This window comes from Cyprinus carpio, chromosome A3 (assembly GCF_018340385.1).
Source record: "Cyprinus carpio isolate SPL01 chromosome A3, ASM1834038v1, whole genome shotgun sequence".
In the NCBI taxonomy this organism is placed as follows: Eukaryota; Metazoa; Chordata; class Actinopteri; order Cypriniformes; family Cyprinidae; genus Cyprinus; species Cyprinus carpio.
In genome coordinates this window covers 25,710,530-25,955,534 of record NC_056574.1, presented here as the reverse complement: position 1 = coordinate 25,955,534, position 245,005 = coordinate 25,710,530, and the positions used below count along the sequence as shown (strand labels likewise).

General features: G+C 37.6%; 21 protein-coding genes and 1 pseudogene across 36 annotated transcripts; 12 read left to right on the top strand and 10 right to left on the bottom strand.

Annotated features, from left to right (window-relative positions):
• Positions 1-4,987: 4,987 nt before the first annotated feature.
• LOC109082619 (NF-kappa-B inhibitor-interacting Ras-like protein 2) lies at positions 4,988-7,778 on the bottom strand. Of its 4 annotated transcripts, none has more exons than XM_042726415.1 (4): positions 7,675-7,778; positions 7,346-7,483; positions 7,029-7,270; positions 4,988-6,092 (listed from the first exon to the last, which is right to left on the bottom strand). In XM_042726415.1, the coding sequence occupies exons 2-4, from the start codon at positions 7,437-7,439 to the stop codon at positions 5,850-5,852; spliced, it is 579 nt and encodes a 192-aa protein (XP_042582349.1). In that variant the 5' UTR covers positions 7,440-7,483; positions 7,675-7,778; the 3' UTR covers positions 4,988-5,849. The 4 variants fall into 4 exon arrangements, with proteins under 4 accessions (XP_042582349.1, XP_042582338.1, XP_042582364.1 ...); XM_042726404.1 differs by having other exon boundaries at positions 7,346-7,502; positions 7,675-7,768; XM_042726430.1 differs by lacking the exon at positions 7,675-7,778 and adding an exon at positions 7,562-7,673.
• Positions 7,779-9,585: 1,807 nt separating this feature from the next.
• LOC109082617 (dnaJ homolog subfamily C member 7-like) lies at positions 9,586-25,760 on the top strand. The gene is given in 15 exon segments (XM_042726398.1): positions 9,586-9,657; positions 9,659-9,750; positions 14,709-14,797; positions 15,150-15,274; positions 16,820-16,933; positions 17,050-17,124; positions 18,311-18,429; positions 20,219-20,372; positions 21,282-21,446; positions 21,649-21,740; positions 21,815-21,888; positions 21,975-22,121; positions 22,275-22,424; positions 23,504-23,575; positions 24,227-25,760. Coding segments are annotated over 15 exon segments (1,578 nt in total). The 3' UTR covers positions 24,265-25,760.
• Positions 25,761-27,657: 1,897 nt separating this feature from the next.
• On the top strand, positions 27,658-34,674 carry odad4 (outer dynein arm docking complex subunit 4). Its single transcript, XM_019121846.2, has 12 exons — positions 27,658-28,015; positions 28,137-28,268; positions 29,549-29,702; positions 29,796-29,857; positions 30,008-30,155; positions 30,267-30,491; positions 30,997-31,125; positions 31,216-31,294; positions 31,396-31,482; positions 31,585-31,781; positions 32,026-32,126; positions 34,387-34,674. The coding sequence occupies exons 1-12, from the start codon at positions 27,899-27,901 to the stop codon at positions 34,420-34,422; spliced, it is 1,467 nt and encodes a 488-aa protein (XP_018977391.1). The 5' UTR covers positions 27,658-27,898; the 3' UTR covers positions 34,423-34,674.
• A 3,955-nt stretch (positions 34,675-38,629) lies between these two features.
• Positions 38,630-45,460, top strand: LOC109108741 (2',3'-cyclic nucleotide 3' phosphodiesterase). 2 transcript variants are annotated; one of them, XM_019121849.2, is made up of 4 exons: positions 38,630-38,782; positions 41,616-42,326; positions 42,426-42,553; positions 43,677-45,460. In XM_019121849.2, the coding sequence occupies exons 2-4, from the start codon at positions 41,636-41,638 to the stop codon at positions 44,142-44,144; spliced, it is 1,287 nt and encodes a 428-aa protein (XP_018977394.1). In that variant the 5' UTR covers positions 38,630-38,782; positions 41,616-41,635; the 3' UTR covers positions 44,145-45,460. The 2 variants fall into 2 exon arrangements, with proteins under 2 accessions (XP_018977394.1, XP_018977393.1); XM_019121848.2 differs by having other exon boundaries at positions 38,630-38,820.
• A 2,467-nt stretch (positions 45,461-47,927) lies between these two features.
• LOC109113530 (ATP-citrate synthase-like) lies at positions 47,928-78,797 on the top strand. The gene is made up of 29 exons (XM_042733088.1): positions 47,928-48,111; positions 54,598-54,776; positions 57,146-57,268; positions 58,276-58,338; positions 59,044-59,234; positions 61,475-61,554; positions 62,432-62,562; positions 64,972-65,090; positions 65,971-66,107; positions 66,226-66,287; positions 66,409-66,526; positions 66,612-66,766; positions 67,005-67,098; positions 72,615-72,756; positions 72,898-73,066; positions 73,204-73,308; positions 73,881-73,893; positions 74,590-74,761; positions 74,871-74,952; positions 75,086-75,196; positions 75,305-75,432; positions 75,510-75,603; positions 75,689-75,843; positions 76,200-76,350; positions 76,437-76,580; positions 76,704-76,817; positions 77,156-77,238; positions 77,679-77,755; positions 77,849-78,797. The coding sequence occupies exons 2-29, from the start codon at positions 54,618-54,620 to the stop codon at positions 77,941-77,943; spliced, it is 3,267 nt and encodes a 1,088-aa protein (XP_042589022.1). The 5' UTR covers positions 47,928-48,111; positions 54,598-54,617; the 3' UTR covers positions 77,944-78,797.
• Positions 78,798-82,772: 3,975 nt separating this feature from the next.
• LOC109057327 (coenzyme Q-binding protein COQ10 homolog, mitochondrial) lies at positions 82,773-85,661 on the bottom strand. The gene is made up of 5 exons (XM_042726356.1): positions 85,433-85,661; positions 84,475-84,627; positions 84,176-84,368; positions 83,832-83,933; positions 82,773-83,304 (listed from the first exon to the last, which is right to left on the bottom strand). The coding sequence occupies exons 1-5, from the start codon at positions 85,528-85,530 to the stop codon at positions 83,146-83,148; spliced, it is 705 nt and encodes a 234-aa protein (XP_042582290.1). The 5' UTR covers positions 85,531-85,661; the 3' UTR covers positions 82,773-83,145.
• A 6,858-nt stretch (positions 85,662-92,519) lies between these two features.
• LOC109054179 (heat shock 70 kDa protein-like) lies at positions 92,520-95,233 on the bottom strand. The gene is made up of 2 exons (XM_042726344.1): positions 95,076-95,233; positions 92,520-94,696 (listed from the first exon to the last, which is right to left on the bottom strand). The coding sequence occupies exon 2, from the start codon at positions 94,670-94,672 to the stop codon at positions 92,741-92,743; it is 1,932 nt and encodes a 643-aa protein (XP_042582278.1). The 5' UTR covers positions 94,673-94,696; positions 95,076-95,233; the 3' UTR covers positions 92,520-92,740.
• A 4,475-nt stretch (positions 95,234-99,708) lies between these two features.
• Positions 99,709-102,526, top strand: LOC122137701 (annotated as a pseudogene).
• Positions 102,527-111,615: 9,089 nt separating this feature from the next.
• On the top strand, positions 111,616-122,289 carry LOC109054187 (sarcoplasmic/endoplasmic reticulum calcium ATPase 1-like). Its single transcript, XM_042726312.1, has 23 exons — positions 111,616-111,754; positions 112,186-112,203; positions 112,421-112,503; positions 113,794-113,898; positions 114,394-114,532; positions 116,148-116,228; positions 116,339-116,424; positions 116,505-116,802; positions 116,940-117,106; positions 117,234-117,322; positions 117,399-117,501; positions 117,590-117,721; positions 117,999-118,124; positions 118,205-118,423; positions 118,526-118,637; positions 119,059-119,282; positions 119,415-119,635; positions 119,726-119,928; positions 120,056-120,141; positions 120,293-120,426; positions 120,517-120,634; positions 120,952-121,069; positions 122,001-122,289. The coding sequence occupies exons 1-23, from the start codon at positions 111,637-111,639 to the stop codon at positions 122,036-122,038; spliced, it is 3,018 nt and encodes a 1,005-aa protein (XP_042582246.1). The 5' UTR covers positions 111,616-111,636; the 3' UTR covers positions 122,039-122,289.
• A 14-nt stretch (positions 122,290-122,303) lies between these two features.
• On the bottom strand, positions 122,304-134,497 carry LOC109057240 (rab GTPase-binding effector protein 2-like). 2 transcript variants are annotated; one of them, XM_042726321.1, is made up of 13 exons: positions 134,230-134,497; positions 129,033-129,197; positions 127,688-127,776; positions 127,166-127,522; positions 126,770-126,865; positions 125,755-125,853; positions 125,544-125,654; positions 125,333-125,411; positions 125,080-125,091; positions 124,889-124,944; positions 124,183-124,281; positions 123,984-124,100; positions 122,304-123,779 (listed from the first exon to the last, which is right to left on the bottom strand). In XM_042726321.1, exons 1-13 carry the CDS (start codon positions 134,276-134,278, stop codon positions 123,678-123,680), a joined length of 1,431 nt encoding a protein of 476 aa, XP_042582255.1. In that variant the 5' UTR covers positions 134,279-134,497; the 3' UTR covers positions 122,304-123,677. The 2 variants fall into 2 exon arrangements, with proteins under 2 accessions (XP_042582255.1, XP_042582260.1); XM_042726326.1 differs by having other exon boundaries at positions 129,033-129,194.
• A 1,845-nt stretch (positions 134,498-136,342) lies between these two features.
• Positions 136,343-140,735, bottom strand: si:ch211-11k18.4. The gene is made up of 12 exons (XM_042726273.1): positions 140,500-140,735; positions 139,966-140,077; positions 139,770-139,863; positions 139,588-139,642; positions 139,368-139,508; positions 139,060-139,220; positions 138,567-138,665; positions 138,320-138,465; positions 138,052-138,223; positions 137,849-137,961; positions 137,062-137,146; positions 136,343-136,972 (listed from the first exon to the last, which is right to left on the bottom strand). Exons 1-12 carry the CDS (start codon positions 140,615-140,617, stop codon positions 136,916-136,918), a joined length of 1,353 nt encoding a protein of 450 aa, XP_042582207.1. The 5' UTR covers positions 140,618-140,735; the 3' UTR covers positions 136,343-136,915.
• A 672-nt stretch (positions 140,736-141,407) lies between these two features.
• Positions 141,408-144,695, bottom strand: LOC109084520 (protein yippee-like 3). Its single transcript, XM_019099200.2, has 5 exons — positions 144,366-144,695; positions 142,950-143,068; positions 142,839-142,882; positions 142,639-142,747; positions 141,408-142,498 (listed from the first exon to the last, which is right to left on the bottom strand). Exons 2-5 carry the CDS (start codon positions 143,064-143,066, stop codon positions 142,409-142,411), a joined length of 360 nt encoding a protein of 119 aa, XP_018954745.1. The 5' UTR covers positions 143,067-143,068; positions 144,366-144,695; the 3' UTR covers positions 141,408-142,408.
• A 405-nt stretch (positions 144,696-145,100) lies between these two features.
• Positions 145,101-151,365, bottom strand: gdpd3a (glycerophosphodiester phosphodiesterase domain containing 3a). Of its 2 annotated transcripts, XM_042726286.1 has the most exons (12): positions 150,978-151,365; positions 149,983-149,985; positions 149,318-149,511; positions 148,839-148,881; positions 147,855-147,990; positions 147,248-147,293; positions 147,042-147,160; positions 146,784-146,873; positions 146,554-146,687; positions 146,412-146,471; positions 146,271-146,322; positions 145,101-145,507 (listed from the first exon to the last, which is right to left on the bottom strand). In XM_042726286.1, the coding sequence occupies exons 3-12, from the start codon at positions 149,454-149,456 to the stop codon at positions 145,379-145,381; spliced, it is 948 nt and encodes a 315-aa protein (XP_042582220.1). In that variant the 5' UTR covers positions 149,457-149,511; positions 149,983-149,985; positions 150,978-151,365; the 3' UTR covers positions 145,101-145,378. The 2 variants fall into 2 exon arrangements, with proteins under 2 accessions (XP_042582220.1, XP_042582224.1); XM_042726290.1 differs by lacking the exon at positions 149,983-149,985 and having other exon boundaries at positions 149,318-149,509.
• Positions 151,366-153,027: 1,662 nt separating this feature from the next.
• Positions 153,028-164,022, bottom strand: LOC109084529 (mitogen-activated protein kinase 1-like). The gene is made up of 9 exons (XM_019099205.2): positions 163,557-164,022; positions 160,789-160,971; positions 160,472-160,661; positions 159,998-160,114; positions 159,810-159,924; positions 156,954-157,085; positions 156,491-156,600; positions 156,240-156,368; positions 153,028-155,521 (listed from the first exon to the last, which is right to left on the bottom strand). The coding sequence occupies exons 1-8, from the start codon at positions 163,766-163,768 to the stop codon at positions 156,249-156,251; spliced, it is 1,179 nt and encodes a 392-aa protein (XP_018954750.2). The 5' UTR covers positions 163,769-164,022; the 3' UTR covers positions 153,028-155,521; positions 156,240-156,248.
• A 1,245-nt stretch (positions 164,023-165,267) lies between these two features.
• Positions 165,268-167,985, top strand: LOC109057263 (ADP-ribose pyrophosphatase, mitochondrial-like). Its single transcript, XM_019074478.2, is given in 9 exon segments — positions 165,268-165,378; positions 165,380-165,417; positions 165,607-165,843; positions 166,115-166,204; positions 166,287-166,373; positions 166,548-166,659; positions 166,787-166,933; positions 167,262-167,346; positions 167,458-167,985. Coding segments are annotated over 9 exon segments (1,002 nt in total). The 5' UTR covers positions 165,268-165,318; the 3' UTR covers positions 167,604-167,985.
• Positions 167,986-169,606: 1,621 nt separating this feature from the next.
• Positions 169,607-173,109, bottom strand: LOC109057286 (serine/threonine-protein phosphatase 4 catalytic subunit B-like). Of its 3 annotated transcripts, none has more exons than XM_019074509.2 (10): positions 172,974-173,109; positions 172,670-172,819; positions 171,808-172,102; positions 171,550-171,601; positions 171,423-171,473; positions 171,159-171,260; positions 170,871-171,044; positions 170,476-170,602; positions 170,205-170,394; positions 169,607-170,089 (listed from the first exon to the last, which is right to left on the bottom strand). In XM_019074509.2, the coding sequence occupies exons 3-10, from the start codon at positions 171,915-171,917 to the stop codon at positions 169,960-169,962; spliced, it is 936 nt and encodes a 311-aa protein (XP_018930054.1). In that variant the 5' UTR covers positions 171,918-172,102; positions 172,670-172,819; positions 172,974-173,109; the 3' UTR covers positions 169,607-169,959. The 3 variants fall into 3 exon arrangements, with proteins under 3 accessions (XP_018930054.1, XP_018930070.1, XP_018930063.1); XM_019074525.2 differs by having other exon boundaries at positions 171,808-172,019; XM_019074518.2 differs by lacking the exon at positions 172,974-173,109 and having other exon boundaries at positions 172,670-172,827.
• A 726-nt stretch (positions 173,110-173,835) lies between these two features.
• Positions 173,836-192,774, top strand: LOC109053703 (ATPase family AAA domain-containing protein 5-like). Of its 4 annotated transcripts, none has more exons than XM_042726219.1 (24): positions 173,836-173,996; positions 174,143-174,182; positions 174,428-174,502; positions 174,594-176,239; positions 176,322-176,400; positions 176,603-176,758; positions 176,865-176,994; positions 177,141-177,204; positions 177,323-177,504; positions 177,586-177,734; positions 177,934-178,087; positions 178,238-178,576; positions 179,325-179,421; positions 179,548-179,630; positions 180,373-180,503; positions 180,606-180,777; positions 180,866-181,042; positions 181,328-181,564; positions 181,637-181,701; positions 181,795-181,975; positions 182,076-182,233; positions 183,610-184,469; positions 191,420-191,578; positions 192,171-192,774. In XM_042726219.1, the coding sequence occupies exons 3-24, from the start codon at positions 174,452-174,454 to the stop codon at positions 192,247-192,249; spliced, it is 5,349 nt and encodes a 1,782-aa protein (XP_042582153.1). In that variant the 5' UTR covers positions 173,836-173,996; positions 174,143-174,182; positions 174,428-174,451; the 3' UTR covers positions 192,250-192,774. The 4 variants fall into 4 exon arrangements, with proteins under 4 accessions (XP_042582153.1, XP_042582147.1, XP_042582130.1 ...); XM_042726213.1 differs by having other exon boundaries at positions 173,836-174,001; XM_042726196.1 differs by having other exon boundaries at positions 173,836-174,073; positions 174,168-174,182.
• A 150-nt stretch (positions 192,775-192,924) lies between these two features.
• Positions 192,925-198,007, top strand: LOC109084543 (arf-GAP with dual PH domain-containing protein 2-like). The gene is made up of 11 exons (XM_019099219.2): positions 192,925-193,306; positions 193,856-193,986; positions 194,146-194,237; positions 194,720-194,802; positions 194,940-195,049; positions 195,326-195,475; positions 195,649-195,732; positions 196,419-196,481; positions 196,864-196,941; positions 197,089-197,317; positions 197,410-198,007. Exons 1-11 carry the CDS (start codon positions 193,219-193,221, stop codon positions 197,436-197,438), a joined length of 1,137 nt encoding a protein of 378 aa, XP_018954764.1. The 5' UTR covers positions 192,925-193,218; the 3' UTR covers positions 197,439-198,007.
• A 3,275-nt stretch (positions 198,008-201,282) lies between these two features.
• On the top strand, positions 201,283-215,009 carry LOC109084531 (mitochondrial Rho GTPase 1-A). Of its 3 annotated transcripts, XM_042726166.1 has the most exons (22): positions 201,283-201,635; positions 202,939-202,997; positions 203,107-203,188; positions 203,327-203,367; positions 203,457-203,510; positions 203,676-203,728; positions 204,752-204,860; positions 205,694-205,795; positions 205,925-206,023; positions 206,198-206,306; positions 206,452-206,572; positions 206,749-206,833; positions 207,170-207,315; positions 207,433-207,533; positions 207,620-207,750; positions 207,829-207,912; positions 208,001-208,123; positions 208,736-208,938; positions 210,144-210,266; position 210,316; positions 212,782-212,927; positions 213,957-215,009. In XM_042726166.1, exons 1-22 carry the CDS (start codon positions 201,599-201,601, stop codon positions 214,072-214,074), a joined length of 2,127 nt encoding a protein of 708 aa, XP_042582100.1. In that variant the 5' UTR covers positions 201,283-201,598; the 3' UTR covers positions 214,075-215,009. The 3 variants fall into 3 exon arrangements, with proteins under 3 accessions (XP_042582100.1, XP_042582107.1, XP_042582116.1); XM_042726173.1 differs by lacking the exons at position 210,316; positions 212,782-212,927 and having other exon boundaries at positions 201,284-201,635; XM_042726182.1 differs by lacking the exons at positions 210,144-210,266; position 210,316; positions 212,782-212,927 and having other exon boundaries at positions 201,288-201,635.
• Positions 215,010-215,112: 103 nt separating this feature from the next.
• LOC109084493 lies at positions 215,113-218,402 on the top strand. The gene is made up of 10 exons (XM_019099175.2): positions 215,113-215,396; positions 215,538-215,615; positions 215,854-215,886; positions 215,998-216,084; positions 216,304-216,401; positions 216,495-216,613; positions 217,382-217,489; positions 217,648-217,710; positions 217,805-217,870; positions 218,067-218,402. The coding sequence occupies exons 1-10, from the start codon at positions 215,280-215,282 to the stop codon at positions 218,171-218,173; spliced, it is 876 nt and encodes a 291-aa protein (XP_018954720.1). The 5' UTR covers positions 215,113-215,279; the 3' UTR covers positions 218,174-218,402.
• Positions 218,403-223,021: 4,619 nt separating this feature from the next.
• LOC109057201 (protein Njmu-R1-like) lies at positions 223,022-228,644 on the bottom strand. Of its 2 annotated transcripts, XM_042726142.1 has the most exons (10): positions 228,272-228,644; positions 227,781-227,855; positions 227,327-227,452; positions 226,112-226,240; positions 225,903-225,960; positions 225,661-225,780; positions 225,483-225,547; positions 225,253-225,392; positions 225,062-225,165; positions 223,022-224,537 (listed from the first exon to the last, which is right to left on the bottom strand). In XM_042726142.1, exons 1-10 carry the CDS (start codon positions 228,418-228,420, stop codon positions 224,319-224,321), a joined length of 1,185 nt encoding a protein of 394 aa, XP_042582076.1. In that variant the 5' UTR covers positions 228,421-228,644; the 3' UTR covers positions 223,022-224,318. The 2 variants fall into 2 exon arrangements, with proteins under 2 accessions (XP_042582076.1, XP_042582085.1); XM_042726151.1 differs by lacking the exon at positions 227,781-227,855 and having other exon boundaries at positions 228,272-228,643.
• Positions 228,645-232,378: 3,734 nt separating this feature from the next.
• Positions 232,379-238,383, top strand: rps15a (ribosomal protein S15a). Of its 2 annotated transcripts, none has more exons than XM_042726123.1 (5): positions 232,379-232,501; positions 233,111-233,248; positions 233,458-233,537; positions 236,470-236,555; positions 238,257-238,383. In XM_042726123.1, exons 2-5 carry the CDS (start codon positions 233,116-233,118, stop codon positions 238,348-238,350), a joined length of 393 nt encoding a protein of 130 aa, XP_042582057.1. In that variant the 5' UTR covers positions 232,379-232,501; positions 233,111-233,115; the 3' UTR covers positions 238,351-238,383. The 2 variants fall into 2 exon arrangements, with proteins under 2 accessions (XP_042582057.1, XP_042582050.1); XM_042726116.1 differs by having other exon boundaries at positions 232,469-232,614.
• The last annotated feature ends 6,622 nt before the right edge of the window (positions 238,384-245,005 follow it).

Sequence of the window (245,005 nt, the reverse complement as noted above, 5' to 3'; positions counted from 1 at the left end):
TTTAAAAGTTTGCAAAACGATCAGATCGAATGTCCCCTTAACGTTTGCATAACCAAGTAAAAGAGAAGCAGGTCTAATGTTTCATAACTTAACCTCTTAAGACCCGAGAAAACAGTTTTAGGAAAAAAACAGTTTGCTATGTCCTCGGTAGAGGACATCAGGACTCAATTTCTTTAAGAAAATGAAAAGACTTGAATGAACATGCATAGGCAAAAACAATTGATTTTTTAAATCACCAATACATTTTTAGTTTTCAAATTTTTTTTTTTTTTTTACCAAACTTTGTATAAAGATAATTCTCAACTATGTTATAACATAATAATTTAATATACCATTTTTCTTTCTGCTAAATGTGTGTAAAATGACCATAAACGGGTTTTCTCATTATATACAATGTAAATCTATTTGGCATATTAATGTGTTTTTGGGGCTACATGTAATGAAAAAAGAAGTGTACTAATGGGAGTAATAATTGACAAAGCTTTCGGTGGCAAAGAGTTTCCTTTTTATAATAATATATAACTATTTCATTTATAGAATATTGAAATATAATTTCTTTCCCTATTCATTTTTTATGTCTATAAACATTAAAAAATTGATTACATTTTGCGTAATAAACTTACTTGCCACTGCAAAAACAACAAAATGAACCACGATTTAGTCATAGCCGGTGTCCATCATCACTACAGCAAATGAGTGCAGACATGTATGAACATCACCACACCGTGCTGTGACCACTTGAATGTGTTCTGGACTTAAAAACCAACGCTTGAGCTCATTCGTCACAACCCTCCCACCAAACAGAAAAGTCATATCGTTTTTGATTTGAACCCCAATAACATATTTCCTGAGATGTTATTTTAAGTTAACGTTAGTCCTTTCATCTTTAACGGACATGGAAGTATAGAAGAAAAACGAGCATGTAACTAAGACCGTTTGACGACCAATCCAGACGAAATTAGGGATGCACAAAATGAAATTCTGCCGAGACAGAAAACGAAAAAGCGGAAACCAAGGCCGAAAACGCGAAACACCGAGGAAATTAGATCCCGATTAATTAGTACCATGGCTATTTTTCCTCATATGACTTGTACTAACTTACTAAAGCCAGGCTTGCCAATTGCATCCGGAATTAAATTAGAAGTTAGCAAAGATCCATCTAAATCACTTACAAGTATTATGCATAGCTTACCATTATTAGCACATTGCTTAACAATGCCAGTATACTGCTCACATCCACTACGGCTCGTTTAACAGACCAACACTCACACACACAGCCCTGAAATTTAATATAATGTAACTTAGGCCCTACTGGCCTGCAGAAGCGGGAAAGTTTAAAATTAAATGTTCTCGGTTTATTTGTATCATAAAAACTCAAAGTGTTACATTTCCAGTTCGTCATTCAAGTGTTCGTCCCTAGCGTTACACGACATGTAATATTTTCTATCAAATAAAGACTAAATTAGGATGCAAACCAAAATTAATACTGGCCGAAACAGAAAACCGAAAAAGAGAAACCAAGGCCGAAACCCGAACCAACCAGAAAAGTGCATTATGTTCTCCTAACTTTGTACTAAAATCAAGGCATTGCAATGGCCGTAATTATATTAAGGGCAAATATTTTATAGGCCACATTCCAATGGTATGGGGACCTTCAGACATTGATAACATACGGCCTGCTTAAACAATCATAAAAACAAGTGCATTGAGGTCAAGTGTTGGTAGTAACTTGTCATTTCCCTGCCTCGGGACATTTGACAGATCTACCGTTGCGGTTGATTTGTCATCCTGCCTGACATTTGAGAGAATATGTATTTAAATTAGGGCCAGGGCATAAATAAACATTTATATCAAATTTAAAAAAAATATCTAGCAGAAATATGGTCTACAATCTGATCCTGTCTCACATATATAGTATGGCCTAAGAACATAATAGCGCTACTATTATTATTATATTTGAGCCAACTTTCTTGCAGGATTTCACTTAAACATCAGACAACGAGAGTGCAGAGAGACGAGTCTTTTTTTTTCTGCTCTCTGATCTCCTTCTCTCCGTGCGCTGCTCGGGCTCCGTCTCCGCATCCCTAGCGGCCTGGATCATTTCTCGTGCGCGCTGCTTTATTTCCGCATTCAAGTAATGATCTTTATAACGCGGTCCGTCTCAACCTCTTTGCTTAGGAGACGCTTTAGTGCTGCGATTAAAGGAATATCGTCCGCTACTGATGCATCAGAGGAGCTTATCTCTTTAGTTTAGCTGCTCAAAGGGGGCAAGAAGAGGGAGAAATGTCTCGTTCCTGCGTTATTAAGACCGACTGGTTTGAAGTGAATGTCGCGGGGAGCTCGTGGTCTGCGCTATGCAGGTGCACGTGCAGCTCGCGGTTTCTGTTTGCGTCATCACAACATTTTCGGCCGTATTTTTTCGGTGATAAAAAAGTCTCTTTCGGCCGAAAACCGAAAATGCACTTTTGGGGCCATTTTCGGCCGAAATTTTTCGGAGGCCGAATATTCGGTGCATCCCTAGACTAAATCATACTTTCAAACCCTCACTGGCTATCGATAGTCACATTCCGCCCAAATGGCTTTGCTTTAGCATTAAAATATTCCAGAACAAGAGACTGTTGGGCGGCAAAAAGGTTTTTATTTTTTATTTTTTTATCGTTCTCCTCTGACAGTCCAGCTAGCTCACATAAGTCAGAACAAAAGACTTTTCGGCGGCAAAAACGCTTCTCATCCAACTCTGACGCAGTAGTTTTTATAGCTAAGCTATAATGATGGGGAAAAAAGAAAGAAAAAAAAAAACGTTTTTGCCGCCCATTAGACTTTTGTTCTGAAATATTTTAATATTTCATTAATATTTCACGTTAGAGTTGGATGAGAAGCGTTTTTGCCGCCGAAAAGTTAACGTTAGCTCGATGGTGAACTGTAGCCAAGATAGCACTGCTACTTATAATAATAATATTTATTTATACTATTATTATATAATAATGTTTTAACTAACGTTAACTAGTTACCGTTAATAATGGCAATCGTCAATGTGAGTCTAGCTAGCTAATGTTGACAGAGTATGAACTTGGCTAGCGCTAACATTAACAGTAAAAGTTAACTTCCAAATTGAATTAACACCCACAAACACTGATTAAAAATTCAAATACTTTACCTTTGAATTTACTTCTCTCCTCTTCAGTGACCTCTATCCCAAAATTAAATAACTCCGTGATTAAATCTTCCGTGGATAAATGTCGAAGCGCCATCCTCCCACCTTTGATCGACACTGACAGTTGGATCACTGTCGATTCACTCATGTATCCTTCCGCGCTGCAATATTTATGCTTCCGCCGAGTCAAACTCTGGTTAGCCTGTAGCTAGATCCTTTCAATAGAACACAACTTAAAGCGTTAACAATTATTTGTCTGTTTTATTCTAATATAAATAGGGTAAAGGGTTTGGAAAATCAAATTCTTCAATACTGTTTGTGGATATAAATTATTACATAATCCTCATTAACATTATTAAAAATGATTCAAAGGGACACTTCAAAATAACTGATCATTTGGTATGAATAAATTCTGATTTATTTTGCCCATATCTCAAAACTTTACACATTCTGATTTATTTTGCCCATATCTCAAAACTTTACACATTCTGATTTATTTTGCCCATATCTCAGAACTTTACAGTTAATTTAGTTTTGACAATTATTGAGTTTGATAGTATAGGTTAACTTGTGTTTCTATATTGAGAGATGACATTTTCAGCATCCCCCACTAATTCTGCTATTTTATATTTAAACATTAAGGTACAAATATGTAAGGGACAAATATGTACCTTACACCTCGAAAAGCTCACAATGTACAATGGAAGGTGCATAATTGTACCTTAAAGGTGCACAATTGTACCTTAAAGATACATTTTTGTACTTTTAAGGGTACATATGCAAAGTTTGTACCTTAGGGAACAAAAATGGACCTGTATTGTACCTCTTTTTCTAACAGTGTAATTACAAAATATTATCATACTTCCATAAGAGTATCATTAAATTATGTGGTCATGATGAAACATCCAAACATTTAGTATCTCTGAGAAGCCCTGAATGTGCTCTGTACAGGACATCCAGATTGTACATGTACTCATATGAGGCCGCAGGGTCTTAAGAGATTAATAGAAATGTTAGCAAAGTTCTCTTATTTGGTTAACTGGGACTGTGCATTTTTTGCATCATGCTGTGATTTACAAAATACACCAGTTCATTCAAAAGTATATAAGTATGCCATTATTGGAAATCAATAAGTAGGCTATTTGTATATTGTACCAACCCCCTCCCCATTCACATCTTGCAAGTAGGCTTATTTTCCTCAGCTTATGGGGCGTTCTCCAGCTCACTGCATGAGAGCATGCAGCTTGTGAAGTTCCCAGAGACCCTAATAGAGAGTGACATTTTTGAAACTATATGTTGGGTGATGTTTGCAATATGTGTCGTGTTTTGTGTAACAGTGGGTAAAAAGTACATTTGCATAATGTGAAGCATTTGATCTGTGATCTGTAAACACTATTGATGCACACTGATGCAAGCCTCATGAAATGAAGGGTAGCTTAAAGCAAGCATTAACTTCAGACATTGTTCATTACACACAGACACACTCTCTCTCGCTGGCAGAAGTGGAGAGCCCTCTATTATAAGGTCACTGCAGATCTAGCCATGAACGAAATGAAATATCTACTCTGTAAAAAGATAGATAAAGGGCTAATAAAACCAATTCTCCCATTTACTCCCCCTGAAGAGGGATTGAGAGAGACTGCAGATATGTCGGACTCGGGCTCATTCAGTCGGAAGATGGTTGCTGTGCTGTTAAGCAGACAAGCTTTGAACCATGTGTACAGATTATGTGCTTCAAGTGAATATTGTCTTGATTGAACATTACCATTATTTTGACCACTGTATAAAGCTCTAATTTAGCTTAAGATTAGAAAAGATTGAGTGGTACACAACAGCAATCAAGCAGCTTTATTAATATGTTAATAAGCTGTTCATACAGTCTTTGTTTTCAGACAAAAATGCTTTATGATGCTTTTAAACATGTCCAAATATATTTAAAAGCAATCTCGGCTAAAAATAAGTAAAATATTCACAGGTCATACATTTTCCATGAAAAAAGAACAGAAATATGTTGTATGTTCACAACTGAAAGCAAATATTATATAATATGAATGACTACTCACAAAATGCAGTGTCATCAGGGTAAAAAGCACAGTGGTGGACTCATTCACAATCAAACAAATGTGTGAAATTTCACTTACTTTGATGCTCTTATGTAATAAATCAGTCAATTAATAGGAATGTGTCTGGCGCAAAATATGAACACCTGAAAATAAGTAAAAAATCCATGCAGTCCACTTAATTAAGACATTCTTCTGTCAAGTTCATGTCATAGAAAAGAGTAGTCATCATGGCACAAACATCATTAAATACGTCTGAATTCAACAAGTCGAATCATACCAGCTGATTTCACACAAGATGTAACAACTTTTCGCAATGTAGAGGTGTATATATACATATATATATTTCAGTGTAAAAGCAGTATTTTGTTTTGTCAGTCAATTGCTTCAAGATAAGCATGAGAAAAATATATCACAGCAACACATGGATTCTATCCTGTATGTTTATGAAAATATAACTTCATTAATGCAGTAACTTCATTCAGTGTGCTAAACTTATAATGGCACTCCAAGTTCAAATGTTTTTGAGCGTCTGTTAACGTCACTATTTAGAGACTTGCCTTGCATCTCCTATCTAACATACAGTATCTGATCTTTATGTTACTCTGTCAGCTCTGTTGCCATCTTCTCGATCTCTAGCTGTCCAGGGAGCCGCTGCCCTTGTTCTTGTTGCGGCTGAGTGGGAAGGTGGATTTGCTCTGAGGTTGGGTCATTTTGCTGGCCAGATGGACAAAGGGCTCGATGAGCATCCGTCTGTCGGTCACAGTGACCTCCCACAGCCTGACCTTCTCCTGCCGTGCCCACTGCTGAGCCGCCTCGCTGTCCACCCTCCTCTGATCCTGCAGGTCCAGCTTATTACCCACAACAACAATAGTCACCTGGGAGACAGAAAGAGAAATATTCTTTACATTTTTTTCATGATGTCCACTTATGTTAGTATTTTTATTTTTTTTTGGCATGTTTTATATCAAAATATCAACTACAATTGATTCCTTGTGATTTGACACTGCAGTTAAAAAATTTGGGGTTGCAAGATTTTTTTTTATTGTTTTGCAAGAACTCTCATGCTCACCAAGGCTATGATTATTTGATAAATAAAATACAGTAAAATTGTAATATTATGAAATATTAGCAAAAACAATTATATATATATATATATATATATATATATATATATATATATATTCTAAAATGTAATGTATTCCTGTGATGCAAAGCTGTATTTTCAGCATCATTCCTCCAGTCTTCAGAGTCACATGATCTTCAGAAATCATTCTGATATGATGATTTCCTGCTCTAGTTCTGCATTATAGTTTGTACTCAGCTAACAAAAAAAATGTTCAAAGAACGTTTTGCTAATGTTAAGGGAACATTATATTTGAGAATTTTGCTAACATGATGGAAATGTTATTTTTAAATTACCTCTGAATGGTCTGAAACAAATAGCAACATTAAAAACATTTAAAGGACTTTTATCAACATTAAAGGACTTTTAAAGGCCCACCAATGATGTATAAGTAATGTTTTGTGCCATCATTCTGTTAATGTTACTGGAAGAACATTCGCTCATAACTTTGAGAGAATCTTTCCAGAACGTTGTCTGTTAACTGAGTAGAAAGTGCCATGCATTTTTCAGTATTCTTTAAAGAATATACTGTAAAGTTCGAAAGAACAGCATTTACTTGAAATAGAAAACTACTTCAACAATATAAGTGTCTTTACTGTCACTTTTGATCAATTCGTCCTTGATGAATAAAAGTATTGATTAAAAACATTATATGGACCCCATGCATATTCATAACAAGCACACAGACCTCTTTTTTGTCTCGGCAGCGGTCGATCTCTTTCTTCAGGGCCTCTACGCGTCTAAAGGACTCTTTGTTGTCGATGCTGTAGACGAGCACGAAGCCGTCGGCGAAAGTGAAGTAGTGTCGCGGAAACTCGTGACCGTCGCGCAGCCCGCGCGTGTCGTAAAACCGCACCTGCTCTCGGGTGCCGCGGTCCGTTTCCACGGACCCGATGTAAATGTCCTCCAGTGTCTCCATGGTCTCTGAACCTGCCGAACGGGTACTGTGTGAATCTACTGCTCATGTATTAGGGTTCGGGAAACGCCTGCTGTCACAACACTCACCTGCGACATGGTTCGCGTAGAGCAGCTGCTCCAGAACAGCAGTTTTCCCCACTGACCCCTGACCACACACCACCACCTTGCAGCTCTTGCCCATGATCACTTACAAGCGCTCAGTGCTCATTAAAGAACAGGAATGAACTAGAGAGGTAGCAGAAATCTGTCACAACAAGAGAATAGTGAGAATAACTGATGTGCTGTGTAGTCAAGAGCATAAACCTGCTGCGCCTTTACATCATCAGATTACTGCATAATTGTATTCATCTTTGATAAACTTTAAAATGCGTAAAGAAGATAACAAAAGTTAACGTTTAAGGAAAGACTCATCTCACCGTACTCTCTTCCTGTTTATGTCAGATATCAGCCTTCGACGGAGTTTGACACCGGTTCCATTGAGCTGCGGGGCGCCCTCTTCTGTTCGGAGGACAGCAACACATGCCGAACACGTTTCATATTTCTAATAATAACCAATAAAAATGAACTAAAAAGCCAAATTAAGTAAGGTGACTATTTAAAAATGACGCGCTACTCATTCAGTACAGTACATGATATTTTTCTTCGGTGACCAAAATGTCAAATACAATATAAAATACAGTCAAAACTCAAAAGATCAATGTTCATGAGAATATTTAAGGGCATTTGAAAAAAACAAAACAAACAAACAAAAAAAAACACACACACACACAAAAGGAAAAACACATAGGCCTACATAAGCAAAATAAATAAATTAATAAATAAAGTAAAAAAGATAAATAAATGGGCCAAAAATAGGCCGATATTATTTAAAACAATTAGCCTAACTACAGTAAACTAATTAATAATAATAATAATAATAATAATTAGGCTAAGTAGGAAGAAAGATTAAACATTATAAATAGTATCACTGAAACGTTTTATACTTTTTCAGGAATCTGATTTGTTATCAGTAACACATTATGACGTAGCCTATATACAAAGTCATACGTGCAGAGGTTGTGAACAACCACTGGTTGCACCTTCTCAAGGAAATCACTTCCTTGACTGAATGAAATTTGAATTTGACTCTGTTTTTACTGAATCGACTGAATGAATGAATGAATTACTTATTTATTCGGCTGACCACCTGTGATCGTAAACAGGCTCAATATCTCACTTATTACATCAACTGAAATTAAAATAACATACTAGCACCAAATTAAGTATGTAGTATATACATTTAGACAGTTTAGCTTTTAAAGCAAAAGTTCAACAATGCAATACCTATCAATATCATCTTTGAAGAATAAGCTGTAAAATGTGTTAAGATGGCCAGTCCATCACAGGTTAATAGGCCAATTTGTAAACATTTATATTATTTTATTTTAATTTTCTTATGTTTATTTCTATCTTTTTTATTTATTTATTTATTTATTTTGCCGTTTATCGTAAAGTACCCCCGCCTGTATTTTTAAATCTTTAAAACCAATTAAAAATAAATAAATAGATAGTATACTGTACTATGCCACATTCAGAAAATACGGTCATTTGTCACCACCTACTGGTGCAACGCAACGTCACCTGCGATCACCAAATTTAGTATATAGTATATACATTTAGACTATTTAGCTTTTAAAGCAAAAGTTCAACAATGCAATACCTATCAATATTATCTTTGAAGAATAAGCTGTAAAATGTGTTAAGATGGCCAGTCCATCACAGGCTAATAGGCGAATTTGTAAACATTTATATTATTTTATTTGTACTTTTCTTATGTTTATTTCTATCTTTTTTATTTTTTGCCGTTTATCGTAAAGTACCCCCTCCTGTATTTTTAAATCTTTAAAACCAATTAAAAATAAATAAATAGATAGTATACTGTACTAGGCCACATTCAGAAAATATGGTCATTTGTCGCCACCTACTGGTGCAACGCAACGTCACCTTCGATCACCGAGCGAATCTTTTAAGTGAACTGATTCAAACGACTCGAGTCACTGACGTGAATCAAAATCCCTTCCATAATATTTAAATAAATTCTTTAGAAGTTTCACATAATTATAATAGTTAGGCTACTACTGATGTCCAGAGAGAGAGATGTGTGCAGTCTCTATGGTTTGAAAACAATGTAAAGAATATAAGGCCAGTTTTTAAAAAAAACTAGTGGAGCCCTTAATTTGAACTAACTAGACAAAAAGCGCTGTGTTAAACTTTAGTACACTTTTATTTTTGAAAACTGTTTGTGCACACACTATGTTATAGTATGTTCTCGTATCCGTTGACCTACTATGGGCACATTGCGCAGGGCTGCGGAAGGCGGAGCTGAAGGCGGTATGAAAGGCTCACACACCGCGTCGCGTCCCTCCGCCTCTGGACAGCAAAATGGCGACTGTTGACTTCGGCTCGTCCGCGGATCCAGAGATGGACATAACCAGCGACGACGAGTTAGAGAGGTACCCGAAAAGAGCGCTCACTTTAGTCTGATGCCGGGCGGTCTGCTCGTGAGGGGGCCGGGTTTTAGAGAAGCCTTGATCGGGCTCACAGTCGTACAAAGACCCTGAGATCGCGACTGCCGCATAACTTGAAAATCAAGGGGAGTCTATGGCCTAGCGTGCCAGGTAGCTGCTTTCAGTGTTGGGGTGCCTGGCGATTAACCCGGTGTTATTCTTATCATCTTTTAAGGGAGCTCTGCGCTTTTAAAGCGATGCTCAAGGGTGCCGCACATCGTGTTATTAGGACAGATGTGCTGACACGGTTTTAGGGTGAGAAATAGGCTGAAGGCAGCGTGACATCATTACTCCCACCAACACAATGCAGACGCACTTAAACCCGCACACGTCCGGTTGCTCATCGCATTCTTGTGTTAAATATTTGAAACCTTAATAGGCGTTGATTGATACGCTTAGTAAATGACTACAATGCAAAAAAAAAAGCAAGAAAAAAACGCACATGGGTAACGTTACAGAGGAAATGACGTGCTGTCCCTGCGGGTCTCCTGTATTTGCAGGCCGCTACTTTTGACACTTGCTTGGAGGTTTTATCCAAGTTAGGAGCACGAAGAGATTTCGCAGCTTTTTAATTTTTTTAATGTATCTCTTAAATTGACAGATCCCCATAAAACATGTACATTCTGACATCTTAAACACTTGGATTCCTGATTTAGGTCACGTTAAAGAGGATGACAACCCCAGTCGTAGTTATTATTTTTTATTTTTTTTGTAAAAAGGACGTGATTGTTGAACGAGTCTGCCTGACATCTACTTCGATGACCGAATTTTAGTTATCCACGTACTGTCCCTTTGAAAGCATGTGACGTTTCAGTTGTGTTTATTAGGTGTCGTTAAAGTCGAGATATATATGCGGACAAGCAGCCTATAATAGGTCGTTCACTTCTGGAACTTTCTGTTTGTCTGCTGTTTCCGTGCCGGGCGGACGGAGGCATGACGTGAACTTGGAACGTTGACTTGGAACGATCGGTTACCGAACTGTAACTGGACGCGCGAGAAGTGCAGTTAACCTCGGTTCTGACTTAACTTTCCTCATGTTAAGTGTAGTTAGAGTATTATCTGTCAGAGGCGCACACTACTGTAATGTTACAGTACAAACCTTGTGTTCCTGGGGAACTTTGAGTACTTTGAGATTTCTACTGTAACTTGTCTGCTGTTCTTCTAATAGCTTTAGTTATGGTTTCCCATGTACTCTAATGTCGGTTGAAGGAATTGAATTTTAATGATACTTACAAGCCTCTAAAGACCTGCTGTGAGCTATGAGGTTGATAATCGATGGTGCTTTTGTTGAAGCCATCAGCCTGCATTATTTTTTTAATTTTTTTTTATTTTTTTTATTTTTAGGTAATCATGTTCAACAGTGGGCTTCCTAAAAACTAATTTACCCATGATTCTGCAAAGAAATATTTTATTTACCCTATAGAAAGCAATTGATTTAGTTACTTTGCATGTTTGTGAAAGTTAGTTTGCCTCATATGTGAGCTGGGTGCATTTGAAGGCCTCAAGGCCAAACTAACTGACCATGTTGGCTTATGTGACTGCACCTATGAACAGAGAATACAGAAAATGGTAGAAGCCACAGGATGAGAGAATGTAGAAATAGATAATGTGTAAAACTCATTAAAATCCCGACAGCTCATTAAAATCCTAAAATGTATATGATTATGCAAACTTGGGCACCTGGAAAGTGGTAGATAAGAGAAGTTATCTCTTGAAAAACAGACTAGCAGGTGGTTTTCTTCAATTAAAGCAAGCATTATCAAAACTAATAAACAAATGTGGAAAAGTACTGGGAATGGCGTATCAAAGATCTGGTCTGTACGCTCATTAGCCAGTGACCGATAACAAAATTGTACAAAGATGCTAGTCTGGACAAAGAAAGATTCGGATGCTCTACAGGCATCTCTGCTTTGTTGTCTTCTTGCAATAAAGTCTAATTTTCACTTCTGGAACTCTGTCTCCTCAGCATTATTTTGCAAGACAGAATACTTTTCTCCACAACGAAATCTCCACCGATCAGAGATTCAAAATGGGAATCAATGTATGCATATTTTGTATTCGCCATCATTTTTAATTCATGTTATTTGCAATGCTTCATGGGATTGTAGTTCTTTCCCTCATTAAAAAGGTTAAGAACACAGTATTTTTTTTTTTTTTCAAAAACTTGTAATTTTTTTAAATACAAAGTTTTAAATACTTATTTTCAAATGAAAGTTTGATTTGGTGTGATTCACCTCATAGTTGGTTGGTTTGGTTAATGGCTTAAACTCTTAAACAAAGGTAAGAAAAATGAATTGGAAAAACACTTCCGGAACAAAAGCTGTTGAAAGTGGGCAGGCAGTAATGCACTCTATAGGAAACACCTACTACGTGTCAAGATTAAATTGTGCATGTGATCTAAAGTGTTGTCAGCTCATGTACCTGCTCTGCTAATGATTCACATCATTATGTCATTTCTCTCAACGCACCAGTCTGGTTTTGGTTTCCAGATTAACTGGAGGGTGTGAACGTGACGTCATGCTGTAGGTCTGAATAAAGCACTATTTGCATGACCACACAGGTGGCACAAGACAAACACGGATCATTAGAGCTGCTCTCTGACAGAGGAGAGTGAAGCTGAACATTGGTGTGCGATTAAGTGGGTTCAGCTGTTGACTAGTGTGTAAAACCCTCTCGAGAATATTCCAGAGATAAAGTCGTCATTGACTAATATTTAAGCCGTGTGATATGTAAGCAGATGGAAGTAGATGGCATGCTGACTTGCTTTGCGATTGTGATTTGAGTGTGTGTTAAGTATATTGTTTGTGTCATCTGTTTCATTGTCAATGTGTCTTACAGTCAGTGATTTGCAAATGCAAGTTGAACACGATGTCATTAGGCTCTTGGTCAGCTTGACCCGAAACCAAAGTGAAGATAAACAAGGGAATCCCTCAAGATTCACAAGAAAGGCTCTTAAAGACAGAAAGAAAAGAATAAAAATAAAATCTGTTTTCAAAATGCATGTGGATATTATTCTTCATTAAAAAAATAGAAACTGACTTTGTAATCTGTAATCAAAAGCTGTGTTCAACCTGCCAGCTCAGGTTTTGTGTATTCGACTGGTATCTTATCTTAATGTTCACACTGTGTTTTGTAACCGTTCAGATCCAGTTTGTGTGTCCTGTGGCACTGTTTTGTTTTCCAGAATATCTGCATTGATTTCAGTCTAGCAACGTTGTTGTCTTACAACATAACATGTTGCCATTGCACTGGATTTTATGAGGCAGTAGCTGAAATGCATGGCTTTATTATGTGCTGCCATCTCAAAATTCAAACAGAGGTGTAGACCAGCTGTATTTTGTCATTTTCCACTCAACTCGATAGTTTTTTCAAAGATATTCAACATTTTTTGTATAAACAAAGTCTGCTGTGTTTTACGTGGCACAAAAAGCTACGTAAAATCCGATCAAAGCGGTCAGACGAATCGGATTTCACAAAATACGATTTAAATAGGATTTCAAACAACATGAATGTAGCTTGACTGATTTATAAAAATCTTATCTATTTTTTTTTTTTTTTTTTTTTTTTTGGCTGTTCACACTTGCTTAATATAATCGGATTCCTATCAGATATTCACAAAAATCGCATTTGGACTGACAGTCTGAACAAGGCTAGTTCATAACTCGATCCTCTGGTGAATAAGACTTCTCTCTGTTCATGGATATTGGAATTCCTCAATCATTTAGTCCGCTTGAATCCATAGATCAACTGCAAGCTCACACACAGATCTGACTCCATTTTTGAGTGATCCCTCATCTCAAAATCTAATCAACAACCAATGGTTTCAACCAAGTCCCTTTTTTTACTTTTCTCTGTATGTAATTTGTTACAAACTGAGGTATGTTACAGTATAGAAGAAAAGGTCTGTCTGTCACGACTTCAGTTTCATTGTTACTTTAATGTTCTCAACAGCCTGCCACATCTGTGCCCTATGGAAGGCCATTTCCACCACAGTATTAAAAATGAAAATGGTTGTGGCTTTTTAGCTCACTATTTGGCCTTTTTCTCACAATTCTGAGAGAACTCAGAATTGAAAGATCTAAACCCAGAACTGTGAGAGAGAAACTAGTGATTTGACTCTTTTTCTGATGTTGCAATGTGAACTCGCAGTTGCTCATAATAATTCAGTTTTGCATTTTGTCTTTCTTTTTGCTTTTTCATTTTGTTTTTGTTTTATAGCTTTAGTAATGCTCATTGTTGTATAGAATAAAGCCAAAAAATAGTTTTCCTCAAAAAATCACTTTGAAAAAAATTGTCTTCATGTTGTCATAAAATGTCGATCTAAAGGGCTAATATCGCCCTCGTTACCCACAGTTCCGATGTGCTCTGAATCCTCAGAGGAATAAAGTTAACCAGCTCTACAGATGGCCTTCACTGTTGCAGAAGCGTTTTTTTTTTTTCAGCCTCACTCTTATGTTTTAGTCTTCAGTATAGATGGGTAAAGGTAAAGCTGGTAATGTGACATTCATTCTCTAGTCGTCTTTAAAGGTATACCATCCTGCGTTGTTTCCCAGAAAGCACTCCACCCCACCTGATGCCATACATCTGAGTGCTGTTTGACTGATTTAAAACAGATGCCATCAGTAGTGGAGGATCTATGTTTAGCAGCCTAATCTAACATTTTAAACCCACCCCCCCAGACACCTATAGTACAGAACATAATGTATTTGCCCATTTTTCAGAGGCCTCACATATTCAAAATGTGAAATGCAAATGCCAGCAGTGTTTTCTGATCTATATCGTCTTTATGCTGTGTCCCAAAGCATAAAGAGGATGATGATTTTTGGAGCTGCTTTCTAACAGCTATTCTGATCTTCTGTTTCTGGAGGCATATCATCAGTTTTGTTTCTGTGTTGAATCTGTAGGGAAGCTGAAGGCTTCAAAGAACAGGGAAATGCATTCTATGTCAAGAAGGACTACGCTGAAGCATTCAACTTCTACACCAAGGCTATCGGTAAGAACACTTAAAAGTGTGCTTGGCTGTCTATGTGGTTTATCTGTCTGCGTAGATTTCTGTAGGCATCTTTTGCATTTATGGTGCTGATTTGTTCCTACACACTTCTGAATCACATAATGACTCATAATATTCACTCAGAAGCGCACAGATTCTCATTTTTCCACATGTTTTCCTTGAGGGCTGTAACATAATTACCAGAATAGATTTTGTCATAGCAACCACTTGTTTTAGAAATGTTTTGGTGACCGTTTCCATTCCGTTTGTAACAAAAATAACCACAGATTTTTTTTAATTCCCCTTTGTTTACTGAAGTGTCCGTCTACATCTTTTGTTTGTGTCCTTTTAACAGACCTGTGCCCAAAAAATGCCAGTTACTATGGCAACCGTGCAGCCACATTGATGATGCTGAGTCGCTACAGAGAGGCGCTGGAGGACTCCCAGCAGGCTGTGCGACTAGATGACACCTTCATGAAGGTGAGCTGTAAAGGGTTGGTGGTTGTTGTTTTTGTTTTTTTAGATAATTCTCAAAAGTTACATTTAGAGGCATTGGTTTAGTACAAGGAATCCCAAACTGGGGTTCATAAAGGACCTGCAGGGGGTTTGTGAGTTGATGAAACTAATAATTAATTAAATCTTTTGAATTTTTAAATAAAAATAAAAATACAAAAAATAATTAAATATTTTGTTTAAAACCCTATTTTATCCTATTTGTTATGCAGATTTCTTTAAATTATCAGCATGATCAAAACTGATGAAAAAGCTGTTGTATACAATGTGTTGCATGCCTTCTGTCATCTGATAGATAGTTTTACACTTTTATTAGGAAATTAAAGTATCGTCATAAAAACGTTCCCCTTCAGGACGTTACATGTCTTTTTGCTGTGAAACCTTCACTGGTTTTTATAAAATAACTTTAATATTGTTAATGTTTCAAGGTGAACACTTGATTATCTAATCATTGTTTTTTAGAAAAATCTTTTTTTGTTGAATGTTTATTTGTAATTTATTTGTCTCTCTGTTGTCATTGTATTACATTGTATTATGTTTTGACCCCCCACTTTAAAACCTACAGAGCTTTGATCATAAAACTAAGCATTTAAATACCTTCTTTCTTATACATGTTATTGAGAAATATAGTGTGACAACTCATTAGGGGTGTAACGGTACGGGTCTTTTGTTTCGGTACGCATACGTACCGAACAAGTACATTGTTTTAAGCACTGCACGAGTGGAACTTCATTGAAAACTTCCAGTTTTATATATTGCTACTTTTGATAAAAAACAAAGTCTCATCTTTTTGGCCTCTGTTGTTAATTGTAGCCTTATAGTGATGTAAAAGGTCTCCCTATAAGTCAGACCAGAATCTGTGGTAGATTTTTATCCCTAAGGATACTTTAATTAGAATTGAATTTATTTAAAGAGAAAAATTTGTTCAATAAACCACTGTTTAATATATTAAAAAAAACATTTTGTTTAGTTTTTCCCCCTGCTGTACCAAAACCATACTGAACCGTGACGTCAAAACTGAGGTACATGCCAAACCGTTGTGTTTTTGTACCCCACAACTGATATTTATATGCATTTTATGTAAGTAGGCTACTATAATGTTATAAAGATCTCATTGATTTACATTACAAGCTAGAAGAATTTTTGTACTATTGTAAGTAATTGCACCAAACTGCAGATTTTCTTTTCTCAGTTTGGACCTCAAAATAAAATTAAGATGCTTTTTTTCCTCCTTAAGTATGAGCTCCAAATTTTCACTATCATACTATATGAGCCATAAAAGTTTGTTGTGATACTCAAAAGTCTCTCAAAAGTTTGCGTATGTTTTTTTTTTTTTTTCTTTCAAAGATCCAAAGGTCGAAGTTTAGAATTCATGAACTGATAAAATGCATTCCTTAAATGCAATTCATGTAGCTTTTGGATAAAAGAATCTGCCAAATGCATAAATGTAGTCAGCATTCTTTTGGGTGTTTTAAATTGTATGTCACTAATCATTATTGTTCTGTTCCACAGGGCCACATGCGTGAGGGCAAGTGCCACCTGCTGCTTGGCAATGCTATGGCTGCCAGCCGCTGCTTCCAGAAGGTTCAAGAGCTGGAACCAGAAAACAGTCAGGTGCAGCAGGAGGTACATTGACTATAAATATCAGTCACCGTTTTGTCTCATTGCAGGCATCCATAATCGCCTCTGAACTTATGGCATGTGTAATTCATAAGGACTCTGACCTCCTGTGTCTCTTGCAGCTGAAGAGTGCAGAGTCCATCCTGGAATTTGAGCGACTGGCTGAGATCAGCTTTGAGAAGCGAGACTTCAGGATGGTGAGCGTCTTTGTAATATAGGGGCCTATGATTTCTGTGATGTGGAAAACGCGGACGGAATCATGGAATCCAGTCATAAAAACGGAATTCACATTTTAACACGGATTGTCAAGGAATTTGTCAAATTTTGAATGAATTAATCAAAAGTAGGTCATTACACTTGAGTCAAATCGCGATATGGACTAAATGAATCTGTTATCTAGTATCTGTTAATGAATGGCGCAGACGCCTGGTTTCATTTACTATATACTGAAGCGCGTGACACTCGCAGTGTTTTCAGCATCTGCTGTCTCTCTAAATGAGGATGTAAACACATGAACAACATCTCCAGAACTTCTCTGAGAGTCACTTCATGAGAATTTGACCGTTTGATTTGAGTAAAACTAGCATCATATCACATACACAGAACTGTAAAGGTATTCACGGCAACCCGTCAAAGTAAAAGTCCGGTTTTATCTGAAGTCTATTTTTCAGTAGAATGTACATAGCCTACTACTACTACTACTACTACTACTAAAATAAAACGAACATTATTTTTTTTTAAGGAATAATCACAAAACATCTCTTCCATGTTTTTAATAGTAAATTCCCTTTGTTTACCAAAAAATAAAGTTTGCTTAATTTTCAAAAATTAAATTATATATATATATATATATATATATATATATATAGATATATATATATATATATATATATATATATATATATATATATATATATTAAATTAATGTTTTATGCCTTCATTTGATAACCAGAAAATTTTAAATGCACAACACAGAATTTTTGAGGGAAATAAAATTAGGCTACTTTAAGAAAAAAAAAATGAATAAATTGTTGTTTTATGCATTCAAATAATTAGACATGGTAAAACACAGAATTTGGTAACATTAAAAAAAAAATGGTGAGGAAAAAATAAAACATTTCATAGGGCCCTAAACATGTCTATTTTGTTAAACTTTTATTAAATTGATATGAAAATGTTAGGTTTCATGGTTTAAATTTATTTAGGCATGCTTTTTTAACTATTAAAAAGGAGTCGATAAAAATTAAAATGGAAAAAACGGAATTTGGAAAATAAAACTGAATTTAGGAAAAAATAATACATATTTCATAGGGCCCTAGTAATACTCTTCTAGCTGCTGAGAGACTGATAAACAGATGAATATGAGTTTGTGTCTCTCTGTAGGTGGTGTTCTGTATGGATCGGGCATTACAGTCTGCATCTGCATGTCACAGGTTCAAGGTGTTGAAAGCAGAGTGTCTTGCTTTGCTGGGACGCTACCCAGAGGCCCAATCGGTTGCCAGGTAACAGCACTACCAGCGTTATGGCAATTGTTTAGTAGAGGTTAACTGATAAGGGGTTATTCAAATTAAATCTCAATGTTGATACAAAATTGTTCAATGATAGCAAATGAAGTACAATTTCTTTTTTTTTTTTTTTTTTTTTTTTGCAGTATAAGCCTATTATAACAGGAAGTGTGTTTTTAAGTTTTATATATTTATTTATGTTTTTAAAAGGTTTTGCCATGAAAAGTCCATGCTACCCTGTTAAGACTGGTTTGTTCAGTATTTAGTGTCCCACTCGTGTTCGTGTTCAAGGAGACAGAGACACCATAAAGCACATTCTTTTTATTTCCTTTATCTTACAAAAGCACAATGTTTTGTTGATATTGTGAGTGCACACAAATAAAAGTACTCTGTATGAGTAGTTGTTTCACTGTCAGTAAGAAGAAAAATGCAAGTGATCGCGTTGACGCCTCCATGTCCTGCAAAGTGCGCTTTAGCTTCCACTCTTCGCACAATTTTTTTTATTTTTTATTTTAGGCAAGTTGTTGATTGACGTGATCAACTCCTTGTCTGGTGCTGGCCGCTTGGTCGTCACTTTAAAAAACAAAAACCTGAAACCCTCCAAACATTTTTCTAAATTAACTTAATAAAGAAACGAAAAGAAATATAACCACGTTGCCCTTAAAGATAAAAATGAACTATTTTAATGGCTGCAACAGTAGCTGTGTAATGGGGAAGAGGGAAAGAGAAAAAAAGACACAAGCTCCAGACAGACTCGGGCCGAGATTTCTGATTAGCTGTCAGACAAGGGCCGGGCTAGGACCTACATTCAGCCTTTGGTTCTGACATTGCGTTTGTGTGTTAATATGTATGATATTTTAAAAGAATTTCGCTGTTATTAACCTTTTTTTTTTTTTTGCCATTATCTGACCAACAAAATGTACGCACACATACAAAAGTTTAGTGTCAGTAAAAAAATGTTTAAAGAAATGTATATTTTTATTCTGCAAAGACGCATTTAGGTTCAGTGAAAGTTAATTTATAATGTTACCAAATTTTTCAAATAAATTAAAAAACTAAACATAAAATTGCTTTTTTTTATATATATATTAAACAGTGGTTTACTGAACCTTTAAATAAATTAAATTTTCAATTAAAATTTTCTTGGGAAAAGATCTACATGAGATTCTGCTCTAAATAATAGGGAGCCCTTTACATTATTTATTATAAGGTTACAATTAACAGAGCCCAAATTTAAATTTAATTATTCATTTATTATAGAATAATCAAAAAGTTTTTAAATAAACTTCTTAATTATACAGTTTCTATTTGTTGTTGAAAAATAATCCTAGTGGCTGTCATAATTGTTTTGTAACAGATTTATTTAAACATGAGTTAAATAACTAAACCCTCTCTAACAGGTAAAGTTAAATATAATAAGTATATAGTCTAATATTTAGCAAAATGCTCTTCTTTGCACTTAATTTCTCTAGCAAATAATGAGCTGTGGACACTAAAGACTTCCTGAGGTAAATGAAATGCTGCTTGATGTTTTGTTTACAACTTGTTTTATTGACGAAAATCTTGACCCCAAACCTTTTATTGGTAATGTATGTGTGGAAAATGTCTCTTTAATATTATACTGATGCATTGGCCAAGCTACTTGCTCAGCCAAACAGTCTAAAACTTCTGGCTGCACATTTTCTATATATTATTGACATTATATCTATTGTCATCGTCCATTGAAAAATCCATATAATTTGACCACTAATGTATATTTTCTGTCTCACTCTTTTTGCATCTTCAGTGACATATTGCGGATGGATTCCACCAACGGTGATGCTCTGTATGTGCGGGGATTATGTCTATACTACGAGGACTGCATTGATAAGGCTGTGCAGTTTTTCGTTCAAGCGCTGCGCATGGCACCAGACCATGAGAAGGCCCGTCTGGCCTGCAGAGTGAGTGTAGTTGATTGCATTATAAGTATTCAGATTTAAGGTATAGTTGACCCAAAATTTTAAATTTGCAGAAATTTTACTCGCCCTCAGGCCATACAAATATATAGACGAGTTTGTCTTTATTGTGACCAAATTGGAGAAATTTAGCTTTACATCACTTGCTCGCCAGTGAATCCTTTGCAGTGAATGGGTGCCATCAGAATGAGAGTTTAAACATCTGATAAAAAAAAAAAATCACAATAATCCAGAAGCAATCCACGCTATTTCCATTTATCAGTGAAGCGACTTGCTGTGTGTTTATAAGAAACAAGTCCATCATTAATGCGTTTTAACCTTAAAACCGTTGCTTCTGGCCAAAATATAAGTCCATAATCCGTGATAATGCTTCCTCCAGTGAAAAAGTCCATCCCTTGCTGTCCTCTCACATCAACATCCATCGACATATTACTTCAGAACTGTGTTGGACTGTTTTTACTTGTAAATGGTGTTTGATATGTGCTTATTTCATTCACATCTGATTCAGATGACTTTATTGGAGAAAGCAATTTTATGGATGGCAAACTCTTATTTTAGCCTGAAGCGACAGTTTGAAGTTAATAACGTTTTAATGATAAATTACAAGCACGCAGATTTTTGTTTCGCAAGCTATTATTTGATTGACTCAAATCGTGTGCATTACTTGTGGATTATTGTGATGCGTTTATCAGCTGATTGAACTCTCATTCTGACGGCACCCATTCACTGCAGAGGATCCATTGCTAAGTTTCTTCAAATCTGTTCTGGTGAAGAAATAAACTCACCTCCATCTTGGATGGCCTGAGGATGAGTACATTTTCAGCAAATTGAATGATTCTTTTAAGTTGTTTTAGTACAGTCTCTGTGAAATGTCTAATTGTTTCTCTGTTGTAGAATGCTAAAGCCTTAAAGGCGAAGAAAGAGGAAGGAAACAAAGCATTTAAAGAGGGCAGCTATGAAGAAGCATATGACCTCTACTCAGAGGCCCTGACCATCGACCCAAACAACATCAAAACCAATGCCAAGCTGTACTGTAACCGAGCCACAGTCGGATCCAAGGTCCGCCTTTGATATACTCCTTGTTTTGGCGTTGAACATTTTTAGACATTTGGTTTTAATGCATTATCAGCATTGGAGAGCCCCACAAGGCCAAACAGTAGACCCTTTACCCGCTCTGAAGCTGGGTCACGTGTGTCTGTGTCATTTTGGTCATTGTTTGGCACCAACGCATGATGTTTCTCTCTCTTCTCTGTTTCTTCAGTTAAACAAACTGGATCAGGCCATTGAGGACTGCACAAAGGCTATTAAACTGGATGAGACCTATATTAAAGCTTATATGAGAAGAGCCCAATGGTACGTTTGTGTTCCACACAATTGAAACATTTGAAACTTTATTTATTGTTTAACCTGTGCATTTTACACTGTAGTTACATGGACACAGAGCAGTATGAAGAGGCTGTCAGAGACTATGAGAAAGTTTATCAAACAGAGAAGACTAAAGGTGTGTGTTCATCTTGAATGTGCATTAAACTGTTTAATTTCCCTTTAAGATGTGCCAGATCTCATTTCATCTGTGGTGTGTTTCAGAACATAAGAGCCTGTTGAAGAACGCTCAGTTAGAGCTGAAGAAAAGTAAGAGGAAAGATTATTACAAGGTCCTCGGTGTGGAAAAAAACGCCACTGAAGATGAAATCAAGAAGGCCTACCGTAAACGAGCCCTGATGCACCACCCGGGTATGTATTTCTTTGAAAGAATCACAATGTGTTCTCCGTACACGGTCTACATTCATGAATCTCTTCTGTATGCAGTACTGGGATCACCAGCATGAAACAAAGTCCTCAATTTGTTTTTTCTGATTCTGTAACACGGTCTCTGGTTTTTCTCAGACCGACACAGCGGAGCGAGTGCTGAAGTGCAGAAAGAGGAAGAGAAGAAGTTTAAGGAGGTGGGCGAGGCTTTCACTGTGCTCTCTGACCCCAAGAAGAAGTCCCGCTATGACAGTGGCCACGACCTGGAGGATGATGACATGAATATGGGTCTGTTTCATTAATCTGAATGTTTTGTGCTACTTTTATTACTTGGTACAGTAAAATAAATTTTATTGGATTTACATATAGTGACTAGGGCTGGGCGGTATATCGAGTTTGTATGATAATATCGATATATTTTAAATGGGCGATGTGGTATGAGGCAATACCGTCTATATCGATATACAGTAGCATGATACAGCGCATCTGAATAATAGCAGAGGATAGAGTGAGCTGCTGCGGAGAAAGTGCATAATCCAATTTGTCCTAAACATGAGACATGCTTTCTATTAAGGGCTTTAAAATAACTGGTAAAATAATATAGTTAATACGAATAGTTTACGAATACGAATAGGCTTGCCCCGTCATGTGCTGCTGACAGATAAGCTACGTGCGCTGTTTAATGCGTTTGAGATGTGCTGTTTTCCTCAGTGCAAAACTTGCATTGCACAGGTTTAACAGGTATTCTCCATCTGTAAATGTTAAGAAGTCATGGAAGTATTTCCATTTTAGGAGCGCAATAATTGTCATATGTAGAATTTTAAACTTACAAGTAAGTGTATTTAATGATAACAGATAGCAGTAATGGGGTGATCAAAAATAAAATGCAATTCATCTGTGCTCTTGTTTATTTACCTTCATTTTTAGTTTAGTTAATTGAACTTCTGCATTAAAAAGCTTTATTTTTGTTTTTAGATTGTAATGTTAGAGTGTTAGAATGAAATGTGATTTTAGCCCCTTTTTTGCACATAATGAATTGCGTAGCCTACTTTCACTATATTTGTTTTCTTTGCATTTAATATAAATTATATATATATATAATTATATATATATATATATATATATATATATATATATATATATATATATATATATATATATATATAATATTATTATTGTTATTATTTTTTTATTTTATTTTTTTATCCAAATAGAAAATGTAGAGAATACCGAGATATATACCATGTATCGCATATCAGCCACACAATACAGAGAGATGATTATTTTTTTTTTTTTTTTTTTTGCCATATCGTCCAGCCCTAATGATGACTAATGATTTTATGTTTTGTTTTTATTTGCTTTTTCAGACTTCGATGCCAATAACATCTTCAAAGCTTTCTTTGGTGGCCCTGGTGGGTTTAGTTTTGAAGCTAATTCATGTAAGGCAAACCTTTATTTACTTCTCATAATCATTTGTTAATCCCATGTTCAGACTGTACAATAAACCACTGAATTAACAGTACTGTTGTAAAGTTTGGGGTTGGTTCACCAAGGAAGCAGTTATGATTAGAAATACAGTAAAAACGGTAATATTGTGAAATGTTACTACAATTTAAAATGACTGTTTTCTATTTTGAATGTTTTAAAATAGTTTATTCCTTTGATCAAAGCTGAATTTTCAGCATCATTACTCCAGTCTTCAGTGTCACATGGTCCTTCAGAAATCATTCTAATATTCTGATTTTCTGCTCAAGAAACATACATCAGTGTTGAAAAGTTTAATATTTTTGTGGAAACGGTGATACTTTTTTCATGATTATTTGAACAAAGTTTAAAAGAACAGCATTTATTTAAAATAGAAATCTTTTGTAACATTATAAATGTCCTTACTGTCACACTTGATCAATTTATACATCCTTGTTGAATAAAAGCATTAATTTCTTTCAAAATGATCTTACTGAACCCAAACTTTTAATTGGATGTCATGAAATTAATAGTCTATAGCTGTTGTGATGACGTAGCTCTTTTTTTTTTTAAATTCTTTTCAGTGTCACTTAATTTGTTCCCGTCTTTTGTTTTTTGTCCTGCAGCATCTGGACCTGGAAATTTCTTCTTCCAGTTTGGCTAGCTTGGCAACTTTCAGAATGTATGCAGTAGTTTCACAACCTCTGAATTTCTCTGAACCGGACAACTCTCCTCCATCCCTGCTCTCTGATGTACTACACTCTGGTGTAACAGGCTTTCTGGCTCCACAGTTGGATCTGCGTCTGTGCCATTGACTTGTTTTACTGCATACGCACAAAGACAACAACGGCAGGGGCATAACCATTCTGTACCAGAAAAACAACATGATGCATTGCACACTTCTCTTTCAGATCTGTGTCCTTTTTGTCCCTCATATTCCAGTTTTAGTTTTATTGTTCTGCAATGTTTTTTTTTTAATCCACTCTATTGATTGTACCCTGAATGCATCATAATTTTTTACATTTTTCGTTTACATTTTCAAAAGCCTCAGCTACAATTTGAGTTTATGTTTGGGGGAACCTAAGACGGTGCTACATGCAAATGTGCTGTTTCTCCCTGACACTGCATAGGAGTCCTTAATACTTTAAAAACTCTAATGTCCCATCAGCCCATGAACAGCCCCTCTCCCCATCATATTACTGATCGTAAAATGGTCTACATCATCCAAATCCAAAGCTTGTCAGAAAAACACTGGTTAGTACAGAAATTCATTACTGCTAGTGCCGTATAGATTAAGCATGTACAGACTAAGAGTTCACACAGATATTATATTTATGCCACATTGCAAACCATTTTAAAGACCTCAGCAAACTATTATGTGAATGCAGTGCCTCATGCTCTCGATTTCGGCACGCGAGTGGATTGTTCGACTACTGCATACAGAGGTTCGGAGAGAGCGAGTTCATGCACCTGTTGACCATGTTCCCTCTCTGTAAGATTCATTCGTCAATGTTGCCATTCAACCCCTTGCTGCATTGTACATTTTACTGGAATGTAAAGTGTTTCTTTGTGTTGATAGTTTATGACTTTAATTTTTTTAACTACGAAATACACTCACTTTTTTGATATGTATATTTATTGTAAATTCATTGGATGTGAGCTGTGGATGGATGATCTTTCAATACACTAGGATCTACACTCTTATAAGTTAAACCCAGGGAGAGACTATGTTGGCCAGCACGTTTATTAACTTCTGAATTAAAGAGCCTTTCGGAGGAGCTGATTGATCTGGTTATTTGTAGACTTGATACCATTGACTCCACAGTGTGTGTAATCTGGATCTATGTAAATTGCAGGCATGATCAGTGAGCCGTGTTTGGTGATCTCTACCGTTTTAACTAAATGTCCCATTGGGTCGCGAAGAGTCGTTGTGCTCCAGCATTCTCTTGCTGTCTTTGACCTGACCATGTACCGTTAGGAAATGTGCGATTTACGCATCTGTCTGGAATCTGTTTATGTTGCTCATCTTGAAAGATCTTCAGTGTATTCAAAAGACAATGTCCATGCTGACTTTGCTCACTCCGCTGGAACAGTCTTGACTGTGGACCGTTTTTCAAAAGCCATGTAAATAAAGGAAGCCTCTTTCTGTTTTCCCCTTCACCAAATTCTTAACTTCTGTCTCTTCAAATACATGCTTTTTTAGACTAGTTTGCGTCACCAGGCATGGTCACATTCTTGCTCTAGGTGCTGGTCATATAATTAGAATATCAAAAAGTTGATTTCACTAATTCCATTCAAAAAGTGAAACTTGTATATTATATTTATTCATTACACACAGACTGATATATTTCAAATGTTTATTTCTTTTAATTTTGATGATTATAACTGACAACTAAGGAAAATCCCAAATTCAGTATCTCAGAAAATCAGAATATTGTGAAAAGTTTCAGTATTGAAGACACCTGGTGCCACTCTCTAATCAGCTAATTAACTCAAAACACCTGCAAAGGCCTTTAAATGGTCTCTCAGTCTAGTTCTGTAGGCTACACAATGGGGAAGACTGCTGACTTGACGGTTGTCCAAAAGACGACCCCTGACACCTTGCACAAGGAGGGCAAGACACAAAAGGTCATTGCAAAAGAGGCTGGCTGTTCACAGAGCTCTGTGTCCAAGCACATTAATAGAGAGGCAAAGGGAAGGAAAAGATGTGATAGAAAAAAAAGTGTACAAGCAATAGGGATAACCGCACCCTGGAGAGGATTGTGAAACAAAACCCATTCAAAAATGTGGGGGAGATTCACAAAGCGTGGACTGCAGCTGGAGTCAGTGCTTCAAAAACCACTACGCACAGACGTATGCAAGACATGGGTTTCAGCTGTCGCATTCCTTGTGTCAAGCCACTCTTGAACAACAGACAGCGTCAGAAGCGCCTCGCTTCAAAAAGGACTGGACTGCTGCTGAGTGGTCCAAAGTTATGTGCTCTGATGAAAGTAAATTTTGCATTTCCTTTAGATATCAGGGTCCCAGAGTCTGAAGGAAGAGAGGAGAGACACACAATCCACATTTCTTGAGGTCCAGTGTAAAGTTTCCACAGTCAGTGATGGTTTTCGATGCCATGTCATCTGCTGGTGTTGGTCCACTGTGTTTTCTGAGGTCCAAGATCAACGCAGCCTTATACCAGGAAGTTTTAGAGTACTTCATGCTTCCTGCTGCTGACCAACTTTATGGAGATGCAGATTTCATTTTCCAACAGGACTTGGCACCTGCACACAGTGCCAAAGCTACCAGTACCTGGTTTAAGGACCATGTTATCCCTGTTCTTAGTTGGCCAGCAAACTCGCCTGACCTTAACTCCATAGAAAATCTATGGGGTATTGTGAAGAGGAAGATGCGATATGCCAGACCCAAGTATGCAGAAGAGCTGAAGGCCACTATCAGAGCAACCTGGGCTCTCATAACACCTGAGCAGTGCCACAGACTGATGGACTCCATGCCATGCCGCATTGCTGCAGTAATTCAGGCAAAAGGAGCCCCAACTAAGTATTGAGTGCTGTACATGCTCATACTTTTATATTTATGCATTTAGCAGACGCTTCTATCCAAAGCGACTTACAGTGCATTCAGGCTAAATTTTTTTTTTTTTTTTTTTTTTTTTTTTTTTTTTGCCTAACATGTGTTTCCCGGGAATCAAACCCACAACCTTTTGCACTGCTAACGCAATGCTTTACCACTGAGCCACAGAAACACTTTTCATGTTCGTACTTTTCAGTTGGCCAAGATTTCTAAAAATTCTTTCTTTGCATTGGTCTTAAGTTATATTCTAATTTTCTGAGATACTGAATTTGGGATTTTCCTTAGTTGTCAGTTATAATCATAAAAATTAAAAGAAATAAACATTTTAAATATATCAGTCTGTGTGTTAGTGAAATAAATCAACTTTTTGATGATATTCTAATTATATGACCAGCACCTGTGTGTGTGTGTGTGTGTGTGTATATTTATATTTATGTGTGTGTGTGTAAAAAAAAAAAAAAGTTAGGAACCAAAAAATATTAATATTTCAGAATATATTTTATATATTGGACATTTAAAATATGTCCGTGACACCTAAGCTTTAAAGATTGACGTAGTATGTATTGGGATGTCAATCAAAGGTCCTCTCACAGTTCATTGGCTGCTCCGTGTTTTGTTAGTCGCGTTGCTAGGATACATAACGTTACAGTGGACGACACAGTCCAGGACTTCTTTCATGTATGTACTGAAAGGTTTTGATATAATTTTGTATAAATACGAATAAAATGTCCGACAACGAGGAAGGTCAAGGGCCGAAGAGTACCTTTAGCACCTATGTAGCTGAAGGCGACCAGCTGTTTCAGAAGGGAGAGTACGTCAAAGCTATTGAGAGCTTTTCCACGGTAAGCTAATAAACATAACTGGGGATTATGCGAAATACATTTTACATTTCTCACATGAAGAGGTATTTAAACTGAGTTGTTTGTGTAACACTTTATAAGAGTCTTCTCTGTTGTTCGCCAGGCTTTAAGTTTACAGCCGGATGATAAGAACTGTCTGGTCGCCAGATCCAGGTGTTATCTGAAACTAGGCGACGCAGAGAGCGCGCTGAAAGATGCTGAGAGCTCACTTCAAGACAACAAAGACTTCTTCAAGGTGTGTTCATCTGCTGCTAATTTGTGTTTTATCTCCTCGTTTGGTCCAGAAGGTCCCATCAGGAACAGTCTGTGTGTAATAAGACACTTATCCTGAAGGTGGCGCACGTAAATAATCTGAAACCTAATCAAATGATGATTCTGGCAAAAGTAGGGCACTCACTTGTAGTACACTTAAAAACTGATCAATATTATTGCATTAGGTAACTAAATATTAAACCACGTGACATTTATGTCACAAACACACTTTTGAATACAGCTTAACTGAAACAATGTGACTTATTTTGAATTAATAAACAAAATAAATGTTCTGTTTAAAAGTAAGACTAAAAGTTTTAGGGGCATGTCAAACTAGTGAAGCGTGAGAGACCATCCACTAAAATCACCTAAGTAGTGGCAAACTGGCCAAGAAAAGTGAGGTTAGTTCTAGAGAAAGAAATTTTTAGATGAAAGTAGCTTGGTATTTTGTTGTGTAAGGCATTTTAAAAGTTGAGTGTGAGTTGAATTTGGAGTGGTATTGTGACAAGTATTGTGAATTATTGTTATGATTTTTGCTCTTCATTTGTGCACACACACAGAGCAGTGAACACACACACACTGTGAACACACACCCGGAGCAGTGGGCAGCCATTTTTATGCTGCGGCGCCCGGGGAGCAGTTGGGGGTTCGATGCCTTTGCTCAAGGGCACCTAAGTCATGGTATTGAAGGTGGAGAGAGAACTGTACATGCACTCCCCCCACCCACAATTCCTGCCGGCCCGAGACTCGAACTCACAACCCTTCGATTGGGAGTCCGACTCTCTAACCATTAGGCCACGACTTCCCCACCAGTTGGTGGTTGGAGACTCGAACTAAGAAATCCATTAATTTTTAAGGGTAGCTTAATTATACGAATTCTTTTTGGAGCTACTATATATAAACCCTCTAAATTATTAATGATGTCCACTCCCATCTTTAAAAGCACACCTGAATTTATATATATACACTACCTAAGTTTGGGATCAGAACGATTTTTAATGTTTTTTTAAAGGAGTTTCTTAAGCTCATCAAGGCTGCATTTATTTGATCAAAAATACAGGGAAAAAATTTTAATATTGTGAAATATTATTATTATGACGTAAAATAACGTTTTTCTATTTTATTGTACATTAAAATCTAATTTATTCCTGTGATGCAAAGCCATTGTATGTTCCTCTAGGCGTCCAGTCCCTTTAGTTACTGAAAGCTTCTTCTAACAGATAACCTATGATTCTCCTTCGGTCTCCATCCTGTCTCCTGCAGGGTCTGTATCAGAAAGCAGAAGCCCTCTACACTATGGGCAATTTTGAGTTTGCATTGGTCTACTATCACCGAGGCAATAAGCTGCGTCCAGAGCTGCAGGAGTTCAGGCTGGGAATCCAGAAAGCTCAAGAGGCAATCGACAACTCAGTGGGCAGTAAGTCCTCAGACACAACATGATGAGAAATGTGGAGCTCATATTTTGGTTCATCAAAGATTTCAAAACCCACACCTCTCACCTCAACCCAAGGTCCTTCCTCTGTGAAGCTGGAAAATAAAGGAGACTTGTCTTTTTTCCACAAGTCTGATGGGGTGAGCTGGCTATTTTATCTTTTGTGTCTCTTGCTCTCTCTCATTAAACCACCTGCCCTCATCATTCACCCTGCCACTGTTATTGCTTTACATTTGTGTTTATTTCAGTAGTTAGTAATGTATATTTCTTTGTTTGATACAATCCCAAAGGTTCGTCCCAAAGATTTGAATCATTCTCATAAGAGGGAATCCAAAAAGCATGGCCGGAAGATAGACAAAAGTGAAAAAACAGCCAAGGAACTTCTGGGAGAGCTATACAGTGACAGAGAATACTTAGAGAAACTTCTACAAGATGAGGGTGTGTTTCCAGGTTTTTTTTTTAATTTTTTTTGTAGATCTTTTTAAATGTCAGTTTGCATCTGTGAAAGTGCATGTTCTATATAAAGCATCACAATCTGCTCCAATACAGATCTTGTAAAAGGTAAGATAAGAACCGGAGAGCGTGTACAAGATCTGATCGTAAGCTGTATCTCATATCTGGACACGCGGACTGCATTCTGGCAGCAGCAGAAACCCATCTACGCTCGTCAGCGAGACAGAAAACTCATGCAACAGCAGTGGAACCGTGCTCTTCACAAGCCTCCCTCGGACCCCACTCGTTACGTCCTCAACAGTCTGGAGGAGATCGACACAGGTGAACCTCTGCAGAGTTTGGGTTCGGTCGAAGTTCACAGTATAGGCTCCTAGCAGGAACAAAAACATGCACAAAAGTTCTGAGGTTAGAATTCGTTTTTTTATATAGATATTTGAAAGAAGTCTGTTATGTTCACCAAGGCTGCATTTATTTGATCAAAAATACAGTAAAAACTGAAATATTATTATACTTTGAAAAAACTACCATTTTCTCTTTTAATATATTTAAAAATGTAATTTATTCATTCGTATAATGGCAAAGCTGAATTTTCAACAGCCATTAATCCAGTCTTTAGTGTCACAAGATCCTTCAGAAATCATTCTAATATCTGATTTGGTGCTCAAGAAACAAGAACAACATGGAGGTAATTTTAGTTGAAGGAGTAATGTTTTTGTAAATGTTATGGAATCAGGTGAATTTTGAATGGTAGAGAATTACTCTACATAATTTTCAGAAAATGTTTTGTATATTATAGGAATTTGAGTATTGTCTCTGCAATTAACAGCCTTGAGTGCCGGCAATACAGAAAGTGGCCTGAAGAAGGCTCGTGAACTCATGAAGGCGGTGAAGGAATGGTCTGAGGGGGTGCTGCCCAATAAGAGAGAAGTGCTTGGGAACCTGCACAGCTGCATTGGTAGTCATATACTTAAATATATAATATCAATAGCACAAAAACCAAACATATGAAACTTTATATTAAAACTTTCTCTCATGTTCTATGTAGGCAATGCACTGATGGATCTCGGGAATATGGAGAAGTCTCTACATCATCATGAGAAGGATCTGGAGCTGGCCAAGAAAGGGTAGGCGACCATGAGAGTAGGAAAGCTACCTTTCTGTTTGTCTTGCTTGGTTAATAAACTACAATTCATCCAGTGTGTTTGGTCTGTGCTTGGTTTCATAGCGACCTGATGGACAGTAAATCTAGGGCTCTGGACAACATTGGTCGTGTGTACGCACGGATTGGCAAGTTTCAACAAGCTATAGAAGTGTAAGTGCATACGCTTTTAATTAATGTTGACCTTGTTGTTGATGTACACAGAAAGATCTATTGTAATAGTCATTTAATATTGTTCTCTGTGTGTTTGTGTAGCTGGGAGGAGAAGTTGCCTCTAGCATGTGGCGGGTTAGAAAAAGCCTGGTTGTTCCACGAGATCGGCCGCTGTTACCTAGAGCTGAAACGCTACAGGGAAGCACGAGACTATGGCTCCCGCTCGCTCATGGCTGCAGATGACATCAGCGATGAAAAATGGCAGCTCAATGCCAGTGTGCTCATGGCGCAGGCAGAATGTGAGTAAAAACTACATCGTTTAGAATCCCAGGAAGTGACTATGAATAATCAAATTTCCCACATCATTCAGAATCAATAGGAGTTAACGTGGTCGTTAATTAACTATGTTCGCAGTGCATTTCCCTGAAATTAATTGCACACCTTAGAACATTCAAGCATTCAACGGCCCGTAGTATAAGTATATTTAATCCATGCCATGCTGTACGATTAAATCATTTGACATCCTCTTTCTCTCTGACACAGTGAAGCTGGGTAACTACAAGGCCTGTGTGTCACACTTTGAGAGGGCACTGGACCGGGCAAAACTGCTGCAGGATGACTCTGCCAGCGAAGCCATCCAGAAGGTCAACACAGACATTCCTATCCTGCTCTCTCACTCTCTCCCTCATCCCTTTCACCATCCATCTTGCCCTGTGGCCTTTTCTATAGTCCCATTCAAACTACACTAAAATGAATGAGATTGTAAATCACCCAGGATGCGCTATTTGATTTATATCACAGATGATCAATATGGCAATCATTGTTTGTTTGAACAAAGGTGAGGTCATATGTACCATTGCTCTGCAGATATTTATCCGGTCATTTCAGTAGGAACACACTCCGTCAGGAATTTCGCATAAGGACCCTTTTCACTATTCACACCGTTTGAAAGCAACTTTACAGAAAATCATGGTGTTACTGTTTATAAGACCTTAATATCATCATGACTTATAGTTACATTTGGCAGATTAAAGTCTGGTCTGATAGAAGCAATCAAGCAGCTGAGATATGCTGTATAGTAAATATCACCCTACACAAGTATACTGTATGTATGCTGGTGAAGTTTTAAATATTTATATATCTAACTTTGCAACATTTTGCAGCAAAATAAAAAATCAGGCAGTTGTCATTTGCTATATGTGACCCTGGACCACAAAACCAGTCTTAAGTGTAAATTTTTCAAAATGGAGATTTATACATCATCAGAAAGCTGAATAAATAAGTTTTCCATTGATGTATGGTTTGTTAGGATAGGACAATAATTGGTAAAATCTGGAATCTGAGGGTGCAAAAAAATCTAAATATTGAGAAAATCACCTTTAAAGTTGTCCAAATGAAGTTCTTAGCAATGCATATTACTAATCAGAAATTAAGTTTTTATATATTTACGGTAGGACATCTACAAAGTATCTTCATGGAACATGATCTTTACTTAATATCCTAATGATTTTTGGCATAAAAGAAAAATCTATAATTTTGACCCATTCAATGTATTTTTGGCTATTGCTACAAATAAACCCTAGCGACTTGAGACTGGTTTTGTGCTCCAGGGTCACATATAGTATATATTGCATTATACAAGTGTACTGTACATATGCAAATAAGGCTGGATATAATATATAAATATTGGGTATTAAAAGAATCACCCCCCCCCTTTAAAATTATCACATTTTGTTTGCTTTGCTGCCTGAAATAAAAATGGACACAGTTTTTGTTTTATCCAGGTGTATTTACTATATGTGAAAGATTGAACTCAAACATGTGAAAGAAAAAAAAATTTGAAATAAGAATCACCCCCTCCTAAAAATGATATATAAACTCAATCAGGTGTAGTTAATCACCTTCTCAATGGCACACAAAGCCGTTTGATTTTCAGCTGAGATCAGCTGTGTTCATTTTGATCAGATCAGCATGAAAAGAGCTTTCCTGGAGCATTTCAGTCCTTGTTACTGCAACTGTAGCAAACAATCAACTGTGGGTGGCAAGACACTGGCAGAAGATCAAGAAAAAAGACACTCCTCCAGAAAGGCCACATGCAGTCACGACTGAACTTTGCCAAAACACACCTTGAAGATTTTGAGGCAGATGAGACTAAAATTGAATTATTTGGCCTCAACACCAAACAATATGTCTGGCAGAAATCCAATACTGCTATAAGTTATAACTTGCACTTAGTAAATACATGTGTATTCAAGCAAATTCGTCTTTATTTCAGGCAGCAAAGCTACAAAATGTGATTATTTTAAAGGGGGGTGATTCTTTTCTATACCCACTGTATGCAATTTTATAAAAAGAGCTGTATGATAACATTAAATTTTTCGACAATAAACAAGCAGTTTAAGTCACTTTCATCTCATTCAAAATATTGAACACAATGAAGCAACATGTGATAAAACATGCTTCTCTTCCATGTTAATCTGAGTGTCTTTCATAACTAGCTGCGTCAGGCAACACTATATTTTGTATTTCGCTTATTTTTATTTTTCGTCATCACACCTGGTAGTTCTGCCAACAGTGAAAACTCATTGGACCAAAATCCTGCTCCTAGTGCATATTAAATGTGGAGACTGATTGTGGAAGCTAAGAAACATCTAATATTTTGTAACAAAACTTCCATAAGCAGAGCAATTAGTTAGTTAGAACATGGTTTTGAAATTTTTAAATACTAGTTGTTGTCATAATACGAACAGATAATTGTAATATTTACATGCATTCATTGATCAAGTTTCATTTTCTTGCACGTTATCTGATTCTTGACTATCCCATTTCTCTGCTATCATATTTTTTCATGTTGCTGTTACTGTATATTATTTGATTCACTTTAATCAATTTCTCGCCCTGCAGGCTCTTCGTGAAGCAAGACACAGAGTGACTCAGTAAGATGGCCCCTCTGAATAAAATGGCTGCAATCGACTCCATCCTCCTCCAAGACAAGTCAGAACTAATGCATCCTTACTAGTGGAATAAAGTTTGCCTGAGGAACATTGTGTTAGATTGCAGTCAGTGTCATTGGTGAAGGATTACTTTATGACTGCCTTTTCTGTGCTTGTTTCCATGGATAAAAAAGATCTTTTGCATAGTTTTACATAAATAAACTCACAGTTTCAGAGGTATAATAAATCATGTTTTATATTTGTGATGCAGTGTCCAGTGTTGCCCAGATACTGTTAATGTTTTGCAGCTGACACAGACAGGCCGTGACCTTCTGTTTTTGAATTCATAAACCAACCATAAAGGTTTGAATTGAAAATCATTATAAGTTTAGTTTTGACCTCCAATTTTACACTCCACCTTTTGAGTCGATATTGACCTTATGTGCTCAACAAAACTGAACAGAACTGACGGAATGCTTAACTACGCATTACTGCCAGTTTGTGTGTGAGTATGTTTGTGTGGGTTATATTTGCTAATTATGAAAACACACTTGTGAGAAAGCAGCCAGCGCCAACCTGCGTTTGTTCTGAACTTCACTGTGATAAGCTGAAGCAGCGATTCTTAACTGCAAAACCTGTCAGTCAGTGCAATGTCAGAACACATAACCACTCAGAAACCCTTCATACTTTTCACACGTCCCTCACGGATATCAACAAGACACAGCATGAACACTGCAGCTCAGGGACGTGCACAGACATTTTGAGGGGCAGGGGTGCAAGTGGAAAAAGGGCACCTCTCATATTTATTTTATTATTTTCTAAACAAAACTCTAAATATATTGACACAACTCTGACTTACTTACCAATTTATTTTAATTCCCTCACACTCACACTGTTTTCCTTGCTACTAGTTTCAAGTATATAATTAGAATAAATGACTGCAAAAAGGAAAGGGACATATTTTCACTAAAAATCTGTCAATAAATAGTTTTAATTATTTTGTTATTATTGTAATAACACTTCAAAATCAACAAAGACCTTCACACTAAACGGAAAAAAGCAGCTGGTGTTAATGTTTTTGATTTTACAGGAAAAACACTGCAAAAATAATTAAAACACTGCAAAATTATGAAGTAATAGTTTAAGGCAGGACACTTAATGTACTGTTAAATTTTGAGATTTTGTTAATTTTGCTTCCATGTCTTCTTTTACTCTAATGGAAAGGAAGTTTCCAAAATACACATTTAGGTGTTTGTTTTAAGCCTACTATCCTCGTCTGTTTGCTTCTATAGATTTCTTCTAAATTATCCAAAACGAGCTATCTGCATATTTAAACATACTGTAACATTTCAAGGGAAGAGACTCTTGATGTAAGTCAATAACTAATAACTGGGGAAGTTCTGTGGTGATATGCTTCAGTTATTTTGTTTATCCTATTCATCTGCAACACCTTGTGTCAAATGTATGCAAATTAGCACATTTTAATTACTTAACACTTGATTTGCATATCAATGTGACAATTCTGATGACGTTATTAATTTTACTGTATTCAGCTGTCGTTTCTCCATTAAGTTAGCCTGTATGACCATATATTGGTATATTGATATATTGCCTTAGCTAAACTTTAGCTAACTTATTACAAGGTATAGCTCATGAGTCATGGATGTTAGCAAGACAAATTAACTATATTTGCCTTTTGTCTTTGGGATAATTAGCTGTAAATTCGTAGCTTAGTCTTGCTTAGTCACACTTGCCTCCACACAACACAAACACAACTGGAAGAGGAGTATTTTGTATTAGAGCCCTGCGAGGGACTGTTTTCCTTACCCCGCTCCCGCTGAATTTTTGACCATTATTGCCTGCTCCTGTTCCGCTCCTGAGATTTTCTGTGTCCATTTCGCCCACTCCCGCAAACATTTTAATATAGCATATAATTTTCACACATCAGGGAGCCGCCATCAGTATGCAGAGTATTAAATCTATTAAATGAGCAATCGCTGTTCACTTTCGATGTTGCGATCACGCACACTCTGTGTAAAGGAAGATCAGATATGTGTCAATGAGCTCAGGATCTGTTGAGCAGCAAATCCTCCAGCATGACCTGTAAGCCATCTCTCCTCTCAACCTGTGATCAGTCAAATCGGACTCCTGCAGCTCGTGTTGGATGCAGGGTTGTCAAGCCCGCTTCTTTTAAACTGTTGCCATGGGTTGATTTCCCCTGTGGATTAAAGGTTGCACAAATTACAGTACATTTGTCTCAAATGCTTGTATTGAAACATTTTGCATTCTTCCTATGATAAAACTGTGCTGTTAAGTTTTGTGAAGGAGGGCCACTGGTAGGAGGCTTTTTAGCTGTGTTTTTGATAAATATGAATAACAGTCACTGTAAAATATGTATTTTAGGTATGGAAATGACATATTTTGAGTGTTGATATTTGTGATATGGTCATTATGCTACTTTTGGGCACTACTTTTAACCACCAACCAACCATGCCCCACCCCACCTGCACCCACTGTCCTCTTTTTTGGAAAACTAAATATGGTCACCCTACCTTACTGAGTCTGCTTGTGCCAGGCTTGAAAAAACTGATCAATTTGTTTGCCACCATGTCTTCTCCAAAGATTGTTGCAATACATATTTTTACGCAGTAGGCCTAGATACAAATCAAATGAAAAGGTTTGAATTCCTTTAATGGCCTACTGAATATCTGTTTTCAGTCAGTGACAGTGTACGGTATAAAAATGGAAACACTTCGTGATGTTTGCTTTACAAGTAGCCTATACACAATGAGTTTGGGGGTGATTGTTTTACAAGGATTTAGACTTTTTAAATGAATTCTAAATGTCTGAGAAGTGTATTAAATATAAACAATTAATTTTGGGGGTAAAAAAGGATCACAAAATTCCGCAATGCAAATTCTACTTTCACACCGCTATTACGCATAGCTAAACACCAAATATCTAAATAACTTTTTAACGAAACAATTTTTGTGATATGTTTGTGATGCAAATATTTGATAAGAGTGATAATTAGTAGAAAGTAGCCTATTTTAATGCTTTATTGACGTGCCGACTGAAACTGATAGCACTGTTACGTCCTCCGGCTATCGCAACTTCTGTTCGATGGAATCTAAAAACAGCGTAATCTAACTTTTATAATTTCTGAAAACGTTTCTGATAATAATACTTTATTGACTACAACCTTTCTTGTGTTTCTGTTTATATTATGACCCCTAACCATAGACTGTATAAAAACATGGACATAGTGTCTGTGACGTCATCCATAGTTTTCTGAAGAGCGTTTTTGAAGCTCAAAGTAGGCGGAGCGGTCCGTCACCATCTTGGCAGCACGCGTCACTTCAGGATAATTGAAAATGGGCAAAAAGGTAGTAGCTGGTCGCTGAAGCCACACCCACCTAGCTCGACGGCAGTGTCTGCAGGCAATCCACCTGTCACTCAAGTGGCCACGCCCGTAATTATGCAGAACTTCAAGGCTTAATATAATTTAAATGGATGAGTTATAAAATGAGTTTACAGTTTTCATGAAGGGCAAAATTAGCTATATAGACCAAAATCATTTTTGTACCAGGCTGTAAACGTTTTTTTTTCTGCTGTAAAGTTGGGCATTTTAACATGGGGAGTCTATGGGATTGGCTCCCTTTTGCAGCCAGACAGCAAGTTGATGAATTACAGTTTAAGTCACTTCTGTGTTCTGCTAACATAAGGGATTTAAATAACTGTGGAACACACAACACTATTTATACACTAATACACTTATTTATCTAACACACATACTTAGTCTACACTTAAAATTTGCGCATAATATACCTGAACATACAAAACTGCCTATTGTAATATACCTGCACATACAATTGTCAATTTGTATATTGTTATTCCTTATTTACTTGTTCTATTTTATGTTTTATTATCTGTGTTTTTGTCCTGTCGCTGTCATTCTGTTGCCTCGCATGTGTAAACATACCTGGCAATAAAGCTCATTCTGATTCTAAAGTTTTTAAACTTAAGATTAACGTTAATCATTGATATGAAATTAAAGGTGAGACTGAACTGTATTCATGGAGTAATTAAACCACGCGATAATTGCGACATGATGAGCAGTATGATGTAAAAACAAAAAATCCGGTCGCTGACGTGCACACATGCACATCGAGGCGGGAGCGCGCTTAAAATTTGCCTCTGTTGCCTCTCCCTTCCGTGTCCGCGCTCTCGTGCACAAGTGGCAGTGGTTTCCGTTTTGTTTCCTGATTGTTACTAGCGCTCGGCCAGGCGGGGGATTTCTGCGCGGCGCTCTGGAGAAACGTGGAGTTTGGCTGTACGGCGCTTTGAACCTTCAGCCTCGGAAAACGGTGACAGCTTTTCATACATCTGCCAACGTTGAAATCGAGTGAGTTGCATTCACACCGATCACTGATTGTTACGATTTGATTCTGTTGATCGTATTTGCAACCAGTAAGATTGATTATGCAAATCAAAAACTTTATCGAAAACAAAGATTTTATGAGTAACAAATAATTGGTGTTTCTGGCATGTGCTTTCTTTGCCAGCTCCGGTAGGCACTGCCACGCTGATTTGTTTTGTCTGCATGCAGCGTGGCTGGGCACTGCCACTCCCCGAATCCATGGCTTGGCATTGTTAGCGCTTACTAACTGAGTCCGCTCGTTTGGTCACATTCATTTACGAGCCTTTGTAGATTCTGACATTCACTGAATTAAGTGTAATCCGCGTTACTTTTAAATCGCCGCACAATTTTTCCACTAAGTTGTCTAAATTCGTGTGCGCAATGTCGCTGGATCAAGTACCGTTATATACGTGTAACGCGTGACCTCTGCTTGATGTGCTGCTACTGTCTGAGTGAATCCACTGGGCGTTTTGGGTTTTCTTTGTCTGCCATAGATAAGGTGGCGTGTATGAATCTAATTTGGTCGCACAAAGGCTGCGTATCAAAATCCAGTGAGCTGCTTACTGGAAACCAACTGGACTTCAGACACATTGAAATGACTCAGAACGTGTTTGCTTCCCATAAATGCTGTCTAAGCAGACAGCACCCTTGATATTAAGACACAGCCACAAAGAAGTGGGCCAAATGAAATGCAGGTGTTTGTGTCTCACGACTCACTGCTGGGCTCCTGTAAAACGGGGGTCTGCTTCTGTTTTTCACATGCTTTCATCAGAACCTGGACCGTGCCCAAGGTGAAATTAAAGCTTTGTTGGTCTAAAATCCGCCCACTGCATAGAGAAGTTAACATTTAGTGGCAGTATGTCGTAAAGGTGCCTTTTGAACCCATCAGCGGTGAATTGTGTCGCCTGGCTGATATGAAGGTTTGCCATTTGATTAAGCTGTGAAGATTTGCATAGCTTTATAAAATGGGGAACAGATGTATTTTGGCCAGAAGGTGATGATGACAGCTGGTTTCACAATAAAAGCAAGTCATTTGACATCTGATGACTCGAAAACACAATCTAATCATTGGGCTACAGCTGTACTTCTGCTTATTACTCTGAAATCTAACAGAGACAGCAATATAACTGTGGTTTACTTACCAAAAAAAAAAAAAAAAAAAAAAGAGTTAAACGAGCCTCTACAAGACAAGAGTAATATGGATAGAAAGCGAAGGAGTAATGTGTAGGCCAGAGAAAAAGCAGCTCATGCATTGGCAGTCTGATGCCTACTCAGATTTCACTAGAAATGCACAGTGGTGTTTTATTTCAAATGAATCCGAATGTGCATTGGTCGAAACGGAGCAGTGGTTTTCAGATTTGCTCGAAAGGTTGAGAGCTGGATGCTGTGCCGAGGTTGCAGAACTAAAATATGCAGCTGTGGGTAGTAAAATTGAAGTTTCCAAGAGCCTGCGTGCTGTGAAGTAGGGCTGCACGATGTGTCGTTTAAGCATCGATATCGCGATGTACGAATCCACGATAGTCACATCGCAGGATGTGCGATGTAGGCTGTCGTAGTTGATCCGTTATTCATTAACCTTACGGGCCAGCTGCGCCCCGGCCCATGACGATTGTGATTCACGGATAAATTGCACAGCTTAACCATCATAGAGTGAAAGTTTATCATTTGCATGGGTTTTTAAGTCCTGTCAGTTTAACAGGGCGCATATAAGAACGAGGAGAGAGAGAGAGAGAGAGAGAGAGAGAGCCACGGCCGCGCGCGCGCTCACCTTCACCGTCTTCAAACAACACGAGCGCTGTTTTTCTCTCTCCCTCGCGCATATTAATCAAAATCAATTGACACGATGGTGTCGAAAAAAAAAAATAAAAAACCTATCCAGTGATGAAATGTTTTCTGTGTTGTCAAATCTTGTGCGATATCCTAAACTGCCGAGATAATTACACAACACGTGCGGTACACGTCTGATTCGCGAACTAATGATTCCTTTGAACCGATTCAATTTAATGAATGGTTTAAACAACTGACTTGTCCAACACTGAACTCACGAGACGTCTGAATTGGTGTATTAAAAAAAATCTGTAACACTTTACAATAATGTTCTATTTATTAAACTATTTAACTACATTATTTAACATTTACTATTACTAAACTGCACTTCTACAACATTGTTAATTTCAACAATTAGGCTATAGCGTTCATTGTTGAAATCAAAAGTATTTGTTAACATAATTAATGCACTGTGAAGTGACATTACCAAACAATGAACAGCTGTGTTTTTTATAAACTAAGATAAACAAAGATTAATAAATATAGTAACAAAAGTATTGCTCGTGGTAAATTCATGTTAGTTAATATGTTAACAATTCAAACAATATCCTAAAGTTACAAACAAATAATTTACTCTAATTTAAATAATACTCTGATGTTTAAATCATTTAAAATGAGAATGTAAGTGTGCTCACCCCATTTTTGTTTGTAAGAAAAAATTAGATTAGATTTCATATCGCAATATATATCGCAGAAAAATAAAATATCGCAATGTAATTTTTTCCCAATATCGTGCAGCCCTACTGTGAAGGGTCTGAAGAAGTGGTCGTTTTGACTGCCCTGTTCAGGTGGATAGTTTCTGTTAATCTTTACCAAGCGTTCCTGGGGCTGCCTGTCATTTAACCCCTTGTTCACATTAGCATGCAGTGCTCACACTATTCGTCTCATGTACAGCGTGATCTCTTGTAAAATGTATTCACACTCACTCTTGCCAAATTTACCTTGTTTATCAGAAGCGGCCTGCTGTGTAGCAATGGAAGCTGAACAGAATCAGGAAGTTCCAGAGGCTGTTGCAGAGACACAGGAAGTGGCAGTGCAACAAGAGGAGAAATCGGAGCCTAGGTCTGAAGGGGTGGCGCCTTCAGAACCAGCAGATCCTCCAAAAGAACCAGAACCAGAGAAGACCCCAGAGACAGAGCCTTTGGCTGGAGAATTGCCAGAAAAGGAGAAAGCGACAGACTCTGAAGCGCCTCCTGCCAAACCATCTGAACCCGAGGTGGCTCTGGAAAAATCTCCTGAGGAAACCCCGGCTGCCGAGTCTTCTGAGAAACCCCCTGAGCCAGAACAGCAGAAGAAGTCTGAGGAGCCACAGGTTCAAGTGAATTCGGAACCTGAGAAACAGGAGGAAGAAGCTGTGAAAGAAGTAGAGCCTAAGAAAGAGGAGGAGTCCAAACCCACTGCTGTGAATGAAGCCAAGCCCGAAGAATCGGAGAAAGGTGAGGAGACAAAGACAGGAGGAGGAGAAGATAAGGTACAACCAGACGCTGATGGAGTTCAAGCTGAGCCTCCGAAAGAGGCCGAGACCAAGCCGAAAGAGCCAGAGCTGCCTTTGTTCTTTGGCTGGTTCCTGCTTCCAGAGGAAGAGGAACGAATTAAGTGTGCAACCATGGATTTTCTCAAGACGCTGGACACTTTGGAGGCCTTCAAAGAACACATCAGTGAATGTGAGTTAATGACTGTGTAAACAAATAAACTTGTGGTTCTGCTCAGAGTTGGTGTGTTTGTACTGCTGATTTTTTTTTTTTATTTGTAATTTTTTCCAGTTACTGGTGAGGCGGAGAAAGAAGTGGATCTAGAGCAGTATTTCCAGAACCCATTGCGCCTGCACTGCACTACAAAGTTCTGTGATTATGGGAAAGCAGAGGGGGCAAAAGAGTATGCAGAGCTACAGGTTTGTTTTCCACACAAGCCATTTTCTTAGATGTCATATCATGTAGTGCAAATATATGTGCTCAGATGTGTTTTGGAAGAAGATCCCTGCTTGACTATAATATTGTAATTGCAGTCAATAACTAATATTCTGGCAAATATGTCTATCTTGTTTTCCAGTGTAAAATATTACGTGTAATTTTACAGCTGAAAATCATTCATTATATTGATGGGGGAAGCCCCTTTATATTATCAGTTTCTAATATCAGCAAATTCAGACCAGTACTTATAATTAAATATTACCAATATCTGCCAGTTATTGTATGGTATCTAATATATTACATTCCCTGAAATTTTGTTAGTGATGCTTGGAGAGTTTGTCTTTTAAGTGTCTGAAACGTGCTATATTGATAACACTTTACAATTAAATTAAACAATCCATGAGAGATCATGAACTGACAGTGACATTTTTTTATAGCCTGAAAAAAATCTTAAATGGATTTATAATTATCATCTTCTGTTCATTTTTGCTTTTTGTCTAATGTTGTTTTTAATGTTTATTTACATTTTGTAGCTGATTTGACCCTTTTCTTGCCATGTTGACATAATCAGTTACAAATTATGGCAATAATCTGTTTTAATGTTAATTCATTATTGTTTGTTACTTATAAATGTTCATTTATAAAGCATGAATTGTTAATTTATTAGCATATGTGGAAATTAACAGGAACCTACACTAAATAATCAATAATAAATATTAATAAATGAGTTTTTATACAATTTAAAAATATATATGAATGAAATTGCAAGACAATACATTTTTTTTATATAGTGCAGGGAGAAGCAGAAATCCCATAAGGGCTTATTTAAAGCCACCACCTAAATAATATTACATTTTTACAAAATTATGAAGAGAACTAAATCAAAATGCAGAAATTAATATAATGACATCCAACAAAATCTATATATATACTTAATCTATATATATAACTATAACAACAAATCTATAATAAAAAAATGTGAATGCAGATTAATAAATGCTGAAAAATTGTTAATTGGTAGTTCATGAAACCTAATGCATTAACTAATGTTAACAAAACCAAAATATTAATACAGTACGTATTTGGCAATATTTTGTCTTGCAGGTGGTCAAGGAATCATTTGCCAAATCTGATGAGCTTTCCGTCACTGCTCTCATAGTGACCCCTCGTATATTTGGGGCCCGTGTGGCTTTGACGGAAACTCAGATGAAGCTGTGGCCCGAGGGAGCGGACAAAGAAGGGGTCGCTCCGGCCCTCTTGCCCAATGTAGAGGCTCTTCCAGCGGGTAGCCGCGCCCACGTCACATTAGGCTGCTCGGCAGGCGTGGAGGCGGTTCAGACCGGTTTGGATTTGCTGGAGATCCTGGCCCTGCAGAAAGAGGGCAAGGAGGGCACCCAGGTCGAGATGGACTTGGGTACTTTGTCCTACCTAAGCGAGGGCCGTTGGTTCCTCGCCCTGAGGGAACCGATTACTGCAGACACCACCTTCTCTAGCTTCTCTGATGACAAGCCCACCAGCAACCAGGGCAAAAAGGATGGAGAGAAGAAAAAGAAAAAGTGCACCATTCTGTGAGCCAAAGCAAGGAGGAGGAGAAGAGAGGGGGGAAGGAGGAGGAGACATTTTTCCTAAGGGCCCCGGCCCTCGGTTGGCTGAGGATGATGTTGTGTTTTTGCATGTGTGTAGGTGGATTGCGTGTATGATTCGCAGCTTTAGTGTGTGCACAGGGATGGCTTGGGATGATTTAGCAGGTAGTGTGAGACCAGACATTCCAAAGTGGCCTGCTGGCTCCCGGCTTTCTCTTAGCTGGTGCCTTTTTTCCTTTTGCCTGGCAACACAAGCTCAGAGGCCTTAGTATCTGCCTTAAGGTCATGGATCACTCTGCTGGAAAGTTCACTCTGCGTTAGGTGCTAGTTCGCATGGCTTTCTGGCCACCACACCATCCCTGTTCCCTTTACACAGGTACATTCATGATCGGTCTTCCTTACACGTGACACTCATGTAGAACACTTAGATTTAGCACAACTTTACTGGTTTGATTAACTGATTTATACTCCGTTCCAGCTCAGATCTTGTTGATTAGTTTAGGTACAGAGTTTCAAATTCAGTTTGAGGCTTATTTTTTAGAAGGTTTGCCTTCTAAATGTATATTTAGATCTTCAATTTAATGAAATGGAGCATTTTGATCCTTCGTCACAGGAAGTTTTGGTAAAGAGTATAAATTTGTTAGTTTAGTATGTGGTTCTTCAGAGTCCCTCTCTTTCTTCAGCCTATGTGGAGCTGATAATTACCCAAGAATTCATGCTGCACCATTGTTATAATCTTACTGATAGTGATCTGTTCTGTGTGTGCATGCCTTTTGCCAAAAAAAAAGACGTTGTTAATCTCTCTCATAATCACGTAAAATTCACCAAGGTTTTTCTTTTTTATCAAATACATCGAAACATCTCTGACATGTTTTTAGGCTAAAATGTGTATGTGTGTCTGTCTGTCTGTGTATGAAGTAGTGTTCTGTCCTAAACTTATCGTTTGCACAGTGTTGGTCAGACCATCGGAGACCCCTTTATTTGCTGAATTTACAGCCTGTCACGTTAATTGAGACATGTCTGTACTTCTCTTCATCATATCTGTATGATCAGCTCTTTCATAAACCAGTATATTCATGTGTGATAGTGAACTTTCTCTGTCTCTCATTCATATCAATTAAGAAAAAAAATCACTCTAAATACTGTGACAAGCATCTATCTGATGCCTTCCTCTTCTGTAGGTTTCTAGATGGCCCAAGCCATGCTTCTTGTAGGTCTCTGACATTAAGGCACTAATTTTTTGCAATTACCTTGTTTTTCATTTGTTTTTGTACACTTAATAAAGAATGTGCTTTGCTCTGATAACCCTGGCTTTCTGTTCCTGCTGTAAGTGAATTATTTTAATGTTTTTATGATTGAATTTTGTTAGCTTCTAATTAAGGATGTGTATATAATCGTTCATTCCAAATGGGTGTTTCATGCTCGTTCCACTTCAAATAGTTTCCACCTTTGCCCAATCTTGCAAATGTGTAACTGCAGCTGAAGTTTTGTTCTGAATCAGAACCAGTTTCTGGTTTCATAGGAAATGTAATTCTTTAAAATGCAGGGGAAGTAACTGTAGTTTAAGTGGCTCATGAATATACAGCCTCTTAATTATTGACAGCATAAGCCACTTCCTATTCACAGCTCACTCAGTGAGTCAGTGTTCTGCTTTTGCCAGTAGGTGGAGATTGTCTCCACTAAATTAAGCTGCTAGAATCTAGATAGAGCGTATTAGTCATGCTGCTGTAGCTCAAGAGCTAGTGAGTTGACCAGCCAGAGAGACAAGAATATGTTGGTTTTGTCTTGGTATAAATAATCCCTCCCACATATATTTATCTCTCTCTGACATGCAAGACTTACCTTGTATCAGCATATCAGGCAATCATTTCCTGCCAAGTCTTGTTTCTCTAAATATGTAGCTGATGTGTGTGTGTGTGTGTGTGTGTGTGTGTGTGTGTGTGTGTGTGTGTGTGTGTGTGTGTGTGTGTGTGTGTGTGTGTGTGTGTGTGTGTGTGTGTGTGTTTAAACAATGAACAAGTGTGTATGCTTTAACAATATGGAGCCTATTGCAGATGATAAAATCCTTAAAGATAACTTCATACAGCGAATGTTTCTTTTGCAACTGGACACTTATCCTTTAGACCTTAGCAGTGTTGGGCAGTAGTTTCTAGAATAGTTACTGCAATAATATTACTTTTTGCAGTAACTAGTAGTGTGCAACTAATTACTAATAAGATTTCAGTAGTGATATTGCAGTTAACTTCCATAAAAAAGCCCATTATTTTTGATGCCTCAATCCGTACTGATTTGAAATCCCACAATCCAATAATTCCTAGATTTATTTTCATGACTCGCACAGGCACATTAAGTCACCAGTGGATCAGGAAAGCTTGGAATATGGAAAAGCTTACATTTAGGGATATATGGAAATATTGCCATTACGCTGATTTTGTCATGAGAAAAGTGTGATTTGAACACAGATTGTGTAAGTTGTGGCATTACTTTACTCTTGCCCACCAACATCCCTCTGATCCCGGTATAAATTATATTACTATAAATAAAAATCTTATGAACTTACATGATTTCTTTTGATAAATACTTCATGAAATATAATCATGGGTAACAGAGAAATAATAGCTACAATTAGCTTCAAGCTCCACATGAAAATTAATACAACACTTTTACTTAAAAGTCACTATTAATCACCAGTGAGTACTTGTGATCCAGTCTAGATTTTGGTAAAATGATGAGGCAGAAATATATTGTTAGGAACATTTTAGAAGAGTTTTATGGGGAAGATTACAACTTCTGTGGGTGAAGGAAAAGTAATGTAACTAGTAGTGTAACTCATTACTATTGCCAGAAAGTAATTAAGTAACATTACTTTTGAAAGGAGTAATTAATAATGAGTAATTGTTTAACCCTCACAGACTCGTTTTCATTCCTGTCAAAAACAGATATACCACTACCCTGCTCTATGCCACGCTGGTAAACTTGTAGTCTCCAAACTGACTTATCAGAATCTAGCTTCTGTAAACACTGTTGACATCCAGTGATCAATGGTTATGTTTCTATTTAAAGCCTGTACTGTCTGTTTTGTAAACTCAGGTTGAGTCATGTCTCTTGGCTAGAGCCTTTCAAATCCATTAACTGATGCTGCAATGGACAGAGTTGGGCCAAACAGTGCATTAGCAACAGCCAGTGCCCTTTGTAAAGGCCAATTAATTCACCTAAAAAAAGCTCTGATTTAATCTGACGTGGAGCATTAGATATGGAGCTAATTTAATTTGAAATGACTCTTGTGCAAAAGACAGGAATGTGTTTGAGAAAGCCTCTGAATTTGTGTATATTGATTAATGATTCAGTCTTTGGTTAGCAGATGTGAACATTATTTTGTGAAAATAATGGTTGTTGTTTTCTGATTATAATTTATAAGTGATTAAAGTGATTATGAATTAAATACTCTAATTATTGCAGTGTGACCTGCATATGTGACCAGACTGTGCGTGCAGTGTGGCGCAATGTTTGCTTGTCTGACAAAATAGATATAATTGTGACAATTTTTAGAAATCGCCACTTTCAAAAGTCGGTCCACATTGCACATTCGGGTCATTTTCCGCCCTAATGAGGTTCATTGAGGCGCGTTGCTGAAGCTGATTGGCCAGCCGGCGCGGAATTAGCCAATCAACCCCTGGTCCGATGAATCGTTCACTGTTCGAGTGGGCGTGGCCTCGAATCACAGCGGATGGCGAGAGCCAATCAGAGACAGAAGAAATCAGCCAAGGCCATCGTCAGATGTCTGCGTAGAGAAAACCAAGTAGGGCTGAGAGCGCACACTGAAAGAGCAAGCAGCTGCTGAGTTTGGAGGAAAAAGTGTCTCCCGCAGCAATATCATCACTCTCAGACAGACTCCGTACACCAGGAGCTCCCTGGAAGAGAAAAACCTGCTACAAGCGTAAGAAGTGCACACACCGGTAAGTGACTTAAACCCTCAGCGTACTAGAAATACAAACAGTGGATACTGAAAGCAGTCTCTCGTTTGCAAGTACATTAAGCGCAAATAAGAAACAGAACATATAACATGTACAGTGACACAGCTCTTTTTGTCCTAAACACTGTATAGATCAGAGTGACGAACTCTGTGACGAAGTTACATGCATGTTATTTTGATCATGAAACCCAGTCATACATCACAGACCCGGACGGAGACAGGATCTGCTGGACTCTACCTGAGATTTAAATGAATTAAAGGCTTCGTAAACACCTGTCACGTATGCGGAAGTGTAAAGTGCGTTTTATGTTCTTCAGAAACAAAACAAAACACCCCAGGAGCATTAAAAGAAATGAATTAAATTCTGCTCATTTCCTTTAGTTAGAGTCTAGGCTGGAGACGAGATGTTTGTCATGAATGGCAAGCCGTTCAAACACATACTCCTTAACTAACTAGTATTCATTTCATTTGTCTAGTATTTTCTTTCAGTTATTAGTATGTAATTAAATAGTGAGCAGTATGAGTTTTGGTTTCACGAGTTGCTGTTAATTAGATTTGGCACTTGCACACTGCTACTAATCCCTTCAGAGACTGATACACAAACTGAAATCATTTTAATAAGTTTTATGTTGAAAAACAACAAATAAAATTAGCAGCACTATGCACTTTTTGTTTGCATAAACACTGAAATAAAAACACTGTCCGTATTTTAAACTAATAAAAAATATTCCTAACATATTATCTACTGAAGCTGTGGGTATTTTGTGGTGATTTAGAGTGTTGTTAACATATTATCTGTTGTTGTTTTCTGTATTTTAGGACATGGTTTTGACCAAAAAAAATATCCCTTTTAGTTATTATTTTAATATTAAATGTTCAAACTGTAACTTAAATTAATTCAAATAAAAAGAATGGGGAAAATGCATAATTTTGGTTGTGCATGGCACGTTAATAGGCTTCGTCATGGTGAATGCTTATTGGTCGCCGAGCAAACTTGTTACATTTGATTTGCAGCATGCGCGCAAAATCCATTTCAAGTTGAAGAACAGTTTGTCCGTCTATATTATAGACAAATGTTAGCAGCTAATTTTAAAAAATTTCTAAAAAAAAAAAAAAAGATTTTAGACCTCCGCAGCCTCGTCAATCAGTAGACTTAGATACGGCCACGATCACCAGTACCACGGTCTATGAGAGCCGAGCTGGCGCTTTTTCTGCAAATGCTAGCTCCGGACAACCGCCAAAAGATTTAATACGCAGACATTTGTGTGATGATGTCCAATTCGTTTTCTGAAGAAAAAAGCCTTAAGTTTTCAGAAAGATCTATACGAAAAAACTTTGTCTAATGGGGACATTTTTTTTTGCCGGTTTTTCAAAGCTTCAAACTGATTCAGTGTTTTATTTTTGTCGTCGTAATTTGTTAATTATTTAAGTATAAAAAATATATTGCTATTTATTGTAGGCTTATTTTATGTTTTTTATTTAGCCTATATTTATATTATATATTTTCTTTCCTGTTCTGTTGTTTTTAGGCTATCTGTTCTGGGCCGGGTTTCCCGATAACGATGTAGCCTAGCCTATCTTAGCTCTTAAAAGCGCTCTCTACGTGCAAGGTTATAAACATTAGCCGCAATTCCTCGCGCGTTTCCCAAAAATGTAGGCTACTGAACTCGAACGCGAGAATAGGCTACTACGTGCTACTTGAGTCGCTGTCCATTCGCAAAGTGCTGAACTAGGCTATACTAACCTTATATGGAATCGGAACGTTTTAACTAACAATCGTCATCTGTTGTGTATTAGTAATCAAGACAGGTAAAAATAAAAAATAAAAAAATTATATAATGACATTCTTGTAATAATAAAAAACTCCATAGTCACGGGAAGAAGGAGGCGGGAACCGGCGAACATTTAAATAAAACTTTAATAACCAAATAAAGATAAAACAGCGCGACAGCCACTCACGGGCAACTGCCTCGCACAAACAAAAACCAAACACAAAATAAAGCCCAGGCCTGGTCCTCTCTCGTCCTTCACTGTCGTCGCTCCTCTTTTGTATCCTCCCAATCTCCTCCGTGGGAATCGAGACCGGTGAGTGGAGCAGGTGTCGCTCATTTCCCAATCACTCCACCGGCCTCGCTCCGTTCCCACGGCTCTCGGCCCCGCCCCACTCGTCACAATTCTATATAGATAGATCATTGGAGCTAACATTCTAGGGTAGAATGTCATTCTATATAGATCATTGGAGCTAACTGACTCTTGCCGTATCCGGTCGGCAAAACAGCAAATTACAGCCCTGTCTTCTGTTCCTCTTTTAGATAAAAACCCAAGTCTAAATCGTTCATTGTCATTCTATATAGATCTTTCAGATTTAGGTCTGGATTTCCATGCTACTATGATGTTGCCAATGCGTCTAAAAATATTTATCAAACGACAGTGCCCCCCCGCCGATGATCCAATGCCCCTCCAGTAGATCTGCTCTGACGCCGACTCTGATCTACTGACATGTTCTGCATGTTCAAATAAAGTTTTGACCAAAAAAAAAAGTTTTATAAAATAATATACCTCATATTTCAGCCTTTTAGTATTTAATGAAAAGGATGAGTCAGAATGATAAATTGTATTTTATCTCCTCTATAAACAGTTCTCCATAAGCTAATATTCATTTAAAATCTCAACACTTCGGATAACAAGGTAACCTATTTTCCATCGACCGGTTAAGATTTACTACAAAGATTTGGTCTGTTTTTTTGCATAGTCTGGACAAAATAGGTAGAGAAATGTAAATCCACTGTCTGAGACCAGGGGGCTGGTTGCATAAAAGGCTTAGACTAGACTTAAAATTATTCATCTACAGAGGGAAGATGAAAAGCAATGCCATCGAAGCTTTTCTGAAGACAGTCGGTTCCGCCTTATGCATTCATACAATTATTTCAATCATACATTCTTTAAAATAATTTCTCTCTGCAGTCTGCCTTCAGTCATGTTTTCACACAAAACGTAACCTACTCTGCCTGAGACTCTTACTAATTTCGCTTAACGCTAAGCAGTATTTAATATTTACCACAATTTTTTTAAACCGCAATGTAATTGGTATGATGATGATGATTAAAATATGAAACGGTATAATTAAGACAACCTCACAACAGATATGTCAAGAATATCTTGGCGAGCTACCGCCAATCGGGCCAAGAGCTAACTTACTTGAGACCCCTGCTTTAGATAAATAGAGATCAGTGAAGATGGTTATAAAATCTTGTAATTTCGTCTTTAGTGTTCTTCAAATGTAACAGGTCTTAAACGCATGTTTTAATCAGATATATAGGTTGGGTTAGTGTTGAGTGTAATAAGATCGATATCTTGACTGTGAAATCCCCCGCTCCTCCCCGCATCCTTCCAGTGTGATGAATGATATGCTGCTGTTTTGTGAGGTGAGGGAAACGCAGTTATAAATCAGCTGCATCACTACTAGTGTGATGCACAAGCTCTTAACCAGCTGTGCAGTGCAGCATGAGCGTGTGTGCATGCAACTGGACAGCACTTACAGAAAAGGATGCCATTACCGGGTCATATCAGGTCACTGGTAATTCTGTGTGCAGTAGGATCAATACTACTAAAACACTCTGCAGTGGTAATATAGGAAGGTACATGACACATCAGTCGCTGTAGCTGAGACTATCTACTGAATCTTTTCTCTTACTCATCCGTCTTACAAAAATGTACCATGCATGATAAACTTTATTTCTGTCAGCAGTTCTGTCAGTAACTGCAGTTATTGTTACTAGCCCAAAACAGTAATAAGTAAATATTGTATGTTTGCCAGTCAGTGCAAGCTGTTAGAATCCTACTGTAACGTCTTGGTTTGATTATATTTTCTTATAGAAAGTTACTGCAGTTTTAGTTGTGAAGCAATATCTCTGTATGGTATTTTGCTGCATGTAGTGGTCACAGTGTGATATTTCGTAAGTAACACATTAAATTAGACATGATATTTTGAAGTCGAAAGACTGAAATAGTAGTTTCTTGCAAGGTATACTCCAATAATCGTAATTGTTTTATTTGCTTTGAAAAATCATTTTTTACAGTGTATAAATGCATTTTAAAGACCAGTTTTAGGGTTTGAATTACAAAACCTCTGTGCTGCATTTGATTATCTTATTTTAAAAGCTGCACCATAATCTGTTTTTCTTCTTTTTTTTTTTTTTTTTTTTGGATGTAGTCTGTGGTTGATTTTTACAAGTTTTCTTGGTTGTCTGTGGTATTGTGCTCAACTTGTTTCACATCACTGGTCTCTGTGGGTCCACTATGGCCAGTGCAGTGACTCATCACTTCCTTCAGGCCGATGTTTGCAGTGATGCTGGATGTCAAATCTAGATCTAGTACATTGATACAGCAATGTGTGAATGAGGGACTGGGTGTGGTAAGATCTTGTGGTTTTGGGTAATTATTATTATTATTATTATTATTATTATTATTATTATTATTATTGGCTTTTTATCAGAGCAATGCTGACTACAGAAGTCTTTGAATGCTTTGTTTTCTTTTCTTTTCTGTCTGTATGTACATTTACAGCACTCTAGTGAGTTGGGTGGGTGATGTGCAGGGAGGGCGTTGGGGGTTGAGTGGTCCTCTGTCTTCATTAGTAAATTGCTGGGACAGGGACCAGACTGTCTGCTACAGTAACTGAACACTATGTTCTCCTCGCTACATTAATTCTCATTGCAGAAGGGGAGCGGTGAAAAAAGTGAGACTATTCTCAAGGTGCATAAAGAAGATAAAATGTCATTCTTATTTAGAGCATTACTTGGTAACATTCGTCCTTGCAGACAATTTTATCTATGAATCAATAAATGTTTCTAAGGTTTCTTTTTTTTTTTTTTTTGGATGTTAGTAGTAGGCAATGCTTTTAACTGTTTGATGTTTATTGTTTTAATAGATAAAACAGAAACCTGGAAACATTTTTAGGGTTTTTAGCAAATATCATATTGCAAGAACTTAAATAGTTTTTATTGTAATGTTGTGTTTTAAAATAGTTTGATCGACTTGCTGTGGAAATATTGTTGCTGATGTGTAAATAAATGTATTTTTAGAATGTTTTCACTACTGTTCAAAAGTTTGGAGTCAGTGGGATTATTAAAAATGTTTTTGTCTTAAGTGTCATATGATCCTTCAGAAATCATTATAATATGCTGAGTTGCTGCTTAAGAAACCTTTCTTATTATTATAGGCTGCGTTTACTTGATCAAAAATTTGTAGTTTTTGTGGTTAAGATGATGCATTTTTTAATGATTCATTGAAGTTCAAAGGAACAACATTTATTTGAAATAGAAATCATTATTATTCATTGAATGTGTTCTTGCTAAATAAAAGTAGTAATTTTTCACCAAAAAAAAAACAAAAAAAACTTTTGAATGGTAGTGTATTAATTTTTGAATCATTGGCTCCTTATGTTGTCTGTGTTGTTTCATCCTATGCACATCATGGTGTTGAATACAGACTTGATTTGAGATTGAGTTGGTTCTTGTCATTCTCTGCCGACTGGTTTATCTTGTCTTTTTGAAACAAAGACGGGTTATGCTGACCCCACTGACAGCCCGGCACTCTCGTTCTTCTGCACGTCCTGACAGGGTTCAGACAGTCGGCGATGATGTCATCTGAACGAGACCTCAGCCTGCCAGTCACAAATGCACTCGTGTATGAGAGTTTTCACTTTTGATAGAGAGAATGGAAATAACGACAGCTCAAATAGGTGTACTAAGATTTAGTTTAATTGGTTATCCAGACAGTGTCTGTACCTCTGGATGGGTTTTCTTTTGGTTCAAAAAAGCTCAGCTGATTTGTGCTGTTCACGATGCGCCTGACTGCCCTTCTATCATGTGTCAGTCAGACTGCAGTTGAATGTTGCTCTCGTGCACAGCACGAAGTCCAGGGCTAATCGAATCAAGGTGAGCATCAAGCCTATTTTTAGCTGCTTTTCCTGATTCAGGGAAAGGTAGCAAGAGAGTGATCAGCAGATAAACAAAGAGAAATGTAATAATAGCGAGAGAAAATACATGGAAAATGGCAGTTTCTACAAAATATTTGTGTCTTTATCAGCAACATGTTATTTAAATGTGTAGCATTTAACTTCCTGGTCAGTTTCCCGGTTAATGTTGTATATTAAATACAAATGTAAAAAAATTATACCCCTTTTTTCTTGTGAAAATGTCAGTGACTTGTAAATCTATCCTATTTGTGTCTTTTTGAACTATAGGTACAAAGTGTGTCACAAACCTAGCAAGCAAATCTAGCAGAAAGTATTAGATTTTTTATATATACACACAAACATACAGCCTTATTTATTTAGCCTTTTTACTTTTTATTTATTGCACTGATCTGACCTGTTGGAGTTTTGTAGAGCATTTTAAAAAGTGCTGTTCATTTATTGGTCTCAAGTGACTGATGGTTATGAGTGACTGTGTGTTTTTCTCTGCAGTGCTTTAGTCCTCTAGCATCATGTCAGCCAAAGCCATCTCTGAGCAGACGGGGAAGGAATTTCTTTACAAACACATTTGCACTACAGCCGCCGTACAGAACCGCTTTCGCTATGCTAACGTGACAGCAGAAACCGACTGGAAGCGGCTGGTTCAGGATCACCCCTGGCTTCTGACAGAGGTAAGACAGCTGTTGGGAAAAATGGATCTGGGGTCACATTTGGACTTGAGGTAAAACTGCAACTGCCAAGTGATGCCAACGATCAAAGATGACTTGTGCCCATGAGGCACTTATACATAGGCCAATAATTAAAAAGTAGTGCAGGTGGAATTAGAGAAGCTGTTCTCTGTGTTCATCTCCGACACATTTACAAACTCTGATGCAAAATGGATAATTTTGTACTCTTGGCTAGTAATTGGTAACACTTGGTTTTGATCTCCATTCATTGATTTACTTCTTTGCCACAATAATGTAATGTCTCTGATTATATTTTTGATTTTATGTCTTTATGCGGGTTTGTAATGTGAATTTTTTTTTTTTTAAATATTTGTATTTTTTTAATTCAGCATATCATGTAATTAATTAGACTTTTTTTTTTTTTTATAAAACTTTATTATATAAATATTAAATTATATGAATTAAATTATAATTATATTGTTATTCATTCAATTATATCTTTAAATTAATTGTATATTTCATTTATGTAAATTATATTATGAATTCAATTATATTTTAGTTACATTTTATTAAATATATTTCTATTTTAGTTTCTAAAATATAAACAATCAGTAAGAAAAGTACATAATTTTTATTGCAATACATTATTAGTATGTACTGTATATGTATGCACAGGTTTTAAATTATTTGTCATTGTTAACAGAATATGTTCTCTAAATGATTCACAAATCATCCATTGAAAACACTGTTACCAGCAGTTCAAACCAGTTAGACTTCTAAAAGAAAATTCTGCTGAAGACTCCACATGAAGGATAAATAAGTAAAAGAAATCGTATAGTGAGAGGATGGCGGTCATTAGTATGCTACTTGACTAGCACATCAATTAAGGGAGCTAAAGTGAGCGTAGCAGAATCTCTCTAGGGACAGTACAGGGACAGTTTCTGCTGAAAAAGCTCTTAATCATCTTTATGGAGAGCCAGAGGGTATAATGATATTAGATATGACTCATGTCTCTCTGACCCCTCCCTATCTTTAGTCAGTGACTGAGACCGTTATAGAGACTGGCTCAATTAGGAAATCATGAAATCTCTTTTGACCACCCTCCTGCCTTCTGTTTGGGTTTCAAAAAGGAAGTCCAGTTTTAATTAACACACAATGGGCTCCAAAAGCCTAAGACCATTGTTTATTTAAACCTGGAAGAGGATTCAGGTTCATTTAAACCGTGTGAATATTTTTAAAATTAAAAACAAAGTTCAAAATTCCGACCATTCTAGATCTCGTAGTCCGTTTCAAACTAATCATTTCAACCTTGGATTTTGTTACAGTTTGTCAAATTCTTGAATTCCCATCCTTTTCCATTTGTTGTTGTTTTTGCAATAATCCACCTTTATTAACGGATTCTAATTCTATTCGCGGTTGCTATAGAAACAGTCAGCATTCTGAGACGTGTGCTCAGGACTGCGCATGCACACTAGCTGATCTAGCCTGAATAATAAGCTTTTTATAACGCTATTTGAGCAAAATAAAAAACATTTATAGTTGTTATCAGATTTCTTTGGTGATTTCAAATATGAAATTTAAACGCAAACCTAATGAACAGTTTTGTAGAATTTGATGTTTCCCCATTCAAAGAGATAGGAGCTGCACTTGGATGCCTGAGAGGTGTTTCAGAGATGGCCGCCGAGTGACATGACTTGTCTTAAAGGGACTTTGAAAAAGATCAACTGAATTAAATAAAACTGAAACTTTTTCAATATGAGTAAATATTAAAAATGTGCACTGTTGTTGGCTGCCACGCTATCAGCAATAAACTTAAGGAATTCCTGTAAAGTACTTTTTGCACACCAGTAAATCTGTCCGTGTCAGCAGTGTATGTTTTGCATTCTATGTCAAATCCTAACAAGAGAAAACGTGCAGCGCTTAATTTAAAATACCATGTGTAAAATAATAAAATAACGTGTGCTCTTATCATTTTGTGGACAAAATCCTGTGAATATCGCCCCGATCGGGAGCTGTATGTAAGGATATGTGTGCACATGTGTATTCAGTGCAGCTTACCTCGTGTCACTTCGTCATCCACCCATTCATTAAACTATGACGGGTTACTGCAGAAAGTTACTTTGACTGAAAAAGTCATTGCAACACTAAATTTTATAGTGTAAAATGATGAAAATATGGTGCCATGTACGTACTTAAACTATTTTCATAGAATTAACATTATATTATCAGTTTGGAAAATACATTAATTTGACTAGAAACACCAGAGACCGGAAACGTTCATGTTCAGGAAAAAGATGGATACAATGCTTAACCTCATGAATTGTGATTGATATGTGATTGATTTTTATGGTGTTTATCATGCTTCTGTCCAGCGGTTGGTTGTTAAGCCAGATCAGCTGATCAAGCGCAGAGGAAAACTGGGACTGGTGGGTGTGAACCTGGATCTGGAGGGCGTGAAGAAATGGCTCCAAACCCGCCTTATGAAGGAGACAATGGTGAGGACAGAGACCCAACCACCTCTTAACCTTTTAGTTTCATTGGCATATTAATGTGTAAATTATGTGCAAATTGCATTTGCTGTGTGTGCATTTTCTGTTTCTATTCTGCACGTGTGCAGTTTATGTAACCCAGTATGTTATGTGACATGTCCTGCATTCAGCATCACCTGAGGCCCAAAAACATATTGCTGAGATAAAGACGGACGTTATGTTTTCTTCTTATAATATTTTTGTGTTTTGCAGTCTATGCTGCACACATTTTTTGTAGGTTATTTCTGTAAGGTCTCTCTCTGTCTTTCGTCTGCTAGACTGGTCATGGCTCCTGTGGACTCTCCCACTTTCAAGGGAGCGTTTCATTGTTTTCCCAACTTGTCATCTGTTTATTTCTCTCTCTCTCTCTCCTCTCTCTCTCTCTCTCTCTCTCTCTCTCTCTCTCTCTCATTCTCTCTCTCTCTCTCTCTCTCTCTCTCTCTCTCTCTCTCTCTCTCTCTCTCTCTCTCTCTCTCTCTCTCTCTCTCTCTCTCTCTCTCTCTCTCTCTCTCTCTCTCTCTCTCTCTCTCTCTCTCTCTCTCTCTCTCTCTCTCTCTCTCTCTCTCTCTCTCTCTCTGAAATGTCACCTCGCCTTCCTCTTTCTTTCTAGCTGATTTATATCAGCTGGCCTTTTCACCCACTGTTTTGACAGCAGCACAAATGAGATTGGTGTGTGTGTGTGTGTTTGGCTTGCGGCTCTGCTTGTCAAATCTTTAGTTTTTCTCAGAGTCCCTGAACACTGAGGTCCAGTCACTGGTATGAAGACTGTATGAACACTTGCTCTTCTCTTCTCTGCCTCCTCCTTCCCATCTCTGGCCTCCTTTTCTTCTGCCTCTTACATAATTCTCTTTTCATTGTGTGTTTTTCATTAGGAGAAGCTTTTAGATTCAGACCAAAGGCAGTTTCTGACATTTTAACCCTTATGGAAAGCCTTGTATACAAGCTTTTAAAATAAACATCTCTCTGTTTCTCAGGTGGGGAAGGCTAAAGGCATCCTCAAAAACTTCCTGATTGAGCCCTTCGTAGCCCACAAGCAGGTGAGCCCATCAATACATCATCATAATAACTGTAATAATAATAATCATCATCATAATAATAATCATAACTGAGTATATGAGTGAAATGGCTAATTTAATTATCAAATAATAATAATAATAATGATGATAATAAAAGCTGCAAAATGATTGTATTATTATTATTATTATTATTATTATTATTATTATTAGACACAATTAAATAATCATGCATCTAACATATTTTTTCAGAATTATTCTATTATTATTATTATTATTATTATTATAAGGCAAAATTAAATATTCATGCATCTAACATTTATCTTATTCTTGTCATTTATTGGTATTATTATTATTATTATTATTATTATTATTATTATTGAATAATTCTAATAAATTAGTAAAATAATATAATATAAAAATTAGTTTGCAGAATTGTTGTTGATGATAATAATAATTATTTATATTATATTATATTATATTATATTATATTATATTATATTATATTATATTATATTATATTATATATTATTAATAGTGTTATTATTATTATTATTATTATTATTATTATTATTATTATTATTAACAATTTTACTGCTATTATCGGGGTTGTATTATTTAAATCGTTGTAAAATTATTATGATAATGTATGTTAATGGATTACTATCATGGCTTGAGTAAAAATGAGGAAGGGAGAGGTAACGTTGTTGAACTGTGACTTTCCCTCAGGAGGAGGAGTTTTACGTCTGTATCTATGCCGCACGTGAAGGAGATTACATGCTCTTCCATCATGAGGGAGGTGTGGATGTAGGAGACGTGGACTCTAAAGCCCTGAAACTCTTGGTGGGAGTGGATGAGAAGATCAGTGCGGACACAGTCAAGAGTCAGCTCCTCACACACGCCCCTGCAGATAAGAAAGAGTGAGTCAGACAATCACATCAAATAAATATTTTAACATTTCAATCCATCCAGCAGAAATGCATTGATTTTCTCACCAAATTGTAGTGGGAGTGAAATCTATAGACTATAATTCTAATCGTCTATAGTTTTTATGTATAGTTTATTTAGCCTTTTTGTGTTGTGCTGAGGTGTTTGCACTTCATTGTTGCGCTAGTCTGCAATTATTATTATTATTTTTTTGTCTCTCTCAGTTGTGCATGAAAATCAAGATTTAAAATCTGTATAGGGACTCCTTTTTTATGCTATATGCTGATTCAACTTCCTTTGCCATATTAAAAACCACTCTAGAGAAAATATAACCATAATTTAATTTCTTAGGGGTCACTTCTGCATCCCTGTACGTAAGAGGCTTCAGGCAGTTCTTGGTCTTGCTATATCGATTATATATCAACTATATCGAACAGTGAGCAAAAAAATGAGACCGATGGAGAGGAACAGAGGGCAAACGAGGTGCTCTCAGCTGTGCCGGCACTAGTTGAGGTCACTTCAATCCATTACACAAATGAAATCTTTCCCCTTCCCCGTCTCCTCCCACCCCCAGTTTTATTCAATTCACGTCTATAAACTGTCCATCTTTTTGATTGCACACATACACTGACATCTCGTTCTGGCTGGCCTCAACGTCTTGGCTGACATTGAGATTGACGGGGAGATGGGTTTGGCTGCATTGGCTAGTATCCACACCTCTATTTGTATTCATCCATCTCTTTTTTTTTTTTTTTTTCTTCCCCCCTCTCTCTCTCTCTCTCTCTCTCTCTCTCTCTCTCTCTCTCTCTCTCTCTCTCTCTCTCTCTCTTATTCTCAGTCAACCCACAATGTTTTTAGGAAAATTACAGCTTGAAAATCAAAATGCAGCTTCCTCTCTCAAATATTGTGGTGTAAACTGAATTTTTTCCACCCCCAAATCTCCTTTTGTCATTTTTCACTGAGTGTATTTACTGATTTATTGTCATCCCACAAGTTCCTCACTCTTCCTCCAGTGATTCAGTCTTCCTGTCATTTCTCGGGTATAATTTGTGTACTCTGGACTACGGACCGTCACAATTAATCTTTTTTTATGAGGTGGATGACGGATGATTCTCTCACTTTCTCCTCCCTCACATCTTCCTCTGTTTTCCCTCATTACCTCAAACACCAGCTGTTCCGGCTCACACCAGTAACCAGTTCTGTCGTTAAATCCAGTGTCATTACTGTTCATAGTCTGACTGTTTCCAGTTTATTTTGTATACAGTATTACAGAAGCATCAGTACAGTCAGTATTGCAAAAATTATGTTCTTAATCAGTATTTTTATTTATTTATTTTTACTCTGCTTTAAAAGTCTGTACTTTATCAGAGTGTTTTTCTTTAGAAAACTTTACTTCACAACATTCCAAAGCATAATATTGTACTTTTTACTGCACTACGTTTCATATTAAATGTCATTTAATGCTTAATTACATTAGAAATCTATTACTTTTTCTTTTACTCAAGTAAAATAACAAGATTTACTTGAATATTTTTGATGTCCTTAAGTATTAAAGGTAAAACAAACAACAACTTTTATTTATGAAATGTAGCGCAGTAAAAAGTAGGACATTATGCTTTGGAATGTAAAGTTTTCCAAAAGAAAAACACTGATAACTCAAGTTAATTTAAAAAGTATCTGTAGTTTAAGTAAAAATACTTCAATACTGTATTAATATTGTAATATTGTCAATTTATATGTTTTTTAATAATTAGAAATGTTTCTTGAGCAGCAAATCAGTATATTAGAGTGATTTCTGAAGGATCATGTGACACTGAAGACTGGAGTAATGATGCTGAAAATTTAGCTTTACATCACAACAATAAATTGTTACAAATTAAAATATAAACTTTTTTTTTTTTAATTTAATATATTTAATAATATATTACTGTTTTGCAGTGTTTAAAGAAACTTAAACAGTCGTACAAACCCCAAAACTTTAAACACTAGTATATCTAAACCTTTTTTTAAACAAGTGCCAGTGGATAAAAAAACAAACAAACTTAACTTTAGAGTATCTAACAAGTGTTTTGTTTTGAATTTCCAGTAATTAAATTGTGGAGTACAAATCCACATTTACTTTGTGCAAAGTCAAAGATGAGGTGGAACTAAACTAAACTACTCCATTTGTGTTCATTTAGCACATTCAGAATATTTAATGTAACAATATTACATATGTTTTTTATTTCTGCAGGATGTTGACTAGTTTCCTGGTGGGCTTGTTTAACATGTATGAAGACTTGTACTTTACATACTTGGAGATCAACCCTCTTGGTAAGTCACAAAGGCAGCCCATCCCACCTCAGCTGACAGTCTCTTATGGATGATGTTTAATGTCCACCCAGCTGGACTTCTGATTCAGTTCTTCCCAAAGTCTAGGCACTGTTGATTAGCTCTATGGAGACCACAGACAAAGCACTTCAGTTCTTTGCAGGGCAGTAAAAGTTCTACTAGCTCGTTGCATTTGGATGACTAAGAACAAATTTTATGTTCACACTAATTATTTGCTTATTTTCCTTCATTACTGAAGGCTAAACTTGGTGTGAAAAAAAACATCATAGAATGTTTTGAGGAAAGATTGAATTTGATCAAATTAAGGTTAATTAATTAACATGGATGCTGTTTGATGGTGACTGGGAATGTTTCGTAGGGCACTAATTAATAATCCCTGAGCGCCCTATGGCATCTGTTCCTGTGTTGTGAACTGAGTTTCAAACTTCCTTTGATGTTCCTCTTCGTGTTTTTGTCCATAATAAGCCACGTTTTTATAATTTTGCATATTTAAACAAGCAGTGAATGTTGCCTTTCTAAGTCTGTTAGAAAATACACTGTCTACATGAGTTTCTTATAGCATTTCACTTTTTTTAAACTATAAAAGCACATAGTCATCCAGTGGAATGCATGACTCAAGAATCATATATGCCAATAAGAATCAAAATACTGAAACACTTTGAGGTGCCTGAAAACTTCATGTGCACCTCAACATCGCATTTCCACAGCACAACCCAAAGCATTCAGTAACTGAGATTTAAATGAAGCATTGAGTGGAAATGCACATGTCAGTATTGCCTAAGGCAGGCAAAAAAATGCAAAGTGACATCAGTCTATGAAGTTCAAACTGGGATGAACAAACGCTTTCTTTCTCTGTCAGTGGTCACTAAGGATGGAGTGTATGTGCTGGACATGGCTGCTAAAATCGATGCCACAGCCGATTACTTGTGTAAAGCCAAGTGGGGTGATGTGGAGTTTCCCCCTCCCTTTGGCAGAGAGGCCTATCCTGAGGTAAAAATCAAAATGTGTATTTTGTTGGATAATGCTGTGCATTTTAAGTGATTCAATGACAGATGCCATCTAAATATTAATTTGTATGAGTTAATCTGTAAGCCCAACTAGGAACGGGAAGGAACTGCCTGCCTTTATCACTGTTTTTGTTGATTCATCAGAGAACGCTTGTACTTCTCTGATTCTGCTGCGTTTGCTTGCTTTCACTTCTTCTAAAGAATATGATTTAATAATTAATTAGAGGCAGTCTTTTATAAATCCTTCATTCACCACACACGGACACTATTACAGTGAGTCGTGCAGAGAGAGAGAGTGATGTGTCTTCTGCTCTGCGTCATTGTTGGCAGTATGTGTTGAGGCAGTGTTTATCTGACAGAAAGCAGATTTAATTGGTCTCACACACAGATACACTAGCTGTTACAACAGACTGCTTTAGCTGGAATAAAATCAGAGTTGATGTATTAATAAATAACCTAAGGTACACTCTTTTTCCTTTCTGTCTAATGTGCCGCTGTAATTGGTTGTTGATCCATATGGGAGAAGAGTGTTGGCTTCATTAAATATTTGGCCAACACAGTCCACAAGCCATTTTATGACGTTTCTCTTTACGGTGTTCTACTGCTTTTTGTCATGTACAGTCGTGGCCAAAAGTTTTGAGAATTACATAAATATTAGTTTTCAAAAAGTTTGCTGCTAAACTGCTTTTAGATCTTTGTGTCAGTTGTTTCTGTGATGTACTGAAATATAATTACAAGCACTTCATACATTTCAAAGGCTTTTATCGACAATTACATGACATTTATGCAAAGAGTCAGTATTTGCAGTATTGGCCCTTCTTTTTCAGGACCTCTGCAATTCGACTGGGCATGCTCTCAATCAACTTCTGGGCCAAATCCTGACTGATAGCAACCCATTCTTTCATAATAACTTCTTGGAGTTTGTCAGAATTAGTGGGTTTTTGTTTGTCCACCCGCCTCTTGAGGATTGACCACAAGTTCTCAATGGGATTAAGATCTGGGGAGTTTCCAGGCCATGGACCCAAAATTTCAACATTCTGGTCCCCGAGCCACTTAGTTATCACTTTTGCCTTATGTCACGGTGTGCCATCATGCTGGAAAATGCATTGTTCTTCACCAAACTGTTGTTGGATTGTTGGAAGAAGTTGCTGTTGGAGGGTGTTTTGGTACCATTCTTTATTCATGGCTGTGTTTTTGGGCAGAATTGTGAGTGAGCCCACTCCCTTGGATGAGAAGCAACCCCACACATGAATGGTGTCAGGATGCTTTACTGTTGGCATGACACAGGACTGATGGTAGCACTCACCTTTTTCTTCTCCGGACAAGCCTTTTTCCAGATGCCCCAAACAATCGGAAAGGGGCTTCATCGGAGAATATGACTTTGCCCCAGTCCTCAGCAGTCCATTCACTATACTTTCTGCAGAAGATCAATCTGTCCCTGATGTTTTTTTGGAGAGAAGTGGCTTTCTTTGCTGCCCTTCTTGACACCAGGCCATCTTCCAAAAGTCTTCGCCTCACTGTGCGTGCAGATGCGCTCACACCTGCCTGCTGCCATTCCTGAGCAAGCTCTGCACTGGTGGCACTCCGATCCCGCAGCTGAATCCTCTTTAGGAGACGATCCTGGCGTTTGCTGGACTTTCTTGGACGCCCTGAAGCCTTCTTTACAAGAATTGAACCTCTTTCCTTGAAGTTCTTGATGAACCTATAAATTGTTGATTTAGGTGCAATCTTAGTAGCCACAATATCCTTGCCTGTGAAGCCATTTTTATGCACCGCAATGATGGCTGCACGCGTTTCTTTGCAGGTCACCATGGTTAACAATGAAAGAACAATGATTTCAAGCATCACCCTCCTTTTAACATGTCAAGTCTGCCATTCTAACCCAATCAGCCTGTCATAATGATCTCCAGCCTTGTGCTCGTTAACATTCTCACCTGAGTTAACAAGATGATTACTGAAAGTGATCTCAGCAGGTCCTTTAATGACAGCAATGAAATGCAGTGGAAAGGTTTTTTTTTGGGATTAAGTTAATTTTCATGGCAAAGAAGGACTATGCAATTCATCTGATCACTCTTCATAACATTCTGGAGTAAATGCAAATTGCTATTATAAAAACTTAAGCAGCAACTTTTCCAATTTCCAATATTTATGTAATTCTCAAAACCTTTGGCCACGACTGTATATGCACTTTATTTTTCTTATGGCATTTTACTCGTAGATACACTTTTTGTAAAAAAAAATAATTTTTTTAATTTACCATGTGATTTGAACCAAACTTAGCTATATGGGAATTAAAACAATTTTTTTTTTGTACGTTAAACATCAGATTTTGTCTTCTTTAGCCACTGATGTTAAGGTACAGTACACAAACCTTTTCATAACATTCCTGTAGGAGGCATACATAGCGGATCTAGATGCTAAGAGTGGCGCCAGCCTCAAGCTCACTCTCCTGAACCCTCGCGGACGGATCTGGACTATGGTGGCAGGGGGCGGAGCTTCTGTCGTCTACAGGTACCTGTCGCTCAGGAGTTCGTCTAGTTTGCATATGATGTATGAATGTTAACTGCTTAAAATTAAAGGGATATTTCATCCACAAATAAAAGACTCAATCATTTGACTCTCATATCATTCCAGATCTGTAGGAATTTATTTCTTCTGCAGCACACAAAATATACTTTGGAAAAATGTTTCAGTTGTTTTGCCCATACAGTGAAAATCTGTGGTGTCCAAAGCAACCCTGGACTTCACTGACTTTCATTGTTTGGACAAAACAATAAGACATTGTTCAAAAGCTCTTCTTTTGTGCTCCACAGAAAGAATGAAAGTCCTACAGATTTGTAATGACATGAGGGTGAGTCAGTGACTGAATTTTCATTTCTAAATGAAATCCTAATGAGTGAAATCCTTGACAGTAGCTTGGAACATGAAACTTACAGTAAGAGAGCGTTTGAAGGAAGATGCTGGTGTAATGAGCTGAACTCTTGTGTTTCATGGAATGAGCCAGACTCTGAGAGCTAAATGACATTACCATCCATGCTTGATAAGGGTTATCTAGAGGTTTATCTTTCACTGCTGCACCTGTTCTTCTCTCTGGATGGAGAGAGGAGATGGAGCCAGAGAAAGCGTTGTGAGACTAATTAGGATGTGTATGTGCTGTCCTCTGAGAGTAGAGCAGAGGATCAGGAAACCAAATGTATTCCTCTTTAATGCTCATAAACTAACAAACAAATAAACCATGAACAAAAAAAACGAATGCTTGATTTACTGGTTTATGTTGACTTGTTCTATTTCCTGAGTTTCCTAATGTTGTGATTTCATTAGCATTTCTGTCATAAATATTCTTGACATAAAAGCCAATAGTTTAACATATTGCATTTTTCCTCACTCATAGTGACACAATCTGTGATCTGGGCGGAGTCAATGAGCTGGCCAATTATGGAGAGTATTCAGGTGCTCCGAGTGAGCAACAAACATACGACTATGCCAAGACCATCCTCTCCCTCATGACCCGTGAGAAACACCCCGATGGTACGTCCACCAAGATCTTAAAGTCCAACTTCCTTTAGAACTTAAGATTCACCAAGATCTTAAATTTTGTATTTGTTGTGAATTTTGTTTTGATGTTTTTTTTTTCTCTCTTGTGTAGGTAAAGTCCTGATCATTGGAGGCAGCATTGCCAACTTCACCAATGTAGCGGCAACATTCAAGGTTTGATCATAGAGTCCCTCATGCTGTGCATGTGCAGTTGTGCCATCTGTCTGCATTAGCACATATGAATATTGTAACACACACCCTTTATGTGTTTCTTTGGCTGTTTTGTGTGTATCAGGGTATCGTCAGGGCTATCAAAGATTACCAGGTCCCTCTGAAAGAGCATGAGGTCACTATATTTGTCCGTCGTGGCGGCCCGAACTACCAGGAAGGTTTAAGAGTGATGGGAGAAGTTGGTGAGTTTGTGCATGTGCACATTTGTAAGTGTACATAAAGTCAAATCTTTGAGACTTGATCTCATGTGTGTTTGTGTGTGTGCAGGAAAGACCACTGGTATCCCCATTCATGTTTTTGGGACTGAAACCCACATGACTGCTATTGTTGGAATGGCACTAGGTCACCGGCCAATCGCCACACAGCCTCGTGTTGCCGCCCACACTGCTAACTTCCTTCTCAACACTAGCAGTGGTACCACAGTGAGTGATTGTGTGTGTGTGCGCCTGTCATTCTTTAAATGTACTTGCATTAAAAACCTCTCATAGCTTCAAGCATGCCATTAGATGATACAGGGCTTTTAGTAAAGTAAAGTTTCCTATTGTTGAGTCTTTCTCCACTGTTTTAGAGATCACATCTTAATGTGCCGCTTGTACCGGACTATGAGTGTCACCATATAGTATGACGATTTCTTACTACTGCTCTCTCTCCTGCTCCCAGACTCCTGCCTCGTCCAGATCTGCCTCTTTCTCTGAGGTCAAAACTGGAGCAGAAAACTCATCAGCTCAAAAGACTCGTGCTGGACTTCCTCCAGGTTAGTGCAAATGGGATCACACTCCCACAAGCAGACAATAGTCACAGTAACTGAATGTTTGTTGGGATTTCTAAATTGCTTAAAATGTCTGGATTTTGCCTTTGTTTTCCTAATGTTTTTAAAATTACTGGCGGGTGAATAAATGTGCAAGTATTGTACATAAATGACCAATAATGGCATGAGAGAAGGGGTATCTACAGAGAAAGGTCAAAGCAATGCAAATACACATACATAAAATATATGAGGACTGTGCAAACAAAATATATGAGGACACTATAGGCAGTTTGGCAATCCTGACCAGGGTATGTTGAGGAAAAATATGGTCAAATGGTCGCACTAGAATCTGTCCATTTGACAGTATAGGCCTAAAATTAAAATGTTATTTCTTTTAAATAAACGTATACAGTAGCTGAAGATGATAAATGTAAATGCCCATCTGACTAGTAAAATTAAAATGTATGACTCTGCAAATCCATTAAAATATACAACAACCACAAACAACTAATGAATTGTGAATGAATTTTATCTAAACATGTTGTTTTTATCATGCATTAATCTCGATTTTAACAATAAAGTGTAATATACAGGCGGTGGTGCATGTGCACCAATATTAATGTGCATAGTTCTGATCTACTGTCTTAATGTTACATACAGTCAGTATAACATAATATAATTTATTCTTAATCATGTGGCCAGTTTCTATTAATATCGAAGGCTGTATGTTTAATATGTAGCTCTGCTTGACACATTTTGTGTTGGGGGTCCCTGCTCCATGTCTCTGTTGCCTAAGGGGTCCTTACCCTGAAAAACATTGAAGACCCCTGAATAGATAATAAAATGGTTTATTCTGATTATCACTTCTAATGGATAGGTCACCTTCAAAGCTGTTGTAAATAACTCTGTGGCCGCACTTCCTGTATTAATGCGACATTGCATGGCAACCATGACATATATGACGTTCATCTATTTATTGTAAATGGCCTGTTGTCTTTTAAACTGCAGTGAATAAAAAAAAAACACGGGACGTGATGTTAAACTGTCCATTGTGCCAATGGATGGTATGCACATGAGGTTTGCCTTGATGTTAAGAGTGGCGTGGGAGCTGTACCTCAGATATGGGAAAGATGTAAATTTGGGACACATCATCAGTAGTATGCCTTTGAATCATGGGGTGTTTCGGCCTTTCAATACTAAACACCCTCATCAAAGGTGGCCAGCAACAGGGTGATCAAACCTGAGCTTGTGTCCCCATGCCCAATCATGAAAATTGCCTAGTTGTTTAACTGGCGCAGCCCACGGGACTATGCAAGGCAGGAGGCGTCCTCTTCCCTGAGTCAAGCCTAGAGCTGACCGCATACCTTGTTCACCCTCTTCATGGAGGGTTGTGACCTGGGTTCTAAAGTGGGTTATAGAGTGGGGGGGATTAGTGAGTGGGTCATGTTGATGCTCTTTGAGCCCAACAAGGGTCCTTCCTTTTAATCCATATCCACTGGCTGCTTCTTTCGGCCGCTTCAGAGACTGATTTAATTGTCTGTCGCAGAGCCTGTCCATGGATGCCAAGGTCTTTCAGCAGTCTGATGGTAGAAAAAAAGCCACAAAACCTCTGCATCCCACTTCAACCGGATAGACTTTCGCTTTCCACCCTCGTTGTTGAGCGTCTGCTGCCAGTTCTATATAGCGCAGTTTCTTGCGCTCATAGGCCTCATTCGTTGAATTCTCCCATGGGACTGTAAGCTCTATGATATAAAACAGTCTTCAATGAAGGGGACCAGAGAACCAAGTCTGGTCTGAGGGTGGTGACTGCAATCTCAGGTGGAAAGATTAGTTGCTGGCCAATATCAACTAGCATCTTCCAGTCCCGGGCCATGGCTAGCTGTCCAGCTTCTGTTTTGGTAGGGGGATGTTTGGGCTTTTTCTGCCCCTCTCGGATGAAGGTTGGGGCCGTGATGGAATCGATCGCTCTCAGGGGCAGGGAGTTATTGGTATTCCTCTGGCTCTCAAGAGCTGCTGCCAGACTCTTGAGGACCTGGTTGTGTCTCCAGGTGTAACGACCTTGTGTGAGGCAGGTCTTACAACCGGCCAAGATGTGCTTAAGAGTCGCTGGAGTTGGGCAGAGGGCACAAGTAGGGTCCTCGCCATACCACTGGTTGAGGTTTTTTGGAGATGGGAGCACATCATAGGTGGCTCTGATGATGAAGCTGATGTTGCTTGCCTCCATTTCCCAGAGCTCCCTCCAGCTAAGCTTTCTCCTCTCCAGACCTTCCCACCTCATCCATTGTCCCTGTCTAACAAGAGAGACAGCCTTTGCGCTTCTTTCCGTCTCCTCCTGACGACGAACCTCCTCGACCACCATTTTCCTCCTTTCTGATGTTGAGGCCTTACGCCAAGTTGGCTTACTTGCCGTAAGGCCAAAGCCTCCTCTTCCCAACTGGACATGCCCTACAATGTCACTGTGCTTCAGGGCTGAGGTAGCTTGCTGCACCGCGTCAGATGGTGTCCATTTCCGTCCGGTTACCGGTTACCAGGAGTGGAACGGCATTGCTGATGGTCTGGTCTCTGGAGTCCTTCAAAGTCATCTGGAGTCTCACTTTAGAACACTTGTACTCTTCGGTGAGGCTTGTGATAGGCAGTTCAAGGACCCCTTTGCCATAGAGGCTGATGTTAGTCAGACAGCGTGGGACGCCGAGCCATTTCTTGATGTATGAAGTCATGGTTCGCTCCATCTTCTCCACCGTTGTTATTGGGAGCTCATAAACAGTGAGTGGCCACATTACCTGAGGGAGAAGTCCAAATTGCAGGCACCAGAGCTTGAGCTTCCCTGGCAGTAGGGTACTTTTGATGTCTTCCAGACTATTGGTAATGTCCTGCCTTACTTGCTGCACTTGGTCTTTGTCTCCGAGGCTTGCGTTGTACCATCTACCCAAGCTTTTGACAGGTTGCTCAGAAAACTGTTGGTATTGGGTCATCACCAATACAGAACTTCACATTTTTAAGCTGTCCCTTAACTATTGAGATGCTTCGTGACTTGTTCGGTTTGATTTTCATCCGGGCCCACTTGATGTTCTCCTGCAGTTTACCAAGTAGCCGCCTGGTACATGCTGCAGTAGTGGTCAGAGTGGTCATGTCATCCATGTATGCTCGGATAGGTGGAAGGCGGATCCCGTTCTTAGTTCGCTCACCCCCACCACCCATCTTGAAGCCCTGATGATGACCTCCATGGCCATTGTGAAGGCCAGGGGTGAGATTGTACAGCCTGCCATGATGCCTACTTCTACGCGCTGCCATGATGTTATAAAGTCGGCTGTTGTAAAGCACAGTTGCAGGTCTTCGAAGTAGGCTTTTACTAAATTAGTGACAGATGCTGGAACGTGGAAGAAGTTGAAGGATTCCCAGAGGAGGTTATGGGGAACTGATCCAAAGGCATTAGCCAGGTCAAGGAAAATGACATGGATGTCTCTTTTGTCTTTCTTCGCCGCTTGGATCTGATGCCAGATCATGCTGGTATGCTCCAAGCAACCAGAGACCCCAGGAATGCCGGCCTTCTGTACGGATGTATCAATGTACTTGTTCTTCTCCAGGTAGGTGGACAACCTCCGTGCTATCACGCTGAAAAAGATTTTTCCCTCAACGTTGAGAAGGCAGATTGGCCGAAATTGACCAATGTCTGTCGCATCCTTCTCCTTGGGAATTAGCACCCCTCCAGCCCTTCGCCACCCCTTAGGTATTATTCCCTTCTGCCACACTATCCTCATGAGCCTCCAAAGATAGCGTAGCACATCTGGTGCGTTCTTGTAGAGCTTATACGGTACTCCATTCGGCCCAGGGGCTGATGCTGATCTTGCGCGCCGTACTGTACTCTCTACCTCCTTCCATTTTGGAGGGCCAGTCTCCAGATTGAATTCGGGAGGTTGAATAGGTGGGATGTCATGTGGGATAACTATTTGTTCGTGCCTTTTTGGGTCATGGTTGCCCTTTTCCAGATGTTCTTCCAGTTCCTCCTTGGGAATTTTCAGGATTCCGCTTTTTTCCTTAGCGAAGAGATCTTTAACGAACTTGAAGGGGTTTTTGTAGAACCGTGTTCTTGTGTGTTCCTTCTTTTTGCGAAGTTTCCTCAGGTTCTCTGCTCTTCGCAAGGTTGCCAACCGACACTTGATGTCCCCCTGGAGTAGCATGAGACCCTCTCTCTCTGCATCAGAGGCCTTCTTCCACTGCTTTCTCAGCTGCCTTCTCTCTCTGACCAGAATTTCGATCTCTTGCTGCCTCCTAGATTTGGCTGGTGCTGATATTGCTTTGTTGCTTCTCCTAGCGTTTACTCCAAAGCGCTCTTCTCCATAGTGGTAGATGATGTCAACCATCCTTTCCAGCTTTTTCTCTGCTGTGCCCACTTGTTGCTCCAGGATTTTTGTCAGGTCGTTATTGGTTATTTCCCACTCTCTCTTTTCAACAGCTTTGGGCCACTTCACACTCGGTCTGTGCCCTTTGATCTTTTCCTCCTTGGGAGGTCTCTGTGGTTGAGTGGGTTCCTCCACCGGCATTTCTGTGCTTGTATTATCCTCCTCAGGGACACTGGTACTGATGCTCTGCGAACTTTGGTTTTTTTCCCGTCGCTGTGCTTCAATCGACTGATTTGACTGGTTGCTTCGTAGGAAGTACTGGTCAATGCGAGGCCCTTGTCTCTGCTCTCTCAAGCACCCTCTCTTTCCTTGGTGGGTCCTCAATCCCCTGAATGATGTTATTTTCGCCCAGCCACAGGTGCACACTTGAAGAGAATGTCCAGCTGCTGCTGTGGTTGTCTCATGTGCCGTGTTCTTGCTCGTAGTCATGTCCGTTCCTGAGTCTGTAACCATGCTGTCAGTCATTGAGCCATCTTGCGCGCCCCCCGCTCTCGCAGGCTCTGGGGGTATGTTCCTTTGTTCACTTTCTGTAGCATTTAGCGGGTGTCTCCAACAAGCTGAAGCAGCGTCGGAGACTGCCGCCATGGGTAGCTAGCCCATGACAGCCCCAGTGGGGTGTGTTGCTTCCAGTCAGCAGTCTCTCCAAGCTGTCACACAGACTTTCCTATGTTGTCAGCTGTCCTTTCACAGCGGTCACTGGACAAGTCCAGATATTCAGAATAAAAAAAACATATTATATATGTATATTTGTATATGTATATTTTTCAATTGAGTCCAGTGGCTTCTGGTTTAGAAAATCTGGATGGAACAATCCTTCAAGTGAGCCTTATAAGTAGTGAAAGCCCAGGTCTTCAAAAGGCTCCATCTTTTTAAAGTTTTCTGAAGTGTTTAGATGAATTATATATTCTAAAACTTATATTATGCATATTCTGTGTTCTGCATGCATTCATAACATTTGGTTGATAACCAGAAATGCAACATTGTAGGATTGTCAGCCTACAGAGACTGACTTCAGCATGTGGTCTTCTTCTACTCTTATAGAGAAACATACTATAATGATGTTTTGTTTCCCTCTTTTCCTCCCTCTGTTGTTTCTTTGTCCTTCTTTATTAATCTCTGTAGCCAAAAGCACCACTCTGTTCAGTGACCACACCAAGTCTATAGTGTGGGGGATGCAGACGCGTGCAGTGCAGGGCATGCTGGACTTCGATTATGTGTGCTCACGTCAGGAGCCGTCCGTAGCAGCCATGGTTTACCCCTTCACGTAAGTCATATGCTTACATTTAAAACCCTAATATGGGACAGTTATCATTATAGAGTGATGTCTAGGGGTCCCAGATTGACTGTCCATATATCACGCATATGCATATTTAATCTTAAAACACATTATTTCTATTTGAATCAGTGGAGACCATAAGCAGAAGTTTTATTGGGGTCATAAGGAGATCCTGCTGCCGGTCTTTAAGAACATGGCTGATGCGATGAAGAAACATCCAGAAGTAGATGTGCTCATCAGTTTTGCCTCCCTCCGCTCTGCCTACGACAGCACCATAGAGACCATGCAGTACCCACAGGTCTGAGATCAGCATCAGCACACTATATGTTCATCTGCCTCTGCCTTGCAGTGAACTATTGCTTAAATGTTTGTTTACAAAGCAGTGTGGTCTGACTGTTCATCTGTTCTATGTGTTTTTTTTTTTTTTATTTACAGATCCGCACTATAGCCATCATAGCTGAGGGGATTCCAGAGGCTTTGACTCGCAAGATCATCAAAATGGCAGAGGAGAAGGGAGTCACTATCATTGGCCCTGCCACGGTATGACTCCAAACTGCCTTTCTGTTGGAGACTTGTATGTGTAGCTGTGTGTGTAGACTTGGGGGACAAATTGGTTGGAATAATGGTATGTTTGTGTGCCCTCTACAGGCCAATGATAAGAGACCAAAAAATGTTGATGTGTGTTGTTTAATAGTTTAATAATAATAATAATAATAAAAAACGTCAACAACTATGATGATGTTATAAATGTTATATTAGTAGTATTAGAAGGTAGTATGAGTTGTTTAACTTCATTAATTTTATATTAGTGTAGTAGTAGTAGTAATAATAATAATAATAATAATAATAATAATAATATAATAATAATATTATTAGTATTATTATATTATTATTATTATTATTATTATTATTATTATTATTATTAAACAAAGTAATTAAATATATTTATATAGTGTTATTATATAAATATAACATTTATATTATAAATATTAATAATATAACATTAATAATAAATTAGTTAAAATTTATATATAATTTATGATTTAATTTGTCATTAACTAATAATGTTATATTGTTATACATTGGAGAATAACAATTTTTTAATTCTACAGTGCACATACAATTGTTAATTATTATTACTATTAATACCAGTTATATAAAACTAAAAATAGATTGTATGTATAATTCATCATTTATGACATTAGAATTAGAAATGATAATTTTTAATAATCAATTTTATATTATATGATTTGACTATTATTAATTACTAATTTATTAAAATACTAATTTATAAACTATATATATTTTAGAAAAAATACAATATTTTTTTTTTTAAATACTTGTAAAATTATAATGTTGTTGTTGTTGTTGTTGTTGTTGTTGTTGTTGTTGGTGGTATTATTATTATTATTATTATTATTCTTGTACATATATATAAGATTTCATTTTATATATTGTAATGATGTAATTTGAGTTGTTGTTGTTGTTGTTGTTGTTTATTATTATTATTATTATTATTATTATTATTATTATTATTATTATTTTTATAATTTTTTTGTGTTTGTGTATGTTTTTTTTTATATGGTTTTTAAGTTATGTTGTTGTTGTTGTTGTGTTTTTGTAAAACATACAAAATGGTGTTTTATGAAATTAAAAAATTGGCAGTAGTTTTCTGTAAGGGGAAGGTTTAGGTGTGGGGCAATAGTAAATAATGTTTTTTTATTATAAAATAGATTATGCATTTTGTGAGTGTATAATAATTAAGAATATGGAGAATCCCCGTAAACCACAAATGCAAGTGTGTGTGTGCATGTGATGTAGGTTGGATCGGTAATACGGGTGGGATGCTGGACAACATCCTGGCGTCTAAGCTGTACAGGCCAGGCAGTGTGGCCTACGTCTCCCGCTCTGGAGGAATGTCTAACGAGCTCAATAACATCATCTCACGCACTACAGACGGAGTTTATGAAGGGGTTGCCATCGGAGGAGACAGGTGTGTGTTCAAGTCCACGTCTGTTTAATACTACAAATGGTTTGATTCATTTCATCAGTTTAACAATTTGCGTGCGAGGTTAAACCCGTGGGGTGTGTGTTTCCTGCAGGTATCCCGGCTCTGTCTTTATGGATCACGTGTTGAGGTATCAGGACACACCCGGAGTCAAAATGATTGTTGTGCTCGGAGAGGTTAGAGAGCCATTTGCTCAGCTACTTACAGCCCTTTCTTCCTCATCTTTAACAATGAGTTTACAGTCACTATAAAATATATATAAATCTATAAAATTCACAATACATTGATGGGTCTTCTCTTTACTTATAGATTGGAGGAAATGAAGAGTACAAGATATGCAACGGCATTAAAGAAGGCAGGATCACCAAACCTGTGGTCTGCTGGTGCATAGGAACCTGTGCCACCCTGTTCTCATCTGAGGTGCATTGCTTATAATGTGTCCAAAAGACCTATTTAAGCAGCTGTGAGTTTAACCTGCTTCAAATGTTAATTGCTGAATAAACTGGTTGTATCCTGCTTTGTGTTTAGGTCCAATTTGGCCACGCTGGAGCTTGTGCTAACCAGGCGTCTGAGACTGCACTTGCTAAGAACAAAGCTCTGGAAGAAGCAGGAGCCTTTGTGCCCAAGAGCTTCGATGAGCTGGGAGACGTCATCAAGTATGTCGTCTTTGTGCACTTGTGAATTTAACTACTTTACCTGGCCTTCAGTAACCACATGTCTGTGTATCCTATAGATCTGTGTATGATAATCTCGTAGCCAAGGGTGTGATTGTGCCTGCTAAAGAGCTTCCTCCACCCACAGTGCCGATGGATTACTCTTGGGCACGAGTGAGTATGAACTACATGCGTTTTGTGAAAGAGTCTTGTCTTGGTTCATCATCATCATCATCTCTTTTGTTCTCTCTCTCTATAGGAGCTGGGTCTGATCCGTAAACCGGCCTCCTTCATGACGAGTATCTGTGATGAGAGGGGACAGGAGCTCATTTATGCAGGCATGCCCATTACTGAGGTCTTTAAGTCTGAGATGGGGCTGGGTGGCACCCTTGGCCTGCTCTGGTTCCAGAGGAGGTACGTGTCACTGTTTGTTTAGTAGTAGTAGTAATACTGTAGTATTATTTTTTTTTATTATAAAATCTAATAAATAATACAATTTCTTATAATATTATTATCATTATTATTATTATTATTATTATTAATTGTAATCATTTAATGTATACAATGTTTTTTTTTTGTACACATGCTATACAATATAATATTGTATATTGAATATAAAAATTTTATATTGCTTTATTTAAGAATACATCTTAATATGCAGTATTATATTGTATGTATACAAAAATATTACACATTTTTAGTATATATATATATGTATGTATATATATATATTATGTGAATAGACTTTCACATAATCCGTGTTTCTGCAGGCTGCCGCGCTATGCATGTCAGTTCATCGAGATGTGTCTGATGGTGACGGCGGATCACGGCCCTGCTGTTTCTGGAGCTCATAATATTATAGTGTGTGCGCGTGCTGGCAAAGACCTGATCTCCAGCCTGACCTCAGGACTGCTCACCATCGTACGAAAACCAAACACTTTCTCACATACAGTCTGCTTGGCATCAGAAGAGCATCTTGTTTCATCACTGTCTCCATTTGTGTTTAGGGGGACCGTTTTGGAGGCGCCCTGGACGCAGCTGCTAAGCAGTTCAGCAAGGCGTTCGACAGCGGCATGCTGCCTATGGAGTTTGTCAACAAAATGAAGAAAGATGGCAAACTCATTATGGGCATCGGACACAGGGTGAAATCGGTGAGTACACCAACACACGAAACTCAAAAGTGTTCAAAAACGTGTAAAATATTGTAATTTCACACTGCTTCTCACAGTTTTGTTTTGCTGGGTTTACGGATTGATTAATTTTTTTTTTTTCAGATCAATAATCCTGACATGCGGGTACAGATCCTCAAAGACTTTGTGAAGCAGCATTTCCCTGCCGCTCAGCTGCTGGACTACGCTCTGGAGGTGGAGAAGATCACCACCTCAAAGGTACAAACACTTGCATGTGTCTTGGATTTACGCCTGGTATTAGCGTTGTCCATGGAATTAACATTGTAACTGAACCCAGCGAGAAATCTGCACTGTCAGATCTTTCTCCCTGTCATTAAAATTGCTGACCGCATTGATTCCTGTTGAAATGATTACGTTTCCTCCAGGAAATTTCACTATACAACAGTAAATGTGACTGCAGCTTTAAAAGGAAAATAAGAAAAACACAGAACATCCACTGAACTACGTGTTTGCTAAAACCTTCAGCAATGAATAAATGTCAATGAAAACCTTTAGTTTATCTTAATTTAATCTCATAAAATATCTCCCTTTATCAGAAACCAAACCTTATCCTGAATGTTGATGGTTTCATTGGAGTGGCATTTGTGGATCTGCTGAGAAACTGTGGTGGCTTCACTCGGTGAGTAAAAAAATGTGGATTATTTCTATTTATTTATTTTAATATTTTTTTTTAATTTACACTTTTAAATATCGTAGTCTTTTATATTTTGGCTTGGTATTAATTTTTATATTTTGTATTATTCTTTTAATTTAAGTTTAATAATTTTGTTATGCACTTTTGTTTGTTTTTTGGGGGGGGGGTTATATTTCTTTTTAACTTTAGTTTCATTTCAGTTTTAGAAAATGTAGTACTTCAACTTAAAATGATTTAATTTAACTGCCAAGAGATCATTTCTAATGTTGTTGTTTTTTTCCTAATATTTATATTTTACTTTATTTCAGCTTTATTTTCAATTAACGAAAATTATTTTCAATCATTAGCAATAAATAAAAAATAAAAAATAGTAAAAATAAAAAAATGATCTCTCACACACTTTTTTTTTTTTTTCTCTTTTACAGCGATGAGGCAGATGAGTTTGTGGAGATTGGAGCACTGAATGGGATCTTTGTGTTGGGACGCAGCATGGGATTCATAGGTGTGTGTGTGTGTGTGTGTGTGTGTGAGATCTATGTCTGTGTGTCTGTTATGAAATAATGTTATTTAAACAACCTTATCTCTTTTTATGCAGGTCATTATCTAGACCAGAAGCGGCTGAAGCAGGGTTTGTACCGCCATCCTTGGGATGATATTTCTTATGTACTTCCAGAACACATGACCATGTAATGACAGAATCCAGATCTCACTGAGCCTGTGCACTATGGAAGTAAAAGAAGTTTTTATGTATGTGTAAATGTGTACACGCACTCCTCCAGATGTGAGTGTTTGCGTAACATTTTAAGTGTGTGTTTTAGTGTTTGTGATCTTGTGTAAAAGTGAGGGTGTAAAACTTTTCTGCTATATACTGTAACTGTAACCTGTGCATAACCTAAATGCCTAGTATTGATCGTTCAAAGTCATTTTAAAACTGTGAAAACATCCGAACACATTCCATATTTCTGTAGTAAACATCTCATGTACAGTATATCTAAAACACGTAGACCTGCTTGTCATGTCAGTGTGGCTACAAAAGGGAAATTACATTAGAAACTAAAACGCCTTTTGAAGGCTTTTGAAGGCTTTTGAAGGAGCACTTAACTGAAGGAGCTTAGGAGCACTGAAGAATGTAATTGTCAGACCAATCTGTCCTGATAGCTAGGCTATGCTTTCTGAATGTTATTTTGAGTAGTATCTTGTCAATAGTGACATCCACAATTAACCCAGTGCAATTATCCACTGCGCATAACAGCAATAGCAATAGCTTCATGTATGTCTTTAAGTCTTGTCTTAAATGTCAGACCAACTAATTTGCAGGGGAAAAAGAAAGTTGCTATTTTTATGAACTAATATATATACACACACACACACACACACACACACACACACACACACAGATCAAACAAGTATTTTGGCCACCAATGTTATTTGTAAATGTGCTGCGTGCCACAAAGTTCACAATGTTTACAGTCCATCTGTGCAGCTGTTTGAAGAACAGATGAAGCAGTTCAGTGTCAGATATTTGCTTAAATGATCTGGTTAAATGTTTAAATTATTTATTTAATTTTAGAATTTTTTTATTTTTTTATTGATTAGATGTTATGATGTTTTGACCATTAAACTGAATTCTGTTTTAAAGCGGAGTCATTGTGTGTGTGTGTGTGTGTGTGTGTGTGTGTGTGTGTGTGTGTGTGTGTGTGTGTGTGTGTGTGTGTGTGTGTGTGTGTGTGTGGGATGAATTGCTCTATGAACAAAACTGATGATGATTTGGTATTGTTGAAAAGCTTACGGTTATTAAAGAAATGTTCCCTAGATGGCAGTGTGCAGTAAACTGGCTGCTTTAGGTTGTAAAACTGTTGGAGGTGTTTTTGAGCAGGAGATGATGTCCTTTGAGTCAGAAGAAGGAAGGGTTGCACTAGTCCGAGAGATTTCAGCACTGCCAGCCTGAGGATTTCAAAATAGTCTCACATATGCCTTACTTTATGAAAACAAGCCTTACTCCTCTTACGTTAAATGATAGTTCACAGACCTTCGTCATATTTAATTTTTGACACTGAAAACGAGTCTATGAGGAATAGAAGTGCAGTACAATGGATTGTTGTACTGTTGTTTAACAACGCGCCGATTGTTCAGCTGACTAAAAAAAAAAAAAAAAATGACTACTCCATTAATTAGCTTTGAAAGTTTTAAATTGTGAAAATTACTACGGTATATTAAAAGTCTCATTTAGTTGACCAGACATGGAGCAGCATATCATTGTGAATAGTCCAAGTAAATCTGTTTTATGATGCAATCTTTAATAACTTTTTGCAGTAAAATCTATCTCCATTGCTATCTTGTATTCCATACCATGTCAGGGTTTCGGCGGGGCCTTAAAGTCATACATTTAAGGCCATAATTCTTAAATGGAACAAGAAAGGCGTAATTATGATTTCAACAGGTCTTAAATTTGGGGACAAGATTTGCAATATGGCTGAATGTGACGATTAAATTTCAAAAGGCTATGAATTTATGAAACATGAGCGCTGCTTTGTGTTCTGCTGTTACCGGGGAAACCGCGGTATTTCTGCCGCATCAAAAGCGCCTCCTGCTGGCAGAGCTGCTGTTTTTGATCGGACCAATGGGAGAATCAGCCCATGTTTTTACGCTGTAAACACGCAGTTGTAAATGTGAACTGGTGGATCAACAAGAAGAAAATGCATTATAAAAATGTAAACTACATTAATAATTGATAGCTTTTCCTTACAAAAATTAACCATAGTTTTACTAAAAAAGTGTAGTTACCATGTTTGTTTGTTTTTTTAGCATATTGACTACCATTTGTATGCATAGTTTTACTAAACAAATACCATGGTTAAACTAAGGTTAGTGTCAGTGGTGGAAATGGCCAAAATTAATTGGGGTAACTTTTAGACAACCTTTCAGATTTATTTAATTACAAAAACAGTTGTAAACTTATTAAACTTATTTCATGTTTCCTCTAAACCATATGTTTTTAGGTATGAGGATCAAAGGCACCCCGTGTAATTATATTTATAAACTTTTTTTTTTTTTTTATAAGTATAACAGTAGCCTTCATTCAATTAGCTAATAAGACAAAGTCAGGAAGCATAAATTACCAATCAAATAAAATCAATATTTAAAAAAAAATTTACAGAGGCGGCATACAAAAACACAAAAGTGCCATTTTAGGTATATTTACAGACACTTTAATGAGGCTCAGAGGTGGCATGAAAGCATTTAAATTCATAACCATTTTAAGTGATGAATGTTTTTAAATAAGTTCTGAATATAGGAATATTAAATTATTTAAATAGGTGGTGGCAAGTCACTGTCTTTGTCACTAAATCATTCATTCAGTCGATTTGTTCAAACAGCTGATTCATTCAGGAACGACGAAAGTGACTTTTCAAAAAGATTCTTTCAAAAATTATTATTATTATTATTTATAAACGTTTATGTGCATAGGCTATTGAATAAATAAAACATAGAAATCCCTTTCATTTCCAAAATAATCTGATCAGTTGGAGCTGGAACGTCTTTTACAGTTTAATGTTACCATAAATACTGCACTTTCCTGCTTATATGGTATTAATTTTATTTGTGCAGGTCTTAAAAAGTCTTACATTTGAGCTTTAAAATCCTGCAGACACCCTGATTGTGAAATCCAATACTAGTAAACTGGTTTGTGTGCTGTATCATGCAAGGTCTGGAGAGAGTGAGACGTGCAGTCAGTGCATCTGTCCTTGCATGTCACAGGATCAGGGTACACTGCCGACCTGCAACTATCTAAGGCTACGAGCGTGATGAGCACCCCGAGTCTACCCCAGGACAAGCTCAAAATAAGATCAAATGTTGGCCCCAGATAGCGATTATGAATCCTGGGAATTGTATAAAGACACCTAGCATGCTAACTGAGCTGTGTTTGAGAGTATGCTGAGGCGCTGTGCCTACAAATATTACTTCATGTGTATGCAAAAATGTGTATACAAAAATATGAACCAGTCACAATCTACATATATCAGCTATCATATAACTGAATTACTCAGTAATCTGTGCCAGACAGCATCCTGAGATCCCACATGATATGAAAAATCCAGAATAATATACAGTATTGTTTTGCAATCTGTGTGCAGTATTATACATTTTTGGAATGGAATCTCTTCCATGACCTAAATACAATTTGGGACAAATTAGTTAGAGATGTAGACTGATTTATCTTGTAACTCAGGAGTTTGCAGAGAACATAACACGAGCTAGGCTATAGTTGGAAATTCATTGAGTTTCAATGTGATGTTGACATCTTGTTTGACACATTTGCTGTCAGGGTGTGTGTAAGAAAATCTCATTAAAGAAAATATTCTAATATACTTAAGGAGGTGGTCTCATCTAATCTGTGATTGGCCAACACTGCAGAAACAGGAAGGAATTGGCTGTTTAGACAGGTTAAAAAGGGGTGTGGTCTCTGCTGGCAGCCGTGGTTTATGTAAGGGATCCTGATATCATGCGAGTTTCTTGGAGCACCTTCAAGACTTCACACCGAAGTAGCATTTTGAATGTGATACTGTGTGGCTCATACATATAATGCAGATAAAAACGTAAAATATTTGCTCTCATTGATTTGTATGAAGCATAGTGTGTTTCAGATTATTTGCAAGACTAAAGAGTTTGGCATACTGTGATTGTGATGTTGAAGAAATACAGGCAAGTTACATAACCTGAATGAAAAAAAAAACAGGAAGTGCTTTATACCTATTATGTCATGTCCTGTGGATTTTGTATATGAACAAAAAAACATTGTGTCCTCTTGTGTTGCAACATTTTAAAAAGAACACGATTATGGGTTTGGGTATGGTAAGAAAAATAGCTATAAAATAAACCTATGAAAGAAATCAACTGTGCCTCATGTTAAACCTCTTTAAGATTTTAAAGGGATGGTTCACCCAAAAATGAAAATTCTGTCATTCCAAACCTGTAAGACCTTTGTTCATCTTCAGAACACAAACTAAGATATTTTGGATGAAATCCAAGAGCTTTCTGACCCTTCATAGACAGCAAGAGAACTGAAATATTGAAGGCCCAGAAAGGTAGTAAGAACATCGTTAAATAGTCCATGTGACATCAGTGGTTCAACCATAATTTTATGAAGCTACAAGAATACTTTTTGTGCTCAAAGAAAACAAAAATGACAACTTTATTCGACAATTTCTTCTCTTCCAGTTCAGTCCTCGACACGCGTTCACAAGAGTACCACGACGCATGCGTGTGCATTCTGGGCCTTAAAGGTTCTTGGATTTCATCAAAATATCTTAATTTGTGTTCCAAAGATAAACAAAGGTCTTATGGGTTTGGGACGACATGAGGGTAAGTAATTAATGACAGAATTTTCATTTTTGGGTGAGATATTCTTGTAACTCTTTGTTATAACTCAAGGTTTTTTTTTTCCTTTGTTTTTTCTCTTAAGGATTAAACTTTAGATGTGTGGTTCTGACAACATAAAATCATGAAGAAAAAAACAGTTTTAAGAAAATATATTATTTTTTTATTACAAGTTTGGAAAAAGTGCACTCAGTAATAATTTAGAGCTGATTTTTTCACCTTTTGTCAAGTGTGTGAATATAATGATCATAAATATGAAAAAGCATTCATCCTCAACAATTTTTACTGCAATCATCCTCTTCTTTCACTCCACAGATAATATATAAATTACACACACACTGATCTCAATAAATTATATCTCTGGTTTAAATAAATAGACTTCTCAAATGTGTTCTTTTTTCAGCAAAAATATGTGCTGGCCTTACAATCCAACAAAGAGGAGCTGTTCTTCTCCAGAACATTTTAACAATGGATGTGGTTATGTATCTCCTTGTATCCGTTTTAACAAGGTTCTCAAGTTGCTCTTCTGAATGAAGTCTTCTGTCGATGAACACCTGTGGTGTAAAGTTTGGTTGCTCGTGTCTCAAAAGCGTTGACCATCTGTTTGACCACCTCATCAAAAAATACTGTCGCTAATTGTGAGTGGAGCAGAGATTTGAACTCAAATGACACCTAGAAAGGGGATACACAGTTATGGGTAAAATTAGCATATATTTTAGCCAAAAAGTTAATTTATTTATTTGCTGTATGATTTGAAATAAAAAGCTTTGAGGCTAAATTTCTGTTGAGTTTTTTTTTTTTTTTTTTAAACTAATTAACAAGGGCTTTGCACTGCTAACATTAATTCATGTTTTGGTCTTCAATTATTTATTTTTTATCAATAGGTCTCCCAAATCTCCCGGATCTCCTAATAATAGGTCGGACATTTAGCTCGTACAGTTCCCTCCAGTAATGGAATGGTTATTATGCCTGTCTTTGTTACTGGCTATTTAAGGAGAACCGGAAAGGCAAATCACATGTGATAAAAATAGCCACTAATCTGGTCTGATACCTCTGCTCACTTTGAACAGGTATTATGGGATTAAACCACCAAAGAGGAAGAACACGAGTAACAGAAGTGTCAAACTGATGAATGTAGACACTGTAAAAGTGTGTCTGTGTAAGTGCGTGTCTCTGTATTTGCCAGCTGCACTACTTACAAAGAACTCCACATTGCAGGATTCGGCCTGGCCTGCAGCTCCAGGAGTGAATCGCCACAATGTCTCAAGATGATTGAAGAGCGTCCCGTCCGTACACACCGCCTGAAACACAAGTACATACTTCAGACAGAAGGCCACTGACAGCTAACTTGGCCAGTATTTAAGATGATCCTGTGATGCATGGACATGCTGAAGGCTTAGGACAAACCCATGTTAAATCAATACCATTTAATCTACATAAATCAAGTTCTAAATCACAACCTCTTTTTGTTAAAACAAGAACAATGTCATTGTCATTCACGATTGAAACTGTTTTCTAATTTCTAAATAGTTTTTAGACTCACTCGGACTTGGTGGTTCGGGATGACTGTGACCTCAGAGGTGTAGCGTTCGACAAATGGAGAGAACCCGATTTCAAGCTGAGCTCGCATGTCCCCATTCCGCCCCTTCGTTACCTTTGACCTCTTGCACCAAGGCACAAACTGCTGGTACTGGTCCACATTGGCAACAATGTTGTACATCTGCTCAGGTGAGTAACTGGTGGGAAAATCAACTCGTGTTAACAAAGATATTGCTAAATGAGAATTAACTTGTAGTGAAAGTGAAGATTTTTCTGTCTTATGTAACAGCGATTTGTACATACGCAATGCTTCGGCTCTCTGAGTACTCCATTCTCCGCGCTATGAGGGGGGCTGATAAGTTAATGAAGCTCCGGGTGGGCACCATCTGAGAAGATGCTGAAGGAGGAGGTAAGCTTACTCGCCGTGTAGCTAAGATACCACATGAGCTCAAATGTCTAAAAAAACAAACAAACAAAAAAAAAAACATAAATTGTTATTCACTTGACAAAAGCAGAATATTATGGATTACAGCTACACTCTTTTCAAATGTATGTACAGGGTTACATCATTCTACTTGTTGTCAGATTTGTTTAAAACAAATGTGAAAAAACGAAGTGAAGCAGTGTTTTTAGACATTTCAATGGTGACCTGGTAAAATGATGTAGTTTCTAGTAAATAGCAAAGAGCAGCCGATCAATTACAGGTGAACCCGTTTCACCGCTGTATGGCCCACGGCCAGAAGCGCACTGCATTGAATTATACAAATGATGCACGCGCTTCGCTTTCCTTTCAGAAACAAAAATCATTCAAATCTTTCAAAAACAAAATTAATTTCCTGGACGAAAGCTTTATGTTATAGTTACGTTATACCATTGGGAATATGTGACAGAAATACTCGGCTATAGGCTCACAGCAACTCTTTCAGTTTCTCCGTCTCGTGACTTCTCACTCCTCTGTGAGTTATTTTACACCAGCACTAGCTGCTCTTCTGCTTTGTTCAACATTCCCACACAGTTCACAACTACTAGTCTCTCAGTTCACCACTGCAACCTTTTAAAATAAACACTGGACGCATAAACTGTAAAAGAAACTAAAAACACCCGGCTGTTTTCTGAACTAGTCAGTTTCGCATTTGTTGGTTTGTTCAGGTAAAATAAACTTAATAACTGAATTATATCTACTAAATTTATAAACAATTCTTTCTCTTTTTGCGGTTTTATGAAGAGCGAGTATTGCACAGGCTGAGTGATGTGCTTTTACCTGATGGTGCAGTTGGAGTTGCTCCTCATAACATCGCAAGACTGTCTTTCTGACATCTCCAGAGCCCGGAGGAAAAGCGAAGTGGCCTTCTTTGCCATTTGTGCTATTCGAAAGCTTGTAAAATCACTGCAGCCTTTCCGAAAATGCCCTCCGGAATGATATCTGTGTCAGTGGCCGAAATAAGCGGCGGCTCCGCTGGAAGTGCGCGATAGTGGAGTCGCTCTGCTGTTAAGAGCAGAGCTGTAGAGTGACGCTCAGAGGGGAGGAGCTGAGCAGCGGCTCCCGCGGGCGCTCATCAAGTTATTCACCTTCAGGGGTTTCACTTTGGCGCGTCACTGACTGTGGAACAAGGGCAAATATGCGCTTCAGGGCAGTGGTTCTCAACCTTTTGAATCCAAGGCCCCCCATTGTTCACAACACTATTAGAAGGCTCCATGAGTTTTTTTTTTTTTTATGATTTAGAGGATAAGACCAACACAATTTTAAACTGAGGGTACCTCATATATCCAGGTTTTTCGAGACCTTGGGAACCAGTTGCTGAAAGAGTGAATAAACTACATTTTTTTTTTCACATCCGAGAAGCCGTTTCACTCTGGATATATATGTCACAATAGGGAAGAAAACGCAATAGCAATTTCCATTTCAGACTACTTTAAATCATTCACGACTTTAAGTCACCCAGAGGCCCCCACAGATGTTTTCTGGGGCCTCCTGATTATAAGAACAACTGCTTTAGTGTGCACAGAGGGCCAATATGGCATCAAACAACCATAGTTTTTGCTTCTTTTCTTTTTTTAAGAAGATTTTATTATAACATTTATTACCGCAAAATCCATTTAATAAATTAATGATGTAATGCGGTTTGTAACTATCAGGTAAAATACTTTCTTTGCACCATGTGTGTACATGTAACATCAAGAAGTTTACAAAGGTTACTCTATTTTAGGTGAACAAATGGGCCTCCAGGTGTAAAGGGTCAAAACATGATGATGATGATATATATATATATATATAGATAGATAGATAGATAGATAGATAGATAGATAGATAGATAGATAGATAGATAGATAGATAGATAGATAGATAGATAGATAGATAGATAGTGTGTATGTGTCTGTTTTTAAAATAATAATACAACAATAATCTTCATAGACATGAGGGTCAAGAATATTGTTTCCTGCAAGTTGGTTATGCCACACTATTTTTTATTTATTTATTTATTTATTTTTAATTCTTTTTGATTTGGCATTAAATTATAAAACAAAATGTACTATTTACTATTTATTTATATAAATCTATTTATTAATAGATTATGCCAAATTACTTGTTCCTGCACTTGTTCCTGCACTATTCTATTATTTCAAGAATTTCAACCTTTCAGATTTCATTCTCTTTCTTTCTGTCTTTGGTAACACTATACAATAGTTAACTACTTTAGTTATCATGAATGGACAATACTTCAACGTTTCTTAATCTTAGTGCATTAGATAATGCACTGTGAATTAACATGAACTAACATTGAACAACTGTATTTTCATTAACTAAAATTAACAAAGATTAATAAATACTGTAATAAATGTATTGTTCATGTTTTTTTCATGTTAGTTAATCTATTAACTAACATTTACTAATGGAACCTTATTGTAAAGTGTTACCCTTTCTATCTTTCTTTCTTGTAGTGATAATATATATATATATATATATGTGTGTATATGAGAGAGAGAATGTGTGTGTGTGTGTGTGTGTGTGTGTGTGTGTATATATATATATATATATATATATATGTATATATATGTATGTATGTATGTATGTATTCAAGTCATCTTTTGTGTGAAATGCATCCTATGACTGATTTCCTGATTAAAAAAAAAAAAAAAAAGATTTGCCCTGAACATTAGATTAAATTCAGTCATTATCTTTATTTGTATATATATTTTACAGAGAATATTGTCCATAACCCATCAAGAATACAGCCAACAGGGTTAAGGGATCCTTTCAAATGCTAAATGACTAGAGGAGATGAATCATTCAGTTTGAGCATGACCCAACATGTCATTAACCCATCAAGGGGAACAGGAATAAACCAGATAAGGCAGAGTCAGTAAGTCACCGCAGTAATTGGCTGCTAGAATCCTGCGTCACTGAGGGGCTTAAATTTTAACTTTACATTCAGTACAGGACTGCAAAGTGCAACTAATTGCTGTTGTGTAATAACTGAAACATCAGCCATGACGTTGCAAGAACGGTCTTGATGTAGAAAATGTGGGCTCTCGCAGTCAGATCAAAGTCCACAATTTCAGGTGATTTGTCGCTGCGGTACACATGGCAAACATGTATATAGTCAATGATACACCTGTACTTTATAACACTTAGATCACCCAAGTGCAGAGATCAGCAATTGTATGTGTTATTAAGAGTTACGTTAGCACTGAATGCTTTACACACTTGATCATTTTAAATATTTGGGTTTAATCAGTGCATGAAGGAACACACTTGAATACACTAATTACTTTATGTCTAAGACATGCTTAACACAATATAGTTCTAAATAAAGTTTCTTTATTGGCAATGATAATTCCACGAAGAATCTTTAACAATCATGGAAATTTCACTAGGTTTTTTATAGTTGAAAAAAGTTCTTTGGGGAACCAAAAATGGGTTTTCTATGGCAAAGTTGCAAAAATTCCCTTCTTGAACCTTTATTTTTAAGTGTAAAGAATAAAGACAGGTGCTAAAATGGCCCAGTTATAATATGTCTTATTTTCTTACAAGGCCAAGACAGTTAATTGTGTTCTGTTGGTTATTGAAACTAGATATATTATAACTTTAAACAAAAGTGTCGACCCTTTGATGTAATTCAAACCCATGAACTAGTACCACATGCTCTGCAATGGCTGATCCTTGCATTAAGTGGCTTAAGTTGGTTATGTGACTGTCTCTCCAAAACTGATCTCTTGTGTTCGATCTAATCCTCTTTAACAGTCCCTGATCAGAGTCCTCAACCTAGTCCCGACACTGTCAGAATACGCAAATTACTACGTCAGTGTGTGTATGTTATTGCACCCTATCAATAAACAATCTCTGCTGTCTTCTGGGAACTGTAATGTAGTGTGATATGACAGGGCAAAGAAATGGTCATTTCCTGTTACTCTTTGCAAAGTATCAAATGACAGACTTAGGTTAGGTTAAGCAGCTACTTCTTGTTGTGTGTGTATATATAGGCCATATATCTCTAAAAACCAGAATGAAGGTGTTAGGCAGCTGTGAACCTGTGATATGCTGGTCATCAGTGACGTTGACATGTGATCCAGATCACTGTGTCCTTGAATGAAACGCTCACAAAAATAGAGCAAAATAATGACCTTGTATGGATTTGGTGTGCTCTGCCCTCACTGTTTCCTCACTGAAAATGTGAAACACTGATAATGGTCTTGTGCGAGAGAATCAAACAGTCCTTGAGATGAAATTCTGCACAGAGTTCAACACCGAGGATGCAGAAGAACACAGACTAGAAGGCGAAATACACAAAGATTTTATTTTCACTGACTCTTTGTTGTACAAATCACAGTTATTTAGAGTATGTTAGTGATTCTAGCAGTAGAAACACTGCAGTACTGGTTTCAGCCAAAGGCTTAAATTGTCAGCTCTTTAAATTGTAAATATAGTGTTTTCCATACTCCAGGGCTTATGAAAAGAATCTTACAGGACATACTGTATGAACATCATATCTGTGGATCAGTATTGGGTGCGGAAAAGATGAGCTTGCTCATTGCTCGGATGTACTGAGCGCCATCCATGGAGGTGAGTTTCAGAGTATCTGAGAAATGGAGTCTGGGCTTCGATTGCCTCCATATACACCTAAAAGTAAAGACAAGAGCGAGAGGAACACGTTAACACAGTCATGGTAATATGTGTAGTATCTACAAAAATTTCATGCTTATAACAACATGCCACTCTTCTTTCCAGTTCTTTCCAGTTACCCCAAGGGTCTAATTTTTTTTCCCCTTAAAAATAAAAACTATATTAAAATTAAATCTAAAAACACAAATCCCTCATTGACGAAAAAAAAATTTGAGTGACTAAATCTCACAAATGTTGATAATCAAATGAAATAACAAAATGAAGAATACCATAGCCATTCATTAAATGTGTAATTATAGTGAAAATGACCTCTTATTATTACTGTAATAAAAAGAGGTATTTAATATTACCTTAATATTAATCTTGTGTTGTTCATTGTTTTGCTTGGCCGATTGTTTGTTCTTAACGGAAGATTTAAGATTAATAAAAAAAAATTGATTTTCAAATATTAAATTATAAAATAATTAAACTCAAATCAATATTTCATATCTATTTATTTATTTGGCTCTGAATCATGCCCTGATCACCCTGTCGGGTTTGTCTTTCTGAATCAGACACTCACTCAGAGGCTGGCGGTAGCACCTGTGTGATGTCCTCAGTGTCCTGAGCTGCGTTCTGGTACACAGCCTGGCAGTGCTGCAGGTACTGATCATACAGGCTGCGTGTGTGCGCGTCAACTTCCAGCGCCTCATCGCTGGCCTCAGTCCTCTTCAGGTTCACCAGGAAGTCTGTGTTGACTGGTCCACATTCAATCAGGGTCACATTGCAGCATGGGAGTTGTAATGTTTAGATGGATTTAGGATAGTGAAGGGGTACCTGAGCAATATATCTGAGGATCATTTTGGAACATTTAATAGGCAAAATGATTCTATTTGCTCATGTATGCAGTTGTGCACATATAATACTCACTGGATATTGAAGTGCTGGAGTAGAATAGCCAGGCTCTCACAAGCACCCTCTACTGCAAGTTTGCTAGCAAAGCAGACCTCATTGAATGGTAGTCCTGAGTTTCAGACAGAGAATATTTATTTATTTTTTAATTTTCTTTCGTTCTTTCTTCATTAATTTATTCAAACTGTATGTTTTTCTTGTTGCAAGCAGTCTTACAAAATTTACTGAATTTTTAAGCTTAAAACAAGCTTTAAACTTAATTTAAGAAATTCTCTGAAATTAAGTGTTTTGTTGTTTTTGTTTTTTTTACTTTAAATAAAAAATTTTTTTTTTTTTTACACTTTTGTAGTTGTGCTTCATACATAAATTTCTCTTATTTTATGGATCTTGTCTCCTTTGGCTTGCTCAAGTTAGGATTTAAAAGACAATTCATATTATATTAAAGGGTTACTCGACCCCGAAATGAAAATTTTGTCATTAATCATGACCCCCATGTCGTTCCAAACCAGTAAAAGCTTTGTTCGTCTTCGGAACACAATTTAAGATATTTTAGATGAAAACTGGGAACCTTGAGACTGTCTCATAGACTGCCAAGTAAATTACACTGTCAAGGTCCAGTAAAGTATGAAAAGCATCATCAGAATACTCCATCTGCCATCAGTGATTCAACCGTAACGCTATGAAGCGACAAGAATACATTTTGTACGCATAGAAAACAAAAATAACGACTTTATTCAGCAATTTGTCTCCTCTGTGTCTCTCCACATCACCGTAACCGTATAATGTTATTCATAACGTTACGGTTGAATCACTGATGGCAGATGGAGTATTCTGATGATGCTTTTCTGGACCTTGACACTGTTATTTATTTGGCAGTCAGTGGGACAGTCAGAAGCCTCTCGGTTTTCATCCAAAATATCTTAAATTGTGTTCCGAAGACGAACAAAGCTTTTACGGGTTTAGAACGATATGGGGGTAAGTGATTAATGACAAAATTTTCATTTTGGGTGGAGTAACCCTTTAATAGTAATATTATTGATTCATCTGCACTGTTACTATCTGATAAGGGGGAAAAAAAAGAATTTGAATTAAGCTGGATAATGACACTAACCATGTAATATTGACACTAATTAAACTGAACTAAATCAACACTGAACATAAATTATGCTAAATAAAGACACTATTTGCTTCTGTAGAGCTGCTTTACAACTGGCATTGAATTTGTTTTATAATAGATGAATTCTGCAACATTAACACTATTATTTTCCTGTTTATTACCGTGAAGCTGATTTGACAATCTGTGTTGTATAAAGCGCTATATAAATAAATGTGGCAATGTTCTTTAAAATAAAAAGACAAGATAAAAATACTGATAAAGTAAATTATTTCTGGAATGAATTGCTTTGCTGCATGTTTTTTTTTTTTTAAATCTCTCCCCCAGCTGTCTGAGTCCTCCCTGCTTCTTGTCCAGGTTCCACATGGTAGCGTAGACTAAACATTAGTCAGTCATATAGTGATTATAACTATACACAAGGTAGACTTTTCACTAAAGTTAACTGTAATTTTCAGACATATATACATGAATATAAGCTCTGAGTAAATTAAAAAGAACCATACAAATGCATTGTTTTATGTCTTTTATGTTTTATTGTTTTTATCTCATCAGTTGCCTTTGTAGGCTTTTAACTGATTTGATGCAAGATGCACAGCCAGGCTGAGTCCAATCCCTGAAGAGCATCCAGTAATGAGAACAACTTTTTCTGCTCCATTTGTGCAATAAAACATCAGTCCACAACACCAACGAGACAAGCGCTGCAGTGGTGCTCTGAGGCTGAAGACATGCGGTCCGTCTAACTGCTGTGTCTCTGATTCAAGTGTTTTAGCTTTCTCACACCTAATCAGTTTTCCTTTTCTGCTTTGAAAAGGTTTTGGTAATAGCTAAATAAATATATTAAAAAAGTTCATATCACAAGGTGTTGACCCTCAATCTTGCCATTTTTTTCTTAAAAGAGAATTTTAAGACTTTTCTTTGGGGAGTCTGACAAAGCTGAAGACAGATGAAAGAGATGTTAACAGTTTATCTTTTGTTTGAACTCTGTGTTGTCACCCTTACTGGGTTTTGTACAGTGAATGTTGACTGATTGTGTTATGTGAGGTCCTCACACTTATCAGTGAAAATATCTACACACCTACACTAGACTCACTAGTTCCTCTAAACTAGGATACTTGTCAAAATTATTTCTGCCAAATTATAACCTTACTTTAAAGTTTTCATCAACGTGCTTTCTCTTGGAGTCTGTAACCAGACGTTCTGAATGAGAACACATTGCATATGTTTTTAATTAAAAAAAATAAAAATAAACTTTATTAACAATGTTCAGTATCCATAAAAGATAATCATGCTTGTATTTACATCTTTACAGTATATACATATTGACTCAATTTAAGTGGCTTGTGGATAAATAAAAAAGGAATATAAGGGCAGCAATGTCATAAAGAAAATTCTTGCTTAAAATGTTAAGTAAGTTCTGACAGACAAGTGACAAGTCCATAACTTTAATCCACCTCCTCAATAGTTGGCCCCTGAGCACCGGCCCCTGATGCTCCACGTGCCTGAGCTCCACATCCTCCAGCTGGCATCCCTCCCTGATACAGTTTAGTGATGACTGGATTGCAGACTTTCTCCAGCTCCTTCAGATGATGTTCATACTCCTCCTTATCAGCCAGCTGGTTGTTTTCTAGCCAGCTGACGGCCTCATTACATTTCTCAATAACTTTCTTCTTGTCATCCTCACTGATCTTGCCTTTCAGGTTCTCATCTTCCACACTGTTCTTCATGTTGAAGGCGTAAGACTCCAGAGAGTTTTTGGCAGCAATCTTCTCTCTTTGCAGATCATCTTCAGCTTTGTATTTGTCTGCGTCCTGCACCATCCTCTCAATCTCCTCTTTACTCAGTCTGCCCTTGTCATTGGTGATGGTGATCTTGTTCTCTTTTCCAGTGCTTTTGTCCACCGCGGACACATTTAGGATTCCGTTGGCATCGATGTCAAAGGTCACTTCGATCTGCGGGACTCCACGTGGAGCAGGTGGGATTCCTGTCAGCTCAAATTTACCCAGCAGGTTGTTGTCTTTTGTCATGGCCCTCTCTCCCTCATAGACCTGGATCAGGACACCGGGCTGGTTGTCTGAGTAGGTGGTGAAGGTCTGGGTCTGTTTGGTGGGGATGGTGGTGTTGCGTTTGATGAGGGCCGTCATGACTCCACCTGCGGTTTCAATACCCAGGGACAGTGGAGCCACATCCAGCAGCAGCAGGTCCTGGACGTTTCCAGATGTGTCTCCCATGAGGATGGCGGCTTGAACTGCAGCACCGTAAGCCACTGCTTCGTCTGGATTGATGCTCTTGTTCAAGTCTCTGCCGTTGAAGAAATCCTGCAGAAGCTTCTGGATCTTTGGAATTCTTGTTGATCCTCCAACCAACACAACGTCATGAATCTGAGACTTGTCCATCTTGGCGTCTCTCAGGGCTTTTTCCACAGGCTCAAGTGTTCCTCTGAAGAGGTCTGAGCACATCTCTTCAAAGCGCGCTCTGGTGATGGACGTGTAGAAGTCGATGCCCTCGTACAGCGAGTCGATCTCAATGCTGGCCTGAGAGCTGGACGAGAGTGTCCTCTTGGCTCGCTCACATGCTGTACGCAGCCTCCTCAGGGCCCTCTTGTTCTGACTGATGTCCTTCTTGTGCTTCCTCTTGAATTCTTCTACAAAGTGATTCACCATGCGGTTGTCAAAGTCCTCTCCACCCAGATGCGTGTCTCCAGCTGTGGCCTTCACCTCAAAGATGCCATCTTCAATGGTCAGGATGGACACATCAAAGGTGCCTCCTCCCAGGTCAAAGATCAGCACGTTGCGCTCTGAAGCTTTGCCTTTGTCAAGGCCGTAGGCAATGGCTGCAGCTGTGGGCTCGTTGATGATTCTGAGGACATTCAGTCCAGCGATTACTCCAGCGTCTTTAGTCGCTTGCCTCTGGGAGTCATTGAAATAGGCAGGAACTGTGATAACTGCATTTGTCACCTTCTGCCCTAAATAAGCTTCAGCAATCTCCTTCATCTTCACCAGGACCATAGAGGAAATCTCTTCAGGGTAAAATGATTTGGTCTCTCCTTTGTACTCAACCTGTACCTTAGGCTTTCCCCCATCACTGATGACTTGGAAGGACCAGTGCTTCATGTCAGACTGCACAACTGGGTCATCAAACTTCCTGCCGATCAGCCTCTTAGCATCAAACACGGTGTTGTTGGGGTTCATGGCCACCTGGTTTTTAGCTGCATCTCCAATGAGCCTCTCAGTGTCTGTGAAGGCAACATAGCTGGGTGTTGTTCTGTTTCCCTGGTCATTGGCGATGATCTCCACTTTTCCATGCTGAAACACCCCCACACAGGAGTAGGTGGTGCCCAGGTCAATCCCAATAGCAACTCCTTTTGCAGATGACATGTTTGATTTTGTTTTAATGTCTACCTGTATTCAACAAGCAAAATAAATCAGAAAAACATTGCGATGTAAAAGCACAAATTTCATCATAAAATGAATGTTAAATGTATTTGTTTTTGATTATTGTCACTATATAAATAATTTCTGCATGTTCACACTAATAATTTAAAAAACGAGAATAATGTTTTATTAATTATAATAATAATAATAATGAACACTCAAAAATAATCCTTGTTTAAGAAAAGTAAATCCCTAATAATTTATTCATTAGGCAACTCTTAATCACATATTTGTGGATATTTAATGTTAAAACTGATGAGTGTAGGATAAAACATAATTTACTGTATACCTTTCATGTATGGCTTAAACATCGAAAAAGAACAGTGGTGAGTAATTTTTAACTTACCTTAAAAGAATTAGATCTTTTCTGTCAGGCGTATTTGCGGTTCCTTGTCTAAATAGTACACTTCGTTGTGTCTCTGTTGTCTTCGTTTTGAACTATCCCGAAGTACATACTGAAGAAATTGAGTCAGTCGTGTTTTATATTCTCCGGCAGAGCTCTGTTGAAGTTTCTCGAAAGCGCCAGCGAGCTCGACCAATCAAAAACCTGCACAGCGGAACGGCTCCTCCCTCAAATCTGCGTCATCATGTAGTCCAGTCCTAGCTATTTCTGGTGTTTTCTCTTATACAGTCTGTGTTTTCTGTGGTGTGCTTTTAATGTGAAAATGTAAACGAAAAGCCTGAAACCATATAAACTGTGTAAACAATTATTTAAACAGCTTTACGTTTCAAATAATAATCACAAATATAAAGTTGTTGTTTTTTTTAAATAAGTTGAATTATTTTTTAATATCAGCATTATGCCACAAATGCTGTTAACTGAACTTGTAATGAACCCAGAATATTTCTTGAAATGGCATTTATCTATCATTAGTCAAAGAACGGTTTATTTAAAAAAGAGAGATAACTTTACACCAAAGTATTTTATTAGAATATTAATTTCATCCACTTATAACTCATATGCATGAACACGTGTGTACATGTTTGCAGTCACTTGGTCATGCTGGACAGTGTTGCCTGTGGTGCTTGTCTTGTTTTAATCTTGGGGATGTGTTGAACATCAAACTTATTGTAACTGTGGAATCAGATATGAGCAAAGTAAGGGTCATCTCATGAACTTTTGTGCGTCTTGTTCTACAGTTTGACATTCAATATCTCTTTAATAACTCCAGATGGTGTTGCACTCTTAGATGAATTGCATAATTCCACTATTAGTAATTAAACATCTTTTGTGTGTGTTTGAGGATCTGTGTGCTGCATATGAAGAAGTCAGTTAATTAGTGTTGGAAGGGTTTTTGGATGAAGTATCGTTTTCTAAAGTCAAGGAAGATTATGTCATAGTCTCTTTTTTTGCTGGACTCAAGCCAGGGTTCAACTAAGAGGCCTTCAAGCAGACATGAGGCCCAGGGATCTTGCTGTTTTCTGTTTTACAGTCAGGACATGCTGACCCCTGCTGCTTATGTCATGAACTACAGCATAAATATAAAGAAGGATTTTAGCCTAAAGTCATTAGAAAAACTGATAGATAGATAGATAGATAGATAGATAGATAGATAGATAGATAGATAGATAGATAGATAGATAGATAGATAGATATTTCAGATGAGACGTTAAACCGAGGTCCTGACTCTCTGTGGTCATTAAAAATCTCATGCCACTTCTCATAAAGAGTATGTAACCTCGGTGTCCTGGCAAAATTCCCTCCACTGGCCCTTGTCTATCATGGTCTCCTAATAATCCCCATCCAATTGATTGTCTCTCTCTCTCTCTCTCTCTCTCCCTATCCACCTGTAGCTGGTGTGTGGTGAGCGCACTGGCACCGTGGTCCTTTGGCTGCCTTCATTCAGGTGGATGCTGCACACTGGTGGTGGTTGAGGAGAGACCCCCCCACAAGACTGTAAAGCTCTTTGGGTGTACAGCAATACACAGTAAAACGCTATATAAATGCATCATTCATTCATTCATTCATTCATATATATATATATATATATGTGTGTGTGTGTGTGTGTATGTATATGTATATATTTCTTCCAAGATCATACGTTGCCTTGATGTTTTTTACGTTTTAATATTGCAACGTTTATTTTTAAAGTTGTGTCTGCAAAAGCCTGAAAGATGTGTAAAAATGCAACTCTTGTAAATCTAGCATTAAGAGCCTCATTGTATAATAATTAGTTGACTTGTGAGGACATCTGTTGCCTTGGGAAGATAAGGAAAATAGAACAGAAGTTTACTACAAACACAGACACCCCCCCAACCCCCCCCCCCCAAAAAAAAACTCACGGGCTATATGAAGGACTGAGAATAACAGGGTCTTTATTAAAATATATATACACAAAGTAAAACACTAAAATACAGCACTCAATCACCTTAACTACTACTAATAATAACATAGAAAAACATGACTTTTTAGTGTTAGTTTTAGTCTTTTTTTGTAATTTGGGTTATTTGTCAGGGGCAAGATTCAAAAAGGTCAGGAAAAAGTATTGTGTAATAATAACTCAACAAAAACATCATACAATTTTAGAAAATATTAATTCAAAAATAAAATCAGTACATAAAACGTACATATGGGCACACATATGTAAACAGTCTCAACACTCCGCAGTAGGCCTAAGTGCAAAATGTGTAAGTGACGTGTGCCAGTAAAAAACCTAAAGAGCCAACAGTCTAAAGAAGACATACATGAACTGCATGTGTTCAACCCATTTTTGAGCCACAACAAGACATTTCTGTCAGATTGTCAGGGAGCTTAATCTGAGAAAAGAACATGACAAATAACAAATAAAAAGAAAACTTTAAATACAGTATAAATTTTTTTAGTGTGTGTGTGTGCCGTGGGTGTGTGCATGAGTGAGTGTGCATGGGTGAGAAAGAGAGAGAGGGCTTTACTTTAGTCAAGCAATAATTTTCTATACAGAATTCACACCCTATACAAATTCCACAGCTGTACAATTTTCACACCCTATACTAAATTTACCCTATATAATAGCCTACTCATCTGGAATGGATGTGCAATTTTTAAGTTTTAGAGTAAAAAAAATGGCATAACATTATTTAATATTTATACTACGGGGCCGTTGAATGCTTGAATCTGATTGGCTGACGAACGTTCTGAGGCGTGACATTATTTTCTGGGAAAAGCATGGCGAACGTAGTTCCAGGCAGCTCTCTTGACCGCATTACAGTTCCATATCACTTCGCATAGTAAAACTGTAATAGAGATTGCTAATGTGTCGTCATCATGACGTATTCCCAGTGGTAAACGCAAAGCATTTTGGGAAACCGCGGCACAAACATAACGCGCCAGACTTCTATGCATGGAGGGAAGAACGCTATAAACTGGAATAGAAGTGGCGTAAAGCTTAAGAACGGAATATCATTTTATCGTTTTCCAGCGTGGAAAAATAATAGTACAAACCATGTTTCAGAGGTGACAAATAGTTGACGAATGGCATGGATTTCCTGTAACGGAAATTACAGGACTAACAAAAACAACAACATGACAGACGATTTTCCAAAAGTACACATGACATTTCTCACTAGCGAGGTAATAACAGCGCTGTTTAGAGACGCTGCTGCAGTCTAATTCACACAAGCTCTCTCTCTCTCTGTGTGTGTGTGTGTGTGTGTCTCTCTCTCTCTCTCTGTGTGTGTGTGTGTGTGTGTGTCTCTCTCTCTCTCTCTCGCTCTCTTTCTAATAACTTCATTAATAACTGCATTATAATACTATCAACGGCTCAAGCCTCCATTACCAGCTTTAAAATGACATTGTGAAACCAGCAAAAGAAGCGTTGGATGAGATGCGGAAGAAATAGTCCTACCCACAATAGCGATTAAGTACTACAAAAACCGAACGAATCCCTTTAAATATATCATCTGATAGATGTCTTGAGGTGTGGTAACCGTGGTATAAGCGGATATTGACTCCGCTTCGAGTCGGTACCGAATCACCACCTCAGGTGTGCATTATTTTTCTAATAATTCAACCGCCCGTCGTCAATTATTCCTTACTTGAATCACAGCTTAAATAGTGTTTTGACATCGACAACCCAAGTGCATTTTACCTCAAACTTGCGTCTAGTTAACTTTCTAAAGTAGCAATCGCTTCTCGGGTCGACATTAACACACTGACAAAATTATATTCAGAATTAAAAATATTTTTATACCACTTTTTAATGTGTGATTGTGTAATGGTTTTCACGAGATACCAACCTTGCTTCCAACACTCGTTATCATGGAGACGCGGTGTGCACGGAGGGGAGGGCTGTGCGCGCGCGAGTAACGTTATGTGAGAGAGACGCGTGAGTGAGAGACGCAGGGAAATGAAATGCAGCTGAAACACAATTTTTTTTCCCAAGTAGTTTTCGTTTTTTCGTTCGTTTTCGTTAACGATTATAACCTTACTATTACTTTTCCGACAACGTTGAGTCTCACCCGACAACCGCGACAATCTCCTTCTAGGGCCGCTCATGCAGGCTCAGCTCAGGACGGTGCCGGTCGCGTGCAGCGCTGCAGCCACGTAAAGAGTGTTTGCCCTTCCCCTACCGACTTTCACTTTCGGACGGGTGCCCGAATATGGAAGTGAGTGAGGCTTTGCGATTTTTTTTTTTTTTTTTTTTTTTTTTTTTTATCTAGGCCTACGTGAAATTCTGCATCCATTGTACGATTTTTTTTATTTATTTTTTTTCCACCTCGGAAGGGCAACGTGAGTCGAGAAGGGCATATGGGCAGTTGCCCGGGCAACCTGAGCAACCCCCCTGTGCACGTCCCTGACTCACATGTTCGCGAAAGACACTGAAATACATTCGCCTATTCTTCTTTGTTTGGCCTAATTTCAAAGAGAAAGTCTGGCAGCATCCAGAAGTTTCCACCGAGCTGCTTCAGTGACAGCTCAGCTGACGCAACGATGGCACGCGGCTGCTGCAGTGTTTTGATTGGTCTGGTCTGATACACTGAACGCTTCCAGAAGCGTGTAGAGTTTGAACGGGTGCGCGCACAGGTGTATTTAAAGAGCGCGTGGCAGCCGCCAATGAAACGAGCTGAATAGGAGTGATCCGTAAAGCGAGCAAAAACCAGTCCGACCTAACTTTCTCCGCGACGAGAAAATTCATTATAATTAAGAATCTACTCTGCGGTAAGTCTGCCTTTATTTTACATTAGGGAATAGGCAAAATGTATTATGTAGGCTAATTGAAATGTTGCATAAAATATGAGCTTACATGTTGACTAGTCTTCCAAATAAACTAGAAAATAGCGTTCACAATTAGTCATTTGTCGCATAGAGAGAAAAAGCACAATTAACAGATTATGTTATATCATTATCAGAGCACATTTTTGAGTAGGCTATGTACTAAAAGGCTTTTCTTTTATTGTTATTGTGGAAAGTGTAATTTATTGACTAGAAACAAAGTGAAAATGACAATTAAATTTTCTTTGCACAATAACTTTTTAGGAATTTAGAAAAATGTCTTTTTCTGATTGTTCTCTTTTGTTTTATTACAGTTAATCAAACATGTCATCTGCAAAAGGAGTTGCTATTGGGATTGACCTGGGCACCACCTACTCCTGTGTGGGGGTGTTTCAGCATGGAAAAGTGGAGATCATCGCCAATGACCAGGGAAACAGAACAACACCCAGCTATGTTGCCTTCACAGACACTGAGAGGCTTCATTGGAGATGCAGCTAAAAACCAGGTGGCCATGAACCCCAACAACACCGTGTTTGATGCTAAGAGGCTGATTGGCAGGAAGTTTGATGACCCAGTTGTGCAGTCTGACATGAAGCACTGGTCCTTCCAAGTCATCAGTGATGGAGGAAAGCCTAAGGTACAGGTTGAGTACAAAGGAGAGACCAAATCATTTTACCCTGAAGAGATTTCCTCTATGGTCCTTGTGAAGATGAAGGAGATTGCTGAAGCTTATTTAGGGCAGAAGGTGACAAATGCAGTTATCACAGTTCCTGCCTATTTCAATGACTCCCAGAGGCAAGCGACTAAAGACGCTGGAGTAATCGCTGGACTGAATGTCCTCAGAATCATCAACGAGCCCACAGCTGCAGCCATTGCCTTCGGCCTTGACAAAGGCAAAGCTTCAGAGCGCAACGTGCTGATCTTTGACCTGGGAGGAGGCACCTTTGATGTGTCCATCCTGACCATTGAAGATGGCATCTTTGAGGTGAAGGCCACAGCTGGAGACACTCATCTGGGTGGAGAGGACTTTGACAACCGCATGGTGAACCACTTTGTAGAAGAATTCAAGAGGAAGCACAAGAAGGACATCAGTCAGAACAAGAGGGCCCTGAGGAGGCTGCGTACAGCATGTGAGCGAGCCAAGAGGACACTCTCGTCCAGCTCTCAGGCCAGCATTGAGATCGACTCGCTGTACGAGGGCATCGACTTCTACACGTCCATCACCAGAGCGCGCTTTGAAGAGATGTGCTCAGACCTCTTCAGAGGAACACTTGAGCCTGTGGAAAAAGCCCTGAGAGACGCCAAGATGGACAAGTCTCAGATTCATGACGTTGTGTTGGTTGGAGGATCAACAAGAATTCCAAAGATCCAGAAGCTTCTGCAGGATTTCTTCAACGGCAGAGACTTGAACAAGAGCATCAATCCAGATGAAGCAGTGGCTTACGGTGCTGCAGTTCAAGCCGCCATCCTCATGGGAGACACATCTGGAAACGTCCAGGACCTGCTGCTGCTGGATGTGGCTCCACTGTCCCTGGGTATTGAAACCGCAGGTGGAGTCATGACGGCCCTCATCAAACGCAACACCACCATCCCCACCAAACAGACCCAGACCTTCACCACCTACTCAGACAACCAGCCCGGTGTCCTGATCCAGGTCTATGAGGGAGAGAGGGCCATGACTAAAGACAACAACCTGCTGGGTAAATTTGAGCTGACAGGAATCCCACCTGCTCCACGTGGAGTCCCGCAGATCGAAGTGACCTTTGACATCGATGCCAACGGAATCCTAAATGTGTCCGCGGTGGACAAAAGCACTGGAAAAGAGAACAAGATCACCGTCACCAATGACAAGGGCAGACTGAGTAAAGAGGAGATTGAGAGGATGGTGCAGGACGCAGACAAATACAAAGCTGAAGATGAGCTGCAGAGAGAGAAGATTGCTGCCAAAAACTCTCTGGAGTCTTACGCCTTCAACATGAAGAACAGTGTGGAAGATGAGAACCTGAAAGGGAAGATCAGTGAGGACGACAAGAAGAAAGTTATTGAGAAATGTAACGAGGCCGTCAGCTGGCTAGAAAACAACCAGCTGGCTGATAAGGAGGAGTATGAACATCAGCTGAAGGAGCTGGAGAAAGTCTGCAATCCAGTCATCACTAAACTGTATCAGGGAGGGATGCCAGCTGGAGGATGTGGAGCTCAGGCACGTGGAGCATCAGGGGCCGGTGCTCAGGGGCCCACTATTGAAGAGGTGGATTAAAATACCTCAGGAACTGAATGGTGAAGGGACTGATAAACCTCTTTTCTCTTTGACTCTTCCATTTATTTATTTAAAAAAACAATTTTTTGAGGCCTCAGTCCATTATGATTCCTTTTCCTCTAATGCTCACACCTTATACAGTATGTACAGTATGTTCTATCATTGCACATTAGCATCCATTTGCTGCTAAAAAAAAGTGTTCAACTTGATATTACTTAATGTGTTTTGACTTAACAATAAGCTTTACATTTTCTGAGAAGTTATATACAATTATTTAGCATTCATGTTTTTACTGTTACATGTTGACGAATGTTGTGGTGAAACTAAATAAAATTGTTAATATTTTTAATTGTGTAGTACTCTTTTTTTAATGTATTATAAAACTAAATATAAGTACAGTTACATAAGATTTCTTTAAATAAAATAACAAGACTCAGGCATTATCCATATATTATGGGCTTTGTCACATTATGGATTATGTACACACACACACTCACACACACACACACACACACACACACACACACACACACACACACACACACACACACACACACACCAGTTTTGAGTTTAAGGCCGGTTTCCCACTGAAGCTAAGCAGGGCTGAGCCTGGTCAGTACCTGGATGGGATACCTCCTGAGAAAACTAGGTTGCTGCTGGAAGAGGTGCTAGTGAGGCCAGCAGGGGGTGCTCAACCCTTCGTCTGTGTGGGTCCTAGCGCTCCAGTGTAGTGATGGGGACACTACACTGTTAACAAGCACAGTCCTTCGGATGAGACGTTAAACTGAGGTCCTGACTCTCTGTGGTCATTAAAAATCCCAGGATGTCTTTCGAAAAGAGTAGAGTTGTGACCTCGGCATCCTGGCTAAATTCGCCCATTGGCCTCTGACCATCTTGGCCTCCTAACAATCCCCATATCTGCTGATTGGCTTCATCACTCTGTCTCCTCTCCACCAATAAGCTGGTGTGTGGTGGGCGTTCTGGCGCAATATGGCTGCCGTCGCATCATCCAGGTGGATGCTGCACACTGGTGGTGGGCGAGGAGATACCCCCTGACAATGTAAAGCGCTTTGAGTGCTTAGAAAAGCGCTATATAAATGTAAGGAATTATTATTATTATTATTAATGACTTAAGGCTAAAATCCTTCTTTACATTTATGCTGTAGTTCATGACATAAGCAGCAGGGGTCAGCATGTCCTGACTGTAAAACGGACAACTGCAGACCCCTGGACCTCATGTCTGCTTGAAGGCCTCTTAGTTGAACCCTGGCTTGAGTCCAGCAAAAAAAGAGACTATGACATAATCTTCCTTGACTTTAGAAAACGATACTTCATCCAAAAACCCTTCCAACACTAATTAACTGACTTCATATGCAGCACACAGATCCTCACACAAACAAAAGATGTTTAATTACTAATAGTGGAATTATGCAATTCATCTAAGAGTGCAACACCATCTGGAGTTATTAAAGAGATATTGAATGCCAAACTGTAGAAAAAAACGCACAAAAGTTCATGAGATGATCCTTACTTTGCTCATATCTGATTCCACTGTTACAAGAAGTTTGATGTTCAATACATCCCCAAGATTAAAACAAGACAAGCACCACAGGCAACACTGTCCAGCATGACCAAGTGACTGCAAACATGTACACACGTGTTTATGCATATGAGTTATCAGTGGATGAAATGAATATTCTAATAAAATACTTTGGTGCAAAGTTATCTCTCTTTTTTAAATAAACCGTTCTTTAACTAATGATAGAGATGCTGGGTTCAATACAAGTTCAGTTAACAGCATCTGTGGCATAAAATCCCACAGGTTTTTTTTTTTTTAGAGAAAAGGATAGACGTGGAAATATTGTGGCAATCAACATTAACATTTTTGATTGAGCTTAACTTGTACTGAACCCAGAACATTCCTTTTTATTGAATTGAAACCATTAGTTTCAATAACAATTCAAATCAATAACACATTCAACCGTCATTGTAACAGCTGCTGAGGAGTTATAATGAGCACTGATTTAAGATGCTGTTTAGGGCAGTTATGTTGGCATCAGGCACGTGTGTCTCTGCTGTGACTGGAGCAAACAAGCCACATGCGCATGAATGAGAGCATTTCAGGAAGAGTGTGAGGCCACCACGTGTGAAGAACAACATTTCAGGCCCTTTCCCTATTAAGTTTCACAGTGTCCCTTGGCATGACAAGGACAGCCCTTTAAGGCTAAAGCATGCCAATCAAAACATGCCCCACCACAGAAAATACAACCTCAAGAATGGAACAACAATAAAAAACATGAGCGGGACAGTAAAAAGGATCCGTATACACATATACATTCCATGATCCCCACACACATACAGTACATTTAGCTGTTTGTTCCACAGTAACACTACATGTCATCCTAATTGAATGGGAACAAATATTGTAACTCTATAGCGGACAACTGCACCTTCTAATAGATGCCCGAGTGTATTTCTATACTCACACCCATGCAGAATGCATACTGTTTACCTCTAAGCTGATCCCGCCCAGTGCTGTTTACACACTCAACAATCACATATACACTCATAAACCAACTGAATATGGTAGAATATTTATAAAATAAATGGTAGTAAACATTACTCACATTTGGTCTTCATTCTTGCACATATGCAAAAATGTGTATAAACGTACATTTTATCATTACTGAATATTTATAATGTGATGGAAGATTTTTGTCAAAGAATATAGTGAAAGCATTATTAACTAATCTGCTCGTTATTGTTAGAATTTTTTAGATTAACCTGTCAGTCTTTGCCCACTTTAGTTAGATTTTTGTTGAACTTGTTTTTAGAGTGTGTGTTAAAACAGCTATTGTTCAGGCTGGTCACTGGAGAAACTCATATGACAAAACACAAGTGTGTAGAAAACACACTATTACAAGTGTAATAAAAACAAACAAAATAAAATAAGAAAATTAAAATGCATTTTCATGATTACAAAACATGTAACATGAATGTGCAACTGGCAATAAAATTAGACTATGATTTAAATTTAGCAGTTAAATATCTTTAAATGATATCAGTTAGCACAGTAACTTTGGCAGCACTGAAATACTAAAAAATTTGGGGTTGAGCAGATTAGTCACTTTAATGCTCTGCCGTGATTCTATAAGCTTGATGTCGACTAGTCGCTGGTCCTAGAGGGCGCAACAGGAGAAATCTTTAAAGGACTTCCACAAAACACTCCATTTACAGTTAAAATGACATATAAATGCATACTCCAAACAACGCTCCACAAGACGTGTGATTATACCACCGGGAAAAAGGAAATTGAACTGAAGAATAAAGCAATAAGCCCCGTGAAGCTGTGGTTTATAGTGAATTTATAACAGCTAAGGGGGTTTTAGGCACGCCAAACCCGCTTAGCTGTTATAAATTCACTGTAAACCACGGCTTCATGGGGCTTATTGCTTTTATAAAATGGTATTCTATATACGTAGTAAGGTTTCACAGAAAAAAACAGCAAATAAAGTGTAATGATATAAATAAAAACAGTATTCTTCCGCCAAACAATGTAGTTCCTCAGAAACAGTTGTGGTTCCAACAAAGAGGTTGCTGAGCAGCACACAGAAGTAATCAAAGGTGTATGTTTGTGTTGTTGTTTAGAAAAGCTTAGAAAGAGAATCATACAATCAGAATCAAGGACAGGTACTATCTGTTTTATAATGCATGTTTTAGTTAATCAGCGTGGCAATCTAATGCGCCGCTACACATAAAGACAGTAGCTCGTACATCACGTGCACACGACTTCACTGTTAGTAGGTGGAGATACACACACAAAATTAAAACGAAACTAAAATTAACTACATGAATGAACTATTAACTGTGTGTAAGGAATACTGAAATAAAAACTGAACTAATAATTCAAAACTGCAATAACAATAACATAAAATTATTAATGTCTATATAATAGCACACCTAGCAACAGGAGCATCACCAGACATGAGGTGCACATGCTCAGTCTGCTGCTGCTGATGTTGATGCTTATATTATTATGATGATTAGCTGCTACTGTAGTAAACTGGTGAACACTGTTCACTGTTGCTAAGCAACCATACTTGTGGTTGGGCCTTGTAAGGCTAGAGTCTGCAGCAAAGCAAGAGGTCAACACCCCTAAAGCTGAACTAAATATAACCTCAAGGGAGCAGAGAAAGTGTGTGTGTGTGTGTGTGTGAGAGAGAGAGAGAGAGAGAGTGGTTATTAAGTGAAGGTGCCCTCTCTTCTTTCAAGAATACCCAAGGACAATCTGCTATTATTAATAGTGATAAGAAGCTGATCCCATAGAAAAGTTCCTTCACTGTAAAAGCTGATAACCGTTTTTTTCACAGCTGTGGCATCTAACGTACTCGCTCAAAAACATTCTCTTTCCTCTGACAGCTCCCAACTACCCACATAAATAATGTTTGTCCTTGCCTTTATGATGGTCAGTGCATCTATTATTATTTTACAGAGTGAGACGTGTCAAAACATCTTAAATCATCAATGGTTTAAAATGTATGGAAGCCCGTTTTTTTCCACAGGATAAAAAAATGAATAACAATAATAATAAAAAGGTAACTGTAACCCACAATTCTGATATACTCATATAAACTCAGAATGGTGAGACATAAACTCACAATCATCAGACGAAAAAAAAAAACACACACACGTAAGAATCATGAGATAAAAAAAGTTACAATTAACTTTTTTATATTTTATTTTGTGGTGAATTGTGAGATGTAAATTCAGAATTGCAAGGTATATATTTGTTCTCAGAATTACGAGTTTACATCTCATAATTATGTGTTTATATCTCACTATTTTGACATTTTCTCAGAATTGAAAGAAACAAAGTCCAAATTGTGAAATAACCCCCCCCCCATCTAATAATATGCTAATATGCTAATAATATGCTGCTAATTTCACCCAACTTAAATAATAAAGCAAAATGTTTTATTGCATTTGCTGCTAAGATAAAATGAGAATACAATGTACAGTATAACACTGTAGAAATGTAAAACATTTAACTTGTGTAACCTAATGAAGAAATAATGAAATAATATTTTTCACATTTTAATTTAGATGTTGCCACATTTGGCAAATTTAAGTGACTTAAAAAAAAAATATATATGGTTTTGTGCCGAACATTTTTCAAGGCATGCAATATCCCTTAATAACGTGATTGTACAAAGCATTGTTAAATAACATTAAAGCGTGCATTAATGGGTTTGACTAAATGATCTTGAACATATCCTTGTGTCATATGTGTGCGCATGTAGAGGCCTTAGTCATTAAAGACTGGATTATGGCACCATTCACTGGAGCCACAGATTCAAATAAACAAGAATAGGGACAGTGCAGAGAATTTAACACCATTCCTCTCCAACACCTGTCACGCACTTGCACAACATACTGTACACGTGTGTAAGATGTATAAAATCACACTGGCTTCTGCATCTGCTAATACATTCATATTTATTTATGAATAAAAATGTTAAGCAGGAAAGACAACAGTAATCACTTATGTGTTTGAAAATAATGTAATTATTAGTGGCAGTTAACTACAACTGACAGCTCAACCACTGTAAAATATTCCCCAGATGTAGTTCCCCCTTATTTTCCCCTTCATTACGTTCTCTAATTCCTCAAATGCACATTTGTACTGTCAATTCTGATCTTTTTTCTTCATATTTGTTTCCCTAACTCCATTCTCATTCACCACTATATATATATTTAACCTTCAGTTCATCCCAGCATCTTGGCTAAACCCTTGATCCATCTTTCTGTCATCAGCAGTGTCTCTGTATGTTCCCCGGGCCAAGTGCAGACCTAAAAAAGACGACACATACACAATGAGAGTTACAAAAGGATAAATATACTCAGAAAATGAGGGAATGTTATTTCTTAAATCGTCCGGCACTAACCGGTCAGCTGCATGTGTCTTATCTCTCTCCAGTACAACATCAGACATCCTGCTGCCCCGACAATCACTTCACCAGAAGAAGATCATCATCACTGAATCAATTTCTCTCAAACTTCCAAACTTCCTGTTTATAAAATTGAAGTGCTTTGTGCTTTTGTGCACCGTTATCTTTCACACCTAGCAACTCATCTACCCCGTTTTTGCAGCAATGCGACCCATGCTGCAACATGAGCAGAGACATGCCTGCAGCACCGGGAGACATTGTGTTCAATGACAGGGATGTCAGAATCATGACACATAAGCGCACCTGATGGGGCCCAGGTCAGAAAGGTGGCAAGGGGTCAGAGTTAAAAAGTCACAGAGAGTCAGTGGTGAAAAATATTTGAAGTACTGTGAAAAGAAGAAAAGAACAGGAGAGAAAGACAAATAAACCTGAATCTGAGGCCTGTGTGTGAACTGTAACCTTAACACTTAGAACCTGAATGGCTAAATATCTGCTGTACCCCTCACGCTCTCCATTTCTTCGGCCACGCGAGAGCTGTGAGGGTCACCTCCCTCCCTTCCTCCATCCTTGACATAAACATAAAAATCAAACAATTGGGTTGAGTTGCTGCTGATCCACGTTCCTCAGATCTATTTATACAAGAGACACACAACTGCTGCTCAATCTACAGTTACACAAGAACAAAAAGGACCACCAGCACCCCCACCCCACCCGCACGCACACAGACAACAGGGTCTAGTTTCACAGTAACACTTAAATAACAATAGTCAGGGAGGGTAGGAGAACAAGTCTTCACACATGTATTTATGTGAGAGGTTGCAGAGAATGGATTTCAGAGAATTTACTGAACATTGCATGTAGACCAGAATAACAGAACTGTTAAATAGAGCAAAAGTGATATTAAAGTGAGGTATACAGGAAGTCATTTTTTTATTATTATTGTGAGCAGTGTTATTTTAGTATTATTTATATACTATTACATTATCAATTAATAAATTTTTTTAATTTGCTTTTATTTTTAGATTTTCAGATTTCATTTTAATTTTAGTTTAACTTTTAGTATTGTGTGCATTTGTTATTTTATTAGCTCTTTTAAAATATTTATTTTAATTGACCTTTACTTCATATTCATTCCACTTATTAGTAATTAAAGTATTTAAATCTATTTTATTTCAGTTAGTTGCCTAGTCAACAATTCAAATTTTTAATTCAATTCTACGTTTTACGGCAATTCAAAATTCTCAATTCTACGGCATGTAAAAAAAAAAAACATCGTTTGATCTCGTGCAAGTGAAGTGTTGATGGATGAAAACATTATTTATCCGATGGGGGAATTAAATGTTCCTACTCTTGGAAAATACAAGCCTATATGATCCAAAGTTCAAAGGGCAGAGTAGCAGCTGAAGAGAAGCACAAACTGTAAGCACTTCATGTAGGCATGAATATGAGGTGTGAATAAAAGGAGGGGCTGAAGGACGTTTTGAGACAATTACTCACCCATATGATAGTCTAATAATGCTCTGGTGTGCCTGTGTGTGTAATACATGTAGGGCTGCATGACCAAGTGCCAAAATGATAAAACTTTTTGCATCATTAATTAAATGTACCCAATAAAACAGAATAAATAAATTACACACTAAGAATGATTAAAACTGATTGTCATGTTGTTAGTCTAATGGTATGGATTTAGTTTCAAGTGATGTAAGAATGATGATGAGGTAACCCCGTCTAAAGCAAAAGAGTCTTAACTGACCAACTGATCATTTGTCACTTTCAGTGTCGTAAAATATGATTGTTGTTTTAACCCACTCATACAATATCATTTTAAACAAATAAATATCTTCACTAGAGTAAAAAAATAATAAATATTACATGCAAAACTTCCCTGCTTCATTCATTGTTTTACTTTACCTATATCCATGACAGTAATTAACTGTAAGCATTAAGTTGCATTAAATATTATATTAACTTGAAAAAAAATATGAAAATGAATGCCGATTAAATAGGCTAAAATCATACAGTGGTTTCTTCCTGTCCTTGATTTGGTTTGGCGAAAATTATTTAACCAGTAATGTATCACTGTCTATTCTTCTAAACAATCTCTCAACAAGATGAAAGATCTACAAACTTAGAGACACTCAGAGTCTAAGAATGTCTTAATTTCTACCTTAACAGTCCTCCTTCGTTCTCCTCTTTCTTTCCCTCTTTAAACACTCTTGCTGTAGTTAATCCCTCCTCAGCCTGTTTTACAACACATTTGCCATGTCTGAAGAATTGTTTTACCCTCACACTTTTTCCATAGCTGTTCATCCTGGGTGCTAATCCTCTCTGATGATGGAGATCTTCATATATTTTATGAAGTGTTTTGGTTGGTTTATTTTAGGTGTAATGCATTACAATATTGTGTTACTCCATAAAAAGTAACTAATTGCATTACTTAATTACTTTTTATGGAAAGTAATGCATTACATTACTTTTGCGTTACTTTTGTCACCTAGGCTGAGCTTGCTTATAACCAAAGGTTATATTTTTGGCAACTGTAAAGGACCTTTCACACCAAAAGTGACATGAATAAGCCTCCAGCTGAAGGAAGTGCCTCTGCACCTCACTCCTGTTTCTCTTAACATGGGGACAGGAGAGGTGTCAGTGAATAAATGGGAAAACAATGTAACCTGCGTTACTTGTTTAAAAAAGTAACTCAGATATTTTGTTGTAAATTTAAAAGTAATGCATTATAATTCTAGTTATTTGAAAAAAAGGAATCTGATTACATAACTCACGCTACTTGTAATGCGTTACCCCCAACACTGATCTTCAAACATACCTTCACATTACAGTTCTTACAGAATAGATAGACATTTTAATCCTGTACCACATAATTGTAACAAGGCCCTGTAAGTTTTTAATCCCCACAAAAAGCCAAGCCCATGGTCATCCCTTACTGTATATCAACATCCCAAAACCATTTGAGTGATCATTCATCACCATTCACCACAATTTCAACCCCACTTTTAAGGCTGCTCACCCCTGCTGCAGTTGTCACCGAATTGCTCCAATCACACCCCTCCATCTCTCTTCCTAAGGCCATGCCCCTTCCTCACCATATTTGTCTGATCTCAGCCAATAGGGGGCCTCCTCTTGGTGTGACCTGGGAGCTGGTTTGTCTGGTGTCTTTATAAAACTCTACAGAGATGAGTGAAAGTTTGCACTTTCTGACAGCTCTGCGCTCCAGAGGGAGGATAAGGAGAGAGAAAGAGAGAGGGGAGAGAGAATCAAGGGGCCATCTGTTTTGTCCCTATCCCACACTTTTAAAAAGTGTTGGTGTGTACTCTCTTTTGCTCAGATTTCTTTTTTTTTTTTTTTTATAACTAGGGGATTCATTAGTTTCTCAATGACCTGTAAAAAGACATAAAACTGGATTGTCTGCATTTCTCTGGGTAGGAATCCAAGTCATCTACCTCTCTTGTGTTTTTTTTTTGTTTTTTTGAAGTCTCCCCTTTGAGCAGACAGGATGGAGAACGCACACACCAAGGATACAGCAGAATGCCTGGCCTACTTTGACGTGAGCGAGACCACAGGCCTTGCTCCAGATCAGGTCAAGAAAAGCCAAGCCAAGTACGGATTCAATGGTGAGGAAAGCATGGTCAAATGATGAAGGCATCTGAAAAATCTGAATGGATGTTTGTTAGGACTAATTAACAGAACAGGCCATTTTGAATGCATTAAAAATTAGAGACAGCATATATCTCCAGATATGTTTTCAAGAAATTGAACAGATGCACTTATCTATGCAGTATAATAACATCAAGTTGGAAAAGCAAGATTAAGATAAGGGAAAGAAAGAAGAAACAGCTGAAACACAGGGCCCATTTTAAGCATACAGGGACTTCAGTATAAGGTCAAACAGAAGGACAAATGGCTAGACTTAATTGTACCGTCATTTAATATACTATATTATGGTGGTTGTTGATGGGAAGATATTAATGGCTAATTCTAATGGTTCTGTTTCTACCCACCTCTGCCATTCATTTGTCTACTGGACCAAATTGACCAATCACAGAGCTGCCCGCCGAAGAAGGTAAGATCTCAATTTACTGTTATTATAGATTTATATGACAACACCTAGATGTAGAATTGACATCATGTCTGTTTTTATGCAAATCAGTTGCTTTAAAACATGCAATTTGATTTATGCACTTCTCTTTACAGTCAAACAAAATCATGCTTGGTGTGCTTACCAATTGATCATATTGACTTTCTGATTGAACTATATAAAAAAAAAACTTCTCTCTCAGGTAAGAGCATCTGGGAGCTGGTGGTTGAGCAGTTTGAAGATCTCTTGGTCAGGATCCTGCTGTTGGCTGCCTGCATCTCTTTTGTAAGTAAATAGAAACCTCATAACATTAGATTTACTGTCACAGAGCTGTAACATTTTAATGAATGGATGGGGTTTCATTTAGAGGTGCAGACAATGATTAATAATGTGAATGTGAAGGACAGGGACACATTTACCACATTGCCATCCGTTCCTGTCAATCAAGCCAAATGGTAACCCTTCAGCCTAGAGTATATATAATGGGTAGACAGTAATCCAGCTGTTTATATGTGCCAGGTATTATGGAACTCTTATAGTTACATGAAACAACACTGCTAGCATGAGGTGCTAGGTATCTTTTTTTAGCCCCAGACATATACATGCCCTCACTCTTGAAATCTGAGAATTTGCTGCTCTGATAATGAATGAGTGACGGCATATAAAACTGCCGTTCTTTCTTTTTCCAAATCTGTTTTGGAATAAATGAAGCAGACAGCATTAGTTCTGCTGTTTTGTTCAGGCCTTCGTCGAGCCTTATCACAGCTGCCATTATGGCCTTAGAAGGCCAAGATAGAAGCTTAGAGGAGAAGCAAGGACAAAGAAAGAATAGAGAGAGAAAAAGAAAGGAGAGAGAGAGTGAGTGATTAAGACAGAGAGAGGTAAAGAGTGTTATTTTAAGGTGGTCTTAAGCCAGAACAAGAAACTGAATCCACCCACAAAGGTCAAAGATGGAAGGAATGAAAGACAGATTGGTGGAGAGACTGTAAAGGTGAGGGAGAGAAAGACAGACAGCAGGTGCCATCATGCCATAAAACGAGCAATGTGTGTGCACACGTGAGAATTACTGGATCAACTGTACAACACACTTGACCATAACTTCATGTACAGATGAGGTGTGGGTGGGTGGGGGACACTTACTTGCACAAAACTTTCAGAGGGTACACACACACACACACACACACACACACACATTGGTATAGGTGGTTTACGGGGACTCTCCATAGGCATAATGGTTTTTATACTGTACAAACTGTATTTTCTATCACCCTACACCTAAACCTACCCCTCGCAGGACACTTTGTGCATTTTTAGATTTTCAAAAAAAGCAGCAATTTAGTGTCCTCATAAACCACCTTTACATTGTAATACCTATGTCATACCCATGTCATTATACAAATTTGTGTCTTCATAAAACACCCAGACTGGTGCACAATTTTACATACATCCATCGTCTCTTTAAGCAGACTCTGATGAGGTGGATTTATAAAATTTATTATCTGTTATTTATTTTATTTTTTTTACACCTCCCATATGGATCTTGGATGTGTCTCTCACAATCTCTCTGTTCATCAGGTACTGGCTTGGTTTGAGGAAGGTGAGGAAACTGTCACTGCCTTCGTCGAGCCATTTGTCATCCTTCTCATCCTTATTGCTAATGCTGTGGTTGGAGTATGGCAGGTGAAACTGCACATCCATTTTACCTCCCCAAAACAGTGTCCCAAAAATAATCTGAATACTAGAGGCAACCTCCAAAATAAATAAATAAATTATATGACAAAATGTTAAACTAAGGGGCACTTATTGTTAAAATAAAAAGAGAAATGTTAAATTTTAAATACATTTTTAAATAAAAAGAAATGAAAGAAAACACTTTTCAGACAAAACATTTTTATAAGGTTTTAAATCGTAAGATAGTACATACATTGTTCAAAACGTAGACAAAAAGCATTTTGAAATTTGTGTAAATTACATCAGAGGTTAAAGGTTAGGCACAGCAGTATTCACAATGTATTCACAAAGATCCATTGTCAAAAATACTAGAGGCTGATCAGGTTTTATCAAGGGCCCATACAGCTGTCATTTGGAAAGTATGCACACCCTTGGAAGAAGAAAGTCGTCAAGGTGTAAAATACTAAGGGGAGCAGGAACTGATCAAGAACTTTGTTTTCACAGGAGCGCAATGCGGAGAGTGCCATTGAGGCTTTGAAGGAGTATGAGCCAGAGATGGGCAAAGTCTACCGCGCTGACAGAAAGAGCGTACAGAGGATCAAGGCCAGAGAGATTGTTCCTGGAGACATTGTGGAAGTGTCAGGTATACCAGTGGACATGAGTGTCTGACAGCAGAGCGTCATTAACACAGAACAATCTCATAATGCTCTAACATGCAAGAAGAGTGTAATGGTCTGAAAATGGAAATGCAGAGTAAGCAACACCCTCAAGTCAACTGTTACACTGTGTAACCACAGCGATGTGAAGTAATGAGGCACATGTGCAGAGGGGACAGGATTATATGGGACTCATGCCCTTGAGAAAGTGTGAGCGTCCTTTTAAGGCAATTATGGGGTGTGTGTGTGTGTGTGTGTGTGTGTATGACAGTGAGAGAAAGAATAGAGAGTAACAGGATCAGAAAAGGCCGAAAGAACCGGCGAGAGCATGGGCAAAGAAAGGCCTGTATATAAATACATCCCAGCACCTGTTCCTCTACTTGCGTTCTTTCGATCCCTTGCCCCTTCTCTTTCCCTCTTTCACCTGTTCCTTCCTCATCACTCATTTTTTTCTCTCTAGGCCACTTGTTTACAACGTGTTGAAGGTCAGCTTGTCCTTGTCATTCTTTGCTTTCATGCATTTGCCCCTTGAACAGGTCCCCCTTTTGAGTCTCTAATCTTTCACCAATAGATCAGCAAACATTATTGACAGCGGCATTCTCTTCAGACTAGACTAGATCAGGGGGCCAATCTGGTGAGCCATTTTCCTGCAGAGAAGCTTCAACATAACTGCTTGGATGTTTTTTATAGTCCTGAAGACCCTGGTTAGCTGGTTAATGTTTGTTTAAGTAGGGATGAAGCTAAACTCAATAAAAAGGTGGACCTCCAGGAGCAGGACTGGACAGCCCTGGACTTGAAGAATATAATAATAATAATATACACTAGAGAAGCTTTAAATATACAGTTTTAGAAGATTTTGTAATAAAAGAATAAAAAAAAAACAATTAACAATAAGTATTTAATTTCAATGCCATTTTCTTCTCTTTTACCTCTTATAAAGTAATGTTTATCAGAGCAGCACTGCTTTTTTTACATCAGTAACCAGGGAAACGCTGTATCACTGCTGTTCCATAAGCGCCACCTGCTGTCAGAGAGTGAATTTGCATGTCATTCGGCCTGTCTGCTGTTTTTGTTTCATGCAGTTATGTTTTATGTAACATAATTTTACAAAGATAAAGTCAGACTGTTCTGTTTTCACTTTAAATCTTGAAATTATTCATTGAAATCAAAAACTTCTCATGCAAAGTGTGTAGCATCTCTGTTTGGATTGTGATTAAAAAAATGCAGTAGTAGCCTCTAATTTCCAATGGCTACGGATAATTTTGTTTAAGGCCAGTTTGCTTGTTATAGAGTAAATAAACAATAAATACATTTGCTTTTAAAATCAGCAATTTGTTTGTAAAAAAAGGGGGGGGGTAATGAAACATCATGATCGGTGCATCACTAATTAAAATACTGATTTAAAAGGGCTCAAATTGGTAGGACAATCTGGGTTCTTGTCTTTCATAAAGGCAGAGGTCAGGGATCTTGGGCTTAAAAAGGTTGGTAACCACTGCCCTAACCCCAAGTGTCACTGTATTTCTGTATTTATCTTACTATGAGATTTGAGTATGAATTGTTCTTCATATATGTGTTCTTAATTCTCAACTTTTTCCTGTGTAGTTGGTGACAAAGTCCCTGCTGATATCAGAATCACGGCCATCCGCTCCACAACTCTGCGTGTTGACCAGTCTATCCTCACGGGTTTGTCTCTGATTCACAAAATCTGTCCAGTTACCTCCCAATACTCACAAAACATAGCATATATCTTTATCTTTATCCTTCTCTCACCTCTGTTCTTACTTTATTCTCAGGTGAGTCCGTCAGTGTGATTAAACACACAGAGTCTGTCCCTGACCACAGGGCTGTCAACCAAGACAAGAAGAACATGCTTTTCTCTGTGAGTTTCCCTTTCTTCAGCTTTTTGTTGTCCCTCTCTTCTTTCTCCAGTGAAACATTCTCTCCCACTCATTTTCCCAGGGCACGAACATCGCCGCTGGCAAGGCTATCGGAGTTGTTGTTGCCACCGGCGTCTCCACTGAGATCGGTAAAATCCGTGACCAGATGGCTGCCACTGAGCAGGAGAAGACCCCCCTGCAGCAGAAGCTGGATGAGTTTGGTGAGCAGCTCTCCAAAGTCATCTCCCTTATCTGTGTGGCTGTCTGGCTCATCAACATTGGCCACTTCAATGACCCCGTTCACGGTGGCTCCTGGATCCGCGGTGCTGTCTACTACTTCAAGATCGCTGTTGCTCTTGCTGTAGCTGCCATCCCCGAAGGTGAGAATACAGGAGTCATGATACAAATCAGGGTACAGCAGTGTGAAATCAAGAGTAAAATTCATACAAGATTCATGATTCACGTTTTCATTGCAGACTTCGTGTAAATCCAACACATCTGTTTATTTTCCAAAAAGGTCTGCCTGCTGTCATCACTACCTGCTTGGCTTTGGGAACCCGCCGTATGGCTAAGAAGAATGCGATCGTCCGTTCTCTTCCCTCTGTAGAGACTCTGGGCTGCACATCTGTCATTTGTTCAGACAAGACCGGCACCCTCACCACCAACCAGATGTGTGTTACAAAGGTTTGTAAGAGACATTGTCTTGCTTCAAAAGAAGTCAAGCAAGCACCAATATACCAATCCTCTCACTACAACCACGAAACCCTTCTGTTTTGCGCACTGTTTTAAGCTTTGTTCTCTTGGTATTTAGATGTTCGTCATTGAGAAGGTGGACGGTGAATCTGTGACTCTTGACCAGTATGACATTTCTGGATCCAAGTACACACCAGAGGGAGAAGTGTAAGTAATTTCATATTCCTTAAGTGACTCTCATGCAAACAGAAAGGCTCACCATTCTCCTTACTTTACTGTACAGTACTAAGGGTGGACTTCCTGTCAAGTGTGGCCAGTATGATGGACTTGTGGAGCTGGCAACCATCTGTGCCTTGTGCAATGACTCCTCTCTGGACTACAATGAGGTAAACAAACTATTTATTCCATTTTCATCAAAGATCTTGCATTTGTGAAGCAACAACTGAGCTTGACTCTCACTCTCTTGTTTTACAGTCTAAAGGAATCTATGAGAAAGTGGGTGAAGCTACAGAGACTGCCCTGTGCTGCCTGGTTGAAAAGATGAACGTATTTGGCACTGATGTCCGTGGTGTGTCCAAGGTGGAGAGAGCCAACACATGCTGCACTGTAAGAACCTCATCCTCTTCAGAGCTCTCTAAGTTCATGTTGGTCAGCTGTATTGTGTCCTATAGAATTTACTGCAATTCCAAGTTTAAATCTTTAGCCCTAATTTATGACTGAAATATCAAAAGGATATCTATGATAGTGGTATTTCTACACACTTAGTTTATGGTCAGATATTTTGTAATAGTTCAACTGTCAAATTCATGTTCCAAGATTGAATTTTCATTTAATTCCATTTCAAACGTAATATCAATGTAATTTTCTTCTCTTGGTTTCCTAGGTGATCAAGCATCTTATGAAGAAGGAATTTACTCTCGAGTTTTCCCGTGACAGGAAGTCCATGTCTGTCTATTGCTCCCCTGCAAAGGCCTCCAAGGCCCCTGTTGGAAACAAGATGTTTGTCAAGGTAAGACCAATCCTAAAAAAGACCTAGTAAAATTGATTACCTTAAAGAGAGTCTAAATCGCAAAATCTTTATTGTTGTAGGGTGCGCCTGAGGGTGTGATTGACAGATGTACCTATGTGCGTGTCGGAACCAACCGTGTGCCCCTGACTAGTCCAGTTAAGGATAAGATCATGGCTGTGATCAAGGAATGGGGAACTGGCCGTGATACCCTGCGCTGCCTGGCACTGGCAACATGTGATAATCCCCTGAGAAAGGAGGAAATGAACTTGGAGGATTCCACCAAGTTTGCAGAATATGAGGTATTTGTGTGAAAGAGAGACAGGGACATCATTTGTATTTCAACTAACATGATAACTGAATTTTGATAAAGCTAACCCCTCCTTTTTTTGCTTTCCTCACAGACTGATCTCACCTTCGTAGGTTGCGTTGGTATGCTGGATCCTCCTCGTAAAGAAGTTGTTGGATCCATTGAGCTGTGCAAGGCTGCTGGTATCCGTGTGATCATGATCACAGGTGAATCATGTTCAGTCCTCAAATCAGTGCCGATATTTGTTGAAACAGCACCAAAACACATCACTGTTTGCATCACTTTGCTGGCCTGTGTATGCCGCATTCCGGGAAGACTGACAATCTGCTTGCTGCTCTGTGACTCAACAATTGATTGAGCTTCGGCTTTTTTTGATCTATTTCTGGAAAAAAAAAAAAATGAAATGGTAACAATGACAACAACAATAATGAAAAAAAAGTTGTATTTTTGTCTAACTTGGTAGTTGTATATTTGTCTAACTTGGTACATTATTTTTTATTTGTATTTGTATGTTTTTTTTTTGTTAAATTTTTTTTTTTTTTTTTTTTGCATTCAGTCTTCAACAATGTTACTTGACTAGCAAAAATATATTGAAATAACCCTGAAAATATAATGTCTCCTACCCAGGTGATAACAAGGGTACTGCTGTGGCTATATGCCGCCGTATTGGCATCTTCGGTGATGATGAGGATGTGACAGGCCGTGCTTACACTGGCCGTGAGTTTGATGACCTGCCACTGGCCCAGCAGAGAGAGGCAGTGCGTAAGGCCTGCTGTTACGCTCGTGTTGAGCCCTCCCACAAGAGCAAGATCGTTGAGTTCCTTCAGGGTTTTGATGAGATCACTGCCATGGTAAGGGAACTGAATGGTGCAAATTATAGTAAATTTTACAAAAGCTTAAATTGTATCTTGGTCACTTGATCAGAAATATATTTAACATGCTTGCGTTTTTATGCAATGCCCTACCTCCTCTACACTCTCCAGACTGGTGATGGTGTGAATGATGCTCCTGCCCTGAAGAAGGCAGAGATTGGCATTGCCATGGGCTCTGGCACTGCTGTTGCCAAGTCAGCCTCTGAGATGGTCCTGGCCGATGACAACTTCTCCAGCATCGTGGCTGCCGTTGAGGAGGGCAGAGCCATTTATAACAACATGAAGCAATTCATCCGCTACCTCATCTCCTCCAACATCGGAGAGGTTGTGTGGTGAGTGACAGTCTCTCTCTTATACATTTACCCTCTGGAATCTTGAAAAGGTTGACTCTAAACCTGATTTATTTTCTCCATCTTTTTCAGTATCTTCCTGACTGCTGCTCTTGGTCTTCCTGAGGCTCTGATCCCAGTCCAGCTTCTGTGGGTGAACCTGGTGACTGACGGTCTTCCTGCCACCGCTCTAGGATTCAACCCCCCGGATTTGGACATCATGGGCAAGGCTCCCCGCTCCCCCAAAGAGCCCCTCATCTCTGGCTGGCTCTTCTTCAGATACCTGACCATTGGAGGTGTGCTACTTTCCATATTTATCCTTCATCTCTGGTCCATTCTAGGTTCACCGAGTATTCAGTGATATTGAACCTTGCCTGATTATCTCAAGACTACATTAACGATTCTGTTCAATCTCTCTCTCAGGTTATGTTGGTGCTGCAACTGTCGCTGCTGCTGGCTGGTGGTTCATTTACTGTGAAGATGGCCCCATGGTCTCCTTTTACCAGCTGGTGAGAATTTAGCATTATCTAGCTAATGCTACAGGGATACAATAATTGATGGTTGATGTCTCTGAACACTGAGAATGAAACAATAGATAACTATAAAAGACACATTTCACAATAAAATAATAATGCTTTACCTATTATTCTCTGTCCCCAGTCCCACTTCATGCAGTGCACTGCTGACAACGAGGACTTTGCTGGCATTGAATGTGAGGTGTTCGAGGCTGCTCCTCCCATGACAATGGCTCTGTCTGTCCTGGTCACCATTGAGATGTGCAACGCTCTGAACAGGTCAGTACTTCCCAAATCCAAACATCATAAAGGAGCTGTACATAAATGTTTTTATGCTGATTGTAACATACAATGTGCATGGTTTCGCAGTTTATCCGAAAATCAGTCTCTGGTGCGTATGCCTCCATGGAGCAATCCGTGGTTGGTGGGAGCCATGAGTCTCTCCATGTCTCTGCACTTCATGATCATCTATGTGGACCCTCTGCCTGTAAGTACTGTCTGTGTCCATCCAGCATGCTGAATTTGGTTCAGTTCATGTGTTTAGTAATATCGCTATGCAGGCTAAAGGGGTTGCCACTAGAGGGTGATGAAAGATGTGTGCCCAGGAGCCTTAGGAGACCATATGAGGCCCAGCCAGGAGACACTTCTCTCATGTCCAAGTCACGTCCCAAACACTGATTCAATTGCAAATCCAGTAATAAAATAAAGTGGCAATATTTTAATTCATCACATCATTCTGTTTCAATCCAACTGTTTTTTTATGATCTGCTGTTATTTGCTAATCTCTGCCTTGCCCTCTAACAGTTGATCTTCAAGCTAACCCATCTCACCGTGACCCAGTGGCTCATTGTACTGAAGCTTTCCTTCCCTGTCATCCTCATTGACGAGCTGCTCAAGTTTGTTTCCCGCAACTACTTGGAAGGTAAGTAACCATTTAAAGCAAATGGTAAATATTGACAAATTTAGATAAAATATTCTGTTTTAAGATTCGCAGAAGATTAATCAATTATAAAAAATAAAAAAAAATCCTGGATATTTATATTTAAAATAAACTCTAAACATACTAAGCATATTTAAAGTTAACATACAAATACATAACTAAATATTGGTTAAAACCACTTAAACAACTTACTGTATGTTATGAAGACCTGACTAACTGTTTAACAAGCAAATAAAAATTCCTATGATTACTTATTAATTTCCCTTTCAAAAATGGTATTCTCCTTTACCTATCTCTTGTCCTCTTTTTTTGAACCCTCCTCTCTGCGCTCCATTTCTTCTGGTGGTGTAAATACTCCTCCTCTTTACACTTTTCCTCCTCACTCAATCCCCTGTTCAACCCCTGTATTTCATTCCAGCCTAATCCTGTTCCCCTCCATAGTCCTGTAACAAAGCAAGGTATCCCACAATCCTCTCTGTCCATGCCTGCCTGCATTCCCGTGTCTGTTTGTGTATGGACAAATTGTGCTACATTCTTTGGCTTGTTGATTGACATCAACAATTGCTGATTGCTCCTCAGACCTCATGACTGCTGAATCAGTGACTGACTGTACAGTAGTGCTCCATATAGCAATAAATGCAATTGCACAATCTTAATATCATTATCAGCAGAGAAAATGCAGTCGTAATGCTAAATTCATCCTAATACATGTGTTTTTGTCTGGTTAATTCAAACAGTTGATTCTGTTTAATAAAAACAATTAGGTGAAAGAACATTTCCATATTTAAAGATGACTGTTAAGAATATACATTTAGGATTGTGATTCAAAGCAATGTGTGCCTAGATTATTTAAACTTTTTTTGTGGAATATCTTTAAGCCATCCTGTCTCACATAATTAAATTTCTTGAACAGAGAGAGATGAGAATCTAGTGTCCAAAAAGTGGGACTGAAAAAACGAAGAAATGAGCAAAACAGCAGAAAAATTAAGTTGGCCAGGAGTGGAAAAGAAAACCACTGTGAACCAGTGAAAGTCATTCATGAAATGTAAAACCTTATAGAAAGGAAAAAAAATATTTAAGTAAAATGTGTTATGTATATGTATTAAGACTTAATTTAATATATATAATATATATATATTGTTATGAACGGTATGTTCTAATGAAAATGCTATTCTTAAAATAAAGAGATGTATAAAAAGCAAGTGTGGTCCGTTACTGTCTTTTAGTTGCATCTTTATTTTTTCATACACATGTAATGCACTCAGATTTGTTACTAACATTGTGCTACACTGATATGAATGAACATTTATTAGCTCCATTCAAACTTAGATTTAGTGTTTTATCATCTCATTAACATACCACTGATCTTCCACTGTTCATTGGCTCAGGCACCAGATACTTCATAATGAAATGTTGGCTCTTTCCATTACAGTGAGTTTGGCCTTAAATTGAATGCACAAATAACTATACTAGGGTAGGTAGTATTATAGCAGGGGGCAACTGTTACACACAAAATGTATTCAGGTTAAAATGATTGCACCTTTTCAGTATAAGTTCTCTATCTGCCTGAGAACAGTAAATATGAATATTTCACTTTGAAATAAAGTCTCAACAAAAAACCATTAGAGGTACAAAAAATATTTGAAGGTGTAATATTTTAAGGTTTTAATGCAATTTATTTCAAGTAATATTTATTTGATCTCTTAAAGGAATATTCTATCACTATTGCTGGTAGATATCATAAAAGATTTCAACATGACTGTGAAGCTGGAGGCAATTGTAACTACTTATGAATACAAATTGTATGAATTTGAAGATTTAATCTTTAAAACACTAATATATTGTTAGACTAGCATCTAGTCAACAACTAATCACACTTCACTTATTAAAAGTGTAGTAAAAAGGTTGCATCTCATTTCAAACAATTATAATGCATTTTCCATTTAATCTTTCACTTCAAAACATTATTTAAGACAGCTAAAATAATTAGTACCATATAAAGGTGAAAAACATATTATATGGAATAATATTAAATATTATGATAGTCCTTCTCATTATATGTTTATTAATGATATTGTTACTTTGGCACATATAATTTTTTCTTATAGCGATGGCTGGTAGATCTGTAGTAGTCTGGGTTATATAGGAAAAAATATATATTATAAAGTTACAACTGCCCCCAGTATGGTTTTTTTGGTTTTTATTTTGCTGGTGCTGAAAATATGTCACATATATCCATCAGTGTCTATTAGGTTAAAAGGATTAAGCCGGGGAGATAAAACTTACACTGTCTAGTAGTCTAGTACAGCTGGTAGTCAGTGTATTAGCCTTTCACAAAATTCAAGTATTAGCAATTCCAGTTTGTCCAGATTGAAAAGGTATCATGCTTTATAGTTTGAGTTCATTAGAAGAAGTGTGAACCCACGAGTGCAGGAAAGGCCGGTCAGTTCATGTCACTGCAGTCTTTTTTTATTTAGTTTTTGTTATGTAGGCAGCCCACCTCAGCTTGGCCCTTTCTGAGGACCAACTCCTTGCCCACCAGAGTCTCTTCCCTTTGGTTGGCCAAAATGTCACCTATTCTTATACAGTTTCATGTGGCATCAGCAGGTAAATCAGAGTCTTCGATCTCCTCCCCTAGTATGTGCTTCACTTGGTTCAAAGATTCTGCTTGGCGAATCTGTTCCAATTGCACCTGAGAACGCAGAGAGAAGAAATGAAAAGACTATTTCAAAAAACTTCAGCTTAAAATTTTTGTCACAGACAGAGTATAAATCATGTAGTACGGACACAGCCTGTGTCATGTGTGCCATCAACAATTGATGAACTATGTCAACAGACACAGCAGAATTTATGCAGGTTAGACGAAGAGGACGCTGATCCTAAATCAGTGAAGTACCTGCAGTGACTGTGACAACTTCACAAAATCCTTCTGCACAGCTTGACTAGTGTCTAGTTGAGTGCGCAGACTGATCACCTGACTGCGACACTCTAAACACTGCTGCTGTAATGCTGCCTGAAAGACATAGAGAGATGTAAACTACTATATAATCAAATGTAATGATATTCACCTATTCACACCAAGATGCAGACCCTACCTTCTCCTGGGTGTGAGATTTGTTCTCCTTCTGAAGGTGAGAAAGCGCCACTCGCAGACCCTGCACCTCCACACGACACTCCTGCAGCTCGGCCTCCAACTGCACACACAGATGGGACAATGATACGTTCTTATTGGAATACTAGCGTACTGCGTTGTACACTCAATGTGTCAAACAGTTAGGCATTATACAACAAACTTTCCAAACAACACTACACTACATTGCTTTCACATGACCTCATTATGTGCAAGATTAATTTTGTGAATGCAATTATAAAGGGATAAATAATTTTTCTACTTTGTAATGTTGTGTTAAAAATGTCTTGACTATTGGTAGTCTGATTAAATGAGTCAAGCACAGATACATAAATACAGACACATAAACACGCGTATTAAATATTTACACTTTCTAAATATGATAACAACAACGACAGCAATATACAGATGTTCTTCCTTCCGGTTCATTTGTCACAATGAAATTGGCAGGCCAAGTTAGACTAAAAGCAAAGGACCTTAGCTTACAGAGAAATCCTAAAGGTTACAGTGCCAATGAAGTGCAAACAAGCAAATGGCACTTGAAATTCAAAAAATGAATTCACACAGTGAACTCATATATGAAAAGAAACAAGCAAAGAGATGTGGAGAACATTTTTGAATACGACCTAGTCCCATAAGAAATAACACCTGAGAATTAAAAGCTGCCATACCTTTTCCTTTTGGACCTGTATGCGGTCTGTCTCTACGGTCAGGCTGGCAAGCTTAACTGAGGGAGAGAGAATTCAATCACAAACTGACACTGGACACACAGTTCCATGGCAATACACTAAAATATCAACACCTACCCTCACGTAAATAGGATTTACACTATTGACAAAAAGTTAAAGTATATATGACTTACCTTCTAAAACCTCTGGGGGGGGCAGATGTGAAAGAAAGATGAGGAGAAGAGACAAAAAGAAGAACATGTCATTGAGGAGAAAACACAATCAGAAGCTTCAACAAACAGGACAAATGCCAGACGTGATTGAAATGATTCATTGTGAAACATTTTATTTAAACTTTTTACGAACAGTGAGGGAAAGCAAAGTCTCTTTGTAAAAACATGTATGTCAAAGGCATAAATGTAATGTAATCTAATGATATAGACAGACCGCTCTCTTCTGTACGTGTCTCCAGCTGTTCCTGTAGGTTGACTATTTCAATACGAAGCCTCTCCTCACAGTGCGCTGCCTATGCATAGAGATACACACTGACTTAATGACTTATTAAGACAAATACACACACAACATTCAATTGTTGCATACCTCTGGCCTCCTTTCATCAAACCTGCTTGTAAACACACACACACACTCACAAACATACCTCTAGTGTTGGACTGTGGGGTGGAAGGCTACTTTCATCCACATCAGTGTCTTCACGTTTCAACTTGGAGAGCTCATTACAAACTCTCTTCTGAGAGTAAGACAGCTCTGCCTGGAAAAAGTACACGCAGACTCTTAAACAGTTCGTGATCTCATCAAGATTATGGATTCCTGCTGCCCTTTGACTGGACCATTCACCTGCTGCTACTCACCAATCTGCTCTGAACGGCATTTTGTGACTGGCTAAAAGATTTCTGCAGGTCTTGAAGAAGGGTCTCAGATGTTTGCACCTGAGACTGAAGCACTGATAACTGAAATAGACAAAACACAAATATATCAATATTTGATATATATTTGATTTGATTTCAGTATATTTGATATCTTTGCTTTGAAAGTGATCAGCTGTATATTTGCTATATCAGGGTGTATGCCCAAAACAATTAAACCACATTGAAAAAATATTATATGTGACCCTGGACCACTAAACCAGTTTTAGCAATAGCCAAAAAAAAAAAAAACATTGAATGGGTTAAAAGTTATCGATTTTTCTTTTATGCAAAAAAATCATTAGGATATTAAGTAAAAATCATGTTCCATGAAGATATTTTGTAAATTTTCTACTGTAAATATATCAAAACGTAATTTTTGATTAGTAATATGCATTACTAAGGACTTCATTTGGACAACTTTAAAGGCGATTTTCTCAGTATTTAGATTTTTTTGCTCCCTCACAATCCAGATTTTCAAATAGTTGTATCTCAGCCAAATCTTGTCCTATCTTAATAAGCTTTATTCAGCTTTCAGGTGATGTATAAATCTCTATTTTGAAAAATTGACACTTAAAACTGGTTTTGTGGTCCAGGGTCACGTCACGTCACATTATATTATATCATATCATATCATATCATATCATATCATATCATATCATATCATATCATATCAAATCATATCATATCATATCATATCATATATCATATACTACCACTCCAACGTTTGGGGTCAGTAAAATATTTGTACATAATTTTCAGCAAGGATGCATTAAATTGATTAAAACTGATGGTAAAATAGTCCGTTTCTATTTCAAATAAATGCTGACCCTTTGAACTCTAGTTATTAAAAGAATGTATCACTGTATGACTGTTTTCACAAAAATATTAAGCAATGCACCTGATTCTGAATGTGTTTTATTTGGTTTGTGTGGCAAAAGACAGTAACAGAGCTTCTGACCTGTTTTTGTGTCTCTGTGCTTTGCACATCCAGTTCCCTCTCCAGCTCAGCTTTCTGCTCTTGAAGCTCTGTCACCTCCTCTTGAAGCTCTACAAGCTAAAAATGCCATGATATCAGATTCAACAAGTTAGCTGAAAGACATCATGCACTGACATGGGTGATCTCTAATGCACTGATTAACAAACAACAGGCTAGAAATGTCCCACACCTATAAGAGTAATTTATAGCTGTTAAATGATTTAGAGCCAAGTGTAACTAGAAAAACTTTCCATTACTTTTTAGTATTTTGTTAATTTTCATGACCTCTCCACACCTGGTAACCACAATTTTAAAAATTGCTGATACAGTTTTCCATGGTCGTGGGAATCCTGCTAGAAAAACAAGACGCATACTGACTTGTGCTTGCAATTTGTCCCAGTCTGCATGCGTGACCAGTCTGTGTCCCGGTGGTGGCAGGTAGATCTCTTCAGGCACCAATGTTCCTGTGGACACCAAGGAGGCGGTGTCATCTTGAGGGGGCGGATGTCGGGGCAAAGAGGGTGTGTCCAGAGAGAAAGAAGACAGGGAGGCAGAGTCACAGTGTTTGGGAAAGTAGTCCATCATAAGGCCTGTTGTCTCTGTATCTGAATTCTCTGTCGACAGCTCCAGTGGATCAGATTCTGACCCTGAGCCCTCGTGATCATCACCTCGCGGGGGAGGGGAATCACCCTGTGGAGGAGAGGTACCCTCCACCTTGTCCTTTTTAGAGATCCCCTGCATGCACAAAGAAATGTGTAAAATGTAGAAGTGACAAGTGCATTATAATACAGAAACCAAAAGATCTTTCATAAAGGGAAACAATGTCAGTACATATTTCTTATCCTCAGTACAAACGGGGTAGAAAGAAAAAGAGAAGGCAGGACACAGAAATACACAAACCTTAGTCTCCTTGGGCGAAGCGGCTCTCCTCCACTGTGCTCGTTCTGACTGCAGAACAGATATTCTAGCATCATACTGAGCAACTGTTTCTAAGATGAGGGAAAAAACAGGATGTGAAAAATGTGGGATCAGTCACAAAGTAACACTGAAACACATTCCCTGTCGCTTCCAGTTCTTTGGGTTAAATTACATTTCATTACATTCAAGGTGGTTAAATGAAATGAAATTGCAATCAACTGAACTTCTGAATTCTAACATACTTCTAAATGCAACGGCTTATCGAGCAAGAAAAAAAATATATAAAAAAAAAAAAGAAAAAAAGTGTAAATGCAATTTTATCAAATGCATTTACAAATTTGGCAGATGTTTTTATCCAAAGCGACTTACACGGCATACAAGGTACACATTTTAACAGTTCATGCATTCCCTGGGAATCAAACCCATGACCATTGCATTGCTAGCGCTATGCTCTACTGTTTAAGCTACAGGAATTTGATTGTTAATTGGATTGTGAAAAGTGAGTGTTGCATACAGGAATGAGATTGGCGATAGCGCAGACTTAAATATGTCAGCAGGGATGAAATGAGTTGTATCTTATTTTGAAAGATAACAAGGTCATTGCAATGTCACTGCAGAAGGCTCTGGCCTTATAACTTTATTAGCTAGAGGCCTCCTTACTTTAAAGTGGAAAAGTAAGTCACCCCTACCTTTTATTAGTAAATTACGGAGGTGTTTACTTGTATAAAACTTAAGAAAATCAGATTCTCACTCACAGGCTTAAGATATTTTTGATGAAATCCAAGAGCTTGAAGAAATTGTTAAATAAAGTTGTTATTTTTATATTTTATACAGTAATTCACAAAAAGTAGTAGGTTCCTAGTAGCCAGACTACAGTAACTTGCACTCACAATAAAAAAAAAGACAAATCCAGTCAATTCCTGATAGACAAAATCAAGTCCCATCCTTATTTTTTCTCTTATTAGAGAAGCCATTCGTCACAATAGTGAAATAAATATGATGACAGTTTCCATTTCATGCCAAATTCAACAGAGTTTTTTATGGCGTTTTGCACTTTTGGGTACAAAATGTCATTATTATCATGATGTATGGAAAGAACTGTTCTTCTCATGTGTTTCACAGAAAAAAAACAGGTCTGGAACGACTTGCAAATATTGAATATATTGAAAAAACAATTTTTTTTGGATGAGCTACTCCTCTAAAGACGCACTGTGGCGTTTCTCCACAGAAGTTCCATGATTAATCAACAATGCCCGATCAGACTTGTGCTTTACCTCCACCGTAGGTGACCACACTCCTTCAATCCCCCCTCTCTCTCACTCCTCACCTCTCAGAGCCTCGTGCAAGGACTGAATCTCCTGGTCGCATTGATTTTGCAGTTCCTGCAGCTCCTCCTGTTTGCCAAGCTCGCAGATCCTCGCCACACCCTGCCAGTGCTCCAGCTGAGCTCGACACTCGATTAGCTGCATCCGCAGGTCTGCTTCAGCTTCTACTGAAGGAAAACACAGAAGGACTTCAGAAACTCTTCTGAATAGCCTTGTTCCCTTTCTCCTATACTGTCTTATTTTTAAAGAATCGTTTAATACAGATGCATAATACAAAAATAGGTGCGTGACAGATAAGTGACACACATAGAAGAGCTCTACTTCATTAACAAGATGGATTTTGGCAATAGTACATGCCTACTGAGCACACAGACTTACTTTGTGAACACCTTCCTTACTGTACTTACAGTACAACAAATACATTTATGAAACTAATTACAGTAATTCACAAAAAAGTAGTAGGTTCCTAGTAGCCAGACTGACTTGACTACAACTGAAATCTACCTCCCTTTTACTATATGTACAGTACACAAACATTTTTAGAAAAAAAGGTACTGTAATTTACAGAAAGTATTTTTTCCTATTTCTAAGCTTGTAGTAGGTTTCAAGTTGCCAGTCTGAATTACTACAGGTGAAATTTTGCCAATACCTCCTTTTCTGTAAGTACAATACACAAATATTTTTATTAAAAAGTTACTATAATTAATAATAAAAAAAAAGAAAAGAAATTATGTTCCTGTTAATTATTTATTAAGTTTTTTTTTTAGAGACTTTAGAAAACGATGGCGTGGCTGCCAACATTCGATCTGTGTATCCTTGACGAACGTGTAAATAATAACATCATGCGCATTTTTGTACCCATAGATGTATAGGTAGATTCCCCATTCGATCGCTCCAAGCACGTTGACTCATCTGCGATCTAAATAACAGGGAATCTACTCATTCATATCTATGGCTGTACCTGCATGAATGGTCATGTGACATGTGTTTTGGGTTGTGTAGTGTAGACGGAGATCGTTTCTGAAATGCAACGGAAACGCCAGTGTAGACGAGGATCGTTTTCATTCTAAAACACCATTTTAAAATGAAAACGCACTAGTGTAAACTGGGCCTCAGGTTCACTCTCTGACAGCAGGTGGCGCTTATGGAACAGCAGCAATACAGCATTTCCTTGGTTACCGCTGTAAACAAAGCAGCACTTCAATATGCATTATACAGAGGCAAGATGAAAAAAAAAAGTTTCTAGAGACAGTTCCCCTCAGAGATACATTCATATTAGGCTTGCTGCGATAGATGGTTTTGACGGTGATACCGTTGTTAAGTCACAACACCAGTTACGTCTCTTGCCCACCGCGGCACCGACCCCCACTGTCATTTTATTTTTTATATTTATTTATATTATTTATATTTTTATTCATTTAGTTCTGTAAAAAAAACAGACACTACAATTAAAAACTGCCGAACACAGTCGCATCACAGATCAGATTTAATTTACCCAGTGAGGAGAGGAGAGCTGACTGACAAGAAGAGTGAGGTGAGACCATAGACTGTATGGTCTATGACGATGGTGGATGATTTAGTTTTGACACGAAATGCAAAAGCGCCTGTTTGGAAATATTCTGGATTTTGAAAAGCCTGTTGACTTTTGCCGTTTATCTAAGGTGATTTTGGAAGTTTTAATCTTATTTAATTGGTTCCACATTGTTTGCTGATTTTTATTTAACTTTGTGTCAATTATTTATTTTGACATCAAGATGTATGCCGTGCCTCCAAGCTTTCTTACTTGTTTTGCTAATAAACGTTCTACGTTTCTTATTTATTTGGTTATATATTATACATGTTTACTTAGTCTATTTCCAGTTTTGTATAGCCTACCTATTTAAACTTTATGTAAGTTATTTGTTATTTTATATTAGGCATAGCCTGCCCTATGGCAGGGAGTATTTTTATTTGGTTCGTTAACAAAAGTTCTATGTTTTATATACAGGCCAAAAATGAGTTTGATGTTGTATTTTGTTGTTGCATTCAAGCAAACTGAAGCCCCAAACTGCCGCTAATTCTCAAGTGAAAATACGCACAGCGCTTTTAAGCTATTTAAAAGCGAGGAAAGCAGGAAAAGATGGAAAATTCAAACAAACTAAAAACAAACAATTGCTTTACGCCAAATTGCCACTATTTGAAAGTGAATGTAAAATGCACATGCCACTTTTACAAGCTATTTAAAAGCGAAGGAAAGCGAGAAAGAAGAAGAGGGAACGCCCCGCCCCCACGGTAATACCGGTATTACTGGTGTTGTCACACGACGATTAACCAGTGAAAAATTTCCTCACCGTCACAACCCTAATTCATATATACTCCAACCCCCAATTGTATCACATCTCAACCGGTTTGAATCGTTACATATTTGTATAGATTTTCAACCGGCTCGGGGTGCATCATTACATCCCTATTAAGAAGAGATAGAGCCAATGAACTGTGGTTGGTGAGATTTGCATAATTTCCGACAAAGTACCAAGGAAAGCATGCCCATGAAAGGAAAAACATAATTTAATAAGTTTTCTTTGCCCTGGTCAACAGCCTTGCAGCAGCATTTTGTTCCATCTGTAAGTGTGCAATGGATGACTGATGCAGACCCAAATACAATGAGTTACAATAATCAAGGTGAAAAGTAATAAAAGCATGAATGACCTTCTCCAAGTCATGAAAAGACAAAAATGATTTCAGTCTCGAGATGATCTGTAATTGATAAAAACGGTTCTTAACAACTGAATTTATTTGCTTAGTCAAGCAAAGTTCAGAGTCCTAAATGACACCAAGATTTCTGACCTGTGAAGAGACTGAGGAGAAATGATTGCCAAGCTCCTTTATAACAGCACTTCGCAACTTTGGGGAGCCAAAGGCGATTATTTCTGTTTTATCTTCATTAAGTTGAAGAAAACTACTGGATAACCATTTCTTAATGTCCACAAGGCAGGCCAATAAGGGTTCAATGGAATAGCCAGCTTTTAATGGTAGGTACAGCTGAGTATCATCAGCATATAAGTGAAATGAAATGTTATGCCTCCTTTTAATATCTCCTAAATGTTGCATATATAAATTAAAAAGAAGTGGACCTAAGGTGGATCCTTGAGGTACTCCACAGATAATAGTGGCATATAGTGATAATAGTGTACACTGTGGAAAAATAAATGCACAACATCGACAAACCAGGAATCCCAGCGTGGAGCACAAGGCCATGTGCAGGGGCTGCCAGCAGGGCATTCACACAAGCACGAAGTCAGGTGTCAGACAAAGAGCTGCTCGGATGTTCTGAAACACTAAATATGGTCCACATAAATCCGCAGGACAAGAACAGGACTCAGCAGTGTGAGGGCAGGGTCTGCCTCCTCCGGGGGACCTTGCAGGTTCACCACCTGATCACGAAAGGGAGTGGTTGGACCTTCATGAAGAAACCGGGTGACAGGGACTAGCCGGAGGGCAGGACCTTGTATTTGTATGACTGACCCTCAAAAGCATACCAGAGGAACCAGTCCTGAGGGCAAATGCACTAAAGAATGCTTTTTTGCATCAACAACTTAAACGGGAAGCTTGTGCAGGGCCGGATTCAGAACACTCAGGTCCAGGACTTGTTTGTAAACCTAAGGCTTTTTTGGGGCATGATGAAACACAGGTTGTAAAAGCCTATCTTTACCTCTGCCATAGAGACAGGCTCGGTTGCGTCTTTTGCTAACAAGATTGCAATCTCCATGTAAAATTGGGGCATCGATGTTGGATACTGTCGTGAAACAAACACTCTTGAACTTGGGTGGGCACCTGGTGAACTGGTATAAAGGAGTCTGACTGTCCACAGCAGCCAGCGAGCCGGACTGGGGAGTGCTTACGAATGCTGAGGACAAGAATAGTCAGTTTAAATGAGAAGAGGATCTGCATGGATCAGAGGATCCCGCAATGGGTTGACACGCACCGCATGAGGAAGTGACATGTCATTGAACCACTGAGGTGAAGGAGTGGGTGACTGAGGATGAGGAGGCAGTGCGTCGCTCGTTGTTAGTTGACCCAGAACACCCAGAGATAGAGGGAACTGCTTTCTTGATTACATTTTGGGTACCACCAACCACAATGGCGACGGCGGAACAGAACCAAAATGGCCATTAGGAACCTACTACAACCTTTGGAATATGAAAATAACCTTTTGGTGAACTACTGCAATTATTTTCATGAAAATATTAGTATACTGTACATGCAGTAATGGAGGTATTGTCAAAATGTCACTTTTAGTATGTCAGTCTGGCTACTAGGAACCTACTACAACCTTTGGAATATGAAAAAACCTTTTGGTGAATTTACTGTAATTATTTTCACAAAAAATATTTGTGTACTGTAGATACAGTAAGGGAGGTATTGGCAAGATTTCAGCTGTGGTAAAAAAAAAAAAAGTCTGGCCACCAGAAACCTACTACAATATTTGGAAAAAAAAAAAAACTTTTGGTTCACTTCAGTGTTTTTTCAACAACAACAAAAAAAAAAAAATGTGTTTACTGTACGTACAGTAAAGTAAAAAAAAAATCAAGAAATATATTGTAGTTATGTACTTGTATAAAATGAGGTATTCTAACCTCTATTCAGTCACTCTTGGGTACTACAAGTTTTACAATGTGTACAATTAAATGTTAAAAGTTGTTATTACAATAATTTTATCGTTTTAAACCAGTTGGTGAAATTTTCAGACGGTCCCTTAAGCATCGTGTACCGTGATACTGCGTCAAAGCTTTTCTCTGCAGCTAAAATAGACGTAGGAGTTTTTAATGTATTTTTGTATGTATTTTTTATTTCGATATACACTGGCTGAATATTGTTAACTCTAATCGAGGTAGTGATATCTTTGCAGGAACGTCTACTTGATAGAAGAGTGGCAAGGGAAAGCAAAAATCCGGCAAATACCGAACCTAAAACTTTACGGCGCAAAAACACGACTGTCCTCAAAGCATGCCCACATTTTGTTTAATGCATATACAAGGTCTTATTTAAGAGCTTCGGCAGCTAACGTTTACATGATCAGATATGTTTGCACGCCAAGCTGAAATGGTAATTACTTACTAATTTCATCGCAACAATCTCGGAATAATTGCCCAAATGTGTTTATATCGACACAAACCTCTACTTTTAGACTGTCGTTTAAGATGAACTGGTTGTTCATACCATTGTTCTTCTCTTCATTGCGCGATGCTGTCGTGTCCGACATTTCCATGGTTTCACGGCATTTGTCTCAATATTTTCATTTCGTTTCGATATTCTTCCCCTCGCCCGCATCCGTCTTCCTTTTCCTGTGTGAAGTGCAGCAGGTCCGGCCTTCAACAAAACTGCAACAAGAGTTCAGGAAACAACTTTCCCCGGTTAAGTCCTGCGGATATTACCTAACCATCCTCCCCAGAGTCGCACACGCGCACAGCTGTCTCAAAACCTAGTGAGCTCATTACACAGAGCGCGGCATCAACGCGCCTGTGATGCTGTCTATGTAGACAGTGTACTAGGATTTGAAACATAGCCGAAGCGGATCCATGCGATCCCATGCTGTCTTCGTTGTAAAATATACACAATATATGCATTTGAATGACAAAAAATAAATAAATAATAAAAAAAAAAACCCTTGAAACATAAAACACTTGGCAGGTTGTCGATTACGGACGGTAGGTTTTAAAATGCAGGATATAACTTACCCTATATAATGGCCATGAGAAACATTTTCCGCAGTTTTGTTGCTGCGGAGTTTTTTTACTTCAAAATCACAATAAAATAAAGTTGTGATCAAGTCGCTTTCATATTCTAGTCTATTTTTCATATTAAATATTTTACGATTTCTGTAGAAACTGTTTGAAAATGCTACTGATGTCAACGGATTAAAAAAAAAAAAGTCTGATGCGGGAAAAATGGTTCCCACTGTTTGTGACCAATGAATTTGCATGCAATTTTTAGTAACCTTTGTGGTCAATTCTGATAAATGAACAAGGATTTGTTATAATCGTTTTGACATTAAGTGGCATGGCATCTGCCAAAATTCTAAAGCTTTTCAAATTTATGTAATTGCCCTAATGCATTTTTTTTTTTATGTTTTTTTGTCTTTCTTCTTATTTTTATTTGTCTTTGTTTATATTTACGTTTGTATTCAATTGTAATTTTTGTTGTTGCTGCAGTTATGTTTTGTATGCTTTGAGATGTGCAATGTTTCCCTGTTCACATTAAGTCTTTGTTTGATGGAACTGAATAAAGGGAGAAAAAAAAAACCTTCCCGGTATGCTCAGTGGCACATCCGATCCGGTGACACTTCCGGTTTTCAGTGTCAGTGGAACTGATCTGCACTGATGTACAGTAGACCAGTGGTCAGTGGAGAGTGGCATGTGTCGATGGATGCGTCACTGAACATCACTGTATGTTCACGACAGAACCACATTTAATTGATGACACGTTTCTGTCAAACATAGGATCAGTAACATGGCGGAGTTAATTTATACAACAACCATTAGGCTTCTTCATGTTTAATATTTGTCTTGTGTCCCATATATATTTATATCTATTATACACTTTGTTTTATATAGCCTACTTTATACAATCTGTTTAAATACATATTCTGAATATGTAAATAGCGACAATGTCAGATTTTTAAATAAATGTCAAGTATACGTATTTACACGTCTGTATTTTTCCCCCAAACATTTGTAGGCTATTTGAGAGGCATGTGCCACTGAATGTTGTGTATTATGTTGCTGATCACGCAAACTGTCCATTCTAGGAAACGAATACCGCAGTTAGTATCTGATCTGAGTCTACTGGAAGAATAGATATTCTTACGCCAATCGTTTACTAGAAATAAATATATACGATTCAACTGTAATGTTAAGAAGCGACTAGAATACTTTCTGTACACGAAGACGACAAAAATAACGACTTTAGATGAGCGTAAGCTGCTTGTGTTCAGCTCATATTCTCCAAAATGGCTCTACTGTGATGTGGAGAGACACAGAGGAGAAGAATTGTTGAATAAAGTCATTATTTTTCTTTTCTTTGTGCACAAAAAGTATTCTCATCGCTTCATAACGTTACGGTTGAATCGATGACAGATGGACTATTCTGACTATGTCTTTCATACTTTTCTGGACCTTGACACTGTTATTTACTTGGCAGTTAATGGGACAGTCACAAGCCTCCCGGTTTTCATCCAAAATATATTAAATTGTGTTCCAAAGATGACCGATTTCATTTTGGGGTGGAGTATCCCTTTCACCTCAGCCTTGTTAGCAATCGATTGAGTCATTGCTTTGCCAGTTTAGCAATAGCTATACACATGTTTATTATCATAACAGCAATAACTTGACATAAAAATGTAACAGTGGTATACAAAAGCCAGCTTCAATATTTCTATTAAAACTGACTACTATGTAAATAGACACCAGAAGTCTTTAGAATCTAATGTCAAATGAAGGGCTACTCATTCCTCAGTGATTCTGGTAATTTACCATACAATACAGAGTATTTTGGGTACACAACAGAGAAAAGGTGGATGATTTAAAACCTGCTATTGGCCAACAATAGGATATTTCAGAGCATTAATCAAATCTCATCATGTGGCCCTTCAATTGACATTTACAGTACTATTGTTATACTGCACTGATACTAAAAATAATAATAATAAAACAAACACAGTATTGGTCCACAGCTCCATCATCGTTTAGTGCTGAAATACAGCTTACAGAAGCAGTATTGTGTAACTAAGTGCCAATGAAATGGCTTCTCTGTGTCTGCTACATTACAGGAATGATGAGATGCAGTTTAGTGGTACTTCTGGGTGCTGTATTCATCCTGTCCGGATATTTGAAGTCTATATTCCCTCTCAGTTCATGTCCTGATCACCCACACTCTGACGCAGGTACTCCTCATAGAGATTTTTCTGCATAAACATACAAGGGAGTTGTTAGCTAAGTCCATCATCACTGTAGCGGTCTTTAGATGCGTCAACAACACAAATGCATGCTGTACCTTTTTGGTCTTCACTACCTCCTGGACATACTCCAGTTTTTGTTGAAGCTGTCTCTTTTGTTTCCCAGAGAGTGTTGGTTTGGTCCTAAAAGTGGAATATAGAGAAAAAGAACAAGAGAGGTTTAGAAAAATCCTGAAGCTGGTCTTTTCCGCACAATGAATAAATTCATCACTAATCTTCCCCTCTGCTGCCGGAAATAAGTAAATCCATCAAATAAAAATAGCTAGAAGTAATTTTTTTTTTTTTCAGAATCATTCACTAATCTTTCCTTCTGCTACAGGTCAAAAAATAAATATTTGTTGTTTTTAAATAATATCATAAATAGTCCATTGAAATTGAAATACATTCCAAGACTTCTGAATGAAAAAAAAAAAAAAAAAAATAAATATTTAATAATATATATATATATATATATATATATATATATATATATATATATATATATATATATATATATATAATATATACTATGTGAGGTTATATATATATAATAATAATAATAATAATAATAATAATATATATATATATATATATATATATATATAAAAACTCTAATAAAATAATACATTTTTAAAGAATTAAAATAAAAATAATTATAAAAATAATAATAATATTAAACACCAGTGTTTTTGTCATTTTTAGACCTTGAGTGTGAACATTATAGTAAATATCTCCTTTAGCGCTCACCAGAAAAAAAAAAAAAGCTTTAGAATGATGTTGAGTAAATGACCATTTTCATTTCATTTTCACTACTACACACGTGAAGTTTATAATCCGTTTTTTCACCTGAAAGAAAAGCGAGCAAGGAGGATAAAGACAAAGGACAACAGCACCAGTGCAGCACAACTATACAGCTGCACCTCCGCTGACAAGGATTCAAACGCCTTCACAGCAGGAACCTGAACACACAAACCAACACGTACATCAGTATCTACAGTGAATCCCACACACACACACACACACACGAATGCATATACATACATACTCACCACATATAGTGTGAGTGCCTCGATGCCACTATCACCCAGCAAGAGCACCAGCACATCTTTGGAGAGGCTGCCAAGCACCAGGGTGACGAGCAGCAGCAGGGGCACAGTGAAACCCAGCATGCCCAACAAACAGCCCTTGAAACGTGATCGACGGTTCTCTATACTGCACTGCCTATAGAGAGTTTAACACACAGTGGCAACTGTAATATTAGACATTACAATCTATAAACATTGGTGTTTGCCTACACAGTATGTATGAATACAACACCTGTCATTATGAAGCGTCTCAGTGATGGCCTCGGTGATGAGGTTGCAGTCCTTCTCCAGTGAGTTAAGTGTGTTCTGCACAGTCTGGTTAATGGTCTTCTCTATCGTCCGACACACTTCCTCAATCTGATTGACACATCGACTGGGCTGATGGTGGCGAGAGGGAGGAAAGATACTTCAGTATTCTTTACTCACTAAGTAAGCTGTCGTCACATTTACAGTGAGGAACTGAAAAATTGTGGTTGCACCTTATTAGGGTTGGGAACATAGATGGTGGGCATGTCGAAGCCACACTTGTTGAGTCCTGGACGCTTGCAAAGCTCCTGCACAATCTGCATCATAACTCTCTGAAATCACCAATAACAAAGCAGTTTGACATGTCGTTATTAAGTCAAACAAAGATTTACATTACTGTTAAAATGCTTGAAATCAGTTTAATACTGACAATTAATACTTTATTGCTTAAATTATTACTTAAGCAATGACAATAAATTGATCAAAACTGGGAGTATAGCGAGTTACAATTGTTACAAAAGTTTTAAAAAATTATAATAAAAAAATGAATCAGCAAATACAGCTCAAATTCACAGGAATGCATTGATTTTTAAAGAGACTGATATTTAATGTTCTAACACTTTTAAATAGAAAAATAAATTTAATCAATTGAAATTGATTTAAAATTGATCAAACATCAAAATAAGATTTACACTGTGACCCTAGGCGTGTATAAGTGGATCTTACTTGTCGATCAGACTCTCCTCCAGCCTCATCCGCTTTACTGAGATAAAAACGGAGACGGTCCCCTTGCTTCTCATTCAGTTTCTCTACAATGTTGAGTGTGCGCTTGCATAAAGCCTGTCCCATTGGGTCAAAGAAGACCAGGATCAGATCACAGAGCTCACCTGGTGTAGACCGGCACAATCAGAACACAGAGACACTTATTAGGATCATAAAAAGACATTTATAATAGTAAATTTAGAATACATTTTTTTTTTAAAATTACAACGTCAACTCCGGAACATACAAATGACTTCAAGACAAACACACACCAAGCCACAGAATAGCTTGGTCCACATCAAAGGGGTACTTCATATCCCCGTCCACCAGACCAGGAGTGTCAACAAAGGTCACCAAGCTGAAAAGTTTCTGTCGTGAAGTACAAATCTCAGTGCCGAGGTATTCTGACAGCCCTGAAATTGACAGAAAGTGACATTTTAGACACAGCTTCAATAAGCTTGTAGCTCTCTTTAGTAAAGTTCACCAACAAACCTTTAAACTCTTGCAGTGGTTTGAAATGGGGATAGAGATGGAGCGTTGCATTTCCCTAAAACCAAGGCGTCAGTTGTTATACAATAAGAAATGGAAGACGATTATAACAATGATGCCAATTTCATACCCAAACCGTGTCACACAAGACTTTAATCATGTGACATGTATGGGGTCATATTCACCGTGAGCGATTCCCTCTTTCGCCCGCTTGTAACAAAGCTGAAGCCCTGTGTCTCTATAGCGACCCCTGTTCTCTGGATATGCTCCTCCACATACCTGCAAAGCAATAAACGCATGGGTTACTGCATGAACTCGAACTGTTCTCACATTCTCAGTCTAGCAATCTGTGCATGCTTTCATGTCTGTATATCAGCATACCAATTGATAAAGCTGCTCTTTCCAGCGGAGTGGTTCCCCATCAACATCACAGTTATCTTTTTCCGGGGAGGCAGCAAGCTCACCCCAACAGTCTGAGCGATTGTTATTAGACCTACAGGACGAAGGAAGGAGTCGTTAGACAAACTAGAATAGAAAGAAAGTGAAAATGATTTGTGTGTTAACTATACTTTAACGTCAACCACTGAGGGACAATCACGACAGAATAATCGTTATACAATTTAAACTTGATGCACTAAAAATAACTTTTTTTTAACTTAACTTTTATTTTGTGTCGCTTGGAGTACACAGTAACAAATTAAACGGTAAATCTAATGACTGCAGAGTTATGAAAGCAAACAGGTGAATTGTCTTTCGCCCTCTGAAGTGCATACTTCACATACCAACCGGTATTTTAGCTCACCGGCTACTGTTAGCACCTCCTATCCACGCCTAGAGACTGCTCTAATGCCTTACTAAACCAAGTAAATCAATGAAAACGTAACTTAGTCGTTTCTAAAGGGAACGGTTTCTTACCGCTTTCCGGATCAATGTAGATCTGGTGGCAGTCCCGTAAGATGCGCTCGCCGCAGGACACGCTGCCAGATACTGAGTCGGCATTAGCAGCACTCCTGCTCTTGATCTTCCCGGACATCGTGATGTAAAATTACGGGCTGTAATAAAGCGGCTTATGTTTTATTACCTACGAGGTAAAAATCCACTGGTAAAATAGTTTGAAACGAATGAAATTAAATAGAAAATTAGATATGTTAAAATTGTTTTTAATGTAGTAGCGGTCTGCTGGGTAACGCTGGCCACGTCACCGATGTGCGCAAAGAGTTGTGGGAGTTGTAGTCTTTATTGTTACGTTTCACTAGAGGTGGTTCTGATAATTAGGGCAGAAAAGCAGCTTCTTGCTTCCGCCTAGTTTACTTATAAACAACGTCGTCTGTAGAGCGTTATATAACCATTAATGATTAATAATTTCTGAGTTACGCCCTTTGCACTTGTGAAAAGCGCCGTTAGTTTATTTGAGATTTTTTTTCGCGCTCTTGAACGATTCCATAATATATATATATATATATATATATATATATAAAAAATTATATATATAGTTTGTTTGTATATATATATAAAAAATTATATATATATATAGTTTATATATATAATTATATATATATATTTTGTATATATATATATATATATATATATATAGTTTGTATATATATATACACACACAAAATAAATATAATGAAATATGTACATTTGCCTTGTTTATTCTATTCAGTATTGTACAGTGTAATTGGTTTATAATGTATAATTTTTAACATTAAAGAATATTAGAAAGTACACAACTTCCTAACCAAATTTCAATAAGGAGAGATATATATAGACACACAAACGTATATACATAAAAAAAAAAAAAAAAAACATAACAGTAACAGTTTTTATTTACCCCATACTTTAATGTAAAGAATTCAGGTTAATGTAATGCACTTTAATGGTTTAGCATTCAAAGAAATACTTTGCTACACAATCAAACACATTTACATGACATGTCTGCTCACACATGTTCAGATCGATGTCTCTGTACATGCTGCCCAATATATATACTATACTTAGAACATTTCTCATAGACATAATGCAAGAAACAACACAAACATAAAAAAAAATTAATAACCCAATTACATCTTATAAGTTGCAATTGAAGTTATTAAGAATTAAGAATGTCAGTCAACTGTGGACATCTCTACTCTACAGCAACAAGCCTGCTGTTTGCTCACACACACACACACACACGAGCCGATGTTCATTTGTTGGGATTCCTCAGTGACTTGGTAAAGTAAAAGACGAATTCAACCAAAATGACTGAATTTGGAGGCATGAATCATCCTTTAAACTCTCTCACATACACACATATTGCACATGATCCACTCTAAGCCCCCCACACACACCACAAACAGTAACGTAATTTCACACACACTACCTCGTTCACAAATACCCCGTTCTTTAAAAGTAAAAATAAACTAAATAAAAAGGCATTGGATCTTGGCATAATGATCATACCTTGCCCAAACCTCTTGAATTGCACTTAATTTGGAGAATTTGAGGGCTTCTGTCAAAATCCCAACAAAAATCAAGAATTCTTTGAAACTGGATTTAAATGGTTGATCATTTTAGCAGTTTGAAATTTCTTTCAAGCATGCCTTACACACAAGCACACCTCCAAATACATATAAAAGACACAAACACACACAAACCAGTAACCCAAGACTCACCCCACCCCTCTGAAAACCTGGTGCATTGGGATACAAGAGTGTGAAAAAAGGTGCTCACAATAGTAAATGTAGATCATAGATGGATAAATATAAAAGAAAGCATATCTCGTGACGTTCTTGGAGAAGCTGCAAGCAGTGACAGTAAGTTAAAGCAAAGGCTGAAGGCTTCAGTTCCAGCCATTATCCTTAATCATGTGAGATAATTCAATAATAAACTTCCCCTCCTTATATTTCTGACTTAACTCAAATGCCTGCTCCTGTAGAGGAAAGGAGAAAAAAGCAAAAAAGAGAAACTGTGATCAGACTGCAGATTAATGACATAAATAAAGCCATTTTGGGGAGAAAAAAAAAAAAGTGTGTCCTACTACATTTTTTTATTAAAACATAGCATGCTTACATATTTCCAGCCCAGTGTGGTGTGGCAATTCTCGCAGTAAATATCAGCCACAGCATGAAGTCCAGTCAGCAGCAGCCTTTCTTCTGCTGGACCACAACCCACATTCACCCTGAAATCACAAAATGAGTTAAACCAACTATTTTTTCCATCACAATGTGATTCAAGCTCTGAGGTTTTTTTTTTCCAGAAGTGATACTCACACAGAATTGAACAGGTAGGCACGGCCCTGACTGCCTTGAAACGACTGAAAATAGACAGACACGTGAGCCTTTAATGCAAACAGCATCACAATTCACAAATATAACCCTCACCTTTGAAATGAGGTCATCGTGGTTGGCCAGGTGTGCACGGCAGTGGACGCAGCTGTAGCGGCGGTGACAGGAGTCCAGATAGGCCTGGAAAGTTTTGGCCTTGGTCTGCTTCACCATGTCTTTGAAGACACACAAAAACAGTGTCAGATCATATCTGCAAGGATAACAAATTGTGCTGTCCCCTCTCATTTCTAAATACGACCATGAAAACTTAAAGGAAAGCAGCTTTGACAGACAAAATAGCTCCTAGCCGGATTGCCAAATGCATAATTAGAAATCATGGCATTGACATCATCAGCCAATAACACTGATTTTCAAAGCAGACTAAATGCTTTAAAATTTTATGCTTATGCTTTATGCTTGATTTGACATTTACTGCAATCTTTTAATTTGAGCCTTTGAAAAGCATTTTAATATTGCTGCAAATCTTGCATCCGGTTTCAAATATATATCAGGAAAAAAAGGAAACATTCCACATGACCTACTTTACTTGACTGCCCACACTGTAGTTGCCCCATATATGGCATGCCAGGTACGAGTGTAAATAGTGGTGAGAAGTAATGAATAACTATGGCATGCTGTAATAAATACAGCTTTAGATAAAATACTGGGTTATAATATATTTGAAAAGTTACTGCATTGACGCAGACACGCTCAGAATTCTAGTTTCTGTTCATATGAACTACAACGTTTCAGCACTGCCCACAATGCAGCTAGAAAATCGTATACGAATCGTTCATATGAGTCGGATGCTTTCAACGATTCAGTTGAACCAATGTAAAACCGATTCGTAAAGAGCCGAGAACATTGATAGAAAAATCCTTTGGAGGAACGTTAGCGAGGATTTGACTGATGGGGCAAAAAATACAACACATAATTAGCAAAATAGTAAATAAAATTTACTGGAAACTAGTTTACTTCACTGTATGTTAATTTTACCAACAAAGAACTCTCAGCCAAACCTTTTCGGCCAAGATATGTAAATTATTTTTAATATTATTTAAATATAAAATTAAATTATACTTAGGTTTTTTAATTACTAATTTATATGTACTTTTTATGTAGGCCAAATGAATGAATGAATAAATTACAAACGAAATGTCTGCGTGTCAGGGACCAGGGTAATGACGTCACATCTTAAAATAACAGCCGAATCGGTTTTGAAATGAACTGTTCGAAAGAACCGATTCGCGGAATTTGTTGTTCATTTCCTCCTTCACTGCTAGAATAACAGAACTAACGAACACGGCTAGTTGCACGTAAATGCCAGTCGCCTAAATGAACGTTTCGACATATACAAGTAACAATTTCACCATAGTGCACGGGCTCTAAAACCATGAGCAGAGCCGTTTCTCATTAGGACTGCTTCTAGCATCCTCGCTCCATTTGACACGCTAATAATGAACCTGGACTCACCTAAATATGAACTATTTCTTCAAGACAGACGCTGCTCGCAGTATTGTCGCCAGAAGGGAAGTCTGCTCAACTAAACGGCATGAAGCCTGAGCGTTCACTAATCAAAGCACTCAACCAAACGAACGCGCGGCACGCTGCGCTTTTCCAACAGCTCCCTCCTTTGTGTCGTCCCTCCCGTCGACCTGCTTTAATGCGCAAACCGTGAGATGTCAACCGAAAGCTTCGTAAATTCCCAAATCCACGCAAGCCGCCGTGCTCAATACGCCGCGGCCGAATGTAGTCCGTCGATTTGTTTACTGTATTTTCTGAGGAAGTTTCTTATACGTCATGTGGCGCAAAACAAACAGCAGCGGACCAATCAGAATCCAGACAGAGACGTCTGGAATATAGGTCAGCCAATCAGGAGCGCTCTTCCCGTGCGTTGAAGCGTCTTCTGGTTGTTTGCATGAAAAGTCAGGCAGACGATTTTAAAATAATTAACTATAAAATGAAAGCCGCCGTAGTATGTGTTTTTGTATCTAAAGAAGATTTTCAAAAGGACAGTGTAATTCAGTCTTTGATGTCTACTGATCCCCTGTTGAGCACAGCTGATGGAGTTTGCATGGCTTCTCAAAGAGCTGGATGGTGTTTGTTTGCAAACATAGGTAGGGAGGCGCTAAACTGACACTGACTGACTGAAAACCACAATAAACATGCACTGAACATGCATAGGGAGCGAAGAAAGCAGTCCACTTCTTGTAGAATATATGAGTTACATTTATTTTTTATATGTGTTGATACTCATGAAATGTCCATAAAGCAAGTTTCATGTGAACACTATGCCAGTGCTTATAAGCTAATAATGGCATTGATATAAACTTGGCTGTGTGTTTAAAGGCAAATAGCATTTGTAGAGTCTGTGTGTTTGACCAAAGTCCCTTTAAGGCTTAGTAGCTATGTAAGTATGTATGTATAGTAAGGGTATTCTATAGTCTTTGGTTTCACTAGACAAGAGTGAAGTACATTGTGTTTGATCACATGTTTTGTTTGTGCCTTCTAATATAGTTTGATAACAGGGTGGGATAATCAGTCATGACTCCTGTTGCTCCCGCAGCAAACGCAGCCTCAATATCCTGTTCCTCATTACACACAAAGAGATGAATCTGAAGAGAGGAAGAGAGAGGAAGAACACTTCTTTTTCATGATTTTGAAGCCTGCAGGTACACACAACCTGAGACTAGTTGCTCACTGAAAATTCAAGTCACTCAATACGCGATGCTGTTTCGTAAAGGAAGTTCACCCCAAAACAGACACAATAAAAACATCACAATAATCCACACAATTGCAGTCCACCATTTAAAGTTTTGTGAATTGAAAAGTTGCATGTTTGTAAGAAACAGAGTGTTTTACTTAGTCTCTGGCCAAAATACGTCCATAATCCATAATAACACCTTCTCCAGTGAAAATATCCATCCCCTGTTGTCCTCTCACATCAAAATCCACAGACATATTTTTTTTTAGAACTGTTTTCACTTATAAACGTTGTGCTCATTTCTCTCCTGATTTAGAACTTATTTAGTTTTTTTCTCTGGAGAAAGCAATATGATGGATAGATTATGGATATGGAAGACTCAAATTTTAGCTAGAAGCAACGGCTTGGTTCACAAGATGTTAATTGAGTGAAAACTGGAGTTTTGTGATTTATTTTATCAGCTGTTTGAACATTTTGACGGCATCCATTCACTGCAGAGGATTCATTGGTGAGCAAGTGATGTACTGCTAAATTGCTCCACATTTGTTTTGATGAAAAAACAAACTCATCTACATTTTGGATGACCTGAGGGTGAGCACATTTTCAGCAAATGTAATTTCGGGGTGAACTATTCCTTTAATAACACAAAAACATGATATAGCATGGCCACACACCTGAATTCCTCTGTCCCTGAGGTGCTTGAACATCCCTTCTCTCAATGTTAGTCTGAAAGATAACACACAGAAAACCATTTTAATCAAAGGATAAAACTTTAATTAAAAGGATAGTCTGATACTACTATTAAAATAAGTTACCTTTCTATTAAGAAGATGACCAGTCTGCTCCTCAGAATCCATGTTTCAGGAATGTATTCTCTGTAGGAAGGAGATTGTGAAAATGCATCTGTGTGATCACCATGCACACAACATAGTATGGAAATATTTGGTGTTTGCAGACCTGTTTATGATTTGTGGCAAGTAGAACTGCAGGAAACTCTCTCCGAGGGGAACAAATGGCAGAAGACCAGTGTAGTAGAGCAGGAGCATCTTTAAAGCCCGCTTTACAGTGAACATGTAGGGCATGGAGGAGTTCTGCCATTGACAAAAAAGGAGACAGAACTAAAGATGTAAGAAAGAGGAAAGTATGTCGGCGATTTATTACTGAAACAAACATAAATGCACACGCACTGTTTTACGACAATTTTCCATGATGGTGGAGTCAACAGAGGCCCAAACTGAGATGGCCTCTCTGTTGTATTTCTTCACAAGATCAGAAATCTGAAAAGGATAGTTCATAAAATATAACATTATTGAGTATAAAAGAACAAAGAGGGAGGCTTAGGTAACTGATGTAGGTAAATATGGTTAAACAATTATATATTATAAATATTATGGGCCATTTTGAGAATGTAAAGTATATACTGGGTATGATGATTACTCTCTTGCCTTCTCAATCAGCATGCTGTTATTCTCTTTCACTTCGATGTTTACAGCTATGTGTGGAAATTTGCAGAAGACATCCTCTAATAATGCAATGTTTCTATCTGACCCAGTGCTGAAGTGGCCTGTGCAAAGGGAATTAAAACATATATGATTATGCATTAATAGATATGTTAATATGTGTTTGCAATTTTACTGGTAAAACCACACACCTGCCTTAAAGGTCACCTCGAGGGTTTCTTTATAAGGTGGCAACTCCTGAGAAAAAAAAAAAACATTATCCAAAACCTGTGGTTTATAAAAATTGGCATTCAAAAGAGTTTTAAATGTTTTTGAAAGAAATCTCTTCTGTTCATCAAGGCTACATTTATTTGACCAAAATACAGTGAAACAATAATATTGCTAGATGTTATTACTATTTTAAATAACTGTTTAATATTAATATATTTAAAAATGTAATTTATTCCTGTATGTCAGAGCTGAATTTTCAGCAGCCATTACTGCAGTCATCAGTGTCACATGATCCTTCAGAAATCACTCTGATATGCTGATCTGATGCTCAGTTAACCTTTTTGTTGTTGTTGTGGGATGATTTATTGATCGTATTTTTTTATGATTAGTTGGTTGTTAAGAAAGTTATTTGTGTGATTTTTTATTCTTTTGTAATGCATTCTTGCTGAATAAATGTATTATTTAAAAAATAAATAAATAAATCTGACCCCAAAGTTTTGTGTAGAAACACATGGAAAGTGTGAATTAAGAATAGTTGGTAATAGAGCAGGTAGAGCTGCACAGAAAAAGTTAACCTTGACCCCTGACCTCCAGGTTTAAGGAGGAAATGTTGACATCTTGCCCAGTCTGGCGCAGGAGGTTCTCATCATGTGACACAACCACATGACTATCTTTAGTCAAGTGACAGTCCAGCTCCAGCATCTCTGTGCCCACTTCAGCAGCACTAAAAAGGAAAAAAGACATTTTGGACATCGCTACTTTCATGAATGCAACAAGAACAGTTAGGGTTAATGTTTTCAGTGAATAAATGTCACGTGGTTTCTCATGTATGACTGTAAATGACTTAAAAATATAATGAATGAGCCCTGTAAACCATTTTGATATTTATTATTTTGTTTTTATTTTTTGTAATTTTGCACAATTTTACCACAGTCCTCATTCACTTTCATTAATTAAAAAAAATTTCTTCAAAAATTCACCTTTTGTTTTTTAAAAAATATTCTAATTGAATTAACAACACCAGGGTGAGTATGTTAATCTTTGGGAGACCTATTCCCCTAAAATGAATGTGTAAATAAAATTCATGTGCCCTCGTAATCTTTAAAGGGGTCATATGATGTGATTTCAATTTTTCCTTTTTCTTTAGAGTGTTACAAGTTCTTGGTCAACACTCCCCCACATATCTACATCACTATGTGGGAAGATTAGCATAACGCCGCCCAAATGTTCACACAAAGAAAGAAGGCTTGACTTTGATTCTCGCTGTTGCCGCTGGCGACATGTCGTTATGTCGTGGAGATGCTGTCCCCCCACAACTAACTGCAAACTGGCATTCAGATCTGCCTACATGTTGTTAGCAAAGCCCCAACTTCCAACCATCCAATCAATTTCCGAAGGACGAAATCAAGTCCCGCCCTCTCATTTCAGATGCCGTTTCACTCGGTTATACGTCACAGTAGAGAAAAAAAGACAATCGCTACTACTGTTTCATGCCGACTTTAAAAGGAACTGATACTGATCTGCTGTCCAGTCTGAAAGACATAGGCTCTGCAGAACTGATCTGAGACTCACTGTGTAAAGGCCCCCATAGTGTTCTCAATCCTTTCACCACTGCCTGAGGACAGAGAGCAGGAGGTCAGAAAACGTGGACCGACTCGCATTGACAAACAAACATAAATAATCCTCAAACAGTTAATCATTCACTCAGTCACATATTAACTAGCTTTATATGAGGAAAACATTCACACATGCTGTCACAAACACTCAATTATCTAATGCTGTTCATTGACAGTTTTATGGAATAGTCACAAGAGTTCCAAATATTTATCAACAGATTACAGGAATATGCATTTAAAATAATCTAATTGTAAATCAGAGGGTTTATAAAAATTGAAATGCAGTGTGATAGGTCCTCTATAATTTAAAAAGACTTTTGCTGTTATGATTTAGTCAGCATCATTACTATTCATTAGGTTTAATGCCACTTGTATTTTTTAAGAATCCCAAGCCCCAGACATGAGCTGGTTATTGACTCTGATCAGATACTGTACCTCCCCTGTGAGAGATGTGGGTGCAGTAGAAGGCTGTCTGCTTCTTCTTGTGCAGAATGTGAGGGTTCTTCAGGAAGTACAGTGAAGTGAGAGCGTAGCCCCCTACAGCTGGGAGCAGATAGTACAGGTAGCTTGCCATAATTCCCAATATAAAGGGCTTTGAGAGCAGCAGGTGAAGGCAAAAATAGAAACCTGAAGAAAAGATTGGATTTTAATATAATGTAATATTTTCTTTTAATTTAACATAAAAATTGTAACATTATACAATAATAACATTAAATAACTTGTGAAACGTATTATATATACATCCCTGCAAAACATGTCCTTGCGGGGCCCATCCGGGCACAGTGGGCTAGGGCCACCCCACACCAAACCTAAACAGGCCCAGTGCGGCTGCCCAGGTGAGGCCCACAGCTTTGGGTTCACCACAAGCTCTCTGTTTTGTTTTGTATTTCTTCTATTTAAATGTACACATTGCTGATGTTTTATGTTGCTGATGTTTGGATTGATGCTAAGAGTTTAAGACAGTGTATTTGTATGCATTTTAGAAGGACTCTTTATTGGTGAGGTTCCCACATCATGGTCCAGTTTGAATATGGATTTAACATTCTTTTCGACATGAGACCACAGTCTGGACTATTTTTTGATTGTTCCTGGTTAGGAAGAGTCTGGTGTTTGAGAGATGTGGCTTATTTTCATTACAAGAGGTTGGATTATTAATTTGCTATCAGCTAACTTCAGCTATGGACAGTGTTTGGACATTGATGTACTACAGATGAGACATTCGCACACATCAACTTTCAAATGCCAAAATCCTAGAATATTACATAGCATGGTTTGCTTTCTTTCTTTTTTTTTTTTTTTTTTTTGGTACTTTTGTGTATTAAATTTTTTGGCTATATGTTGCTGTATTAACCTGAATTGAATGTTTTCTATTTTGTATTTAATAAACCCATTAATTTGAAATCCCTTTGACTACTGTACATTTTTGACAATATAGACACGTGGTAACTGCATCCATTTCAGATGTATAATAGCTGTTTTTCCCAAAGACTTAAGTTTATTTAATGTGAAACAGATGTATTGTTATAGATCAGGTGTGCATCCTGTTCCTGGAGATCTACCTTCCTACCGAGTTCACAAACCTGTCTGTAATGATCACGTGCTCCTTCAGATCCTGATTAGTTGATTCAGGTGTGTTTGATCAGGACCAGAGTTGCGCACTCTGTTGTAGATTAATAGTGATGGCAGCCCGCTGGGGGCCCTTAGGCTAGCCCTAAGTGGGTCCGTAAAGGGCCAGTGCAGGCTTGTTTGTAGGGATATCAAAGGAAAAGTGTAATATCAAAAATATGTATTCTGATTTTTAATATTATGTAATATTTCTATTAATTTGACATTCAAATTTCAGTATTTTACAATGATGACATTAAATTGATTGTAAAAAGTATTATATATACATACATATAATCTATCCATATACACACACAAATAAAATTAAATATAAATAAAAATATTGGAGTATGTTTTACAAAATTGTTTAATGCAGTGTGTTCCTTGATGTTTCTTCATTTGTATTTTTGTGGAAAAATATAAAAATAAATTGTGGATATATATGAGAAATCCCCATCTAATAATAACAAACACCAAAAACATAACTTACCAGTATTTCTATTTGTTTTCTTCAATTTCTTATTTGAGATTTCCTGCGTATCTTATCCAGACTCAGATCCAAGTAAAAGCAACTTTGTCCAAGCACCTGTCTTCAGTGCTGATGTCAATATGATTTTCCTTATCTTTTTCCTTGCCTTATGTCTCCCACTGCATCAGATAACTTCAGGTTCTCTCAGCCACTCCCTTTCCCCCCCTCACTTTGGCACTTTACTTAGCAAGAAATGTTGCCTAATGCGCATAGCATAATGAGACGGCAATGTAAAGTTTCTTCCTTTTGCTTGATTCCTTCTAATATCAATGTAGCCACTCAAGAGAAAGACCTAAACAATGAAACCTTTCGTATGCGTTCTCAGTTATCAGTCACTCACTGGTAGCTGCACTCTTTGTAACTCCAAATCTCCCCCCCCCCTCCCTCCTTTTTTGTGACTGTCAATGGGGTATGAATGTTTTGGAATGCAGCTTGCTTGATTTTTTGAATACATGTGACAAACACAGGTTTGGGCTGTCTGTGAGTTTTCTGCGGCCTTCCAGCACGTATCATTCTGCTTGACTTTACTTGTACTTCATTACTTAAATGACTAATAGTGAACATATGCAATACATATTCTCACTAGTGCAAATTAGGTGAGATATGAAGGGAGAACAAACAGGATCAGGCAGACAGCACAAGGGGCTGTTGTTGATTGCGTCATTGCAACAGTTGGTAGTAGGTAGCGGAGGACACAAGTTGATGTTTGGCCAGTATTCATGTTTTCACACATTTCAGTGCTTAACAAAGGCTTACGGTGGGATAAATGCAAACCCAAAGTAATGCACACAACAAATGTACACACTGTTAGTTCTGCCTGTCAGCAGAACATTTTTGTTTTCTATTGTTCTGGTTTTGTATAGAATTGCCGAGAGACCATTAGTGAACAAACAAAGGGAAGCAGAGACAGATGGGAAATGAGGCTGAGAGATATATTAATAATCCATACCTAATTTGTGCAGTCTTGGCCAACTGGTTTCATTAAAAGCATTGATACACCTCAGTTTCATGTAACAGAAATCGCAGCGAATCCGTGTATTAGATCACATTTTAGTCATGTATTAAACAAGTTTGCATCCACACCCACAACCTAAAGAGCTCGATCTGTCTTCAATAGCAGAATGCCTCACAGCAGAATTCTCAACCCATGTTGAAACATGTTTGCGAAGCAAAGGAGTCGTCCAACTGGACAGGCAACTTGGCTGATTCAAGAGGAGAGAAAAGGTAATGGAGTTCCCAGAAAACAAGGAGTGGAATTTGGAGGAAAATATTAGTCCATTCGTTAGCCATAAAATAATTAATAATACTTGCATCGCTAAGGAAAATTAAGTAGATTTTGATTGCCGCAATGACACTCCTTTCACACAAAACCAGATAACAACTTCCATCTTCAAAAACTGGCAATGTTACTGTTAATGTTATTGCAATTGTGTATTGTGAAATTGGCACAAGCCTTCTCACTACAGATGGAAGCAAGGCCATAATTATCTATCAAACATATTATTAATACACTTTAATTAAGAGACAAGATAATGATTTGTCGTTGAGTGACAATTAAAAAAAAAAAAACAACAGCTAATAAAAATCAAGTTAATTTTATAATAAGTTTACTTTTATAGTTGATTTAAATTTGTCATGTGCACAATTAGGTTTGAAACAAAACATGAAATCTAAAATACCTGTAATGCATTTTATTCAAGGAAAAAATGATTTTTTAAAAAGATCATTTGAAAACGAAAAACTTCCAATATGTCAATTAGTTGCAGTGTCAATATATAGGACTTATATAATTGTTGATGGTAAATGATATGATTATATTATAATAAAGAATTGGTGTACATGTATTTAATTTGTTTGCTGAAAAATAAGTTTATTTCTGATATTCTTTCCCTTTATTTTTATAAAAATCAGTCAAGTAGAATAAAAAAAAGTTTCTTTATTTAAAAAAAAAAAAAAAAAAAAAAAAAAAAAAAAATGACGATAAAAAAAAACCCACACACAAGTCAAAGACTTACAGTATCAGGATTTTTATTTCATATATGTATATAATTCTGTTTTTGTTAATTGTTTAACTTATTATACCCATAAGCATATACATAGACTTTAACCATCCATAGCTCATTTTTCTTGACAATCTACCCACATCGTTTAATCATCTTTTAAAATAATTCCTTGTAAGATTTAGGAAAAAATAGACTTCAGAAACAGTGAACAGCCAATTATTTTTCACACCCAAAGCGAACAAAATGAAAGAAATGCAAAACACTTTAAAAAAGGACAAACATTTTTAAATCCCTTTTCAGTTTTTTAAAATAAAAAAGACCTCACCAATATAACACCAGCAATAATCAAAATAACAGCCATTAAAAGGACATTATGATATCTGCCTCCTTTGCAAGTTTTTGAAATCATATACTGTATGCTGGCAGATTTATATGTGAGAAATACATCCTTAAATGTGTGTGTGTGTGTGTGTGTGTGTGTGTGTAAGACTGTTGACAGTCCCCATGGTCCCATTCACAATAAGCATGTCATTGCCATTGACAATACAGTATATATAAATAATCTTTTTCTTGGAAATGAGTTGTTTCCCTCAGAACACAGAGCGGGATGATCTCCCCTCCTCATTAGGAAGCAGAGAAGAGCAGCTTCTGGTTGAAAAGGACAGATGTACAGACATAGACATGGGAGGCTAGTGACCACCCATCCGTCATTGCTTGTTACACCTCACACTAACAAGTGGGGGATTAAGAAAAAAAGATGAAGTCTAAAGCTTATAATGAAAACAAGGGAACAGATCAAACTGCACTAAAAACTTGAAACGAAACAAAATGTTTGGTCATGAGACACAAAGTGCAGGTGCACCGATTGAGAAATGTCACGTGATTGACGTGCGGAGTGAATTTCCTCTGCAGTTGAGGCGATTTATTAATTCATGCAAATAACAGCCTGTATTTATGCAAAACAGCTACACACTGTGCCATTTTAACTCTTCCCACTTGAACATGCTTTCCTCATCCATGATTGGCCAAAAGCAATGATGGTTTCTTTAGAAACAGCATTGAAAGATGGCGACATTTTACTAAAAATATATAATAAAGGCAGGTTGCTACGTCTAAGATGCAATGCATGCAGAATAAGTCTGTTCGAAACTAGATAAACACAAGGTGAGCCAATCACAGGCAGGAGAGGCATGATGAGGTCAGCAAGCCCTGTGGAAAAGCCCTTTGAAAAGTTCTGACATCACAGGGAGGGAATGAGAAAAAATGTGCTATGGCTCTGAAAGTGTTAAGCTTGGCTATGATTCCTCAATCACTCCAGGACAAGTAGAGAAAAAGGATGACGCGAAAGAAAATGAGAAAGGGACCAACATCTGCAAGTAACAAAGCCAGAATGTGGGGAACTATGTGTGACTTATCAGAAAGGAATCATGGCAACGGTAGCCATGGACATGGTAACCAATGACAACTATTGTTATTCACAAAGAATCAGTATCAGTATCAACCCCCCCTAAAAAAATGCAAAAGAACGCACAATGGAGGTCTGCACGCCACAGATCCTCCATCAAATGAACAGACGAGCGAGAGGAGGAGAAACAGGGAAAGGAAGCCAGCATTAAACAAAAAAAGATGATACTGATGGCTTAATTTCCCAAAGAACATTGGCAAGTCTCAGTTCTCAACAGTAGAACATGATATTTTACAGCAGATGATACTATTCCATCTCGCGCTTTCCTCCGTTCATCCTACCTGTCGCCGTTTCTCTTTTACTCAATATATTTCTCAAGAATCAAAACGAGACCTCTTTTTCCTCACAATAGAAAACTAAATAAAACTCCAACCTCATTTGTCTCTGAATGATAAAAAAAAAAGAAACACAAGCAATGACTTTATATTTCAAAAGCTACTCAAATATAAATTCCCAACATTACAAAACACTTTTTGTAACTGATCGTAACGTTCAAATGACAGTGTACAAACAGCTCGCCAACTTACAATACGCCAATGAAACTCAAAACCACTTATATATACACACACACACACACACCAGTCACTGCCCATCATAGAGATCCTCCTTCTCTCTCTCCATCTCTGTGGAACGGGAAAAAAACCCAACACAGACCAGTAGAAAGACACCCTCGAGAGAGACATAAAGAGAAAGAGACGGATAAAAACAGAGAGAGAAGCAGGGTATTGATAGAAAGGGTGAAAGATGCAATTGTTTCAGAGAGCAGGAGCTGTGTGTGGTATGCGATGAGAATAGTGAGTCTGGCGGCCCCAATTAATGACGTTATGATAAGATGATATAAGCCCAAACTAGCGCACAGCTTCCCAGCAAGAAAGAGAGATGGACAGATAAAACAAAGCTGAAGTTTTTAAATGTACATTTTTCCGCTTTTTATCTTCTTTTTTTTTAAATGTATATATGCATGTATATGTTTTTGCAGGTTGTCTGGAGTTATTTTTATCTGAGACTCCACACTGCTCGGTTATTCTCTGTGATGGCTGCAAAAAAAATAAAAAATAAAAAAAAATAAAAGAGGATTACTGACCATTAGTGGACAACAAAAGGTTTAAGCATGGAAATTCTTCAAAACCAGTGTAAGGCTTTACTCAATTTAAGGATAATATAAGAATTGCTTTCATTTAAAAAATCATATTGAAACTATATAACCTTGAAAGGAATTCTTTTCGTTAATATACTGAACAGACAAAAAACCTGTACTATAAAGATAAAAATATTGTACGTCAGTTTTCATTTCTGTGTTAGTTGAAAAATAAAAGTTTTCAAAATATTTAAAATAAGTTGAAGAAATAGTTCACCCAAGAACAGACAGCAGTAGCTATCAAATCTCATCTGTACTTGTACATTAAAATGTATTATACAAGGTATAGATAAAAAGATATATAGATAGAATGATAGATAGAAAGATATAGTAAGTCAGAAGACTTAACAAATATGAATATGCACATGCATAAATAAAATGTAAAAACATTTACATATTTAAGGACAACTTAAATATTTTTTTATAAATATCTTATTTTGTGTTCTGTGGAAGGAAGTCAGTCATACAAGACAAAATTGACATCAATTAATTTTTGGATGAACTATATCTTTAACTGCTGTGATTCGGTTTAAATATCACTACACCCCTAAGAAATATAGTAACATCAGTAAAATCTCACAATTGTAGATTTGGACATTTGGCATGTGCTTTTGTACCTGTCCCTCTCAGGAGCCCTGGTAGGTGGCCTGGAAGCGTGCCGTCTCCTCATAGATGAGCTCTTTCAGCTTCTCTTTAGGAAGGTCGTCCAGCTCCATGTTGAAAGTGAAAGGCTCCTCGGCCACCGGCTGAATTTGCAAACAATGCAAAATGCTGTTAGGCTTAACTAACTGATATGGGATTGTACAGATACAACCCTTAAGGGGTGTGAGGCAGAAATGATGGAGATGGAGAGGGGAAAGAAAGATACCTCATCAGAGGGGTCATAGTACTGCTCCAGGTAAGGGTGGGCCAGTGCTTCCTCCACGGTTATACGTTTGATGGGGTTAAAGGTCAACATGCGGTCCAATAAATCCAGAGCTGAAATGGAATGGTAGAAGCACATAAAGAAGTTCCACACTTCTATGTTAAATCGATAATTACAAAGGAACTTATTTACTAGTACCAACATACAACCTACAAACTGTGCACAACTATAGGCATAAAAGTCACAGAGAAAAAGCATACAAGGATCTCTTCGCTGGCAATGTTTTATTTAATATATTTTGACAATGCAACCAGACCGTCAATAGACCATTTGCTGACACCCACATTTGTTCAGTACAAAACACACACACACACACACACACACACACACACACTTGAGACAGCTTACTGTCAAACCCCTCTTACACGCATATCATTTCACTAAACATCCTAATGTGCGTGCTTACCTTTGTTGTCTGCTTTGTGGAACAGAGTGATCCATGGGACTTTTGTTTTCTGGGGTAGAGACTGGAGGTAATTCCTGGCCTTCATGTTGATGATGCAATTCAGATCATCTTGAGAGGGGGAGCCCAAAACACCTGATTGATGGGGCAGGAAAATGATCACAAAATGAACAATGTGCTTGCATTACCAAATGGGTCAAATAACAACAAAACAGAGGTCCTCAACTGAAAACCATTGTTTCTACGATCTACTTGCGCTTTTGGGAAAGCAGCCTTGATAGGTCATGGACAGCAAGGAAGAAAATGCTAAAGGAAATAATAAAATCAACTAACCTGTTATTGTGCATAGTTAAGATAAAAAATAAATAAGATTATACACTTTTTAAGGGAGTAGAACACGATTCTGAAATGCACTTCAAAAGTTGTGCATGCAGTCAAACGTCTGGCATAAATTCATTTAAAATCTTGGTAGATTTTCTTAATCCATAATCAAAAATATATGCTAAGTAAAAGCTTAATATATTTATTTGATAGGGACAGTGTACAAGTGCACCAAATCCTTCTCTGATAAGAACCTGAAAATGCTTCTAATCATATTATAATCAGATATATATATTTTCCACCTGTAGTCACTAATGGCCAACAAACTCTCTGTTTAGTCTGTTTTTAGGAAGGCTACAGCTTTGGTGTTAAACATATTGTTTCAGAGATGCAAACAATTAAATATTGACATTTAAACTGCATTTGGTTGGTTTTATGTTGTTAAAGTTACCTTTAAGAAAAGAAATATGAATGTTTGTAAAAGGAAATTATTAAATTAGTTTTTAAAATTATTTATTTTACATAGGTTTGAATCAGATTCAGTCGGATGGTCATTTTACACACAGATGTTGGATCTAACCACTGACTCGCCTCGGGTCAACTGACCCCAAACCCGGGGCAAACTGAGCCGTGGGGACACTTTTTTATGAGCATTATTTTTAGAACCCTTTGTCATAGATACATTCTGATCATTTAAAATGATAGGAATACTTTAATATGGATAGTATAGATACTTTCATTGTACTTCTGGTTCATTTTCCCTTATCTTGAGGACCACATAAGTAAAAAAAAAAAGTGGCTAATCTTAAACCACTCTCACCTATAAGTATTAGACATTTAATTTAATATTTTACAGCATAAATCTGTATCATATACTAATAAACAACTAATTTAGACTTTTATACTAACATTTATACTATTTTTTAACTATTAATAGGCCTATTATTAATTTGGTTTTAATAAAATATGATGTGATAAAGATTACTAGTATCAAGTAATTATAAGTAATTATAATGGGAAATATACTTAATTACAAGAATTAAAGTGTGACAAACTGCTAAATATTCTATATGATGATTTATCTGCTGGCTTGCTGGAGCTTTGAATTCATGTTTGCAATTCTGAACTGCCTTTAGCAGCTGCCTTTGCTTTTTTTCTCTCTGTCTTCTTTTTTGTGAAGGCATTTATTTTTTTTGTCTACAAAGTGTACCAACAACAGCAAATTTGGTGTTATCTATATTAGTTCTGATCGGGTACAATAATTTGATTAGACATTCTAATTCAGAACATAGATATTGTGTACAAGCTGTTAGCGCTTTTAGAAGGCAGAGCCATTACCGACAAAAATAAAGACAAATAAACTACCAACTAATTAATAATTCAGTGGATCAACCACAGACAAAGTGGATCGTAATGCATCTACCAGGTAATGTAACGACCTTTGGGTGGTCTCCACTCTCTAGAGAGCGGCACACAGATTGTGAGTGATGTTGCGGAGCGGGCAGGAAACACGGAGTGGATTAGCGGAATCAGCGGATCTTTAGCGGAGCACAAGTACTATTATAAAGTACTCCTGTTAAAGGGGTCACATGTCGTTGCTAAAAAATAACATTATTTTGTGTATTTGTTGTAATGCAATGTGTTTATGTGGTTTAAGGTCTGCGTTGGTTTTTACAAACCTCATCGTTCTGAAAAGTGAGGTGTAGGCTGATTGGCCAGCGATCCAGTGCATTGTGATTGGCCGAATACCTCAAGCGTGTGATGGAAATGTTACACCTCTTACCATACAGTGCGATGACACAAAACCAATAAAACCCATTACAAACGAGGCACTTGTTGCATTCAGTAGGGACATAATTACGGATTATAATGACTCATACTGTGTTTTTAACATAAACATAAACATAAAACCATGTCTGCCTTTGTATTTGGAGAAATGACAAACAACAAGCGCTACTCTACACTGTTCAAAACCCACGTTTTAATCACCAGTGGCAAATCCTATAAATATGAAAACATACAGGCTGTGAGTAAGTACAGATGGTATTGTAGGCTACTGGTTCAAGAAACAGTCCTCCGTAAAATGCGCTGCACACATCTGAACATTTGGGTTGAACTGTTCTGGAACAGTGTTGAAAATACAACTTAACCACTGATTTCTAGTTGTGTCCTCTTTTGGAAGACCAAACAAAGTAGTATTGCTTTTACAACAAAACACACAGCGTCTCCACGACATGACGGCAGCGGCAACAACAATACTACAGCGAGAATAAAAGTTACGCCTTCTTTCTTTGTGTGAACATCTGGGCAGTGTTATGCAAATCTGACTGACGTAGAGATGTGGGGGCGTGTTAGAACGAGTTGTTTCAGGAGGGCGTGGACGAGTCTTTACTTTTATAAAGAATATCTCTTTTGGTTTGACACTTTAGTCTTTGCAACTTTAGGGATCTTATCTATTCACGAACAGCTTGTAACACTCCAAAGAGAAAGGAAAACTTGAAATTGCATCATATGACCCCTTTAAGCACTGGTTCTTACCCAATATGTGGTTGAGCTGGTCCAGATAATGCTTCCCAGGGAAGATGGGTTTGTTGGACAACATCTCAGCCAGGATGCAACCCACAGACCAAATATCAATGGACTTGGTGTAGCCCTGAAAGATTAAGACAGAGAATGTCAAAACATGCATCCAGTTAATAGGTTAAATGCTAATGACATAGACATACCTTGGAGTTGAGCATGATCTCAGGAGCACGGTACCAGCGAGTAGCCACATACTCTGTGAGGAATCCGGTGTGGTCATGTTCTGGGTCGGCTATCCGTGCAAGTCCAAAGTCACAGATCTATGGGTGAGGAAGGATAATTATTCTCCACACAACCCTCCAACAAGCAATTTTGCTTTTAAAAGCCCCTCATTTCTATATTAAGCTTCACTAGGATCATTGCTTTAAGATTAAAGAAAGCACAAGAACTACACTACTAAATTTAATCCTGCGTTCCTCAAAATATCTGCACTGAAATAGATCGCTCACAAAATGATTTCACATTCAGTTTCATTATATATTTACTCTTTAATGTCAGGTTCTCTGTTTGAAGCTGCCTTGTTATTGTATTGCGTTACTGTCAATGTACTAAACACTAATTTTGATTTTTATATTTGGAGTTTCATTCTTCAGGAAAATCTGTGCGACTTTTCTGACCTTGAGGTCACAGGTGGTGTTGATGAGAAGGTTCGAGGGCTTCAAGTCTCTGTGCAGCACATTGGCAGAGTGAATGTATTTCAGCCCTCGCAGGATCTGGTACAGAAAGTAGCAGATATGGTCGTTGCTGAGATGCTGTGTCTTCAGCAATTTGTAAAGGTCGGTCTCCATCAGGTCCTGTACGATATAGCTGAAACGCAGTTAAAGAACTACAGCACAACACTGTGATGATAAACACACCATCTCCAAAATACAATGCTATGTACAACAGCTCAGCCTACTGCACTGAGCCTGTTGGTGTGCATGTTTAAGGATACACATCTCTCATATATTCGATGCGACGAGCTCTCAGGATGTCATTGATGCCGATGATGTTCTCATGACGGAACCGCAGGAGGATTTTGATCTCCCTCAGGGTGCGCTGGCAGTAGGTCTGGTGTTCAAATGGACTGATCTTCTTAATGGCCACTCGGATCTTATTCACATTATCAAAAGCTGAGCTGCAGGCAGCAGGGAAAGAGATGGTGGGATGAGAAAAAATAAATCAACTCATACAAGCTTGTGCACATTTTAAACTCATGTAGCATCGGGAACACTGTTAAAACAAGTGAACAGAGGAGCTTAAACTTTAGAAAAATCCTGAATGTAAACCTTAGGCTATTATAAACACTATATTTATATGAGATGTGTATGAATTGTTGAAATCCCTGCTGTGCTTGTGTGTGTTTTTGCTATAACCTTTGAATTAACTTATAATTAAAAATAAATTATTTTCTGTATATTAACATTATTTAGATTTTTTTTTTAAATAAAGACAGCTATGTATTTAAAAGGCTACGACATCGTTTTAGTGCCACGTAAAAAAAATAAATAAATAAAGAAATAAATTCTGAGATTAAAGTCAAAATATTTTGAGAATTAAGTCAAAAGGACAAGAATAAAGTTGAAACATTAAGAACCGGGAGAAATTCTGGTGGCCTGGCAACTGATTTGAATATATGTGGGATTATTAGCAGAAATCATACCATGTGTCATATACTCGCAGGGACAGTATGCTTGGAAATAATATTTCACATCTTCGAAGGCATTCATTATTTGTAGTGCACCAGACACCCAATAATAACAAAAAGCTTTGTGGTTTTGGTACTTTTAATATAAAAAAAAGTCTCAGATTTCAAATTCTGGTTTTTAGCGAAATACAAACAATATGTCTTAATAATGTTTTCACACTCTTTAATGTGGGGTGACAGATCGCTGTATCTGCCTCGGTTTAAGCGGCATGTAAATCAATCATCTTTTTGATTACGATGAGATTTATTCGTTTATACAGACCTCAGTATAGACTATATTCTCAAAATATAGTACTCAACATTTGAAGTGGATCAAAACCTTTCATCAAAGTTGTCCTAAAACCTAAACAATACCCGTTCTTGTCCTAGGACAACTCTGATGAACTTTTTTGATCCACTTCAAATGATGACTACTGTAGTATAAATTTAATCTCATAATTTATATGACTTTATTCTCAAAACTTTTCGACTTTATTCTCGTAATTACAATGTTATTCTCAAAACATTTCGGCTTGATTCTTGTATTGCTACAACTTTTTTCTCGTAATTTCAACTTTATTCTTGTGTTGCCACAACTTTATTCTTGTTAATTGTACTTTTTTTCTTAAAATATTATGAATTTAATATGCAATCTTACATTTTGTTACTTTTTTTTTTACGTAGCACTAACTTGGGGGGGGGGGGGGGGGGGTTATTTGTATATTATATAATTTAAAACAACATTATTATATAATTTAAAACAACAACAAAAAACCTTGCTACATGTACTGCTTTAAGCTAACTGAGACTTGTTATAGCACCTGCATATCTTTGCTCTCTTGTTGATTTTGATTGCTCCCACTGTCCTCATTTGTAAGTCGCTTTGGATAAAATCATCTGCTAAATCACTAAATGTAAAAATGTTTACCAAAATTAACATATTATCAAATTCAACCCCCCCCCAAAAAAAAAATAATAAATAATAATAATTTTATAATAATTTACGTTTTTTTTTTTTTTATGATTATTATTATTTTAATTGTTAAATATGATAAGAAAATCTCAGATGGGACAGGCCAAAATCCCAATTTTACATCTATCTAATGTGTTTACATTTTTCGGTAAAGTGCACTATATTTTTTTGGAAAACGCCTATTATCTGTTTCTTTATATATTTCCTTCCTATGCAGCTGTCTGTCCTACCCAAAGACATCCATAGAAGGCCTTTGTGTTTTATTACAGGGGGTTTGTTTACATCCTCCAGCAAAACTTGACAGTCATTTTGAGGACAGACCAACGCGCACCGCTCTGAATTGAGCACCTTAACTATTTTACCATCATTTAACCACATCTTACCAGCAGCTGACAAATCAAAAACGGTGGGAACTTATTTCTAGAAAAACGCAAAATGTTGGCTAACCCACTTCATGCACATTCGGCCGCATCGTAGCCACGCCTGTTTCACGAGCTCGGAGTGAGAGGTCAGATTGCTAGAGCCGACACCACTAACATGCAGTTACACACCACACACAAAACTAAATAAAGCACACTCCTCAAATTAAGAAAGACAAGTGGCATTCAACATCCAAACTCCTCGAGTGTTCTCCACAACATGGGCTCGCGTGCAGTGGCACACTGTGTCTGAACGCTCCGAAAGCGAATTTGATGCCAAAAACATAAAAAACTTTTAATGTCGGCAGAGCGCTATGCTTTCAAACACAGCCAGTGCTAAAGAGATGGGATTTAATCCAATGCATCACTCGTAATATATTGTTAGCTCTAAGTTTCTGGGAAGGATATGCAAGGAAATTTGTTGAGCGGAGAAAACTATTCAGTTGCTTTTGAAACGCCTTGCATATCTTCTTTCCTCTCTCTAAAAAGGGAATGCCAAATAGCATAGACTTTCAGAGAATTAACACCCTTTTTCTTTACTACGAAGAGCTGGTCAGTAACGTTACCAGCCCATTTATTTTCGCCCCGATCTAACACTATGTCCAACCAAGGTGTGCGACTGCAAAAAAAGCGTTTCCGCTTACCAGACCATCCCATAGGCCCCCTCCCCAATGTACTGGAGATCGGTGTATCGGGGGCCAACGTCAAAATTTTGTCCCTTCACCGACTCCAGGCCAGGCTTGGATCCCGCCGCTCCATTGGCTCCCCCGGGCGCGACGGCTCCTCCAGCAACGGCGGCGCTGCTACTCGAGCCCGCGGCTCCGGCCGTCGCCGCGCTACTGCCCGATTCCGCCATCGTTTCTGTCCACAAATCAGTCGCCTTCGCGCAGTCTTTGGGAGGAAGAGGGCCTCCTGTTTGCCTTCTGATCAAAGACAGGTATATCGGCTACAAAGGCTGCCGTTATACGGTGCGCTTTCCTGACAGTCGAAGAGGAGTCGGTCAAGGCCCCCTGTAGATGTGAGTGCGGAACGAGCGTGCATCTAAACGGATCGTGAGCGCGAACGCGCACTTCTCCTGTACAACATTCGGGGGCGCGCGCTGCGCGTGAAAAGCCAGAGCAAGCAGCCGCATTACACAGTGCTCGAGCGGGTGTGCAGAATGACGCCTCCCACGGTCTCGGCTAGTAGGCCCTCCGGCGTGATTTACAGTTTGTGGTTGGAAACCATAAAGGGAAAAGAGAGTATGTTAAAGTGTGATAAACAAACGAACGAGTCATATTTTCCATCATCTGAACATTTACCACTGGAACAAAAACGGGCGTCATATATTATAATAATAAAATAATAATAATAACAATAATAATAATAATGTTTTTTTTTTACATCAAATATACAAATACATATAAGGTATGCATAATAATAATTACATTTATTATTATTATATTAATAATAATAATAATTATTATTATTATTATTTAAAGGTGGTGGATCGTGATATTTTATACTTATTTCCCAATTTAATAGAAGTAAATATAACCATTTAACCATTCTTTATACGCATTTGTTTATTATTATTTGATGCATTTAAACAAACACATGTACACGGTTTCAAAAGGCATTAATCGTGTCCATTATATTGTGTGTACGATTTCCCTTTTAAGAAATGTATAGCCTACATCTACTACTAGAGAGATTCACATGCACAGCAGTGCAGCCCAGTTTTTTTTAATTGAAACATTCACATTCAACATTTTACATAAGCCGGGGGGTGAAAACAAGGAAAGAAGGACATACAATTACACTGAGATTTTAAAAAAAGAAAGAAAAAGACATAATAAAAAATTTACAAATTAAATAAAAACATGGAAATGCTTAGGCTACATACATTAATACACTTAACAGCTTTCTTGTTTATCAGATTATAAATATATTTTAAGGTATTAGGTATTGTTTAAAAATAATGGTTTATAATTCACCACACTTGCATCTATATATACTAAACTTTGCCAACAAAAGTAAAAAAAAAGAACCAAATAATATTCCTTATGGAATGACATAGCCTATCGTAAGTGGAAAAAAACAACAACAAATAAAATATTTTCAAAACAAAGTTGAAAGCTGTGCATGATATATGATATATAACAAACGAGCAGAAATCTAAACAAAAACTGGTTGAATAAAGACAACTCCGAAACAAATGAAAAACCGTTTCTGTATGTTCAGCACGCGAAGTACACAGCATGTCAGTATAAGAGTTAGAGATCAGATCAGTTTACAAAGAAATACGCAGTGCAGCCATAGACAGTGAGTGCAGCCCAGTCATCGCGAGCATGCGTCACAGAGAAGGCTGGGCTGGTCTCTCACTTCCTGCTTACTGCAGCTCCGGCTTTCATACAGAGTTTGGGAATGAAAGCAGTGTCCCGTAACACTAATTGGGTTGCATCTGTGCATGTAGCGCTTACTCTTTTTTGGGCTTCCGTACGCTGCTGGCAAAAGTGGATTTTGGTATGTAAATGAATGTAATAATTAATATTTATTAAACTTCTGAATCTGTGACACAAGGTTGACAGGCGTATAATCGACAGCTCCTCCTCTTCTTAATAATGCACTTTCTCTGGTGGTACTCGTTGTTGACTAAACGCTCCGTGATGGTGCATCAGTTTAAATTAATAGTTTCTTTCAAACAATTTTCAGCAGGAAGAAGAACGCCGTTAGCCTCATTTCCAGCCTCTGTTCATCAACATCTGTCCTCATGTCTCCTGCCGCGCCCGTTAAGGCTCGTTGTCCGGTGTATCCCGGCTCAGACACACGCCGCTTCCCTGTCCCAGATGACAAAGTAGATTGGGACACAGACTGGCCCCAGTACAGCCCTGTTAAATATACCGCCCCCACTGTACTGAAAAAGCCTGTTTGGGCTGACCCAGAGATTGGGTGAGTATTAAATAAACAAACAAAGAACATAATGTATATTATATATAAAAAATGTGTTTGTATTTATAATTTTATTTAACAATTATTTTTAGTTTAGTATATATTGTTTTATTTCTACAATAAATTCTAACTACAATCCTAAACAAACACTACAAATTTTCTGATTTCAAAGAAAATTCACTTGGTGTATCACAAGAGAATTACACTGATAACGAGTTACCTGATAATGTTTGGAAATATATGTATAAAAATCTGTTTATGCTTTCTTTAGTGCATTTTCCCCGCAGTTCAATTCTTTGGATGGATCTGTGGACAGGGGAAGCCACGAGGGCCCATATCGTATCCAGAACGGCAAACCACTGTGAGTCAAACATTAATTGAAATATTTACAGTGCTTGGATTGCCGCTTATCAGTGTCTTCACTCACTGTAAATCATTCTCAGTAATCCACATGGAAGAACTGGGCTAGAGGGCCGAGGATTACTGGGAAGGTGGGGTCCAAACCACGCCGCTGATCCAATAGTTACCAGGTACTACAATGTGTGTCGTAATAAATGGAAACCAACCTTTTAGATGTAATCTCTTTCTCATTTGACCGGTTTAACAGCTCCATGCATGCAAGGTATTTTGTGTGTGATGTGGCAGGGTTCACATGCTTAAAACCCTCTTGAACACACATTCCAGTTTCCTGTGGTCTCATGCAGGTGGAAAAGGGACTCTACGGGACAGCGCGTCCACCACACTAACTCTCAACTACCTGTGCTGCAGTTTGTGTCCATTAAGAGGTTGGACTGTGGCGAATGGGCCATCCCAGGGGTGAGTATGAACCTCAGTGCTTGTTTTAAATTTCCAGAGTGAGCAGCATCTGTGGGGTGAGCATGTTTAAAATTCATGCTGCTAATATGCAAAAAGATGGTTATGATATTTGTTGTCGTGTGTTCAGGGAATGGTGGACCCTGGAGAGCGCATTTCTCAAACACTGCAGCGCGAGTTCTCAGAAGAGGCATTGAACTCTCTGCAAGCATCTCCAAGTGAGAGGGAAAAGATCCAAAAGCGAATCACTGAGCTTTTCGACTCAGCAGGTCTTCAGGTGAGACCGTGAGTCTACACTTCAAAAGTTTGGAATAATCACGATATTTAAATGCTTTTGAAAGAAGTCTCAAATGCTCACCAAGGCTGCATTTATTTTATTAAAAATAAAGAAAAAAACAGTAATATTGTGAGATTTTATAACGCATATAATAATGCATATAAATGTCATTAAATTTTGAACCAAGCAGCTTTCTGTTGGTCAGCCAAAACGAAAAACAGATCACGCAGATTCCTGTTGCACTTACTGTATTTCACCAAACAACTGTAAACGTGACTGCACCTTAAGCATTGCAGCACTATATAACAAGGCATCTTTTTTCCCATAGGTGTATAAAGGTTATGTAGATGATCCAAGAAATACAGATAATGCTTGGATGGAGACAGTTGCAGTCAATTTCCATGATGAATCAGGTAAAAACAGTGTATTGATGAAACACGTAGTAATATTTGGGATGATATGTTATTGGCTGAGTAAAGTAGATTGTTCTAGCCCACGTATTTAATTAAATTCTTTCCATCCAGGCAATAGTGTGAGTGAGCTTCCGTTGCAAGCAGGCGATGATGCAGGTCAAGTGAGCTGGATTGATGTTGACTCCTCCCTGGACCTTTATGCGAATCACTTGCATTTCCTAGAGACAGTTGCTAAGGAAAGAAATGCCCACTGGTAACAAAAAAATAGTAAAATGTGCTTTCTGCTTTAACATAAATGAAGGAAACCTTTTTATGAGTCTAATTTGAATGATGCATAAAAAGATTTGTAGCTTAGTTACATCATTCAGACAGAAACTAGGAAAATACGGCACATATTAATATGAAGTGTGTACTGTTTGCCACAGCACTGCCAAAAATTGCATTCAAATAAACCAAAGGTTAACCTCAATTATCTATATGCTTTCTTATTATCTAGTAAAGCATGGCTTCTAGAAATGAAGGAATATAGATTTTTTTACATTTTCCTGTTACACTGAACTGAACACTGCTACTTGATTAAGAATGTTATGTATGACTCTTTCTGTAATAACAACAACAAAAAAACATCTTATACACTTATATTCTGTGTGTTGTTTTACTTTTTAGTCTGTTGTGCTACATTTCAGTATTTTGAGGGAAATGATTTGGCAGAAAGTATTTGATACCGAAGTGATTTGATTTCTTTTATTTTTACACTCAAAAAGCAATTAGAGCAAGAAATATGAGAAAGTGTCAATATGTTTAGTCTGCTCAGTCTGAACATCATGGACACTATGAATTCTCTGAGAGCATGTTTCTTTTATACTTGTTCAAGGAAATCTCCAGGTTCAATACAAGTCAATTGCCCCTCATTTTCTTGATGAAATAAATGGATGTTACAGTGAGGCATGAGTCAAATAAGTACATGCATTGGTGTTTGCAACAGATTTGATCATGTCAACATTAAAGCTCAAGAGTGAAACAAGGGGAAAAAATTGTTGCCGTTGATTTTAACCTTGCAAATATGGCCAAGTATGTGCTCTCACATTGGGGGACACATTAGTTGTTGATGAGGTAGAAAGATTTGTCTCAGAGATTTTCATCAGGGCTTCAATTTGAAATGATTTTGTGTTGACAAAATCATGTCTCTCATCATGAACTCCTGACATCTGTTTAACTGTTGTAGACATGTTGGGATCAGTCAAATGATTGTTGGTTGTAAGCTCCCGTTTAAGAGATCTAATTAAGACAGTTGATCTAATTAAGAGTAAAGAAAAATCCAGTAAGATGACATAAGTTATTTGATCTTATTATTAGTTAAGTTAAATAAAGTAAGATTCATCCAAGATGTTCACGTCGTTCTTTCTTCAGTCATAAAGAAATTACGTTTTTTGACTTTTGACATTTTCTCCTCCAACTTCAAAATCGTCCTACATCGCTGCAGAAGTACCGACCAGTGTTTACAAAGTGAACATGCAAAGATCAAACGCCCTTTACAAAAAAAAACCAAAACAAAACGGTAAAACAGAGAGGTATGGCTGCAATGAATATTTACCTCCTGAATGATTTCTCTAGAGCATGCATGCATGTTGTGATGGACAAAAACATTGTTAAAGTGCATTTTAAAACAATAAATTATAACTTGCATTATAAAACATTGTGTAATTTCTCCTCACACATCTTTTATCCATTTTAGTTGGCCACTCTGTACCATTAATAAGATGAAAAACTTTCAGGTTACCAATTACAAAAAAAATAAAAAAATTACTTAATAGCAAATAGCTCACCTGGTCTAATAAAAAGGAATACCCATAATCTGCTTAATGTTGGCAATCAAATACCACAATATTTGGACTTTAAAATGTCTGTTTTGTAAAATAACAGCTCAGAACCAAATCAGCTTCCAACTTTTTTTGTGCGCATTAACTAGATTCCATTTTTAAATCTGTGACCACTGTACTCAACAAAAATATATAGTAATTTTAGTATAGCAAGTTTTCTATACCTTTAACTGAGCACCTGGAAGTGTTATCTTTTGTGTATGATCTTATCCATGAAGCCTTACCTTCGTGATTGATCACATCTTTACAGCCTATGATTTAAGATCTCATACATTTTTTTCGGTTTGATTACAAACATCTTTATCAGTGCTAAATGATTACTGATATGGAACACCGGCTATATAAATACAAGCAGTTGCATATTAAAAACAAACCGCAAGTTTGTGGGTATGCTCGTTTTTTGTAGATTTATATATGCAAATATATAAACCCACTTATTTTATTCTTTTTGTTGGAAAAAATATCACCAGTTTGAAAATACAAAACTACCACATAATTAGGGACAGTCAAAACAGGTTCAAATACATTTTACAAGGTGAAAGAAAAACATTTGTAATGAGGAAGGAATGTGTACGCTAATGAGAAACAGGCGATAAATGCTGTAACTGCTCCATTCACAGCACTGAATGTTGTGCAGATAAAAGTTGGCCAGCACTAAAAAAAAAAAAAAAAAAGAAAAAAAAAAGAAGAATCAGTTTATACAGATGTTGTTTCTGATGCTTCCATTTTTTCCTCAAAGGAAGTAGTCAGCCACAGGTCTCTTAGAGGGGATGCCTCTGGTGTCCTGAGGTGCAGCTTCAAATATGATAAACTCCTTCTGGAGATGCTCATCAAGCTCTAAAATGGCTGCCACATTACCACACCTAAGAAATATTCCAAAAGAGTAAATTAAGTCATTCAAACCAGCATATTTACATCTTAATAGTCACTGTTGCACACAAGAGTTACTGGACCACTGTAAGAGGAGAAGAAACACACCTATAACAGTAGTTTGGAGCAGACCACACCGTTAACACAGTCTCATTGAAATGCCACTTGTAGCCCTCCATCACCAGCTGATGAGCTCTGCAGATCATGCTGATATCATTGGCAGCATTAAACTGTGCCACCACATCACTACCAAACAGATATCCAGCTCCTCTGGGACTCACACCCCACCCCATGGTGTCTAGAGACCAAACCATCTCAGTTATTCACAACATATCGAAGGCCTTTCCTTTATGTCGTATATCTCATTAATCTCTCTCACCTTCTGGGTCAGACCACAGCAGGTCACACATGGGTCCATCATGAGGAACTTCCTGTTTTCGGTCAATAGTCCTGATCTGATCCAAAGTTTGAATAGATGGAGAAAGGCCCCCGTGCACACAAAATATCTGAGGAGCAAAAACAGTGATACTTTTTTCAGCAAAGGTGCATTAATACAACAGAGCTGTTGTTCCTTTGAACTTCCTGAAAAAATAGTTTTCACAAAAATATTAAGCAGCTGTTTTCATTAATAAGAAACGTTTCTTGTGAACCAAACCAGCCTATTAGAGTGATTTCAGAAGAATCACGTGGAGTAATGGCTGTTAAATAATTAATAGATTACAATATTACATATATTAATAGAAAGAGGAAAGATGCAGAATTAAGAGGACCTACCTTGCCATCAACAATAGCCGAGAGGGACAAATAGTCAAAGATCTCTGTGCAGTACCTCCAGACTGTAACAGAGCCATATTTTCTGAGACACTCGTCATAAAAGCCATACACTTGCGTGATCTGCCTCGACTCGTGATTGCCTCGGATCAGCGTTATTCGGTCGGGGTATCGCACCTGAAGACATGTATATAAAGGACTATGTATAAGGGAAGGCTATGGAGCGTAGAACAGCTTTAACATACACACATTACAAAGCAAACAAGATTAAATTCAGGACAGATACTGCACCTTTAATGCTAGCAGCAACAGGAAAGTCTCCACACTATAGAACCCTCTGTCCACAAAGTCTCCCATGAAGAGGTAGTTTGTCTCTGGAACTTCGCCCCCCACCTGAAGACCCAGAGGACAATTAGAGTCAGACAGCACAGCACAATGCATTGTTGTAGTTGTTTTTTTTTTTTTATAAGAAACTTCATCTACCAGAATATACAGGTTCGAAAGTAAAATTATTGTAAATTTAACAAAGGCCATATTGCATTCTCAATCGCTTACCCTAAATAGCTCCTTTAAATCATAAAACTGCCCATGTATATCTCCACAGACCTGAAAAAATAATAATAATGAGCTGGTTTCACAATTACATAATCCTATAAAAGGTCATTTATATGTAAATACTCACTGTGACAGGAGAATCTACCCTCTGAACATTACTCTCTTCCACCAGAATCTCCCTATAAGGCAAAACAATGACACTTACAGCATACGTAAGGTAGCTTTTTGAACATTATTTCACAACAAGAAACTGTATAATGACATAAAACTTGAGAACAATCAGCACCAGTCATTTAGATGCACATGGGTTGTGCATAGCTGAGTAAAACTAATAAGTGAAACTAATGCATGATGATCTCTGGTTTCTTGAACACCTAAACATTACCTCGCTTTGGCACACAGCGCCTTGACTTCATTTTCCTTGATAAGTTCACAGTGTCGGAGCTGCTCGATCTGTCTGTCCAAGTCAATGACGTCGCCCATCATGACACACATGCATAGAAATACTCCTCAACGTGAGGCTGATGAAAACCCTGACTCCCACCGACTCTCCAGTCCTCTGTTAGTCTCACAGAGACCACGAACACACACAGCCTCCTGAGAAATTAAGAGACTATGAGGTCGTGCACATAATTACACACACCCAGATGATCCCGAAAGATGCCAAGAGGAGAAAATAACTGTAAAACAGAGACACACATAATAAAAGAAACATCAGAAAGATCATCATACACATGCTTCAAACTCACTTGAGACAAATCTGCCAGTGAGTCTTTTAGTGTATCAGTGACTTTAATAATAATAATAAACCCTTTTACAATAATAATATCTATTAATATTGTTTCAAATTTAATAAATGCCGTTGTTTTTTATTAGTTGGCAATCTGTTGCATTAATTAATTTTAAATATCATTACTAAAAATAATACAAAAACTAAACTAAACTATTTTATTTATTCACTTTCTTGGACGTAGCTTATCCAACCAGTTTTGACGACCCCTTTGCAACTGAGTTTTCAATCGAGTATTTTACAATTCTATTGCAAAAATTTGAATATCTAGTACATTTGCAAAGCCTGGTTTACAAAAAAAATACTACTACTACTAATAATAATAATAAATTGGGGGAAAAAGCGGTTAGCATGAATGCTAGTCATGCTGTGCCATGTTTGAGTTTTCTGCTTTTACGTCTAACATAAGAATTACATTTTACACGTTGAAATGCACGTATAAATACATATTACATACCTTGGGCTGTGGATTAAGTTCGTTTAGGCATGCGTTGTTTCTTTTGTAGATGGTAAGTTGTGAAAGCGGCGTATAAGCCCGTGTGAGCGTCACATCAACAAGACGCGGCTACGGTAACATCCTTCAAAATAAAGGCGCCGATCACCTGCCCTACATGACAGCATATTTTAATTGCTCTTAATAATGATATACGTTTAATTCGTACAAAAAGGGGGGTTGGTGGAAAAGTCTTGATCTGAAAGAAAATGTTAAGATAGATATATTGCTTGTCATGATGTAATTTTTTTAACAGTTTAAACCTTACATGTGGGATTCATGAGGATATTAGGCGTAATGTATCCCTTAGTTCAAGTTAATTTCATTTAAGAGGACACTGTAACCACGCTTACGAAAGTTAAACCAGGAAAGATCGGTTTGTTCTCCTGGTCTCTTCCAGATGACTGACTGTTACTATTTTGAAACTGAATGTTGTTTGAAATAGTGAGTCGGCTCAAAGAGTCGACTCCTTTGAGTGAACGATATGATTCTGCTCCAGTCTGAGAGCCGTTTTCTAAGACGGCTCTCAGCGTTATTTGTTTGTTTGTTTAACTTTCTTAATACAAGAAAAAATTATACGAATTTATATATTTATTTATTTATTTAATTTTTTTTTTTTTTTTTGCCACACTGTTTGTTAGCCACGCGCACTTTATGTACTGCCTTATGTTGTACTCTTTCACATCGGGATGTACCTGTGCAATCTGGGTAACAATGTTTTTACGTAATTTAGGTTTTTGGTTTTTATACTAAGGATAATGTAAAATTATGGTATTTCGGGAAGGTTTATGGCGCAAGAGGCTATGACAATCTGAATTACAGACAAGTGTTAATTAACAAAACTGAATATTACATGGCATTTTATAGTGTTGAATTTTTTTTTTTATGTTTTAGTTTAATAACTTCGAATAATTTAATTATAATTGTGCACACATACCAGACATAGCATTAAAGCATTGACAAAAGTGGCTGAATCACAAAAGACAGAAGTGTTAATAACAAAAGAGTCGTTTGGGAGCCGAAAGAGCCGGTTCTTTTTGCTGAGCTGAGCCAAATGATCCGAATCCCTAAAAAGAGCCGGAATTCCCATCACTAGTTTGAAAAAGCGCTTTTTCCTGTTTCGGAGTGTATGACGATACGGGCTGTGATTGGCCGAGCCGGCGCGGCGAAAGAGCTCCTTGATATTTGGCGCCATTTGTCGAAAACAATTCACTACACACTAAAACCTACATTATTAGTGAATATGCGCTCTCAGCATTAGATTCAAAAGCACTTCTGGTTACATTACCACGTAAGGTGGGGTTGGAGATCGGTTATTATCACATGTTATGTTTGTTTTTGGAGTGTGTATCGTTGTTTGGGAAATGTGTAAGTAGGCTTACTGTTTACGTAAACTCGTTGTTCTCATATTTTATGCACTGTACATTGTATATTTAGAGTATGTATCAACGTATCCCTCAAGGAAGGAGAAGAACCGGTGAGTGTCTGAAATGTTTATGCGTCTAATACAAACACATAACGTTAGTTGACAGGTAAACATTTAATATGTGCGATTATGGAGACCTCATTCATTCATTCATTCAGAGTTGCACTGTAACTGTAACATGCGAATGTTCGTGTTGTAAATATTTCTCAATGATCTTTGAACAGAATGTGGCTTTGTTGTGTGTTTGCGTTTAAACTCGTCTAAAGCTCTTGGTTTTGTCTGTTAAATCTGTACAGATCTTTAGTTTTGGGGGTGAAACGATGGCTGGAGCCGTGGCTGTGGCGTCTGTCATGGAGGATTTTGAGGGTCAGGTATGTTTAATAAAAAGCCGGTATGCTGATTTGGCAAAGTATTGACATTGAATGATTTTCAGCTGTTGACAATATTGCTCTGTTTCTCCAGCCGTGTAAGAAATTGAGGAAGGATGGTGATGCACCGTCTGTCAGAACTATTACTAACTACTTTATGCCCAAGCCGGTGGAGAAACCCTTCTCACCACCACGGTCTAATAACATTATGGACTACTTTAAGAGGACCTCGCCTGCACAAGAAATAAAAAGCTGCCCTCTAGTAGCTGAAGAAAACTCCCAGCAACCTTCAAAGCAAGCAAGTAATGAAATCCCTGGTAAACCTGTAAGAGGACAGGGGCAGAAGCGAACCAGGAAGGACAAAGACAGCAAGAAGTCCAAAGAGGAGGATGCACAGGTGGTCACAGATGATGTTGTCTTAATAGAAAGTCCCAGTGAATCGGCTGTAAAGGAAATCAATACTGTTGTCCTTCCAGCTCTGAACGCTGATAAAGAATCTGATGTGAGGAACAATGCCACTGAGGCTGATCCAGATGTCCTGACGATTACGAATTCTGCAGAAAGTTCTGAACAAAAATCCTCGTTAAAACAAAGCAGGAGGAAAGACTGTGCAAACAGAAAATCTGCTGTGAGGAGAAACCGAAAGGCACATGTTGGCTGTGAAGAGACTAAGGAATGTGATGCCGATGCCCAAGAGTCTGTATGCGAGACTAAATTGGAGGAAAGTGCAGATAAGAAAAGCAGCACCATCACGATCTCATTTAAAGACTTCCTGCAGAATCAAAGTCAAGAGCAGGAAGAGAGCAATGTGATTCCCGAGACTGACACCGCTGTCACATCGAGTGAAGGCAACCTCTGTAATGATCAGAGTGTTTCTGCAGTCGGTCCTCTACAGGTGTCACCCCGAACTCTCACGATTCAAGCTGAGGTGCATCCCATTTCCCCTGATCATCACGAGTCTGTCACAGTTGCCAAGGAGTTAAAAGTCGCATCTATTTTTAGTAGAAATAAAAGAAGTCAATTAAAAGAGGACAAAAGTTTGTCTGATCCTATCCCAGAGGTTAAACCGGACGTATTGCCTGACTTCAAAAGGAAGTCTAACGTTGTTCTTCTTGAGGAAGATCTGGAACTTGATGTGGTGGAGTCCAGCCCCAATCCTAAAAGCACTGAGGCGGAGAGAAAGCAGTTTATGAATGCCTTTAAGCAGCCTAGTCTTGATGGTTTTAAAAGCAAAACAAACAAGGGTCAGAGCAAGCAGAACCACGTTCACGAGAACGTCCCGGAGGCAGCAGACAAAGAACATGAAAAATCTCCCGAGAACAAAACTGAAGTGACCAGCTCGGAGCAGCATGAGGAACAGAAGAGCTGTCCTGGTGACAAAAAGAAGCGAGTTAGGAAATCCGGGAAGAAGGGGCAAGCTAAGAAAGCTGAGGATGCACAAGCCGCAACTCCAAAACCTGAAGAACCTCCCAGAGAGATCGGCAATGAGAGTAGCCCAGCTGATAATGACAAGGCTGTCAGAGAGCTGAGGAGGTCGACCAGAGAGCTTTCACGTAGACAGTCAGCCGCTGTGCTGAATACCACACCACACAAGAAAGAGAGGCAAGAGGACACAGTAAAAGATGATGAGACCCAAAATACACCCTCTCTGGCCTCTACCCCAAAAGCTCAAAGGCCCAAAAGGGGCATTTATAGATCTAAGATGCTCTGCCCACCAGACATGAAAGGCAGCCCTATCAGGTGAGATTCACTTTTTCATTTCCTACTTTAATTGTTTCTTGTAAACTACATGAGACAATAAATCATCAATTTTATTCAATAGGATGAGAATCACCAAAGTATTTCTGTCCTCTGCTACAAAATCTGGTGATTTTGAAATATCAAGTCCTCTCTCAACGCAGGTAACTAACATTTATGATTTATGTATGTTATAAAAAACATTTTTTTCCAAAATACTTTGTGTAATTGTTTGTGTAAGTGTTGTGTATGTAAGTGTTTTTATGTCGTCATTTTATAACAAATCTAAATGAAATTATATTTTATTAATAAAAATAAATGTTTTTTAAAAATGGAAGATTACTCACAAGAATTCTTATTTGTTAGGAATTAAATGCAGTTAAAAAAAGAAAACAGGCTAGGAAGCTGGTGCAGAAAGCCAAAGCTCTTCAGCAAAGTAAAAAAGACACTAATAAGGAGAAAGCCGCTGTACGACGTTCTACAAGAAGCAAAGAGTCTGCCATAAATTACTGTGAAGATGAGGTAAGATAGTGGATGTGTTAGAAGTGAACTGGTGTAAATGTTTTATGCTTACAGGAACTGCACAAGTTATTCTTTCATTTATATAATTTATATGTCATTTGTTTAGGATTCTGTAGTGTTTTTGGAGGACCGGAAAAGCACTCCAGTCACCTCACAGGAAAGTGACGAAAGCCAGAAAAAGCTTCGTAGTTTGAATGAAGTTTTGGGTAAAAATAAAACATCCAAGACTCCTGCAGGTATGTTACACTGACACAAATGGTTAAAACTAAGTCAAAACCTGCTTTAATATTGTATTTAATAATGAATTAATTTCATTTTTGTGCCAACATGGAAATTGCATTCAAGTCATTAAAAAATGCATTGATGTCTACATCTTTTTCAGCTTCTAAAATGGATAAAAAAGCTCAGAGACCGTCGGTTGTCATCTCCATTTTTGACGACAGCAGGTATTGCGCTAATAATTACAGACAGTAATTGAATTGGAAATTGCTCGTTATTTCTTTCACTTCCTCATCAGTGTTAAATTCTAATAAATACCTGTCCCCACAAACTCAACCTTGTCAGTCGAGAGGCATCAGAGAACTCACAAGATGATGAACAGTTCAGATCAAAGAGAGAGTTTCTGAAGAGCGGCCTTCCGGAGTCCTTCAAGAAGCAGATCGCTAAGACAGCAGCCAATCGAGAGGCATACAGCCAGGCCTGTGCTTCCTTCCAGACAGTGGTTCATATCCAGCAGAGGGCTGCAGGTAAGCTGACAGATGTTGTCTAGGTTGTGTTCTCTATTTGTGTGTATTTGAAACTAATGTGCTAATTTCTGTCCATGTCAGATTGTTGTGTTTGGAACCTCCAGTGGCCTACGAATCCCTTCCTGAGTTGTTTGAAGGAGTCATATAACTTACCATCTGTACCACTGATGTCTTTGGAGAAGTCTTTAGGTTATACTACAGTTCCTGCTAAAAGAGCCTTTTGCCACCAGGTTGGTAATCTTTAGTGAAAATTGTTAGATTTATGTGTTTTGCATATTTTTTTTTATTTTTTTTTATTCAATACATTACCATTCAAAAGTTTGGGATCTGTAAAATTAATTTTTTTTTCTGAATGAAATTAATGATTTTATTCAGTAAGAATGCATTAAATTGATCAAAAGGAAGTAACCTGTTTTTTTTTTCATCTAGATGTCCTGTTGTCGAAGACCTGAGTTTTCTGAGCCAATCAGGCAGCATCTTTTGGAGGAGGTGAGAATTTCCAATCCCTCCTTCCCTCATCAACGCTTTTTTACGCGGTTTGTTAAGAGACGTGAGGACTACATCCTCCAGGCCTCTGCTTCAGGTGACTGGAAAATACAATTAAACTCAATTTTTTGTTGTGCTTGCAGTAAGATATTATTCCTAGGCAGAAATGCATTCATAATGAGACATGTATTCCAGAATGATTGATAGATTGTTTGCATATTTCTTTGATTTATATGATTATCTGTAGAACCTGAAGTTGAGTCTAAGGTGTCCTGCTCTGCTGGAGCATCTGATGGCGTTGGAAGGAAAAGGAAGCGTGCGGATGAAGGAGGGACAACAGGCAAAGTGGGTAAAAAACCAAAGTCCAGTCACACAGAAGGGGATGTGATAGTGATTGAAGAAGGTCCACCTTCAGGAGTTCAGGCAGCACAGAATGTCCCGTCTGGCAGAAGTCGAAGAGGTCGATCACTGAGACTAAAGCAGAAAGAAGAGGCCAAGCCGGCAGAGTTGATCTCACCTGTGGGAAACCAGAGTGATGCTCTCATTATAATGGATTCCCCTGTCCCAGAAAGTTCAAGCACAGGAGGTGAAAATTAAATGCCTTTTAACACAATCTTTTCACACTCTGAAAACTTTTCTTCCTCTTAAAGCCTGCTTGATTTTTTTTTTTTACTTTACAGTAATTTATTAGCATTAGCTGTACAACAAACATGAATTTACAATGAACAAGAGTACAAAAGTTTGGGGTTTTTGAAAGGCTGCATTTATTTGAATGAAAATACAGTAAAAATCTATTATTACAATAAAATATTACAATTTAAAATGTTTTCTATTTTAATATATTCTAAAATGTAATTTATTCCTCTGGCCAAGCTGAATTTTCAGCATCATTCCGCCAGTCTTCAGTCACCTGATCCTTCAGAAATCACTCTAATATGATGATTTGCTGTTCAACAAACATTGCATATTATTACCAATATTGAAAACGGATGTGCTGTTTAATATTTTTGTGGAGACCTTGATGTGTTTTCTAGGATTCTTTGATGAATAGAACATTCAAAAGAACAATATTTGTAATAGATTTTTTTTGTAACATTATAGAAGTCTTAATCAAATGAATGCATCCTTGCTGAATAAAACTATTAATTTATTTAAAAGAAAATCTTGCTGACCCCAAACTTTTGAAAGGTAGTGTATTTATAATATGGTTGGTAGTCCATTATACCTCATGAGTTGAACCTAAGGTGTTATGAAATAATGTTTCTTAAACTTGTTTGCACTACATGTTTTTTTATTTTTTGTTTTGTAATGTGGTTAATCGTTTTCATTTCTAGATCGAGTGAAAGAGGATGTGCTTTGGACAGAGAAATATCAGCCGCAGCACTCCAGTGAAGTAATTGGGAATATGGAGTCTGTCCGGAGGCTACACAGGTTATTATGCTGTCTAGTTTAAACAAAGATTGTGAAAGATCCCATTCACTAATCGACATGTCAGTAAAGAATATTCTTTTTTTTCTGTTAAATTTCTTCATATTTCATTTTGTTCATTACTGTTAGCTGGCTGAAAGAGTGGAAATTGAGAGCTGACCAGGAAGAGAAGAGGAAACAGCAGGAAAAGAACCAAGAGGAGGACAGTAATGGTATTTAAAGACACTAAATGGCACAGTACTTGCTAGGGGTGGGCGATATGACCAAAATCTTATTTCACGGTATGAGAGAGTTTATTTCACAATAACGATTTATATCTTGATATAACTCTTTTTTTTGTTGTTGTTGTTATTTTATTAGGTTTATTTAGCATGAAGTAAGAAATTTTACATAAATTGAATGAAGTGTATAAATAAAACACTGCATAGTCTTCACTGTATCAATCAAACATGAACTGATTCTTTTTAAAGATCCAAAGGTGATTCAGTGAAGTGCAGTGAGTGATTAACATTAATAATGACAGACAGCAGCAGGTAAATAAGGCTGCTGTCCCTTTAAGACCAACTGCACGGATCCAATATACATCCGGTTTTCACATGACTGTTTATGTTTATTTAACACTTAACTGACTGGTTACGTGAATACTCCACACAGTAGGCATTTTGACGTAATTGTGTGCGTTTTTGACCATTCAAGCACGAAAAAGATCTGTTTTTGCAATCAAATGCAGTCGAGAGGGGCTTTCAGTGCACCCGCTTCGGCTGTGTGTCAGTCAGCGCGAGCAGTGGATTGAGTTCTTTTTCACTGCTTATTGCGCATAATAACTTTATTAAACATCATGCAAGTCCCAACTTTGTGATTGCATGTTGTTTTAGAGAGGTGCTCCCGGCCCTAGTGCTAGCTGTTTTGCTTGCCATACTCAAAAATCATTGTCTCAACTTTATTTCTATCCAGACTCCTGGCTCATAGGAGAAGGCCTGGATGACACAGAAGATCATTTGGGTAACACTCTTCTTATTACTGGACCCACTGGAGTTGGCAAGACTGCTGCAGTCTATGCCTGTGCACAAGAACTTGGGTTCAAGGTGTGGTTTATTTTTCAATTCACTTAACTATTTTGGGATTGTGTACTAGTGCCGTTGCAAAAAGGAAAGTATTTCTGCCAACACTGTTGGTGTTCTTTCTCAGTATTTGAGGTGAATTCCTCGTCTCAAAGGAGTGGTCGTCAGATCTTATCCCAGCTGAAGGAAGCCACTCAGTCCCACCAGGTGGACATCCAGGGTGTCAACGCTCAAAAACCATCATACTTCAGCAATTATAGCAGCAACAGCACCACCATCAAAGCCGGCACCTCTCCCAGTATGAATTGTTTTTTTCCTTGATTACAGAACAATTTATACTGTGCATGAATTTTTGTTTGAGTTCTCAGTATCTTTTCCAATCACAGGGAAGTTGAACTCCCCCAGAAGGGTTGTATCATCGCCCAGGAAGCCTCCACTGTCCCCTCGAATTGCTTCATCCAGAAGAGGAGGATTGGCTCCGACATCTCTAGCCAATTTCTTCAAAGCAGGTGGCAGGCCCACTGGCAAAGATGCAAACAGTCAAGACAAGAAAACGCAACCTGGTACAAAATAGTTTTCATGCTTCACGTTTGAGACCTTTCTATGGCATTTCTTGTTTTCTTTCTACATGCTAATTTAGTACTCAAGTAACATTTCCTATTATTATCAATGCTGAAAAATGTTGTTCTGTATAAAGTTTTTGTCTCTTTTCCCCACTGTATTCTATGATAAATATAATTCTTTAGATGAACAGTATTGATGAACATGTATTTATTTATTTTATGTAGGAAATTGTTTTCAAGTTTCATGTTTGAGACCTTTATATGCCATTTCTTGTTTTCTTTTAGTCTTAAAAGCAGTTCGGAAAAAGTCTGCCGAAGCAAAAGAGGCTGACAGCAAAGAGTGCCCCAGTGGGACATCAGCGGGCACCAAGATCTCCGCTGAAGACCAGGACAAGAGGACTGCCACATCCCTCATCTTATTTGAGGAGGTGGACATCATATTTGATGATGACTCTGGATTTTTGGCTGCAATTAAAAACTTCATGTCTACAACTAAGAGACCAGTTATTCTAACAACCAGTGGTGAGTAAAGTTTGCAGCGTACAGAAAGTGTGTGATATCTGAATGAGTCATCATGGGACTTTTTTTGCACAGATTCAAACTTTGGTGCTACATTTGATGGGTGCTTTGAGGAAATCAATTTCAAATCTCCTTCAGTGGTAAGTATACTTAACTTATTTTCTACTTTGCCAGAAAAAAGTTTCTCTTGTGTTGTATCTGGTTGTGACCATCAACACTTTGGACTTTTCCAGGCGGATGTGTCCAGTTATCTCCAGCTGCTGTGTCTGGCAGAAAACATGAGAACAGACACCAAGGATCTGTCCTGTCTGCTGGACTGGAACAGGTGTGATGTTCGTCAAAGCCTCCTGCACCTGCAGTTCTGGGCCTGCAGTGGAGGCGGACAGCAGGTGCATCGGCCTTCGCCTTCCTCAGGTAAAGATATAATTGACTGGAAAAAGTTAACTGAGAACTCTTGGTTGTATATCACAATATGTGAATATACTTAACAAAAACTACTTGTTTCACACTGTAGAGCTCCAAGGGGACGTCAAGAGTGACATTTACCATCAGTCTGTCAAAGCTCAGGATGTAAATGAGCATGAAATACCACCCTGCCACACTGCGTGCACAGAGTGTTTGCTGGGGATCCCAAATATGCAAACAGAAAATATTGCAGATTTGCTGCTAAAGGTGAGTGGTTATCTCCTAAAATATAAAAGCCACTAATGTTATTCATTTTTTTTTTTTTTTTAAAGAAATGATTACTTCTATTCAGCAGGGATTCATTAAATCAAACAGAACCGTAAAAATGTTTGTAATGTTACAAAGGATTTCTATTTCAAATAAATGCCGTTTTGAACTTTTGCTTTTCAAAGTATTCTGAAAAAAAAAAATGAATCATTTTCCACAAAAATATTAAACGGTTTTCAAAACTAATAGTGTTATAAAATGTTTCTTGAGCACCAAATCAGAAGGATGTGTCACTGAAGACTGAAGTAATGGGCATAACAGAAGTGAATTACATTTTTAAATATATTAAAATAGAATTTTACATTGTAATAGTATTCCACAATATGACTATTTTTACTGTATTTTTGATCAAATATATGCAGCCTTGTTGAGCATAAGAGACTTCTTTCAAAAACATTAAAAAATGTACGAACAAGCTGTTCCTTCATTGAAATGGGACATTAGAAATTAATCAGTCGAGGTGTGGGAGCACTGTGGTGAGGGAAATTAATTTAATTATTTGACATACACACATACATACATACATATATATATATATATATATATATGTATGTATATGTATATATATATATATATATATATATATATATATATATATATATATTACAGTTAAAGCCCATAGAGAGTCCAGTATTCTCAATGAAGCCCAGGAGTCAAATTTGAAGTTCAGGTGACCTGTTTTACCGAATACAGAGAAAATGAGTAAGAGTAACCAGCCTCAGACTAACTTACAATACAGAAACTAGGGCTGGGCGATATAGCAAGAAAATTTATCCGAATATAAATATTGGGATCATATCATTTGGTAGATAATTATTGATTTTTAAAAAAAAAAAATTTATAACCTTTCTTAAACAGTGCAGTAGAAAAAAGATTTAAATGTAACCACAGTACTGTATGTTTAATTTACCCAATTTAATAAGGTAAACACCATCTTATTTTAGATTTAACAATCAAACACAAAATAAAATTGAAACAAATATCTCATTTCTTATATTTTATATGCAGTTTTTGCATTTTTAAAATCAACTGATATTACTTTTTTTTTTTTTTTCTTCGTCGCAGGCACAGCACTCATTTCAGCATGTTTGTTTGTCTGCTTGTCACTCATAACGCACCTTTAAATGAAAAAAGCGTGAAACTGTCGTGTTCTATATATAACTTTTATTCTATTGTTATCAATGATGGTGTGCCATCGAGGAATACCAATACAGTTTTATCGCCCAGGCCTAACAGAAACAGCAGCTGAAAAAAACAAAACAAAACTAATATTGGTACAGAAATTTGTTCCTGATCGATCTGTTTATATCTTACAGCATGAGTCTTCAGTGCTAGACAGGATTAAGTGCTCGGATCTTCTCTCAGAGGTCCATAGAAGGGGAGGGAATCTTCTCTACTCAAATATGGAGAGTCTGCTTCCTCTGCCAACTCGTCTTTTACCACAGTCCACACTCAAATCACAAGCAACACCAAACCCACAGTCCCATCCTGAGCAAGTTCCTCAGACAGTGAGGTTGGAAGTTTTGGAAGAGCCCTCTGAAGACGGTAGTCCTCTTAAAGTGTCCTCCAGAATGAAGGGGCGGAAAAAGTTGGGCATGAACAATAAAGACGTTTTTCAGTCTGATTCGGAGTCAGAGGATGACTTCCTCTCACTGCCAAAAAGCAGCCGAGACCCTGCTCAAAGCACTAATTTGGGACCAGCTAATCTGTCCGTGAATGTGTCCGAAGCTGCGCCGATGAAACCAAGGCGTATTATGTTATCTGAAGCTGAAAGGAAGAAGAGCAAGCCAGTAATGCAGTGCCTAAGCAGTTTAGCAGAGTATATGGACCACATGTCCTTCCTGGACTCCTCACTGCGCTGCCAGCCTTTGCAAACGGAGGGCTCCTGCAGATCACAGGACTTTGGCTGGACTGGTGCAGAGGTCAAGAGTGGAATGACTGATGACATTCGGTTAGAGTGTGTCAGCCAAGTAAATGGTGTGAATGTCAATGAAATCCATGCTGCATTGGGGCACTTGAGTTTTAAGAAGTGCAAGGCTGTTGTCTCCGAAGCCTGGGACAGAGCACAGCAACTGGAGGAGGAGATCAGAAGAGAGGCAGAGGAGGAGCTCACCCTCCCTGTGGCTCCACACAAAGATGGCTTCAGCCTCGCTCAAACTACACCTTGTGACCCAAGGTGAGATTTCAGTTGCTCTATTTTTTTTTCTTTTATTTATACCCCATATAATCCAACCTTTTCATATTTATGCACCTATATAATAATACAGTGTAATAAGCAATATTAACCTACCTTTTTGCATTTGCACAAAAATTATATTTTTTTTAAGCTAACGAAGTTTATATTTTTAATTATTTAATATATATATATATATATATATATATATATATATATACACATATACATATACACACACACACATACACACATATATATATATATATACAGTCGTGGCCAAAAGTTTTGAGAATTACATAAATATTAGTTTTCAAAAAGTTTGCTGCTAAACTGCTTTTAGATCTTTGTTTCAGTTGTTTCTGTGATGTACTGAAATATAATTACAAGCACTTCATACGTTTCAAAGGCTTTTATCGACAATTACATGACATTTATGCAACGAGTCAGTATTTGCAGTGTTGGCCCTTCTTTTTTCAGGACCTCTGCAATTCGACTGGGCATGCTCTCAATCAACTTCTGGGCCAAATCCTGACTGATAGCAACCCATTCTTTCATAATAACTTCTTGGAGTTTGTCAGAATTAGTGGGTTTTTGTTTGTCCACCCGCCTCTTGAGGATTGACCGCAAGTTCTCAATGGGATTAAGATCTGGGGAGTTTCCAGGCCATGGACCCAAAATTTCAACATTCTGGTCCCAGAGCCACTTAGTTATCACTTTTGCCTTATGTCACGGTGTGCCATCATGCTGGAAAATGCATTGTTCGTCACCAAACTGTTGTTGGGTTATTGGAAGAAGTTGCTGTTGGAGGGTGTTTTGGTACCATTCTTTATTCATGGCTGTGTTTTTGGGCAGAATTGTGAGTGAGCCCACTCCCTTGGATGAGAAGCAACCCCACACATGAATGGTGTCAGGACGCTTTACTGTTGGCATGACACAGGACTGATGGTAGCGCTCACCTTTTCTTCTAGCACAAGCCTTTTTCCAGATGCCCCAAACAATCGGAAAGGGGCTTCATCGGAGAATATGACTTTGCCCCAGTCCTCAGCAGTCCATTCACTATACTTTCTGCAGAAGATCAATCTGTCCCTGATGTTTTTTTTTGGAGAGAAGTGGCTTCTTTGCTGCCCTTCTTGACACCAGGTCATCTTCCAAAAGTCTTCGCCTCACTGTGCGTGCAGATGCGCTCACACCTGCCTGCTGCCATTCCTGAGCAAGCTCTGCACTGGTGGCACTCCGATCCCGCAGCTGAATCCTCTTTAGGAGACGATCCTGGCGCTTGCTGGACTTTCTTGGACGCCCTGAAGCCTTCTTTAAAATAATTGAACCTCTTTCCTTGAAGTTCTTGATGAACCTATAAATTGTTGATTTAGGTGCAATCTTAGTAGCCACAATATCCTTGCCTGTGAAGCCATTTTTATGCAACGCAATGATGGCTGCACGCGTTTCTTTGCAGGTCACCATGGTTAACAATGGAAGAACAATGATTTCAGGCATCACCCTCCTTTTAACAAGTCTGCCATTCTAACCCAATCAGCCTGACATAATGATCTCCAGCCTTGTGCTCGTCAACATTCTCACCTGAGTTAACATGATAACTGAAATGATCTCAGCAGGTCCTTTAATGACAGCAATGAAATGCAGTGGAAAGGTTTTTTTGGGATTAAGTTAATTTTCATGGCAAAGAAGGACTATGCAATTCATCTGATCACTCTTCATAACATTCTGGAGTATATGCAAATTGCTATTATAAAAACTTAAGCAGCAACTTTCCCAATTTCCAATATTTATGTAATTCTCAAAACTTTTGGCCACGACTGTATATATATATACATATACTTTTGGCCACGACTGTATATATATATATAGTTAAAAACACCACTATTAATATACTGCTATAGACACACACATATACAGTCAGGTCCATAAATATTAGGACATCGACACAATTCTAATCGTTTTGGCTCTATACACCACCACAATGGATTTGAAATGAAACAAACAAGATGTGCTATAACTGTAGACTTTTAGTTTTAATTTGAGGGTATTTACATCTAAATCAGGTGAACGGTGTAGGAATTACAACAGTTTGTATATGTGCCTCCCACTTTTTAAGGGACCAAAAGTAATGGGACAATTGGCTGCTCAGCTGTTCCATGGCCAGGTGTGTGTTATTCCCTCATTATCCCATTTACAAGGAGCAGATAAAAGGTCCAGAGTTCATTTCAAATGTGCTATTTGCATTTGGAATCTGTTGCTGTCAACTCTCAATATGAGATCCAAAGAGCTGTCACTATCAGTGAAGCAAGCCATCATTAGGCTGAAAAAAAAAAAAAAAACCCATCAGAGAGATAGCAAAAACATTCGGTGTGGCCAAATCAACTGTTTGGAACATTCTTAAAAAGAAAGAACGCACCAGTGAGCTCAGCAACACCAAAAGACCCGGAAGACCATGGAAAACAACTGTGGTGGATGACCGAAGAATTCTTTCTCTGGTGAAGAAAACACCCTTTACAACAGTTGGCCAGATCAAGAACACTCTCCAGGAGGTAGGTGTATGTGTGTCAAAGTCAACAATCAAGAGAAGACTTCACCAGAGTGAATACAGAGGGTTCACCACAAGATGTAAACCATTGGTGAGCCTCAAAAACAGGAAGGCCAGATTAGAGTTTGCCAAACAACATCTAAAAAAGCCTTCACAGTTCTGGAACAACATCCTATGGACAGATGAGACAAAGATCAACTTGTAACAGAGTGATGGGAAGAGAAGAATATGGAGAAGGAAAGGAACTGCTCATGATCCAAAGCATACCACCTCATCAGTGAAGCATGGTGGTGGTAGTGTCATGGCGTGGGCATGTATGGCTGCGAATCGAACTGGTTCTCTTGTATTTATTGATGATGTGACTGTTGACAAAAGCAGCAGGATGAATTCTGAAGTGTTTCGGGCAATATTATCTGCTCATATTCAGCCAAATGCTTCAGAACTCATTGGACGTCGCTTCACAGTGCAGATGGACAATGACCCGAAAACTGCGAAAGCAACCAAAGAGTTTTTTAAGGGAAAGAAGTGGAATGTTATGCAATGGCCAAGTCAATCACCTGAACTGAATCCGATTGAGCATGCATTTCACTTGCTGAAGACAAAACTGAAGGGAAAATGCCCCAAGAACAAGCAGGAACTGAAGACAATAGCAGTAGAGGCCTGGCAGAGCATCACCAGGGATGAACCCCAGCGTCTGGTGATGTCTATGCGTTCCAGACTTCAGTCTGTAATTGACTGCAAAGGATTTGCAACCAAGTATTAAAAAGTGAAAGTTTGATTTATGATTGTTAATCTGTCCCATTACTTTTGGTCCCTTAAAAAGTGGGAGGCACATATACAAACTGTTGTAATTCCTACACCGTTCACCTGATTTGGATGTAAATACCCTCAAATTAAAGCCGAAAGTCTACAGTTAAAGCACATCTTGTTTGTTTCATTTCAAATCCATTGTGGTGGTGTATAGAGCCAAAATGATTAGAATTGTGTCGATGTCCCAATATTTATGGACCTGACTGTGTGTGTACATATATATATATATATATATATATATATAATATACACACACACACACACATATATACATATATACACACACGCACATACAGTCGTGGCCAAAAGTTTTGAGAATTACATTAATATTGGAAAAGTTGCTGCTTAAGTTTTTATAATAGCAATTTGCATATACTCCAGAATGTTATGAAGAGTGATCAGATGAATTGCATAGTCCTTCTTTGCCATGAAAATTAACTTAATCCCAAAAAAACCTTTCCTGCCCAAACCTTTCCTGCCCAATTCTGCCCAAAAACACAGCCATGAATAAAGAATGGTACCAAAACACCCTCCAACAGCAACTTCTTCCAACAATCCAACAACAGTTTGGTGAAGAACAATGCATTTTCCAGCACGATGGAGCACCGTGCCATAAGGCAAAAGTGATAACTAAGTGGCTCGGGGACCAGAATGTTGAAATTTTGGGTCCATGGCCTGGAAACTCCCCAGATCTTAATCCCATTGAGAACTTGTGGTCAATCCTCAAGAGGCGGGTGGACTAACAAAAACCCACTAATTCTGACAAACTCCAAGAAGTTATTATGAAAGAATGGGTTGCTATCAGTCAGTATTTGGCCCAGAAGTTGATTGAGGGCATGGTGAGTCGAATTGCAGAGGTCCTGAAAAAGAAGGGCCAACACTGCAAATACTGACTCTTTGCATAAATGTCATGTAATTGTCGATAAAAGCCTTTGAAACGTATGAAGTGCTTGTAATTATATTTCAGTACATCACAGAAACAACTGAAACAAAGATCTAAAAGCAGTTTAGCAGCAAACTTTTTGAAAACTAATATTTATGTAATTCTCAAAACTTTTGGCCACGACTGTATACATATACACACACACATATACATATATATATACACACACACACACACATATATACATATATATATATACACACACACACACACACAGACATACAGTGGTGTGAAAAATTGTTGGCCCCCTTCCTGATTTCTTATTTTTTTTTGGCATGTTTGTCACACTTTAATGTTTCAGATCATCAAACAAATTTAAATATTAGTCAAAAATAAATGAAGTAAGTAAAAAATGCATTTTTTTTTTGAATGTTTTTTTTTTTTATTGAGGGAAAAATCCAAAACTACATGGCCCTGTGTGAAGAAGTGTTTGCCCCCCTGTTAAAACTGTGGTTTATCACACCTGAGTTCAATTTCTCTAGCCACACCCAGGCATGATTACTGCCACACCTGTTTGCAATCAAGAAATCAAGAAAAATCGCAATCAAGTGAAGTAGACAAAAGATCCTCAAAAGCTAGACATCATTCCGAGATCCAAAGAAATTCAGAAACAAATGAGAAAGAAAGTAATTGAGATCTATCAGTCTGGAAAAGGTTATAAAGCCATTTCTAAAGCTTTGGGACTCCAGCGAATCACAGTGAGAGCCATTATTCACAAATGACAAAACATGGAACAGTGGAGAACCTTCCCAGGAGTGTCCCACTGACCAAAATTACCCCAAGAGCACAGCGACGACTCATCCAAGAGGTCACAAAAGACCCCACAACAACATCCAAAGAACTGCAGGCCTCACTTGCCTCAGTTAAGGTCAGTGTTCATGACTCCACCATAAGAAAGAGACTGGGCAAAAATGGTCTGCATGGCAGAGTTCCAAGACGAAAACTGCTGCTGAGCAAAAAGAACATAAAGACTCATCTCAGTTTTGCCAGAAAACATCTTGATGATCCCCAAGACTTTTGGGAAAATACTCTGTGGACTGATTAGACAAAAGTTGAACTTTTTGAAGGTGTGTGTCCCATTACGTCTGCCGTAAAAGTAACACCACATTTCAGAAAAAGAACATCATACCAACAGTAAAATATGGTGGTGGTAGTGTGATGGTCTGGGGCTGTTTTGCTGCTTCAGGACCGGGAAGACTTGCTGTGATAAATGGAAACATGAATTCTGCTGTTTACCAAAAAATCCTGAAGGAGAATCTCCGGCCATCTATTCGTGACCTCAAGCTGACGCGAACTTGGGTTCTGCAGCAGGACAATGATCCAAAACACACCAGCAAGTCCACCTCTGAATGGCTGAAGAAAAACAAAATGAAGACATTGGAGTGGCTTAGTCAAAGTCCTGACCTGAATTCTATTGAAATGCTGTGGCATGACCTTAAAAAGGTGGTTCATCCTCGAAAACCCTCCAGTGTGGCTGAATTACAACGGTTCTGCATAGATGAGTGGACCAAAATTCCTCCACAGCGCTGTAACTGACTCAGTGCAAGTTATCGTAAATGTTTGATCGCAGTTGTTGCTGCTAAGGGTGGCCCAACCAGTTATTAGGTTTAGGGGGCAAACACTTTTTCACATAGGGTCATGTAGTTTTGGATTTTGTTTTCCCTTAATAATAAAAACCTTCATTTAAAAACTGCATGTTGTGTTCACTTGTGTTGTCTTTTACTAATATTTAAATTTGTTTGATGAGCTGAAACATTAACGTGTGACAAACATGCAAAAAAATAAGAAATCAGGAAGGGGGCCAACAATTTTTCACACCACTATATATAGTATGCATGCATAATTATTATGCAAGTTGATATTCTGGTCATATTTTTTTCCCAAGCACATTTTTACCAATTCCAAACCACATCAATCTCAATTACTATTATTAATTTTGCATTTAATCATTTATAAATGATATATAATTGTTAAGAAGGGCTGAGAGTGAAAAATGCCTTATACTCAGGTGTGCATAATTAAGCAGGTTTTCTTTTATGGGTAAAATGAGCCAAAAAAGAGATTTATTTCGCACTGAAAAGTAAAAAAAAAAAAAAATGTGCATGAAAAATATTAAGAACTAATGTAATACATAAATTGCAACGTTAAATCATGACCACTGGACAGCGAAATTCTCCTTAACAATTATACATCACTTATAAATGATTAAATACAAAAATAATAGTAGTTATTAAGATTGGTGTGGTTTGGAATAGGCAAAATGTGGCAACATTATCAACGTGCATTATTATGCACACACTGTATGTATGTGTACATGTATTGCATGCTACAAACAATCTTTGAATCAGAAATTTACAAAGGGTTAAATCAGACGTGCTATTAAAATGTTTTAAACCGGTGTTCTTAAACCTGCACGTTCAAGACAAGGAACACGAAACTAGTGTAATAAATATTTGGAAAACTAAAAAGTGCTCTTTTTATGTCACTAGCAAAATCCTTGCAAATATAAAACCAAATTTTCAATTATATCCATTACCCATCCATAGTCTCATTGTTTTAGATTATACTGTCGTCTCTTCGTCCTGTGTGGTGGTGGTTTAAACACAACATAGTGTAAAATAAAACGTAATCTTGTGCTCTCTTTGTTTGGTACAGGGTGATGGAGAGGAGAAGTGAGGTGATGAAGTTGGTGCTCTCTTCCAGATCAGCTGGAACGCTTGGAAACCAGGCAGCTGCCGCTCTGGACTACCTCCCCTCTCTACGTACCATCTGTAGGTCAGAGAGACTGAAGGAGCAGGGAAAGATCAAACGCAGGTGAGAGTCCAGAGGACCATCCTATATTAATGTATTAATATGATCGAGCTGTTCCTGCATCTGAAAAGGCCGTTAGGGCTTGATCAGTTAAGAAGTGTGGGAACTCTGTGGCAAGCAAAATAAATTGAATCATTTGATATTGGTTCAAATGTACACTCTTGACCACTTATGAGCCTGAAATGTTCATTGCACACACTATATTTACATTAGACAAATAAGTCACAACAAAAACAACTGTCAATAATTTCATAAACATTGCATGTCATAAATGTGTTCAGTACCTGATGCGTGTTTTTTTTGCTGTGTTGTTGTCAAGTGAAAATGCAAATGCAACTTGGTCACAGTTCGTGGGTCTAAAAAAAGCAAAATGCAGTGGAGGGACAGGATGTGGCTTTTGCAAAGCTGAAATATGTGGTCACAAATTAAATGATAATGTTTTATTCTTATTCATGTCATTATGAGTCTTTTGCATTTTGTCACCATCTGGTTTGTTCGAAATGAACACATTCACCAGTGCCAAAACTAATTTAAAGATATATGTTTAACATAAAATAATCATAGTGTTGTGTTTTTGGCTTTTTCCCTTGTACAGGTTCTTGCACTATTTGGATGGTATACACTTCAGTCTTCCTAAAGGCACAGTGGAGTTCCTGGCTTCCGAGTTCCCTTAAATTACACACATTTTTAGGCAGCCTCTTAAGGGCTGCTGGTAATATGCATTTGTACAGTAATATATATATACTCAGATGGATTGTGGTTTTATGTTATGTGACAGCACATATTTGTACTGAGGTTTTAAGTTAGCTGTTTTTATGAAGATCATTTGTTTTGTCATTTGTTTTGTCATGCATCTTCCGAAATGTTTTATGAAGTAATAAATTTGGATTTGCTATTTGCCAGCAAACATGTTTTCCTCAAAATATGTATGTAAATTGCAAGAACTCTAAACATGATGGTGCTATTTGAATTTTTGTAGTTTGTGTATGATTTTTATTTATTTTTCCTAACGCTTAAAATGAATCACCTTTACATGATGTGAGAAGGCACATTGAACAGACCTTGTTTGTACGTGAAACCTCATGTCATGGAGCGCGCTTTTCACTTCCACATCTCCTAAATGGTTTGGTTTTATTCCGCTTGAATCTAGGAAGATAACTGTACACCTGTTAAACCAGTAAATGAAACATTTAGTTCTGTGTGTGACTGGAGTATATTAACTAGCATGCAAAAATACGTGGGATGCCAGTCTTGATAATCTCATGGTTTGTTTGGTACAAGAGTAATATTACATTTGATATTTTAATCGTATTAAGCACAAGAACTGTCCACAATGAGTTGGTGTTTGGTGTTGCTCCTAATTATAGTGTAGCCTAATTGATGTTAAAGTGATTATTTAATAATTACATTTTAGGTTTGTTTTCTCACGGAAGTGAACACGAAGGGGTTTTTTTTCTTAGTGATTAAATGCTTGCGGAAGACTTCGCTGGTTAGTGCAGCCGCAGCTTTTCAGCGCGCACGAGCGCATTGAGCTAAGAATCTGTCACTGAATGAGCGTCAAGTGAAACCGCGCCCGACACGCGCTTAATAACAGATAACAGAGGTGAAACTAATGCCTATGTGGTTTTAGAAGCATTTCGCCTATGGCAAATCGGGAAAAGAACAAAAAGACACTTCTAGAGTTGGCGAAGTTGTCACAGAATTGCTGCTGTGCTGACTGTGGAGCTGCAGGTAAGAACAGAGCAGAGTCACCGCCGCTTTAAACTGCTGAATTCACAGCTTTCTGTTGTTTAATTGGCATTCTCTGGCTTAATATCCTGACACCCTGTTTATCATAGTTTAAAGTTACAGCTCTGTAGGTATTCGTATAGTAGCAGTGAGTAAACAGCTTCTCATTGTCATGGTTCGGTCACTGAAACTATGGCTTCAGTAAAATTGGCATTTGTTATGAAACCGGTAACATTTTAGCTGAAATTTATTTTGAAATGTTTGTCAAAGGTGGTTTAGCGGGGCTTACACGCATTATAAACCATGCATTTAAATTTTCATGCTTTTCTATAGTTGTATAGAGATATAATTGTAGCTATCAACATATATAACATTCAACTTTTCTAACACTGTAAAAATTTGATTCATTTTCTAGCTGATGATAGAATCCAAAAATGATGTATTTGTAAAACAGTCCCTATTTTCATGATTTTTCCTAAAATTACTGGACATGTCCTGTTTTTCCCTGGGTTATTACATGTTTGTGTGTTTGTTTGACTCTTGTTATGTGAGATCCAGACTGGGCTTCATGCACACTGGGAATCTTTGTGTGTCTAAACTGCTCTGGAACTCATCGCAATCTTCCTTCAGTAAGTCGTATCAAGTCTATACGCTTAGACTTCTGGGATGATGAGCTTGTGCAGGTATGTGAACAGAATATTCAAATGATAAGATGTTTGTTATTACATGTTAGTTTGTGTATGGTCACTCTTTTAATTTTGAGAATGTAGTGGTTTCAGTAGGTCACGAATGTGAACCCTAACACTGTTGCGTTTCCTTTCAATGCATTTTTTGGGTGAGAATTCATGAAGTCCAATGGAAACCGTGCTGCCAAAAACTTCTATGAGAAATTTGTGCCAGTCTTTTATTATCAGCCTCAACCAGACGATTGCGAGTAAGTAGTCCAACCTCTTCTGCTGACTGAAGAGTCAAGCGAAAGCATACAGTAATTTAAAACTGAAACCCATGCTTACTAATTTATCATCATAATGTGAAGTTTTGGGAAGTTAAAAAAATATATCTATATATATCTATATATATAGCTGATCAAGCAAACATCTTCCCAGCAAAAAAAAAAAAAGCTGTGTACTATTGTTGGTCACAGTAAGAGGAACTACTGATTCATCTAAAAGGGGTTTCTGGTAATGAAGTCCAGCCTTTTGATTCTGTCAGCTGTACTTTCAATTCTTAATATGCTGCACTGAACTTGCATTTGTTTAATATATGGTCATATTCAGCTAAACTAGTAAAATCTGCTTTGTTATTATAAAATAGTACGTGCACGTTCAGACTATAATATGTAATGTATGTAATTTACACATCAATTATTTCCAGCATGTAGTTCAACAAAATGCATTCCATGTACATTGTATATAGGGTCCTCAGAGAACAATGGATTCGAGCCAAATACGAAAGAATGGAGTTTGCAGAGAAAAATAGAGATAGACCTTACACAGCAGGTAAACCATTTCAGTTCCCAGAAGTTTTCTTTTAATCTTTGTTCTTTAAAGGTTTATTTACATCATTCTGTTTCATCTCTGCTGATATTAAGGATGATAACACTAATCTTTCAACAAAATCGTTTGCCTTGCTCTAGATGTCTATGAGGGCATGCTGTGGAAGAAAGGAAAAGATAACGGACAGTTTCTCGAGAGGAAGTTTGTTCTTTCAGTGCACGATTTTACCCTCAAATACTACAAGGAGGATGTGAGAACTTTTTTGTTGAGCAATGACGTTTGCACATCATCAAGAAAGAAATATTATATTTTACTGAAGGCATTTGTTGTAAAATGCAGTGCAGACTGCGAATAACAAAATGAGATTTCAGTACATCAAAGCTAATAGTATGCATTAATCATCACAATTCAACACAATTCTAGCTGTACTTTTAAATATTTTAACTTTGATTGAAAAATAATAGAATCTAATGATGTATTAGGTGCACAAATGAGCTATTCGTTAAACAATATCTGTGCTTTTCAGGAATCTAAGGGACCAAAGGCTACTATTTCTGTGAAGGACCTGAATGCAACCTTCCAGCCTGAGAAGATAGGACATGCTCACGGCCTTCAGATCACCTACTGTGTGGATAATCACACCAGAAACCTTTTTGTTTACCACAAAAATGGACAGGTGAACATCTGGAATTTTGTCTTTTTTCCTACTTTATTCCCAAGAATTGTGCAACTGTAGTGCAGATTTCAAAGTTTTCTTCTGTCCTTTCTGTTTTTCCTCCTCAGGTTGAACCAGTTTCAAAGGCAGCTTGACCACTAAATAGTATTTGCTCTGTATTTTGTCCATTTTAGGAGATTGTCAATTGGTTTAATGCCATTAGAGCTATTCGCCTTGCCTACCTGAAAACAGCCTTTCCTACAGCTAGCAATGAAGAGGTAAGTACATTTTGTAAACAAGATTTTTGACTTACTAGACTACAATGTGCCACCTCAGTGCTTTCAATTTGCTTTACGTAGCTTTTGAATATCTTATAAATGTGTAGTTTTCTCCTGTCATAATTGCGTTAACATTGCCACATAAAAGGGAAATAATGCCTGCAAGTTCCCCCTTTTCCAAGTGATTTTACTTCCTAAAACCATTACCAGCTTGAGGCCCGTCTTCCTTTCCACTTCACAACATGAATGATCGTCAAACAAACACCCTACACCACAATGTTAACCGGACACGGAAACGTGGTTTTGTTTTTTCGTGAATTGATACATCCCTAAACAAGAAATGTGCAGCTAACAGAACGCTCTGTGTGTCTTGTAATTCACTAGTTTAATTCACTGTAGATATAAACTTAATTTGGGTTAATGACATTTGTGCTACATATTCATCTGGATCAGCTCTGTAGTGTTAGCATTACACAAAAGAGTTTCACTTTGTATAAATGATATAAAACAATACAATAATGATGATATAAAAATAATAATAATTATAATTATGTAAACACAGAGGTTTACTGCTGGAAATATGATTGAAATTTAATCTAAAAATAACCAAAAATAACCCTTTTTTCTTTGATTAACAATGTATTCATTGTTTTGATTCTAAACTCTTTTATCAATTTTGTCTTAAGCTAATACCGTGGATAACCAGAAACTATTTGAAAGAGGGTTACATGGAGAAGACTGGCCCACTGGTAAGAGTTTTTTTCCCCAGATGGTTCTCTCTATGTTGATTCTTTGCATATTTTAAAATCTAGATTTTCCAGTTTAGCAACTTGTTTGTATTTGGTCTTTAAAATTGCACAAGCATTTAAGGATAAATCAGGCTATTCTTGTAAAACACCTCTTAAACATCTCTTTACACATTCACAAACAATAATACACCATTTCATGTTGAACCACTGTGTCCATTTTTTTTATATTTCCATCATCTGTATAGTTCTGCATATGCTATTCTATTGTAACTATAATTTATATGAAAAAAAATTGTACTACACTTATGTGACAGATGTTAAAATTCTGAATTTTAAAATGAATTTAAAAGTAATTTGATATATGTTTGTGTATGTTGAACAGCAGCGAGAGCCATTCAAGAAAAGATGGTTTATTTTGGATTCCCTGGACAGGAAACTACTCTATTTTAAAACACAGTTGGTATGAATGGTTTTTCCCTACTGTGTCAATGTTTTTTTATTTCAGCAAAACTTGAAACACATAAGTGTCTAATGAATTTTAAAGCATTTCTGCTACGTGAAATTGTCGAGGGAGTAGTATGAATTTTCTTTTCTTTTTGTCCTAAAGGATGCCATTGAGCTTGGGGTAGTTTTCATTGGCCCAGAGAATCATGGCTATTCAGTGAGGGAGTGTGTCCCTAAAGGGACGAGAGGCAACAAATGGAAGTGTGGGGTAATTGTGGAGACGCCAGATCGGCAGTTCGTCTTCATGTGCGAGCAGGAGCGCGATCAGAGAGAGTGGGTGGAGGCCCTGAAAACCATCATCTCCAAACCCATGATGCCGCAAGATTACACCAGTAAGATTATAACACCTCTTAATCAGACGTGCTGATTAAATATTACAAAACATAAATGAGGTGTTACAAAATAACACTCTGCCTCTTTTCAGCCGAAGCCAATATTCGTAGACGGAGGTGAAAACGATGACTGGATGGGACAATAAGCTCAGACTCTGTCACTAAATCTATTTAAAATGAACCCTGACATTTGAGTCCCAGAACTGATTTACTCAAAGGGAACTGTGAAAGAATGTAATTTTTTCGGGCATTGTTTCTAACCAGCAGTTTAAAAAAATTCTCACTTGGTGCATTTTGGGATGTGAAACCAATCTGAGAAGACTGCAGTAGGTCAGATGAGGATAGACTGACTGGTTGAGCTCTCTAAGGAGCACAAAGAATATGACTGCGTCTGAAGTTGGATAAGATCTGGGCTCTCAATACAAGTAGAGATCCTGAAACAAGCCCTGAGCAAGACGAGGATCTCGTCTTAGTGAGAACTGAGTTAGATTCACATGTAACTGTGAATCCACATGCAGGAGCTCAAAGACCAAATAGAAACTAAAAATTAAGGAATTACGGTTGTACAGAAATGGAGACATGCAAATGACAAGTGTGCGATGAAAATGCTAATCATAGAACACCTGGGGTTCATAAACTGACATTTGGCCGGATTTTATTTTCTGAATAATAATCAATGAACAAAGCTGACTTCTTTTGATGTTCACAATTCTTCAGATTTGTTTATATTAGAATCTATTTTCAAACCACATATTCCATTAATAGTTTTTAATACCCATATCTTCTGTTGTACTTTTTGTTGCTAGCATGGTGCATGTCATTTTCTTCTTGACTGATAACTTTAGCATTATGTTGATATTGCTACATTATATTATATTATTGGACAATTTGAAGTTTGGCAGGCTGGGAAACCATCTTAAAGGGGACATATGACGTTGCTAAAAAGATCCTTTTGTGTTTTTGGTGTAATGCAATGTGTTTATGTGGTTTAGGGTTTAAAAAACAAGTTATTTTCCACATAATGTACATTATTGTTTCTCCTCTATGCCCCGCCTTTCTGAGATGCGTCAATTTTTACAAATCTCATCAATCTGAAAAGCGAGGTGTACGCTGATTGGCCAACAATCCAGTGCGTTGTGATTGGCTGAATAGTGAATACCTTAAGCATGTGAAGAGAAATGTTATGCCCCTTACCATACTGTGATGCGTGTCCCAGCGCGACGACACAAAACCAATAAAATCCAATACAAACGAGCCATTTGTTGCATCCAGTGGGGACAAAATTACTGATTATAATGACTTATACCGTCTTTCTACACATTGTGTTGCGTATCATGCTAAGTAAACATAAAACCATGTCCTCCGTAAAATGTGCTGCACACATCTGAATATCTGGGTTAATCTGTTCTGGAACAGTGCTGTAAATACAACTTAACCACTGATTTCTAGTCGTGTCCTCTTTTGGAAGACCAAGCAAAGTAATTTCACTTTCATAAGGAAAAACACAGCATCTATACGACATGGCGGTAGCAACAATACTACAGCAAGAATAAAAGTTACCCTTCTTTCTTTGCATGAACATTTGGGCGGTTTAATGCAAATCTTCCTACATTGTGACAGGCATGTGGGGGGTGTTTAAATGAGGCATTTTAGGAGGGCGTGGTTGACTCAACTTTTATAAAGAATATCTCTTTGGATTTAAGACTTTGCAACTTTGCAGATTTTCTTTAAGCAAGAGCTTGTAACACTCCAAAGAGAAAGGAAAAATTTAAATCGCATCATATGACCCATTTAAATGAGCTAAGACCAGCAAAACAGTTCAGTGCTTTTTTGTTAATGTTGTTCAGCAGAGACAAACTTTTACAAATGGAGCAGAAAAGTCACACCGCAAATATATGGTTGGAAATCATATCACACCAAACTATTTTGGGTTCAGTATGCAGTTTGTCCTGTGGGTCACAGTAATGGAAAAAAGTAAAACATGCATATAAAGCAAAATTGTTTTGGGTTAGGTTTGGAGTTTGTCTTGTGGGTGTGAGTTATGGGAGGCCCGGATGTGGGCCGACACTGCATGCTGTCTGGGTCACCAATTTTGGGTTCAGTATGCAGTTTGTCCTGTGGGTCACAGTAATGGAAAAAAGTAAAACATGCATTAAAACCAATCACACACGATTCTGTTGAATTCATGAATGCAATGACCAATCAGAGGTGTTCAGAAGAGTCATTGCTGAAATGCCAGTGTTTTGTTCAGTGCATGTGCTGACTGATTTCTGCTCTCTGGCTAATTCTCTCATAAACAACAAAGTGCAGATGTGCGTACGAATGCAAGTAAGATATTTCTCTCACAGCTTCAGTGATTTTAATGGGAGTTTTTGAGATTGTTTGAACTCTGGCCAGACTGAAGTCAATGATAATCTTTGATAATGTAAATGTGCTTTACTCGCTTTCTGTATAGTGAAAGTGTTATAATTATTAACGTATAATGTTTTTATTAAATTCACATTAAATACAAAGTCAGTCGTATTAAAAATATTTTATGTAATGACCCATATCTGGTACTTTAGTAAAAAAAAAAAAAATGATTTTGCCTACTTAATTTGCCCATTAGCCTATAGATCAACTAACAGAATCTATTCAGGTAAAAAATGCATTTACTTGCACATATTTTAGAATCGAGATATTTCATGATATAGTTAACAATATCGTTGGGAATATTTCCAATTACAAAAAAAAAAAAAAACAGCCTATTAATTGATGACATGTTTTGGTTTCTGTCAAGTATATCATTACATTGCGGTGTTAATTTGTTGGCTATGACAACTTAAACTTCTTCATGTGTTTAATATTTGTCTTGTTTCACCTTGTTTGCCTGAATGTTTTGTTAAATTTACTTTAATAAAAAATGTCACACTGTTATAAAATGGTTTTATCTTATTGCATAATTCTATTCTGGCTGCTGTGTGTCGCCCCTGATGCTACAATACATAATTATTTATCAAATGAATGAAACATTTGAGTTTAAATTGTTATAGCTTTACTTCTAGAGATTGCAATGATACATGACATTGTGAAAAATGACTGAATGATTAATACTGAAAGTTGGTTAAGATTATTTTTAAGTGTGCGCCTAAAAGCAGAAGTGGCCCCTTTTTTGTTAGAAAATTTACACTTATGAATGTGAAACTTAACCAACAAAATAAATAGATTAATAACAAAAACGTTATTTACATTTTCATAATTAAAATATCCCAAAACTACATTTTTGAAATGCAAATTAAAATTAGAGAGTACATTTTCTTTGATAAACATAGAGACATCATACCGTAACTTTTTAACATAATAACAGTGTCAGAAGATGTGAGGTACAGTTTCCAAGTGCAAAGAGCAATTAACATCAATAGAAAATGTTTAAAAGGATAGAAATTATGAATTATTTACAAAAATAAATTGTGGTTCAAATTGAGCTAATAACCAAATGCTTTCCCACTTAGGATTTCTAACAGATTCAGTCCAATAACCAATAGTGCAAGGCTTGGTAGCAACCTCCTTTAAAAATAGAGAACGAACAGATTTGTTTTTTTTTAGTCTGTGAAAAACAAATTTTACCACATATTGTATCATTTAGATTGACTATGGGCATATAAACCAATATCACATCTCTAAATAAGTAAACTATAGCAGAATTAATTGCAGAGAAAACGAGAGAATTCCTTGGGAGTCACAGGAAAATTAAAGTGTGCAGGAAACTCATCATATGTATTAAGATACCCTTGAGAGTTAAACAGATGACACACTAAAACAATACCCGTATCAAACCAGCTTTTCAAAAAAACACTTTTATGTTTAAACAATATCTCTGAGTTAGGCACCATCTCTGCAGCCCGGTTAACACGCGTCTCCTCTCCAGTACTCCAGGGGGCGGTATAACCTCATAACTGCGAACTGTAAACAGAGCACGTCTGCGCCAGCGCTTGTCCGCAGCTGCGTTCCGTCGTTACCGGTTATTGTAGGTCAGCCGTTTCTGGCGAGAGCTTGAAATGTGAACCCAGAAATGTCATGAAGTGAATCTGAAGCAAGCAGTGCCTTCATAGATGCGGAATCGCGTTGTCTCGATGGCATTAAAGCGCTGTGAGCAGAGGTTTTATCCGGACTGACCAGACAGAAGTCGCCCCGTCCGCTTTGCCCTACAGAGGCCTGCGCGATTACACACAGCAGCGGGATTGATGATCCACGACAGAGTACTTGTTCGGTTTTTATATTGATCACGTTAGAGTTGCAACGATGAGAAAGGACGTGAGGATATTACTTGTCGGTGAACGTAAGTGAATTGATTCAGTTTAATTACTGGCTGCTGTTACTGAATTGATTTGCATATCTCTAATTAGTCTGTGTGCGCTGCTGTTCACTGTTAGATGCACAATGAACACCTTCCATTCTTTATTTGAACATTTTTACAAACATTTTTATTCAGCCATATGAGGTATTAAATAGAATGAAAGATATTGACCTAGAAATAAGTTATTAAGCACTTACAAAATCTTGAATCTTGAGTTATTAAGCACTGTGTATGTTTTAAATGTTGTCCAAATTGACTGCATAATTAAAAACATTCTTAATATACATGCATGTGTATTGTGTGTAAAACAACCGAAAGAACTGCAGTTTTTGCACATGATTGACCCGATCAGCTGGCTGATGTTACAAATGGGAGCATCGTCCTTTAATGTAGTTAGTTTTAGTTACTTTCACCCTTGTTTATCATGGTTATTTATAAGAGTTTTAGGAGCAACTCACACAGGCCTCCAGACTGGCAGAGCTGTCAAAGTTTAGAAAGGTCAGCCAAAATAGTACGTGTCCATGTAAACGTACTGCTCACCAATGCCAGTCAACTTTAGACCCCCGGCTCAGCTTGTCCATTTAATATTCCTCTTCACTTATTTTTTGATATTTGACATTTCAACATCTTGCAAGTGTTAAGATTTAGATGGGAACATTCAGAACATAACATACTGATCGCTTTTATCTTTGAAAATATCTCAAATAAAATAAATGTTAACTAAAATAAAATAAAACAAAACATTTTTTTTTACATTTAAAACATCTAATTTAAAGTCCTAAAGTATTTAAAACAAATAAAAATTGTAGAAGCATTTAAAAAAAAAAGGAAAAAAAAAATACTAAAACACATAACATTATCACTAGCACTTTAAAATGAAAAAGGAAAATATAAAAATAAAAACAAAATTAAATATTAATAAAAGCTATAATAGCTTCTCGTTGATATGAAACTGATCAGAACCTGTCCATAAGCTTTGTGTGTGTGTGTTCAACAAAGATTTTATTGTACATAAATGTTTACAAAGTTTTAAATGTTTACTACTTTTAACTGTTTGCTAGTCCATTATTATATTGTATGACATTATATGTTTTTTTTTGTAAGTAGTCTTTTAATATGAGGTCATAAAAGCTGCGTGGTTGATATTGAAATTAAACGACTTAAATGTGTGAACCACCCTTTTATAAAGGCACTCAAATCTGGACAGGCATGTTCCTGTTAATCAATTGCTGCTATTAATAGATCTAGAACACAGCGGTCATCGTGGACTTCTTTTTCTTCACAGCCAAAGTGGGGAAGACCTCCCTGATCATGTCACTCGTCAGTGAGGAATTCCCTGATGAGGTACAGTCATACACGGAAATGACTCCAGTTCAAAAGGAACAATTCAAGTCAATTTAATACTTGTCCAAACGGCACATGCATTGCATTAGTATTGTGTTTCTCATGAAAGGTTCCTCTGAGAGCTGAAGAGATCACTATTCCAGCTGATGTCACACCTGAGAGAGTGCCCACTCATATAGTGGACTATTCAGGTACTGATACATGTATCTCTGTATGATGAGAATCTGATAGCCTGCATTGCTGTTCTCGTGTCAGTGCCACAACCCTTTCCTAAAGTGGTTATTCCTTTGTGTTTTAATCTCTCCTTTCATATTTTTGATCCCACAGAGCAGAACAGTCAGATGAGCAGCTTTACCAAGAAATATCAAAGGTGGGGCTGAATTCAGTCTCTTCGTTTACACAATTTAGTTTGATTTCATGGTTTTATTCACCTCCCTAATCTTTTCTCTCTCGGCACAGGCCAATGTTATATGCATTGTATATTCAGTAAACAACAAGAAATCAATTGAAAAGGTAAGTCTTGTTTCATTGCATGCCAAAAACAAAAATGCAACCGCCTTTCTGTAGCTACTGATCAAAATACATGCCTTGCTATATAACTTCTGATAGTTTTTTTGTTTGTATAATGTAATTTTTACTTTTGCTTCTGCTGTCTCTCATCATGTTGGTTTCGTGTAGGTGACGAGTCATTGGATTCCCCTCATCAGTGAAAGAACAGATAAGGACAGCAGGTGTGTGGCGTCCTGCCAGGTTCTTGGAGACCTCGGGTCTCTTGAAGTAGTGTTGAGGTGTCATGTACAACAAAAATTAGATACACTGTATTTTTGCTTAATTATATTTGCATAATCAGGGCTCAATGCTAAGGATTTCTAGTGGTTCAAATTTTTACTTGCCCTGCCAAAATTTTTACTGGCCCCCTCCACAATTCTCGATTTCAGTTTTGATGCTGCAGCAAAAAATGCTGGTCTAACTAATATAAATTTCAAACATTATTTGATTAACCTTAAATGCCTTACATAGCCTTTTGTTAATTGTATGACTTTTATGTATTCTGTTTTTATTATGAAGATAGTAAAATAAAATAAAAAATATATATATATGTGTGTGTGTGTGTGTGTGTGTATATGTATATATATGTATATATATATATATATATATATATATTATATATATATATTATATATATATACACACACACACACACAAATATAAAGAATAAATTACCAGCAATAGCACAATTAAATACAACAGATAATATAACTGCAAATATTGGTTAAACGTCTGCTAAATAAATAAATGTAAATAACTATTTGACTGTTTGTTAGGGTCAGTTCAGCAAATATCAATAAACAGTAACAATGTTTCCATGTACTCACTGCATAGTATATATAAACTTCAGTTTTTCATTTATTTTGGACTTTTATTTACTTTGTTCTTGCCATGAAGATAGCTCTTCTGCTTTAAAAAATATAGATTAAAAAAATAATAATAATTGTTTATATTTTGATAATTATATAAAAATAATCCATAATCTATGTACTTATAATGTAATACTGGTAAAATGCTTTCTATTATCTGATTTAATATACAGAGGCATATATAAGGAAGTCATTCTTAGGCTGATTTCCTGTGGAACTCTGATGACATCTCTCTGTTATTTTTAATTTGATGCCGCAGTGCCACACAGAAATTACACATGATTCAAGTATTGTGTCTGAACTATTAAATGTTTTAATCCTGTTGTCTGGTCACAGAGTACCATTGATCCTGGTGGGGAATAAATCTGACCTGGTGGAGCACAGCAGCATGGAGACCATCCTGCCCATCATGAACCAGTACTCTGAGATTGAGACTTGTGTGGAGGTGAGGGATACACTCAGTGTGCTTCTGATCTAAATGTAGGTGACGGCGTGCTGTACATGCCTCTGTGAGACTGAGTGTGTGCAGAGGGCCAGTAGTGTTATGGAGGACAGTGACATCAACCTTTTGGTCATGTGACCGTCACTCATTCCTGCTTTGGTTTCAGTCTAAAAGGAAAGACCGAGCTCCCACACTGAGAGTCCAGTGAATGCAAATCAAATCAGTCAATTATTCCTGTGCACATTAAACTTTACGTGTTTGTTTTTTTTCACCACCAACAATTTTTTTTTTGTTAGGTATCTCTTAGAAGTTCAGGTCTGCAGTGGTTCTGAAAGTGTCTGCCAGTATTTGTTTGATTTCAGATCCTTTTTTTGTGGGGGAAAAAAGAAATTATATGTTAAACAAAATGCAATAAAAAATCTATATGGAAAGAAAGATGGATTAATAAAGTTAAATTCAAATTCATAATTTATAAAGCAATTATTTGAATGGCTTTGCAATGTAAACATAATAAAGTATGTAAATATTTTATTGTGATATTTTAGGCATGTTCTTAAAGATCAGGCTTAAAATGCGATTCAGTTTTATTCACAATTTAATGTGATCCCTTCTCTTTTAAAGACCCCTCTCTGACCCCAAAACAGCAAAGTACCAAAACAATTATTATTTAGTGTTTAGCATTTATTTCTAAATTCATTAAAAGGATTAAACCTTTTTAAATCAAGTGTTTATTATATTAGAAGTAGAGGAAAAGAAATAGAAATAAGAATGCTGTACTTAGATTTGGAGGACATACAGATGATGTTCTCTGATGTAATGACTTTCTTCATTCACAGTGTTCAGCCAAAAACCTGAAAAATATCTCTGAGTTGTTCTACTACGCCCAGAAGGCTGTTCTACACCCGACAGGACCGCTGTACTCTCCAGAAGAGAAAGAGGTAAAATATAACTTCAGTTGGATTGCTGGGCCTGTTAATCTGACCACTTCATGTTACAAAGAAGAACATCAAAATATTCACATGATCAGTGATGTATTTTGTAGTAATGAGTTTCTGTTTATTCTCCAGATGAAGCCTTCTTGCATCAAAGCACTTACTCGCATTTTTAAAATATCAGACCTGGACAATGATGGCATTCTAAATGATAATGAGCTTAATTTCTTCCAGGTGAGAGCAGTTTTCTTCAGCACTTTGTGCTCAAATTGCTGTGGCATTTTAATACTTCCTTAAATAAATGACAGGAGAGGTTGTTTACACACACAGCTGCACAAACTGCACCTTAATGAGAGCGTCAAATTTTCTTAAGTAACTTTGTTGATGATTGTTGATTTTGCCTTGCAGAGAACTTGTTTTAACATACCCCTGGCACCTCAAGCCCTGGAGGACGTGAAGAATGTTGTGCGGAAAAATATGTCGGATGGGGTAAAAGACAATGGCCTCACACTGAAGGGTGAGCTGAGTAGAAAGACAAATGTCACCAGCTTTTATATCACAGTTATACAGTGATATTTGGCTTCCCATTGCCATCAGATTGTTAAAAAAAAAAAAAAAAATTATCAGGTTCTGTTGTGTCTGAGATGTTCTCTGTTCTCTAGGTTTCTTGTTCCTTCATACACTTTTTATTCAGAGGGGAAGGCATGAGACCACATGGACTGTGCTCAGGAGGTTTGGTTATGATGATGACCTGGAGCTGACCCAGGAATACCTGTTTCCACTGTGAGTCCCACTCCAGAGCCAGTACTTCAACTTTACATGGATCATGTGACATCAAGTAGCTCATATCTGGTTGGATCACATTTTTTGTAGATCTGTTTGACAAAGAAACACACAAACTCAATTTGTAGTTTTCTAATTAGTTCAGAAGAAATTCTAACCTCTGTTTGTTTTTCTAGGTTCAAAATACCTCCAGACTGCACCACAGAGCTGAACCACAACGCCTACCTCTTCCTCCAGAGCGTCTTTGACAAGTATGACAAAGTGAGCTCAACCAAGTACCACTGAGTTTCCCAAACAGCTGCGTTTGATAAGGATGATTGAACCTGCTGTATTTATAACCAACTGTTTTTTTTGTTTATTTTCATAATGCAAGGGTGTGTTTTATGACACCTTCTTGTAGAAGGACTCGTCAAGGGCCATTCACAGGCATTTTTAAAAGGTGGCTTAAGAAAAAATAGCACGACACGATGCAAAAATGAAAGACAGCCATGTAGCAAAAACTAAAAAATGTTAATGAACACAAGAATAGACCCGTAAGAATGCCCTATTGAGTTAATCTGTTTGTTTTTTTTTCACCCTGAATTGTCTGTGTATTAGGATCGAGACTGTGCTCTGTCTCCAGATGAGCTGAAGGATTTGTTCAAGGTCTTTCCCTACATGCCCTGGGGTCCTGATGTCAACAACACAGTCTGCACCAATGAGCAGGGCTGGATCACTTACCAAGGCTACCTTTCCCAGTGGACGTGAGTGCCCCCGCCATCCTACAGTACTTGAAAATGGAAATAGATGGAAACCATGGACTTTTTGATATTTGTGTTCGTTTGAATGAATGACTTAAACATGATTTATTTCCATCTCAGGCTAACAACGTACCTAGATGTGCAGCGATGTTTAGAGTACCTGGGTTATCTTGGTTACTCTATTATACAAGAACAGGAGTCACAGGCAGCCGCTATCACAAGTAAGATTGATGTAGTATATATCTTGATTCGTACATTTATATTTAAGGCTGATTTATAATTCATTAATGTGTCCTTTCTTGTGCAGTCACAAGGAATAAGCGCATCGACCTGCAGAAGAAACAGACCCAGCGCGGTGTTTTCCGCTGTAATGTCCTAGGGGCGCGAGGCAGCGGTAAAAGTGGCTTTCTGCAGGCTTTCCTTGGCAGGAACCTTGCGGTGAGTCCAGATGCCTCACAGGAGCATCTAGTGTTTTGACTTTGACTGAATTTGACTCTCTCTTTTATCATATTACAGCGTCAGAAGAGGATTAGAGAAGACCGCAAGTCTTACTATGCCATCAGCACCACTTACGTTTATGGACAAGAGAAATATCTGCTTGTAAGTCGAAGTTCTGTTGCTTTATCCACTAATGTATAGTCATCTTCATATCTGGCCAGTGCTGATTGGTTTTCTCTCTCTTTCTCAGCTGCACGAGGTGCTGCCAGACTTTGAGTTCCTTTCTGAGGCTGATCTGGCTTGTGATGTTGTTTGCTTGGTGTATGACATCAGTAACCCGCGTTCTTTTGAATATTGCGCTAAAGTCTACAAGGTCAGCATATAATATATATATATATATATATTTGTGTTTATGTATATAAGTTTGGTATTTGTTTGTATATATATTTTTAGTGTTTTTTTTTTGCATTTAGGTTTTTTTCTAGGTTTTATATTTACAAAGCGAATTGTCTTAGCGATATTCAAAAGTTTTTTTTTTTTAATGTTTTTGAAAGAAGTCTCTTATGCTCACCAAAGTTGCATTTCTTTGATTTGATTACTGAAAATATTAATATTGTGAAATGTTATTACAACTGAAAATAACTGAATTTTCAGCATCATTACTTCAGTCTTCATTGTCACATGATCCTTCAGAAATCATCCTAATATACTGATTTGCTGCTCAAAGAAACATGAAATGTAAAACACTCTTATTATGAATGTTGAAAACAGTTGTGCTACCTAATGTTTGTGGAAACTCTGATAAATATTTCTTTGATTAATAGAACGTTCAAAAGAACAGCATTTATTTGAGTTTTTGTGTTTTTTATGTTAATTATTTTTTTATTTGATCTCCACATATGTGCTATTATACTGGTTGTGGGTTTACCATTGTCGTGTGTGTGTGTGTGTTTTTTATTTTTATTTTTATTTTATTTTTTTACAGAAGCACTTCTTGGACAGCAAGACACCCTGTGTGATTATTGCTGCCAAGTCAGACCTGCATGAAGCCCGTCAGTACTATAGCCTGTCCCCGCTGGATTTCTGTCGGAAACACAAGCTTCACCCTCCACAGCTGTTCACCTGCAACACAGACGAAGCACCCAGCAAAGACATCTATACCAAACTCACCACTATGGCCATGTATCCGTGAGTATACAGCTCCTTCTTTAACCTGACCCAGCTGCCCCACTCTCTGCTACTCCTGTTAGATCATGATTGGCTCCTCTGAATCTCCCTCTTTTGTTTGTCTATCAGCTTATTGTCTCCTTTTGTGCTTCTAAAGCTGTTAGGTATCATAGTAGCAGCTAGCTACAGTATGTTTTTAATGCAGTATCTTGAAAAGTTGATCCTTCTTCGGTTGGGTTTCAGAGACATTCAAGTATCATTTAATCTGTGGTCTTTTAATATAGTGCATGATTTCTGGTTTCATTTGTTCTGCAGAGGCTGGTGGTAAGCTTTGCGTCAGTTCTTTCCTAAGGCTGTGTATGAAAAATTTAGTTGAAATAGTAACTGATTTTGACAATAAAAAATTGCATTATATTTACGGAAGAAATTATGTGTGATAACGCCTGCTAATGGACCAATTTATACAGTACTAGTAAGCTTGATTTTTGTCACTTTGACTTCCAAAGTTTTTTTTTTTTTTTTTTTTTACTATGGAAGTCAGTGGGGACCAGAAACTGTTTGGCAGTTTTCATTTCTGGGTGAATTGTTCCTTTAAACTACTTATTAGTTGACATCAGCCGATTTATAAACGCTTCTCATGAACAGTTGGGAAGATTGTTGGTTCTCAAATGCATGTTGTAAGCGACCAAAAAACTCAGAACATGCAGAGATTTTGATGAGCATTTACAGTGAACTGAGCTGCTGTGAGACACTGAAAACAACAGATCAGGATTGCGAGTAAAAGAACAAAAGTGGCACGCTTCACTTTGAAACATGCAGCACAATTAATTAAACCGCAGCCTTCGTGATTTGATAATTGCGTTAAACCATATCACAATTTAGATTTTATTTGGATAAATCATGCAGCCCTATTCAAGCTTTTTGCTGGAGTTTTTGCTAGGTTGTAGGAATCCTTCCTTTTACATGTTTCACTTGTGATGTTTCAAGGCTTACCAGCGTACTTTCTTTTCCTGTTCTTTCCTTTTGCATGACCTGTCTGTAGATAACTGGTTTTCCCCACGATTCTCTCCTCAACAGCAATAGAATAGTTTTTTTTTCATATTTACTGTGCTTACCTCCCTGCACTCCTCCATCTCCAAGCTCAAGCAGAGAAACAACTTTGGGATCCAGCTCTCCTGGAACTGTCATATGATACTGACTCTTCCTGTCTGTGTGTGTTTCTGCAGCCACGCCAAGTTACGCTGCATGTGCAGCTGCAACAGGTGCACCTATTGCATCTGTCACAACCTCCTGAACTCTGAGCTGGTGCGCTCGGTAAAGGCCAAACTCTACAGTGCTGTTCTGAACAGGTCTCTGAGTATAGCCCTACATATCCCCCCGTTCACCCTCTCCCCGCAGGGTGATCTCTCTAACCTTGACTTCTTAACTCACCTTCTCTCCTACTTGCTGTTGGCCCGACAGGTTTACATTGCATATCCACAGAGAGATGTTAGGAAATTTTAAAATGATGACTGCTATGTTATTTTAAAGAGTGAATGCTTCTTTTGGCTCATTTCATCCCCACAAAGGCCAAACATATGGTTATTCTAGCAGCTTTTGTTGATTTAAATTGTATTTGAATCCATTTGCTTTTTAAGTCAAAGTAATGCATATGAGGCATGATAGTGCACTTTTGATTCTGCTTCAGCCTCTCATGCATCTTAACAATTGTTTCTTAACCCAGTTTGCAAAGTGCCGACTTAATCCTGCTTTGACGTGCTTGACCTTATTATTATTTTTTTTTTAATGTTAAGTTAAAACGTTAAGTTAAAGATGGAGATCATTTTTGAAAAATACTAGAAACTATTGATTTTAGTTACATTTGGTTCTGTTAACTGTTGTTGAATGCCTGAATTCCTTTGGGTCAGTGTTTCCGTATATCAGAGTATTGCAGTTGCCATACCCTAGCCCAATCAGGTGTGCTGTGAAAAATGATCCAAACTTCATATCTCTATTATATTTTGTTATCATTGTTTTAAATCAGAGGGGTTTTAGGAATATTTAACTAATAAGCATTAAAAAGAGCTTGCCGTTCTATTGACAGACAAAACGCAGCTCTCCATCTTTTGCTGGTCAAAAACCTTGTTAACTCCATTTAAGCTTGATTTTCATATAATGTCAAGTGCAAGTGTCTGATACAATAGCAAGACTGATGACTCATTGTATAATTATTAATTTTTTTTTCCCCCTTTCTATCTTTTCCTCCCGTATTTCAGTGCTTCATTGTGCCATGGGATATTTATCAGTTATTATTGTTTTGGTGAGGCTGGATGATGCTTCCTCTAAAGTAGAATCATTAGTGGAATCGATATCTAAATCGTTAAGTTCCTTTTGATTTCCATCTCTAGTTCAAACATTATTTTTGTCCTTTTGTGTTTAAGCATACTCTCATTCAGACTCATGCAGCATTTCTTAGAAGAATTATTTATTTAATACCTTCAAATGGATATGTTCTCAAAAATGTCATAAACATTAAAAGCATAACATGTTTATAAAGGTATCCTTTGGATTTTGGATTGAATAAGACAGATTTGCGTTTGTCCTCACGCTGTGATGATGTTTAACCCTTTTTTTGTAGTGAGTTGAAGTGGATATGCAAGCAGTAAATCTGCACTAATGCACTCATCCTTGCTCTAGTCACAAATGTGGCCACATGGTTCATATGAGTTTTTTTTTAATTCTGAGCAGTTGATCTCTTAGATTTAGTAGATCTTCTAATCTTTCTTACTGCTTATAAAATGTAACGGCAGAAGAATGCACAGGTGTAAGTTGTACAATTTCCTTTTTCTTATTCACAGAAAAGACTAAGTGACCAATCATGTTTATTTTATATCATATTTTCTTTAAAGCATGTGCCTTTCTTACACCCCATACATTTCCTTAAATTTCATCTCATTCTCATGGAGCACGTTGTTTTGTTAAACCTTTATTATATATATATATATATATATATATAAATATATATATATATATATATATATATATATATATAAAATTTAAATTTATCTGTTGAATTTAATCTTGTGAATTTTTGTTCTGTCCCTTATAGGTGTTCCTTTTCATTTGTTTGGCTCGCCCTTTTCGTCTTTGCTTTACATCTCTTTACATCATGTTAGCAGTCTCCCCGTCTGTTCCTCCCTCTCTAACCATCTCCTGTTTCTCAGCAATAGTTTAGAAAGCTTTCTTAGGACTAATTGGTCATATGCAGTGATGTGACATCTAAACAGTCTAGTTTGTTTTGGATTGTGCCTGTATTTGAATGACTAACATGTCTAACCTGTTGCTGCTAATATAATGTTTCATCTAAAACAAAAGCTTCTCTTGCCATTCTTGTTTGGTGCTTTGATGGATAGTATTTCATGTTCCGTTCTTGTCTGTCATTTAGCCAATCATTTTATAGTCAGTCTGCTGTGTAAGAAGTGTATCGTCTTAATATTCAGGTTGTTAAAAAAATAACAAAATATAAAATATATGAAAAAGAATAATTTTATATATATATATATAGAAGTGTATCGTCTTAATATTCAGGTTGTTAAAAAAAATTATAACAAAATATAATTCTTTTTTTTTTTTAGTATAATAAATTTGCTTGATATACTTTAAAACCACAAAATAACCATTAGTTATATATAAAGAAAAAGCAATTAGAATTCCCTTTTTTTTTTTTTTTTTTGTGACAAAGCTGCCATTTCTCATTTATAAGCTGGAGTGCGTGTAGGAGTGTGTGAGTTTACAGCATGTGGTGTGAGCAGTGGGGTACATTAGGGTGGTCCTGTCGGGTGTGCGGTTGTTGAACTGCCATGCTGTGTGCATGTGTGCATAAAGTTGAGACCTTTTATACAAGATGTGGGCACGTTTCTATTGGCTGATGAGGAGTCCAGCCTCACCCAACAGGTTCATGCAGTCAGCTTTGTAGAGGACTCGGTCTACATGGAGTCGTCTGTCGAGCCGTTTGTGCCCGTGTGTAACAGGTAAAGGCTCAGCTTACTGGAGTACAAGGTGCCAATTTAAATGGGGATTTTACGTTCAAAGAAGGATTCTCCTTGACTGGTTTTCATTGAGGTGGTTAAATGAAATTAAATTCTTCTTTACATTTATTTTTCTCACCACATCTTTAAGGTGTCTGCCATTGCCTGATCCAATCTGTGGCGATTGCTCAATATGAACTTATTTGTTGCTTTGTGAATGCCATCTTCGTTGCTTTGATGATGGGCTTTTTTTCATCTACATATTTTCATAGGTTTCACACACACACACACACTAACACACACAAAACTTTCCCCTGATAAACCTTTGAAGTTTTGTGTCTCAGCCTTGAGTTTGGATGTGCGGTGTTGAGCTTTTTAAAGCCTTTTTAAAAACCACTGGATTTGTGTTGGGTGGGTTTAATCTCACCAGAGACCTCCTCTTTATCATCTGAACGGTGTGCTTTTAAATATGTTCAGCCCCTGAAAACATTAGCTGGCTCTCTCATGCTTTCCCTTGCTGCCTCTTTCCCCATTCCAGCTGCTTCTTTGTCTGTGTATATCATGGGATGTCCATTAGGCAAAACAAAACACATTTTTGCTAAGTATTAACACTATTATATGCTCATAATTGTCTGTCAGGGGTAAAGATTTTGCCTGTGAAACAATTATTCAATATTACATAACTTTTTTTGGTTTTGAAAGCAGTGAAACATACTTTAGTTTTAACAATGCATCATTGATAGTTGCACATTTGTAATGTGTGACATCATTATTAATGAATTTTACTCTATTGTAATTTTTATTTTTGTATTATGAAAATGAGAATTGGAGAGGGATTGTGCTTTAAAATAATGGTATATTTGTACATAATGGTATATAATTGGTGATTTAAGGATGTTAATTGAAAATCCTTTTCTCTAGCACAAGATGTTTTTAGACATTTTGTCGTTTGTCATCTCACAGACCTTATGAGCACTCTCATGTTTTATTAACAAATGCCCCCTTTTTCCTCTCACCTTTGCTCTTTTACAGACACATGACCCAAGCTGACCTGAAAAGCTCTACGTTTTGGCTGAGGGCGAGTGTCGGTGCCACAGTGTTTGCTGTTCTTGGCTTCGCCATGTACAAAGCTCTCCTCAAGCAGCGGTGATCAGTGCATCCGGCATGTTACAGCAACCCCGGCCCTCTGAGAAACTACAAAACCCACAATCCCTCATTCCATCCTTATTTCATTTAGGAGAGAAGATTCCTAGGAATAGTTACATTTTGTATATTTAAAACTGCCTTTCCCGAACCGAGTGTTATAGGAACTCGCCTCATCAGCCATGTGGTGGAACAGGACATCTACAGTAACCTCGTCCTCTGCTGTTCCGACGTGAGGTTTTTGTTTATGCACACTGATGTTTTCCTCAGGTCAGTATTAATTGGTGTGACCTATATTGAAAAGAGACAGCAGAGATTGAGGGTTTACTGATAGGTGACTGAACACTATGTTTATATGTGTATATATCTTACTGGATACTCTAAGATTGTCTCTAGTTAGTGAACAAACCATATTTGAACTGTATCACATAGAGATACACTTGTGCTTGTTAGAGAAGCACTGAAACAAAGCCATTTCTCACAAGTAAAGGTCATTTTACTCTTGGCACATCTCAGCTGTGTTAATTTATTAGCCTTATCGCTGTCTTTTTTTGGCATTGCTTGAAACAGGCACATAACTATGGATTCTTTTATGCAATATTTGGTTTTTATTTTAGTGAGTTATGTTTGTTTTTCTTTTCTTTTCTACCTGTGGGGTTTATAAAGATTATGCACAGGAAAAAAACATTTTTATGTTCAGTTATGAGATGGCACAAATCGTTTTTTTCCAAACCAGACTAATAAGGACCTGCTTGCTACATTATAAAGAAGACTATATGAATTCTTCCCACCTAAAAATCATGTAGAGAGAACGTCATGTTTGTTCTAATGTTTCAGATCTTATGCATATGTAACTTTCAATGCAGTTTCCCTGTTCAAAACCATGGGATTGTTGCACCTGATGGTTTTCAGACATTTACAATAAATAATGGTGTGAATAAATCTGTCTTGTGTTTGTTTTTGAGACACTGTGCCTACTCAAATTTTTCTGCATAGGGTTTTTTTTGTGTGTGTGTGTGTGTCCATCTTTTGCAGTTTTTGCAATAATGGGAAATCAATTGAGTATAAATTGAATAAAACTGAGAACTGCGAATCAAATTAAAAAGAACCTCCCCCATATTTTGGCATTTGACTAAGAACAGCATCTCTTTATTATGCAAAGATCAGAAGTGAGGATGTGATGGTTTCAGGGGGAAGTTATGATGTTGATTTATGTTTATTGTAAAGTATGAACACTTTCAGCATACAAAGAGCATGAGCATGTCAACTAGAGGAGTAGTGCCGGCTCCGCTCTGCCAGGGCTTTCTGAAGAAACGGAAAGACAAAATGGTATGAACCTAATGTACATATTGCTAGTGTTTCATGTCTGTTGTTTTCAGGAATCGTTTCATTTTTCATGTTTCACAATTGTACATAATATATACACCTAAGGAAATCTCTTTGCTCAGTGGTTCAATGTATTTTCCTCAGAGGCTTCGGTGGGTGACTTACTGGTTCAGGCTTTACAATACAACTCTTTTTTTCTACACTAAAAAACACGGGAGTGCTGTAAGTATTCAAGTGTTTGATTTAATATTTAAATTTGTATGGTGCATTTTGGACCTCTGATGCTAGACTATGCATGAAGATATTGCTGTATTTTTCTGCAGTGTTTAAGATTTAAAAAATGTTGGCCCATCTGTTGAGGACCCCTTGCTTTAGATTAAAAATAAAATTTTAATGTTATTTTGCCAAAGGCTCTTGTTGCTATGATTATTAATCCACTGTTTCTCTTGAACTCCAACAGTTAGATCTCAGGGGCCAGTATTACATATATGAGGTTTGTAATGTTACCCGAGTTTCACTGTGTGGATGCTGGTAAACTGGTCATTAGAAGGCCAAATAAGTGCTTCTCGTGTTAACTACATGTTCTCTTCACATGGCTAAACAGGTTCAGTCTGTGCGGGAGGTCAGCAGATCAGAGAACAATCGCTATCTATTTGAGATCACAATGAAAAATGGGAAGAAGAAAATGCTGGCGAGTTTTCACGTTGATCTAGAGAGTGTCTGTAATCTGTGTTTGAGGATGTGGTCTACCAACAACCACATGTGAACAATGTTACTTTGTTGAGACTAAGGCAGGACTGTCATAGTTTCAAAAAGGAACATGGATTTTGCTTGTTGTGACTGAAAGTATTATGAATACTCACTTTATGCCCCTTTTGTCCATAAACATCAGTGAACTTTGTACTACCAGGCTGCAGAAACAGCTGATGTCAGACAGGAGTGGATGGACCAGCTGTGGAAAGCCATGCTGCTCAATGGCCCAGACGGATCTGGATCTCTCACCGATGGGTACCACTGCTCTTTATGACACTTCTCGTCAGTGGTTGTTTTTTTATGAGATTTATAATGCTCTGAATGTGTTTTGTGTGTTATTGAGATTAGGGAGCTGGTGCCAGATAACGACCCTGAAATTCGTTCTAGCCGGTGTGAAGAATCAAATAATGAGACCAGCAGCACTTCAGTGAACAGCATTGATCAAGAGTCATTCAAGTCCTTCGCTGGTACGTCCCACATTTGGGATGCGACTTTCTCCAGTTCTACCTCCCGTTGACTTTTCATTATTTTCTGTAATACCATTAACAGAACTGTCAGGTCAAGTCACCTTTTTTGTAGCAGTTTATATACAATACAGATTGCGTCAAAGCAGTTTCACAGAGATAAACAGGAAATAGTCATTTCCAACTCAGCCATGGAGACAGTTCAGCTTCTGCTAAAAGCAGCTCTAAAAGTCAATAGTGTCATTATTTATCTCAAGTCAGTTCAGATCAAGAACAGTGTGAAGTTAAATGATCAGGAATAGGCATTTCTACACTAGGCAATAATGTAGCTCAATATTAGTTCAGTTCAGTTCAGTATAGTGTCATGTTGCAGGAAGTGATTCAGCTGTAAAGCAGCTCTACAGAAAACAATAGCGCCATCATCCTGTTTAGTTCAGTTCAAGTTTTGTTCTCATCCAATGGTGACGAGTCAATTTAGTCATATTGATAAATTACAAACAGATAAGTGTTCAATAACAATCTCTTTGTGAACTTTGAGGCGGTTTCTGATTCCATAGGTAGAAATCGCTGTGGTTTCATTAAAATATTTTTTGTGTTTTGAAGCTGAATGAAAGTCTTATGGGTTTGGAATGACATAAATAGGACAGAAGTTATTCCTTTTAGCAGATAAATATCCTTGTCAGTCGTGTGTCTGGGAAACTTCCCAGGCAAAAGAACATTTGAAAAACATTTATGGATGTCTATGTATATTCTTACAATTTTTGTCCTCAGTTGCTGATGAGACACAAGACAGTTTGCACACAGGCAATGAAATGGAGCAAAGTACTGAGGAGTATTTACTGACGGACTGTGACTACGATGTTTTACCATCTCGAAAACGTGTGTATAATGATTTCTTTTTTTGAGGGTTCAAATGTATGCATTTAGGTTTGCCTTGCCCACTGTATAATACTGATTCATTGGTAAAATTATTGTATATTGCTTTAATCTGTTCCAATAATAATTAATTGATGATGATTTCTAATGATTAATTGCAGTTGCTGAAGAAGCCATTTATGACACTCCCCCTTCCAAATGGTCAACCAATGTGGGAGAACATGGTGGGCCTAAGTCTCCGCCGACAAACATTATAAATTTACACTGTAAAAGTTTATATATTCAGCCCATTGTGCTGTAATTGTTCTCCATTTACAGAAGTGACTGATAGCATCTATGATTTCCCAAACCCTGTGATTAGGAAACTGACTGAACATACAATTGGTAAGATCTTGGAAATTACAGGATGACTGGTAATTCCTACAATATTGGTGTTGACTCATGTGAGCACGGCATAAAGAATATGGGATTTCTATGTGTCGGGAGTAATAACTTGGTCAGCTTAACATATTTGCTATATTATGTATCTGAAAAATGAAATGTATTTACCAAACCAGTGGTTGTGTTTTCTTTTTTGCAGAATCTCACAGCAGTAGTGAGAGGCCTGAGAGCGGTGGTCTTCTGAGTGACATGATAGCCTGTTTGGACAGTGAATCTGCTGCCTGGGTCAAACCTGCTTCTCCGTGAACCTTATGGGTCAATTTGAACAAGACTGGGATGATGATAAATGTTTGTTGTTGCAGTAATTCTTAATTTTGTTTGTGATACATCCGTTTTCCATCCAAACAGCCATCACTTATGTAGACTGTTCGTTGTGGGATTTCAAACTGTCCTCAATCATCTAAGCTAAACAGGGAAGTGTCAGTAACATGTCTTTTGTCCTGTCACAATTCAAAATAAATTTTAATCAAACAAATGAACCTTTGGATGGAAATTTCTAAACCTATTTTTTCAACGAACACATCGAGCAGCCCCGCCCCCTTTTTAAAATAGCCAATAGTGTTTTATTTATATCTGCTCAGACCAGAGCCGTTGAGCTCAGTAAAGCCGCATTTGACAGCCACAGTCTAATAGATTACCGCCTAGATTTAGGACAATATAACGTTGCAATAAAATGAATAAAAACAGGCAGTTTGGTGTGACTTGCCTGGAACGCTACAAAGTCGTGAGTCGTGGTTTGAAATCGTGACTTACGGGCTCAAAAACCTGCCTGGAACGCAGCATTATTTCTCCTAAATGCGAATTTTGTCATTGTTTTGGAACACACCAGCTTATTCATAAACTTAAGGCTAACATATTAATACTAAAAGCTAAAAAAACTTAAATTTTGATTTCATGGGGACTTTAATGTGAAAGCCCCTACAGGCAGTGACGTGTCCTACTGTAAGTCAAAGTATTGAAAATTGAGAAGAGTGGGATTTCTTTTTTACGGTGGATGGGATGGACATTCTGAACTAAAATCTGCCACTGCACCATGTCTGAGCAAAACTGAGGTTTTACCACATGAAATTTATAAGATAAAATTTTTAAAGTATACAGTTAAAATAAAGGGATCTCACAAATTTTTGATGAAGTTGTTTTCCGTGACAGCTTTATGATAAGATGTCATTTCATTTCATTTCATTTGAAGGGAATGGTGCCAAATAACGTTTTTCCCCCTTGCCCACATGAATATCTTTGGTATTTTTGATTTTGACCTGACTCCAAATCATCTGGACTGTGCCACAGCTACCAAGAGCACCACGCAGTAAACCTTCACTTCCTGCTTGATTATGATCATAGGGAGAACACTGCTGACTTCATCAAGAAGTTAGACCCCTTTGACAGAGAAAGCTGAATTTTCTGCAATGGTCGAAATGATTACTTTGGAGGTGAGAGTCCATGTGATGAAAAAACCTGGATCAAAAACATGAAGAAACTGTTGAAAGATCTATATCTGTTATCTGCAATAAGATTCTTCCCAAAGGATCATTTGTGGTGCTTTTCATTCTCATGTCTGATGTTTAACAACCTCTTGTTTCCAGAACAGAGGTCCAAAAAGAAAACGCTAGTACGGTATGCTAGTAGTTACAAATAAACATCTCTGGTGCACAAAAAAAGAAGTTCCAAACAGATCACAGCGATGACATCAGCAGGGTGTGAGGAAAAAATAACTAAATAAAGTAAATACACAAATACTACAATAACAATGTAATAATATTTAGATAAATACATTTAAGAGTTACAAAGGTATAATGCAGGATAAAAACCAGCGTAACGAAGTAATCACATTCCTCAGTGATCTAATACAGGCTTCCATATTTTCCAAAATGTTTCTAGCTTATCATTGTTAATGAATCGTAACTTCTCAATATGAATAATGCCCGCTAGTTCACTCAGCAACATATCGAATGTTAGAACAATGTCAAGTTTCCACCTCTGAAGAATCAATCTCTTTGCAAGAACCATAAATAATGAAATACACAGTCTTTCATATGTACTAAAAGAAGGTACAGAAATCACCTCAAAAATGGCAATCATTGGATCTGGAACAATATCTTTTTTTATACACTTTTGAAAGTAGGTCAAAATATCAGTCCAGTACTTATGAAGGTTACAACATGTCCAAAATGAATGTAGAAGTGTACCCTCCACAATCTTGCCTTTATTGCATACCAGTGACAAGGGTAAATCTTGTGCAATTTAGTTTTGCACATGTATACTCGAGTAGAGATTTGTGTCCTCTAATTTTCCATGTTTTATTAGTTGTTCAAAATCAGGATTTTTTTTTCTGACTTGCAGATATCTAAAAAAGTGAGAGTTTGGTAATTTAAAAGACAAGAAATGCCCATTCATATAAAGTGAGTCGACACAGCCTATTCCCTTGTGTTTCCAAAGTGAAAAAACCTTGTCATTAAGAGCAGGAATGAAGGAGTGATTCATACATATGGGGCTATCAAGATATACAGTAGGAGCTTTAATATATATTTTAATTTGTTTCCAAATTTTTAAAGACTGGTCTATAACAAAATGATTATTATAAATAAACTTACTAATCTTTCCTGGACTTTTGCATAGTGCCTGCTAGATAATAGAGAATTGTATTCATACTTTAATGCAATAATTTCTTTTAGTAACTCAGTATTTGGGCTATTTTTGTGTAAGCTTTCTAATCTGATAAGAGTTCTTTCTATTTCAGTCATTTTCATCCTAACTTTCTTCCTTTAGCACTGAAGAACTCGGAGGGCTTGCCATTTTCTAGCTTCTCTTTGAATCCCATTATGCGGATATTATGCCTGCGAGAACACGATTCCAGATCTGCCAGCTTTGCCTGTATGAGACCCATCTGAGTAGCCATCTTTGGATTTAGCCTCTCGAAGGATTCGATATGGCCTTCGTGAGCCTGTACAGCTCTGTTTCTTCAACTTGAGCAGTCATGTCAGTCAGCGCCTATGACAAATTAGAAATTTTTTAGATAGTTCACCCAGTCTTTGATCCACTGTCTGATTCAAAGCACTGACTGCAGACATAATATCCTTGTTAGTAGCACATTATTTAGCCTCTGCTCCATCCGCAATAGCCTTAGTAACTCTCTCGCACTCTTCTGCTCCTTTCTCCGATTTCTTCACTTTATTTGGCTTCGCCACGTTGTGCTGTAGACCTTAATATATTCAGCTGCAAAGCACAGTTTATTTATCTGATTTATTTAGGACATTTTTTAAGTATTGAAGCAGATCCAGAAAACACACGTCTACTCCATGGGCGGACAAACCGAAAGCCCCCGAACAACCTTTTGTTGATACCTTCCATGAATTCTATACAGAAATGAGCGGCCATGAGGACATCATTTCAGACTAATGGGAGAATAATAAGATATGGTCAAGCCTTGCCCAAGTGTCTTGCTCACTAGATGTTCTTAAACAAATCAGTGTTGTTGGTATGCCAATCAGTCATGTAGATGCTACAATTCCATCAGCTCACTAGTCATCAGGATGGGTGTCTACCTGTTTCAAACAATGGAATATGCTTTATGAAGTCTGTGGATGTGGAGTGTATGAACTCCTTAGAGGTAGTCTGTGTTGACCAGTGTGATGAAACAAATGTGAATGTCATGGGGCAAGAGCAAATACAGAAAATTTAACAATACTTCTATCAAGGAGGAAAAATTGATTGGGTGAATTTGTGGCTGGCTGACAGTAATCAATGTGGGGATGTCATCAAACGTGATGCTTATGCAGAAATTAACACAATGTTGGAAGACCTTGAGCAGACAGGCTCATTAAAATGGTCCATTGAAAATTGACTGTCTGTGAACATGCCGTACAGCTTTGGAATTACCAGGAAGTTGACAAGAATGCCTGTTTACCTGTTCTTCTTCTGCTAGAGGATTGCAATGCAGACTGTCAAGATGACCTCAAATGAGAATTAATCAATGCAGTCACAACAATGAAAATAAGTCCTTCAAAACTGTTTCATCATTTTCTGTTGTAAAAGGTGTCTTAATCCAGAAAGGATGTGCAAAGCTTTGCCGTTACACACAGTCGGAGTTACACACAAACTATTGCCAGAAGAAAAGAAGCGCTTCTCAAAGAAAGCAGAGAGTCTCAAGTTGAAGTTTGAACCAGAGTTTATACTCACTTTTGTGCTCATGAGTGAAGAGTTTGAACAGTCATACATCACAGGCTTTGCTGAAAATCTGCTGAAGGAAATTGATCATTCATCTCTTCAGACACAGTTGATCAAGTTTGTGGCACTACTGAACAGCCACATTGAGAATTCATGGACAAATTTGATAAAACAGCCAAACCGTCAACACCCGCGTGGATTGATAAGGTCGATACCAAATATTTGAAAATTCCTTAAGTGAGCAAGCTAGGTATTTTTTCATACAGCTAAAATCTAGTGAGACAAAAATTTCCTCTGTCAGAATAATTCATCATCCTGAAGCAGCTCTCCAGTTATCAGAGCCAAAGTGAAATAGCAATGAGTCTGCATCAGGACAAAGTGCTGTTTGACCACAGATTTGGAAGCAATGAGTTTCAAAAGTTTGTCAGAGATCTGTTTATCAAACGCACCAAAAAAAGCAAGTGAGATCCAAATGACAGCTGGTTTTCTCCTTTAATAGAGCATGTTAGGGAGGCATATAACTAATTTAATGTAAGTACAAGATATATTGTTATTTAGTGATATTTCCTTGAAAAGTTTCAAAGTGCAGATGTTTGGCAAAAATATATATTCCATTATTTGGCTGGTGACTTTCAGTAAAATTCAATGTGTATATAAACTTACATTTTAGAAATGTTTGTAGAAATATGCACTGTTGTTTTACAAAATATACAAATTAGGTTTATCATGGTTAAGATGTTCCAGTGTGCAATTAGGTGATACATTGAACTTGGTAATAAAGAATTGCGCCCTCTATCCAAGCCTCCTGCTTAATCTGTTCAATAACACCTGCCCCAGCAGCAATGCATTGCTTTCTTGTGGTAATGATGTTACAGACTACAACGATCTACAAATGGCTACAGAAAATACTACAGGTATTTGACAGGCAGATTATGATTATTTTCCCGGTTTATTTCATCTCACATGAGATGTTTAAAGTGGATTAATTAAAACAGAATAAAATACAACTTGGCCCATGCTAAATTACAATATGTTATTATAATTCTTGCATGAATTAAATTATTAACAGTGAGTCAATGCAGTGTTGAACATTTCTTTCATCCTTACAAATTCACACAAATGAAATATTCCTGGAACAAATTATTGACAGTACAGTCATGTCAAACCCTAAATCATTATCACCATTTACAACTGGATCAATATATATACATGTTTAAGGGATATTTTTCTCACAATTCTGTTCTTTTTAACTGTTACATTTACATCCTGTTTTATGATTATCAGAAGTTTTGTCTTTGGTAAGAAACATTTTGAAATAGCAAACAAGATTATAAATCAAAGAAATCATTATAGGAATTAAGCTCATCCAATTAAGCACTTTATCACAAAAAAAAAAAAAAAAAAAAAAAAACGATAAAATGGGCCATGCAGGTCATAGTACAGTAGGTTATAATAGACTGTTAATAGGCTATAGGCTTGTACAGAGCTTCATGATTATGTGACTAGCTTCCTAATTCAGTTTGCTATTTCAATAAATGTACAGGACTGTGTTTTAAAAATCACATCTTCAAAACAACGACTGCTACACAACAGAGACTAGAATCAGTTGTCACATATAAACAGTATTGTGTTAATATATACTAGTGCTGTCAAACGATTAATTGCGATTAATCGCATCCAAAATAAAAGTTTTTGTTTACATAATATATGTGTGTGTACTGTGTGTATTTATTATGTATATATAAATACACAAATGCATGTATATATTTCAGAAAAATGTCATGTTTATATATTAAATATATCTCTATATAATATAAATTATATGAATATAAATATATACATGTAAATAAATGTATATATTTTCAACATATATACTGCATGTATGTATATTTATATATACATAATAAATATACAAAGTACACACATATATATTATGTATGTAAACAGAAACAGAAGCATTTTTCATTGGTCCATTTTATAGGATCTATTTAGTTGAGATTTTTTAAGCACCCAAATTAACATACAGCAGCGCATCACAGAATAATCTTTTTCAACCTTTGCTGCTGAACCACTACACACTAAGATATACATAGTGTTTTCAATTCAAGTTTGTTGAAGTTGCTTAAAATGCAAACCGCACTGCTATGATTATGGGTGTTAAACTGGAGTTCTGGGCGGCTGCTCGCAAGGTGCTCTCAGATAGGTGTGTTTACGAATCGCTGTGGTGTCAGTACAGCGTGCCCTGCGCATGCTCCCCGAGGAACTCCTCCAGCACAGTTATGATTCCACAGGCCTCAGGAAGACTGCTGTGCTCGGCCCATGCGTTCTGCAGCAGCACGTCTCCGTTTCCAGAGCTCTGCAGGAACAGACAGCAGTGGAACAGAGCGTAGTGGCTCATTTCAGCCTGACGGATGAAGCGCTTCAGGTTGTTCATGTCCTGAATGGCCTGCATGGAGAAACAATGTGCATGTTAAAGACAGTCAAAATGATGAATTACCATTTTTAAATCAGGTTGGGTACTATACAGAAAATATTTTTTGTTCATTTAATAATACTAGTTAATACGTTTTCGTTTAACATTTCTGTTCCCACTGACTTCCCTTGCATGGACCAAAAAACCAATAGAAGTCAATGGGAACCAAACCTGTTTGGATATCAACATTCTTGAAAATATTCATACAGGTTTGGAACAATATGGGGCAGAGTAAATGATGACAGAATTTTTAATTTTCATGTAAACTATCCCGTTAACTGCTAGTTACCAATAGTAGGTTAGCATGGTAAACATAACTTTTTCAGAAATGTCATGTTAAAGGCAAAAAACTACAATTTATTACTACGTGTTTATTTTTTACAATTATATTTAAGTAAAATGAGCAAGCAACAAAAAAATCAGTAAATGCAATACAACTGTTAAATGTATTGTCTGGATGCTAGGTTACTATTATACTTAATCAGAAGCAAATTAACCTTAAGTTTAAAATTCTCCAGGATTTGGCAGAGAAGGAAAGGGTTAAATCGCTCAGCAGCTTTGAGGAAGGCCTGGATCCAGTCATCGCAGAATCGGTTACTGACTGCAGAGATACCAACACAGCATTATCAAAATAAGACATTTCTGAAAGGAGAAAGTCTGTGCATTTAGTGGAGGTGCTGCTGCTGACCTTTATTGGTGAGTGTGGGTGGGCTGGTGGAGCAGTCGATGATCAGACTGGTGTGAGAGTCCTCTGAAATGGCTTTACAGAGGGAGGCTGCAGTGGTGTCTTGCTGAACTAGACCCTGCAGGCTTGCTGCTTTGATAAATCTAACAAGACAATCAATCAAGTTGTAATGGCTATCAGTTTTTAAAACTGTAAAAATGTAGCAGCTATTAAGATAATGTTGTTGCACTTACCTTGCTATATCTGCTTTTGTCTTCTCATCTGTCCCTGTGACCTCGAAAAGCTTGTGACTCAAAGCCTGCAGAAGAGAAGTAGCTATGTTCATTTACCATCTCATATAATACAGTATATTATTGCTTTCAATTATGACTTTATAAAATGTGTTTGATCTGGACAGCAGTGGTTTCTTACAGCATGCAGAAGGTACCCGACGTTCGCCTGCAACAGCTGGACCACTCTGTGAATGTGCATAACTGACTCTTCATACCAGCGGTTCAGGTAGGGCCTGACTTCTGTCTCCAAATTCTGCATCTGTACCAGAGGTTGCCAAAAATATTCACAGCAAATAGATATAAAAAGCTGTGTGCTAGCTTTAAAAAAACTGGACAGGTTTCAACATTATTTCTACTGTCAGTGGCAAAAACTGTCCTCACCTCTGGAGTCAAACAGCCCTGCAGACCCTGGACGTACTTGTCCAGCTCGATTCTAAATGTTTGCAGGGTTAAAGAAAATGTATTAAATATCCTATTAAAAGAGCAACATGTTTGAATACAAAGATAAAATCTGATATCACGTCATTCTTAAGTGCACAATGCTGTATTTCCTGCAGTTTAATTGTCAGTCATTTGTAGTTTAAGGATATAGATTCAGGCCCTTCTCTGATCCTCCGAGAAGACACACCACCCAGCCGTTACCGTCGGCCTCAGGCTGATCTGGAGATTTCTCCTGCTCCAGCAGACAGCAGTAACAGCCCACCGCTTGCTCAGGGACATGAACACACACAAACATTCAGTCAGTTAAGATAATACATGGTAATATTGTTCTGAATGGCAATGAGATATGATCTGGATATTTAGTTCTGCACTGAAGCATACTAAACAATAAGTAATGCAAATGTATTAATACTACATTATTTAAATAGTACTCTTTAACTTGCTCAATATGATGCGGTGTTATTTTAGTACTATTTATATACTATTATTTATTTTGATATTTTGAATTAGCTTTTATTTTAATATTTTAAGTGTTTAATTTTTAGTAATTTTGCTATGTGCTTGTCATTTTTTGATATTTCTATTTAGCTCAAATTTATTTTTATTTCAGATTTAGTAGTCAACTTAAAATGACTTATTTCAGTTAGTTGCCAAAGTAACATTTCTGACTATCAATTTATATTTTACGTTTAAAAGTTGAATTTTTCATCGAACATTGAATGAGAGTTTTAGTTTTAATGTCACCCTGCAGTCACTAATTTTTGACGGTCACCTCATTTAGTGTACGAGGAACCACCAATATGCAAATTAGTCCCATTCTACACTCAATCCCTCCCACTAGGATACTGGAATAATTCAGCCATATACGTTTGAATGAGAAACTAAAAAAAGATGAAGAGCGATTTAAACAGGGTCGGCTACAAGTCAGTGTATCAGGATTTTATGTATTGCTCTCTACAACTTCGGATATCATTAGCTTTTGGCTTGAATATGTTATCAAACAGCTAATCATGTGTTGCTAATGTTACACAAACCTTCACCATCTCAGAAAGCGACCTTCTAAAAATCAACATCCTTAGGTAGAAACACTTTGCTAATGATACGGAAAGTCCAAGAAGCTGAAGAGACTGATTACATGTTTGTGATGGTAAGAAACAGAAATAGTTTCAAAGCACATTTCAGAAACTGTCTTTGGTACCCTGCAGGTTTAAGGAGCAAATGCTCAACAATGGTGTTGACTGATGAATTTGCACATGGTCTGTCTTTAAGCATACTAAAGACACCAGACAGACATGTAAATAATGTTAAAAACTTGATTTTCACCACAAGGGGACTTTAACAATAACAACACTGATATGATGTACCTTAGCTCCACAGTGGCAATGTTCCCCATGCCCCCCAGCAAAGCGCCCTTGCTCAGCCTGCGGGAGATGTAGCTTCGTAGCTCCGGCTCGGCCTCGGCTGGCAAGCTGGCGTCCAGCAGGGTGAGACTTTAAGAGTGGAAAATGTGTGTTAAACTACAATATCAACAAGGAAGGACAAAGTGAACAAGTGAACAGATAAGCAGTCAATGAAGCAGTGATGTTCACACAGTATCACCAGCGGCACCTAGCAGAGATACAAACCAACAGAAACACACAGTTTGACATCAGACAGATTAGTTCAATGGTTATGAATGATGTGAGCAAACCAACATGATGGCAGAATCCAAGAAGAGTGTTTTTTTTTTTTGAATGAAGCCATTATTTTTTTTTCCTTCACAACACTGAAAGCCACGGGACTGGAATGACTGAAAGACGACGGATGGACCCTTTTTACCTAAAGTCTTCCTGACTTGTGGTTGAGTCTGATCTCCTCTGGCTCCAGGCCACACTCTCTCCAGAAGCCTCAGATCTGGGTAGTTTGATAATACGTTTAATACTTCATAAGCATTAATATGTTAAGATCTCCTGAGATTCTCACTGGCCTACATGGCCTTGTGTGGTGTCTTACAATGTCTATATACAATGTCTATTTACTATTTTACAATGGCTAACCCAATATTATGAACTATGCTTAAAAGTAAAGATATAACTGGTTTTGTGTCATGCAAGTGCAAGCTTAATTCAAATGAATTGTTCATATTACCTCATAAACGAAGAAAAATGCAAAAGACTAGTTAGACCTAACTATGCACTTAATATGCGGGGTAAAAGGGCAAATTATTCCTAAAACAACTAGCTTTTTGTAAAGCTTTCATCATTTGGACAGCCTCCTTAGCATAAAGTTACCTAATGCAATGATATAGTTACATGTGGAAACCACTGCACCTTGTGTTCTGGTAGTAGTATATGGCATAGTAGCTGTTAATCTGCTGTATTTTTTGGCTGTATCCGGCGATCTCTTCGTTGTCGAAGTCTGCATCCCTTTCTTCCACGTCTATGGACTCCTGGAAGGAAGAGGTCTGGGATGTAAACATGTCTCTACAGAGCCAAAAGAAGACGAGCGACACTGATATCTGCTACGGATTGCGTGCTGTTCCGAGAACTAATAAATTTCAGTCCCAAAGATGTTAATGCACTGAAGCCGTGGTAACTATTTGTTTAAAAATCTATTTAAATGCTACGTGACATTTAACTAAAGTCAAAGTAGTGACAGCGATACTGGTACGCATGCGCTGTAATTGTGTTGTTTCGTTCGTGAACGAATCGGTGTTCTGAATGAATCTTTTAAGTGAACGAATCGTTTGTGTTCACTCTCATGCACCGACTCATATTTTCATCACACCACCAGGGTTTTAGAAAGCATGAAAGTGGCTTGACTTTTAGCGGCGTTCATTGCCATAGTAGCTTATTTGATGTATGTTAATAATCTAAGAAGTTTGAAACCAATTTATTATTATTAGGCCACTTTTTATAGTTATGCCCATCCAACTGGAGGGGAAATGTTTTGTTGTCATTAGTGTGGAAAACGTTTATGATATTTAAACACTCTTTTAATAATAAATAATAATTAAATTATTAATTATCTTTAATAAATTTGTAGACACGAAAATGTTAATAAGGTACAACAAGGCGTTTTGGTGGACTTTAGTGTTTGTAACGAATCAGTTAAATAACCCCCAAAAGACTCTTTTTTACTGAATGTTATGTGAACAAAATAGATAATACAGATAAATCCAATAAAATTTAGGTTTCATACATTTAGGTACATTAACAACTGATGACAGTATGTTTTAAAATGATGTCACACGATTTGTTCTTTTTCGTGAACGGATTCGAAAGATTCGAGTCATTTGGATGAATCAAAGCGCGTTCACGACTACGCGTGCGCTTTAGAGGTTTGCGTGTAAGCGCGCCAAATATCAAGAGCACGAGATCTGCACTGCAGGTCTGTACCAGAATACATTATAGTACGCTATTGTAATCGGCGGAACTTTTAAACATGCCGTCAAATGTAGAAATAAAAGCAGTTTTACGCGACTTGCCTTATCTGACGCAGCGTGCAAAGGAGCTGAGCGGTTCGGACGGGACTGTCATCCGTCAGCAGGACACGTTTTTCAAAGTACCCGCAGGACGCCTGAAACTCAGGGACTTCCAGGATGGGACAGGACAGCTGATCTTCTATGAGAGGCCAGATACAGAAGGACCCAAGCTGTCAAATTACTCCATAACCCCTACCAGCGACCCACAGGGGCTAGTCAAGGTTCTGACGGATGCACTGGGGCAAGTGGGGCAGGTGAAGAAGGAGAGGAGGCTGTACATGGTGGGACAAACCAGGGTGCACGTTGATTCTGTGGAGGGCCTGGGGGACTTCATGGAGCTGGAGGTGGTGATGAAAGAGCAGCAGAGCAGAGAAGAAGGAGCGGCCATCGCAAATCAGCTCATGCTGGACCTGGGAGTGAAGGAGGAGGATCTGATAGACGGCGCCTACATGGATCTCCTGCTGAAGAACCAGCACAATGGACATGCACCCTAGACTCTGACCAGATGTGGTGTCTACTGTAATGCACATCTGTCAATGATAGACTTGTTAACCCCAACGCTGCTTCTGACATCAAGACATAAGCTTTTTTTTTTTTCTTGACCTGTTGAGAATAAAAGCATGATCTGAAATAATAAACAATGTGCATAGATCAAGTTTGGTCTTTTTTATGATAGATAGACAAATGCTATGCATCTATCTATCTGTCTATATGTCTGTCTATCTATATATCTGTCTATCTATCTATATATCTGTCTGTCTGTCTGTCTATCTATCTATCTGTCTGTCCGTGTCTGTCTGTCTGTCTGTCTATCTATCTATCTATCTATCTATCTATCTGTCTGTCTATCTATATATCTGTCTGTCTGTGTCTGTCCGTCTATCTATCTATCTATATATCTGTCTGTCTGTCTATCTATCTATCTGTCTGTCTATCTCTCTATCTATCTGTCTTTCTATCTATCTATATATCTGTCTGTCTGTCCCTCCGTCTATCTATCTATCTATCTATCTATCTGTCTGTCTGTCTGTCTATCTCTCTATCTATCTGTCTGTCTATCTATCTGTCTGTCTATCTATCTATATATCTGTCTGTCTGTGTCTGTCCGTCCATCTATCCATCTATCTATCTATCTATCTATCTATCTATCTATCTGTCTATCTATATATCTGTCTGTCTGTCTGTGTCTGTCCGTCCGTCTATCTATCTATCTATTTATCTATCTATCTATCTATCTATCTTCTTTGACCGGATGTCTCATCTTTGTCTATCTATCTATCTGTCTATCTGTCTATCTATATATCTGTCTGTCTGTCTGTGTCTGTCCGTCCGTCTATCTATCTATCTATCTATCTATCTATCTATCTGTCTGTCTGTCTGTCTGTGTGTCTGTCCAATCTATCTATCTATCTATCTATCTATCTATCTATCTATCTATCTATCTATCTATCTATCTATCTATCTATCTGTCTAGCTCTCTATCTATCTGTCTATCTGTCTGTCTATCTACCTATCTATCTACCTATCTATCTATCTATCTGTCTATCTATCTATATATCATCTATATATCTGTCTGTCTATCTATCTATCTGTCTGTCTGTCTATCTATCTATATATCTGTCTGTCTGTCTATCTATATATCTGTCTATCTATCTATATATCTGTCTGTCTGTCTATCTATCTATCTATCTGTCCGTGTCTGTCTGTCTGTCTGTCTGTCTATCTATCTATCTATCTATCTATCTGTCTGTCTATCTATATATCTGTCTGTCTGTGTCTGTCCGTCTATCTATCTATCTATATATCTGTCTGTCTGTCTATCTATCTATCTGTCTGTCTATCTCTCTATCTATCTGTCTTTCTATCTATCTATATATCTGTCTGTCTGTCCCTCCGTCTATCTATCTATCTATCTATCTATCTATCTATCTATCTGTCTGTCTGTCTGTCTATCTCTCTATCTATCTGTCTGTCTATCTATCTGTCTGTCTATCTATCTATATATCTGTCTGTCTGCAACACATCCATCATTCATCTATCCATCTATCTATCTATCTATCTATCTATCTATCTGTCTATCTATATATCTGTCTGTATGTCTATGTCTGTCCCGTCTGTCTATCTATCTATCTATTTATCTATCTATCTATCTATCTATCTATCTATCTATCTATCTGTCTATCTATATATCTGTCTGTGTGTCTGTGTCTGTCCGTCCGTCTATCTATCTATCTATCTATCTATCTATCTATCTGTCTGTCTGTCTGTCTGTGTCTATCTATCTGTACGTCTGTCTATCATCTATATATCTATGTCTATCTATCTATCTATCTATCTATCTATCTATCTGTCTATCTATCTGTCTATTTATCTGTCTAGCTCTCTATCTATCTGTCTATCTGTCTGTCTATTTACCTATCTATCTACCTATCTATCTATCTATCTGTCTATCTATCTATATATCATCTATATATCTGTCTGTCTATCTATCTATCTATCTGTCTGTCTATCTATCTATCTGTCTGTCTGTCTGTCTATCTATCTATCTGTCTGTCTGTCTATCTATCTATATATCATCTATATATCTGTCTGTCTATCTATATATCTGTCTGTCTATCTATCTAGATATCTGTCTGTCTATCTATCTATATATCTGTCTGTCTGTCTATCTATCTATCTGTCTGTCTGTCAAAGAGTACGTAAATACAAAAGTAACTAAAAATGAATGGTGAATATTAGTGCATATAAGAATTTAAAAAGTTAGGGGTCAGGTTGGGTGTAGTGAGGCTGGAAACAATGCGTTGCAATGAAAAGTACAGGTAGAGACTGACTCCTGGATCCTTAACTGATACTTCTAAAAACGCTGATGAATGTTATGTAAATATTCTCTTTGTTTCTGTGGTCACCCGTTTTTATGCAGTCTAGATGGCCGTCACGAGACGCTCCAGACAAGTAGGTGGCAGTCATACAGATAATACAACACGCAGCGTCCCTCTGTGTTCTCGCGAGACTACATTATTCCCTAATCGCGCCGCGCGCCCCTCTTCCTTCCTCTTTCCGCCATATTGCAGAACTGGTAAGGTTCAGGATCGCTGCAATGCTCGTATAATCTGTTGAAAATCACGGACATCGTCGTGTATCGGCCACATTTAGACTGAAATATATGTTTACGAGAAGCCTAAACGCCAGGTCAGTGAGTCATTTGGTTACTCGTGCCTGTATGAACGGATATATTGCCCCGATGTTCACGACTGTCCAAACCTCTCCAGCACTCGGCAGCGTCTGTCCTTGTCACTGAGGGACAGACGGGGATAACCGAGTCAAACCGAAGCACTCAAGCAGTCCGGAGCCTCTTTTTAACCACAAATACATGTTATTATGAAAGGGGAAGGTTTATGGTCAAGACGAGCTCCTATAGCTTCATTCGCTTACTATTAAACACACTACCAAGAACGCTAATCGTAGCGCACGGTTCTGGAGAAAACTGAGTTCAGGTGTGCCTTGTGTACATTTTTTTCGGTTTCCAAGGAAACACGATTTAACTGACGTTACGTATACATCCGTTTTGTCGATATGTACCTGGCTTTAAAGTAGCGCTTGGCTCGTGACAGAGATTACTTCAGTCTATGTAATGGATAAATGGAGCTATATGTGAGATGAATCACGTGGTTTTCTTCCTCCGCAGGCATCATGGTGCGCATGAACGTTCTCGCCGATGCGCTGAAAAGCATCAACAATGCTGAGAAACGGGGGAAGCGCCAGGTTCTCCTCAGGCCCTGCTCTAAAGTCATAGTGCGCTTTCTTACTGTGATGATGAAGCACGGTGAGTGAGCTTGACACAAGAAAATCTGTGCATTCTGCTCTTGTGTGTTACGAAAAGCATGCATTGGTCCGTCTTAAATAGATATTCCATGCAATGCTGTTCCAAACCTATACAGTTGACTTCTGTTGAACCTGTGAGATGTTACCCAGGATGACAGCTGAGAATGAATGAATGACGACATTTTCAATCTCGTTGTGTGGTCTTTGCAGGTTACATTGGCGAATTTGAGATCATTGATGATCACAGAGCCGGGAAAATTGTAGTCAATCTCACAGGGAGGCTGAACAAGGTAAGTGGTTTAATAAAACTTAGATGTTAACAATAAATGTGTAAAATTACACCAGAAAGTATGAGAGACTTGTACAGTGTTGTGCAATTAGTGACAGCTAAAGGGCTTTCTTAGCCGGATAGATCATAATCTACTATATTTGCAATGTAGAACAACCTGGAGTGCCTTATTGCTATTATGAAATAGTTACTGTGGAATGAAAATATTAAGTGCATTATAAAACTATTATGTTGTGTTACTAGTGTATTTAATAGGGGTGGGAATCTTTAAGTGCATATTGCAGGTTAAAAACCCAGTGAGTGTATGTATAGAAAAATAATGTAGGAACAAGATTTATAGTACTTTTTACTTTAATTCCAAGTTTGTTTGTTTTTTTTCAAATAAAAAAAGATTATAAGGTAATAAATCAAAACAATTGTATGTTAATTATAACTAACGAAATGTAGCTTCAAAACATACAAACAAATATAAACTATATTACTAGTGATATTTTTGACAGCGCCAAGTCTTAATACAGGCTAAAGTAGGCTGCATTCACACTAATGCACAGATCTATTTTAACACTTCAGATGTTTTGTCCTCTACTTAAAACATAACTGGCTGTTTACATTAATTTCACATCATAAAAGCATTTTAAGATGCAAATGCATTTAATTAGGAGTTATGCACAGCTGCGTGCTCTTTGGAACAAACGCATACAAAGAACATGTGAGCATTTGAAAGCAGCCGTCTGGCATTGAGCTTTGTGTCCAATATGTACGGCATTCTAAATGGCGTAAATGATACCTGATTTTGGGAAAATACTGAAATACCAAACTACACTGAACAAAATGATAAACGCAACACTTGTCTTTGCCTCCTTTTTTCATGAGTTGAACTCAAAGATCTGTGTTGGTGAGCACTTCTCCTTGGCCGAGATGATCAATCCACCTCACAGGTGTGGCATATCAAGATGCTGATTAGACAGCATGATTATTGCACAGGTGTGCCTTAGGCTCGCCACAATAAAAGGCCACTCTAAAATGTGCAGTTTTACTGTATTGGGGGGTCTGGAAACCAGCCAGTATCTGGTGTGATCACCATTCGCCTCACACAGTGCAACACATCTCCTTCGCATAGAGCTGATGAGGTTGTTGATTGTGGCCTGTGGGATGTTGGTCCACTCCTCTTCAGTGGCTGTGTGAGGTTGCTGGATATTGGCAGGAATTGGAACACGCTGTCATATACGCCGATCCAGAGCATCACAAACATGCTCAATGGGTGACATGTCCGGTGAGTATGCTGGCCATGCAAGAACTGGGATGTTTTCAGCTTCCAGGAATTGTGTACAGATCCTTGAAACATGGGGGCCATGCATTATCATGCTGCAACAAGAGGTGATGGTTGTGGATAAATGGCACAAGAGTGGGCCTCAGGATCTCGTCACGGTTTCTCTGTGCATTCAAAATGCCATCAATAAAATGCACCTGTGTTCGTTGTCCATAACATACGCCTGCCCATACCATAACCCCACCGCCACCATGGGCCACTCGATCCACAACGCTGACATCAGCAAACCGCTCACCCACACGACGCCATACATGCTGTCTGCCATCTGCCCTGTACAGAGAAAACTGGGATTCATCCATGAAGAGAACACCTCTCCAGAGTGCCAGACGCCATCAAATGTGAGCATTTGTCCACTCAAGTCAGTTACGATGACAAACTGCAGTCAAGTCGAGACCCCGATGAGGACGACGAGCATGCAGATGAGCTTCCCTGAGACGGTTTCTGACAGTTTGTGCAGAGATTCTATGGTTGTGCAAACCGATTGTTGCTGCAGCTGTCCGGGTGGCTGGTCTCAGACGATCTTGGAGGTGAAGATGCTGGATGTGGAGGTCCTGAGCTGGTGTGGTTACACATGGTCTGCGGTTGTGAGGCCAGTTGGATGTACTGCCAAATTCTCTGAAACACTTTTGGAGACGGCTTATAGTAGATAAATGATCATTCAATTCATGGGCAACAGCACTGGTGGACATTCCTGCAGTCAGCATGCCAATTGCATGCTCCCTCAAAACTTGCGAAATCTGTGGCATTGTGCTGTGATAAAACTGCACATTTTAGAGTGGCCTTTTATTGTTGCCAGCCTAAGGTACACCTGTGCAATAATCATGCTGTCTAATCAGCATCTTGATATGCCACACCTGTGAGGTGGATGGATTATCTCGGCAAAGGAGAAGTGCTCATTAACATAGATTTAGACAGATTTGTGAATGATATTTGAGAGAAATAGGCCTTTTGTGTACATAGTAAAAGTCTTAGATCTTTGAGTTCAGCTCATGAAAAATGGGGGCAAAAACAAAAGTGTTGCGCTTATAATTATGTTCAGTGTAATTAATTTCTCTCATTGCATATCCTATGCAACGAAGCCTGTGAATACAGCTGTCTCTAGAGCACACCATTGTACATATGAGAAAAAAATAAGCTCAGAATTGTTAGAGAGAAAATTGCAATGCATTGAAGAATCTTTTTCTTTTTTTCTCCCACCCCTAATATTTAAGCAGTAAATTAGGAGATACTGTGTTTGTAGTCTTGGCTGACAGACATTTGTTAGGCGAAAGGCGCAACTGGTTTTAAAGGAATCCTTTTCATAATGACAAGCCTTGTTGAATTGGTCCTACAAGTTTTGTATCATATAAATGAGTTCCAGTTTAATACATTTATTCTTATAGCAGGTGCTTTTATCCAAAGCAGCTTAAGAGTAATACAACAAGCAGTTCATCTGACGGGGACAATAACACGAGAAGTGCTAGCAATGCAAAGTTTCAAACATTGTCCAGAATAGTACAAGCTAGAAAATGGTGGGATGCAGGTGCACTCTGTCTTTGACTACTGATATTATATGTGCATCAAGCACTCAAACGGTTCTCTGAACAATTTATCTTTGATGCAGTGTGGCGTCATCAGCCCACGGTTCGATGTGCAGTTGAAGGATCTGGAGAAGTGGCAGAACAACCTTCTCCCATCCAGACAGTTCGGGTGAGTAATTGCCATTGTCTACCAGAAATGTTTTAAACACTGTTTTATGATTATTTTACTATATTTATATCTACTTTGTGCATTCACAGTAGATTCTGATGGGTTTAAATTTGTTTGTCAGGTGTGCACTAAATTTTTTCATTTTTTTTTTTTTTTTTAAGTAATGCTTGAATAGAGCTACAGCTTACTATGGTTTCTGCAGAAATGCTATACCCAAATCTTTATAGGCTTAGGTTTCTTACATAATAGCAAAAGGGTAGACAAATCAAAATATTAAGTATGTTTAGTGTTCCCAAATTAATGAAATCAACAGCATGTGCAGTTCTTCGTGGGAGAAGGCAGAAGCTGCTCAGTTCTTCTGCCATGATTGTATCCAGCAGCGGTTCTTAATACTGTTCCACACGTCCCCCTACTCTGCATTTCTCGCACTCTCTCTCTCTCTCATTCATTCAGCTCAGCTCCAGCAATGAACTGTTACAATTATACACTTATTTTCATATAGCTATGAGAAGCGTTAAACATGGATGCGCGTGCAGTTGCCATACTATATTAAAGCTTTAATCAGGATAAAACCATATATTAAAAGCTAACATAAGCAGTAGCATTTACAAATAACGGCGTATCTAAAATTGAGACGACAAACAAAAAACATAGTCCTACCATTAAAAGCCGTGCTGCACAGGTTCTGCACGATCCTCTTCAATAATATCCTCTGCTTCTCAATCGGGCTCAAACTGATTAACGATATTAACGATGCCATCGTTTACACATGCCGCTGAGGTGAGGGGCGGGACGTTTAGACACAACTAGAGGCGGTTTAGCCAATCACAACACACTTTGCTATCTAACCAATAAGAGCACATCGCCTATTTCTGAGGAAGGGGCTTCATTAAATAAGGAAATGTTCAGCCCGTTTCTCAGAGAAGGGACAGAGCAGTGTGGAATAAAGGTAAATTATGTGAAAAATAATGCTTTTTTAAAAAAAACAAAGCATTAACACGTTAGACTGCACCATATAAACACAGTCAAGCCTAGAAAAAAACACTGAACCTCCCCTTTAAGTTTTGTCAGTCGGCGCATGTTTTGTATTCTCTTGCAGTGATCTTGAGATTGATCTTATCTAAAAGCTCCTGCATGCTATATGCTGGTGTCCTTTGTGTGTGTTTTTAACAAAGGTGGTGGTTCTTCTGTCTGTCACTTCTAGTAGTAGTCGTCTTGTCTAGATTACAAGTTTTTGCCTTTTTTGGTGAGCAATTAGTGTATGAAATGTTCATTTTAGGAAATCTTTTGTTCATCTCATTTGCCATCAAAATCCATGTTGTTAATGGAGTCGTTTGATTAACCTTTGCTGACAAGTTCATTATTTTATTGTAACGGAATTCTTTTTGAGCAACTGAAAGCTGGTTGCTAGTTCTAGCTCGGCTTGTCACCTTGAGTGTTTGGTACTGTAACCCGTTTTTATTGTAAAGGTTAATGAAACAGATTAATTATTGATAGTCAGTTAGCTATCCAAATTTGACTAAGCGTAAATTGCTGCTATATTTGTGACAAATGATCCCTTTTCATTGCTTTGTGCTTTATTATAAAATATCTTGCAAATGTCAGCTATGTAGAACAGAAGCACCTAAGGTGAGATGCTTTCAAAGGGCAGCAGCATTTTAGACAGCCTGGTTATGCTTTTTGTCTCTTTATTCTCTGCAGATTCATTGTTTTGACAACCTCAGCTGGCATCATGGACCATGAGGAGGCCAGACGAAAACACACAGGAGGCAAAATCCTTGGGTTCTTTTTCTAAAACATGTAAAATCAAATAAACAATGGAAGAAAAGTTGTATGTGTGCTTTGCTTTCTTAATGCATAACACGCTGTGTGTTCATTCTAGAGCTTAGATCGGGCCCAACAAATCAAGGCCGACCCTACCCGAGCCCGAGCACGTTGTGTCCGAGCCCGGCCCGGCCCGACACGTTCACTGTAATTATGAGCCCGAGCCCGATATAAACCCGACCATTTTTAATATGTGGGCCGTTATAACCAGGGGCGGCGCCATGTTTTTTTTTAACGCAGGTGCTGCTGTGCTAGATCATTTAGGCTACGGGGGGGGGGAGCTGCGCAGTTATATATATATATATATATATATATATATATATATATATATATATATATATATATATATATATATATATATATATACTATTAATAAATGAGCAAAAATTGGCCACTCAAAATTGAATATTAAATTATTTTAATTATCATAAAGTTTTAATTTTATTTAATTGAACAAGCACAACATTCAGCATTCAATTAAATATTCTTAAAGATTAATTATTATTAATAATGTTACTTCAACATATTGTTATTTCAACATAATATGTGTGTGAGCAACAAGCAAGATGTGCATTTGTAAATTCGGTGAGTTTTAAATGTGTATGTGTGACCGTGGCGCGCCGGCGCCTCCATGTCATTATTATATTGTCTGCTATATTGCTTTTTATGTATTAAATCCAGGCAATTGGTTGATGAAAAATGTATTAAAATTAAGATACAATTTATACTAAACGAAATTCACCTTAAAGAAAATCTTTCTTCAAAACAAAACTTAAACTTGAAACTAAATGTGCTTATTTAATGGCTAAAAACACGTATGCTACTACAGACTCTTTTTGTACAAATTGCAGCACATTCGTTTAATTCTGAATTTTGCACATGTAAGTTGAAAGGCATTTGTTTGTGCATAGTAACATATCTGTAACATTTATCAAGTTCATAATTGTGCGTGCATTTTTTATTTATGATCTTAATGAATAATACGACAAGGAAGAAGCATGTAAACTGCGTTGTTTGTTTATTCAGATATAACTGAATGGATCGTGAATGGATCTGAAATTCCGAATGAAGAAACGTAAAAAATAAAAATAAAAAGATAAACAGTGAACAATGATGAACACAGAAAAAGATGGCCTAAGACCGGTTTTTTTTTTTTTTTTTTTTTTTTTTTGCTGTCATAGGCAAGCAGCGTGCCGCATTTTATGCACGAGACAAAGCCAACACATATGTTGTCACTCCCCACGACTAGTTTAAAATGTTTCCATACCTCCGATTTTCCTCCAAACTTGCTCAAAGTTAATTCTCCTGTTTTAATTTTTTTTCTTTGATTCTTCAAGCTCCATGTGGCACTTAAGCTACTGAATAGTACAGCACGCACAGCAGGTGTGATGCGTCACGCGTGCGAGACTGCGAATGCGAGTGGACGAGACGCTGCGCATGACACGTGATGTGCTTTATCAAGGGCCCGACCCGACCCGGCCCGAGGACGGTTGCGGGAAATATCGGGTCGGGCCGGGTCGAGTCCGGGCTCGGGCTCGGGCAGAGAATCTAAGCTCTAGTTCATTCAGACTAGCTAAAGGAGCAAATGTAAGCTGTAGGAAACGCGTGATGCACTCCACCGTGGAAAACTATTGTTCCGTCAACTGTGTTGTGATTGACATCTCTTGAGTTTGGCTGAAAGTGTAATATTTAATTGTAAATATTGATGCTGTCATAACACAAATTACACAGCAAAGAGTGAAATGATGCAGATCTAGTTGAAAAGCTTCACTTTACAGTTCAGAGGCTTTAAAACATTCCTGCTAGAATTTTATGTTTGAGTGTTTTATGTCTGTTTGATGGGAAAAACATGTTTCTGTGAAACAGGTTGTGACAGAAGAGATGCAGTGACTTGCAATGTCTGGCAACTGCAAGAGGAATGAAAGGAGTGTGTTAAGGGGCTTCACACTGAAATGCACATTCCTTATTGGAGTATTCCTAGCTCATCTTGACTAGACTGTGGTTTGGGGAGAGACTGTCAAAACTGTGAGCTTGTCTGAGAGTGGGAAAAGTCCTCTTGTGCTTGGGGCATGTGAAACGATTGCCCCATGCTTCAGTGCCAGACGACTGTTTGGAGTTTTGAAGTATCTAAATGTGTGGGGTTTTGATGTTATGATCTATAAATATTAAACTAGACAATATTTTTTCAGAGCTTAGGGAATTCCTGTCTTTTTCAATTGTGTTCGAGAAAAACCAATCTAGAATGTTAGTGCTTATCAAGCTCATGTCGTCATTGACCTTCTGATTAATGCAAATCAAGTTTTAATGAATTTAATGAGCAGACTTCATAAAAGATCACCACTGCTTTTTGCTTGATCTTCAGCGGCGTTATCTTAATTCTGAACAGAAGTATTTTGTGCGGAGTAATGTGTTGTACATTTGCTCATATTTACCAGCAAGGGGCGCTGTGCAGCTTTGTTTCTTGACACGAGGTCTATGCCGGAGATCCTCTAAGGTCTCGTCTAGATGCTAACTCTCATTTTGTGACATTCTCTCACTGCGTTTCTTTGGATTTGGCGTTTGCCGTTTATTATGACCATTTCCTTGAACTCATGTACAATAATGTTGCTGTTCTAATGTCTTGATGTAGTGAACTTAAAATTAATTGCACATAGCCTTGGTTTAACAACTAGGCTCTCACTAGGCCTATCAAAAAAAAAAACTAAATAAATACCCATTTCTAGCACTGGTACAATCAATTATACCATTAGGTAGTCAAATCATAGTCTTCCAAAAAACAGCTAAGATAACTAGAAAAATATAATTTTTGAATACTGACAAGTCAACAAAAATACACTTTATTATTATTATGAAGGGCTGATAATTGCTACCTTAAACTGTTTTCCAGGTGCATTTTTTCTCCAACCTTATTAAATTTGTCATATTTAATGTCAAATTCTGAAATGTAGGCCTACTTGAATGCATTTAGAGTGATAAGACACTATGGGGTTGTTAGATTTGCATAAAGTTATGAGATTAACATTTTAAATATGAATACAGAAATAAAAATCAGTGTTAGATTTATTTATTTTTTTAAATTAAAATTAAACTGCCAGTAATAGCAAGTTTTGCTGAGTGAGTCATTATTGGTTGATCATTCGGGAACTAAAAGCGAGCTGTGTTGCTTGGAGATGTGCAAAAGTTATGCTGTGGCTTCGTTTGGAACTGTATTCATTGGCAAAATGAGGAGAAAGAGATAATATTAGCTGTGTGTCATTTCGGATTTTTTTTTTTTAACAAGAAAAGCTCATTTTATCAGGATAAGCTTGACAAAGTCTCAGACTTTAAAACCTCTTAACCTTTTAACCTCTTGTTTATTATGAAATCACCATTAGCAATCGTGTTTATAATCGGGAAAAACAGCACTTCTGCTCGTGACCATCAATTGTTATAAATGTAAAAACAAAAACTAATACAGGGACTTTTTTGCCACTATCTTGTATTTTGAATTTTGATTTTGGCCACATTTTTGCCCCAAGCTCCCCGATCAGTGCAATCTCTCCCCTTGTTTTTGCCTCCTCGTACTGTTGAATATACAGGCCTACAATAAAATCTTTGAGAGTCACAGTTTCAGTAATTAACATTAGTGAGCAATCTTGATGTTGCATGTCTCAACAGGACAAGGGTTTCCATCTTGACCTGAGCTCCCATCACTCAGCTTCTGTGATCCCCTGAGCATTGTCTGTTCTGTCTAGCAGCTGGACTCCTTCCCGCCTTGACAACCAGCACACCGGAGGAGAGGAGTCAAAGGAGAGACATCACTGTTGTTTCTGTCTCTTTTCTACACCTCTCACCTGCCTTTGCTGAGAGGTCTGTTCTTCTCCAGAGGAAGCTATGCTGGAAGCAAGGGCTTATTTTCTGACTTTAAGAGTATATAATTAATGCTGACCGACTTTAACTGAGATTTGGTGCAGGCTTAGCAGCCTTTGGTATTTCTGATTTATAAGGGAGAGAGAGAGCACCAAGTCAACATCTACATCTATGTTTCTTCTTGAAAATGATATTTTGAGGCAAAGGTTTTGAAATCCGATATTTTGAAGAAAAAGTTTCAGCATGGCTGAAATCATACTGTTTCAAAGCCGCTGACTTTGTACTATGCAACAAACCCAGTTTCTATTAAAGCCATCCACCCTTTCTTCCTCCTGGGCATGTATAATAACTTTTCTTTCAAGTATGGAAGCTGTAATATCAGACGTGTGTTCGCTGCTGAAGACAGTAATCAGGTCCAGGCCATTGCCCCTGCTGGCTAAGGGCTTATTTGATGACTAGATGTTGGGTGTTCAGCCCCATTTGGCCGTTCGTCTCTGTGTGACGGGACCTTTTCTGTGGGCTGATGGGTATTGCTTTGAATCTCACAGATGCCACTGCTGTAATGAGCAGCAGCCTATGTGCTTGTTCCTTTGACTGGGCTCCTCTGTGATGCTTTAATGGTTTTTCACAATGCCCTGCTGATGTAAAGGTGAACGATCTGCCCAAATCACGTCAGTCACCATTTAACGTTCGTAATTACATCATTAATCAAACTTAACACTCAATGATTAAAGTGACATTTCCCTAAATCATATCCTCTGTGCATACATTAGCTATGTGATGCTGACAAAACCATAGCTTATGTAGTTCAGTTCTAAACCAGAGGACATGTAGCATGAGAGTCTGTTTCATAAGCTAATGTTTACATGAATTTAAAAGTTTGCTCATGCTATTAACATAGAGAATAAAGCCTTCATATGTTTCAAGGAAGTTAGTTGCCTCTCCTTCATGAGATCCCTTAAAGAAATTCATAGTACTCTTCATTCTGCCTGTAAATAAATCCCCAAATATCGGTCAGTTTGCTTAAACGTTCATCTTAAGGCTCTTTCACTTACAAAAAAGCAAAACTACTTGCCTATGAATAGTCTATTCACATCAAGTGCCAAAGAGTATGTAAAGTTCTTTATTTAGTTATTTTATTTTAAAACTAATTTGTATAGTTATTCAGTCATATGTGACCCTGGAGCACAAAACCAGTCTTAAGTCGCTGGGGTATATTAGTAGCAATAGCCAAAAATACATTGAATGGTTCAAAATGATTGATTTTTTTTTATGCCAAAAATCTTTAAGATATTAAGTAAAGATCATGTTCCAGGAAGATATTTTGTAAATTTCCTACCGTAAATATATAAAAACTTAATTTTTGATTAGTAATATGCATTGCTAAGAACCTCATTTAGACAATTTTAAAGGAGATTTTCTCAATATTTAGATTTTTTTGCTCCCTCAGATTCCAGATATTCAAATAGTTGTACCTCGGCCAAATATTGCCATATCCTAACAAACCATACATCAATGGAAAGCCTATTTATTCAGCTTTCAGATGATGTATAAATCTCAATTTCGAAAAATTGACCCTTATGACTGGTTTTGTGGTCCAGGGTCACATTACATATATACAATAAACAACAGGTTATAGAACAATATGTTTTTTTTTCATCATAACTATTCTGTTCACTTAAAATAAATAAAGCATTAAAAAAATTAAATATAAAAAGCATAAAAATATACTTTTTAAACTATTTTCATACAGTCAACATACTAGACATTTAAATGCAATAATATGCCATGGTTCAATAGCACCAAATAGTTTTTTAAAGACTATTATTATAATCATTATAATTCTATTAGTAGTGCCTCATCATGCGCCTTCTGTTTTCAGCCTATAATCACTGGTCAAACGTCATATACGAATAACTATAGGATGGATGGTAAAATAACTCATTTGCAGACTATCATTTCTCGTCTATCTTTCAAATGACTATATATTAGTAACATGTAATCTTATGCATGCTATACTGTTTAGGTGCATTGTGGCATGTCTTGTCGCTTTGATCCCTATAGAACAGAAATTATAGGAGGACTAGGTGTGGTGGATTTTTTTAAGGAAACCCCAGACAAAGGAGAAGATTGTAGCAGACAGACAGAGCCTGCTGACAGTGACAACACAACTAGTAATTAAAGCGATGCAGAGACAGAGAGCGAGAAACAGAAAGTGGTGGGCAGCCTGGGGCTTGAGCACAAACAGGCACTGTAAATAGATGCTGCCGCTGTAGCACTCACTCCATCTCAGACTTCCTAATAGGTGCTTTTCAGCAGCAGTGTAGAACTTATCAAGAAAAGTTATCAAAACTCAGAATCAAGGAAACAAGAAACTGGCATGAAAAAACTTTTGGCTGTCGGCAAAACACTAATTTGGAACCTTGTTGCCTTGCCTGACACCTTCACTGTAGAACCTGACCAGATTCCACTATTCACTACTGAGTCCTAAAATGGAAAAAAGAGGTTTAAGAAGGCCACAGACTGAATCGTGGTGAATGCAGCTTTTCTTTTTCACAATTTATCATTTTCTTATCACTGTATAGAAATAAATACTGTTCATGGAGAGTAGTCTGTCATTTCACAGAAAGACATTTGGATTAAAATGTACAAGCTCAAAAAATGTTTTTAAAAAGTAAATATGCATGGATGAATCATTCACAATAAGATCAATAACATGCATTTAGAAAATAGATAGAGTGGATTTTCATTTCATTCCGACTTTGAGTACTTGACTC

Excerpts from the sequence above, each read along its gene's own strand:
- si:ch211-11k18.4 (XM_042726273.1), bottom strand. The coding sequence starts at position 140,617 with ATGTCCGGGAAGATCAAGAGCAGGAGTGCTGCTAATGCCGACTCAGTA. Across the intron at positions 139,864-139,965 it reads AAGAGCAGCTTTATCAATTG|GTATGTGGAGGAGCATATCC; the intron begins GTATGCTGATAT and ends ATTGCTTTGCAG. Across the intron at positions 136,973-137,061 it reads AGGTAGTGAAGACCAAAAAG|AAAAATCTCTATGAGGAGTA; the intron begins GTACAGCATGCA and ends ATGTTTATGCAG.
- LOC109054187 (XM_042726312.1), top strand. The coding sequence starts at position 111,637 with ATGGAGAACGCACACACCAAGGATACAGCAGAATGCCTGGCCTACTTT. Across the intron at positions 118,424-118,525 it reads CCAAGTTTGCAGAATATGAG|ACTGATCTCACCTTCGTAGG; the intron begins GTATTTGTGTGA and ends CTTTCCTCACAG. Across the intron at positions 120,142-120,292 it reads TGGTCTCCTTTTACCAGCTG|TCCCACTTCATGCAGTGCAC; the intron begins GTGAGAATTTAG and ends CTCTGTCCCCAG.
- LOC109108741 (XM_019121849.2), top strand. The coding sequence starts at position 41,636 with ATGGAAGCTGAACAGAATCAGGAAGTTCCAGAGGCTGTTGCAGAGACA. Across the intron at positions 42,327-42,425 it reads CAAAGAACACATCAGTGAAT|TTACTGGTGAGGCGGAGAAA; the intron begins GTGAGTTAATGA and ends AATTTTTTCCAG. Across the intron at positions 42,554-43,676 it reads AAGAGTATGCAGAGCTACAG|GTGGTCAAGGAATCATTTGC; the intron begins GTTTGTTTTCCA and ends TTTGTCTTGCAG.
- gdpd3a (XM_042726286.1), bottom strand. The coding sequence starts at position 149,456 with ATGGCAAGCTACCTGTACTATCTGCTCCCAGCTGTAGGGGGCTACGCT. Across the intron at positions 147,991-148,838 it reads ACTATGGGGGCCTTTACACA|TGCTGCTGAAGTGGGCACAG; the intron begins GTGAGTCTCAGA and ends TTTCCTTTTTAG. Across the intron at positions 147,161-147,247 it reads CGAGGTGACCTTTAAGGCAG|GCCACTTCAGCACTGGGTCA; the intron begins GTGTGTGGTTTT and ends CCCTTTGCACAG.
- LOC109084529 (XM_019099205.2), bottom strand. The coding sequence starts at position 163,768 with ATGGCGGAATCGGGCAGTAGCGCGGCGACGGCCGGAGCCGCGGGCTCG. Across the intron at positions 159,925-159,997 it reads AGATCATGCTCAACTCCAAG|GGCTACACCAAGTCCATTGA; the intron begins GTATGTCTATGT and ends TTAATCTTTCAG. Across the intron at positions 156,369-156,490 it reads ACTATGACCCCTCTGATGAG|CCGGTGGCCGAGGAGCCTTT; the intron begins GTATCTTTCTTT and ends TTGCAAATTCAG.
- LOC109057286 (XM_019074509.2), bottom strand. The coding sequence starts at position 171,917 with ATGTGTGTCATGATGGGCGACGTCATTGACTTGGACAGACAGATCGAG. Across the intron at positions 171,045-171,158 it reads TGTTGCTGCTAGCATTAAAG|GTGCGATACCCCGACCGAAT; the intron begins GTGCAGTATCTG and ends ACATGTCTTCAG. Across the intron at positions 170,603-170,870 it reads CGGCTATTGTTGATGGCAAG|ATATTTTGTGTGCACGGGGG; the intron begins GTAGGTCCTCTT and ends TTTGCTCCTCAG.
- LOC109053703 (XM_042726196.1), top strand. The coding sequence starts at position 174,029 with ATGTTATGTTTGTTTTTGGAGTGTGTATCGTTGTTTGGGAAATGT. Across the intron at positions 176,240-176,321 it reads ATGAAAGGCAGCCCTATCAG|GATGAGAATCACCAAAGTAT; the intron begins GTGAGATTCACT and ends TTTATTCAATAG. Across the intron at positions 176,401-176,602 it reads CAAGTCCTCTCTCAACGCAG|GAATTAAATGCAGTTAAAAA; the intron begins GTAACTAACATT and ends CTTATTTGTTAG.
- LOC109084543 (XM_019099219.2), top strand. The coding sequence starts at position 193,219 with ATGGCAAATCGGGAAAAGAACAAAAAGACACTTCTAGAGTTGGCGAAG. Across the intron at positions 194,238-194,719 it reads CCTCAACCAGACGATTGCGA|GGTCCTCAGAGAACAATGGA; the intron begins GTAAGTAGTCCA and ends CATTGTATATAG. Across the intron at positions 196,942-197,088 it reads TCTATTTTAAAACACAGTTG|GATGCCATTGAGCTTGGGGT; the intron begins GTATGAATGGTT and ends TTTGTCCTAAAG.
- LOC109113530 (XM_042733088.1), top strand. The coding sequence starts at position 54,618 with ATGTCAGCCAAAGCCATCTCTGAGCAGACGGGGAAGGAATTTCTTTAC. Across the intron at positions 75,197-75,304 it reads CCACCCTGTTCTCATCTGAG|GTCCAATTTGGCCACGCTGG; the intron begins GTGCATTGCTTA and ends CTTTGTGTTTAG. Across the intron at positions 76,581-76,703 it reads TCGGACACAGGGTGAAATCG|ATCAATAATCCTGACATGCG; the intron begins GTGAGTACACCA and ends TTTTTTTTTCAG.
- odad4 (XM_019121846.2), top strand. The coding sequence starts at position 27,899 with ATGTCCGACAACGAGGAAGGTCAAGGGCCGAAGAGTACCTTTAGCACC. Across the intron at positions 29,858-30,007 it reads TTTTCCACAAGTCTGATGGG|GTTCGTCCCAAAGATTTGAA; the intron begins GTGAGCTGGCTA and ends ACAATCCCAAAG. Across the intron at positions 30,156-30,266 it reads GAAACTTCTACAAGATGAGG|ATCTTGTAAAAGGTAAGATA; the intron begins GTGTGTTTCCAG and ends GCTCCAATACAG.
- LOC109082619 (XM_042726415.1), bottom strand. The coding sequence starts at position 7,439 with ATGGGCAAGAGCTGCAAGGTGGTGGTGTGTGGTCAGGGGTCAGTGGGG. Across the intron at positions 7,271-7,345 it reads CTACGCGAACCATGTCGCAG|GTTCAGAGACCATGGAGACA; the intron begins GTGAGTGTTGTG and ends CCCGTTCGGCAG. Across the intron at positions 6,093-7,028 it reads GCTGCCGAGACAAAAAAGAG|GTGACTATTGTTGTTGTGGG; the intron begins GTCTGTGTGCTT and ends TCTGTCTCCCAG.
- LOC109084531 (XM_042726166.1), top strand. The coding sequence starts at position 201,599 with ATGAGAAAGGACGTGAGGATATTACTTGTCGGTGAAC. Across the intron at positions 203,511-203,675 it reads ACAAGAAATCAATTGAAAAG|GTGACGAGTCATTGGATTCC; the intron begins GTAAGTCTTGTT and ends GGTTTCGTGTAG. Across the intron at positions 208,124-208,735 it reads ATTGCGCTAAAGTCTACAAG|AAGCACTTCTTGGACAGCAA; the intron begins GTCAGCATATAA and ends ATTTTTTTACAG.
- LOC109057201 (XM_042726142.1), bottom strand. The coding sequence starts at position 228,420 with ATGTTTACATCCCAGACCTCTTCCTTCCAGGAGTCCATAGACGTGGAA. Across the intron at positions 225,961-226,111 it reads TCAGAGAAGGGCCTGAATCT|ATTTAGAATCGAGCTGGACA; the intron begins ATATCCTTAAAC and ends AACCCTGCAAAC. Across the intron at positions 225,166-225,252 it reads ACCCACACTCACCAATAAAG|TCAGTAACCGATTCTGCGAT; the intron begins GTCAGCAGCAGC and ends GTATCTCTGCAG.
- LOC109084520 (XM_019099200.2), bottom strand. The coding sequence starts at position 143,066 with ATGGTGAAGCAGACCAAGGCCAAAACTTTCCAGGCCTATCTGGACTCC. Across the intron at positions 142,748-142,838 it reads GCCTACCTGTTCAATTCTGT|GGTGAATGTGGGTTGTGGTC; the intron begins GTGAGTATCACT and ends TTGTGATTTCAG. Across the intron at positions 142,499-142,638 it reads CCACACTGGGCTGGAAATAT|GAGCAGGCATTTGAGTTAAG; the intron begins GTAAGCATGCTA and ends TTTCCTCTACAG.
- LOC109057327 (XM_042726356.1), bottom strand. The coding sequence starts at position 85,530 with ATGGCAAAGAAGGCCACTTCGCTTTTCCTCCGGGCTCTGGAGATGTCA. Across the intron at positions 84,369-84,474 it reads TCAGAGAGCCGAAGCATTGC|TTACTCACCTGAGCAGATGT; the intron begins GTATGTACAAAT and ends TTTTCCCACCAG. Across the intron at positions 83,934-84,175 it reads TCCCGAACCACCAAGTCCGA|GCGGTGTGTACGGACGGGAC; the intron begins GTGAGTCTAAAA and ends CTTGTGTTTCAG.
- LOC109054179 (XM_042726344.1), bottom strand. The coding sequence starts at position 94,672 with ATGTCATCTGCAAAAGGAGTTGCTATTGGGATTGACCTGGGCACCACC.
- rps15a (XM_042726123.1), top strand. The coding sequence starts at position 233,116 with ATGGTGCGCATGAACGTTCTCGCCGATGCGCTGAAAAGCATCAACAAT. Across the intron at positions 233,249-233,457 it reads TACTGTGATGATGAAGCACG|GTTACATTGGCGAATTTGAG; the intron begins GTGAGTGAGCTT and ends TGGTCTTTGCAG. Across the intron at positions 233,538-236,469 it reads TCACAGGGAGGCTGAACAAG|TGTGGCGTCATCAGCCCACG; the intron begins GTAAGTGGTTTA and ends TCTTTGATGCAG.
- LOC109084493 (XM_019099175.2), top strand. The coding sequence starts at position 215,280 with ATGTTTATTGTAAAGTATGAACACTTTCAGCATACAAAGAGCATGAGC. Across the intron at positions 216,085-216,303 it reads ATGGGAAGAAGAAAATGCTG|GCTGCAGAAACAGCTGATGT; the intron begins GCGAGTTTTCAC and ends TTGTACTACCAG. Across the intron at positions 217,711-217,804 it reads AACCAATGTGGGAGAACATG|AAGTGACTGATAGCATCTAT; the intron begins GTGGGCCTAAGT and ends CTCCATTTACAG.
- LOC109057240 (XM_042726321.1), bottom strand. The coding sequence starts at position 134,278 with ATGGAAATGTCGGACACGACAGCATCGCGCAATGAAGAGAAGAACAAT. Across the intron at positions 125,655-125,754 it reads ATGCCGTTCAGAGCAGATTG|GCAGAGCTGTCTTACTCTCA; the intron begins GTGAGTAGCAGC and ends TACTTTTTCCAG. Across the intron at positions 124,101-124,182 it reads AATCTCACACCCAGGAGAAG|GCAGCATTACAGCAGCAGTG; the intron begins GTAGGGTCTGCA and ends TATGTCTTTCAG.